Consider the following 269237-nt stretch of genomic DNA (forward strand, 5'->3'; position numbering starts at 1 on the left):
GTAAGAGGTAAAGAGGAAGACAAGGATTTATGGATGTGGTGAAAGGGAACAAGCAAGGAGATGATGTGCAAGAAGAAGATATAGAGCAGGGGTCTCAAACTCAGATCCTCGAGGGCCGGTATCCTGCATGTTTTAGTTGTTTCCCTCTTCCAGCACACCTGACGGTCGTTATCAGGCTTCTGCAGAGCTTGATGGTAGGCTTATCATTTGAATCAGGTGTGTTGAAAGAGGGATACATCTAAAACATGCAGGATAGTGGCTCTCGAGGACCGGAGTTTGAGACCCCTGATATAGAGGAAAGGGTCAGAATTGTGGCTAAAAGTAGCAGTAATAGTAGTAATAACAAGTAACAGTAGGAGTATTTGTTATGAACAACCTAGAAAAATGACAATATCGCAAGAACATATTTTCAGAAGTTCTTGATGTGGTGTAATGATGATTCCAACGGTAGAGCTCAGGTTTGTTGTGTATTGTCCCTCCACGCACAGCGGCCTCTAGCGGCGGCCCGCTGCAGGTGCGTCGGAGACATGTGAGGGCGTGTGCCAGCTCCGTCCAGTGACGTCAGACGGCAGCGGCTGTCGGAGGGGGCGTGGCTTTGTTCTGCTGCAGCGGAGAAATATGACATGGGGATGAGCGAGAGAGAGGGAGAGAGGGAGACAGCCTGGTAGGAATTAACGGTTCGTCAGAGGTCTGGACTGAAAACGTTACGATGGGGAGCAATGACTGAAAACAGCACGGTAAGACGCAGACTCCTTCTTCTTCTTCTTCTTCTTGTATTTTTGTCTCTTGCACAGCCCGACAGGCCGATTCATGGCTCATTAGATGAGTGAACACAATAGGCTCCACTGCAGACAGGTGCACCTGCCTTTAAATGCCTGGACGTGCCTCGATGCATTCAACTTCAGGCTCCGTGCGAATACCTTTATTTTAGGTCGAAGGCACATTCATCCAGGCCACAAATCTCATCGACGGTCTGGGATGGAGACGTGAACCCGCGTCTGTCAGTGAAATACCGCTGTAAACATGGATGTGCTCCTTCAGTCTGTATGCTTAGTCACAGAGCTTTTGTGATGAGGGAACACACAATAGCATTATAATTTATATGTGAGTATATTTTAAGATGAGGACAGGGGTGGGGGGGTTTGCCCAAAAACAAATAGCCTACTAGCTAATTGAGGCTATGAGCCTTGAAGGCTATGGATCTATTTACAGACATGGAATATTAATCATCATAGTGTATTTTGGATCAGATGGTTTTACATGTAGCCTACGTTTGTTGGTTATGAAAGCCTCAACCGACATATCTTCCTCTAGTAAATCATTTCATTTTCATTTTTGGCTGTTTTATAATGCAGTAAGCTTTACAATATTTGAAAATGCCTCAATCTGGTTTAATTCTGGCACCCATTTCTGATATATTTGTCCTGATTTACAGCTGTTTTCCAGATATGACTGCTATGATAAAGGCATATGATGTTTTTATGTTCCTTGACAAAGACCTATTACATGCTTATGTTTGAGCCCTACTTAATGAAACACTGCCATATTTCCCCCCATGGGGATTTTGGATATTTTACATCAATTCAACTTGTTTCCTTAACTTTACAACTCACTCAGCTACCTATTATTCCCCTTTTCTAAGATTTGGGAGATGGGCAGATGACAGTAGTATAGTCTAATTTGGAGACAGAATAGACAAGGCAAACCACTAAACAGGGCCCGTAGCTGCCAGGCCGGGCCAAGCCAGGCCAAGCCAGGCTATGCCAGCTCCACAGAGGGCTTCAGTGCAGCAGGGCACTGGGGAGAGGGCGCTTGGCACCTGATCAGTTACCACAGTGAATTCTGTTCCTGTCACTGGCATTTAGCAACAGAAAAGCAGAGCAGAGATGACGGTTGTTGTTGAACTCAGTTGGGCTTTCATGTCACTGTGGCAGTGCAGCTGTATCAAACTGCCCCTGAGTGATACAAAATGACATTCCTTTGCAAACATCTGTGCATCTGCCCACTACCTGCATCAAAAACCAAGCAGAGGAATTACCCTCATGTGATCATTCTACGAAGCTTTCATTACTTCATCAAAATAACACTTAAAGTTTACATTTCTGCATATGTTGCAAGGAACAGTTTGACATGACTCATGTTGGAAGCACCTGCAGAAGAGGATGGAATCTGTTGTTTCCTTTTTAAACAAGTCCATATGTCCATTGCCGATTCTTCCAAAGTTTAGCCCTTCACTGGAGATGAAATGAGTCAAGTACTCATGGTAATCATGGCTCAATCACTGCATGGCTTTGAAGTGGGCCCTGTTCTTCAGACCACTCTACAGGTGGGGAAGTAATGTTAAGTGTTCTGTCTGCCAGCACAGGGAGGTCAGCTAGAGGCCATGTAGGCAGCCAGAGGGGCTCCTCACACCAGTACAGTGGAGGGGGGAGGGGGCACAGGCTACTGGTCACCTTGGATTGTACTCACATGTGAACTTACACATATATTAAATAGACTCTTTTAGGAAAATAATTGTTTCCCGCTCCAAAATTTGTGTATATTACGCTGTAAAGAGTAGCACCAAATCACAGACAAATTAAGTCATAAGCCTCATGCTATAAAACTGTAATAAATCCTTTCACTGGGATTTGCTTTCATACTGTGGTGCAGTTGTCAGGACTGCAGAAGTGCCATATAAAATGTGTGTACAGCTATATTTCAATGCTTTCTTTAAGTCTGAATCAGTGAGTGGGTATATAAGGAATCCTACATGGTTTGTTACATATAGTTTTTAAAAGAATCATTTATCATTTGATCATTATGGACGCTTGACTCTTAAAATTAACTTCTCAGAACATTTTCTTTTTCTTTGTCTGAGGATCCAGCTGTTGAATCCAGATGCTGAAGCGAAAACGGCATACAGCACAAAATCATTCTATTATGTAGCTGCTGCATTAGTTAGATTTAACCTCTGCTCTGCTGCTACAGCTACATACGGATCTGCCACAGTTATTATATAATCGTTATATTGCCATACATATTTTATATAATCATGATAATCTACTCTGTTCGGCTGTATAAGAAAAGTAGGTGAAACTAATAGAGATAACATCATTCTGGCCACATCATTTATGATTGTTTTGCTGGCGTTCTGTTAATGACATCATGTCATTGTGCTCCACTCCTCTACTGCTATGAATTCAATGGAGAACTAGTATGACAGTGGTTTACTTTGAATTTATGCCTTGGTGTGATATTTTAGCAATGGGCTTTTTATATTTTAGTCATGTCATATATGCCATGTTCAATGTTTATCAGCACAAATATTCTTCATCTTTACATCTTTCAAAGTTATATGCATGTATATATTTGTCTAAGGTGGTTGAGCATTAGTTTTCTATAGTGATCAATTCAAAAGAAGCAGACAGATAATTGTCATAAATTTCAATGTCGAGGCAGTCTTAGCTACATAAACTCTTTGTGCTCTTAAGGCCATCAAATGAGAATTTCCTCTGCATTTCTGTGATGTAATGAATTATTATGTAACAAATGATATACTGTGCATATGACATTTGTAATGACTATATCTGGAAAAGATTATTGCTTCTGAACTGTTCACATCAGTAATGAAAATAAATATTCCAGTTTAACTCATGCAGACCCAATGCTAGTTGTGTGGCAAGCCCCAAATGAATTTTTCTATGTATTGAATCTCTCTTAAATGATTTATCACCATTAATTGTAATATTATCTTCTTTATTTTGCATTTTTTCAGTGTAAATCCTGTATTTTCCTACATTTAATTCACTAATAATGTAGATGTTCGTAAAAACTCAGATTAAAGTTGAGGGTTATTATATCAAAAACAGGCAAAACTGAAGAAAAAGTGACTTTTTCAGCAAAGATGTCATTATTTGAACATAAACCCAGTGTCTCCATCCACTGTCATTTATCAAACTCCATGGGTTTTACTGGTGAATCAATGTAAAAAATGACGGTGTTGTCACATTCACTTCTGAGCCTCTGAACGTTCAAATGGGTCAAATCCGATGACCATGAAAAGATGACAAACTGCCTTTTACACCAATTATTTACATGTATTGATAGGATTAGTGGATTAACAGGGATTAAACATTTTATATTAGTAGATGGTTTTGGTCACCAGTGGATGTTTGGGTCTTTATAGGTTAAATGCTGCCATGTATGCCCTTATCTAGAGAAATTAGATCGGCTTCTTGTGCCATTATGTTTTCCATCAGTGGCAGGACTCCATTTGCTCTTCGTTTTTTTGACAGTTTTCATGAAACAGGTGATGTTGAGATATGTATACATGTCAATATAATGTTTAAAAGGTGTGTTTCACCTTCATCCATCTTTACTCCAGCCTTGCAAATTCCAGGCTAGTTGGACTGTGTGCGATGGCAGCGCTGACTGTAAACAGACAAGTAAAGAGGCCATGTGCTGCACACTGTGATTAAAAACCCATGTTTACAGTGCATTGGGAATATGTGTGTCAACATGGGTTGGCATATTCCACATATCTTCATCAGTAAATGCTCTGTTCAGAAAAACATCTAAATAAAAATATGCACAATCAATATACAGATGTGAGCCAAATTTGAGTAGTAACTGAGTATTAGTCCATGTGTTAATGAAGTGAATGACAGGAAGTTGGATTGTTTTGCCAAGAAGATATTGTCCGTGACAGCGGTAGCCGGTGTGTGTACGTACAGTATGTGTCTGCACCTCCTGCACCTAATTGCATTTGTGTTGCCTCAGTTGTCTGGTGCTGAGTCTGGAGGCAGGATGGCTGCTGTAGACATCTGCCATCGTAACAATATCCCCACAAGGCCCAGTGGGCACAGCCATCCCCTGTCCTTCCTGGAATCAGCAAGGGAACTGTTTCTAAATCAAACAGAACACTGTTGCTCAGGATATCCTTGGTGACTCAATTTAGGCCCACAGCGTAGGTCATTTTCATTCATTCAGAAAAAGAGGTCAGGCCTTTTTTTTTTCTGCAGCTGCATTTGCTGGAAAGTTAATATATCTCCCGTTTTGTCTCAGTTTATTTCAGTGGAAGGAGATATTAAAAGAGAAATTCAGGTTAGGCAGAATCTGGAGGCAAGAAGAGCAGTCGTGTTGCTCAGCTTGCTCTACGTCATTCACTTTATTAAGCAGAGAAAACAAATGCTCTGCTGTCTGCTGCCGTCACCGCGCTTTTTTTCATCTTTACTCCTTCTGAAACAAAACCCATTCATGGAGTATTGGGAAATAAATCAGCCCTGTATTCCAGCTCTAGTAATATTCCTCCTGTTTTCTTTGACGTCGCAGGATGAAGAAATATGAGCTGACTCCAGTAACCTATTTTTTGCTCATCATACTTATTCACTGTATGCGTATAGGGAACGTGTTTTGACATTGGCTTTTGTTAACCATTATTCAATTACATTATTCAGAGTTGCTATAATTCTGCAGGAAGCTGGGACGGAGGTCTGCACTGATTATTCTCCCTGCAGCTACTTTCCTCCCACTGCTTTTTTATGCATCTCCCACTCACTTTTCATAGGCTTGTAGACCTCCCCCACCTACGTATACTTACTTTGGGGTCTTTTCCCTTGTGGGGTCACTTCATATGTAGATGGGGTCATAAAAAAGCTCGATCTTGTATCTGTTTTAAAAAAGTACTGTTCGATGATAAATTGATGGTGCATCTAAAGTATGTTTTAGAATATGCAAATAACATGAGAACGGTGCTGTAGCCTATATTTTATTTTAAAGTTTGTATTTCCATTAACAGAGACTGATTTTCAGAGTTAGATAAACTGTAACCTATACCTCATCTTAACCCATAAAGACCCAGTGCTACTTTTGTGGTAGTTCCCAAATATTTTTTTCTCTATATTTCACATTTCTTAAGTGATTTGACACCATTTATTTTGAAATAATCTTCTGAATTTTTCCTTTTTCCAGTGAAAATCAGGTATTTTCCAGTGTTTAATGTACTGATCATATAGATTTTCATAAAATCTCAGATAAATTTTGAGGTTTATTATACCAAAAAACAGAGAAAACTGTGACTTTTTCAGTAAAATATATCATTAACCGAATATAAAACAAGTGTCTGTGACTGCTGTTATTTGTCAAACTCCATGGGTTTTACTGGTAAATCAATGTTTTAAAAGATAACAGTGTTTCCACGTTCAATACGGAGCCTCTGACCCTCCAAATGGATCATATCTGATGACCATGAAAAGATGATATTCTGCATTTTACACCAATTATTTTCATGTATTGATAGGATTAGTGGATTAACAGGTGTTATACACATTTTAGATCAGTAGATAGTTTTGGTCACTGATGGATGTTTGGGTCTTTATGGATTAACTGTATCTAAGTTTACAGCTCAGTTTATTGTAGAAAAACCAGGAAAGCACACTGTGTTGCTCCACCAGTGAACACAAAGTAATATATCACAGTGTAAACTAATTAAATGTCACTTTCTGATATTTCCATGACATGTCTTTCCACCATGATGCACCCACACAAAGTGAATACCCTCCATGTGGGTGCTGGAGTTGAGATCATGTGTGAGTCCCACAGGCCAGAGGTTCTTTTTCACCCAAGCACCATGTCATGCATCTTTTGGAGCATACATGGGTCCATTAAACTCACATGGAGGAAATGCATGTCTTGCGCTTATCCTGGTCTTTAAGTCCAGTGTCAGTTGTAAGATTAAAGAGCAGATGCATCACATTCATGTCTACGCCTCCTCTGTGAGTTCTGTTAATTGTTGATTTGTGCTTGGGTTGAGTTTAGCTGGCTGTTGCATCTGTTCCATTAGGATAGCTAATACATTCAACCAAAATGACAACAGCAAAATACAGGAAGCCACAATGTGGTTAAAATGAGGGTTATGTGATTTGTCTTTAAGGGAAGCAGTGTAGTGTTCTTAGTGATTAGATTCCAGTCTGCTTGAATAGTATTGGTTGAAATACTTGAGGTTGTACAATTATAACCACCTGGAGGGGCATTTATGTATTACCTCTGAGGAGAATGCACTAAGTTAATTGTAAGTTGTGAAGTTTATTTTAGGTACTGACAATATTTTTTTTCTGCGTGTGCAAAAAAGACTTTAGTCTCATTGAAGAGTTCGTATTCTGTAAAGAGATTTTACCTTGAAATAGTGCAGCTCAACCTCTTTTATTAATCTTTCGGGGTTTGTGTGAAAATTTAGTCCCAAATTCTACACTGCACCACCAAACCCTGTACGTCATACAAGTAATAAATGCACAAACAGTATTGCTTCTGACATCCTGATGAAAGCTTGATGCAGGAACGTGTTGAGGTATGGTAGTTTTTATAGATCTAACTTGACCATGCTGTAATAATAAATGCATTTTAATATTTTTAAAAGACAGGGCCTTGAAATTCTTTGTTTCCTGAGTACATACAAGTCCCGATCCAAAGAGCACCTCAAATAAAATACCTTTTTGTGTCCAATAAGTGTTCCTTTTCCAACATTTTTTCTAGATATAGCCAGATTATACTTGCTTATACTCATATATTAAAGCTGTAGGAACTCAATCCAAAGAGGGAAAATACCTGAAATTGAAAATATACACCTTCCCTTTACAGCTGTTTCCCCTTGGTCCAAATCAAAAGACCAAATATAAATAATACACAACCTCATAGTACTGTGAAACAGAGGAGACACTTTTCTGAGTTCCCATGTAAAAATGCATCTCAGGTCGTAAGAACAGTGATCAGTAATCACAAATGTAACTCTCCTAACTACCTCAAAACACCTGAAATTACTAAAAATATGCATCATGTTGTAGTCGTATTTTCTGCAGCTTAAAAACACACAGAAATTAGAAAAATTATGATTTCCTCTCAGACCATTTCAGGTCCAATTTGGTGAAAGGTAATGATAACATTTTGGCTCAGTAACAGCAAAAAAGTGTCTCTAATGCTACATAATGTTCTTAACTGATTGGCAAACTTTAAAACTAATGCATCCACATAAACCTTTATTGTGAAAGAACAGATTGATTACACTTGTACAAATACAGGAAGAAAAGTCACTGCATCATTGAGGTTCAGGCGGAAATTTTTAGAAAACCATAAGCTTATATCATATTTAATGCTTTTTTTTTTTTTTTTTACACAGACTAAATTAAGAATTAGGTTATGTGATATTGAATATTCTCGCCACCTGCTGTAGTGCACCACACACACACACACACACACACACACAAACACACACACACAAGCACACAGTGAATCTAACAATAGTGCCACAGTGAACAATACATGTACTGTGAGATGTAGTGTCTTAAAATACAACAGGTGTCACAACAAGCTCTTCTAGTGTTTCCCCTCTTATTGGACTCTATGCAGAGACAGTATATCTCTTCTTTGTGGGTCGATGTAGGACAGTGCAGCCGCCCTATAACTGACGCAGATCACATGTATTTGTCATCTGCTTATAAAAAAAAAAAAAGCTACTCCTGCACATGAGTCTTGCACTTCTTCGCAGGGAAAGCCATTTTCCTGCTTTTTATTCCAACTGAAATAATCAGGTCGACAAGAGGCTGTTATGTAGCCGCTCCATGTGAGTGTGCATTTGTTTATGGAAACTGTAGAATCATAGGAGACACCATTATAATGTACTGTATACGCCCCCTAGGCTACAACCTATTGAGGATTCAGTGTATTCGCCATTTGAGAGGACACCCTCAGCACAACTTCAAATAGGAAACACCACCTGGCTACAGCTAGATGCTCCGTTTATCTCATGTGGGTTAATAAGATAAATATTCATTCACATAGCGAGCATTTCCTTATGTCCTACAAACCTCTTGTTTTCCATTCCTGAAACGCTCCATATACTGTGTCATTAATATAGCTTATTCAGGCAACAAGAAGTGTCATTTACATACTGTTTATAGTGTTTGTCTTGTTTTGGTTTAACCTTCAAACCAGACAGAGTAAAGAACCTTCTGCTTTGGGAGAGCTTCGTTTTCTAGTCACAGCTGTCTGCTTGTGGCATTCTGTTGGAAAGAGCCTGGGCTGGTGAAGTGGTATTGGCTGCTGTGGTAGGAGGGCTGGGGGGGACTGACATTTTAAGGGGTTATGATCCTGTGCTGTGCCCCTCAGCGACCAGCTCTTTGAGTCTGCAGTTCTTGTGGAACTGAAGATTTGACTTGAGTGTAAGGTCAGAGCAAATATTAAACAGTTTGTGTTTTATCTTTGGTTTGCTGCTTGTAATGTAAATACTGATCCTGGCTTTTGGGAAGATACAGTATGACATGTAGTAAACTGTCTGCTTTTAATATACATTTTTTTATAAAGTCTAACAATAATTGAGTTAATTTATCTTGTTGCTTGTGCTTTTGAATCATAGACTTTATATAATGATGGGCACAGTCAGGGGACTATGAACATGTTGGATGTAGGGATGTAACGATTACCGGTATAACGATAAACCGCGGTAAAATTGCAGACCGTTAGTATTACCGTTTAAATTCTAATTATCATGATAATCATGTTTGACTACTGCACTTTTAGGGGAAAAAACCCTGCGTAAAGATCTGCTTTTATGTCAAATATTTGAGTATAGTTTTAATGTATTATAATTTTAATTTTATATATCTAATACATGGAACCAATATTCACTTTTAAAGTCTTTGAAAAGGTTCATTAAGCATCTTTGTGTTATTTGTGCAATAAAGTATAGACATTTTTCAAATTGGATTTTGTATTTTTTTGTGTTTTCTGGCCTTTTATGTTTTTATAGTAGGTTAAAGTGAAAAAAATAATAGACAGATGAGATAGATGAAGTTGTGCTGAAAAAACAGATACCAAACATGGGTATAGTAAATATTTGTTTATATAATATATAAAGGCAAAATCAAAAGAACTGAAAATGAAGAACGGCTAAAATAGGCTCAGACCCCTAAGGGTTAATATTTGAATGCTTCTGCCAACAGAGAGTACATTGTGCCAATTATTTTATTTTATTTATTTATTTCCAAAATACAACTTGGTTAAATTATTTCAGTGTGTGTATCAGTACTTTTTGAACATTTTGAGCACAATTTCAAAAATACCGTGATAATAATGATAATCATGATCATTTTGGTCACAATAATCATGACATGAAATTTTCATATTGTTACATCCCTAGCTGTATGAAAAAAAAACTTTAAGATAGACTTATTTTGTCCTTTGTAGCTGATACATAATGTTTGGGAGTCCTTAAACCAACTTTACTGTTTCTGAATGATGTCTACCAAAAAAAAAAGAAAAAAAAGAAAAAAAGAGAGACGATTGATTTTCATTGTTTTAAAAGACTATATTAGACGTCCACATTTACGTTTTTTGTCTCATACTTTACTTGTGTAGTACTGGTTTATATCTCAACCTTACTGATTATAGGTTTTAAACATTATTTCTGCTTATGAACTCCAAGCATGATATTGGGATAATATTAAACCATTTGTGCTTGACAGATAATTTTGATTACCAGTCTCGAGGACTTGAGAATTTACCCTACGTAACCAGACTTTCCTTCATATTGATATCCCCCAATCCTAGACTGATGAATTTTTTTTCACCCAAATTGCAGGACTTGCAGTCAACAATATACCTGACACTATGGTAATGTTAATTTTTGGCTCAGTTGGTAGAGCGGGTCGTTCAGTGACCGAAGGGTTGGTAGTTAGAATCCTGGCTCCAACTGTCCACATGTGGAAGTGTCCTTTGGCAAGACACTGAACCCTACATTGCTCCCAGTAGGGCCTGATATGGCAGCAGTCGCCCACTGGTGTATGAATGTGTGCATGAATGGGTGAATGTGAGACTTTGTAAAGTGCTTTGGGCACCAAGAAAGTGTAGAAAATGTGCTATATAAGTGCAGTCCATTAACCATTTGCCAATTTTTGGCCTCAAAGTACTAGAAATGCCCTTTCCATCCATGTATGACTCTTATATGCCAGGTAAATGTAGGCCGACGCATCATCATCTGAACAATTTTTTTACCCTACGTAACCACTTGACCATGCCCAGATGGATAATACTCTTATATACTCTCACTGTGTAAAACAAATCCAAAATCCCACAGTCACAGAAGTTGCCATCTTGTTTGTATGACGCAATGTGATGCCAGAGTTTGCACGACAGAGATGTCCGATCTTTGCAGAATCCTGTCAATCACCCATTTTTATACAATTCAATGAAACAGTAACATAAAACAAATCAATAGCCTCTAAAGCCTGGCTGCCCCTGCTACCGGGTTCAATACCACTTCACCAGGTGTTCTATCTGTGTTGCCATTATAATTCTATGGGACACTTGTAGCAATAAGCACATGTTATGTGTCCACAAAACGAGATGAACATCAACTAAAAGCCCCAAAAAAAACAACAGAACACCACTCAGACTTAAAATGGAGAAAGGTTGGAAAACAAGCTAACAAAGACCAGCACATGTCATGAATAATTTCACAAAAGACCAATGCAACAAACTTTGCACCACTATGCTAACACTAAGCAGATCCAATTGTACAAGTATTATTTCTCTACCACTGAGACTCACTGAATGAGACAAAGAAGAGCAAAAATAAAGATCGCATTATAAAGTGATGAATTTTTGCTGTTTTGCGATCTTAACTTGGTTTTACATGAATGAGGCTTCTGCTGTTTGTGTTATATTGAAATGGTTCCCACTAGAAACACATCGTTTAACAGGTTTAAACCTACACTTTTGCCCATGAAGTTGGAATCAAATATTTGTACTTCTTCTCATGAAATGATTGTAACATTGTGATTTATTCTTGATAGATAAAGTGTAGCTGGGACTCAGTGTGTAATCATTGTACCTGGTTAAAGGTGATGACTAATGTGAAGAATAATGTGTCTGAAGGCAACATTATTCCAACTTTATGGGCAACAGTGTACATGAAAAGTTCATAAAGACCTTCAGGAAAATTTTATTTGATGTGTACTTGAATAACATGAAGGGATAAATTATCCAGTTTTATAGCAGTTAGATTTCTATATTTGATTGAATGGACGTCTCAAGCAACAATATTAGTTGGTACTCAGTGGTGATAAATCACAAATATTCATCAATTTTCGGGTGGGGAATTGCCAATTTCATTGCAGTTTTATTGGCTAAAATTGCAGTTATTTTAAGAAACCACTGTTCACTAACTGTGTAGTGTAAGCACACACATCATCAGTGGACTGAACCAGTACAACAGGATGGACAGGCTGAAACACTGGACAGTGACTGACTGTGTCCAACCTGCGGACAGTCAAAGAACTAAACAAAACCAGTTGAATGCACTGTTACATATATTTGTAGCTTCATCTTCTGCTTTGCATCAACTCCACAATCTTGAAAAATGGCTCGTCTTGCTGAAAACTGGATGGAAACCCAGTGAAAATGGATGCACGTTACTTGTACATCCTTTTTTTCTCCTGGCCCACTGAGGAGCATTAATTAACATGGTGGTTGGACAGTGAGTCCACTCCTGGGTCACATATACATCACATTCTCACTTAATAATAGACATACAGATCCACTGGGAGCTGTCCCCAATATGCCTGATGGACCTGATACTAGGCACCGATAACAACAAGGAACAAGGATGTTTTTTAATATTATTAATGACTATTTGTGACTCGAAAATCGTGACCTATCCATAGTAATTGGTTACACATTTCAAAGAGTTAAGAACAAAATGATTCTTGCCATCTGCTGTTCATATTTTCTGTCTGTAACAGTGAATGTATAGTTCTTTTGCTATGCATTGACATTAATGATGATTCTGATAATTCTTTTTCTTATTACTATAACTGAAAGAGTTTCTTCAAACATAAGTCAGGTGTATAAAGTGTGCAGTGCTCATACTGTCTACTCCAGCATGAATCAAAATTTAGCTCAAATATTAATGTGATGATGCATTTACTGTGAATTGACAACAGCTCTCATCCCCATGCATATGCTGTGCTGGCAGTGTGCAGCCCAGCAATGAGATGTAATGTGACATTATTGCTTCCAGCAGCATCTTTCTCTCAGCATGTGAAGAGCAGCTGGACAGAAGCTGCGCTTTTTTTTAAAGTTAAGAAAAGGAATTAAAGTTAGAGGAGTGTTCGTGTATGGCTTTATTACATATGGCTTCATTGAGGTAGAGTTTGGATTATTACCTTACACTGAGAATCCTCCTCCATCCTCTGTGTCTCCTAAAGGGAGGTGGGACTCAGCAGTTGATTTTTCAGGGTTTCAGAGAGCTCTGAGATCACAGGAAAGAAATGGTGTATGCCAGTCTTGAAGGCAGGGAAAGTCCCACTAGTGCACAGGATATAAAGAAGGGATGAGGGAGTCTGCACAATCCCAGGTGATGACGAGAGAGAGAGAGAGAGAGAGGAGAGAGAGAGAGAGAGAGAGAGAGAGAGAGAGAGAGAGAGGCGAGAGAGAGAAAGAGAGAAGGAGAGAGAGAGAGGAGAGAGAGAGAGTGAGAGAGAGAGAGAGAGAGAGAGAGGAGAGAGAGAGAGAGAGGAGAGAGAGATGGAGGAGAGATGGGAGAGGAGAGAGAGAGAGAGAGAGAGAGAGAGAGAGAGAGGAGAGAGGAGAGAGGGAGAGAGAGAGAGAGAGAGAGAGAGAGAGAGAGAGAGAGAGAGAGAGACCTTTCAGAAATCAAAATGGCTTAAGTTGATGAGCGTGTGCAGGCTGAAGAGCCCTCACTGGAAGAGGACATCCTGGCCACTGATTAAAACGCACCACACATTTCACAGGCCAAATATCATAACTTATTGACAGGGAATATGCACACACATGTGCACACTAGGTATCCCACACATAGTCCTTATGCATTCACATACACAATCACCATCAAGTACAATCTTCCCATTGTGGCTCCAGGAGGAGATGGAGGGACAGACATTGAGGCTGACTGACTGATATGAAGGCTGAATAGCAAGTGGTACTTCCACTCTGCATTGAAATTCACTGATTGAATCTTGTGCTCTCAAGCAAAGACTTTGAAATAGTGGAAGTGCTTAGTTTGTAGTTTGGTGAGACATTATAATATCCCATTACATGAATTTTCCATGCCGCTTGTGGTGTGCTGTTTTATGAAGCAAGCTAAATGGATTGTGTTGATTGTTCAGTAATGATGAGAGGCAGAAATGATCTGTTTCCTTGGAATTGTGCTCATTTGTTTAACATATTATCAATTTAAGTCAAACGCAGCACTGTTGTGGAGAGAATGTTATCTTGCTATTCACAAGTGTGTATTACAGGATATATAGCGAGCTGTTACAAATGTCCACGACTCAGTTAGGGCTCCAACAAATGATTATTTTCAGTGGTTATTATTATTTTGTTTTTCATCAATACATTTGTTGTTTGGTCAATAAAATATCAGAAAATGGTGGAAATGTGTGTTTCCCATGCTGTAGATAACATTCAGTTTATAATAGCAAAGTCAAGAAAAAGAAGTTAGTCATAAAAACCTCAAAATCAATCAGTGATTTAAGTGACAGTTGCTTAATAATAGTAATAGTTGACAACTAATCATTTATTCAGTTAATAGTTGCAGCTTTCAATACAAAACTGTTTTACTAATATTACAATTAATTTCCAGATTGTTGAATGGTCATAGTGATTCTTATTTCACTACCACTCTTAATTCTTATTTATATTAAAGAAGAAAAAACAATTTCTATTGGTGAAGGAAAACCTTTTTCCCCCCAACTAGTTTTTATAACCAAGAGGATGGTTTGACATTTGGATGTGCACAGGCATGTGAATAAGTACTGGATAAGAATGAAAGCCATCTTTTATTAGCTGTCTTCTGGCTTTTTGGCAGCCCTTTGTGGGAGCACTTGGTCTGCTGGCTTTGAAATTGAATTGAAACACACTGGGCTGTGAACATGCACTAAAACATGGTTATTGTGTTAATGCTTCTGCATGTGCATGCTCTTGCTCATGCGGTCCACAGAGGGGGATCACAGGGTGTTTATCTACCAGTGTTGAACACAGCAGCTTCAGCCCGTCGGTACTTGGCCCTGTTATCTCCAGCTCAGCTCACCCACTGGTGACGAGGCCACAGTTGGCCCGACTGAGCTGTTTTGTTTGAGCCAGAATATAAGATTTTACTCTCCACTTGTTTTGAAGAATCCAAAATACACTGTCCACCAGTAGAGGCATTGAGCTCTTTGAGGTTTCACTAAGTTCATTTGGGTTTAACCGTCAAACCCACATCTCATGTTCAACCCTTGCCGGACACGTCTCCTGCCAGTGTTTTGTAAATCAGGCTCAGGTCTCAGGTTTCAGAGGTCTTGTTGACTCTCAGGACTGGAGCTGCCAACTTTTCTGGAAAGTCAGACAATAGCTGCTCGTCCACAGGCAGGAAACACTGAATCAGTAACTGAGAAGTGCACTGTTCATATCTGTTTTTCTGGGTTTGCTTTTTAAGAACATACATCCCACATTTAGCCCAGAAGCCATTAGCCTACATTTAAAGATTCAAGATTCAAGAATGTTTACTGACATTATGTGCACATAACGAAATGTTGCTTACAGGTAGTTCTCAGCTAGATAAAAAAGTATATGTATAAAAACACTAAAGAAAATATCAAGACTATATTATATGTAAAACACAGTATGTACAGTGTAGTAAACAGTATGTACAGTTATAATATACAGTTATAATAAGTAATATATTGATAACACAAGGCTCAAATGATCATATCAGAATGTAGCAAATATAATTCATTATTGATTAGACTATAGATTTGTTTTTGATTAATCTTTTAAAATATAAATGTCAAACGGCAAAACATTTTTGGGAAAATCCAATTACACGCTCCATAGACTTAGGTGATTGTATTGTCTGACCCTTGTCAAAAACCAAAGATATTTAGTGGAAAAAAAGACAGAATAATGAGCCGTCAAATGTCAGATTTGAGAATCTGGAACCAGCAAACATAGTTTTTAATCAATTAAATCAAAATTGTTGATCAGTTATTGGAAATAAACTTTATTCATTAATGAAGTGAGTAAGCCATATCTTATCCTTTCATCTCAGAACTATCCATACACAGACACACACACACACACTTGTGGCCGGGAATGCCAGGATGTGACACCAGATGTTGTGCCACAGGCAGCTTCAGACGCAGCAGTTCATCCCAGGGTGATGTCTGTCTTTAAAGAAAAAAAGGGACATTTCGTCCACTTATCAGACTCCACAGCTGTAGACTGGACTGGTTTTGTAGCAGGGGAGACTGTGATGTGACACCTTTTTGGATTTACATGCTCTTGGTATTCTGTGTTTATGCAGGTTCGCAAGTTCTGTGAGTCAGGGTTTCATTTCCCAAGAAATTCTCAAACCTGTTTATTGGCCTCAATGCCCTCATTTTAACTAAACTAAACCACCACGACAGCAAGACAAGTAGTGATGATGATGAAAGAAACTTTTAATCACGTTACTGAGGAAATACAATATATTTATATCTGCTTGGAGTGCTGTCTTTAGATTACAAGTTGGAGGAAACGAACCACTTTAATTAACACAAACAATAAATCTTTCTCTTTCAACCTTTTGTCGGAACCAGAAACACGTTGTCGACGCTGCACTGACAAATCATCACCTTTTACAGTTGATATAGCCGACTAGTCAACAGCTTATTATTCATGCAGCAGTTACACAGCATCATTATCATACATTTGGAGTCATGTTTGTGTCCTCCATTATTCACTCTTATAGCTCTGTTTTCCTGAGGGAAATACCGCCTGCCAAATGTTTCATTATGTTCAGAAGCTAGTAGCTAACTATGTCCGTCTGGTGTGTGTGTTGGACAGATTGGGCTGGTGTAGAACAGGTAGGGAGTTCAGTGTTTTTTAAATTGTCACTGAAACAGATGCCAGTCGCGGCAAATAATAAGTGTGAGAAAAGGTGAAGGGAATCAACTAGAGGCAGACCAATATATTGATTTTTTTTTTTTTCGATATTGTCCATCGGCCTTAATTTTTGTTTGAAAGACGATATTTGATCAGTAATAAAAATGTTATAAGATATTTGATCAGGCACCTTTGTGGGCAGCACTTGAAGTTCAATAAATGTTAAAACAGTACTATGTGTACGTGTATTAATAATTTCATTTATATTGCTGTATAAAAATCTTAATTATCTGAGTGTTTCAATTGTATTTTATGGTCAGTGCACTCAAAAAAAAAAAAAATCGGCTTTAAATATTGGCCTCAAAAATCAGCTGCAGATATCGACCATCTGCTGACCAAATTTTTAAAAATCGGCGTCGGCCTTAGTAAAACCCATATTGGTCGACCTCTGGAACCAGCCATGTGGTTTTTTTTAATTTTGTTAATGTTTCTCTCAATTAATCCCTGGTTTGGTTTGTGAAATGTCCAAAAATGGTCAAACATGAACATGACACCCTCAAATGTCATGTTTTGTCATTCAGTTTAGTGTCACAGAGGAGGGAAGAAACCAGAAAATATTATGTGCAAAAATTATATCAATGATATTTCCTGATGTAGAAATAATAAGACAGTTCAATAAGTATTCGCTTTAAACAAAGAAAAAAAATGCATATATTTAACAAAATTAGCCAAATAAACAGTAAAATGAACAAACTGAACAACCAGAATCAGAACTGTCTTTATTGGCGTTCTACTGAGTACAATGAAATTACACCTGACTCCAAAATATAAATGAAAACAAATTAAGAACAAAAATGCAAAATCAGTTACAGAATAAGGTTCATAGTTAAGATTCATAGATTTGTAAGTCTATTATTTATCTAATAATTTATGTGTAAATAAAGTACAATAAACAAAATGAAAAGAATTGATCAAAATAAATAATGAAATGAACAGAAGTAAATAAAATGCAGTGAAATTAACAAAAGTAAACAAAATAGGCTGATAAATAGATTAATAACAAATAAACAATGAACAAATTTTAAAAATCTCAGCAAAATGAAGAAAAATAATCAAAATAATCAACAAAATGGAAAAAAAAGGCAAAATAATCAATGAAATAAACAAAAGTAAGCAAATTAAACAAGAAATTGAACAAACTGATCAAGAAAAAAAACATGAAAAAGAAAATCAACAATTTGAAAAAAGTCATCAGGAAAATGGTCAAAAAATCTAAACTAATCAACAAAAATAAACAAAATTACAGATAAAATGAATTTAATTTCTGAAATTTAAACAAGAATTGAATAAAATAAGCAACAGAAAAAGCAACCTTTTGATATAGTGTTGTCTTGTGTCATATTGATTTTACTTTATTTTACCTTCAGTTATGGGGTTTTTCAGCTCACTTAAGGCTGATATTTAAGATCCCAATTACACCTCTGCACTAGAAACTCTGAAATATTACTCAAACTGAATAAAAATCTATGTATATAGGTGCTGATTAATTTAATAGTTGATTGAGCAATAAAATAGTTGCTGTAGTTCTACCAAACAGCACTTAAAAAAAAAAAAAAAGACCTGCTTATAAACCTCCATACATGCAACAGTCATAGAGGCAAGTTTCCGTCAGAGGCAGAAATCATAATTTCCACAACTTGACAGAACAGAACAGTGTTCCTGTAAAGGCCGATACATGCTCTAATCTATGCAAGGAAATCAGATGCCATATTCAAAGCGGGGAAGGCAGAAAATGGGAACAAAAACATAAATTATAAGACTCTGGAAGGCAATGAACCTGAATTAATAAAGGCTGACAGCATGTAGAGGATAGATGCTTCCTAACAGGGTTTTATGGTTAAAGCTTACAGGCCACATCATGCACTCAAATAAAACAGAACAATCTTATTCACCAGGGAGTCACAATTAAAGCTTTTATTGGAGAATATGTGTACATGCATCAGCTGCCAGTGGCCTCGCCGAACATGTATGGGATTTACTGCCCGACCGTTTTTCCCGTTCTGGAGGAGACGCAGTGCAAAGAGTGGAGAATAAGTGTTCATCGTACAGTATGTTCACCTCCCACCTGCTGTGTATCTGCCTTGCATGTGGGCGATCGCAGCTCACTATGGAGACAATTATCTCAGCTATAACTCATCCTATTACTGTAAAATGGCCATGCATATAAATGTACACCACGGAAAAACAGCCTGTAGCGTATTTGCATGTAACAGTGGAATTTATTGAAAGCATATTGTCGCCTCTGGTGAACCATCAGTTGTTGTTTTAAAGCGTCGTGAGCTCTTCAGAAAGACTAGGTTATACGTTTTGAGGTGCGGTCGACTTGTGAACAGTAAGTCTTTTCACACTTATATCAGACGTTTTGGTCTGTCGGTGGGTTAAAAGTTGCAAAAGTTCAGGAAGTGGCAGGAGGTGAGATGCTGTATGATATGAACATGCACACTGTAGGGTAGTTTTACACTGAATTACTTCAGAGGTTGACTTATAAACAGCCTTGCCTGTTAGCTGTATTTCACTTCAAGTTTACAAAAGGTACTTAGATACAAATACACACACGTAAGATTACTGTTTTTGTGAACATATTTAGATTAGAGGCTATTTTAGTCTTTTTTTTTACCAGTATTTTTGTGTTTGTTATGTCCATGTTTTATTATTTTATTATTATCAGAATCAGCTTTATTGACCAAGTTTATGCACACAAACCAGGAATCTGACTCCGGCTTAACCTTAGCTGTCATGTGGTTTAGATACATATGGGTGCTTCTATGAAACTGGTCTGTAAATACAGGACATGGGGGCTAAAAATTCAAACCAAAGGTAGACTAATGTTATGAATTAAGTTTGGAAGCGCTTAGGGTCCATTTTAAAAATAAATATTTACGGACATAAAAGAGAAACTATTTTTCAGATAAAACACATTTTATATAATTTTTATATAAACATCTGCATGTAACACAGTAAAAAGGACATGAAAATTACATTCTACTATTGTTTTGAATATCTTTTTATTCTCTCACAGGTACATTTTGGGAATTGTACTAACTATGCAAAGGAAGAGTGTTTCACAAAAATGACTGCTGTTGCAAAATCAGTTGCGATTTATTTGTGTTTACGTGGGCAGGTTCCGCATGTAACGTGAGTGGACACGATGGGTTACACTCGAAACCTGGAATGAGAATGCCGATTCATGAAAAACCCACATGTCTGGATTAGAAAAACCACTAGGATCCTCAAATTTAACAGTGTCTTTATTTATAGTGGTGTATAAGACCATTTCAAGCCATGTTTTGCAGATAAAATGCACTGACACCTAGGTGGCTTTTCCTGTCCTAATTTTGGACCTATTTTTGGCCCCAGTATTTTATTTGAAAAAAAAAAAAATCATTAATTTTGGGATGTTTCAGAGCAAGAGTATAACTTTTTTTTTGCATTTGTCTGAGGTCAAAGCTGACAAAGTGCCACGCACCAAAATGCACCCAGTTTCATAGAAGCACCCATATATATGTTAAAACAATATAATAAAAAATAAGAATTTTTGCAAAACTACAAATAGCGTAACACTAAACAGTAGACAGAATAATATTGCGGGTATAAATAAAAGAAATAGTGCTTTATTTGATGACAATAGTGCATTTAGTGTAAATATACATAAGTATATACTGTCACAGTTTGGTATTCAGCAGAGTTATAAATGAATAAAACACTTTTCTCACAAAATTGTTAGCCGTTACAGAATTAAGTCGTAGTATTGAAACCATATCTGATTCTGAATGCCCTATCTGGAGGGATCTGTCATGTACAGGAGGCCAGTTCATCAGCATTTGTGCAGGTAGATGATCTAAAGTTGACGTCTGTGTGTTTTTTTTAATGCCTTCAGCGGAGCCCCTGTAAATAGAGACTACAGGCAGAACGCTTACAGGTCACTGGACCGTTGGAAATGTTTGTTTGCCATATTGTGAGTCCTCCTACAACAGCTTTAAAGGAAGATTGAGTGAAAGTACAGCAGCAGCAGCAGCTTTTGCAGAGCCACACATTTGCCTCTGCGGTCAAAGCTTTACTGTTCTTGTGGGGGGACCATTAGATCAGAGGTACAGCCGGCAGTGAGTGGTTTGTTCATCTCACACCTAAATATAACAGTAGGACGAGTCAGCAGGGGTGGAAACACACAGTTTGTAGTGAGTGGGTGAATCATTTAAGGCTACAACTGATTATTTTGATTGTCGATTGCCTCTTTTAATTGACTTAAATAAACCAATAAATAATTATTGGCAGAAGAAGATAACAGCTGATAGCAAATGTTATAATTTTAAATAGGAAATTATGACATTAAGGGAAAGTAATAGCTTAAAAACTTGCTCTGGTTAGTTTCAGTTGTTCAGGTCCACATTTACAGATTAGTTGTTTTGTGTTTGATATTCAGGGATTCAGATTTATTTATTCAGGTGTATATTACTTTGACTGAGACACTCAGTTCAGCAGTCCAGAACTAAAAGTTCATTTTAGACGTTTAATTTTCATTGACATTTTTTGGGGCTATTTGGGGTTAATATTGACTGAATATTTTCCATAGAGCTGGGCGATCTGACTAAAAGATCACGTGACTGACTTTTGAGGTAGAAACATAATCCACAATCTGAATAAGAATTTTTTCACCTCCTTTAAAATGTAGGCAAGTTACAACTGAATTATACATTTTCCTGTTGTTTTGTGTAGTTTTTGAAGGCTTATGCTGCATGTCATGGCTTTTTGTTGATATTATCTTACGAGAAACTCTGCATTTTTTGATCACTTTAGACCAGTGGTTCTCAATCTTTTTCTGTCAAGCCCCCCTTTGGAGGATGAAAAATCTGCAGACCCCCCTCAACCCCAACAACATTGTAACAGTGGTGCAATTATAACTTTTATTGAAAGAAACATCCGTATTCCAACAATACTTTTTTGCTTTTCCTTGAATCATTTGTTGTGTAAATGAAAAATAACTTAGATTTTTGCTTGAATAATACAAATAATCTCAACCAGACTGCTCCATGAGACAGTATTTTTCCAAATGAAAATAGGAAATGGGCAATTATCTTACAACTATGACAATAAAGTTCCTGTTTTTTAGAACAAACAAATTTTGGTAACGAAGATGAACATTATAACAATATCAGTGGCTGCAATGAGCCCGTTTACATTGCAGATCTTAGAACATTAAAGTGCAAACTGTACAAATGGTGCAAAAACAGAAACATTGCACATTTTTCTTTTCCAGTCAAATCCTTGTCCATTCTCCAAACCTAAACTCTTTGTGACAGATCACCATGGCTGTAGATTTGTTTGTTGTACGTCCTTAAAATGAGTCCAGGGTCCTCCAATGCTAAAACATTGGCTCCACCTCCTACATGTTCTCACCTGAAGAAGAAAAAAAACTCCCATGACCCCCCTGGCAAACCTTCATGCCTCCCATAGGGGGCCCGCCTCACAGTTTTAAAAACATTGCTTTAGACCAACATTATTAAAATAATTGTGTAATATTTTCCTGCACACACATCTGGAGTGTTTTCATTAATTCTACAGATTGTAATGACCTAATTTGTACCAATGGACTTTTACAATAAATGGAAAACATTTTCACACTAACTGTAACTGTAAAATATCTGTGTAGATCAAACTCAGCACTTGCTGATTCAGGAGCCGGACCCACAGATTTACGGCAATTCTTTATTATTTGTTCAGCAGCAGAAAAACAACACATTACAGAAAAACTGTGCATGTTAACATGGACTTTAACCGAACACTTTAGTGCAGACAGACACTAAAGTAACTCTATAAACTGACTGAAATAAAACTAAAATAAACTCATAAGCCTAGTAGTGATCCAGTGGTTTATGCAACACTCTCTGTAAAATACTATAATTACACTGAAATGAAACATAAATGAATCATAGCAGTATAGAGAAGTTTTGACAACACAATTATTTATCTTTATGATCCATGTGAAAAGTAGATCATATGACAAAGTCACCCACATCTACCTTCTGTCTGGTCTGTTCTATGTTTATTATATCAACTTGTAAAAATCCACATTGGTTGATCTCTAGTCAGCGTTCTCAGAGGAATGAAAAGATGTTCTGAAACATCTTCAGTGTCACAAGAAACCAGAAACAGCACTCAAAATTTTGATTTTTATGTGTTAAAATATTACTCAAGGTGATTAAACAATTATCAAAATAGTTGATGATCGCCACTTTGTATTGTAGTTCTAGAATAATTTAATATTTTATTTTATTTTATTTTATTTTATAGTTGCATAGAAGTGTACAGTGCAGTTGTTATAGTACAGTAAGCAGAGTTTATGTTAATATATGAGGTTGACTGTAGTTAGTTAGAAGAGCATTAATTCCAGTGTCCTGTCCATGTGTCCAAAGGTCTTTTAGTAATATATTGGATCCCATGGACAAAATGCCATGCAGTCAGTGGTGCATATTCATTTAAAAATGTAATCTTCTGCTATGAAAGTTCAGCTTAATTATTTTTCAGCACAGGAAGTCTTACTTTTACTGGAGGTCAGATAGAGGAAAATGCTTGCACTTCAGTGTCCCCAGCTCTCCTGAATACAAATGCTTCACATAAATGTATTACAGCCCAGTTTAACCCTGTAACTGTAGTATGTGATTAGGAATAAACTGATTGTCAGGTCACATATTCACATTTGTGTAATTATCAGTATTGTTTTTCCATCTGATATCCAATGAAATATTTTAGACATGCAGTGAAATGTACTTCCAGTGACTTGTCAGATTAAGCATATTTCACAGAAGTTGGAAAATTTGACAGTAACTTTTTCATTTTTACTGCAAATAGACCAAAATTTTGGTTTGCATTCTCAGTTATTACTTATAGTACAAAATAGTGGATTTTTAGAGGCCTGTGTAATAACAACTGAAGCCAGAAAAGCCGATAAATTGGCCAATACCGTCCTTGTTGCTCCCTTAAAACATATTGGTACTGAAAACATGTTAACATTTTACTTCATTAGACACTATGGATTAGAGGTAGGCTGATAAATCGGCTGGATCAGGCTGATATAGTGATTTTTTTCAATATCAGCCATAGGCCGTAATTTTTTTTTAAAGCCATTATTTGATCAGTAGTAAAAATGTTAAAAGATATTTGTTCAGGCACCTGTGTGGGCAGCAATGGAAGTTCAATAAATGCTAAAACAGTACTATTTGTACGTGTATTAATAATTTCATTTCTATTGTTGCATAAAAATCTTAATTATCTGAGGGTTTCAATTGTATTTTACAGTCAATGTGCTTAAAAAAAAAATCGGCCTAAAATATTGGCCTCAAAAATCAGCTGTAGATATCGGCCATTGGCTGACAAAATTAAAAAAAAAAAAAAAAATCGGCATCAGCATCCGCATTGGCCTTAGAAAAACCCATACTGGTCGACTTCTACTATGGATTTGCATGAATAATCGATTAGCGGAGTTGGTTAGTCAAAATGGTGATCGTAGTTTCCTGTTTATAGAACTGACTAATTTGTATGTGGGCTGGGGTAAGAGGAGATTTATGTTTCCCTTCATAGAAATGGGGAATTAATGACTATGGTACTGTTTCTGCTTGAGGACTACCTATTGTATGTTGTGGAAAATCTGAAAAAATTATATAATTGTGTTTATTAATATTATTATTAATATTATTATTATTATTATTATTATTATTATTATTATTATTATTAGTAGTAGTAGTAGTAGTAGTAGTAGTAGTAGTAGTAATAATTGTAGTAGGCACATTCCTCTTTTTATTCCTATTTCTTTACATCAGTTATCACCTTTGACCACACTGACAAATCACATCGTCACAATCATTTCATGAGAAGAGAATAATAATAATAATAAACCATATTTTATTTCAACTTTATGGGCCACAGCATATTATTATTTTAGTTTGAACAGAGGACGCATGTTTACAATGACCTCACGAATGATTGACTTACAGTGAATTCTCTTGACTTCATAAATGCATTAAACATCCCATCCCTACTAGATACTGGAAAACGTTTGGCCTAAACATGTGTGTCATCTTTGTAACTGACCAATTAGTGATGAACTGATGATCAAACTTACCACAAAAAGCTGTTATTTTCCTTCACGGTCAGTATTTCCAGGTCAGAACCCAAATATTAAACAGCCACTATTGACATTGACTGGTCAATCTGTACTGATCACCAGTATCAGTAAGGGTTGTGATAGCAACATTCAATTTATGAGTCCAACTTTATATAATTAGAACTGATTTTAGCTGTTATTTGAAGTGCACTTCATAGGAAATGTCACACTGTGGTCAAAATTCTTGTGTAAATAGACAACACTCAGAAAATAAACCAGGCTTACAGTTTGTGTGAATTATGCATGACACAGAAGAATATTTCTGTCCGACTTGAGACGACTTCAACACTTACTCCTCAGCATTTGCCAGTGTTCTGTTGAAAGAGCGGAGGAAGTGATCAGCTGGTGTGATCTAATACCTCTGTTCACTGTTCTCATTGTTCCATGTACGTTTGTGTCCACACTCATAATCACATCTGTGTCTGCTGCGTCATTACGAATCCTTCCCTGACCTTCTGTGCATTTACCAGCATCAGCACGTTAGCGTTTCATTACGTAAATGCAGAAGGTGTGAGGCTAGCGGCGTGTTCAGCACGATGGTGGTGGCATCACACACCTGCTTCATAGCGAGTAAAAATGAAAAGGAAAATACATCTGGAATGGGGGGGTGTAAAAAAAAAAAAAAATGTGCTCAACATAGGTGCTGGTATCACCTGTGTTTGAAGCTGTTTGAACTCTTTAAAGTCATGTTTTTGAGCTTCGTTTTCAAAGAAATAAAACTGCTTTAATGAGGTGTTTCTGCAGCTGACAGGTGTAGTTACACATATTACAGGAGAAAAGCAAACCTTGTCTAGAAGCACTACAGTGATTTAATTTCAAATGTGTATTTTAGAAACAAAAATGCGTTAAGAAAACTCTACAAACTCTTAAACTACAGCTTTGTCAGTTTGATGAACAGATAGTGAATGAAGTTGTGTCTAAATGGCACGTAAGAAAGTCATGTGATACTGTATTAACATTTCTTACTAGTAACATAACAGGGGCAGGAGAATTTTGGGTTACCGGTTTGATTCCAGCAGAGAAATTGCTGGCTGATGTGCCCTTGAGCAAGGCACTTAACCTTCCATTTGCTCCCCAGGCACCTGATCACCCTCAATCTGCAGCGTGTGTGGCGTGTGTGTTAAATGCAGAGGATCAATTTCAGTATGTAAAGATGTGTAAAGATTCTTCTCATTATTATTTAATGCATTCACAGTTTTTAATTGTGTATTTTACAGAAGCTTTGAACTGAGCTCAGCCAATGAGAATCAGCACTCCTGACTTCCTGTTTCCAGACGATGACGTTGCATATTTTTGTGTTTCAGGGCTCTCTGCATCCCCAGTGTCTTTCTTCGCTCTGCTGCCTCTGAAGCCATGGACTAGAGTTGCGTCTGGTCCTGACAGTCCCGCGGTCATCAGATGGCTCACCAACCCTCAGCGAAAATACAGAAAGTATGTCGGATATTTAACAGAAGAATCAACAGTTACATTTTAAGGATGAGGTTTACAGATGCACCAATGTTTTTATGCGATAAAGTTAATTCTCGTTCATTTCATGGTCAACTTTTTGCTCCTGTTTTAAATAATGTTATTAAAAAACGACTATGTTTGTGCTTCTTTTGGGAGAATATTTTGCCACTTTCAATTAAACCACAGGTGTCAAACATATCTCCAAAGTGTTCCTTCCAGCCCCCAGGATCAGAATCCCAATCAGAATCAGTTTTATTAGCCAAGTGTGTGAACATGTACAAGGAATTTGGCTTTGTTTTTCTTTGCTCACGACGTACAATTTCAATATAAACCCAAACACACTTAAATATAGACCTAAGATCAACAAGCAAGAGACAAGGACAACAATGGGTTGAGATTTACAGTGGATTTATAATATGTACAGAGTGCAAATTAGAGTTTCATACAGTGATTGGATGTGTACCGGGATGTGGTCTATTAAAAATATATGTTTATGTATATGTTTACAGTGGATTTATATTATAATATGTACAGAGGATGAGGATGAACCTGCAAAGACATTGACAATCAAGTTGTATTGATCACAAAGTTAAATTCTTTTTTTTTTTTCTGTTCCAAACACCTGTTACTAAATGTTTTGTGTATTTGTAGATCCACTGTCATCTGTAAGTTGTAATGCGTATGTGTAAATGATAAGATGAGGCATAATATGGTTAAAATTGCAATTGGAAGTTCAGGTTATTCACATTTTTTGTTTAAGGATAGTTTGTAAATGTAAATCTTTTTTGTACTAAAACAAAAAGAAAAATTTAGAGTTGTCATTATTTCTAAGTTATTAGACTATTATTTTACCAGTCTGGCCTACATGAGGTCAAATTGGGTGTATATGGCCCCTGAACTAAAATGAGTTTGACATTCCTGGAGTAAACTATATGCTCCTGATAAATATTTATAGGTTTGGATTAGTAGGAAGTAGGCAATAGTAAAAAAAAAAAAAAAAAAAAAAAAAAGTAGTAGTTTTTGAGTTGAGTTATATTTTCAGCCACATAGAGGATGTATGACACATAGGCACTTTTTTTTTAATATATTATGATTAATACAAGACCGGACAGTCCCAGGTTCCTCTGGCCCACAAGGTTTTTACGTCAGAAAAAACAGAGAACATGCATCAGGGTGTTTCTGAGTCATAATTACCTCCCACAGGAAATAGGCTCTGAAAATGACTGGTCTTATGGGAAAGTTGAGGTCATGACAGCAGTAGACTCAGGTTATTTTGTCCTGTGAAGCAATATTGTGATTCTAAGTTAATTGGGAGCTTGTTGTTTTGTGCTAAGTTCAGTGTCTTCTCCTACAGATGCACACAAACAGTGCTTTTTTGGTGTTTATGGAGGATCACAACTTCACAGACTGACCTTTAAGCCTCTTGAAATTCACATAACTTGTGTTCTGGAATTATAATAAGTGAGTTTGTCTTTCGTTGTTACCACAAACATGTATCTGCTGTCTATTTTAGAGGTGGTACACGACTACTTAGGGATCTGGAAGGGTAGATTTATCACATTTTAATCCTTTGATCATGATAAATTATGCAATACCTATAATCTGTATTATCTCTTGCTAACCCTGGTTGGAGCTGACCACTCTTTATTTCCTGTTGTTCACCTTCGCAGACTCCCTTTTAGTACAATAATACACATGCAACACAATGCAAATGGCTGACAGTAACTAGGTCAGCTAAACTACAGCTTAAGTGCAGCTTTGACTCATTAATAATGCATAAAAACTAAAGTTGCTCGGTCTTCCACAAAGATATTTTCCCTCTAATGCCAGCAATATGACAGTGTTTAGCCGTCTTTATTCTGTCATTAGTTCTTAGTTGGTTCTATTCGATGACAGAGATGAGTGATAGGACTTTTCAAACCTGTGATTGAAAGCATTAGACGCAGGAAATAACAGCATTTGTTGTGCGTCAGTTCTATTTCCAGAGCAGGGTGTCAGTCCGTTCACAACACTGAGCCAAAACATGATGGACACTCATGTAATGTGGCACACTGAGGGTTAGAGCCGCTTTCCTTCTTGCTGCTCACAGGCGTGGGCTGGATATCTGTTGATTTCCAGCGCTGTTCTGGCTGGTTTTAGGTCGAAGTCATCCAGCTCAGTCGCCCTCAGACCTTTGGCCTGCACACAGAGGTCTGGTGTCGGAGCTGTAAACCTGTGGGTGTTTGTTTCTTCACTGACAATGCTCTGAGGTCCACTCCTCTATCACCCACACAACCTCAAGTGGAATGAAAGCTATGCATGGACTCATTCATTCCATGGGCTGAGGGAGTGAATGCGTGTGCATCTTAAGTGTTGTTTATGACCTAACAAGGCAACTCTTGTTGATCATTAGTGCCCCAGTGCTACAGTATTTATGCATGATGTAAATACACTCACCAGCTAAACTCACACTACATAGCATCACACTGATTCTCCCAGCTTTATAAACACTCACCCAGCATCTTTCCTACTCATCCAGTTCAGAGATCTAATGTTTAAGATCCTGGATCGTACCCAAAAAACCCTGGTTGACACCGGTGGCAGGAAGTGGGATGGTGTTATTATGATGATGGGCAGTGGGCCAGCAGCTTTGGAGATAGGCAGGTGTGTCCTGGACATGACCTCTGACTGCGTTGTTGATATTACATCTGTGGCGGCTGGATATTCTGTTATGACTGTTTGCAAGAGCTGGGAGGAGCACTGGGAGTGGAGAGCTTTTCTGAGCACTATGAGCTGTATGAAGCATTACACATCGGTACAAGCAGGCTGAAACTACTGGCCGGGACTCGAATCAGAGGGTTTCAAGTGTCAAAGTGAGGATTTTAGTTCAGTACAGATGAAAAAGGATTACTTTAAAAGAGTGTGTTCATGTTTTTTCGTCTTTTTTTCCTACTGTTTCTTAGATGAGAACGTGAAGGCTGGCGTCCACCAAGGCGACCGCTGCACCTTGGGCAGCGCACACACATGATCACATGACTCTGGACATGGACGCGGTCCTGTCAGACTTTGTTCGGTCCACAGGGGCAGAACCGGGTCTGGCAAGAGACCTGCTGGAAGGTAAGGAGACAGAGTACTGACCAGGCCGGTCGCAATTATTACATAATCATATTATCACAGTAGCACATTTGTTTAAGCCACCCACAATTATTGTCACATATTTGGGACAATTATCTCCATTCACCTTTAGACAAAAACTGGATTACACTTGAAAAAACATTGTGCTTCTAATATTACACCATTTGAGATTTCTTTGGAAATCTTACAGATGTCATTTACAGGCACTTTGTTTTGTGTCTGTCATTGTCAGTTATGTCTTTGTATATTTTTTTGTGTCCAATGTGCCCTTTCATATACAAAACCTTAATTAAGTGGGAATAGAAATGAAGTTTTTGTGTTCCAGTGTTCAGGAAATTGCTCTTTTTAAGCTTATACCATTCTATAAAATAAAATGAACATAAAAATTATGAAATCATTAATTGCAGTTACTTGTGTGACTATTACTTGTCAACTAAAATTGCATCATTGTGGTCAGGCCTAGCACTGACCTGCAGACTATCAGCCAGTCTATTATGTAGTGTTTTGATCAGCTGGTGCTGTGGTTGCAGAGGGAATAACACTAGAGGAGAGGAAATTAGGGAAAGGGAAAGACAGGAGGAGAGGAGACGAGTAAAGAGTAGAGTAGACTGCTCCAGTGAGCCAGCTTGCTGATTTAGAGGCCAGTGTGAAGGTTTTACGAGTGCACTCCCCAGGGAGAGCTTTGTGCCCATTCATTGGAACTCATTGAGGAGCGGAGTGCTACTGGCACTTGTATAACGTACATATAGTGCCAGGAAAACACAGGAGAGCAAAAGTGCACACGGCAACAGAAAGATGGTTGATGGAAGCTAGAGATAGTATAACTGTGTTTATGGTTTTGTTCTCTTTTTTTTTTTTAAACATAGGTCCAGAGACATTGATCATTTTTTGGCAACTCCAATTCCACTTTAAAGGGGTCATATTTTGCTAAGCCCACTTTTATTAGTCTTTGGTACATTTATTTGTGTATTTGGACCCTAATAGTTCAAAAAGTTTGAATTTGAACCCTCCAGGTGCTGCAAAGCTATCTTTATATTCATTTTTGGCAAAAATCGAGTGGATTTCTACAACCCGCTTTAATTCCTGCTTAATTTGTTATGTCTATAACTAGTTTTGTTACAACATTTGCACATATAAGGTCAAGACTTCCAAGGAACATTTCTCTGAGTACACCATAATTGTTTGTCAGCAGCAGCGGTTGTAGTAAAAACTGAAAATATACCCAAACTTTGAGCTGATTACCTAAAATGTTCAGCTGCTGGTTGAACAGGACAGAGCAGCACAGTCAACAACCTGGAGGGGGCGGGGCATGAAGTGGCTCATTTGCATTTCAAGGGCCGGTGCTCAAAACGACCTTTCTGGTGTCATTACTCAGAAATAGGGTTTAAGATGGACCTGTGGAGTTGAATTAGTGAAGAATTCAGACCCAAGCATAGCATTTACAGTTTATGTAGACCACAGGGAAATGTTTTAAAGTGAATAATTCCATTTAAAAAAAGCAAAAGATCACTCGTTTAAAGTGGTATTTTCAAAAGCTGATCAGACTGCAGTATAGAAATGCTTAACTCTACATGCACATACATTTGTGTCTGCTTTACAAGAATAAAAACATGCACCACACCAATCAGACTTCCATTAGTAGATGAAAATTGCACTATGTGTGCAACCTGAAATCTTTTTTGTGTCTGCATTTATATAATGCAGACACACGTCTAGTCTGATACAAGAATTAAATTGTTGGGTGTCTGCCTCTCCCTCAGTCTTTTTTTTGTGATTCTGCCTTGGCATTGTGCCACAGGGACATACTTGTGAAATTAACAAACATTATAAAAGACACAAACCTGGCTGTCCTGTTGATTTATTATGCTTGATAGCTTGTGTTGGTTGGGCTTTCCAGACCTGCCTCCATCAGCTGCTGCGTGACCCTGTGGTCTGAGTCAGGATGGAGTGAAGTGACAGACACACAGATGGACAAATCTGACAGCTTCACATGTGGTGCTTCCCCCTAGAGGCTGATTTATTCCACCGTTACACGTGCTTCAACCTCAGTGGCTGATCTTGAAAATGAATATGTTCAGTATTTTTGTGTAATTAAATGAATCAGTAAGATTTTAAGTTAATGCCAGTTCATGAACTCTACTCTATGAAAAATATCCTGTAATGAGAAAAAAGGAGTTAAGCTCTGTGTTTCAAATGAATGTGCATAATGTATGTTCAGACTGCAGCTGGATTTATCAGTGTTCCTTTTGCAGACGACAGCCATTACAAATACTTTCAATGCTACAGCAATTAAAGGCTGCAGAGCACCGTTTAAAGATCATACATTATGCACAGTGGATGCAATGCTAGTCCTTGAATTGTTGCATTCCTGTATCTGACCAGCCCAGGCTACTGAGACCCATGCGGTAGAATCCGTTTTGCATTGATCGGCCTCCGAGACAGTGATTAGCAGCGCCAGGTTTCATGTTTGCGCTGCCGAGAATCATCGTGTCTGGAAGTGTGTAGGAAAGAGGTAACTTCCTCCAAGTCTCTTACACAGCGAGTCCGTTAATGGACCTTGGCTCAAGCATTCTCAGGTTGCAGTCACTCAGCCCTCTAAACATTTGCAGTCAAAGGCATTTATGTGTGATTTTTGTCAACTGTTTTGCACATTGTTCCTGTGGCATTGTCAGACAGCAGGCAGAGATATAATAAGACTGAAGCTTGACTTGTGTTTCTTAAACCTGGAGGGAATTTGTGTTAGAGACACATCACCCACAGGAGACAACTGTGTCTGTGTGTGTGTATTCATAGTGTGTACATTTTTCCAGTGTGTGTCCCTGTATGCGTCCCTGCTGCACATCAGGATATTGCTGTCACTCAGTATCTGTCTCCCCTCACAGTCTTCATTTGAGTAGCTCCACCCAAACTCAGCCTCTAGTTATTCTTGACATCAGATGATTTTCTCAAGCCTTGTGATCTACTGTATCTGTACTATTACAGTTGGCCTTGTTAATATGAGAACCACAGCTGTTTATAATATACAACATAGTGAAACAGAGAGGAACGTTGAATAATGTGGGTGATAATCAAATAAAAAAAAAAAAAACACAATATTTTATAATTTTACTGATTTAAAAAAAAAATATCACAGACAAATAATTCTAGATTATTTTAACAGTTAAAATTAGACAGCTGCTAATGTGGTGAACAGGTTACATTACATTATAGCTTTTGTATCTATATGTGTGTGTGTGTGTGTGTGTGTGTATATGTGCGTGTGTGTATTTTTGCATACATTGTGTGTGTGTATGTTCAGACAATTATATTCACATCTTATATGCAGAACACTTTCTATATGTTGTAAAACTGCTTTGTAAAGTGTCATCAGGGTTCCTATGCAAGTATGGGAAGCATCGAAAAGTGTGGAATCTGATTTTATAAATTCCCAGGTCTGGAAAAGTGTTGACAATGGAAACAAATGTATGGAAAAATTCATGTTTCCAAGACTGTTACCACTGTTCTGTTTTCTAAAAGTAATAGTAGTAGTAGTACAAGTAGTAGTAGTAGTAGTAGCAGTAGTAGTAGTAGTGGTATCATTAGTATTATTATTATTATTACCAAGCAAGTCTGTCTTATCTGCATCATGCCCAACAGTTTTTTTCAGCATTTCACCCTCATTTTCCACTTTACATTTTGCTGTCTTTAGCATTTTTGAGTTACTCATGCAATGAGATAACCCTGTTTACTGTAAACTGTGGTAAATAGTAACTTGTTGCATCAGGAAAACAGTGTTTTGATGGTGGGAATTAATATGGGAGAGTGAATTCTAGAGCCGCATCACTCTTCACAATTATCACACGTTGATTTATTTGGATATTCATAACCGTTGTTTGTTTGCTGCAGGTAAAAACTGGGACCTCAGTGCTGCTCTAAATGATTATGAGGAGCTCAGGCAGGTCCACACTGCCAACCTGCCACAGGTCTTCAATGAGGGCCGCTACTACAAGCAGCCAGAGACACGTGACACACCCACCCATGTCAGCAAGATCGACAGGCCGTGCGCGCAAAAGCAGGAGGACAATGCACAAGGTAACAGGCTCAGCTTCACACCATCGACCTCAAAAATCACACTTATTTCCCATTTGCGTCATCTGTTCGATTCCCCCTCCTTCCACCCTCCAGAGAAGCGTCTGTCCCGTGGGATATCCCACGCCAGTTCTGCTATCGTCTCCCTGGCGCGGCTACAGGTGGCTAGTGAGTGTACCAGCGAGCAGTTCCCTCTTGAGATGCCCATCTACACATTCCAGCTGCCAGACCTCAGTGTGTACAGCGAGGACTTCAGGAGCTTCATAGAGAGGGACCTGATAGAGCAGTCCACCATGATGGCTCTGGAGCAAGCTGGTGAGTAGCACAGGTCACGTACGCTACGTCCACACTGCAGGTAAAAGGGGCCAAAATCGGACTTTTTTTCCCATATGTGACCCATATCTGATTTTTTTATGACAGTCTGAACAGCAAAAATGGGATTTTTTTTTTTTCAAATCAGACCCAGGTCACTTTCATATGTGGTCCTAAATCAGATACGCATGTGAGGGTTGCAATGCCACTTCGGTCATGTTGCATTTCAGCTGAATTTTACATCACTGAATGCGATAGACATCACAACTCTGCTCTGGAGGATGTGGGACACAACAAGATCCATAATTCCGTAAATGCAGGTGCTGCGTGTGATGTCACGGCTTCTTCTGCACATGGGAGTCACTTCAGAACCATAGACTGTTCACACGAGTCTGATGGCATTGCATTTAAAATATAATGAGAACAACTGTGCAAAAAAAAAAAAAAAAATCTGAATTGAGCATTAAGACCTGCAGTGTGAACATGGCGTTAGCAAGGTTATTATCCTTAATGAAAACTAACGAAATGACGAAAACTAGAATTGAAAAAACATTTTCATTAACTGAAATAAATAATTACTATAATTAATAGAAAAAATTATTAACTCAAACTGTATTGTGTGCTTATAAAACTAACTAAAACGTCTAAAAATTATGGATAAAATTCCCTTCATTTTCATCTTTGTCAATGTTGGATTGATATGAAATCGATTTATTTCGCTCGATTTTAGCTGGCGGCACCATACGGCACTTCACGGTCCGCCACTTTTCGTCACTTGTCATTTAGAGTCATCTTCTCGTCCCCACTCCACCTGGCAAGATTAAAGTTGGGAGAAAGCAGCAGAGCCTTGTATGCGATTTCTTTGAATACGACAGCGAGGAAGATAAAAGATGTGAAAAAACTCAAACTAATACTACAACTAAACTAAAACTAAGCATTTAGAAAAAAACCAAAAACTAAGAAAAAGTAGCAAATCTGCTCTAAAAACTAATTAAAAGTAACTGAATTAGCAAAAAAAAGTCAAAACTAAATAAAACTAAGCTATGATGAAAAATCTAAAACGATTATAACCTTGAGCATTAGTCTGGCTCCTCTGGAATAAGAGTGAATATTTCCATTGTGTTTTGACAGTGGTGGCAAGATTTTTCATTCTGTCTGCTTTCATTATCAGTGCGTTATGTTGTGAAAGTTTCTGTCACTGAATGAAAGAACAACAACCTCCGAGCTTTAACTACACCCTGAAAAGTTTTGAGAAAGACACTTTTTTTTATGCAGCATTTAGTTTTGTATGGATTTAGTCAGTTTACTACCATGAAGCACTTCTTCACGTGCATGTTCCACCAAATCCACTTCTCTTTCGACACTATTCTGCAAATGCACTGTCATAGCATCCTGCACTCAGTGCTGCTCAGGAACTAGCCAAAAACTCAGGTATTTTCTGCCCCTTTTTCATTAAAATAGTCGGTAGATCCAGAACTATCTACAGCCCTGACACTGTACTCACAGTTCACAGGAGATATGTGAGACTACAGTCCACTCTATAACGAGAGTAAAATAATACAATAGTAATAATGTGATGTATGTAACATTATCTTATGCATTTCACTGTTTTCTTTATTCAGATTACAATGAGTAGAGAATGTCAAAGCAGCAGCAGAGAGTAAAGCCTGTGAGAGTCTGTAATGCAGACAGAAATGTAGATGATGAGACTTTGAGTGAAAGTAAGAGGGAGACGGAGTAGCAGCAGCATCTGGAAGCAGGATGACAACAACTAATTCAAAGCATCCAGGATCCCAAAGGATTCATCTCCCAGCTGAAGCTTTGAACTAACAGAGAGAAACTAGTTAGTGAAGTTTTAAATCCTTCTGCAGACCTTCCCACACAGAGACTGCAGACTTCATAAAGACTTTATCACCTAATTCTGTTCAATATTTGGGAACACTCCACCAAGACTATGAGACTTTACCATGCCACTACTTGGACTGTTTTTATTTACTTATTTGCACTTATTTATTGGACTACTTTAGGTTATTAAAGATTTAATATGTAGCGAGTGCTCGTGTTTTTGCTGGAGTCTGTTTTGTGCTCATTTATAGATGTTAATTTACTCTATTTCTAAGCTACTGATCTCCGGTGTGTACATCTATGATCACATCTTGTATACTTCTATGTAGCGGAATCAGTTCATCTGAACCCTTTTAAGATTTCCATTACAAAAGGCTGCTTATGTGTCTTCATGTTTTTTTCTTTGCAATAAAAGTGTCAGAAAATTTATTTTTTTGCCACCTTTGTTTTCAGGAAGAACTTAACTTTCAATATGTGGCCATTAATTATCATTATTATAAATAATAAATGCTTAAAACAATGTGTTTTAGTAAAAAATAAAAATAAAAAAAAACAGTCTTAAGGTTTTTGGCTTACCAGCCGACAGGCCATAAGCTATTGTCATCATGCATTGTCATCGTCTGTCGTCAGTTATAAAAATTTCAATCGTCGTCTTCTCCGAAACTACAATTCAGATTGACTTCAAACTTGGTATACAGCTTCTTTATGATGATGTCAACAAAAGTTAGTGAAATTATTTGGATCCGGATCTGATTCTGGATCTGGTGCAACTTCGAAAAATTTCCCCATTTTAACAGATAGGAAGTGGATCGATGCAATATCTCAGTAAATATAAATGATATCTGGTGTAAATTTCTACAGTTCAGCCCTGATGGGGAGATGACCAAAACATAATGTCCACATGCTGACCAGGATCTTCTTCTGGATCCGGGAACTTACGGAAAATTTAACATGGGCTCTTATGGGGAAAACATTTCAATCGTCTTTTTCTCCCAAACTACAGTTCTGATTGACTTCAAACTTGGTATACAGCTTCTTTATGATGATGTCAACAAAAGTTAGTGAAATTATTTTGATCCAGATCTGATTCTGGACTTGGTGCGACTTTGAAAAATTTTCCCATTATAACACATAGGAAGTGGATTGATCCAATAAATCAGTAAGTATCAATGATATCAAGTTGGAATTTGAATTTTTTACAGATCTGATTGGAATATGACCAAAACATGGGCTATTTCTGTAATATAATAAATACACATAACTGGGTGATAATAAATGGCATCTGGATACATTTGCCAAAGCTTTTAATTTGGCCAGTAAGCTACAGGGCCATTGGTCCTATTTTTAGTATATTTGTTATCAAAAACAACTGTAAATGTCGATAATGAAATTCTTTGAGATGCAGATATAAACCTTCAATTATTTTGCATCCGCTCAAACATGCTTTTTTGTCTTGAACATTCAGTATCCATTAGAGCTGCACAATATATTGTTTGAGCATCGTCATTGCGATGTACATGTGCACAATAGTCACATCGCAGGTCCTGCGATGTAGGAGGCAAATTAACTCATTGTGTTCTCATCTAATTTCAAGGGTATGTGACACACACTATGCGTAGCAGTCCACCAATCACAATCGTTCGTAATCAGTTTGGAGTGAGTCACTGGTAACAACGCTGAAAAATGAGCAACGAACAAAAGAAAATCACCATAAACAAAGACTTTGTGTAAAAGAGGAAGGCAACGTCAGTTATCTGGAATTATTTCGGCTACAACGATTGGACAATATTGAAACACGTGTTCTGTGTCGATAGTGCCTTACATCTGTTGCCACAACAAGAGGAAACACAACTAATTTGTTCGGCCATTTCTGTTGGCACCACACAGCTATTTTATCCTCCTCAGTATTTGTTCATATTGCAATATATATTGTAGGGTTAAAAAAAAATCACAGTGTTAATTTTTTCCAATATCGTGCAGCCCTAGTATCCATATTATGGCTTCATATTTTTTGTTATTTCCAGGCATTTTTTAGCCTCTGTGTGGAAGTCTCTGAAACACTTCCTTTCTACTTGGAATGGATTCTCACATTGCCTCTGTAAAGTGTTATATAGTGTCAGAAATCTCAGGATCTCAGCGTTCCATTGCAATTCAAATTTTGTGGATAACATAAACGGTTCAGGAGTTAAAGTAATTTGAATGCTGTAAAGTGCAAAATGCAGTGCTGGAGAGATTGCTGTTGTTAAAGGGTTAAATTCACTCTCAGGTTCTTCAGTACCTCTCCACTATCTGAGATTGGATTTAACTAAATCAGTAACACACTCCAGCACAAACTTAATATAAACACACGAGCATGCACAAATCTTACATGTTCATATTAAACTATAACGTCCTCATTTCTTCAATTCACAAATGACAGAGATGTTTTCCTTTAAGTCTTACGAACACAAGTCTACCACTAGCCAAACAAGTGTTGGAATCTAATCTGCGCTCATTAGTGAAGGATTTACAGCTATTAAAGTCTTTGTATTGTCAAAACCACCGTCATAAATTGTAAATTAGATGCATCATAAACAGTGATTAAACCACAGCTCCCTTTAAAGGGTCGGACTCCTTTTAACTTGCATCGCTGTAATTAGGAAATAAAGACGAGTAAAATCCAGCAGCCATTTGTTGTATATTCTGTTTTTTATGTGGTCTGCGTCTGGTGGTTAAATCGCAGCTTTCAAGTCCTTTTGCAACACATATGAATCAATTAACAGTTTATCTGTATTGAAAATATATTTGGATATTTAAAAATCAAATGCAAAACCTCTGCATTTGCAAAAACATCTGCAATCTATGCACATCTGCAGTGCTAGGTAAATCATTCAGAGCCTCTTGTGTGTTTACTGTTGTTAAATAAATGATGCACCCAGATCACTGTGGGCTCAGAGCAGTGAGGTTGTCTGCAGTAAAGCACTGTTCAATGCTCAGGGTTGTGAAGCAGTCCTCTCTCCCTCAGGGACGCAGGCAGGGCGGTGATGAAGCAGAAACTGGAGATACTGTAAAAGTCACACTGAGGAGTTTTTTTTCTTTTTTTGGGAAGACCGCTTTGCATGTGAGGATGGGCTCCAGCATATGGCTTCAAAGTTCAGCCATTGAAGCTAATTTCACATATTGGCTAATTGTTCTCTGTTGTGTTGTTTTCATTGGGCTGGATTATGAGACTGATACGCATTAAATTACATGAAGTGGACGTACAGTTTATGTTCAGTGGGGTTCTGTTACCTGTGCACACACAAAAATATACTTAGTCACATCTCTAGCATAGAAATCTGGAACAATCCAGAAAGGAGAGCATTCTTCCAAATCTGATGCCCTAAAGAATAAAGCAGGAATATGAAATGAGCTCCATCAATGACACAAACTATGTAAATTTATTCAGAGAAATCACACCATACCCAGATAAGCCGAGCTGCGTCATCTGCGTCCACTTATGATGAGCTCTTATAATCTTTTTCCTGGACTTACTTTCTGGGAGTAATGCCTTGTAGAGCCTGGTCGTAATAAACCTACTTTTAGTCATTCTGTTTATTTGCTTTGATTGACTTCATCTTAACTCTTGCTGCCTCATTTGGTCTGTCTTTGAATGTTCTTCTGTCGTCTTTCCTTTCTTACCTTAAATTATTCTTTAATGAGTTAATGTTATCCTCTCCAGAGATTTTCCAATGCCAGGGAAGTTGTTGTAGGTCTTTAAAGTGTAATTAAAAGTCTTTACACTTAATTTTACCTGCTTCAGAAGCCTAGTCCTGGTAACTGTATGATACCTCCATTTTTTGTGTGTATTCTGGTCTGCAGGTCGTCTGAACTGGTGGTCCACCATGTGCACCAGCTGTAAGAAGCTGCTTCCTCTTGCCACCACAGGGGATGGGAACTGCCTTCTGCATGCTGCCTCTTTAGGTTAGCTACAGATATACACCATACTTGATATGTATGACGATCATAATATGCATCATGAATCCATCGGTACAGCTTTAGACTGCAAGCTTGGGGAGAAATAACTGTGCGTTTCCCTGTCACAGCTGTGACAGTAACAGCGTGTGCTGCGTCACAGCTGCTGCATTCAGAGGAGGTAGTGAGAAAGAAGAAGTGAGAAAAGAAACAAGGGGAAGGAGGGAGATAACTGACCTATACATTGCAGGCGACTGTTAGCTGCAGGGTTTTTGGAATGATATATTCAGGTCTGTGCTGAAGGAGATGGCTAGAGCAGCAGAGGAGCTGCCATTCCAGCTAATGTAATCTGAAGTGACAGTTGGCCAAATAAAGCCCTTTGATGAACACATTTTTAGACATGCAGTTTTAAGAGTTTCCATCATTTCAGGCTTATTTGTCAACACTGTTGCATCCAAATCAATGCTGTTAGAAGGTAACAACTGTGTGTATCTGCATTCATCAGGGATGTGGGGCTTCCATGACAGAGACCTGATGCTGAGGAAATCCCTGTACACCATGATGAAGAGTGGAGCAGAGAGAGATGCTCTGAAGAGGAGGTGGAGGTGGCAGCAAACCCAGCAAAACAAGGAGGTCGGGAGCACATCTCTCACACCCTATGAATACATCGCATCCTTTTTAATCTAATGGCCTCCATTAATATGCACTGCTTTTACCTTTCTTGCCGGGCACATTTGGACCCAAATGCTATGATATGAAGTGTGCATTAGTAGCAACGGCGCTAATAGTGTCAAATCCTCTGCACTTTCTCTCCTAACTCTTGATGTTCAAGGATTAAAGTATTTGCTAGTCTATTAGAAAAAATTGTGTCACCAAAGATAGCTCAGGCAAAGAAGTAGTCCAGATGCTCATGTTTTAAAAATGCTGGGGGCGCCCTGGTGGCACAGCCATTTAAAATACATGCCATAAGTGCACAGTTAGAGACCGGCCAGGGACCTTTGTTGCATGTCATACATCATTCTCTCATTATCCAAATTTTTCTGTACGCCATCTTTGACAAGCCAACAAGCTTTTGCAAAAATACAACAAAAAAGCCCTCATATGCAGAAAGCCCCAGGAAATAAGGCACAAAACAACATTTTTGTATTGTGTATTTGCACGTCCTTTCAAATGTCTTTTTATTGATTGCAAGAAATAAATACAACAGTGGCTGTCCAGGGAGTTTTATTTTCGGAACATCACTCACTCGGTCACAGCACAATCTTTCTGCCTAAACACACCAACACCTATGCTCTAAACTAGAAAGAGTAGAAAATTAAATAGAATTATACACAACAATGCAGAGAAAATGACCGTTATATACAGTATGAGGGTTAATTGTAATAGAGAAAATAAGTAAAATGGAAAGAATTTACAGTACTAAAATGGACACCACAGAAAATGTACTCGCTGTTCTTATGTGGTGTAATAGGTCTTTCTCACCAAAATATCCATTGTGTGTACAGTCAGGGCTGGTGTACACTGAGGAGGAGTGGGAGAGAGAGTGGAACGAGTTGTTGAAGTTGGCCTCCAGTGAGCCTCGCACACACCTGAGCAAAAACGGCAACACCAGCGGAGGGTAAGCCGGTTGACGAACAAACACATTCATCACAGGAAAGCCCAAGTGTTCACATACTGCACTGGCAAGACTCAACACACACTACTTTTACTTGTATCCAGCAGTGCTTGTTCTGTAATCACACAAACCTGGAGACGCAGCAGCAGTAACGAGTTGTGAAGCGCTCATCACACATTACAACTCTCCTGCTGTGTTTTTAATGCTTTGTGCATTGAAACACAGCTGGAGGCCCACAATTAAAACAAGTGACCTTCTCATTAAGATGGATTTGTCAGGGAAACCTCACGTTCCCTATTCAACTGATGCTCTTTAGTAATATTTGATTGAATAAGATTGCCAAGGCTTAGTTGTGATACTGCGCCATCTACTGGCTGCCTCCTGTATTTATGTCCTCCCCTGAGCTGTGGGTTACTTTTAGCTGCAGCAGGTGATGTGAAAGCACTCACAAACACACACACGCACACACACAGTTGCATAAACTATTGTATGGGTGGGTTTATCTCAGGCTACAGAGGCAGATTGGAAACTAACTCTGGTTTCCTCCTCCTACACAAAGAGACCTTGTGGTTTTTATGTTTCCATTTTCACTGAAATAAACATACATTCTTCTCGTATGAGCATCAGGTGCACTCTCTGATCTGGTGAAGAAAGAAAGACACTCATGATGACTGAAAAAAACACTCATTTGAGAATCAAATGTCACCTATTGAGCTGAAAGGAAGTGGGTTATAGGGGTTTGTCTCATAGCATGGTCTCTTTACAAGTTTTCTTAGATTTTCCTGAGTTCTGAACTATGTAAAACCTTATAATAAAGGTATTTTTCCTTGACAGCAACGTCAACACTACATCTACACATTACTCATCATTAATATATGTATTGTGTCTTCCTTTGGTATTGACTTTTCTTGTGTCGCTGCGAATTTCCCTTGAAAGAGCATAATTTCCTCATTTAGTCTGACCTTTCATTGAGTTTGACTGCAATGCAGTAATCGGGTTAGAGATGTTTGATGGTCCTAGTGTGAGATGAGCCCCTAAATAGGATGAGTGGGATTCATATATTAAGAGGCTCTTTATTAGAGTGAATTTGGCAGCGTGGCTGTTTGTCTGGCTGACAACTTAATTGTTGCACATCCTCTTGTTCCCTGGTGGTTGGATGCCTGAGAGCTCTGCCTCTGCTTTTACTCTCTCAATCCTTTTCTCCTCCATTCAAACACAAGTGTAAACAGATGGATCTTTGAGCTCTGCAGTCCTGTCTTCAAAGATAGCCACAAGGCAAAATTGATCCAAGTGGATCAGGTTAGATTACATAGCCACATGATTAGCACATACATTTATTATTCTGCAGACGCTCACTTATCTTTCAGTATCAATCCAGGAAATTGTCACAGTATCCAAAAGTCTCTAAGTATTTGTTTCTTCTGCAGGGTGGATAACTCTGAGGATCCGGTCTATGAGAGTCTGGAGGAGTTCCATGTGTTTGTGCTCGCCCATGTGTTACGCAGGCCAATTGTAGTGGTGGCTGACACGATGCTCAGAGACTCAGGAGGAGAAGGTAGACTACATTAGTCTTCTACGTCTTCTACGGTACATTAGAATAACCAGTGCACCCAAGCTAAACTTTTTGTTTTGTACTGAATTCCAGCATTTGCTCCAATCCCATTTGGAGGACTGTATCTGCCCTTGGAGGTGCCTCCGAGCCGCTGTCACTGCTCGCCTCTGGTTCTGGCCTACGATCAGGCTCACTTCTCCGCATTGGTGTCGATGGAGCAGAGAGACCAGCAGCGTGAGCAAGGTAAAGCATTAAGCATTGGTATAAAAGCCAGAAAAAAGTAACACAAGCTAGCAACATCTGCAGGATCTTCTAAAAATCCAGACCATCTTAAGCTATGATGTGCTTTACTGAGGCAGTGTTTGCTTGGTAGGTAGGTTGCAGAGAGTCCTGCCAGTCCTGCTAGAGGTGAATAATATATGAGACACCAGTCTAATTACATGTGATCCATTATTAAAACAGGCCACTTGGCAGCAGGAACCTGAGAGTGACCGACATGGCAGACCACTTCTCCTGACAAGACACAACCAAATAGTTTGGGTTTTGTGTGATGCTGTGTACAGTTTCTCCCTCTGAAGTGATTTTATTTTTGCTCTTATATAATTGGTCTGTTTTGCATTTGCATTTGTTTTGAATTTATGACATGATGCTGAGCAGCATACTGATTGTGCTATGTTGTGGTGAGTGAGTGCTGTTTTTCCGTTTTGCTGTGACTCCTTTTTTTTTTGTCTTGTTATGCCCGTTCAGATGCCAGTGTTCCCACTCCGGATGTATTGCTTATTCTCGAGGTCAGAGCAATCCTCACATGGAGTTCCTCTAATTGACAAATAGAGTAGATCTCCTTGACAACCAGTCTTAGTAGTCACGGAACTCTTCTGTATCTGACTCAGAGGGTGGAACACACTTGTTATTTGCGTGGGAAGTCAGCCAGCTCTGTCTCTTTCTCATTCTCACACACAAATGCATTTATGCAAACTTCTGTCTTCCTCTCTGAATCTTCCTCCTTTTCTTTCTCTGGTGCTTTTCTCAGTATGTGAAGTCCTATTCTCAGCCTATAAACACAAACCTATAAACACTAACCTACTTATTAAGTCAAGGTACAAGCAGACAGACATGATTACTAACCTGCTGTTCCTGCCCTTTAATGCCAGCAGCACATCAAAGTCTGCCTCCTCCCCTGACCATAACTATTCAGCAGCCCCACTTATATTTTGATATTTGACTGTAACAGGGAGGGATTTCCCTGTTTGTCCACCAGGTGGTGCATAAGTCCAAAGAACCCAATGAGCTCAGTCTCCCCTCCACTGCATGACTGTACTGTTATTCTAGTACACTGTGTCCTGTGATAGGATCAGGGTGCGTTTTGTCTGCAGTCTCTATCCAGGATGTTATGAAAACACTTGTGTGCTTTGCTCGGTGCATTCATATGTCATGTGGTGAATCATACTACACAGGAAATGTATAACATGGTGCATATGCTCTGTTTTTGTTTTCATTTCTATTGTGTCTGATAAGTGCAGCCTAAAGTTTTAATTGCTGATTATAATTCTGGTTTTAGCTCATCACTTATGCTGTATTGAATGGTAGGAAACGGTATGATGTTGCCACACTGGCTCATAGTTCTGTAAAGATGCCAAACAGACAGGCAGAGGGTCAGACAGACGGACAGACAGACAGCGAGACCTAATCTCTCACTGCCAATTAGGGCAGCGTAGCCCCAGCTGGCCCCTAAGCCCTCACCACATCACCACATATGGACAGGGTCCCGGGCTGTTGAGGCCCCGATGAACCAACTTGCCTCTCCTGACAGTCAGACCACTGTGTGGACGTCTCAGGTGGAGGTATGCTCTCAGTTTCCTCCAGCATCATGAAGAGCATCCGAGGGGCTGTTGGCCTTGTGTGTGTTCAGGTGCCAGAGGCTGGGTTAGAATACTGGCTCTTTCTTCAGCCCTCTGTATGGAAGATTATAGTAGAGTCCCTCCCAGTAACCTGATTCTAAATCACACTGGCACATCACACTGCTGCCCCTTTTATGGCCTGCATGCATGGCTGCTGAGACTGTATTGACGGTGGGTTGTGAAAAAACAACAGCGGGGGTGTGACTGAATTCACTGGTTATTGCTTCCATTTCAGGTTTTTTTTTGTTTTTCTGAGCATGTCCCAAAGGAGTAGTTGGGTATGTTTTTTGTGCTAGAGGTCGTCAGGTGAACCCAGAGTCCCTTGCACACAGGCTTGCTTTCTGTCAGTCTATTGCCGCTCACCTGCTGTGTGATAATGACCAACTCCTCTGTCGATGCTGCTGGCCATGTCTTTTATCAGCTTGTTTGTGCTCCTGTGGTTAAACGACGTATAAGTGGAACTGGCCCTCTGGAAAGGTCTGGAGCTATTTCAAGCTCTGGTCAAAATACCAAAACACTTTCAGGTTTTCTTTGGCATCCTGTCATCAACCCTCTAACACCCATTTGAATGAAGTAAATGGTCGTCTTTTACACAAAGACCACCTACATAACAGAGTGGTTTAACCATCCAGCTCTGGCCTAGTTTTACTTTTCTATCTATTACAGATACTCAGTGTATTACTCACCATGTAGTCAGAATAATTGAATCAATATGGTAGCAAGAATTAAAACATTATTTGTTGTGGTTTTATGTGTTACTTCAAATGTGATGCTCTCGTAATTACCACCATGGTTCCGCTGTTAAAATCTGTGGCAAAAAGCTCAGGCTTGTTTATATGCATGACTGCTGTTTACTCTGGTGAATTGGGCCCTTTAAATCTGCAGCTGTGCAGAGTGACCAAAGTCAGGAATTCAAATTTGTGCATTTTCCAGACAGTACAAATTGTTCTTGAATCGCAAAACAGAGGAAACATTGGCTTACTGTTGCTGTTGTGAATAAAAGCTTGTAATGGGCGACTTTGTCCTCGGAAGGAAGTGAAAGAGGAGTGAGAATCTGCTCTCATGACAACAAAGCATGGTATAATTGAGGTGCTCATTTTGCACAAAAGAAAACAAAGCAAAGATATTGATGTGTGAATAAAGGCATAGAAATGTTATCTACCTCATTTCCAACAGCTGCTTCCGCACAGGTTACACCCAATCTTCCTGCCCCCTTCTTTGTCTGTGACCCCCCCCCCACAACCCCCCACCCCATCCCACCCCCAAATCAAAGATGCAACTGAACAAGGCAAGGCAAGCTAGCTGCTATGTTGCTGAGTACACAGCTCGCATTCCACGGAGCGCTATGTCGTCATCCATGCGTACTGTAGGCTATGGGAATCGGTCATTCAAGGACAACAAAACAAGGCTGCCAAAAGGGATAGTAAATACATTACAGCACACTTTAGTCCCCCAGAGCTCAATTGGCAGTGTTAAATCTCTGAATCTGGACCAGGCCCAAATGGGAACAACAGCACACACAGCACTTTGGAATGGCGAACGCGGAGGACAGCTGCATCGTGGGAGCCGGGACACCACCTCACAGACCTCCATTGCCTGCTGCATGACCTGAGTGGGAGCTGCCTCACTGTTTTCTGTCTCTCTCTTGTGTGTGTTTGCGATTATGACTGGATTTTTCTGGGCAAGACTGTTCTGGGCATGACTGTTCTCTAGGAAAACCTCTTTTTTTACTCCCAGTTGTCAGTGCTGCCAAGTAACTGCTCTCACTGCCTCTGTGGCCAAGCTCTGTGCACATCACATACTGTTCTTTTTTTTTTTTTTTTTTTTTTTTTTGGGGGGGGGGGGGGTACAGATAGCATAAGATTCATTTTTTTGCTAAAGTTTAGGAATGATGCAAAAGCAACCTCGACATCTCAGGTTTCACTTGTGAACTGACCTACTTTTCTAGCAGTGATATATTTATTCAGCTGATGGAATTCGTTTGCTTAGCAACCAGTGGTGTCAGATCCAAATGAGTGATCATTATTAAGTGTGTTAATGTGTGTTATTGTGGGTGTGGCTGCACTTAATCGGTTTCAGGAAGGAAAGGCATCATCACAATTTCTGCTTCACTATTTCAGCATTTTAAAAAAGGGAATAGAGTAGGGTCACACTGTATATAGACATGTTAAAGGTATATTGATATATTTTGAAGCATATAATGAGACAATATAGTTTGTACCATTGTAGTTTAGTTTTAAGTTACATCTCTATACCTCTTTCTTCTGTAAAGCTTTACCAGTGTTTGCATCTCTCCTCTCGCACTGTGGCCCACCAGAGTCTTATTTACCTTACCAGTTACATAATGAACTGACAATATTTTTAAGCTTCTCTTAATAAGCATAAAAGATCTCAGAGCATTGTGTTTCACACCATTGCTTAGGCAAAGCGTTTGTGTAAAACTAGGATTACTACATGGTCATATGACTTGACACGTGCGGTCATGAGCCACCAGTTGTAGCAGAGCTGCAATTTTAACTCATTTAATTTTATTTTCTCAAAGAAATAACTAAAACAGCAAGTTAATTAAACACTTTTATTGATGACACACTGTAAAACATCACCATAAACATTTTTAAATATGCTTAGTAGCCTAAAAAAAATGCCAAAATCTACCCATGATGCAATGCTGCTTGTGACATACTGTAGTTACACTGTATGTTAACGGAATGTTTTAGATGTTTTAGTCTTGATTTCTCCGAAAAGGACATCTTATGGCAAGTTAACCCATAAAGATCCATTGCTACTTTTGTGGCAGTTCCCAAATAGATTTTTCTCTAACATTTCTTAAGTAATTTATCACCACTTATTGGAATATTATCTTCTTTATTTGGCTTCTTTTTTTTCAGCAAAAATCTGTTATTTTCCTATACTTAGCTCACTGATCATGTAGATGTTCATAAAAGCTCAGATTAAAGTTGAGGGTTATTATATCAGAAACAGAGAAAACTGAAGAAAATGTGACTCTTTCAGCAAAATCTCTCATTAACTCAACATTAACCAAGTGTCTCTATTCACTGTCATTTATCAAACTCCATGGGTTTTACTGATGAATTAGTGTTTCAGAAGATGAGTGTTTGTTTGTGAAGCGTCTTTAAGTGTCCAAAAAAGCACTATATAAGTATGATGTATTATTATAATAATATATACGCTTTTCTATGAACGCATACTCAAAGCACGTACAGTGAATCCATTATTCATTCACTCACACATTCACACTCTGGTGGTAGTAAACTACATTTGTAGCTGCAGCTGCCCTGGGGCAGGCTGGCGGAAGTGTCAACCACCACCGAATATTCATACACATTCATACACCAGTGTGAGTAGCAGCACTGGAGGCAAGGAGGGTGAAGTGTCTTGCCCAAGGACACAACAGCACATGACTAGGGGTTCGAACTGCCAACCCTTCAGTTATTGGATGACCCGCTCTACCTCCTAAGCCATGGCCACCCATTATTATTTCCATGTTCACTACGGAGCCTCTGAACGTTCAAATGGGTCATATCTGACGACAAACTGCATTTTATACCAGTGAATTACATGTATTGATAGGATTAGTGGATCAACAGGTAATAAACATTTTACATCAATAGGTGCTTTTGGTGGTGCAGTGGTTAGCACTCATGCCTCACAGCAAGAAGGTCCTGGGTTCGATTCCAACACCAGTCGACAGGGGGTGGGACCTTTCTGTGTGGAGTTTGCATGTTCTCCCCGTGTCTGCGTGGGTTCTCTCCAGGTACTCCGGCTTCCTCCCACAATCCAAAGACATGCACTAATAGGTTAATTGGTTAATCTAAATTGCCCATAGGTGTGAATGTGAGAGTGATTGTTTGTCTCTATATGTTCAGCCCTGCGATGAACTGGCGTAATGTCCAGGGTGTACCCCGCCTTCGCCCCTATGTAGCTGGGATAGGCTCCAAGCGACCCCCGTTACCCTAGTGAGGATAAAGCGGGTTCAGAAAATGAATGAAAGGTGCTTTTGGTTGCCAGTGGATGTTTGGGTCTTTATGGGTTAAGACACAGGTGTCAAACATGCGTCCTGGGGGCCAAATCTGGCCCGCCACAGGGTCCAGTCCGGCCCTTGGGATGAATTTGTGAAATGCAAAAATTACACTAAGAAATTAACAATCATTTTATTTCAGGTTCCACATTCAGACCAATTCAATCTCAAGTGGGCAGGACCAATAAAATACTACCATAATAACACAGAAATAATGACAACTCCAAATATTTCTCTAAGTAAGTGTAAATATTTTCATGTATTTACACTAAAACAAAGTTTAATTTTGCAAAAAATGTGAATAACCTGAACAAATATGAACAACCTGAAACGTCTTAAAAGAAGTAAGTACAATTTTAACAGTATTCTACCTGTTACTAAATGTTTTTGTGTATTTGTAGATCCACTGTGATCTGTAAGTTATAATGTACATGTGGAAATGATAAACTGACGCAGAATGTTGTTAAAATTATACTTATTTTTTCAGTGTGTTCATGTTATTCACATCTTTTGAAAGGATAGTTTGTAGATGTAAACCATCTCATAATGTAAATTGACTTTTTTTGCTCTAAAACATAGAAAAAAGTTTGGAGTTGACATTATTTATATATTATTATGTTATTATTATTTTACTGGTTCGGCCCACCTCAGATCAAATTTAGCTGAATGTGGCCCCTGAACTAAAATAGGTTTGAAACCCCTGGGTTAAGATCATCCACAATATAACATTGCACTCAATTTTTCTCTTATATACAGAATATTTCATTCACATGTTTTGCAGCTGTATACTTCCAAACAGGATCTATGGTCTGTTGCTTGTTATTTTGATCAGAGTCTGGTTTAATAAGTGTTTATGACATCTGGCCTGTGGCTTTGTCGTAAAACCGAGCATTCAGCCTATGTTGTAGAAAATACCCAGAGATGTGTTCAACCTAAAAAATACCAAGATGTGATTTTTCCATCTCACTCAGCCCTAGATTAGATAGGGACTGAAGATATGACCTGCAGTTTCATCAGGGACACAGGAGGGGCTGTTGCTGCTGGCATCTGTGTCTCTGTGCAGCCTGCATAGCAGAGCAGTATATTGGCAGTGGAAGAATTGATGAGGCAGGGATGAGACTGTATCTTCCATCTGGGGCTGACAGTGAAGGCTGGCAGTGAACAGTCTGCCTCTCTCTGCTGTCATGTGGACAACAGCCCCGACTCTAGGTAGCCTGAGGAGAGCTGTCATGTGGGCCAGTGGGCTCTAGCTCGTCCTCCTCACTCTGTTCCGAAAGAACGGATGCACAAACACGTACACACCCGCACTGTAAGCGCGCCTCCCACGAGAGGAAGCCCTGGTGGGTGTCTGTTTAATGTTGTGTGTCCAGTGATTAGCGTCGAAAACCACTTCCTGCTTGTAAGTCACTGATCATATCACAGGAGGATGAATGAAATTATTTCAGCACTCCTGCTCTTATCCTTTACTGCTGCATGTGATTGCTGTCTTCTACTAAACTAAATCATCATTTACAGCCGCGATCAGTGTACAACTGCTCCCTCCCACGTAAAATCTAAGCGTTAGTCTCATCAGTTCAGACTCACAATCATTCTTGTTCTGCATGAACATAGTGGTAGATTTATCACAGCTTGGTTCTCTGGGTTTTTGTAGTTCTGGCAATCATTCATATTGGCACTGATAATAGTGTACACAAATTCAGATATGGAAACAACACAAGCATGTAGATGATCAGGCAGGTTTAACATAAGAATCAGCCTGAGTTCTTTATATAATTTAACTCAACATTAAAGCAGCGTGTGACTTCCAACACAAAATTTTTATCAAATTTGGAAAATCCCAGTGATTGGGCTTTTTTGGAAATTTTGTCACGAAGTGCATTATGGGAATGGGAATTCCATGCAGAGACAACAAGCAATGAAACCATGTCTGCTACCAGGTCAGAAGAAATGGAAGGAATTACTGTAAGTCAACTGTCATCTTATAATATGGGATGTGTGATCAGGAAAAACAATACTTAGACATGAGTTTCATGGCATTTTCAGAATATGTCATTGTGTAGGCTTAGCATACAGGGTATGGCCAGGCCCTCACTCCTTCCTTACTGTACGTGTATGATAAACCTACACATTGACATATTCTGAAAATGCCATGAAACTCATGTCGAAGTATTGTTTTTCACAATCACACACTCCGTATTATAAGATGACAATTGACTGACAGTGATTCCTTCCACTTTTTCTGACCCCTTAGCGGACATGGTTTCATTGCTTGTTGTCTCCATGTTTGTTGCTGCTGCAACTGCCTGGAATTCCCATTCCCACAATGCACTTTGTGACAAAATTTCCGAAAAGGCCTGAGTGACATATCAGTTTGGTATGTAAACAAACGGACTGCTTGTGATGTAGTCCTCTTCGAAGTTGGTCACCATGAGGGAAGTGATTTAGGTGCATAAGCATGGAAAGACTAATGCATTAGTGATAATTAGGCTATCACTGGGGTTTTACAAATTTGAAGAAAAATTTGTGAAAGTCATACGCTGCTTTAAGGATGTAAATCACAGCTTAATTCACAGTACATTGCCACAATAACAGCGAAATCATGACACAGTGATTTTGTGTTTGATAGCATGACAGTCATCTGTGATACATTATGTCTGTGTAAGTAAAAAAGAAAACGTGTAAAAAGGCAAAAAGCAGTTTTTTTGTATTTTTCACTGCACTGCAGTGTCATTTTCTAGACAACTGACTGATGAAATGATATATTTGATTTGTGGCTTGATGCTTCTAAGTTAAATAACTGCATTTTCATGTCCATATTCATAACATCTCTCTAAGACATAGTTACCCTAGAAGCAGAGGAATCCATTGGAAGCGTCTGCTTGTTTTAATGAAAATACAGATAATCGGCATAACTCTATTGATAACACATTGCAAATGGAAGTAATACGATATACATGTATTGATATTTTGTCCTGCTGAGTCTTAACCTAACACCACAGTTTTCCTTTGTATTGAAGCATTATGATGGATATTTCAACAAATCTCTCTGTGTATTTGTTCCCAATGAAGTAAAACATTTACTTTCTATCTACTCATCTCTATGTTTCTGTTAATTTCAATGAGGTACAAATAATTGTTTATGTAAATGATAACTAACACCCATGTTGAGACTGAAAATTCAATTATGACCTTTGAATAGGTTGTTGACAAAACAATTGTACCACAAGGTCCCTTTAGCTGCATTTACAATGCAACTGAATGCTCTAGGCAGCTATAAACCACGTTGCAATGAACCTTAAATTCTCTTAGGCTTGTTGCAGTGAGCGAGTACAGTGGCTCAGTGAACGAAGATCACATGAGTGTTAAATGTCAGCAACCAAGTTAAAGCTTCAGTCAGCTGAGGCCTCTATGAGTGACGCTCTAAGGTCACGGTCACTTCTCTGCCTAAAAAATGGATGTCAGATAGAAACCTGCACAGTGTCCTTTACGCCATGCTGACAGGCATCTGGGATAATTAATGTGACATTATTCTGGTGTGTCATTACAGTGTTACTTCAGCTTTGACTCCATGATGGCCTTGTGAGAATGTGTTGTGTGCAGCGCTGTGTCTGGTAGTAGAGCTAGACCAAACTAACCTTCTGATAATCTCATCTTTTCCAGCTGTTATCCCTCTGACTGACTCGGAGCACAAGCTGCTGGCACTCCATTTTGCCGTTGACCCTGGGAGAGACTGGGAGTGGGGGAGGGACGACAATGATAATACCAAGCTAGCCAAGTAAGTCCTGTATAGTGTATCAGAGGGTGGTTGATGCTTATCACTAAGAACACAGAGGCACTGAATGCTAAAGCAGCCCCACGAAGGGTGAGAAAGTAGGAGCTGCAGGCGAAAGGTAGTCCTGTCAGTCTACCCACAAGGCTGTGTGGGTATGTGTGGGATTTAACTCTGATTATGGGCTCCGAGCTCAGGTCACTTCAAAGAGTGAGCAGAGAGAGAACAAATTGTGAGTCACGTCAGTCATCCATAGGGTTTCCCAGGAATGGCCTCACAAAAGCAGCAACAGCCTCTATGAGTTTAGCAAAGAGTTTATGTAAGGGTTTCTGTTTCACATTCCTGCTAGTCAGGGGGTTAGCTTATCCTTGAACAAGCTGCTCTATGAACTGAACTGATATACAGAGAAAAGATGATCAAACAACCTATGCCCCATTTTTAACTGACCCTTTATTTATTGCATGTGTTATATCATGTGAAAAGGTTCTGTTTCAAACCTAGTCATTCCATTAGTGTTCTGAAATATTCAGAATTTTTAGGGTTTATTCACATAAAGTGATCTGTTACTGTGCCCCCAAAGGTCAGCTTCATTCCACATGTATGATCAGTGCATGCTATACTCAGACCAGGTTGAGTGTGTATTCCCTGTTCTGCTTGAAGATGAAGGCTCGGGCATGGTTCAAGTGGACCTCAGCGTGGTATGTGATTGTCAGCCAGCCCACTAACTAAGCACAGCAAAATTTATAAGGCATGTGAGAGAGCCATATATCACCCAGTCCAAGTAAGCCACAAGGTGAAGACATAAACATACCAGGGCCAGAGTGTGAAGAGCTGTGTGAACATAGACCAGTGGGAAAGTGGGACAGTAACTGGGCTCAATATGAGTCGGATATAAGGCAATGGTGTCTAGTGAGACTCTTAACTCAAACCGTGTGCTGTTTTTAAGAAAGACATCTGACGGATGCAGACTGTGTGACTTTGCTGCTTGTCATTAACCATGGATGTGTTCGCCTGCAGTCTCATCTTGTCTCTGGAGGCCAAACTAAACCTGCTGCACAACTACATGAATGTAACGTGGATCCGAATTCCTTCAGAAACAAGGGTAACTTCTTTGCACATGTGTGTCTTGTTTGTTATGGATAATTTAGCTGTGAGAGGCTTTACTCCAGATGTTCTTAAAACCACAGAATCTAATCAATCACTTTCATTCAAGCCACAAAGAATCCAATTATGAGTTCAGACATAAATGTGTTGGTCCTGTGTGTAAATCAGTATCAACAAGACAACATTCAGTTTGAATCCCGATAAAGAGAGTTTGTGCAAAATACATTAAAACAATTTAAAGTTGTCTATTGATCAACCAGATTTTATTTAATATTTGACCAAAATGTTAGAAATGAAAACTGAGTGAGTTCTGTGTCTCTTTTCAGGCTCCCCTGGCTCAGCCAGAGTCTCCCACAGCCTCTGCAGGTGAGGATGTCCAGTCTCTGGCTGAGTCCATGGACTCTGACCGTGAGTCTGTTGGCAGCAACTCCAACGTCAACACTGGCAAGCCCAGCAAGGAGAAGGACAAAGACAAGCAGCGCAAAGACAAAGACAAGAGCCGGGCTGATTCTGTAGCTAATAAACTCGGTAGCTTCAGCAAAACGCTTGGAATCAAACTGAAGAAGAACATGGGAGGCCTGGGCGGCCTCGTGCACGGCAAAATGAACAAATCCAATTCTGGCTCAGGTCGCAATGGGGAGAACGGAGGGGAAAAGGCAAAGAAGAAGGAGTCTAAGACAACCAAGGGAAGCAAGGAGGAGTCGGGCCAATCAGCCAGCTCCACCTCTTCTGAGAAGGCCACAAGCCCCTCCCCTACAGACAGACCCTCCAGCTCCTCTCCAACTGAGAGACAGGACAGTGCAGGGAGAGGCTCAGGGGATAAGACCCTGGAGAACTGGAAATACAGCACTGATGTCAAGCTCAGCCTCAACATCCTGAGGGCTGCCATGCAGGGGGAGCGTAAGTTCATTTTTGCAGGCCTCCTGCTCACCAGCCATCGGCACCAATTTCACGAAGAGATGATCAGCTACTACCTGACCAACGCTCAAGAGCGATTCAGCCAGGAGCAGGAGCAGAAAAGGAAAGAGGCTGAGAAGAAGCTCCCAGCCACTAATGAGGTGGCTGTGAAGAAGCCTGAACATGACAGTGTCTTCCAGAGGGAGAGGTCAGATAGCTCCCCACCTGAGAGCTGCTCTCCCGTCCTGCCCCACCATGCCCACACCTACAACCACTGCTCACAGCCCCCACTGGGTCTCAAGATGCAGGGCAGGAACAGTCCTACTCCTGCAGCCCCTCTTGTCTCTGTCCCAGTCCCACCTCTGACCCCGCCAACAGTCTCCCACCATGTCACCCACCCAGCTCCAACCCCCGCGCCTTACTCCTCCCCTAGCATTGGTGCTAAGAGACCTGGGCCTGTTCCTGTGTCTGCCCACTACAGCCATACACCGCCCATCCAGAGGCACAGTGTGATTCACTTACAAGATGTCAACATGCAATCCTCCATCTTCCAAGATGACCCCTATAAGCCTGTGGTGGGCACTCTAAAGACATGCGCCACCTACCCCCAGCAGAACCGCACGCTCTCCTCCCAGAGTTACAGCCCTGCTCGCTTGTCAGGGATCCGCACTGTTAACACCATGGAGACCCTGTCTTACAGTATGCCTGGCGAACACAAGTCCCACACCTACACCAATGGATTCGATGCGGGAGACATTCAGGACTGCCTGGAGTTTGCTGATGAGGACAACTCGTCTCACACCTGGCTCAACCAAGACAAAACCAAAGGGCGGAGCTCTGGAAGCCCTTTGTACTGCTTTCAGCAGCGCCGCTGCAAGAGGGAGAACTGCTCCTTCTACGGTAGGCCAGAGACAGATAACTACTGCTCCTACTGCTACAGAGAGGAGCTGAAACGCAGGGAGAGGGAGAGCAAAGTGCAGAGGCCTGCATAGCCATCACCACCACTTCAGCCAATGATCAGCAAGGCCGCAGGAGACTAAGGGAACAACACCATCTGCACTCTGCATTTAGAATAACATGATGGCAAACATTTTCCTATTTTGTTGAAGAATGCTCTTGTATTCCTGTCACCCTTCCCTTGTTAGTAAAGATTATTACTTTATGATGGGGATAGCAGAACTTGAAACAGTGAGCAGCTTTGGCCAGATATTGTGCTATTATGTTTTTTCTGTCTCATCAACTTTAGTCTTTTACTTGTTTTAGAGTAAAAGTCATCTCTCTGTGATGTAACTTTCTGTACGTGAGGGAAAATGATTTATTTTTCAAAGTATAAAAGATTTGCACCTCATTTGAAGGGAACATTTTATCTCTTTTAATCAGTTTGAATGCAATACCTCTGCTTGGTTCTTCAAAATCTCTGTGGAAAATTTGTAGTTGTTTTGCAATCAAAAGAAAATGGGAGAAAAATATTAGACTTTAAAGCAATAAATTGGTGATTTTTGCTACACCCTCTCCCAATTTTGTCTATGCACCAATAATATAGTTACTGTAGGTTAACTGTGTCTTGTAAATTGTAAAGGATTGTCACAATGTGCTTTTGTAAACAAAATTGAATTACAGGATTTAAACGTGTAAGCATTATAAATTGTAATGTTGAATTAGGATGAATTGTAAAACTATCTCATTTGTTAAGTGTACCTTTGTTCTTACCACAGTACAAGAGATTGCTGTGTCAGAATTGGACTCAAAATATTGTGTAAGATATCATTTCACAGTTTTGCCCGTAGTCAAGCTCCTAAAGACCACAAGCACTGCCAACCTGGCTTCTTAAATAACAATTAGCAGTTTCCAAAATTTCCAAATGTTTTTGTGCCAAACACTGAATAATGTGCATAAGATGAATTGCTTCTCAAATATGCAGTGTTTATGGTGTCTTTCTCTGAGTCGCCTGTTAATTGTTAATAATAGATGACAAAGATCGTGGGTAGTGAGGCCGATTCCTATTTGTCTGAAATGTGATTACGTGTCTCTTTCCCCTACACACACAACACGACGTGCAATCATGCTATTAGCACTATGTGGTGACCTGCAGTATAGATGTGTCACCGGTCCAGTGTGAGATTGTCTGTTTTTCTTCCATATCTAGAGGCCGTTAAAAGAAGCACCTGCTGCTAAGAGCACCTCAAGCCTTTGTGATCATCAGTGCTTTAACCAATCAGTGGGTTTGAAAAACCCCGGGCCTCCAAGTGCTTTCTGCTCATTCGACATGACTACTGTAAAGATGCAGTGTTTGTGTTGCTGTTTGTTCTGGTGATGCTTGGATAATGTACCATGCTGTCCTTAACTAAATGTGTCCTGGCCAAGGATGTCCACTGCTCCCTGGGTTCGCTTCTGTCTCTCTCCTGTACACACTGCAGTGTTGCTCCTCTTTGTTTCTATGTGACCAGTTCATGGACTCTCACCATGTTAGGACTGTAAGATATGATTTTATATTCCTTTAAGAGTTTTACACTACTTTAAATTATTAATTTGCACATTAGGTACAAATGTAAATATGAAAAAATAGTTTATTGTTACAAACATGTTGTGTCTGTGTCATTTTTTTAAGGGTTTATGACTTCACTTGACCAAACAGAAAACTACTGCATAAAACAAAATCAATGCGTCACATCAATGCAATCACAGACCATGTGTAATGTATAACAAGTGGTGCCAGGCACAACAAAGCGCGCCCCTCACACATAGTGTAGCTTATTTTGGCATCGATCCAACTGATGTCATCCCTATGCACGTGCTGAAGTCAGCATATCAATTGCCTCTATATATGTGCCAAGTTTGAAGTAAATTGAACCAAATTGATGCTTTTATAGACATTTGAAATTTTGTCCATTATAAGTAAATGGGGAAAAAAAGATTTAAAAAATTTATAAAAATGAACTTTGACCTTTGATCGATTCTGGGTCACAGGCAATCTATAAACCCAATTTGGTATGAATTGAACCAAGACTTTTGCTGCTAGAGCGTTAAAGAAACAAACAAACCGACCCAAAAACAATACCCCTTGCCTACCCTTTGGGGGGCAGGGTAAAAATCTCAGTTGTCAATATCGTTATTTTAACTAAAATGTGCAGCTGTCGAACTGTATCATTGTATCAGATCATATGATATTTTAGTAAACAATAATTAACCTTTTATAGGGCACTCATAGAAATACTCTTAAATTCAAATTTCAACCGTAGTGTATTATTGGAGGACATAACAAGACTTTATTACATTTGAGAAATTTTTCAAATTTTTGTATTTCGTAGAAAATTAAGGATAATGAAGGTATCGTATAAAAGTAGCATAAAAAAAAAAAACAAATCCAAGAAGTAAATATAAACAAGTGGTGCCAGGCACAAAAAACCCCACCCCTTGCACATATTGTAGCTTATTTTGGCATCAATCCAGCTGATGTCATCATGTCTATGTGTGTGCTGATGTCAGCGTATCAGTTGCCTCTATATATGTGCAAAGTCTGAAGTAAATTGAAACAAAATTGATGTTGTTATAGAAATTTTACATTCGCCCGTTATAAGTAAATGGGAAAAAATGATTTAAAGAATTCATAAAAAATGTGACCTTTGACCTACTTATCCCGAAATGTAACCATGTCTATTCTGGGTCACTGGAAATCTATAAACCAAATTTGGTTTGAATTCAGCCAATAGTTTTGCTGTTACAAGCATTTGAAATGTCACCCATTTTAAGAAATTGGGGAAAAAATTGATTTTAGAAATTCATTAAAACTTCGACCTACTTTTCCCAAAATGTAATAACATCTATTCTGGGTTACTGGAAATCTATAAACCCAATTTGGTATGAATTCAACCAATAGTTTTGCTGCTAGAGTGCTAACAAACAAAGAAACAAACTGAACCAAAAGCAATACCCCTTGCCTACTCTTCGGGGGGGGGGGGGGGGGGGGGGGGGGGGGGGGTGAGAGAATACAAGAAAAACGTGATGTGAAAGGAACATGTATTTTACAGCATTAGAACATCACTTTTAGTGCTGATCCAGACACCTGTAAACATCCACATTATCCCTTTGAACATCATTCCTTACATTAGTACCATTACTTCATGGTACCTAACAAAGCAGGTCCACTCACTGTTCATGCAGAGGTGGACCTTATAGACCCTGTAGACCACATTGGACCTGAGATTGTTGACTCATTGCCCTCACTTTAACTGTTGCTGTCACTGTCTTGTAAATCTATGCAGAAATTACCAAAAATAGTCACTTGCCTGATAAAGGGTTAGAGTGCCACATTATGCAGATACTTCCCATATACAAATGAAACAAATGACATGTAGCTGTATAAGACAACATATTCCACTATCCTGTGTCCTGGTGGGTGTATATGAAATTTCCACTACTATCAGTGTAAGTGCACATATTAAAAATATTAATGTGCACATGCAAATTCGATATATGTACATGTTATATTTGTGTATGGGTTGTAAACTGTACTTAATATAGCCTTTTAACAATTTTAACCCTCAAAGACCTAAACAGCAACTGGTCCCCAAAATCATCTACTGATTTGAATTGTTTAATAACTTTTGGACCAACTTTTATGTGTGTCAATATATTTAAATAATTCAGGTAAAATGCAGTTTCTCAGCTTTTCACTGTCATCAGATATGACCCATTTGGATGTTCAGAGGCTCCATAGTGAACATGGAAACATCATTTTCTGCAACATTGATTCACGAGCAAAACCCCTGGAGTTTGATAAGTGACAATGGGTGTACATGCTTTTTATGTTCTGTTAATGATATATTTTGTTGAAAAAGTCCCTTTTTCTTCAGATTTTTCAGGTCTGGTATATCCCAGATAGCAAAGAGACACTTGGACAGATCTGGAACAGAATCGCTGACCGATTCGGCCTGAAACCGTTTGGTGGATCTGGCCCAGTGTCCAAACACACATCAGGCCAAAACTAGTACAGCTCCGCGAAACGTATCTTCTACAGAGCAGGTAGCTCTGGTCCAGTTCCATCCCAAATAGCAAAGAGATACTGGGACGGATCTGGAACAGAATCGCACCCCAACACAGCCCGAAACCATTTGGCGGATCTGGCCCGGTGTCCAAACACACATCGGGCCAAAGCAGGTACTGCTTCGCGAAACGGATCTTCCACAGAGCCGGTCCAGCTCTGGCCCAGTTCCATTCAATCACATCTAGAATATACACAAGAATCATGTTGGCCCAGATTTGTATTACGACTCTGGTCCAGATTCGTATTATAATTCTGGTCCAGATCAGTATTACTACTTTGAAAATCAGTCTTGGTTGTGTGATGGGAGACTGTTCTGGGCCGAATCCGTAAGCCAGCACAATTCCGGAACTGCTCGAGAGAGCTGAAAGACAGATCTGATGCAGATTTGGTCCAAAGTCAGAAAACGGATGTGAGCTATAAACGGATGTAAAGGCTTTAATGTGGATCCGGGCCAAAGGTAATTGCTATCTGGGATATATCATAATCGTAGCAATCTTTAAAAAACATCTACAAAGGAAATCACCAAATTTTCCCTGAAAAATACAGAGAATAAAAGAGTAAATAATGAAAAATGATGCAAGAAAGTTTAGATGTAGAGAAATACTCACTTGGAAATCACTGAAAAAAATACTTCTAGGTCTTCAAATGTTGAAGCACTTCATAGCAGCATTTCAAGGTTGCACTTCAGTGACAGGAAATTGCAAGAAACAATAAAGATAAGCTTTCTGCATGGTTCTTTTAACCTTTATGTCCTACATTTGTAACACAGACTTCCCATGAAAACATTTAACATCTCCCAGCCAAAGTTGAGATAAAACTGATGGCATCACTTGAGTTAATTTCTCCTCCAGAGCATGAGAAGGTTTAATATAGGCTTTATAGTAATTCATATGACATATAAATGTAAAATCAATGTAGAGCCCTTTTAAGAGGCTATTCAACCCTTAGGAATAGGAACTTTAGTCATTATTTATAGGATTCAGCATTAATGGAAAAAGATAATTAATCATGAGTCTGCTTTTTGAATGAGCCAAACCAGAATGAGAGCAATATTCCCACCAAAAATTGGTCTGAGGTTACAGAGTTGAGATTCTTGGGAATGAACAGCCAAGTAGGGCAGCATTCCAGAGAGCTGTAACGCTGACTTATTCTTCCAGAGACTCTCCTTTGCTGGCAGCAGAATTGACGCCACGCAGCAACAGGCCTTTAAAAACCAGGAGAAAATCTGCAAGTGTGTTCATGTGGCAAGTGTCCTCTCCATCCTGTGGCGGTCGGATCTAATATGGGCCTGTTGTATGGGAGCATGGATCAAGGTTACAAAAGTTTTGGATTTTTCATTATCGTTTAGTTTTAGTTAGTTTTGACTTATTTTTCTCTAATTCAGTTAGTTTTAATTACTTTTTAGAGCAGGTTTGGTAGTTTTTATTAGTTTTTGTTTTTTTCTAATTGCTTAGTTTTAGTTTATTTATTTATTTATTTTTTAAATATCTTTTATCTTCCTGGCTGTTGTATTGAAAGAAATCCCGTACAGGACTCTGCTGGTTTCTTCTAACTTTAGTTTCCATGTTTCCAGGTAGAGTTTGGACGAGAAGACGACTGTAAACCACAAGTGACGAGAAGTGACGGACCACGAAGTGTCGTATGGTACCACTACCTAAAATTGCTCGAGTGAAATAAATCGTTTTCATAACAATCGGATGTTGATAAAAACAAAAACGAAGGGAATATTATCTATAATTTTTATACGTTTTAGTTAGTTTTGTAAGCACACAATACAGTTTCAGTTAGTTATCGTTTTTTCTTTTAATAATAGTTTTTATTTATTTCATTTAACGCAAATGTTTTTTTCAATTCTAGCTTTCATCATTTCGTTAGTTTTCGTTAATGATAATAACCTTGGCATGGATCAGATATTTAAACTAATGGACATTCAAGTAGAGGATTCATCATTTATTTGTTGATACATACGGATGAGTTTTATTGCTGCTTTTGTACAAAAAGTGTGCAGCTCATGACAGAAACACAGTGACACACATCCTGGTGTGTTAAAAGCTTTTACTGTGAAGCACTATCATCATTGGTTTTACATGAGCTGCCATGTTTTAAGACAGACGCCCACAGGTCTTGTAATCACAGAATTATATGAGAAAGATGTTGAATATTTCACCCCATTTGCAGTGAGGGGTGTGCAAAGTAGAGAAAACACACACCAGACTTGTGAACATGGCAACAATCAAACCTTGCCCTTTCTCTCTGAACTCTTAAAGTATTTACAATGGCTGCATACTGGTTTTATCTTTGGGGTTTATTCATTTTCATTTCTTTTATTTCAGTGAACAAGTCGCTGCTTGTTTTTTTTGTTATAATGAGTCCATGAGAGACACACTGAATATGAAATTTTCCGGTCATACCATTCAAATGTGATATGTGTGCAGTAGATGCAGGAGCAGCATGCTGAGTTGGTGGAGTGAGTGTAAAGAAAAGGTTGCTCTGTGGGCAGCAGCCTGTTATGTGTGGGATAAATTGCATACTTCAGACTGAGTGTAGTCTCGTGACTGGGCTGCTTGAGACAGCCTTGTGGGTTAGATTCCAACTGTTGCCCTATCCTCCAGGTCACGGCTGCAGACTGCGGCTGTTAATAATATGAAATGACTTGTTAAGATTTCATGATGAATTACATCTCCACGTGATGTACGATGTTAGTCACCCAACAGCACATGAGGGGCTCTTTCTTCTCAGCCATGCATCCACTGCTCTTGTTTCCCACTTCAGCAACAACAACCACTGAATGAGACACAGTGTATTGTCTACTTTCTTGGATCTCCTTTTCTCAGAATTTCCTTTGAATTTGCATGAGGGACCTCCCTTTGCTTTTCAATGCAACAAAGAGCTCTATCAGGCATACAGCAGTTATTTGGCAGGCCTCTCATCCTCTTGAACAGCACAGCCTCCATGTTGTCAAATTGATTCAGCTCATTTCTAACCAGCGCTGTTGCTGAAAAACATCAGGATCCAGTAAATTTGAACTGACTATTTCATATGCATCTGTCTCCTTGCTCACATAATTAGAGCACAGTAGTTCATAAATATTGATTTTTATGCAAAACAGTAGCTTAATTAAGGCAATTAAATTAAAATGCAGGATATTTACTGTATGCATATCCATGGGTGTATAATTGAACACATGAAAACTGCTCCAGTTGTTACCATGTGTGCCTCTCCACCTGACAATATTTGGAGTGCTGTTGTGTTTTAAGAAGTGTTGCTGTCTTTGATGCTTTTGCTGCAGTAAGTGGTAATGCCACCCCCCCTCTCCCACCCACCCCCACCTCCCATAGCTAAGCCTTGTTCTCAGCCAGTGCCAGCCTCCAATATCTGAGCTCATCCCACCCGCTCCACAGGATCTAGCGCCAGCCCTGCCATGCACTGCACTGGAGAGTGGGTGGCATCACATGGCCCTTCAGCCTGCCTTCTGGGGCTGAGAGGGAAGGAAGGAAGAGGGACAGACACAGGCCTCTGTGTGATTAAGACCACCACCACTACTACTACTGCTGCTGCTGCTGCTGCTGCTGCTGCTGACCATCTCTCTTTTTTCTGTGGACTAATTCCACTGAGTCTCAAAGTCAGCGATGCCCACGCACCTCTGTGGATCATAGACCCTTTGCAGCCCACAGAGCCTCCCACACAGAGTTTGAGTTTGTCTAGGTTGGGCGCACCAATCAGCACTGGGTAACACCACCCACCCACCCCCTTCATCTTCCATCTCTTTCACACGCTGTACTCGTCCTCAGACAATGCTTTGAAAATAACTCATGTTTGAGGTTCTTGCTACTATATGTGATTCCGGAAAGTTCATTGTGAATGCGGAATTACACCTGGAGACTGGATGTTCAGGAGCTGATAATCCAAAGAAAATAAAATGTGTGAAGAGATAAATCAGTCAAACTGAAACCTCCTACTCTGCCTCCACATCCTGTCTGCAGGGTGATAGCAAAGATGTGCTCTCAGTGCTCACATAGCTGTCTGTGCTTTGTCCCACATCTGCAGCAATGATGAGAAAATGTGACTTCCTGAGAGTAAAAAACGTGACTGAAAGCCATGTAGCCCAAAGAGGATATGTGCCTCACCCACACAAGAAGCAGAATCTGAAAGCTTTCTTGTTATACAGAGAGAAATGTGTGAAGTAGTTCAGTGAGTGGTCTGCAGATAGTGGCTTCATGACCAGACGGTTGACATTCAGGACACAGGAAGCTGAAGATTTGTATATTTAAGTTCTCATATTTCCTTGACAACAGCTTCCTGCCAACATTCAAAACTTAAGACAATCCAAATTAATTATAAACACATTTAAACTAACCATAGAGGAGACCTTCCTGTTGCCACACGAATATTAAAAACAAATGTTGGGAGGACACCAAGTTGCGTGGCAGTGCCAGGGGTGGCAGCTTGTTGGTTTGTGTAGTATGGTGTGTTGGTAGCTCCAACCTGCCTGCAGGCAGGAGGTGTACAGATTGAGCAGGGAGAACACCAGGCTCCTCATCAAGAATTTTAATGCCTTCATCCTCTTCCTTCCTGTCTCACTCCACATTGTATGATTCACTGTGAGCAGGAAAGGGCACGCCTGTGATCTCTGTTGGTGCTGGTGGGCACACTTAGCTTAAGACAGTGATAAACATACATTGGCAGTGATTTTATAGAGCAGCAAATGCAGATGGAGTAATAATAAATGTCTGCTTTTGCATTTCACAAGGAGTTAAATATATACTTTGCACATGGGAACCTAAAATGTTCATTCTTCAAAACTTACAAACTTCACTGACGCTGCACAGGAAATTTCATACAATCTAGAAGTCTGTTTGGCCTCAAATACAATGAGGAAGGAAGGAGTCCCCAGCATTTGGAGCCCCACCCATTGTTGATACCCCAGCAGTTACTGTAAATATTTGCATGGGTGCAATGAGGGAACAAGGTGTACTTCCTGTTGCAAGAATAATATTGAAGCGCATGGCTGGCTTGTGAGAAAAGGCTGTTTGAATGAGAAATATTATTCCTCTCATGTGCCCTTTCCCATAGTTGTTTTGCAACTTCAACATTTAATATGATTTGGAAATATGGGGACTGTGAGACAATGTAACCATTTAATAACTCATTGTTCACATAAAAAAGGTAGGGTTAATTAGCAATAAAACACACTTGCTCATTTTCATTTGTGGTACTTGAAAATATAAGCTTATGTTAGCAAACTTAATATATTTTTGTCAAACTAACCTCATTATATGTTGCATTGCTTTAACCCAACCGTCTTTTAGCAATGGCTCATATGTGTGCAGTTTATTTTTGATACAGTGATTGCAAATGAAAGCACAAAACAAATTGTAGCTGCTTATTTTATGAATTTATTTCCAAATGTAAACTTCACTATTTCATGCATACAAGTTATGACAACATACATTATTCAACAATCTGTTATTTTCATATTTGCATAGGACATGGTCACAATATATTGTCTAACATGTAAAAAATAATGCCATAAAAAGGTACAGCAGAGCAGCTAAGACCAGCACATTAAATGTGTGTAGAATCCAAGGAACTGTACAACTGTAATACTTGAATGTAGTGATTTTGGTTTACTGAAAGAAGAATAAAATGACACCTGAAGGTTAGAGTGAGGTCATATGAAAATGTACTGGCCATAGCTGAGTCGAGAGTTATTTACAGATTAGATTATACTGGTGCTGAGAGGGGAAGCAGCACCATGGAGTCACTACAACAGGCAACTGATGGTGATGGGCAGAGGAGAAACACAGAGGTATCAAGAGAGCAATATTACACTGAGGAGGTACATTGAGGACAAACAGGTACAGGAAACAACCAAAAGCTGGTGGTTCTCTCTTTGTAACCAGAGTTAGGTCACTGACAGCAACATGTGCTGCAAAACCTGGAACAGATAAATCCTCTAAGGGCAAACATTTCCCAACGCTTGAGCAAAAAGACTTTTGTAAGCTTTTCTACAGTAAAGAGCAAACGCCACACAGTGTCAGATCAGGCAGCGAAGCGAGACCACGCGGTCAGTGAAGAGTACCGCCAGATGTGGCCTGCTATCTGCCAGGCTGCATGTTCCAGCTCACTCAGTCTGTTTTGTTTTATCGCCTTGTACTCACTCAAAGCTAGTTTTCTCCTATGATTACATGGGGTTTGTTCATTCAAGTGATTAAAAAAAAGAAAGAAAAAAATACCTAAGTCACTTTTCTGAGATGTAGAAAAAGGTCCATATCAAGCAAAACATCCACTGTTCAACACTTACAGCATGTAAAATCGAACGCATGGTTCAAAATTACTGCGACATTCATCTTCCCCTTCAAAGCCTTTGGTAACAACTTGAATCTGTGGAGCTTCAGACTCATACAGCTCCCTGTTCACTGCTCAAGAACCACTCGATCCTATTCGGGCTGCCTCTTAAACACAAGTAACTGTCCCCATACTTTAAAAGCCTTTGGCCTTCGTCATGAGGGAAGACATGCTCTGTATGTCCTTAACCTTTGACTATTGCATGTACGTTGTTCAGTTGAGTTGGCTTAGCTTGCACAAAGAGCCTGCAGAGAAATAAGGAGAGGTTTAACCTGGGAAATGTCGACAATGAGAAACGTACCTTGTGCACAACTCACAATGTGTAAAACCTCACAGTCAAGACAAGAGTTCTATTCAAAACCCACAAAAATGCATCGGATCGATGTAAGCAGCACATTTATAGCAAATGCAATTTCAATCCTTTGGAATGGTTGGGCGTTCATTATAATTAAGATTGTTTAAGTCAAAATACCTGCAATAAGCCATTATACATTGCTTGTGTATTGTACAGCAAAAAAAGAAGAAAAAAAAATTAAATAACAAGAACCAAATGAAAACAAAGCTACACAATCAAAATGTTTACATGAAGCAGAAAAGAAATATTAAACTTAGAACACTTGCATATCATATATGCAGAGTTGCTTCATTAAATCCTGTACATAACATAAAAACATGTCACACTTTATATAAAACTGTACAAGTTCGTTAAATGTTTGATAATAGATAGGTTCGTTTACCCTCAACATCTTTATCATGTAGTTACCATTATAGTTTTGGCACACAATTGCATCGACCATGTTCATATGTTGAGATCCGTCCTTCTGAATATTTCAGTTGATCAGTGATATATTCATGTAATTAATGAAAAGCTTTTAAATAAGATTAATGTTAGTTCTTAACATACCAAGCAACAATCAATTCCATTAAACATGTTTTATAATTCAGAGAAAACAATATTCACTGGTACACTTGTCTTTGTGTGGTTTCTTTGCCTGTAATCTAACTGGGATAACGGTTTTAAGGTTGGATTATAAATGCTGACATGAAGTTTCATAGTAATTTACAATTGACATCATCCCTCACAGAGAAAATGCTTTAACCAACAAAAATATGAGAGCTCGGTAAAAATAACAAAAATAAGATTTCATTATGTCCTGAAAAGATCTACAAGGATGTGCAGGACCCTGACAACACGGGATGAAGAATATAAAATGTAGCCCAGTGTTTTCTTTTACAGAAAAAAAAGTGTCTCTTTCCTTTTGTTTTCATTCAAGTAGGGACAAATAAAATCATGAGCACATTTGTGCTACTCGTCTAGTAAGCTACATGATGGATGTTTCTTAAAAGATATGAAGGTACAACATAAGCAAAATATTTCAAGAGGTATGATTTTGAAAAATATACAAGCTTCAACATTTCATATGAGGCAAAAAAGCAATAATAAAAATTATGACTACATTGCTAACTCACAATGCTGTGGTCTCTATTCTTATGGAAAACGTTCAAAAGAATCTAAATTAAGAAAATTAATTATTCCATCTGAAACTGACAAACATAGAGGTCAGAAAGTTTTAGTTTTTTCTCGTCTCACCAGATACCCCCCGAACTCTTTTTTAGGAGAACTGTGGATGGCAGGCTAACTGCATTAACCTGCATCCTGACATCAGAGTATTAAGCATTTGTGATTAAAGGGGTGAACCCCAAACAGGGCTAAAGTGATGGGATTAAATGGTGCCTTTAAACAGCTCGATAAAAATAGTCTAAATGCTGTGTTCGGTTCAAAAGAACTGCTGAAATGACCTGAAGACAAGAAAAGAACCTCGAAAAGAAAATCATAAACAAACTTAACAAAAGATCAGATTATAGTACACTTTTCTTCAGAGAGGTTAAGTGTATCATTATTATTTGACAACAAAAGCAAGTACAGTAAAAATGGACATGTACAAAACTGTGTTCAATGGCCTTTTGTGTTGAATTATTCAAGTAGATTTGGTACAGTGAGAGTATAAGTTATGAGACGCTTCCTGTGGAGGCCTGTATGTCACTGGTGAAGTCTGGATGGATGGATCGACTGGGATGTTTGCACTGTTACAGTCATATTATCATCAGGTTGTAGGAGCTTCGTTTTGCCTATTGTACGTCTGCTTGTTAAAGGGGCATTTCGCTGAAATCAGCTCCAGAGTGCCCAGCGCTTACTAAGGCTTAGACTTAGGTTGTTATGGAGACAAGGTAGGAGCTGGGCCCATACAGAGGCGTTCCTGTGTTTCCAGTGTGGTCGGACACTGACCAGCAGTGAGCACGAAGCACCCAGGAACACCAGAGAGGCTGGCAAATATTTTTGTGCAGCAACTGATGTTAGCATACAACAACAAAAAATCCACAAACTGTCCCGTATCTGCTTTGCGGATGTTAACCCTGAGGTAAATGTGCAGATTATGGATTCAAAGTGATTACTGAAACCTACTTGAGGGTAAGCTACAAAGATTTTTTTTTTTTTTTTTGCAGGAGAAAATTACACTACAAACCAAGTCAGAAATTGACTACAACAAAAAGTCATGGATAGATACCACAAAAGAAGCTGCTCAACAGCGATTTGAGGAGTTTGTTTGTCAAAATCAAAGTTCTTTTTTTTTTCAGAAATGGTAAATGTATGATCCTCTCAGTGTGTCTTTCACTGAGAGCTGCTGATCTGTGGCATTCAAAGTGTCATCTTGCAGCCTGGAAACTATTTTAACAGAGTTCATCTTACAGAGGGTTGGGTTTTTAACATGTGGCATTTTGAGGAAACTACTGCATTTGATCTAAATAAGGGATGTTTTCTTTCTGGAGGATGTGACAGAGCGGATTCTTCACAACTTTAAAGAGAGATGGCTGCTGTGGAGAACGAAGGACAAGGCCTGCCATTCATGAACTTCCACCTGCTTGAGCGCCTCAAAAACCCTCTAAGCATTCAGGGCGAAGTTGTTAACATGCATATAGTGTGAAGCACGAGACTGTGCGGTGAGGGTCGGGGCGGTCGAAGCTAGCACATGCAATCCATGACAGCGACAATGTGGATGGTGCATGGATGAAACTATTTCCGACCGTAGTGCTGAAGCATTAAAAGAAAACGTAGGCATAACACAGACTAGCGGGGCTGCAGCAGTTTTGATAGTGGTGCCCGTTTCCATGGAAGGTTTTACTGTGCCTTTTGCCTGACTTATTGAGGCATGTCTGTCTAGAAACACAAGTCAGCTTTCTCACGGGACATCTGAGCTTCACAGGCAGGATGACGTGAGGCTGGTGAGCACTGCACTTTGCTGATATGTTCATTTTGGTTCAGATGTTTATACAACAGTTTAAAAGCCCCCTTGTTGCGAGAGAGAAGTTTTAAAGCAGCTGTTTGAGAGCTTGGACTTATCAGAATTAATTTGGAGTTTTCCTCGGCGTTGTGAAATTTGACTCTCCAGCAGTAGTAGAGGATTTCTCCCTGTGCTTCGGATGGAGTTGGGTACATCCCACTCACTCTGCTAACATCGTCTAGGTAGTACTGTTGTTCATTCTCTTTCTACACGCATATTGTAGGTTGGATCAACCCACTAATTACAGGCATTTTTTCCACTCACAGTTCTACAGTTGAAGGGAGGAAGGGAGTTGGGATGGAGGAGGAGAAGGGGGCGCCTGCGACTGAGTGTCTCCTCCTCTGTGCTGCTCAGCTCATGATAAACCTCTCCTCTTTTATCAGGACTTGCCCTCTCTTGCCTGTCTAGTGCAGATAGCTGCTTTGTTCCCTCTGTGCTCTACCGTGTCGCAGCCCGGCCTCGCTCTGCCCAACGCTGTGGCCTACATTTGACCCCCAAGTTAGGCAACATTCTGCAATTTGGCAGGCGCCGAGGGTTCACCACAGGACTCATTCTCTGACAAGACAGGTAGAGCCAGATGGGTGAGAAAGGACTCCCCGGGAATGGCATGTTACCACTCCTCCTGTGGGCTGTGAATAGCTTCTTGTGGGATGCAGCTGTTTCCTCTAGGGAGGCCACAAAAGGCTGAGCCAGGAGGAGGGAAGAGAGCAGGCTGTCTGGCTCTACCTGCGATACTGCCAACCACCAGCCTCAGGCCTCAATGAAGGGCAGCTTACAAGACTGAATAGAAAGCTTTCATTCACTCTTGTCTTTGGTACTTTTTCCTATGTGCTTGAGAGAGGGATAAACATTGTTTCAACTAAAGTCCCTTTGTGTCCATTTGTGTGAACTACTAGCTGATGATGCACCACTTCTTAAAGCGTGAACAGCTGCTTTGAAACTTAACTGTCTCTATTTAAAGGTTCTAAAGTTTCTTCGACTGAGTATATTTATAAAAACTGTTAACCCAATAATATCTCGATCCTCCCACAGTGCAGATTCACACAGTATACCCTGCACACCACTGTTTAATGAAATACAAACTCAACTCAGTATAATGGTAAATAAATATTACCATTGCTGTGGAGGAACAGATGTGTTTTGTTGACTGAGGTGAGGGTTCGGGGATCATTTCTTAACACACAGCAATTACATTAGACATAAATCCCCGGAACACGAGGCAGAACAGAAAAAGAGTATTGTGTATGACTGACTGTATGACCGTCGGGCTAGTTTCCTCAAACGTGAAACCAACAAAAACAAAGAGTGCAAATTGTGTTGAGTGTAAGGCTGCTATATATGTACTGTATGTTTCTCTCCACCGTGTTCATTCTTTCAAGCTAACAAGGCCATCCCTGAGCAGGGCGTAAAATTCAACCCCTGTTGAATTTCAGAGTAAAGTGATGAGTATATTGTGCAGTCGATGTGAGTACTACTAAGTACTGTGGTATTACAGAAAGAGCAACTGTCTTCAATCCTGAGGTGTGTGTGTACCCCTTCTCCACGCCTGTTCTAAAACTTAAAATAAGATAAATAAACCAAAACTAAGAAACAAAAAAAAAAATGATAAGACTTGTCAGGGTGTCTGTTTTTTCTCTTCTAAACCTTGTTTAGCTGACTGCAAACATACATTGGACAACTAGCCATGATCAGAAGCTAAAAAATACAGACGTATGGTACAGGATGCAAATATTGCCATCTGGGAAAGATATTACCTTCTTTTAGGATCACACAAGTAATTGCACTACAATAAGCAGTTATGTACATTATGGTACACCACAGCAAGCGCAGGAATAGCAAGGGGGGGTTCGCTGACAACTGTGCAACACAAGTGTTATGACGAAAACACAGGCCTCGCAGGTCGGAGGCGGAAAGTGCGACTGGGTTTCAGTTTAAGGCGAGTTGGCTGGGCTGAGGGCGGGGCTGAGGGTGGGGCTGGAGGCATCTGAGCGGCTGTAGTCACTGAGGGAGCTGGGACGTGTGGTTCCGCCGCCGCTGCTGCCGTGGGGCCTCTTCAGCATGCCGGGCTGGAAGTCTGAGTGGCGCCTGGCGTGCTTCATCAGGTGGTCGCTACGCATGAATCGCTTGTCACAAAGTGGGCAGCCGAACTTCTTCTCCCCTGTGTGGGTGCGGTAGTGGCGGGCAAGCTCGTCTGAGCGGGCAAACTTCTTACTGCAGTCCGGCCAGGTACACGGGAAAGGACGCTCTCCTGCAACACAAAGACGGAAGGAAACATGTTAGTGCTCGTTGGTCCTTACATTTAGCATATTTACTTTGCGTTACTGCTGATCAAATACGAGGAAAGTCACACTTTTTTTTCTAATTTGAATAAATGCGCTTTTCAGGCCTAAGCAGCTGCTGCCTTCCTTTTATTTCACACTGACATGAAAATCAGCTGCACAGATGGGAGAGAAGAGGTGGCATTTAAATCAGTGAACATCATGTCTTGTGCACTGCAGACACTACAAATCTGTTTAAAGATTTCAATGAATGTACCACATTATAAACACAGATCAACCAATGCCATGGGTGATAACCAATAACTAATATTTGAAGCATCTGCACTAAAATGAAAATCTCTGTGGGACATTTTATCATAAGATGTTTGCTGACAAGCCTTTAAGATGAACTGGGGGGATTGTTAAGTATTTTATTGTGTATATTTTTTCTAATTTCAGTGGTGATATGCTGTTGACCCTAGAGTTAAATTAATTCATTTGTTCCAGTAAAGCAGTGTTTTTCAACCTTGGGGTTGGGACCCCACATGGGGTCACCTGGAATTCAAATGGGGTCGCCTGAAATTTCTAGTAATGATAAAAATAAAAACTTACCAATAAAAAATATATGGTGAGTTGAGAGACACAATCCCAATACATAAAAGACATGGCAAACTGTGAAGCTGAAACTGAAGCACTGTGGTACTGTTTATCTTTCAAATGTTCATTGTGGTCGGTTTCAGATGCTGCAGCTCTTTCATAATTCATAGTTTGAGTTATTGTTTGTTCAGTATTAATTGTCAGCCTTGTAAATCCAAGCTGGACTGTACATATCCTGACCAAGGAAAATAAAATTCTCACTTTGTGCAGTAATCTACACCTGGCTTTTCTGCCTTCGTCCATAATGATATACATTGTATAGACTAAATGTCATCTAAAATTAATGTTTATTTGCAACACAGTATAGCAAACTATTACATGATCAAAAACAAATTAATTTTTGCAGAAAAAAAAAAAAAAAAAGTCTCCATTTTGAATGTCTGGCGTCACCAGAAATTTGTGATGTTAAAATGGGGTCACGAGCCAAAAAAGGTTGGGAACCACTGGAGTAAAGGTAAAATTGCTCAGATTAGTTACATAAGCCTGTGATGGGCATGAGGACACTGTTCTTTTGAAAAATTCTACTGATAATATTTGATAATAAGAATGTAATAATAACGGCACTCACAGATGTGTGCATATTGCTGCACAGACAGCAGCTAACAAAACTAAATACACCAAACGTCTCACCACAGAGACAGAGGTGAATCATTATAAGGTGTTTACAAGTTCCTAAGTCATGAACCCTGCATGGCTATGCATAGCTAACAGACATTTTTTCAGAGAAGACGAGGCCAACTGAACAAGACTGTGCTGTTTTGTGTACATAGCAGTGCCTGAGTCATTAAGGAGTAACAATCACAAGGTCATTATTAATGTTGGATACGGTATGGGGAAAGATATGTAGAACGATTCAGAACTCATTCGAAATATGCGAGTCACAAAAAGCTGCAGTGTGTTTTTTGGGGGGGGTAAATCACCTAAAATTTGTGCAGAACTAAAGAAGCAGACAGAGTTTAATTATCTAAGCTCCAGATGCTAATCATACTCACAATGGTTACCCAGCCCATTTTCCAACATGCAACTATCTGTGACTCGGCACATGGGAAATTATACCCTTCCCCCCTCCATCAGGCTATAAAAGTGGGCTTTGACACAAATCTACTCAAAGCCAGATGGTACTATATATCTTGTGGTTTCCTTCTATTCTGATGTGGAAACAGTGTGTATGGAGACTAAATGCAGCGTTCTGCATCCACTGGCCAATATGTCTAATACTGTGTTCCTTTTAGTTCCATTTCAGTGACTTTCTGCCTGACAATAGCTACATCCAGCATTCTAATTTTACCAGTGTGACCTTGCAGTGCTATAGAGAAGGGCAGGACATATTCTTCTAATGTTATGGTTCTTCAATGAGTATAAGAAAATAATCAATCATCACGTGCAAACGTACGCCAGACATTTGAGGAATAGACAGTGAGATGCATGAATGTTTATAGGTGGCATGACAAATGAGGACATAAGAACAGGCCTGCCAAATGCTCTCTTTGTTCTGTGGTTTCCCTCTGGGCCACAATGGAAACAGTGCTGTTCACCATCAAACACTCATATGCTACCTGATGCCAGTGAGTCTCAAAAAACAAGAACTCAGTGCACTACTTGTCTCAGTCCCTCCCCCTTATACTGCATGGTTACAAAACATGCAGACAGACAGAGCAAGTCTAGACAGCCCAGTCTGTGTTCCTGCCTCTGACGCCTCACCTCAGCTCCAGACAAACTCTGTCAGCCCTTCCCACTACAGTTGCTGCGGGCTGATACCGGCCTTAGTGTATGTCAGCTCTAACTGACACATACTGTATGTATGCATGTGCACGCATGTGATAATTTACACAGTATGGAGTCTATTCTTATTCTCCTCCTAGAGACACATCCTTATGTCCTGCAAACATTTATGGGTTTCAGTTCACAAAGATGAAGATGCTGTTGTTGTTTGACCTAATTTCCATGTTCTGCATTACACCTTCCTCATAGCATGTATCTAGTGAAGGAAAAAAGGGGCAGTTTAACTTTTAAGGCACTAATCTCATTGAAGAGGCTGTTAGTCTGATTTCATACCTTATTAGCCAGAGAAACAGCCGGTGCAGCAACCTGGCACTGCAAAATGAGTTATTGGCTAAAAAGTGGAGCTAAGCTCTGCAGGCTGCTTAAGGCTCAATAACCAGTGTAACGGATCCAACAACATTAATATTTAACCAGACACCAGAGAGCTAGGCTGAGATATCCCATCTAACTGCCCTGATACAGTAATGCAGTCATAGTGGAAGCATCAGGTATCCAACAGCAACTCACCAAGATGCATCAAATTATTTAGAGCCCCATGACTTCTCAGAAAATGCAGAATTAATGCAAATGCTGTCCATTTTCACCACATGCTTAATTGCCTTTTGGCATTTAGGTCATACTATGAATATGCATTAAAAGTCATGCTGCTTTAATGTCAGCCTTGAATTTTTCTCTTACATAAAGAAAAAAGCATGTAATGCCCCAGTTAATTGTTGCAGTTGTTTCATAACATGAGGAAAGGGGAAAGTAAGAAGGAAATGGAACCTGATATATATATATATATATATATATATATATATATATATATATATATATATATATATATATATATTTTTTTTTTTTTTTTCCACCAGTGAGGAGGCTCATGGCACAAATGTTTAGATCCTGAACTGAAATAATGATGGGGCTGTTGCCTCCACTGATAAGAAGATGTCACTCTCCTCAATATTTCAATAGGTTGCAGCTATTAGTCAGCATCTCTGCTGGAAAAAAAATGCAACAAGCTACTCCCCTTACCCTGCTCTTCTTCCCATTTAGTTCTATTGTTGTCACAGCAGGGTACTGTGGTGACTGTGACACCAGGGCCCACTGATGGTTATTCAATCTGTGGCAGCATGCCACAGCCAGGGTGTGGTTTGTCTTTCTCAGAATGTGTCAGTTGCAGAGGGTGAGAAGAGGGGCAGTAATGAGGGAAGCTTTTCCCTAACGAACACAGTGACCCAGTTACCCGTAAGTGAGTTACATCATGCACGCCAACTGTACTTGTACTAAGCACCAGTGTCCCCCCCCCCCCCCCCCCCCAAGGCGATGTGGTTTTGTCACAGGTACTCTTGTTATGTAACTGTTCCCTCGGAGGCCACTGGGTCAGTAAATAAACTGCTCTTGTCTGCTCCTCTCCCTGCCTTCTCCTCCCATTCATATCTTGCATAAGTTTGTCTCCTTTGTTTCCACAGAAATAGTTAAGAGAAACAGAATCTCAGTTCATCTGCCAGGTGTAAGGGATGCTGTCTGCAAGGGTGAGATCAAATCGCTTTTTGACGTGAGCAACAGCGGGAGGAACTGGGCAAAGTCACCTGCTCCAACTCAAGCTACCAGCATTTTAAACGAGAGTAGATAACATTCCTGGTGTGTCCTCAGGCATGGGCCAAACTCAAACGGTGTACAGCTGAAAACTCCATGTGAGGCTGCCATAAGAAAGCTAGAGTAAATAGCTCTGCAGGGTGAGATGGAAAAAAACTGTTCTTGTGGATACATCTGAGATCACCTTGAAGTCAACTTTGCTCACACTGCAGAGTGAAAACCAGAAGAGGAAATATCTTTTACAGAGCTCAGAACAAAAACAAGGTGCTAGGTAACCCTGTGTGGACTTTTTAAGAGCACAGAGCCAAAGCGAGGAAATAAAATTCAGTCAGACAGTAGTTCACAGCTCAGTAGAGTTGGAGCTACCTCATTTCTGTACTGACTTAGTGGCATAGCCAGCTTGGCAACATGAAATAAGAGGGACACCACAAACTCCAGTGGAAGGGCTCAACACAATCCTGTAATTTTGTTGCGTGTTTACAACAGACTATGACCTGTAACCAACCAGGAGCCAGCTACTCTGCCAGCAGACAACCATCCATGGGATTTTGGATAATACGAAAATGACTGCTGGGTCCCTCATCAACATAAACCACTGGAGTAGACAGGGTTAACCCAAACGCAGCCGGCCTCTCCCTCTACACGCACCATCACATGCCCAGATGACATAAACACAAACATATGTGTGCAGAACAATAAATATACATTAAGGCTTTGTAGCTACTCTTTTCATTGTTCACACAGTAACATATGTAGGCTTCCACTTTTGGAAAAATAACAACAAAGGCTTACAAAGTTCTGTGGTTTCCAGAAAGAAGAAAAAAAAACAGCATTGCTTGATTTGAAACACATCAGAGATTGGACCAACTGTTTACGTGGCTGTTTGTCTATGAAAGATTAACTCAGTGGGAGAGGAGTCAAATTACCAAGAAAATTTCTCAGTCAAAACATGTTTGTCTCAAACAAGAACAATTTACAGGAGTAACAAGGGACCCTTGGGTGGGTCAGGTGCTTGTGATGTGGACGGGCTTAAGCTTCTTCAGCAGAAACTTCGCAAAGCACTGATCTATTATCATCTTTTGTCTTTATTGAGAGGGACCTTGCTTGCTGTTGAATAGCTTGCCTCCCCTTGTGGGCCTATAGCTGTCAGGTTGTGAACAATAGCAGCAGCCTCGCTCCCAGCAGGAGAGGCACTCCTGTAATGCATTTCAATCAGACAGGCTGTGCGTACTAACCGTAACTCACTCGCCTTGGTCCGCACAAAACAGGCCTATTGACATTCACCCACAGACATGCAACGGGTCGAGTGTGACGTTCTGATTCCAGCACATACTTAGCCATACATTACCCTTCTCTCCTTAACTCTTTCGGGAAAGGCAGGAATGGCTTGTCTGCATTGACTAGCTCATCACATTTGCCTCAATTAGTTAAAGTGGGCACTCTCTTTCAGCCTTGAGTGCATTCTAAAACAACCTGCAGCCTTGATGTGTTGCAGACAGTCTCCTTATCTTTTAAATCCTGGTTAACTAAGGACATGCAAACAGCTGCAGCCATTAATGGGTGTTTACAGTTTGTCCGCAGTTGCAGGTGGGAGCAGGGATGTCCCATCATCCATGACTCTCACTCATGTAGTACAATGCCAACTCTTTCCACTGATGGAGTCTGACACTATAGCTCATATGAGACAGGCACCCTTAGTAACCTGCACCAAACAAAGACCACGGCTAGATCTTGAAAGGCCTCAACCCACTGTGATTACAGCAGATGGTGCCAGCTACCCAACACTGTACCTGGCAATCTGGTGGTACAGGAGGCATTTCGTGTTTCACAGGGAAATTAATATGCACTCTTTCCCCCAAGAGTTTTAGAAAATAGTCTTCATCTTGTGCTCAGGGCCACGCCCCAGTATGTTGTGCTCTGCCACAGTCTGATTTATCGCACAGAGAAAGGGGGACACACCTTAACATACCGTCAAGCACATAAACATCCCAGCTAGAGACAAAACACTTCCCCTGACATTAGCTACACAGCAATTTCAGCCATTCCTCCCCTATTCAAGCCGTGCTGAACACAGTGGACACTGTCAGAGCCTTACTCTTAGACAGGACCCTATAAGTGCTAGTTTGACAGGGGTGTTCTCTGCTGAAGAGGTCACAGCCCTTCAAACGTTAATCAGATTAGCTGCAGATGCAGCTGAATAAATGACCTACATCAATGGAGGGCATTGACAGTGTATATCCTACAATCTAACCCCACCCCCACCCTGCCGCACTGTACTGTATATTCTCTTCTTTGTACTGCAGATCCCTCCCTTCGCATGCAAGATGCGGTTGGTGGTTTTTGAACAGTGGAGGTGAAAAAATGCACAGCGTTCTACAGGTCTGTATCCCGCTCTTCCTGCCGTTGGTAATCAAGACCACGCCACAAGCCGGGGCCGGGGCTCGGCCTCGCAATACAACACCTACAGCACCTATTTTGCTGTGCAGGCTGGAGAAGGATGGGAGGGGCTGGAGAGAGAAGACAGAGCTGCTTTTATAGAAGAACTCCAAGGTTAGCTAAAGAATACATGAGCCCTGTGGGCTATTGAAAGCAGCACAGCCAGGGAACTGTATGACAGGCCCCTTTCAACATTCAGAGTGTCCACCATGCATGCTTGGCTGCTTCATTACAGTTAGACCAACATTCATCAGAGTTATTCCAAATGTTATCTTTACATGGACACATATGAGTGCATATGGACACCAGCACATGCATCAGAGACGTCTTACATGGAGCAGCAACAGCACACCAAGGGATTAGAACAAGCAGGATGGTGGCTCTGCTTTGGTTTTATTTACATCCCGAGGATAAAGTAGATTTAACTAATTCCTTGTTTCTATTGGAGACATACTGTAGAGCTACTACACATGCTGTTCATGGCCAGATTTCATTAATAACAACTGCTTTTAGGTAAACCCCTTACAGCAGGAAACACGAATAGCTTTGTGCGCCAGTTAATTCATTAAAAAACAAAAAACAAAAAATTACAAGAACTGGGATAACTGGGGACTGTGCAACACCTGACTCACAAGTCACCACTCACTGAGATGTCAGAGGGAACATGGCTCAACTGGAAGGGATGTTGGAAACCAGGTAGACAGACTGACCTCTTGTGCCCCATTAGAGTTTTTACCAATTGCTGTGCCAAGGTCAGGCTCAAGCAAGAGCAGGAAAACCCCATCTCCACCCTGCTACCTCATCAGTGCCACCAGCCACACAGGAACACTGTGCACTTTGTGCAGTGGTGTGGGCCAAATATAAAACCACTGGCAGGGATGCAGTATATATAATCAGAGACTCCTGCTTCTTTTTCCATGTGGAATTTGGGATAATTTCATGTTTAAAAAAGTGTCATTAACCACAGTTATTTGGCTAAAAATAGAAAGCATGGATGAATAACTAGGTCTGCATGGCAGTGGATCCGTGATGCCAGGTGGTGCCACTTATTTTTTAGGACAGACAGTAAAGGGCTTTACAACCATTTCGTGGTATTAGAGATACCCCCAGCAGAAGACAAAAGAGCCCCTGACAAAATGTCAAACCAACTGTAAAATATGTCATTATGCTCTTTGTCTTTGAGAAATATTGACCCTGTCCCTCCTGGTGATTCGAACAGTTTTCGAATAGGTCTTGCACACTGACAAGATGGCCTTTTGTGAAGGCCAGCAACAGGGGCCTCAAAAGGCCTGGGCTCTCCTTTCTGAAGAAGACATGACTTGTAATGAGCTTGTCAGGGGCCATCTCTCCTTTTTGGCGATGGCAGTCTGGATGACATGACCAGAGCGCAGTAATGAGGCCTCTCAGAGAACACCATGTACTTCATGACCACAAGAGTGCTTGGGAAAATGGGTCCTCATTGTTAAAGTCGTTTATGCTTCTTAAGACAAAGAGTCAACAAAAAAGAGTGAATGAAAAGAAACCAGCTTGTGGTAAAAAAAGTTTAAGGAATGAATCAGAAGTAGTTGCATGTTTATTGCCCTCATTTCTTCCAACTGGAAACAAGTTCATCTATATATCAGTGCTACATGATTGCATTTTCCGTACAACAGGATAGAGTGTATGTGTCAGACAGAAACACCCAGGCTCCCGCACCAGGAGATCAGACAAAAGCTGTCTGGTAACCTTAGACCCCTAAACTGCTGCAGATTCCTCGCCATCAAACTCAGTGCGGTATAATGAGAAGATTTGAATTCAGCATGAACACCCATGTCTGCCACATCCCAGCATCCCTTTTATACTCTTACACAATTGCTACAGAAGAAAACCTAAAATTAAACCTCTGATCCTGAACCTACCATTTTAACACCTTTAAATTCTTTGAATATGTTGTTTTCTTGGGCTAATCTGCAAGCTCTGCTACTGACAGCTTTCTGATTTACAGTGACGACGGCTCTGATTTCAAGAACTGTTTCTGACAAAACCCATGGGGTGTATGTTCTGTAATTTCTTCTTTGAGCACCTCAAAAGAATGTCCAATAACCTCTAAATACTGGACTGGCAGGAAAGTTATCCTTTAAGAGGTCTCAAAACCTCAGAAAACAAAACAAAAACTATGTACATGGTAAACTAAGTGACAGTCAATGTCCTCAAAAAAACAAAAATCACACACACACACAGACAAAAACACTATAACATATCTTTTAAAACAAAAAAAATATGTTTGTCTCAAGATGTTGTTTCTGGATGAAGCCCATTCTAAACTAGTAATAGGATTGATTTTTTTTAAGTAGTGTAGGCATTGCCTAAGAAACACAATATAGCTCAGGTTTCAGCTGCTCTAACACTCTGACAAATCTCATACTGAGCGATTGCAAAAGCTGAGATGATCAGGGTTTGGGCGTTACAGAAGTCAAGTGAGGACGCCTGGTCCCCAGCTCTTTGTTACTGTCTATAACTGTGCTTCCCCCGTCAATTAGATAGTGGTGTTTGGCTGAGACTGACTGAGCTGGAATCCATTCTCTCTTCACTCTACTAGTACAGGCTGAAAGGAGGCACACTGAGAGAGTCTGTATAGGAAAGCACTGCAAGGTTGGCTGAGGCAGCCGCGCTGAACTCAGATGACCCACATTCTGGGACTATCCAATCAAATAAGCAGAAAGAGTCATTATTAGCAGAATTTATGGGACACAAACCAATCATGAAGCAAGACCTGGGAAGGCACAGAGGCAGGCTAAAGGAAACGCTTAATAGGCAAAGACACAAGGGCAGGGCCAATACAGAGCAATGAAACTGCACTAAAAACACATGGTCAGGGGTGAAGGGAAGCACACCAGCTGCTGGAGGCTGGCTCACTGCAAGCGCTGCCGCAAATTTGGCTGAGACATGGCAGCTTTATTAAGATGACTCACATTTTGTGGCCACCAATCAAATACACAGAAATGGCTCTAATTATCAGTCAAAAAGCCAATCACAAAGCCTATATCCCTAAAGAAAGAAAGAAAGAAAGAAAGAAAGAGAGGCAAAGGAAAAACCTGACAGGGCTGGGCTGACAGACAGACAACAATGCAACTGCATGAAAAATGCCATGTGAACACAGACAATGTTATTGCACTCTGAAATAATAATAATGCAGAGTGACATGGACTAATTTCTGAATATGCATTGCAATTGTTCATCTTCATAGCACATTTTTACAAATATATACCTGCAGCCAGCATTTGAATGTGCATCAGGACTGAAATAACTAGAGTAAAGCACAAGCATACCAATACATGATTCCCTATTATTGAAAAGATCTACATCCATTTTGAGCTCCTGGGGTAGTCTTACTTTATATTAGCAAAGATGGCTCAGAAATGTGTAATATCATGAGAAACTTGAGGGGTGAAGTGTGCAAAGAGGGGCTCAATGTCAAGTGGGCGTTCCTCCCACTATTCCTTCCCCAGTATTGATTGAAATGTTCAGTTCAGATTGAGAAGCCGGGTGAAGTTCACAGACGGTGACTGTGGTGTGAGCCTCAGAGGTGTGTTTTTGTTTCTGCTCTGTTAAGCTGATGCTTGTGTGTGAGGAATGGAGGACACAGTGGTGGGAAGAGGGAGTGTGAGCTGCAGTCTACAGAGCAGAAAAGGCTGCTCAGTCGAGGCTCAGCTAGCCGAGTCTGTTGCTGGCCAGATCAGCTGGCAGTCTGTCTAGCGGGGGTGTGGCACATCACAACAAAGGGCTTTGGGCAGACAGGAGACTGCACAGTTCTTATCTACCCCCCAATTTGAGCTCATCTACATCTCTTTCCACCCCTCAGTATCCTATCCTGCGGAATGCACACAGCAAATGTGGAGGTATGGTTCTTCAGGAAGGTCAAATGTAACACAGCCTACCGGATCCCTACCATCCTTTACTCTCTGCAGTGTTGACGGTACACCTACTGGACTGATTCTGAAAACTTTTTTGCATGCACACTTGGCTAATTTATGCAGTGCACACCAGATGTTGTTGGAAACCACTGAAATCAAACTTCAATCAATGCTGTTTAATGATCGCTGGAAATGTGATATGTGTAATTTTGTTCTGCATTTGTACTGCAGTTTCGGTTTGTACTCGCTCCAATGCAGAAGGTGGAGGGGGGGGGGGGTGCAAGAGGAAAGCCGTGACAAAGCTCAGAGACTTGAGTGGGAGTGGCACTATTTTCGACTCCTTCCCTCCCCCTTATATTAAAAGGACGTTTCTCAAAGTTTATTCAACTTAAAGGAGCAATGCAGTTATTAAACTATGCACCAATTAGGGTGATACTGCAAAGTCCAGTCCTGAATGAGTCCAACTGGGGTGGATCCGCTCATATGACTCCATAAACACAGCAGTGACAGTCTGTCCCCTCCTCTGTACAAACATCGGCTTTACTGTAACAGAAACCGCACTGCTTTTTTTTTATCAGTATGTTCAGTTTTAACCATCTCATCCATTCTCATACAAAGCAACGGAACTGCAATAAGTCATGTTCAGCACAGCAACAAACATCCAATCCAACTGACCTGTGTGTGTCCTTAGATGGGCTTTGAGGTGGGATGATTTGCCATAAACTTTTTCACAACCTGAATAGTGGCATTTGTGCTTTTTCTGAGGTGATTCTTGCTCAGTTCGACCTCTCGATCTTTTGCCTCTTTGTTTGAGCGAAGGATCGGAGATGGTGGTAGGTGTGGCAGAGTTTCCATCATCTATGAGGTTAGTCATGCTGTCATCCTTTATTTTTGCCTGCTCGGCAACATTGTTGGGAGTCTGCTGGTTAAAATCCGCCAGAATCCGCGCGACCACAAAGAGAGAGGAGTTGTCTTTTACCAAAGGCTCTTTAATTTCCTCTCCGTTCTTGGAAGAGGACGGGATTTCTGGTTTAATCTCTCTATTCCCTTTTGGAGCGTGAACAATTGCACGACTGGACATTGAGACAAGGCACTCTGCTGCAAAGTGATCCATTTTGTCTTTGAAACAGCTCCCTCTGCTTCTTAATGACATTCAAAAAAGAAAAATGATGGCGTGTGAAGAAAAATAAAAAATAAAAGTACTTGTTCCGTGGTTCCCTTTGTGTGGTGTTGAGGGAGGAGGTCGTTCTCATCAGAGAGACCTGACTTTATGATCTTACCCGGCTTTCCAATATCATCAACATCCTGTGACAGAAACGCCTCGGACAAAAATGCGCACGAGCCCCTTCAGAGAGAGAGCGCGAGAGAGAAAAACACAAAGTCTTTGTTTAGTGCAACGGCGATGGTAACAGGAACTCTAGAAACTTGGATGTGTTAACTCCCATCGCTGCTTCAAACACTCTCCAGCATAGTGAGTGTGTCTCCTGAGCGCCTGTTCCTGCTGGTTGTATCCATGCTGGGGGCGTGTCGACCGGCAGCGCTCGGCAGCATCGTCAGACTAGCTGCTCATTCATTGGGTACAGGGTGTCCCTAAATGCACCGCACAGCACGAGTTACTTGAAAGTTTCACCACAGGTTGCTTCCATGCATTCAGATGATGCATATTACGGGCGACACGCTTGTCCACCGCAGAGACGTGTAGGAAAAAAAAATGCGATGAAAGGAATATTTAATGTGGGTGATTTGACCTCAAATGCACCATCAAATCCATGTCTGCGTGCATGATTCATGGAGATAGGGTCCTTTTATGTTGTCCTAAACATCAAATCCCTGTGCATCCGTAATGTGACATGAATAGCTTGGTAACAGCCGAGCCATAGGACTCTTTTTTTTTTTTTTTTTTTTTTTTTTTTTTAATAACAGAACATATATACGTGAATAATGTCTTGCTTTATATGTTATTACCTATAGTATTTGTAGTCTAAATTTTCTACAGGCTTGTATGTGCATACAGTGGCTGAAAAAAATTATTAGACCATCAAAAATCATCAGAAACAACGGTTATGCAATCAAGTCCTAACTCCTGTGTGCATTGTGTCTAAAACAGACAGAAAAGAAAACATGGAATGCCTAAAAGCACTGTTTTTGTCAGTACAATGCCATAGCTATTGATGTAAGAACTTAAGTGATTTTTGGTTATTATCAAGAAAGCAGGGAAAATGGCCAGATATCAGCTCTGAAATTAAACTCTTTTGAGCTATTTTTGTTGTTATCATTATATTTGTCCAAACAAATGTACCTTTAGTTGTACCAGGCATTACAATGAACAAGAAATTGACGAAAACAAGGGGTGTTCTGATAATTTTCTCCGCAACTGTGTATATGTAATGTTTGCTATGTGATTATTGATGGCTTTTAATGGATCCAATACCTGTTCTGTATTTGTCTGTTGACCTATTATTAAAAAACAAACAAATAAAAAGATTTGTAAAGCTGTAAATGCCAAAGTCATGGTGTGATACAATACCAGAATTTGCAAATATACACCTTTCCCCTGCAGATCTCTCACCTACGTCCATGTTAAAAGACTAAATACAGAAATAGTTGACCAGATGTTTTATTGTGTTCATGGAAAAGATAATTATTTTTTTCTAGCTTTCTGGTTGAAACATAGAGCAATGGAAGCAAGATCTCATGCACCATTTCCTACAAATGCCCTGAATGCTTTTCTGTCAACAGAAGCAACTTTGTCCATCATCATCTAATCCAGAGGTGTCAAACTCATTGTAGTTCCAGGGGCGCATACAGCACAGTTTGACCTCAAGTGGGCCAGACTAGCAAAATACTAGCATTACAATATATAATATTGCTAATTGTAGAATAAATAATAATATTTTTCTCTTGGTTTAGTGCAAAAAAGTAAAATTACAGTATGAAAATGTTTTCATAAGAAATTATCTTTTCACCAAAAATGTAAGTAACCTGAACAACCATGGACAATCTGAAATGTCTTAAGAAAATTAAGTGCATTTTTAACAATGTTATACCTTATCTTATCATTTACATATGTGCATTACAACAGTGGATCTACAAAGGCACAAAACATTTAATAACAGGCATCTGCAACTGAAAAATACAGCATTTATCTTTATGATCAGTATAACTTGTCAAGACTCATTGACACTCTTGACTTGTGTATAATTTTTTGCTAATTCATCCTATGGACCAGAATGAACCCTTTGATGGGCCAGTTTTGGCCCACAGGCTGTATGTTTGACACCCCCGCTCTGATCTACTGGCAAAAGACAATATTACCAAGATCTGTCTTAAATACAAAATGGCTGCAGCTCACTGTTAGGAAAATGTCCTTAATGCTCTGAATATTTTGCATCACTGTCTTGGAGAAATCATCACTCTGGGGCCTCTGGCCAACAATACTGTGCACCAGCAGAGAACTCAAATACTTGTAAGTGCCAAATTATTGGCTGTGCCTGCTGAGATTCCTCACAGGGAAAATAATTCTGCTTTACAGCCTCTCAAAGACTTTTAATTACATTGTAGTCAGGGAATGGATAGTGGTAGAAACATAATTGGCAATCATTATTACAGTGTTTTGAAGTCCTTTGTAACTTGCATCAACACTTTATTTTACTGAGTTATTTCAGATGGTTTCACATGATTTTAGATTTCAACATGTATGCACACTAAAGACTCAAATATATTGTCTCAATAGGATTTAAGTTTATGATATTCCTCTGAATGTAACTTATTTCAAAGCCTTCCTCACTATGCGACCGACATCAATGGAAAATCCAGCCATTCACTGCAGGCAATGTTGTCTTCAATTAATGGACAAGTGACAAGAGTCAAGAGTCGACAAACACAGCTCTGACCTATGAAGGTGTTGCCATTATTAGACTGTAGCTCGTTTTACAGGTGACCAGTTTCAACATCTTTCCAAAGACCCCAAATTAAACTCAGACAATTTTTCATTAGTTTTTGACTTCCAAGTGCAGGAGCCAGTGAGATTTGGAAAATGTCACCGGCTACAAAGTCCTGCAGACAGACCTGCTGATGCTATTGATTAGGACAGAGGACACAGATTTGCCACGTCTCTGTTAACTCCCTCCACCAAAAATAACCTCAGTACACTGAAGAAGTTTTCAGGAAGCATTTATCTCAGATTAGAAACAAAAGAAGATTCCTTTTTTTTGCACATAGTGCAAAGTGTATCTTCTACATGTCGTCTTATTTATTCATCATTTACCAAGCTCAGTGAATGAAACTGGCCAATTGAGGAATCAGAATAAACCGGCACTCCAAGAGTACAGGATTAGACCTGCTTTTCTGCAGCAGCTGATGCTCTCCTGTGAGAATGAATGCACACTTTCAGCACTGTGCACAAAAGCCCACACTAGAAAGTTCCCAGTGTTCAGTGTGAGCAAGGCGATGTGGCATTCAGAAGGCCATCTGGCTGTATTATTTTACATATTCTTTCACCACAAAAACGCGGTGTTCTTGTGTTTCATGGTGCTTTGGTGATCCTTTCTAATGAAAGCACGGCAAGAGGGTATAGTTCCTCTTTCGCAGGGTTATTTCCCAGAGCTGTGTAGAAACTGCAAGTGTTTATCAACTGCCGCTGGGTGTCAAGTACACGTAGGCCAAAAGAGACAGTGAGGAAATCAGCTGCAGCTTATACAACTAAAGCTAACACATTGCACCTATTTTAGCTTGAATCGGCCTCAGAAGAAAACAGTGTAACGTCTCTCTGTGTAGCTGCAGCAATGTGATGATTCAAGAGACCCTTTGTACGTTCCCGAATCCCAGCACCAACCCCCAGTGTGCAGTTTCCAAACAGCACTGTCTGGCACTGACATAAAGTTCTCTGGCAGGAACAACAGTTTGATTGACCTCTTCACTTTCTGTTTGTAATGGAAGAGATCCTCTTTACGCCCAGGACAGCCTGACCACTAGAACAATCGGGCCGGGATGTCACGTAAAGGCCAAGGCAGGAAAAAAATGCAGTGTAAAACCACACAAGTGGGTTTGGTCTGTTGGCAGAAGTTCCTATTCTCTGCAGTCGGTGGTGATGTTCAGTGAAGGGAGTTGACCTTTGACTTATGACCTGAGTTTGAGGCCCCCATTCAGACCAAACATTGTCAGAAACCAAGCTGTTGTTAACTGTAGGTAACTTCCAAACACACCCCCTAAAAGGACTAAATTGTAACCTTTTTTAAAGGTTATCCAGTTGCAAAACACTATACAATAAGTAACACTGGTTTATTTTTTTATTCATTCGGAACAATATTCATAAACCTAGATAATTTATTAACTAAGAGCTTCCCTCTATGTTTTCTTTAATCTGTACTAAAGGTACACGAGCACTCTAACCTGTCAAACTTCACTGAAAAGGAGTTATCTTATCAGAACAAAACAAGTAATAAAGCACTTAAGCGTACTTTTGTGCTCAGCTACCACCGAGCCAGTCCTTCTGGAAATGTCATGTGTTTTACCTGCTGCTGATTCATCGGGGAACAATACACAGACAAGTTTCAATTAAATAAATGGCAACAGTTTGCCGTTTGAAATAAGTCATAAGCCGTGTGAGTGGTAACAAATGATATGGAACATAAGGTGCTATAGTGTGGGTAGTTAGAAATACTATGCAGTCTCTCCTTTTTGTTGCTGCTTTACAAAGCTTACTCATCCTTAGTGACACACCAACAGTTGGGCCCCATGACTAATGATGACAAAACAGACTGCAATTTCACCTGTACAGAAGAAAGGAGGATTAGTCAGACGAACAGGTGTTGAGGAGTAAACACATTCATGGAAGTTAACAGCAACTATCATGTTCAGCACACGCCTCATGAGCCTCTCTGTGACAATGATCTACATATGCTGGTGCTTCATAAGGCGCCAGGTGAGAGAAAAGAAGAGCAAAGCACGTTCATTGAGTATAAATTAAGTAATCACATGAGGGCAAATGAGTCAGTCAGGTGTAGTTGAGACACAAACAAGTCCAAACTACATGTTATTGTTACAAAAGGCTGCTGCTGTCTAGCAGGACATACTGGTTACAACTGCCCTGGTGTTATTGGCTCTTCATTATCTAGACTCCACTGTCATAACTGTACCATGAGACACGTGAAATGTAAACATTTGACTGGCGGTACAAAGATCATTGGCTGCTCCTGGAAATATTTGCAAACAGGATTCTGCAACCTTCTCCTTTTCGTAGAAAGATATCCAGTTTGCATTGATAGATTTTTATTCTAGTCAGATTTTGTTGGACATAGATAAGTTAATCATCTGTAAACAGTCTCCTGGATCCACCATGGAAATGGTGTGAAGCCCTGAACATGGACTTAACCCCTTTTAATTCAAATGTAACTGCCCTGAAAGATTAATAGACATTTGATTTATATTATTATATGTTATAAATCAGAATATGAAGTGGGTCACTCAATCACAGTTCTCTGTCACTACATGTTCACATACATATATTTGTATATACTGATAACAGTATTTATTATATCTGTACCTTCCTTAAACACAACTCCTACTCAGAATGACCATTTCTGTGTCATATTCATTGTTTTCCTCATGTTTGATATTGTTGTCTCCATATGTTCCCACATGTATGTCATGTGAAAGGATGCCGCTGATAAACATTACTGCCATAGAAAGCATGACTTGAAACTCAATGATACAACTAGCATAATGTGAAAGGATAGACATTGTGTATCCTATTTCATCATATGTCCAGAGATGTCATGTGGAACCAAGATTGTGCAGGTATGATAAGCTGTTTATGAGGAGAGCAATGTGAAATAGGCCAATATGTGCTGACTTGTACAGATACTGCATGTACACCCAGGCAAATGTGTCACAGACGATTAACCCACAAAAGTTGTGAACTGCACTAGTGTCATTTAGGCGCTCTTCTTCAGGAGTAACCAGTAAACTGACAGGAAGAACTCAGGGTGGTCTATGAGGCTCCGTGCAGGAAGCGGGTGGTATCTGAAAGGGGGTCACTGCATCAGTTTACAGGAGGGGTGGGAAGTGTTGTTTGAGACAGAGTTCAATTTGGTCGTCATCCTCCTCTGCCCATGCCTCCAGGCTGTCCATGTTCAGCCGCACAACAGAGGCAGCCTTTTTCACCAGTATGTTAATCCTGCCTACCTCCCCCGCCTCGGTGCTGCCTCCTCGGCACACCACCACAAAGAACAGAGCGCTGCCCAACACTCATTGATGGAACATTCTGAATTGTCTGTTGCATAATTTGGTAAGAAGACAGACTCCTCAAGACGACTGCTTTGCCCTGTGACGTGAAACCGACGACTGTCATGCATGTAGAGTCCAGACCTTCGTTGTAAGCTAAAATCTACGTCACTCATTTGACCCCGGGCTGATGCTGAGCCATGACTATGTACTGCCATCATTGTTCCATCACATCACAGCATGGTGGCTTTGTCCTCTCCACACAATACAGCTCAAAAGAGCAAAGTGAAGCGGACACAGTTTTGTTTTTGCACTCATTTGCTGGTCAGTAGTGGCCCTATTCAGAATCCATTGATTAGTACAGCGGCTGGGGCGGGTTGTGCCTCGCAGGCACCAGTGAAGGGACCTGACTCTGAAATACACCATTCAGTTGTGTGGTGAGTCCGCAGGCGCTGCATTAACTCCCTGTGCTGATGCTATAGGGATGAGGGTCTCTTTATAACACTATTCAACAGAGGCACTTACTTACAAAGCATGTCATCCATGAGAAATAAACCCTGGTCAAGACTACAAACAGCAATGTGATGTTAAACAGACATGAGACTGAATCAGAGTCATACTGTAGCTTCACTAATTCAGTGCACAGTTACCCACATTATCATAAAAGCATCATCTAGTACAGGGGTGTCAAACTCATTTTAGTTCAGGGGCCACATTCAGCTAAGTTTGATCTGCAGTGGGCTGAACATGTAAAATAATAACATAATAATATATAAATAAAGTCAACTTCAAACTTTTCTCTGTTTTAAAGAGAAAAAAGTAAATTTACATTATGAAAAGGTTTACATCTACAAACTATCCTTTCAAAAGATGTGAATAACAAGAACAAACTGAAAAAATAAGTGTAATTTTAACAATATTATGCCTCAGTTCATCATTTACACATGTACATTATAACTTACGGATCACAGTGGATCTATAAATACACAAAACATTTAATAACAGGCAGAATATTGTTAAAATTGTACTTACTTCTCTTAAGACATTTCAGATTGTTCATATTTGTTCAGGCTATTCACATTTTTGTGAAATTATACTTTGTTTTAGTGTAAATACATGAAAATATTTACATTTACAAAGAGAAAAAATTGGAGTTGTCATTATTTATATGTTATTATGATAGTATTTTACTGGTCCTGCCCACTGGAGATTGAGTTAGTCTGAATGTGGAACCTGAACTAAAAGGATTGTTAATATCATAGCGTAATTTTTACATTTCACAAATTCATCCCAAGAGCCGGACTGGACCCTTTGGCGGGCCAGATTTGGGCCCTGGGCCGCATGTTTGACACCTGTGATCCAGTATATTCAATCATTTTCTGATGGATTCTTTCTTTTTAAGAGAATTATTGATTTAGCCACTCCTAAAGTTTTTGCTAGTTTTTTTCAGCTGAATGACAGCCTCCTTAACGTCTCTTTGAACCTCATATTGAGAAGTTTAGTGAAAAGCTACCAAATGCAGATTCAACATTTGGCAAATAATAATCATTTTGGAAACAAGTCTGCTCTTCAGTCAGTTGTCCAATTACCTACGAGCCTCTGAAAATGGAGGGACTTTGAATAAGATGGTTGTTGTTCCTAAATGGTTGATTCTATTATTTTTTAACCTACTGAATTAAACATGAAAGTCCATTCTTCTTGATTGCTTCATTCCAGATCTATGGTGTACTCAGGTGAAATGACAAAATTTCTGCCATTGTCTAAATATATGGAGCTGACTGTATATTCATATTTACAAAATAAGAAACCTGCAACTTCATGGCACATCAGAAGTTTACTCAAAGTCTTTTTCTACCTTTTTGCTTTTTGGTGAGGCAAAAGGCAATCACATTTAACAATTCAAATATATTTCTTTAGATCAGGGGTGTCAAACTCATTTTAGTTCAGGGGCCACATTAAGCCAAATTTGATCTGCAGCGGGCCGGACCAGTTAAATAATAACATAATAATATATAAATAATGTCAACTCCAAACTTTCCTCTATGTTTTAGAGCGAAAAAAGCAAAATCATGCAATGAGAATGTTTACATCTACCAACTATCCTTTTAAACAATGTGAATAACATGAACAAACTGAAATTTCTTAAGAAAACTAAGTGCAATTTTAACAATATTATGTCTCAGTTTATCATTTACACATGTAAATTACACCTTACAGTGGATCAACAAATACATGAAACATTTAATAACAAACAGAATATTGGTAAAATTACACTTCAGACATTTCAAAATGTTCATATTTGTTTAGGTTTTTTGCATTTTTGTGAGATGTTAGTCTGTTTTAGTGTAGATACAGTAAAATGACATGAAAATGTTTACATTTATTGAGGAAAAAATTTGGATTTGTGAGTATTTATAGGTTATTATGATAGTATTTTACTGATCTGACCCACTGGAGATTAAATTGGTCTGTTTGTGGAACCTGAACTAAAATAATTAATATCTTCAGTGTCATTTTTGCATTTCACAAATTCATCCTAGGGGCCAGAATGGAACCTTTGGCGGGCAGGATTTGGCCCCCGGGCCGCATGTTTGACACCTGAGCTTTAGCTGGACAAAGGATTCAGGTCAAAGAAGCTTTCTTCTTTCTTCTTCTGGTTAAAAGTTTTAGTTCAGTTTTATTATTATGTCAGACTTAAAATGATGAAGTTGGGTGACTAAAAAAATGTAATCCCCTGTGTTTTGTGTCACGACTCAACCTTTGAAGTTGAACTTTTTCTTTGTTCAGACTTACTTTGAGGTAAATTCTGACAATTTTCCTCCTTTTCACTGACTGCAAAGGGTATTATTTGGAAGTATGACACATTTTGTGACAGATGTGTAATTTGGATGACGCTCATTTCGCATGTTAAAATTCTGTGTGCTGCTGTTCAAAGAGAAAACATTGAGGTTGAATTTCAAAACATACGATTTCCAAAGAGGTCCTGTTACATCACATGGTTGTTTTCACCGCTCGACCGGAGCGCGCTCTAAAAGTCAGCGGGTTCACCAGTGGGCGAGGCTCCCACACACACACACACACTCACACACACTCTCACACACTCACACACACATACGCACACAGACTGTGGCAGTGCGCACAACTCCGGAGCGCAGGGCAGGATGCGGGTCGGCCGCGGGGCTCTGTGCGCAAGTGCGTGGGGGCACTCAGTGAAACGCGAGAAGTGGCACGGTCTTTCCTTAAACAAAAAAAAAAAAAAAAAAAGGAAAAAACTTCCGCTCATATACGTCGTTGCTCGGTGCATTCCATAACGACACCTTCTACAGGGGACACACAATGTTTTATCCTCGAATGACCCCAATGCTGAGGCGAGAACATCCCGTTCCTGAGATATTAATAGCTCCCCTTGCGTCACCAAACTGTGGCGGACCGCTTTTCTAGACACGCAACGAAGCCACAAACTGTGCCAGCAACACATTCTCCACTAAAGCAAACATGGTTATAAAACAGGTAGTCATCATTCTACACCAGCTGTCTGCGGGTGATAGAGCCGGCCAGATTACCACTTGTAGGTGTTACGCGCACTGTTATTAAGGTGGTGAGAGCTCAATCGCGGTGACAGTAACTCATCTAGGGCGCATTTTGGGAAGTTTAAGTAATGCATGTCAAACTGAGGGGCTATTTAGTTGTATTTATGCATGATCACAATTTCACTGCGATCATAAACAGTGCAAAACATGTCCACGATGCAGTTTTCCACCACAACAATCCACTCTACTTTTGCACCAGGAGCAAAGCCAATATAGTAGAAGAGCTGAAAGCAATAGCCTACTATGCACAATAAGCCATATGTTAACTGAGTCCCTTCCCCCAATCCTGGAGTCAAGTGAAGCTGGAGCTACAGAGCCCAGCCTGCATAGCTCCAAAGGGAGGGGAGGAGGAGGAGGAGGAGAGGCAGAAAAGAGAGAGGTGGGAGGAGAGTTTCTGTTGCTATGTTCACTGGGAGTCTCCTGTCTGGAGGATCTATGGGCAGGCTGATTTTGAGGGCTGACATGGCAATGTTGTATGTAGGTCAGCAACAGTAAAACAACTTAGACAGCCCCCCCCTTGAAAAAAAAAGAAAAGAAAAAGAGCACCGAAGAGGAAAAGTGTTCTCATGGAGTGTGTGTGCTGTAAATCTTTACATATTAGAGGAGTATGGAAAAATATTGACTGGGTGTGTGGCTTCACTGAGTCATATGGGAGGTGTTTACATTAAAGCTGGATGGATTCTGAATTAATCTTTTCTGTTCTGTCACTGCGTTGCTCCTCCACACGTGCATCTACAGGCGGAAAAAATGAGGTGTTCACGCCCGCTTGATGTGGGTTTGCAGATTCCAAAGAACATCCAGTGCAGTCTTTAAATGATGCTAAGGTGTAAAAGCATACCATTATCTCAGGTTATGGTCTGTTTACTCTGACTATACCACACAGTCCAACTATTCCTTGAGTCTTAGCACCTTTAGAGTTGTGATAGTCACAGACAAGGTCAAAAAATGTCTTAAGTTAACAAGGATGTTTACCCTCAAAGTCCTAAGACTCATGGAAAAGTTGCACTATTGAACACTTATTCCATTATACACTGTCCAATGTTTACCTTAAGTCTTTGTTTGACCTTGACTATAATTCTTGAGCAACAAAACTGTGCTGATAAGAACTGTGTGCATTGATCAAAAGCTCCATAACAAGAGAAGAAGTAGACCTTGAGTTTGATTTGTCACCGTTTATAACTGAGGTCATTGATAAATTATCTTTTGGAAAGTTATATATTAATGATACCATAGCAACTTCAAGTTAATACATTAATTGAATACACGTATATGAAAGTATGTTTTGTTATAGGAAGTTTTGGTATCACATCACCAATCCAAACCTTCTTCCTGTAAATGTAAGGAAGTCTTTGTTTATGGGAAATTTGCTCCAGTAACGACACTTCACCATGAACCAACAAACTCTGACCGTTAGGTAAAACTTTCAGTGAGGACACCTGTTACATGAAGCTCTGAGTGGCACTTCTACATTAACACTTTTGAGCTCGGATCAAGTTTGGATGCTCAGACAAGCAAGGTTAAAAAGGTTAATGAACACTAAGAAGACATTACCTCATGTGATCCAATTTTCAGTAGGGGCTTATTTCATTATAAGCATTTCACATGCCTAAATTTCATTCCATCAAACTGCATTTTGCATCAGTACATCCGCTGTAAAGGCTGTCACAAAGCCAAAGAGGTTTTAATGACATTGTATCTACATCATTAAGAAGGTAAAGTGTACATAATTTTGTCTATAGGCCGAGTGTGTTTAGCCTCAGTCAGATCAGGTCTTTAAAGATTTGTCTGCTCCTGCAGTCCCGACCAATTACCTTACTGCTGTTTGCTTAGTCTCCCACCGCCATCTGTGTTTCAGATCATCCAAGGCAGTTCTAATTACAGTCACAGGCAAGAACCCATAGATAATGACAATGCTGCTATGATCAGCAGGATTAGACAGGTGCTTGTCGCCTTGCTTTGACTTGGGCTTTTATGGTCTGTAACACACCCAGGACAATCAATGATGAGATGAGTACCTCAGTGTCTCTTTGTTTCCTCCTCACATAGACACATAGGCACAATTTTCTTTGATAAATAAGTGTTTGTTTTCTATGCCATGCTTGTAACGCTTTGTCTGGTCAAAGATACGTAAATAGTGATGATTAGTCTTGCAGTTTTATTATATTTGATGGTAACACTTCAGATACAATCAAAACTGAGTCTTTTAAGATCATCCATGAGTAGTTTAATCAACATATCACTCACTTTTGGTATAGGTAATAACATTAAATACATTAAAAGTTATTTTACCATTTTTTCAAAAGTGTGGTAACCTACAAATATTGCATTGCTAATGTTAAGGTCAGTGCTGGGGAAGTTACTTTGAAAGCACAGTTCAGCAGGTCAAACAAACAACATTTCTACTCCTGGAGAAATGGAGTTTGTAAAACTACGTCCAGAAAAAGTACTTTTAGCAACTAGTTTTTATTTCAATGTTAACTTCAGAATGTACATGTGGTAAATATGAAACAAAATATGGCCACGGTTGGGGTGCCACGTCACTATCAGGGGTGGCACTGGCGGAAGGGTTTATCCATGGTGGTGATGACCACATGATGTTAGTAATGATCCCACATCTGCGAAGCATTCAAGTACTGCCAGGGCAAGCCAATCAGAGGCAGCGTTGGCTGTGATGTCATGACGTGATCATGCCTTCAAAACAATTCAGGATGAAAGAAAAAAGGACTGTCTTGCATTCAATGGTGAAATACAATTTATATTACAAAAATAAATCTAAAAAAAAAATCCTTGATTTTATGATGTTACCCAAAATTGTAGTTTGCAAATTGAGTAGTTAAACTACAAAAAATTACCCAAAAAGTACTTGAAATACTTGACGCGGCACAAAATATGAATGTAGTTTAACTACCAGCAAGTTACAGCTAAATGTAGTTTAACTACATAATTCAAATACATGTAGTTAAAGTCTCCCCAAAACTGGTTAAGGTATAATGCATTCAAAAGTTTAGGATTTAATATAATGGGGTTATTTTTCTTTTTTTCCCCCAAACTTAGTGATGCTGAAGACCTGCTATAATACTGCATGTGAATTAATTTAGCCAGTCAACACAGAATAAGTTCAGTTCAGATGTTGCACAAGGACCTGTCTTACTTTCTTAAACCTGAACCTGGAATGTTTTTGACTATAAGTCGTTTTGGTTGTGTAATCTCCCATAAAAAAATGCAAATGCTGATGAAGTTGAATGGACTTGTCTCTTTTGGGTCTTGACCTAATGAAGTTTATGAAGCCTTGTCTTACACAGATTGTGATGTGCAGCTTAATGAGAAAAGTCAAACAATGTAATGGTTCTTCAGTGCAAGAATATGAATTGTTAAGAATTTTTTGCAGCAATAACCATGAGTCTTAATTTTATTTTGATATACACTCTTTTCAGTGATTTATTGTGGTGTGTGTGTGTTTCGGAAGATGACAATATTCAGCAAAATCCTAATAATCCTGATTGGAACAGATAGGATTTTCCATGAAATTTGTTGGGGATAATGAATGAAGGTTAAATTAAGGTTTTTTTGTGAACCCATGAGTGTCTTCAGTGCTTTTCACTTTTCTGTATAGTGCATCCTATCTAAGACTTGCAAAATATACTACCTTTGGACCCTGAGTCTTGCGTGTTTATCAATACAGTATATTGCATTGATAAGACAGATCCGCTGTTTTTACCATAGACATCACAACAGCACAGTAGATAATTCCTTCAGATGAATAACTGAAAATGAAAACAGTTGTTCTGCTCTACTAATATGCCATACTAAGCCTCAGAAACATAATGGTCAGAGCTCATGGTCTTCTCATGAACAGTCCAGTCATACAACCACCTCTCTGGATTATACCGATCTGGAATGGCATTAACAGCAGCCTGTGGGTAAATTGTGACACAGAAAACATTGACTGCTTTTGGCTCATAATACGCAGTAATCCCGCTCACAGTAGCTCTTTGGCTGCAGAGGTAATCAAACAACCCCAGCAATGACTATTGATTTAGCTCATTTATGTCTGATTCTTACATCTGTTTGTATCTGTGAAACTGCGGTCACAGTCTGACGCAAAGACACCTCTATCATGTGCCTTTGGTTCCTAGTGAAAAGTGTCGGTCAGCACTTTGAGGCTTTTTGTCTGTCTCGCTGTCTCTTCCCGTCTCACATCTCCAGAGTATTACTGGAGGGCAAGTGAAATCTTTCTTTGATCACATCCATGTTAGTCCTTTGAAAGGTCAGAGAAATGTGTGTGGGGGGGAAAGGCTTCTGAGTGCAAATCCCACATCTGGTTGTTTGGTTGTTGGATGATAAGTTAATTCTGGAAGTTTATGCAGCTGAGTGTAGGATGGACACCCCCTCCTCCAGTGAGAAAAACCTCTTCGGCTGCTTCCTGGGAAAAGCGTTATGGGCTTCTCCCCCCCAACAGGACAGGACAGTGCTGCAATCACAAACATGGAGGTTTATGAAACGCCTCGGATCAAAGGAAGGAGACACTGAAACATATTGTGAAATAGAGTCAGTACTTCCTGCAGGTCAGGGGAGTTGCTTCTTTATAGCCCCGCTGCAGCATATGGATTCCCTCTTAACCTCAGCCTGGGCCTCAGGTCAAACCTAGGAAAGCCTAATACCAGCATGTGCACCGTGAGGCTCAGAGTGGAGAAATGTGCATGGAATGACTGTTTAGTGGCACCAAGCAGGAGATTCGTGGAATGTGCTTTTCCCGGGGGACAGTTTTCCAGGAACAGCTTTGCTCTGGTGGTGTGCAATGAGGCAGTCCATGAGCAGACAGCTGGGTGTGCAACAGCCTGCCCTGGTGTTCTCCACTGAAGTTGTTAGCCACAAACACCACACCTCCTTTTTCTCAACTTCTCTGAAATATATTTTGTTCTGACAGCATATGATAAAGCGACCACTCCTCTAAAACAACATATGGACATGTCTTCATGATATCCTCCTAAGACTGAACCTTTAGGGAGACATGTAGGTCAACCCTGCTGCCTTTGCAATTTCCCTCAGACATGGAAGCAACATTTGTAAACCACCATTCTCTATCTGTGGAGGGGCTTCTACCTTCTGCCTTCTCTTCATTTACACCTACATAATATCACTCATATTACCTGCTCATTAAAATAAGCCTAAAGCACAAAATGATTATTATAGAAGATCCTATGTCATTTTTAGCCTAAGAAGAGTTAAGTGCTCAGCAAGGGTTTCCGGCTCATGGATATTTCCGGAATCAGCTTTTATCTTCTTCATGTGTGTGCAGCAGTAATTTTTCAGCACATTTGACCACATATGCACAGCATATGTTATTGTCACATACTTTTATTCAAGGATTAAAAATGTTGCTAAGAAGCAATCCGAGATATTATGCTCAATGCAAATAAAAACAGCCAATATTATGTCTGACAGACATAGCATGGAGAAAAGAAAAGAGTAATGTATGTACTGAAGAACCCAGACTACCTGTACTTTTAATAGTTTTTCATTTACATATTCTAAGATGGTCATGGCCTGATCACAATCAAGGGCACCAGAAAGGGTGCACATATAGATAAAAATAATATTGCCCTATCAAAAAATCAGACAGGCCATTTTATTTGTCTGATATTTCTCTTTTAAAGTCCAAAATATTTTTGTATTATGGTGTCTGCTAAAAATTTCACAGGCTTGCCCCTGTCGAATCAGAAATTATTGGGTGTATGGACACTCCAGCCTAATAGCCTCCACATTTAATGCCTACAAAGATATACAAATGTTTCAGCACTCAGGATAATCATGCATTGTTTATTACATAGATGTCGTGTCCAAAGCATGCGTGCTGAAAAATTCCATATATCGACAGAAATAATAAAATTAGACCCACATATTTTGAATATGGTGTACGGACACTACTTGGTGTACGGACTCTACAAGATTGGAATGGAAATCTGGCTTACCACATGGTCACATCTCTGTTAGATCTGTAACTAAGTCTTCCTGGTACAGGAGGAAATAAACATTTGTGAACAAGTTAGAACAAAATATCTACAAGGCATATACGGCATATTATTGATGGAAGTATATTGGTGTACGGACACTACAGGAATTTTAGTGAACAACGCACCATTGAAAACATGCGGTTCGACATAAACATCCTTTTGCCACATTGTTACCAAATTTTCTGCAGCCAGGAAGCAGACCAAAATCCGTCTAGTTGTGCATATTTAGTCATAATAATACTGAAATAACAGGTTCCCATTCTGTTATTACAATTAGAGGGCTGTAAAAGAAGGGTTTTCAGAACAAAATGGCTGATTGTCTTAATGCTGAAAATAAGAATTGATAATCAAACAGCTGTTCAACAAATATGATCAATAAATGAAAAGCAATGTGATGTGTGTATTTTGTAATAAAAAAAGAAACAGGAGTTGAGTAGTAATTATTTATTGTGTTACAAGACATTATGTACAATAATTTTGCTCTCTTATGACAATAAAATTGTGCACGTTTTCACCCTCATTGTGTCGCCATTTTATCAGTTTTTATCCGATTTTCTTCAAATTTGGAGGATTGCAAGATCTAGTAATATGGCCAAAGAAACATTTGGGAATGGTTTTGGGGGTATCTTTTTGCAATACTGATTAATAACTGATGCAAATATACTTGTACACCTTGATTGTGATCAGGCCGTCTGGAGCTCTCCAATCTTAAACACTTGTCATTTTTTTATTGATTTCCTATCAAATTTAAAGGTTTGGTGTGTGTTAGCTAGTGGCTTCTACTGGTGAAGTTACATATTGAAACCAGTGGAAAAATGTGAATACAAAAGGACCTTCGTAGGACAAAATAAAGTTTGTCAAATCATGTGGTACAACATGTTGGATTCACTGGAGAAGACTCATTCCTGACGTCATAAGCAGTTCATTCTAAGGTCATAAAAACACAATGTTCCTCACCAGCAGGTCCTATAAAACATATAATACAGTTTCAGCAGTTCGATCTGACTATTTCTTACATTTAACATTTAACTGGCTCACCCTTTCCCATTACTCTTCCGTTGTAACAAGTTTTAAAAAATCTCTGCAGAAGTTTTTGCATAATGTTGTTGACAAATGGGATTTATTACATAACTTTCTTGGCAGAGATTAAGTCAACTTTCAGGTTAGTGTTATCTTTTCTTCGATGTTCTCCGTAACAATAATAAATGGTGACAAAACATCAGCAGCTCATTTTGTAATTAAAAGGTCATCTGTGTAAAGAGACTCATTTTGATTGATTTACACGTCTCTTTTCAACACCTCTTTAATAGACCCTTGTATTTAAGGCACACAAATCAAAATTTTACAATGTCACACCCAATAAATGGTTATTACGTGGAGAACTCCGCATGCTACCAGTGGACACAGAGCGCAGAGGGAACATGTCCCAACATGACCCACTTATAACAAACCACTAAACACTGTTTCCTGCCCATAAGTTCAGACTGAGATGAAACATCAGCGCTCACATCTCATACGCTATCTCCATCTACAAAACTGCTGTTTGTTGTTGCAGATTTTTTGTCCATCTGTGCACATGTTATGATCAGCTGGGTATTTTCCTTCCTCTGCTGTACTGAGGGACTGAACACACCTGAAGCGCCCAGGTCTCAGGTGAAGGTGCAGCCTGTTTCCCCAGCAACAAAGGGAAACACTGTGTATTCGCAGGGTATAAACATGCAACTTTTATTGTTCTATTACTATAGGTCACTGTAGATTGCCCTGATAAAAACCAACACACAAACAAAAGAAGACATAAATAGCCTGAAATACTTTTGTCTAGTGTTGTTTAGCCACATGTTTCTTCAGGGTTCTTTCATGGTTTAAAGTTTGGGTTTCCTTAAACTGGGTGGTGCCTTAAAACTATTTCACATGAACAATCAGGACATCCACAGCACAGATTAAGTGTACAAGGTAAAACAAGCAGATCTTCTTGAATGGTGTTTCCTTCCAAAGTATCACATGTGGAAGTCATTTCACTCTAACCTGTTTTCCAGCTGTTGGTTGAACCCCATCTGGCCTAAGTGATGTGATCAGTCACACAAAACTTTTACAAATTATCAAGTCCAACAACTGGGAGGTATATTGAACTTGATGTAAAGCAGGAGCCCCAGACTAAATGTGAGGTATGGGGAACCAGAGTATATTGTTGAAAGCGCACGTGCAGATCTATTTTCATGATTCTAGCTGCACTCCTTGATATAGCACGTAGATAACCCTGAGGTGGAGCCGGTTTAATTAAATAACACAGTGTGCCTTACACCCTCAGTGATCCCTGTGTCACAAATTTGCATGGATTCAGTGACAATATAAGAGGCGTGAGCGCCCTCTTGTGGGTCTTTAAAAGATGACCATAGCAAAGGAAAAACACAATTCTGCTGCAGAAATCCCCTGAGGTCATCTTCAATAAAACAAATAATGCAAACTACTTAAATTTACATCAGTTTTACTAAGAAAAGCTGTTTTTTTGTGTTTTTTTGTGTGTTTTTTTCCAAGACAAGGACATATTCTCACAACACACTTGTCTGCAGTTTCAGTGCGGCCTCAGAAACTCTGAGGGTCTCAGATTGTAAGCATCTAATGTATGCGTTTCCAGATCAAATAATCCACTTAAAGCACATTTTAAAATCAACATTCTTTCAGATCTGCCCCCCCTCTGGGTTCTAAATACTTTGGGAGTTGAATAATCCCCTCCACTGACACATGCAGAGCCAACGACAGATGATAAAGCTCATTTGTGTCTGCTTACTAGGAGAAATTAAGCATTATCCATTCTTAGAAGCAGACAACACAGATACACATGGCCAGAATGAAGTAGTAAAAAGGAAGTCATCCATTCATTGTGTTGAGTTTTTCAACACTGAGATGAAGGCCAGATGAAATCATCCGCCCTTTCTTCACTGACCAAAACAGGCAAGTCTTAACCTGATGCTCCAGTCGATGATTTCATTGTTGTGCTTTGGAGGATTAGTATGTACACATGTGTCTGCTACGGTTATCTGATAAAAGTATCTGTAGAAGCCTGCTATAAACTACCCTGTTACATGCACCAGTGTATTTCCCACCTGATGTTTTAATGAGAACCTTGGAAACCTTTCCATGGAAAACGTTTTTCCATAATATAGATTATATCTGAAACAGACAGCTTTTTTGCTTTTATTATGATTCTTCTTAAGCCTTAGGGACATAGAACTATATTTATGGTAGCTTCCAAATTATTTCCTACATATTTAATCTTTACCGGGTGATTTATGACTAATCATTAAAATATTATTCTCTACATTTTGCATTTTTATATGTATATCAGGTATTTTTCTATATTTAATTACTGAGCATGTAGATGTGCAAAGAGCAAATTCAAAGGTTATAACATTAAAATAGACATTATAGAAATAGAAAAATAAACATTTTCAGAAAAGTTTATCATTAATTGAAAATAAAATAAAAAGTTTCTCCAACCACTATCAGTTATCAAACTAATTGAGTTTTACTGTTGAGTCAATGTTGCAGAACATAATGGTGTTTCCACGTTCACTGCAGATCATCTGAACATCCAAATGGGTCAAATCTAATAACAATAAAATACTGAGAAACTGCATCTTATGTCAGTTATTTCAATATATTGATATGATTAGTGTTTTGAAAGCAATTACGCATTTTAGATCACTAGATGATTTTAGTCGCTAGTGGCTTATCATATCCAGTAGAGGGAGTTGCTGGATATCTAGTGACTCATCTACAGATTTTCATATTGTCTGAAGAAAACTACACCCTGTTCCTCTGATATCACCCAGTGATATGTCTGCTCAGTACAGATAAAGCTGCTTTTTTCAATATCTAAGCTTGGTAAAAAGCTAAATATGCGCTGTTGTGTGTCACGGTACGGTAAATGCACTGTGAGTTGAAGATTTAAGAGTTTCATTTTCCATTAATTTTTTTTTTTTTTTTTTTTTTTAATATTATATAACAGGACAGACTGGTGACAATACTTAACATGAGGCTGCTCTAAATCTGTGCTGTGACACTACTTTGGGTAAAAAAAAAAAAAAAAAAATCCACATGTTGAATGTTAAATGGAGAACAGACTGAATCCCCCATGCATTACATCCTGCCGTATTGAATTTATACGGTAGTTTATTACTATTAATCAATCAAAGTTTATTTATATAGCACATTACAACAACATGAAGAAGACCAAAGTGCTTTACATCTAAAAGCATGATTAAATTATAACTATTACTATTACTAGTGAAAAAAAGTAGCAGTTACTTCAGAATACTGGGTTAAGCAGAGTGTTCAGTTGAAGTCAGTGCACACACAGTTTTTCTGCTGTCTCTCCCAAAGAAGAGTTGAGTTCACCTTGTATGTAAATAGTGGCCTCTTTACCTCTGCATACCTTTGTGTTTGCACGGGACTACCCACTCGTCCTCGTCAGACCCAATGAGCCTCATCTGGTGAGAGAACCTTTTACCTTCTACTGCAGCTTTCCTGGTCTGGGTAAGCCTTTTTTGGGTTGTGGTGAGCCAGAGTAGATTTACCTTCAATAACCATTTATTAAATCTCTATCCATTAGACTCTGAGGCTTCATAAGAGCTGGCTGCATTAAGCCTGATTATGGGATGCCCGGCAGAGGAAAAGGGTCTATGTGTCAAGTGTGTCATCGAGTGATTTATATCCCTGGCTGGGATTTCTGTCTTGTCAGATGCGAGTGAGCTGCACAGCGGACAGAGAAGCACCGCAATCTTTAATGATGCTGAAACTTTGGTAATTTTTTTAGTTGAGGTGTGAGTCCAGAGGTGAGTGCCATGTCCAGGTGCTGCAGTGGCTCTGCAGGGTTTTCTAGTGCTTCATATCTTACTGTTGCTGCTGATCCCTGACCTGGCGCTGCTGTCTATGGATCTCTTTCTGAATCAGTCTGACTTGCTTCTGTAAAGCATAATTTGAGTTTCCAACATGGACAACAAGGGCCCAGCTGGCAACTTTAAGCGGTCTTCTCTCAAACGCTCCACATCTGGCTCCCAGAAGGTAAGATGAACCTCAGCTGCAGCAGTGACACATTCAACAGGTGATTCAGAGTTACCCTTCAAAGGAAACCCCAGCATTAGCTATTTTTGGTTGTTTTTGAGGAAAATAGTGTTGTGGTTTTGATGTTTGTGTGTAATTGTGATTGTAGCATTCATTTTAATAGTAATTTTACATTTGGTGTGTGAAGATATTCTCTATTGTGAACTTTTTTTTATTATTCTGAGAGCCATTTTTGTTTTTACAGCTTGTCATATAAAGCGTTTGTGGGAGCTGGCCTTTTTAGAGACTCTATATCCAGTGGAATAACATGCAACACTCTGGACTGCACATGTCTGTGCAGCCAGCTCTGCAAAGTTACTGTTAAATGATGTTTAAAGCTGAGCTTCAAGAGGCGTCCTCTCCAGTGCTGCTTTTTAATCCTCCATAATGGCCCAGTATGTCCAACCACAGCCATGACAGATTAAAGACCTTTATATCTTTCTAAATTCTGCTTTCATGTGATTAACACTTTCCTGATATCATGTCCTTGAAAGCAAGAAAGCTGCAGTATGTATATACTATATGCACGCTTCTACTTGCAATCCAGTGGGCAAAGTATGCTGGGATTATGCAGGAGAGTGCAGAACAGTAGTGAGGAATGGGAATGTTGGGGGAGGGGCTAAAATATATAAAAAATATATAATACACAAATGTCATACATGGAAGATTAAACATTATCATCATTAAATTTCCCATTAAATATTGCATCTTTAAATAATTTGAAATTGTTTAGTGCGTTACTAAATCAGTCTGATTCCTGATTATATTTCCAACAGTATATATATTTAACACAGTTTCTATACATTACAGCAGGAATTATTTAGTGAGATTAATATTCTTTGTATAATCCACAGCCTTTTGATATGAGGTTTTACACTGTAAAGCAATCAGAAATGTCATCTGAATAGTGCTACACTTTTAATAAGATTGTATGTGCTGCTAAATATAAACTCATTAGCTGCACATTCCAGACGGCTGTGGGATAACATTGTCCTTTTTTTTTCCGGATTGAGAGTATTTGTGGTGTTATAGTAGTCTTCAATTACGGATTTATCTGACTCAGTGATGCACATAGTTGATCATTTAAAGTAGGATAATAGTAGAAAGTAAGATCTGTTTACATACACACTGTAGTACTTTATGAAGAGTGTAAAGACTGGATTTATTTTCAGTGTGCATGGATTTACTCAGTTACTCCATTACTATAAAGGAGGATGTATTTCATTCACTTACAGCTTTCAACATACTCTCTTATTTTTACTCATGTACAACAGAAGGAGCTTTAAAAGACAGGTTTTTTCAGCTCAAATGAAATGAATGTGATTCAGAACTGTTTTCACACTGGGTTTACAAGTCTTATGACTGTATGATGAAGCAACTTTTAAGACTGGAGTCACGGGATGGTTGAAAACCCTCAAAAACTCTGAGGCTCTGTCAGCGCTCGACATGAACGTCCAGGGCAGCTCGGATTTTATTTAAGTCTGTGCAAAAGTCTGTGTGTAGGTCAGAGCTTCTAAACAGTACAACCCTGATTCTAACTTTTCATAAAATGTCCACAAAAGTACATTTATAGTACAAATAACATCACATATTTATTATCAGTTAGCCATAAATTAATCACTACATTATTTTATATTGAAAACAAGACACATAAGACCTGTAGTGTTACAAACTTATAATATGATATTTAAGATTAATTTACAGATATTAATGTTTTTCAAACGGTATAAACTTCTATCATATAGTGAAGAGAGGATTTTTTTTAAACACATTCTTAAATAGGCTTTTCTTTCATAACAAAGTGATATAGGATCTTTTCATACTGACTCCAGCTTCATTCTATTTCCTTCCTTAATGTTGATTTTGATTTGTTGTGTATTTCAAGGACTTTCCTTTGGGGAAAACAGAAAAACAGCAGCTTTAAAACATGTCTTATGACTCCCTCAACTCTTAGGGATAATCAGTGACATGTTGGACTCATGTGATGGCTAACTGGATTTTCAAACCCAGCAGGACAATGAGTGCATTTACAAACAGCACGGCACAAAAACAGCTTCACAGTTTATGCTATTTTATTTTTTTTAATCAAATGTAACTCGAGTGTGCAGCTTTGTCTGAATATCTTTTACCCTCAAGTGAAAATATATAAAAGGCAGCTTTTTATTTAGTCCACACGGGGCCAACCATGAGTCTGAATTAGTATTTTTTAGACAGTAAAGGAGTCTACATGAGTTTCTTTCCTGTCACGTTGCATTAAGCTCTGACCAAACTGCCATTCAATAGCAAAGCCAAGCAATTAGTTGCTTTTATCTTCAACCCTGGTGACATCACATTCCTCTTAGGACCCCCAAATCCTTTCTGATCCATTTCACTTGTGCTGATGAGGCTTTTGTTGTGTGAATTCCATCATTAGTACAATAATCAAGATAAATTATATGTCCTTTTGACATGTCGGCTGGTACTCAACTTCACCATGGTAAACAATTAATCGTGTACAAAATACTCTTAACGTGCCCAAGTCAAATGTCATATTGCAGATTTACAGCCATCTCTATACCTTTACCTTATGACTGTCTAGGCTGAACAGTCCATGTAATTGTAGCTGCGCTGGAACAAATTTACTGTGATCTACTTGCCCAGTAAGCTTTGGGTCAGCAGACTCAGCCCATGTGATCCCAGTGCAAAAGACCATGAACATACGACAAAAACTCCATATGTGCCTCTTAATGTAGCTACTGCGTTAAGAAAGATATGCAACACATATGTATGAATGTTAAATATATCTGATCTCGCAACACTAACAAACCAGCAATAAGCAACTCCAATCTCAAACAATTATCTTTTGTTTTGAGTGTTTCCTCAGAAACTTCTGCATGTTGAAAAGAATACTGTTTATTGTTCCAAGGCTTGTCCTAAGTCTTGTTAATTTGCTCGGTGTGACACAATCGATCCAGCAGTATCTAATTCTTCAAGGTTTTCATTAAGAGCTCAAAAGCAGCTCTAACAAGGCAGCTGTTTGCTGACTGCATTTTGTTTTTAATTGCTGTGGGTAATGAGTTTAAGTAAGCTGAAATAACTGCGTCATACTGGCCAAACCCCTCTGGAAATGCGCTTTGTTTTCTTTGGCTATAATTAACAGCGGCCCACGTGCGTTTTTCACCGGAGCAAGACCAAAAGGGGGAAGTTAGGGGGACGTTAGGCTTGTTTCTCTGTCTTTCTGTGTCATCAACCACCAGCCTCTTTTGTCTTTTTGACCCAGAGTTGCAGTCAGGATCAGACTGCTCACTTCATCCATAAAAGGAGCGCTTAACTAACCATTTCACATGAAGCAGGTTTCAAACGGGTGTCTGCTTGTTAACTCACAGCTCATACATGTAACTGAATGTCGTCAGTACATTTTAATACACATTATAGTATTATCTCATTAAGTGCAACATTCATAACTAACTTGTTTTAAACTTATTAGACTCATCAAACAGGCATCCATTCATAACCACATTATCAGCTTTAACCAATACTTGCATTTCAGATGGAAACCACCTGGCTTTCATTCAGCCAACCAGGTGACCATATTTATTTATTTATTACGTCTGAAGATTCCTAAATGTAAATCCAGTCAATATTATTAAAATTTAAAAGCAGGATTAAGAGAATATTGAACGGCTGAGCTGGTCTGCTGAGTTTTCTGTTCCTTCACAAAAACAGGGTGGGTGGAAATAGAGATTAACTGCAATTAGCATTGACTGACCTTGCCCCCAACTGGAGCCCAGTAATGTCTTAACAAGGCGCCTTCCAAAAGAATGCCCGCATCCAATTCTTTCAATTATGCTAATGAGGTTGAAATCAAAGTAGTTGGAGGGGGTGAAACTTTTTCAGATGAGAAGTTGGGGAGCGTGTAAGACTGCAGAGCTTTTAGGTTGCATGCTCTGCTCCGTCTCCTCACACAAGCTAAGATCATCCAAACTGTGAAGTGAACACAAAGAAAGGAGTTGCAACAAATTGGAGATTAGGGGCCGGTTATCAAAGTAGATTTATTGTGCCTTGTTTAAGCGAAGGATGAAAATACCCTGTGGGCATGGAGAAGGGGTCATGGGACTCCCAAAAGGATTACCTTGAACTGGAGTCATGAGACTTGGGCGAACAAAGACCCTGCTCACATGCTCATCATATTAACCGGCCCTCATAAAGTGAAGAAGTTTCATGTCCTGTGGGATTCAATAAGAACACGACTGCGAGTGCAGGACCAGGAGAAAGCTCTGGTCGGGCAGCAGCAGATTTTAGATTACAACTTCATTCACAGGCATAATCTCCAGCAGCTCTAGACATAGGACTCTGCAGTTTGGACAGAAGATTGTGTGTAAGTTTGCCTCTCTTCTTAAACTTAATTTTATTACAGAATGATTGAAATGAATGGAATGTAATACTTAATAGAAAGAGTTTGGATGCAATGGTATTAATGTTAAGATCTATATTAGTAAGTAATCTCGAAGGCAGTGAATGTAAGCAAAACCAAAAATAACACTGAGCTGAATTGGCAAAAAAAAAAAAAAAAAAAGAAAAGTAATAGCTTTAACAAGTTCCTGAAGGTTCAGGGCTCTTTAAAGAAAAAAAAAAAAGATCAACATTTCACTGTTGAGACATTTTAAATAAGACTCAAGTAACATTTTTTTTTTAAAATTATTTAAACATGACCCACTCTGAATCGGATGATTGTTTTGGAATAAAAAAAAGAAATATTTACTTTTTCTGCAGCGAAAATATATTGGAGTAAGAATCCATCCTTTAAAAAGAAAATGGTTTGCAGTGTTGGGAGGATAAAAAAGAATCAGCAGCATTTGGATAGTGTAGCAAGATGAAAAAAATATAGAGGAAGACTGACAGGAATGAAATAATATGGCGACAATTAATAAAACAAATGCACAAAGCAACTTGAAAAATGTCATTTTACATGAACAGTTATGTTATCAAACTATATTATGTATTTATTCTGTTTAGATGGCTGTTAAAAACCATTAGTGATTAGAATAAAAAAAGTAGGTATCCAAACTTTACTCTTAGTAGAAAAAAACATGTTACACCATAAAACACTGTAGTGTGTTTTATTGCTGCAGATCCCAATACCACAAAGCCACTTGTGCAGCGAAGGAAAGAGACAAACAGACAACAGTAACTTTACTGTGTATGGGAACTTGTGATTCATGGTCACAGGACTCCATTAGAATCTATTTATTTATTGCTTCGTTCATGATCATATGACTTTAAGCTTATAGGAATGTCGAATATTGGGCTTACAGGGTAATATATTTGTATAATTATGACTGTTGTTCTCTGTGATTTCTTGGAATTATTCAGCTTCACTACTTCACTTTAATTGGAATACTATCATCAACAAAAGCCTTGAGGAAATGTTGTTTTAAAGCCAGATAATTTTTGATCAGTACTGGAAAATGCTGGGATGGCAGGCAATAAGAACAGGATCTGACGCTGTGTTTGCATAGTAACTTTGCAGAGCGTTTTCACTGGCTATGTGTCAAGTGAAGCAGACAATGAATGATGTCTAATTCCACAGAGTTGTTCATTAATTGTTCATCAGTCGTGCCCTAAAAATCTCAGACATAACAGACCACGCTCTGGGTGAAAGCAGCTCTGTATACAGTGCTGCTGTGGACTCATTTCAGCAGAAAAGATGCAGTTTAACTTACAGTTTGTCATATATGCAGAAACCTTTACACTTTAAATATATTTGGTCGCTTTCTCAACAGGTGTCTTCATACTACGATAACAGAACATGTAATGTGAACTAACAGATTTGTTCTTTCTCATATTTTCTCTTCATCAGGCGCAGAAAGCTTGGATTGAGAGAACCTTCTGTAAAAGAGAATGTATTCATATATTTCCCACCAAGGACCCGACCAGGTAAATATTGCCTATACTACTTCATTTTGAAATGATAATTAATTACAAGTGCATAAGCATATGAAGGTTGTAACAATATATGTGATAATTATATGTTTACCATTTATTATGAGAAAAACAGAGGAAAATGTTGCTCCTTTTTACAATTTGATGCTCTTTTTATTACACTAGATTGTACTTTAAATGTCTCTATAAAGATTGTATCATAAACAGAAAGTAATAGAAAAATCACACATACTACAGCGTGTAAATAACTGTAAAATATAAAAACTGATCAGCTACTTACAACATAAGAACTGCTTTAAACTTACCCAAAATAATGTATTTATTCATGTTCTATCTGTTGCTACAGACAGGACTTTTTAGGACATGGTTACTGTCCTGGGCTTTGACAAAATCCCAAAAGCTGCCAAGCTGTGCAGCCTTTTGTTTTTGAGGCACATATTTCCCAGAAATGACCTCAGTCATGAAAAAGCCTGGGTAATGTGTTTTTCAAGGAAAAGAAACGGCCTTCATTAGTGAACAGATCGTCAGTCTAGCCCGTCACATGCAATTATAGTTCCAGCTGACACTAAATACTTTACTTCTTTTTAATACCTTTGACAGTTTTAAAAGTCAGTAAATCAGAGTCATTCATTTAAAGGAGCCCAAGGCTGAAATGCTACCTGAGTAATGTTCTTAATGGTTTTGTGATCTGTGTGTTGTAGATGTGCCTGTGGTCAGCTGACAACACAGCACGTGGCCATCCCTCCTGGTGCCAATTCAGTGGAGGAACATCAGCTGGTGCAGATTGACACCCCGAAGGATAAATGGTCTGTAATCAAGCACACCAGAACATACCCAACAGACGCCTTTGGCATAATTGAGTTCCAGGGTGGAGGATTCATCAACAAGGCCATGGTGAGCATCAGTTTTAGGAGTTAAATCAATAACCAACATGGCACATCATAACAAAGGTAGAATATGATGATTATAAAAAGTGTTGGATGAGATAAAACTAACAGTAAATGAGGAATTAGGAGGCGATATGAGCCCATCATGAGCCACATTACTGATCTGTTCCATCTTTTCTTTGACAGTACATCCGGGTTTCCTATGACACCAAGCCTGACAACCTGTTGCATTTGATGGTGAAAGACTGGCAACTGGAATTGCCCACTTTACTCATCTCTGTACATGGAGGTCTTCAAAACTTTGACCTCCAGCCCAAACTCAAGCAAGTTTTTGGCAAAGGCCTGATCAAAGCCGCTGTCACAACTGGAGCTTGGATCTTCACGGGTGGAGTCAATACTGGTAGGACACGACAGTTGAGGATAACGCTTTTAATGTTCACTTAACAAATAGCAATTTGTGACATTAGAAGATTACCTTTGCTCTAAATTGTCATTACATAATGCCTATTCTGCAATTTCCTGGGGGAGATTTGCCCCTACCCATTGTCACAGGTTTAACCACTATAATTAAAACCTTTGTGGAAAAATTCATCACAAATGACAGCCTTTATGGATTTTGAGCACAGCATGTGGCTGTGGCTCACGATGCCCCATTAGAAAGCTGACTCATTATTATTGATGTTGTTATATTCTGTTCTTAGGGGTGATCCGTCATGTGGGAGATGCCTTAAAGGACCATTCCTCCAAGTCACGAGGGAAAGTCTGCGCCATAGGAATTGCCCCATGGGGGATCTTGGAAAACAAAGAGGACCTTCTTGGAAAAGATGTAAGAATATTTACAGCTGCACTGTCCTGAAAACATTCTTTTATGTTAATATTTTTTCAACTTGAACTTATTGTTATCTCTTTTCCTAGGTAACAAGGCCATATCAGACAATGGCAAATCCACTAAGCAAGCTGGCTGTGCTTAACAACAGCCACTCCCACTTCATCCTGACTGACAATGGCACCTGCGGGAAATACGGCTCTGAGGTCAAACTCCGTCGACTGCTGGAGAAGCACATCTCCTTGCAGAAGATCAACACCCGTAAGTCACGCAGCGCTCCTCGAATGTCATACAGTGTGTTTCATCTTTCATGGTGCGTGAGTGTTACTGTGCCACAGTCTTGTTGGACACGTGGACGGAGAGCTCCTCTGTGACCTGTGGGCTTCCCTTTGTCATCCTATGCCTGGAGCTCCGATAAGGCAGGGACAGCAAAGGGATGCTCAGCCGTCACCACTGACTTCACCCCCCTCCCTCATCTGATTTTGTCTTTTCACACATCACATCAAAACTCAACGTACTGTGCTTTTAAATTCAAAATAAAAATCCCTTGATAATACTATATGTTGTATGTTTAAGGTCTGGGCCAGGGCGTCCCTCTGGTGTGTCTGATAGTAGAAGGAGGTCCTAATGTCATCTCCATTGCCCTGGAGAGTCTGAGAGACGAGCCTCCGATTCCTGTGGTGGTTTGCGATGGCAGCGGCCGTGCTTCTGACATCATTTCCTTTGCGCACAAATTCTCAGAGGATGGAGGGTGAGACTGATGATTCTCTTTTTTACTGTACCCATGTAAATCATTTCTCTTGTACGAATCTGAAACATCATCTTTATCTCTTCTTTGTATCTTTCAGCTTGGTTAATGATGACGTCCGAGACCAACTTTTGGTGACAATCCAGAAAACTTTCAATTATAGCAAAAGCCAGTCACAACAGATTCTACTCATGGTTATGGAGTGCATGAAGAAAAGGGAACTGGTAAGTAAAAGAATGAAAAGAGGATAAAAAAGAAAAAATGGAAAGCTTAAAAAGGAAAAACAAAATTCAATATTAACAAAACTATCATCTTTCTGCTAGCATTTCATCATTGTTCTGTATCCATTTCATTCAATAAATGTTTTTGAGTTGTGAAACACCTGGTCTCCATCGTCATTCATCCATTCCACTCATCTGTGTATTTCCATTAACATATTGAATAAACATAATCCCCACCACCTGCTTGTCATTTGCTTGTTGTTATGGTCATGTGTGGTACGTCATATAATCCAGGGCATTCACAGCTTTATTCTAGGTCAACATCAGCCCTAATGTATAAGCACACAGCTGTAAAGTGGTGGTGACATTCTGCAGTGTAAAACTATTAAAGACCATGTAAACAATAAATTTCAGTACTCTGCAATGAAGTGCACATGATGGTAAGAGTTTTCAGAGGTGGGAGATTAATCCTCAGCGCTAAAAGTGTTTCTCCGACGTGTTTGCCGAAGACCTCGATACATAAATAGCGGCAACATTTGTGCATCTCCAGCAGATTTCCGTAGGCGTAAGTGATGTGATTAGTAGTTTGTAATACCCAGTACATTTAATCTCCATGCTCCATACATTTGGGTGGGAACGATCAGCGCATACCACCACCTGCTTATCTGATGCTCTTACTCTATCCATTCAGAGTAAGCATGCACCACACAAATGGAAGAGAGGATCCATCTCCTTAATCCCTGGCCAGGTTCCTGTCCCTCCACTTGCCTGGCTTTTTTCAGTCCCTAGAGTGCTATCACTTCAGCAGAGAGTCCCCTATCCCCCTAGTGTATTAGACTGCTTAATGCTCCAACACATTCAGATAAGCAACTTAAAACTGCTTTTTCAAAAATCATACTGCTGTGGAGCCCCCCCCCCACCGACCCTCATACCATTAGTTTTCACTGATAGCCAACTCAGACAATGTGACACAACCACCAAAATATTTGAGCTTTTTATACACGGATAAGAGGCTATACTATTGCCTGCTTTTAACCTAAAGTGCCATGACTAACCTACAGGTGAATCAGTGTCACTGTCTAGTCCTCACGTAATCCTTTCATCCTAAGTGCATCCCATGTGAACAGCTGGGCTAAAACAAATAAAAAGACTGATTTAGAGCACTTTAGTTTGCTGTGATGTAACAACACACTCCAACGTTTAACCAAATTTCAAGTTTCGGATTTTTTTCATTTGCAGAAGAAAAACACATAGCTGTTTGCTAAAAGTAAAATCAACAAGTTTTGAGTCTTTACATCGATGCAGTCTGCTCTGAAAACTTTAGCACAAAGCCAAAACTTCACGGCAACATAATCCTATTTATCATGGCTGCACATGTGACAGTCCAAGTCATCAGAATTTCATTTGATATAGTCGAGTTTATGAACAAAGCAAGCACTATCATTCTATCTGACAAAAACATTTCCTGTCTATACTTGGAAGGTCAGAAAACAGGGCTGAAACCTACAAATTTCACAACAGTTGATGCCACAGTTATAGCTATACTGAGATTAAGGGCCATCTCTGACAAAAGAATTTTCATTTTTTCATTGTTTATGTCACTTATTATTAAGGGCTTTAAATATTTCCTTACATGTCACTACCTACACTGCAAAAATCCAAATCTTACCAAGTGTATTTTTCTCATTTTTAGTCAAAATATCTCATCAAACTAAGACATAAGACATAATCACCTAAAGACTAACATGTAAGTGAGATGTAAGAACTTATTTTTAGACAATAGATCTTGAAAATCTTATTTCAAGAAATCTCACCAGGATAATTTTCACTTGTTTCACCAACAGATTTTTTTTGCTTAATTCAAGTTTTTTTTTTTTTGCTTAATTCAAGCAAAAAAAAAAAAAAAAAATCTGCTAATTGAACATGTGAAAATTATGTTATCTTTTTTTCAGGATCTATTGTCTAAAAATAAGTTCTTATATCTCACTTACAAGTTACTCTTTAGGTGATTATGTCTTATTTTAAGTATGATGAGATATTTTGACAAGAAATTAGAAATATACATTTGGTAAGATTTGGGTTCTTGCAGTGTACCTCATACCCCGCCACTGGTTTTGTTTATTTTTGTGTTTTTCTCAAATACAGATCACAGTTTTTCGAATGGGTTCAGAAGGACAACAAGACATTGAAATGGCCATTCTTACTGCATTGTTAAAAGGTACAGTAAACATTCACAAAAAAACTTAGTTTTATCTATCTATCTATCTATCTATCTATCTATCTATCTATCTATCTATCTATCTATCTATCTATCTATCTATCTATCTATCTATCTATCTATCTATCTATCTATCTTAATATGTATATTCAACTGAAAAAAGAAGAAAACTGGACTCTACATGCACTTGAATGTCCGCTGTCAGTGTTTTTCTCACTAAACCCCTCCTTTGTTTTACATCAGGCACCAATGCTTCGGCAGCAGATCAGCTCAGTTTGGCTCTGGCCTGGAACAGAGTGGACATCGCTCGTAATCACATCTTTGTTTATGGACATAATTTACCAGTGAGTGGTGCTCAAATCTGGGCAGTGTCATTTAATCATTCTAAATGAGTGTACTAAAGTTTCAACTCCATGATGTCCATGATGTGTCATTAAATGTAGGAAATAATTTGGTTTTTAAATCACGAGGTACTGGGTGGATTCTTGTTGAGCTGAGCTTCTTACAATCAAATGAAAACTTACATGGTGGCATACATAACTAACAAGAAAATATCTGTGACTGGATTTTGCTACATTAACGGGTTAAATAGATGAATATAATTGCAGTTTAACCCTCAAAGATGTAAAACAGCCATTATCAATCTAAACAAACTGATCTATGTCTAATAATTTTAGAACCGGTAATACATTAAGAAAATTCAGGCAAAATTCAGTTTCTCAGCTTTTTCATCGTCATCAGATATGACCCCTTTAGATGTTCAGAGGCTCTGTAGTGAATGTGGAACATTGATTCACCATTAAAACCCATGTAGTTTTACAAATGACAGTGCTTGTAGACACTTATTTTTGTGTTCAGTTAATGATAAATTTTGCAGAAAAATTCACTTTTCTTCAGTTTTCTCAGTTTTGATACAATAACCCTTGAATTTACACTGAGGTTTTATGATCTACATGATCAGTGAATTAAATATATGAAAATACCTGATTTCACTGAAGAATCCAGAGGGTAATATTTTAATAAATGATGATAAATCAGTTAGGTAAGCTTAAATATAGAGAAAAGTCTTTGGAAGCCATCGCAAAAAATAGTTCTAGGTATCAAACGGTGAAAAAAAAGATTAGTCAAATTAATTAATGATATAAAATTTAAGAGGCCTTCTAAAGTTTTAAATTTAAGATTTTATGATTTATGATTACACACATCAGAAGCTGTCAAAACCAAAAACCTTTGGAACTGTAAATTCTGATATCTTTTTGCCAAACAAATCATCACACTGCTTTCATGTTTAACTTATATCTCAACAACAAGAGTTAACCCTTTCATGCATGAATTACGAGAGCCTTAATCAAAAATTTTTTCCTGAGTGTTTTCATTCCTCTAGGCATTAAAAAAACAATGCAATTGAAAACATTTTTATGAACCTATTTTTCATGGAGTTGTAAAAATGTCCACTCAGCTGGACACCATACATTTAATTTTTGAAGAAAAGTCATGCATTTGCTGACATACTGTGTGAAGACTGTGAAATAATAACATTTTTAATGCAGCTAATCTGATGTTTTCTCACATTTGAACATACTCTAATACTAGTTATTACTCACTTCATGGAAATAATATGCAAAAAAACCCCTTTTGTTTAAAAAAAAAAAAAAAACCCTGTTGATTACAGTCTATTAATAATAACAAGCAATTGATTTACACTCAAACATGTTAATGCAGATCAGGTTTATCAAGAACAGCAAAGTTACAGTAATGGTATGAATGTCAGTGTATGGGATGGTGCATGAGCATCCACTGTGTTGACTGATATGGAACTAAAACCACAAAACTGGTGAATATACAAAAGAACAGCTTTGAATAGCTGTCCACTGTAGTGACCACTGTGCATGAAAGGGTTAATATAGATTTACTTCATTTTAGGTCACAGTATTAAGTTAATGATAAATTTACTCATACATAAAATCATAATTGAGACAATGTTGAAGTGACCACATGAATTTAAAATCCATGACCCACTTCTAATCTAATACAATGTAATCAATAGTAGAATGTATTAAAAGAACATTGTTTAAATTACATCAGGCCACAGAGGTAATGAAATGCCAAAGTTAAAATAAACAGGTGTTAAAGCTTCCTTTTCCTGCTATAGCCAGCAGGTGCCATCGCCAACACCACAACCTCTGGAGTAGTGGTCCAGGAAAAGCCGAAGAGTCCTGTCAGCGCTCCCAAAAACAAAACCCGAGGGAAAAAAGGGAAGGGGAAGGGAAAGGCAAAACCTGAACCTCCAGAGGAAACAGATCCAAGAAAGCTAGAGCTGATTCGTTGGGTAAGGTTGGAATCTGTAATAAAATATTCTAAGTGAAATCTGAGGGAAGCTGTGATGTGTAAATAATAATAATTCTGTGTCATGTCTTAGGTGAACTCTCTGGAACAGGCAATGATGGATGCTCTAGTTCTGGACAGAGTAGACTTTGTCAAACTGCTTCTAGAGAACGGGGTCAATATTCACCACTTCCTCACCATCCCCAGACTAGAGGAGTTATACAACACGGTGGGCATAATACTACTGCAACAAAGGAAGACAAGAATTCATAATGAAAATCCAAAAAGTGGAATATGGTTACCTCTTCTTACTCATGCTTCTCTTCTTTTTTAGAAACTTGGTCCTGCTAATACACTGCATGCTGTGGTCAGGGATGTCAAAAAGGTAAAATAATTCATTTCCTCTGAACATTTTTTGCAGAATATTTCAGCCTATTCAAATTATTCTTCATTTGTGAGGTGCTGTGTTTTCTATATTAAATGTTACGCTGGTGATTCTGCAGGGGAACCTTCCTCCAGATTATCAAATCACTTTGATTGATATTGGTCTGGTGCTGGAATACCTCATGGGTGGTGCTTACAGGAGCAATTACACCAGGAAAGCTTTCCGCAACCTCTACAATAATTTGTATGGACTAAAAAGGGTATGAAATAATGGAAGACAGCAATTCAAATGTGTTTGATCATTGCATTACTTAATGTTTGTTATAATCTTATATTATGTTCTTTTTTGCAGCCAAAAGCTCTGAAGCTTCTAGGAATGGAGGTTGAGTATCTCTCCCACAATATAACTGTTTTTTTTTCTTTTAACAACTAATGTAATAAAACACAACCAGGTTCATACAAACAGAATAACCATAACACTTTCATGGTTTGTTAGGATGATGAACCACGGACAAAAGGAAAGAAAAAGGCCAAAAAGAAGAAAGAAGAGGAGGTTGAAATTGATGTGGATGACCCTGAGGTCTGCAGGTTCAAGTATCCCTTCCACGAACTGATGCTGTGGGGAGTGCTGATGAAGCGCCAGAAGATGGCGTTGTTTCTCTGGCAGCGTGGAGAGGAGGCCATGGCGAAAGCACTGGTGGCCTGTAAACTGTACAAAGCCATGGCCCATGAGTGTTCTGAGAGTGAACTGGTGGATGACATCTCCCAAGACCTGGAAAACAACTCTAAGTTAGTGACACAATGTTTTTAGTCTGATATCAAACAATTTATATGTTTTATATCTGTTTCCTATGAAAAAAAAGAAAAATAGTAAAGCAGCGACTGTTGCTCACCCTTTAACAGAGAATTTGGACAACTGGCCTATGAGCTGCTGGACCAGTCCTACAAGCACGATGAACAGGTGGCTATGAAACTCCTGACGTACGAGCTGGTTAACTGGAGTAACTCCACCTGTCTGAAGCTGGCTGTCGCTGCAAAGCAACGTGACTTCATTGCCCACACCTGTAGCCAGATGTTGCTCACAGACATGTGGATGGGCTGCTTAAGGATCGGCAAGAACCCAGGCCTCAAGGTGGACAGGAAAACATTTTGTGAAAAGAAAATGTAAAAATGAAACAAAAACAACTTAGCTAATTGCAACTCATAAAACTGTTCCCCATGTAGGTGATTCTGGGAATCATCTTCCCGCCTTTGATTCTGCTCCTGGATTTCCGCATTGGAGATGATGCATCCTATAATGCACCTGGAGGCAAAGAATCAGGAAAAGACAAGGATGATGACACAAAATCTAGCAAGGTCCCAATGAATTTATTTTACACATGCAATACTTCTTTGTGTGAAAAATGGCAAATCATGACAGAAAATGTGCTGTCATATTGTAGGATGCTACCGATGCAACTTCCAGAAAGGGGGATGAAGAGGAGGGCAGTGCTAAAGTCCGTAAAATCCCAATCGGCAAAAGGTTCTTTGAGTTTTATGATGCGCCCTTCACCAAGTTCTGGTTTAACACTGTGAGTTTCCTTCTTGTGAACTTACATAAAACTTGAATCGTTGAAGTAGTTATCTCTCCTCTTTGACATTTGCTTTTTTCTTGTTCTGACAGATTTCCTATCTGGGTTATTTGATGTTGTACAACTACATAATCCTGGTGAAAATGGAGCGATGGCCATCCATACAAGAGTGGACTGTCATTGCATATATCCTCACACTTGGAACTGAAAAAGTCAGACAGGTAAAAGTCAATAACTGTGATGACAGTAAAAGAAGAGTGTAGGAAGTAGTATTGATTCTTAATGGACCTTTCATCCCTGGTCTCCAGATTCTCATGTCAGAGCCAGGAAAGCTGAAACAGAAGATAAGTGTGTGGCTGGAGGAGTACTGGAACATCACAGACCTGGTCGCCATCTCCACCTTCCTCCTTGGGCTCATGTTGCGGCTGCAGCATGAGCCTTACATGGGTTATGGCAGAGTCATCTACTGTATAGACATCATCTTCTGGTACATTCGGGTCTTGGACATCTTTGGAGTTAACAAATATCTTGGACCATATGTGATGATGATAGGGAAAATGGTAATGACATTGAATGCATCACTAAATTATGTGACAGGCTGTAAAAACAGTCCAAGGGAGTCATTTGGTTCTTCCTCTTGCTTTCTTTACAGATGATTGACATGATGTACTTTGTAGTGATCATGCTGGTAGTGCTTATGAGTTTTGGAGTGGCACGCCAAGCCATCCTTCACCCAGACGAGGAACCAACCTGGCGTCTGGCCAGAAACATTTTCTACATGCCATACTGGATGATCTATGGAGAGGTTTTTGCGGACTCGATAGACCGTAAGACTAGAATTCATAGTAAGATTCTGTTTCCTGATTCTGGGCAGATGATCAGTATTTCATTAATTCAGAAAGTTAAATTTTGACTTAAGTTATATACTATGCTTCAGTCCCCTTTATACTTTGTCTCCCCCTGCTGGCATATTCTAGTCTTAAAATGCATGGCAAGAATTCAGCATTGAGGAAGAGTAGAATACGAATTATTATTTCATGTCCTCAATCATGATCATCTGCCATCAAGTCTTTTTATTAATGTGTCTTCTGTCAGGGTGAAGACAGAATACAATCAAGGTTTCAAATGTCAAATATATGTATTTTTTTCCATTTCAGTTGTTCTGAAGTTGTATGTTGATATCAGTGGACAAAATCCTCCACACTAGAAATAGTTTTTGATGAATAAAAGTTATAAATTAAGCTTAGAACAATACACTGAAAAGTCAAAATCATTGTTTTTTTGGATACAGTGATTACACTATTGTTTGATTAATGGAAAGTTGAAATGAAATGTACAGTCCAAGGTCCTGGACATCAGCTTGATCTTGACAGAAGTGTGAAAATTAATCTCATGTTTACTGGTGCTAATGTTTTCTCTATGTTTTTTTATGACTATGCTTTCCTGGGATCTTCTTCAAGTCTATGCAATGGAAATTAACCGTGAGTAGCCACTATGTTAAGAATGCAATTCCAGACAATTTGCTAAACATCACAGGATCATTTCATTTGCTATAACTGTCTATCTCACAGCTCCATGTGGTGAACATTTATATGATGAGGATGGGAAAAAGCTGCCACCATGTATCCCCGGTGCTTGGCTCACACCTGCTATTATGGCCTGTTACCTGCTCGTGGCAAACATTCTCCTGGTCAACTTGCTCATTGCAGTGTTCAAGTAAACATACACTATCATTTATAAGTAAGCTAGCTTTATTTTACAAATAATTTCTACTGCTGCTGGTTTTAACTCACTGTTCTTGGTTTCTTATCCTGCAGTAACACATTCTTTGAAGTCAAGTCCATTTCCAACCAAGTGTGGAAGTTTCAGAGATATCAGCTGATTATGACATTTCATGATCGCCCCATCCTGCCTCCACCTCTCATCATCTTCAGCCACCTTTACATCCTCTTCAGCAGACTGTTTAGGCGGTGTGGGAAGAAGAAACAAGAGGGAGAACTAGATGAGAAGGACCGTGGACTCAGTTAGTTACCTTGAATATTCCATGATATATATTTTCTCTAATATGTCTGTCTAACTTAAACATTTGCATGGAGTACTTGTGTGCTCTGGCGCTACAGCCGTTTTGGACATGATCAGAACATTGATGTCATTTCTTGATTTGTTTCTGTCAGAGCTCAGACTGAATCCAGAAGAACTAAAAAATCTGTACGAGTTTGAGGAACAGTGTGTGGAGGAATATTTCAGAGAGAAAGAAGATGAGCAGCAGTCCTCCAGTGATGAACGCATCAAGGTTACTTCAGAAAGGTGAATTCTCCTTTAAGTTGATGCAATAATTTCTGAGCAGATCTATTTTAGTTCATTCTTTTAAAAAAACATTAAATTTCTCTGGTGTTGTTGGCAGAGTTGAGAATATGTCTATGCGTCTTGAGGAGGTAAATGAAAGGGAGAACACTATGAAGGCCTCTCTGCAGACAGTGGATCTGCGCCTGGCCCAACTTGAAGAAATCCATGGAAGAATGGCAGTCGCCCTGGAAAAACTTGCAGGGGTGGACAGGCTGGAGCTCACCAGAACATATTCACGAAACTCTTCTGTGTGTGACCCCTCCTCACTTCTCCGTCAGGGCAGTATTAACAGTGCTGATGGTTACAGCCTTTATCGCTTCCACATGGATATGGAGGAGTTTGCAGCCAAGTCGAAGGACACTGATGAAGCAAAAGCTGGACTAGAAAGACAAAAGAGTCTTCGTCAAGCTTCCAGTACTTGTGCTCTCAATGCCAAGGATGGGGGTCAGACTTTGGAGGTTGGCGGTCTGGACAGAACACGACCCAGTTCGTGTGTGGACATTCTCATTTCTCCTTGTGAACAAAAACCTCTTTCTGCATCATCAAGTCAGGACAACATAAGCACCAGAGGTCAAGGCAGTACAATGCTGCTGGACAGACTGTCAGACAAGAACAGACTAAAGCCATCCTCCCCTCCAAAAAGGACTAAGTCCTTGAAATGCTATCCTGTTGAAGACCAGGGAGCTTCCCCTTTGACAAAGAGGAGGACTATGAGCACCATCATCGTCAGTCCTCCAGATGAGCCAGAAGTTCCAGTTGAGCCCACAAAACCAGTCCTAGAAACCAGTTCTTCACCAAAGAGGACTAAATCTTTGCGATATATCCCTACTGAAAGTCAAAGCACTTCCCCTATCTCAAAGAAGAGAGCTATGAGCAGCATAGTCTACAATCCATCTGAGGCAAGTGATGATGTGCTGCATGCTGCAGACTACAGGTCACTGGTGGAACAAGTATCTAAAGCACCAAATCAGTGGCCGCCAAACCTGGAGTATCAGGTGCACCCCGCTGTGTCTGGTCACATTCCAAAAGTGTCAACAGTCAGAACTCTTGCCCAGCAATTTCAAGACTCTTCTGCAACCGCAGTCCACAAAAAAGAGGAAAACCAGGTCCCTCAAATTTTAGAATCTAAGGTAAAATCTCCAGCGAAAGGTGACGCAGAGGACCATGCGAGGACAAAGGCCAAGAGAAACCTATCAGACACTACTGATTATCTGACTGTAGCAGATGAAAAGTTCCTGCCGTCTTACAGGTCAAAGAGCTTCAACGCCTGTGATAGGAGACCCAAACCCCCACCTGTAGGTAACGAGGCCAGAGGTTCTAGCAGTGAGAGAGACCTTGTTGAAGCCTGTAGGGCATCTGCTGTTGGACAGAAGAGTGAGAGAAAAATGACAGACGTGGAGAAAAGAAAGGAAGATGGACAGGGAAAGAAATGACAGCCTCAAAAAATGGGAAGATGAAATTACAAAGAAAAAATATGCCACAAAAGAAAGAAAAACTAAGTATGAGGAAGTTGTTGCTACCAGCAAAGTGTGGTTTGTTGGTACAGATTGGCTGGAAATGCAGTTGTGCAATGTAATCAATTGCCAATGTAAGTTTGTAGCTCTAACTGCATAGTAGTGAAAATCAACACACATTCTGTTTCAAGATCCACTTTCTTTACCGTCTTTACTTTTCATTGGTGTAACATACAGTAGCTTACAAAGACAATCATTCACATCACAGCTTTCCTACTTCATTGTGATTTATGTTGAAAATACAAAGGAGACCTGTCTGACAGTGTAAGGTGAAAATAAAGTATATACACATAACAGTTATTTGTACTGATATATGCAATATGAGCTCCAAAAACATGAACTATTAATACATGGCTGACTATACACTGTAAACATTTTCATTTCAGGTATTGTAAGATGTGCTTTGCAACAACCCAACACAAAGGTGCCCCAACTGCTCTCATGCAAATACTGACAATCGCTTAACAATATGTATTAACCACAGCTTCCAGAGAAACAGGAAACCTATTCACAGTTTCATTGACACAGTTATATGTATAAATAAAGATTCAATAATAAAAAAAAAGAATAAATAAAAATAAGAGTATACGGCAGTTTGGATTTGTACACATTTGTCTTTTCTGTCTTAATACTGCATGTCCTTCTTGGCACAAACAAACAAAAACACATTATGCCAGTGCAAGTGGCTGTAAGTCTATTAGAATACATGAATTTACACAAACAAATACAATCAATGCTGATAGTTGATATGTTTATATAACAGCATTCTTATGGTAAATGGTAGTAGGTAGGTAGTCAGTATAAAATAATGCTACAATATATCAAAGAAGATACTTTTTTTTTTTTTTTTTTTTTACTTTTTATCTATTTACTGTATAAGACAACTATGTGCAGTTGAGATCTTTTTGTAAGATCTGAATATTAAAACAGAGGTTTTATGAATGCTAACAGATCACCTCCTCTTTGAGTAGACAGTACAGTGTCAGCTACATCCCATTGCTGATTATCACCCACAGTTTTTTTTTTTTTTTTGCATGATATACAATATCAGACCTCATTCCTCATTGATCCTCTTCTGTGGTCAGCAGATCAGGATAGTATCTCCGCCATTCATGAGCCTCAGTTGGCATTAAGGTCCTCTGAATAAGACCAGTACTGCTGCCACTGCTGCTGCTATGAGGACGCCATGGAGGCAGGAACCTTCCGAAACAGCAAAGTCACGCTAAAGCTGTGAACACTCAGCAGCCTAGAGGAGCGAACACTTGAACAATTTAATTCTTTTCAACTTCTTCTCTGTGATCTTCACAGGTTTGCCTGATCCTCCTGCATTGCTGTCAGTCTGGCAAGAAAAGATATGAATGTGGAAAGGTGTAATGAAGACAGAATTTTAACAAGTAGGACAGCAAACATAATGCACAGTTATCACAGACTGACTACTTACAGTTTTTGAGCTCAGGTTATGTAATATGTCTCTGCCCATGGTATAAAAAGCCTAGAGCAAAAAAAAAACAACAACAACAACAATGTGAAAAACCTAAAAAAAAAGCATCACTCATGTTGAATAGATGTTACAGTGCTATCACCTTTTGCTTACCTCTTCTACATTTAAACTAGACTTTGCACTTGTTTCTAAGAACTTAACTCCATAATCAATAGCCAGCTATAAGAGAAAGAAAACCAGCATTAGTGTATTGTAAGTATATGCATAAACATACAGCATTTTACTGTTTGCTACAGCTAATTAGTAAATACCTCCCATAGATACTCACTTTCTCCCCTCTGTCTTTGGACACCTGTCTCCTGTCAGTCATGTCACATTTGTTACCGAGGATCATCTTCTCAACATCAGACGAGGCGTGCTGTGCAAAGTCAAATGACTCATTATGTAAAAGCTCATACAAGAACACCAAGGACAAAAACTGTTTCTACTAAATGCACTGTTTTAACCATGACCTTTCATTGAAGTCTTACCTGTTCAATATTTCTTATCCAGTTTTTTATGTTTTCAAATGACTTTTCATTGCAGATGTCATACACCAACATAATGCCCTGTGAAGAAAAAGTGACAAATAGTACAGAAAACAGTTTCTCAGTTGTGGTCATATGTAAGATAGGCCCAAAGTCAGGAGGTGTAGAATAAAAATTACGACTTACCATCGCTCCTCTGTAATAAGCGGTAGTAATGGTTCGGAACCTCTCCTGCCCTGCAGTGTCCCTGAGAACATACAATCAACACCAACATTACACGTTACACACAAGCCATACCACTCTCAATTTATAAAAAAAGAAATACAAAGATCTACTTACCAAATCTGAAGCTTTACTCTCTTTCCATCAAGCTCTATTGTTCTGATTTTGAAGTCTATTCCTGCATTTAAAAAACAGACACAGACCAAGACATATTGATGCTTAATGTACTAATTAGTTACATGATCTGTGAAAACACTTCCAACAAGCATAAATGCACTTGTGCGGTAAGTATCTTCAAAAACCACAATTAAATATTAATGAAGAGTTACATTAATGCATTACTGGCTAATGCAAACAGCAGCTTTAAGATCAGAACTGCATTATGATGGGCTGCAGAGACTACATTTCCCAAAGGGCAAACATCATGAATATATTACTGATGTCCCTTTAAATGTAACCTTAGGGCCTGCTGGTGCCTAAAGGACAGATAATTATTTGTCTCTGAGTCCTATTGTCTTCCCCCTGGTGCAGTTCCGGTCCTTTTAAAACGTACTGGGTCAATACAGTAGGACACAATAGACCTCTCTGTGAGGAACATTTGCTGGGCAGTGCAGTAAAGCATTGGAATATGTTGCTGTGGGTGTGCATTCTGCCAGATTTATCCAAGGGGCGGCTGCAGGGTGCTCACCTATTGTGGATATGAAGGTGGTATTGAAAGAGTCCTCGCTGAATCTGAACAGCAGACACGTCTTTCCTACTCCGCTGTCTCCAATCAGTAGCAGCTTGAAGAGATAATCGTACGTTTTCGCCATTTGTGCACTACGAACCCCAGTGTGTCGATAGTAAAAGCCGAGCTTAACCGGGATCCCCTGTCTGGAAATCTTCAGCGGTCTGTAACGGAGTGGCACTAGCAGCAGACCGGTGCGGTGACGTCAGCTTCCGCTTTGCATTTTGGTCTATGTAGTAAACATGCAACCTCTTCCTCATTGTATCATAGGATCGAGGAAATGCATATCAAAAATTTAGACAGCATATAACCCACCAACCTATATTATTCAAAATATTTAGATATTGAAAATATATGTACATTTTGTAATCAAGAATCAGAATCACTTAATCTATTCTAATATTGCCCTTATTCATTTTGGACTTACAAATTACATGTTATAGCAACACCACTGACATTGCAGATAAGAATGTAATTACACATTTTGACCACACACATTCTAAAATATCATTAATAATATATATATATATATATATATATATATATATATATATATATATATATATATATATATATATATATATATATATATATATTTCCATTTCAAATTCATAAACAGGGCTATACATGTTTTAATGAAGTTCATAATTTTAAAATTTTCATTTGTGAATCCAAAATGTCTTTGTATTTATTACCCCTAATAAACTCAAAAAGCAAAATAATCCATTACATCCATTGTCCAGAAATAATAAATCGTGATAAATTACTCAGGAAATGTTACATTTAGAGTAAAATCCATTTTCTAGATCTTTCAGGATTAATAAAATTAAGCCCATTGTATGAATATGATATTGCAAAAATACTGTCAGTAAAACATATGAAATGCTGGTTTGCTTGAGATTGGTTTGTGCAAAATTGAGGCAGGAGCCAGACTGCCCAAAATAAATAATAAGAAAATGTCAAGATTCACACATCAATCACAATCAATCACGATCACACATCAGCAACAGATGTACATGTATTACATGGTGTTTTATTCTAAACTTAAGTTGATGAAAACATAAAAAAAATGAACAAAATGGACAGAATAGTTATTAAAAATTGGATCACGTGTTAATATTATTTTCTGTTTCCTCATGTGACTCAGTTCCGTTTAAAAGCTTTCAATATTTTCAAGTTTGTGAGACTTATTGCCACATTTTAGTGAGTGGAAGTGGAATGTCAGCGCCCCTGGTTGCAGCTCAGACCCTGTTATTGCACAGTCTGTCTGCCAATAGCCCACGTATGCGCAGGAAAACCAACCCAGCTCGATAAGATGCCTGTAAGTAACAAACTTTCACTTTGTCGATTGTTTTCTTGACAAAATGTCCAGTGTTGTACTATGTGTTTGGTTGTGTATCGAGCCCGTGCTGTCTTACTGTGCAGTTGCTCAAACCTTAGAGTTGTGTTGTTGATACGTAGCTACAGCACGTTGTAGCTGCTAACATAGTACTGCGTAAAACGGGTGGCGACTAATTCCTGAAACACATCACTGGCATATGTGTTTGCTCCACAACCTGTTGCAGAAAGGTGTCGGACCAGGGCATAGCCAGTAACTTTTATTATTTCTGGGTTAGTTGACCATAGAAGTTTTAAACCTGATATCAGCCTTAGAGAAAACACATCTTGAGTGGTGCATGGTGTCATGAGCTTACGTGATCCATGTTGTCACTACGGCTAACACATATTTAGATACAATTTCCTTGGAATATGTTAAGTAGCATAATGCTACCTGGTGTTATCATAAGGGTTAAGCATTAACAGATGAAGTCAGAAATAAACCACCTAAAGCTCTTAACTCAAATGTGACTTCTATTTTCACTTTGTTTCTAGTTGGCCAGAGATCTCCTCCACCCCTCAATTGACCACGAGAGGAGACAACATAAAAAGAAAAGACTTGTTCAGAGCCCAAACTCCTACTTTATGGATGTCAAGTGTCCAGGTATATCAGTAGATGCAGTGAAGGCTTTGTTCAACACTGACTGCCTCTAAATGTTTTGTTTTTATGCTTCTGTGCAGGCTGCTACAAGATCACCACTGTGTTCAGTCATGCGCAGACAGTGGTGCTGTGTGTTGGATGCTCAACTGTGCTGTGTCAGTCCAAAGGGGGAAAGGCCAGACTGACAGAGGGTAAAATATTAACAAAGCATTTATTTTCAGTGCCATATGTTAAGTATAAGACTTGTAATGAACTTTTTCTTTTCACAGGTTGCTCTTTCCGGAGGAAGCAACATTAATGGGAACACTCCTACTCAAGTCTGTAATTAAGCCATACTGTTAAATCAATATTTTCAGTGATTACAGTGCATCTGTGCATTCATGAATATCAACTTTTATGACTGATTTTAAAAATGACTTGAAAACTTAACATGAAAAATCCTGTAATAAGTCTTATCTAGTAAATAAAGAGAACCTTTAGAAAAAAGTTGAAGCATTCTGGGACTTTTATTGAGAAATGAACAAAAATGATTTTTGCCATTATTGAAATTACCTTCACAGAAAGTATGAGTAGTCCTTTCAGCTTCTGAAAGCAAACACATACCATAGATGTCTTTGGAAACATTCACATATATAAAAGAATCAACTTGAAGAAAACATAACGAATGAACAGTAACGCAAAAAACTGTTTCTAGAACTGTGGAAGCATAATTAAAAGTGCAAGGAGAACTACACTACTTGCATTTTTTGTGCCTCAAAAGTGCAGAGATGTATTAGCAACTCTTGCTATGAGTTATTGTGAAGAGGAGGTTTATGGGTCAAATGTTGTCCACAACTAAACAAAAATTCAGAACAACAAAAACCCACACAGGATAACATTTGCATCACAGATTACAATCACTGCGTCTGACACTGAACTCCTCCTGAGGGACTGTCTTCATCCTCGTCGTAAACTTCCCCATATTTTTTCTGCTGGGACCGTTCATCTACCTCAACGAGGTCGACTTCCTCCATTTCGTCTGTAAGCATCACATCTTCCCTGGGAGGAAGCAGTCGTTCCAGCTGATACATGAGATGTTCTGGGAGCCAGTCTTTCTCTGGAAATTCAACCTGTGGGATAAATAACAGTTCATCAGAATTAGTATTTCCTTAAAAGGATGGTAGTTTGGCAGGTTTTATGGCAACATGAGCAACACTGGGGAAATGACATGATTAACTTACCTGGAATTGAATGATTAGTTGTCCCTTCTCATAAGGATCCTTGTAAATAGGCATGCCCTCATTCTGAACACATCTAACGTCATTGTGCTTGATAACTTCACCTGTTGATTAAAACAACAAATATGTTATTCATATTTAATAGGTTGTAAAACAGTATACATAACATCATACAATCCATATCTGTATATCTGCTTAAGTCTGTTACCTGGCAATGAGGAGATGACCAGTGTTCTGTTGTCTAATGTCTGAATGGTCTTCTTAAAACCACACAGGGCTTCAACAAGTTTGATATCCATCTTCATCACCAAATTATCACCTTGTCTTTGGAAAACAGCATGTTCCTTCTGGTCAAGTACAATAACAACATCCCCTGGCTCCAGTCCAGGTTCCTGATCCCCTTCTCCACTGAATGTAATTTTCTGACCATCTCTCATACCTGCACAAAACAGTTACAGCAGTTTTACTTTAATTTGCAACATAAATTAACATGACATTAATCTCAGGTGGTAAAGAAATTACCTTTGTCTATGTGAACTTCAAGAATTTTCCTTTTGCGCTCTACTTTGTGCCCATTGCAGTTCTTGCAGCGGTCCTTGGAGTTGAACCTCTCTCCCTGTCCTTGACAGTCTGAGCACATGCTTTGGATCTGTTGAATCATGCCTGGTCCGATCTGTTGCACCTTAATCTGTACTCCTCTACCTTTACAAGTAGAGCATTTGTCCAGGGTACCTTTCTTACCACCATAACCTGTAATAAAAATAAATTGTCATTTTACAGAAGAAGTTGAAAAACCTTGCTGTATACAAAACTAAAGATAAAACAATCACTACACCTATACGTACCATCACATTTTTCACAAATGACATTCTTCTGGAGTCCAAGCTTTCTGGTAGAACCATTGTATATCTCTTCTAATGTAACTTCAAGCTGGTGGACGACATTCTTCCCTACAGGAAAAGCAAATGTATGTTTAAGTATCATCTATAAACAATGCAGAACCTATTTACTTTAGAACATATCTTACCTCTTCTTTCTCTCTGCATCCTTCCACCACCTCCAAAGAACATGTTGAAAATGTCCATTGGGGAACTTCCTCCTCCTGTTCCTCCCTCTTTAATAGCTTGTTCTCCTCCTTGATCATACAAGTCTCTTCTTTTTGGATCAGACAGCACCTCATACGCTTGAGATATTAGCTTGAACTATGAAAAATGATACAAAACCACGGTCAGTTTCAATAACTTCAAGAAAAAAAAATGCACTATTCCTGAATTTCCTCCATTAATTGGCAATGACTGATAGTGGTACTGCATTCCCAGAAGGGTATTTAATTAGAGGGATCCACAAGGATTAACTACAAAACTTCCAACTATTCTTACTGTACAGCTTGTTGGTTATTGCATCTGCTCTGATTAGCAACAGTAATGGAAAACAGCTCTTCGATATGACATTTGACTGTTCTAGTATTATGAAAAACAGCTTTCCTGAATTTTGAGATGATACCTGTTGGTTTTTAGTGTCAGCCTAATATAGCGTATTCTGTTGTTGTTACGTCTTTTACCAATATTTGCGTCACATAAACTGGTAATGACTGATAGTGGTGCGTTCACTGACACAGGGTCTGTATAAAGATTTTGTGTTAACTGAAATACATTTTATTGTGGAAACTTTAAAAACTGAAATACATGTGACTAGCGAGTACTCGTAACATGTCATGCGGGTGAAAATTAAAACCTAAGGACTGGATAAATAAGTCTCACAGGGTTAGCGAAGGTTATTAAATTTAATCTTAAGTATTCAGCTAATAACCTCCTGACACTGTTAGCATGACCACTTCATTGTCTCTAAGTGCTAACAGTCAGAGCTGCTAGCTAAGTCATTCCAGAAAGTTCCTAGCGACAATCTCTCGTCTTGCAGTCAGAGTAAAATTAGAAAGCACATGTCAAACACTCCATAAACGGATACGTGGACCCCGTATAGGCCCCCGTGTGTACCTCACCTTATCTCCTTCGTTAGGGTTCTTGTCCGGGTGGTATTTTAATGCCAGTTTTCTGTACGCTTTCTTGATTTCGTCCGCTGATGCTTTGGGACTGACACCCAACAAATCGTAGTAGCCGGTTTCTCGGACCATGGTGACGAACTAACAAACACAAAACCATGTACATATAAACTCATTAGCATATAAAACTGTAATTTTATTATTATTGTGTTCAAAATAAGACTGGTATAGACCCCGCGCGTGGATATGGGAACATCACAAGCTGCACGTGACGATTAATGAGAAACACGCCAGGACGTAAATCTACGTAAAAAAGCTAGGATGAAAACTGTCCGCGTGGCCAAAAAATAAAAAAATAAAAATAATAATATTCCGTGAAAAGCCTGCGTGTGGAACTTACTGATAAGGAGGTCCTGTCCTAGCTTTGGCTCGAGCAACAGTGAAGCCGGTGGGGGAAGATGGCTGGTTCTTATATGTGCTCCACGGTGAAGAACTTTCTGGAGAGGTCTGAGACAGGCCGGAAGTTTCGTTGGTTGGAACCGCGTGCGGAGTCTAGAAAAGTCCTGGGTGGGAAAAAAGAGACAGGAATGTAGGAGGCGTAGTGGGGGTGCGAGGGGGTGGGGAGTCCAAATTTGGGACCCCTGTTGTTATTAATATAGAGATTTAACCCCCCGTCCCCTTCCAGCAGCATGACTACTCCCCTTATAGACTGTAATATAACCTGAGCCATAGAGTTACTGTGCTAATATATAGGCATAACTCTGTTGACAGTGTTCTATGCTGAAGACTGTTGCGAAATATGCACTTACATAAGAGCCACAAACAACATTTAACTCGGGGGTGTCAAATATGCGGCCCGCGGACCAAAACTGGACCGCCAAAAGTTCCAATCAGACCCGAGGAATGAATTTGTGAAGAGCAAAAAATGACACTGAAGACATTAATATTCAAGGGTGTCAAAGTCATTTTTGCCCAATTTGATTTCAAGTGGGTCAGATCAGTAAAATAATAGCATGATAATCTATAATGGCTAAAATTTGCTTAGAGGTCTTCTTTATGTCTTTGTGCAGAAGAAATCAATATAAGTGAATCCCCAAAGGAACTTTGTGTTGGTAAATGCAAGTTATGCAAATTTACAGGATTTCAGTTCTGTTGCAACATGTTGATGGTCATATGAACTATGTTTTCAGGTCAAAAATGTCCAATTTCATCACAATTAATGCTATATTTTCATGTCACAAATGGCCAAGTTATATTTTAACTGAATTTACCTGAAAAACAAATATTCTGTTCTTTTAGATTCCCCAATTTTTCTTACAAGATTATATACTGCATATCACATGTTTTATTTTTACAGGTTGCAATATGGAGTATGGTGCTGATCCATCCTGCTTATGTTACACAAGTACATACATTAAGAATGTCACACGTCACTTTTTAAATCAACAGTTTTCTAATAATTAGCATTTTTATAAAGAAATGACAGTTCTACATTGTTATTTATTCTTTAGTATGATGATAACCTATACAATAAATAATTATGATACTAGTTTTTGCACAAGAATCATTTGTGGAAACGGTGACATGGCTGCCGAGCATCTGTATGATGGGATCCGTAACAACCATGTCACATCCGTCCACTGCCACATTTTATGTTTTTGTTAAGCTGTTATTGTTTTAGATCCACAATACTAACATTTATGAATAAGAGGATAATTAACAATAGTAAGTATATATGTTTATTATTAATAAAGTACTGGTACTGACCAGATCATCATGGGTAATGTCACATCCGTCCACTGTCACATCCGTCCACCAGCAAAAGTTTTCATATACACGTGCTATTCAAAATCCAATATTTCTGAAAATATAGCTTCCATTGTCAAATAATATCAGTAGTCTGTCCACAAATGTATTAGCATTATTTCAACACAGTTCTATGCATTTCTTACAACTTTTTTTTTCACAAAAATAGCCACTCATTTGACCCCCTAAGTAAATTTTAGCTGATAAATAATGACAACTCAAAACTCTAAAATGATAGCAATATTAAGCCTGTTACTAAATGTTTTATACCTTTGTAGAGCCACTGCGATCTGTAATGCACATGTATAAATGATAAGTTGATGTGTTTTATTGTTAAAATTGCAATTAGTTTTCTGATGACATTTCAGGTTATTCATGGTTGTTAAAGTTCAATTCACATCTTCAACTTGGACTGTATGTGGCCCCTGAACTAAAATGAATTTTACATCTCTGATTTAACCCCTCAGTCCATTTTTCTTTTTTTGATTTGGTGACCATTGTGGCTGTGTTACAGGTTTTGGCATGACTTTCTGCATAAATGTACTTTTTTTTTTTTTTTTTTTTAATCTCACATAAAAACACTAATGAAACCAATGTTGTTGTTACATTTTGACACATCCAAAACTCAAATCATCCCCCACTGTTCATTATATTAAAAAATTACTTTAAAAAAAAAATCTCTTTCTTTTTTAAATTTATGCCCATGAAGTTTTTACCTACATCAAAATCACCACCCAACTTACCTTATTTAAAGTGTACTTAGAACAGAAACCTTTGAGTGTATATTTGTGTATACATGCACATGTGTATACAGCAGCAGTGGGAAATATTCTTACTTCAGTGTCTTCACAGTCTTCAGAGTCTCATTTTCTTTCCTTGGTTGTTGTCTCAATGTCTGCAGGAACCATCTCAGCCTTGAGAGTAAGGACAACAGGTAAGAAAATAAATCAAATGCATTTTTTTTCCAAATGCATCAGTACACATGTTCAAAGGTGATTAATAATGTAAATAGAAAAAAAGAGGAATGAGTCTGAAAAAAAATTATTCCAACTTTATGGACTACAGTGTATCAATATAGACAGACAAAAGTAAAATTATTTTGTTCCATAGTAGCTGCTATGAAACTCCAGAAACAGCTATTATCATTAACAAGTACTGGAGTCTGTTTAACAACCTTAAAGGTTTTATTTGGATTAACGTCATTATTGCCATGTTATAAATAATGCATGCAGTCACCTTGGTTAAAGTTAATGATGTGTTGTTAATTTATGTTTTTACCAATCACTGTGTGATTTAACAAGAATTTATAGTCAGACAGTTTTACATATGAAAAGACAAAGCTAATTAAAATTCTGGACATGATTTTGAGTGATACAGCACACTCATGGGCTTTCTGATTTGTTTCTCAACCATTAGACTTCTTGAGCCATGATTGTGGATGTCTCTTTGTATCCATATCCTTGGTTTATCTAAGATACAGAAATGTAAGTTTTCTTGCACACAAGGTAAATTTTGAAAAGTTTCTCCTGTGAGCAAATTCAAACTTTCTGTCTGGCCTAACAAGCTGCCAAAGTACCAGGACATTTTCAGAATGGAAGTGTTTGAAGGGACTGATCAGCTTGAGAACAGGTAAGGACTTTAAAATACACAGTTGAGACACTATTATGGCGTGAGAATACCCTAAACCTTAATCAGACATAGGTCATCTGTTGACTTTAAGTTCAGCTGTGGATTTTAGTTTTCAGTTCAGGTTTAATGGTCAGGCTTCATTTGTTCTTCTGTATCACCCTTTGCATGTAAATTCACTTCAGACCAAAACCAAAATATGATGTTTGGAGCATGATTTTTTCAGTAACCTCTAAAGTTATAGATTTGCCTCCTTTAAGAAACTGAAATTTCTGAATATATTGAAAGTATCATTCACCTATAGTGCAGATGTTAAGATATCAGAGCAGTATATTTTTCAGTTAATGTTCTGGCCCATATTTATGAGTTAACAGGAAATGGGCTGTGATATTATAATGTGATTCAAGGTTTAAATGCAAAATATCTGATGGATCGCTCTCAGTGATAACATTCATTCAAACAAAAGGGTTTAGCTGTGTCAAACTCCTGACATTGTATTGGGTAAACAATGCTGCTAAAATTTTGACCCATGTGATGAAATGGAAACAGAAGCCCAGACCATTGGCAGAATGAGAGGTGGAGTGTATGTGTGCAGTGTGGAGCTTGTGTTTCCTCTGTGTGTTCCAGTGTGGTGTCATCGGTTCAGCAGTCTATGGCGTATGAGCAGACAGATATTAAAGAACATGCTCCTGTAGGTGAGTTATTAACCTGACAAATCCCTTCACTTTTATCTATTTGTGGAACAAAATAAGCTGGGTTTTTTTTAGATTTGGTTTGATTCTCATCTTAGGAAAGGAACACATAGAGGAGCTACCGGCCAGCACATCTCATGCTCCAACTGATTCTCTTTGGACCGCTGATGCTGGAAGCTCAGTAAGACTGAGAATTGAAGAAAACTGCCCAGAGGAACCCCTCACAGTTCATCAAATGTTCAAAGCCTCAGTTGAAAAATACGGAAACATGTTTGCACTCGCCAGTAAGAAAAACAACAAATGGGAAAAGATCACATTTTTAGAGTATTATCAGTTTTGCAGGAGAGCTGCCAAGAGCTTCATCAAGGTAAATGTATAAAAATGTACCAGTATAAATAAACTGAGCCTTTGGAATTTTATAATGAAAACAAACAAACAAAAAAAAAAATGGTGATGTGTGCAGCTTGGTTTAGAGCGATTCCATGGAGTGGCAATACTAGGATTCAATTCAGCTGAATGGTTCTTCTCTGCAGTCGGTGCCATCATGGCAGGGTGAGAAAGAAACAACAACAACAACCAGTAATACACTAAAATAGGGGTGTCAAACTCAGGGGCCACATACAGCCCATTTGACCTCGAGGGGACCAGACCAAGAAAATAGTAGCATAATAAGTTATAAATCATAACAACTCCAAATTTTTCTCTTTGTTTTAGTGCAAAAAAAGTCAAATTCCAGAAACTTTACATTTACAAACTATCCTTAAATAAAAAATGTGAATAACTGGAAGAACCATGAACAACCTGAAATGTCTTAAGAAAAATAAGTGTAATATTAATAATATTTTGCTTCAGCTTATCATTTAGACATATGCATTACAACTTACATTAACAGTGGAGCTATAAAGGCAAAAAACATTTAATAACAGGCATCAGGAACTGAATAATATAGGATTTAACTTTACAATCAAAACAACTTGTAAGGACTCTGACATCCTTGACTGTCATTGTCTCGTGTAATTTTGGGGATTTTGAAAATTGATCCTGTGGGCCAGATTAAACCCACTGGAGGACCAGTTTTGGCCCATAGGCCATATGTTTGACACCCCTGCTCTAAAATGTGTACAGAATACATTGTTTAGCTGTTATTATGCATTCATTTCATCACTCACATATTTCTATTGTAGTTATTATTATTATTATTATTATTATTATTATTATTATTATTATTATTATTATTTACCATCTTTGTTTTTTTCTCACAGAGGAATAATGACAGGAATTTATGCCACAAACTCCCCAGATGCCTGCCAGTTTGTGGCCAGTGACTCTAAAGCCAACATTATTGTGGTGGAAAACCAAAAACAGTTGGATAAGATATTACAAGTACGGTTACTTGAAAACATACAGGTTCTCATCACAGCATAAAAAAAAAATCTAAATCTTTTTATTTTGACACCACAGGTACAAGAAAGATTGCCCCATTTAAAAGCCATCGTGCAGTACAGTGGATTCCTCCAGCAGAGGATACCAGATCTTTACTCTGTAAGTCTTGACTCCATACATAATATCATGTACCAGGATGGTTGTTGCATGCTAATGCTAATGTTGCTATTTTGGAACAGTGGGAGGATTTTATGGACCTGGGTCTAGATGTTTCTGACAAGGAATTGGATAACATTATTGAAAGCCAGAGAGCCAATCAGTGCTGCGTTCTGATTTACACATCTGGAACTACAGGAAAACCAAAAGGAGTTATGCTCAGTCATGACAATGTAAGCCTTTGTGTGCTGTCATGTGCACAGAATCATAATTATCATATCTATGCTGACAGTTGAGTGTATCATAAAACTGTCTCACATTGTCACATGGTATACACACCAAGGCAAAAAAGTGAGGTGTATTCTTGTGAAATGCTCATTCAGATCACGTGGACTGCCAGTCATGCCAGCAAGGCTGCGGACGTACAGCCGGCCGACACTAAACAAGAATCATTAGTGAGCTACCTGCCTCTCAGTCACATTGCTGCTCAGATTTATGATCTCTGGACAAGTATCCAGTGGGGAGGGCTGGTGTACTTTGCACAACCAGATGCATTAAAGGTACACAGAGATTCCAAGATCACACAATTGCTAGTTTTGACACTTGCTTCTCAGATGATACTAATATACTGCCATGTTTTGACATGAAGTATTACTGTACATAATTTTAAAAAAAAGCTAATCTGTTTATATTAAATGCCCGCTGCTGATTTCTTTTTTTGTGAATGTTTTCTGTGAAGGGAAGCCTAATAAATACACTGCGTGAAGTATGTCCTACATCCCACATGGGTGTGCCACGGGTATGGGAGAAAATGATGGAAAAGATAAAACAGGAAATTAGTGAGTGTGGATACATGAAAAAGAAACTGGTAACGTGGGCCATGGCTGTCAGCCTGGAGGCCAATCAAAAGTGTATGCAAAAGTAAGAGCTGACTGTAATAGGTATTTGTATATCATGATGCAATGTAAAAAGAAATACAGACAGATGCATCTGTCCTATGCATATTTTTGTCTTTTTAGGGATGATGAGAAGCCGTTCCTCTTTTCCCTGGCTAACAGCCTTGTACTGCAAAAGCTTCGGGCTGAGCTAGGCTTCTCATGCTGTCAGAAGTTCTTCTCTGGTGCGGCACCAATCGGTACTGAAACCGTGCAGTTTTTTCTTGGCCTGAACATCCGTTTGTATGAGGCTTATGGCATGAGTGAAAGCACAGGACCTCACTTTATGTCAGGCCCCCACACTTACAAACTACCAAGGTAAGTATGTGAGGGTAAAAATAGTTGTGTGTAATTCTTGTGATAATAAAGTTTCTGAATATGATTTCGATGTTTTTTCTCTTCCAAAGCTGTGGTAAGGTGGTGCCAGGCTGTCAATACAAAATAATCAACATAGACTCTGAGGGGACAGGGGAAATCTGCTTTTGGGGACGCAACATTTTCATGGGATTTCTCAATATGGAAAATGAAACAAAAGAGGCTTTGGATGAAGATGGGTGGCTGCGTTCAGGAGATTTGGGGAAGATAGATGACGATGGTTTCTTGTACATCACAGGGAGAATAAAAGGTAGTGCTGTGATGATTGTCCATCTCAGGACAGACATCTTACATTTTGTACCTTCCATACTTCCACTTGAGTACATGCTGTTCTAAAGTGAAGATGCAGCTCCATTATCTTTGATGTCAGTCAGAAACAGCTGAAATGTCAGGGTGTCCTCTCTTCTTTCAGAGCTCATCATCACAGCTGGAGGGGAAAATGTACCCCCTGTTCCCATAGAGGATGCAGTGAAGAAGGAGCTGCCCATCGTCAGCAATGCCATGCTGATAGGAGACAGAAGGAAATTCTTATCAATGCTTTTAACTCTGAAGGTAATATTGTTAGTTTTACTTCACATATTGCAAAATTATATGTTACACAATATACTTTATATTATTTTATGTCACTTGATATAACTGTATTAGCTTTTCTCAGTATAATAACTACATTAGTAAATCCATATCAAATGTAAATATATTGTTGTTGCACATTATCTCACTTGTTGTAACACCTACTCTTTTAAACTGAAACAAATATTTTTCTCCTTTGAATATACAATATGATGAGCCAGCAGGCATGCAGTTGTGGAAAAAAAAAAAAAAAAATTAGACCACCCTTGTTTTCTTCAATTTCTTGTTCATTTTAATTCCTGGTACAACTAAAGGTACATTTGTTTGGACAAATATAATGATAGCAACAAAAATAGCTCATAAGAGTTTAATTTAAGAGCTGATATCTAGCCATTTTCCATGGTTTTCTTGATAGTAAGTTCTTACATCAATAGCTATGGCATTGTACTGCCAAAAAAAGGGCTTTTATGCCTTCCATGTTTTTTTTTTTTCTGTCTGTTTTAGTCACACGATACACGCAGGAGTTAGTACTTGATTGCATAACCATTGTTTTTGATGACTTTCGATGGTCTACTAATTTTTTCCGCGACTGTATAGGGACAGATAGGATTGTTAATACAGAAAATAATTTCACCAACTATATTTCCATTTCCATCTATAATAAAGGCATATTTTGTGTATTTTAGTGTTGCAGTGATATGGAAACCATGGAGCCAACAGAGGATCTGAGTCTGGAGGCTGTGGAGTTTTGCCGCCAGCTAGGCAGCCAAACAACCAAGGTGTCTGACATTGTTGAAGGAAAAGACAAGGAAGTTTACCAGGCAATTCAAGAGGGGATCGACAGAGTCAACTCTACAGCTACATCTAACGCTCAACGTATACAGAAGTGGATAATCCTAAAAAAGGACTTTTCTGTCTCTGGAGGAGAGCTAGGTAAACATAAAATATATACTTATATTGTAACAAAGACATTCATCACCAAGAGCATAAAACACAATGACTACAAAATAATTGCCTATTAATTGCTTGTTGTCTCATGTCAAGTTTTTTTTTTTATTCCAGGTCCCACGATGAAGCTTCGCCGCCCTGTTGTCTTGGAGAAGTACCACAACTTCATTGAGGGCCTCTATCAAGAGTAGAGTCATATTTCTAGTGAGCTGTTCTTCCATTTAATTTTGTGTGTTTACATGTGCACAAACTGCAAAAATAATTCAGAAACCATATTTAATTTTTCAAATATTTAAACAAAAAAAAACAGCTTTTCTGGTAGTGAAGAACTTAGCACTAAATGAACCATTTGTTGCCTTTTCTTATATTAGTAAAAGAAAAATCTGATATTGTATTTCGTGTAAAAAATATAGTGGTCTGAATCCATTTAGCTAAAAATTGTGCTCCACTCTTGTCTTTCATTAGAAACATAATTAGCAAATGACTTAAATACCAACCATCACAGCAAAGCAGAATAATGTCCATGACAATAATTTATTAGCAGTGAATAAAAAGTAAAACATTTCTGATGGCATTATAACATTTATTCATTTCCCTTTATATGTTTGTAGCAAGAAAAACACAATGACAGTAGAACATTTAGTGCAAAACATGTGTGAGCTTGATGCAATGGAAGCTTGGTTATGTGAAAATATCAAGTTCAATCTGTACTTTTCTGCAAAATCACAGTGTAAAGTACATTAGACAATTTTATCCAATAAATATAGACCACAATCCAGCACATATTAAATAGTTAAGACTAAAATGCATATCACATACAGTATATACTGCCTGTTGGTCAAGAGTTGTCAGATGGTGCTTTGGAGTGTGCAACGACACAAATAAAACATTCAGGATCTCAAACTCCTGAGTCTGTTTTTTTAAATACATATTTGGTTAAAAATTCAACATGGCATGCATCCTTTTACTCCAGTTCCTGCACTCTTCTGCATATCGCACCTGTAAATTCTGAACACTTTGAGTTCCCTCCCAAATCCTTTGTCAGAACCTTGAAGAGAATAAGCATTATCAGAAACCATCATACATTAATATTTTAATATCAATTACACGTCTTTATTTCTTAATAGATTGATTACCTTTTTCTCACGGATGGTGTCGAAGCAGGCAGTTTCAATCTTCTTGGCGTAGTCGTGCAGACCCATGTGTCGAAGCATCATGACTGCACTGAGTAGCAAGGCAGTGGGGTTGGCCATATCTTTTCCTGCTATATCTGGGGCGGTTCCATGAACCTAATGAGAAATTATAGCATCAATCATCAGGTTTTACATTTGTACAAACATTAACATTTCTGAAAAACCAGGTCGCCATACCATACAACATTCTTCTGTCATATGGTATGACACTTTTTAAATTCATTTTATGAAAAAACACTTAACAACTGAAAGGAAAAAAAACACCTACCGACTCAAATATGGCAACACCATTAGCACCAATGTTACCACTAGGTGTCACTCCAAGACCTCCGATTAGTCCAGCACAAAGATCACTGCAAGAGTAACCATACAACATTAAATGGTTAAGTGTTTTAATTCCTGTGCATACTCTTAGAGCACTATATCCTCCTGAGACCCAGCAATGCATTTTTGTCCTCTGTAAGAGTTTCACAGTTTTACTTAGAAAAAAAAACCTGTCCACTGCAAAGGATATTTAATAATAAAAAATAAAATAAAAATTGTATCTGAAAAAGTGTTGCATTATGCTGTTTCCAATCAAGACAATTATTTATTGTAAAAAAAAAAAAAAAAAAAAGCCAAAACATTTACTTTCCTGGGTCTCAGGACGATATGGCACCAGTGTAGTTAATTAGTTAATATTAAATAATTTTTGGCAGTTTATTTACTGACCTATAAAAGTTTGCAGAATCTATCTAGTTTGTACTACTGTCATCCTCAACACATTTTTTTCATGTACTCTCAAACATTAGGATGAACAGTAATATGCCCTCTGTCCCCAAAAATGTGCATTTTGCTGTATTTTAGAATACATATATACTGTAAAAAGAGACAAACTGTCTATCTTTATACTAAATTCTATAAAATATAATAGGTTAATATGCAGCATTTATGTACCTCAAAATGTCTCCATACAAATTTGGCATCACTAACACATCAAACTGTGTGGGATCCTGTACCATCTGTAAGAAGAGGAATAACCAAGGCTACTACTTACTTAGAATGTTAAGGCATGCAAAATTACCACTAAGAAAACTCATAATCATTTAAAAATGTTCAGTCTAAATAAATTCATAACTAATTCCCCTGGAACTTACATTAAGGCACACAGTGTCCAAGTACATTTCAGTAAATTTCACATCTTTGTGCTTTTCAGCGGCCTCTCTGCACTTTCGCAGGAAAAGCCCATCTGACATGCGCCTACAAAATGACACAGCAATTAATTTCAGCAAATAAATTTTAACATAGTAAATATAGCTGAATTGTTTTGAATAATACTTACATAATATTAGCTTTATGAACAGCAGTAACACTGGCCCTCTTATTATTTCTGGCATATTCAAAAGCGTACTCAGCGATGCGCTGACTGGCTTGCTCTGTAATCAGCTTAATACTCTGTACAACTCCATCAACAATCTGAAATACATCATATATATTCTTGGGTCTAGTGAAAAAAGTCAGAGGTCAAAAAATAATGCAGATTATGCACTATTAAAGGTTCTTACCACATGTTCAATCCCACTGTATTCACCCTCTGTGTTCTCCCTAATGGTGACCAGGTTCACATCAGTATATGGAGTCTGGTACCCCTCAATAGACACACAGGGGCGGACATTAGCATACAGGTCAAATGTTTTCCTCAGAAGCAGGTTCATAGAGGGATGACCAGCAGCTATTGGGGTCTTCAAAGGACCTGTAAAGGAATGATAGTGTAGTTTACAATGCAGAAAATGTTTAGCTTGTTCTGGGTACACAAAATAAACTATTAGCCAGCATGCCTTGTTTGAAGAGCAACCTACCTTTTAGTCCAATTTTATTTTTATCCATTGACTCTTTAGCATCAGGAGGAATCATCCACTTGCCCCCAGGTCCTTGAATTGCTGTAACATTTCTCTCTTCCCACTGTATAGGTGCCTGCATCAGAAATACATTCACAATAAAAGTCCTACATCAATTAAGATTTTACACATGCAACTATTTATATAGAAACATAAGTTTCAGTAGATACATTTAGAAGGTCAGTTGTTAATAATAGGCCTAAAACCTAAACAATATATGATATATTAATGCTACTGGTTAACAGTAATGCATTTCCATGGCTCCCCCAGTACTTACTTTAGCTGCTTCAAATATCTTCATGACAGCAGTGGAGATCTCTGGACCAATTCCATCACCAGGGATTAAAGTAACGGTTTGCATCTGTGACATAGAGCAGATAAAATAATCCCCATACAGCAAAGATGAGGCAGTTGGACAATCCATGCATGATACTGCAAACACTAACGTTAAAAAACTGTAGTTACAGTGGAAATTTACCTACCCCACGGACAGACGTCACGGGTCTTGAAGTCTCTGTCTTCAAAGCTCCAACCACCCGTGACACCTGACAATCAAAAAGACCCAGGCTTTAATACGTTTATAGATAATGTTGTTATAACTGTGTTTTAAAGCAACACATTAAAGTAGGGCTATAATAGGGGCACAGTCTATAGGAGCAATGGACATGCTAATACCAAGGAATGTGTGTGTTTTGAAGTTAACTACATTCTAAATCTGATTAAATGTAGATGTATATATAATCTTAACTAACCCATAATTACTACATTATGAACCAGTGGCACCTACAGTATACAGTATACACAAATCAATACAGAAAACAGTGGTATGTCATAAAATATATAAGAAATTAATGCTTGAAGTTAGAAATCTGCAAATGACATTCTGGAAAAGGATACTGTTATAAAAGACTGGCCTGTATTAGTGAGGTAGTGAAGCTTTCTGTCTTGTCCTACCTGTCCACAGCATCACAGAGCATTAGCAAAGCCAAGGGCTAAAGGTATGATGAAGTTGTCAAATAGCAAAAGCAAAGCAGAAGATTATATTTGCTGCATAACTGACATTTTACTGCTGGAGATGCAGATAATTCTGATTTTAAAAAATGCAGGGAAAGAAAAAGGCCCTTCCAGACTATAACTCACTCTACTATAGAGGGAGATTGCCACTTCAGATTTCATCTAACCGAATAGGAGTGCTCCATTAGAAATACTTAGCCTGAACTTACTTCCTGTGCCTTGATTTTATCCTTGCCATTGATCGATAAACCCAACTTTCTTAGTAGATTAACAATCTGTAGATGAGATTTGATGCCAGATATTATCTTAAAGGAGGTTTTCACCTTGAGGAATAAGATAACTATAACAAGCTACTGTATATTCTATCATATCTTAGCTAGCTAAACAGTCAGGAGTCAGGTTGCTATAGTAACTGCAGTTCAGTAGCCTACACGCTAGCAGCAAGCTAATTAGCGTAGTGACTTTGGACTGTGTGTCATCTTTGTCATTGTGAGAAAATAAAAAACTTGAATGGTATTTAATAGCTGAATAATAATGTCCTTCATTGGAGACGGACTTAACAATAATAAACACATTTATCCCTTACGTACCGCTGACCTCCACGCCATCCCTGCCATCCTCAGCTAGCCAAGGTCGATGCAGTGTTCGTCAAGCGGAGCACACCACCAAGCGGATTTCCTTTCCATTTCCTTTTGTCGAATAAAGGTAACACCAGCAGATAATTTTGCAACCTTCAACTGATATTTTTTACAAGAACTCTAATGTTTTTGTAGTTAGATAATGCTGTATATTCGTTTTTTATATTTCAATTTAACAACTTATAATTGTGCTTTTACTTTGCCTTAACAGGATGAAACACAGATTGTGATGACTATCAGTTATGATCTCTGTGACAGCTCTGTTTTCACTTGGATCTTGTGTATTTTACAATTTGAAGACAAACCGAAAAAAAAAAAAAAAAACAGATAGGATATTATATGTAATGTGAAAGTATATATTGATTTTATTCTCCGGTATGCGGATTTCCTGGAGGGTGGTGTGTCTAATGGGCTTTATGCACAGCTCCACTACTTCCTGAACTTCAGGTGGCTCCTTTATTTCCTGTCTGTCATTACTGGACACACTGATTAATCCAGGGGTGTCTGCTACTTCTTGTTGCGACTACTGATTAATTAGGCATAACTGGATTAATCAGTGTGTCCAATAATGAAAGACAGGAAATAAAGGAGCCATCTGAAGTTCAGGAACTAGTGGGGCTGTGCTTAGCCCATTGGTGTTGTTGACAGCTACCACCACAGGGTGGCGCCACTGAACTACTTTTTTTTTTTAGTACAATTTCTATTCTACCTTTTTTTTTAAAATAGATGTTTTGTAGATTTACCTATAGAACGTATAGATACAGACAAAAGAGCCAATTTATGCCCTTTAAAAACATTTTATTTTCCACAAGTCGGTCGTACACATAGCAAACTGTATGGTATAAAACAAGTAGAAACAGCTGCCACAATCATTCACTTTTTGCAAAGGTTTAACTTACAAAGCATACAGCATGGGACAAATAAGCTCCCAGAATGATCTAGCAATGCAAAATGGAAAAGCTCTTACACACTGAAAACCTATATAAATTCTTAAGCAGCATAGCTCTCAGCAGAAATGCAGGCTACAGCATGGCACAAAATGCACACTGTGCAAGTAAAGACATCTTTGAACCAAACTGAAGGGTGTCAGCATGGATAAAGGTTATCAAACCACATACATGTATCACCATGATACCCAGTGCATAGGATGTAATAAATGTCAACAAATGCCTCACACTGCAAAACAGAGCATGTGTCTGGCAATAATACTTGTCAAGCATTTGGATATAGCTAAGTAATTTGAAAATCCTACAGTACAGACAGCCATGGTATTTTTTAAAAATGTAAAACAAAAACGTTGCTGAATGTTGCACACAATTGTATCAAAAATAGCCCAGCTCAGATGGCATACTGCTTTGACTGTTTCTTAAGGCTCATAGACCTTTCAGTTTGTGAAATTACATGTGTCGCTCTGTTGTTGAGGAGCCTGCACTCATGAAGAACATCTGTGGAAAGAAGAATCATAATAAGGATTACTAAAGTAAAGCACAATGCAATTTGACAAGTGGTTACATGCACCACTTGATAAATATTTCATATGGTGTCTTACCGTTAAATTGTTTGTAGGCTTCTTCAATAATGGTATTATTTGACCTCTTTATCTCCCAGTAAGTATCTTCCACCCATGGTCTGCAATCAGGATGTTCAACAAGCTGCCCATTTTTACATATACCAGCTAAAAATTAAGAAAAATAAAATTAAAATTACTGTCTTATCAACAAACTTTTAGTTGTATTCAGAAACAACACGTCAGTGATGCCACTCAAACAATTTAGATGATTATTACATGCAAGAGGTGACTCTGTATTAACAATTTACCAAATATGATATACAAGTATACTATACCTTTGATGGTATCGTCAATATCTTTACATAACTGGTACAAATCACTCCCACGTCCGACCACTCGTTCACCTATAATTTAAGCAGAAAAAGACTAAAGCTCTTTAGATATATTGAGTTCAATACAGTACATTGCACTGAATGTGTTACCCTGCAAAATAACTATCTTAAAAAAAAAAAAAAAATCTTACCATCCAGCACTTTGATGTTGGGAAACATCTCAAGAACTACAGATCTATATGATGAGTTTCTGCAAACTGAAAAAAGGGTCATTGTAAACTCCTATTCATTTTCTATCCACTTTGTTTACCATCAAAATAGCTGAAAATTACCTGGATTAGTGTAATTGTAGGTGTTATCTTTAAGACGTATGCTTTCGAGCTTTCTCAAAGACTGAAGGCAATAAAGGCTATCGATACTGTTAAAACATGAGATGCAAGAAGATTTCAATGTATTTGATATATATTTAAAGATAGATTTTTTGTTTACTCATCTGAGGTTTACATGCAGTTAGAGATAATGTATATGAAAATATACCTGTTTATGACATTACCAGCCACATTTAAGTTTTGTAAAGCATCACAAGTACGCAGAGGTTCTGGAATGAGAAAACAGAAGAAAAGTAATCCTGTATGTACAAAACTCCAACTCCTCTTACAGAGTGATTTCTTTGGTATGTATTCACTAAGCATAAAAATATGAGTTAATTGCACCAGAAACCTTACCTAAATTGGAAATCCTGTTGGAAGACAAGTTGAGCACTAAAAGAAGCCGAAGTGATCCTAGAGGGGCTAAATTTGAGATATTATTTCCCGAGAGGTCCAGTCTCTCTAAATTTATACACTCCCCGATGCATCCAAGGTCATGTATTCCTGTAAGACAATGATTAAATATTATTTTTTTAAAAACTGCAACGTTTAAGATCAAAATAGTATTGAATTAATTTCATCTTACCAACACTTCTCAATTTGAGAAACAGTATAGACTCCAAATCAAATTCTCCTGAACGAGACTTGAGCAGCACAGCAGTAATCTTCTCAACTTCTCCATCTGAAATAATCAGAGAAATAAGACCGTAGCATAGTGAAGCACAACATTCACATCTCCATCCTCATATATGTAACTCAAACACAGACTCTTGAGTCAGAGCTACAAAAGAAAAAAAATGCTGGAAGCGTCGTGTCTGTTCTGTTTACGGTGGAATGAGCAAATAACTCATGCATTAACCCCCAAATAATAAATACTCATTCAAACATTTCATGAATTTCATATCTGGCAGCACACTGAGATTTTCCACAGCCATCTCATAAACAGGGGTCATAAACAGACAGATGTGCTGCTGTTTGTGATGGTATTTGTTTGCCAGTTGCATGCATGAATAACAACTGGGAGAGTTATATTTGGTTTACTTTCCGTAGGCTAAATCAGTCCTCAACTCTCAACTTCCATGTTTTTCATTACCCTGCAGATATGAGACCGAATCAGGGCAGAATCACTGAGAGAAATGTCTGAACTGATAAAACTCTATTTATGTCTGATATATATTTGGATTGGCATGAATACAGGTTTTTAACATGATGCATAAATTATAACTTTGGCCATAATTGGTACATTATTAAATGGGGAAAACGTCTATAGATCCATCTGATATATAAATACATAAAAAAATATTGACTATAAGTGACATGGACATCTTAACATTGACCAGTTTAATGTTTGTAGCTAATGTTGGTAGCTACCTGTTTCTTAGCTATGAGCGCTGCGAGGGAACGGCTACGTGATTCATAATGATGATTCAGCGAGATGAAGGTGGGTGGGTTATTTAATGAAATGGTAATTATTCTACATTTTTTTGATGATGACACACGCAAAATTGTGCGCACCGAGGAGTGCGTTGTTAGCTAAATCATGGACACGGCTAGCTAACCGCTACTGATTAGCATAGCGATGTAGCAACAAGCTATCCATCACAACTTACCTTGGTCCTTATCTCGCTTATGGTCCATTGCAGGCAACTTTGCCTCTCAGAAAGCTGCCTATCGTAACTGAAATGATTTAAACAATTCAGTTAAAAGGCTAGGTGTTGGTTGTTTTAGGGAAATGTGAAACTGGCATCTGTCCTGGGGTGCAGTCAGGACACGGTTACTGTAACAGCAGGCAGGTGGATGAGACGGACCTCAGTCTGCAGTCCAGCACAGGATTAGCACAGAGGGAGGGAACAGTCTGTCTGGAAGAGAGGGATGCAAACATGGAGGAAAATACTACTGCAATTATTGGATGGATGGTCCTGCAATGCAACAGGTGCTTGGTTGATCAAAAGTTGATGTTTGATGGTTTACTGCAGGGTCTGGAGCTGCACCAACTGTGTTAAAACCTCAGTTTTTTGGATGATGCATGAAAAAACAAAAGGTAAATTGTCATATGAGTGGTGGATTGAGCTGCTAAGAATTCATAACCGTTTATATTCTACTGGTAATCTACTCAAGCTTCAATAAAATACACAATCATGGGGTCATAATGAATAAGAGGTGCTGTAGTTGCTAAATGAGTTAGAGATGTCATGTGTTTACATGCACAGGAGCATCCCAGCCTCTTCCAGGTATTTCTGTATTATTTATTTATTACTCCTATTGGGTTGTCTTCTCTCCGTGGACGTGGCTGGTGATACAGATCCGTTTGCAGTGTTTGGACAGTGCACATCCACTGGGACTCGCTCTGTACTTTTGTGTTGTTGTTTTTTTTTAAATCCATATACCTTCTACATTTTTGTCTTCAGGATGGACAAATGTAAGAAATAAGCGCATGAGTGATATATTTTTGAGACTTTCTTCAGCGTCGTCGACCCATCCTGTGAGGGGTCTTGGACTCCGTCGACATCTTAAATGCCTTTAAGTGTGAAAAGGCTTTGGACGTTCAGTGATTTGAATGTGTACAAGCAACAGATTACTTGATAAAGATGGGTAATAAACAAACCATATTTACTGATGAGCAACTTGATGCCTACCAGGTAAGCGTGCATGCCAGATTTGATCTACATCACATTGGAGAACATTCTTTATTTTCAGCTACACATTTGGTCTGTTATTTTCTGCACAACGTACAGTCTCTATGCTTTGCATGTTGAAATAATAACTTGAAAATGGATTTAAAAAAAGCTAAGTAAAGCATGCACTGTCTCATGTGCATATGCATGGCTGGGCTTCACTGTAACTACAGTAAAATATGCAGACAATTGTGTTGTGTTGAAGAGAAGTGATTTCACACTGATGTTTGGTCAGGTAGTTGCAGTATGTCTTAACACTGACATGTACTTCTTATAGGCTAGTATCCTCCTGAGACCCAGCAATGCATTTTTGTCCTTTGTAAGGGACAAATTTTACAGCTTTACCTAACAAAACAAGCATTAAGAATTACTACATAGGACATTTAATAAAAAAAAATGTATCTGAAAAAACTGTTGCATCATGCTGTTTCCAGTCAAGGCAATTATTTAATGTAAAATAAAGGCAAAACTTTCACTTTCCTGGGTCTCAGGATGTTAAATGACATTATGTGGTTTTGATTTCATTGCACACTCTGGAAATCTTGTTTTCTATCTCAGACCTCTGAGTTCTGAGAATATCTGAGTTCCTTTTTCCTGCTGTGTAGTCCAAGTTCTAGAAGAAACATAACTTTATCTGCACAGGTTTATCAGGTGATTAGGTGTGGAATTAATAATTCACACCAAGCCAGTGTGATGCACTGTGAAACTCTACTCTCAGGAGACTTCTCAAGAGCCTCTCTGGTTACTCCTGCTATTCTTTAAAAGTCCTTATTTGAGTTGTGTTGTCTCCTGTTTCTCCTCAATCTTTTATTATCTAGTATCAAAAATTGAAGACATAATTCCAGAAAATATGTTACATGACTGACGATGAACGTAAAGTTTATTTAATAATAGCTAAATTCAGAGCTCAAGCCAAAAAACTCTTTACTTTTCATTCTACAATTTTTCAATCTGATAGAGACTAATAGGCAAATGCAACCTATTAAATATCACTACGAATAGGATTACCATTTACTCTGAAGGTCTATGTTTTTTTAATCGCATTGCCTGTAGAGTGCTAGTGGCTGTGCTCTGCTTCTCACACTCAGGAGCACAGCTCAAACAGAGACAATACAACAGAAATGTGAGTTGATGTGGTTCCAGTAGGGCTTTTGGATAATACAAGTGCCAACACATGAGTGTCAGACAACACCAGATCATGTTCCTATGCATCATCGTTCCTATTGCACTTAGCAGGTGACAACACTCACACATCATCATTTAAGAGACACTGGAGACCTTTACGAGCTTTTACACTGAGGGTTGGTCACGAGGCTCCAGAGGATGTGTTTTGTTAATTTATGTGGCTCACTGATGTGTCATTCAGAGTGTTTAGGCCTTTTGAGATACAACACATAAACTAGTCTACATGTTCACATTCATTAGATGTATGATGTTGTTACTCACATGATATGTTTCTGTTTTTATGCAGGACTGTACTTTTTTTACCCGCAAAGAAATCCTGCGGTAAGTGTTGTTTCATTCCTATACGTTTTCTCTTTACCTTTCATCAGTGTTTTGTCATCTGCTGTGACTGAAAGATAATTTATACCTCAGCATAATATAGAATCTTTGTGTAAATCACAAAGCATATTTTTATTAGAAGGGATTATACATAGTACTACTTCAGACTGTGTGAAGCAGAGAATCAAACTACATTTGATTCATGTTAGAGTAATTAAAAGTGTGTGAACATACACTTTTTGTAAGCCATGCTAAACCATTGAAGCAAACTGCATCCAATTCAAGTAACTTAATGCTGACATTGATTTCATTGGCAGTCGTCACATGTCATTTTGGCTGTGGTCAAACAGGGAAATAATAAAAAATGCATGATAAAACTATTAGCAAACTTAATGACAGTATGTTATACAAACTAGCACAGGTTGTTTGCTTCTTATCAGATCATTTGCAAAGACAACAGTGAATTTAAATCAAATGTCATATAAAACCAAGTGAGAACAAGCTTTTTACAGTCACTAGGAGATATTGTTTGATAAATGCAAATATAAATGCAAAGCAAATACTGGAATTAATGTTTTATTAGTTACAAAATGTAACTATGAATGGCACGTGATTATAGAATTTTTTTTCAATATCAGAGATGATCTAGAAGCTTCTGCCCTATACCACAGGATGTTGTGTAAACCTTTGACAGTTACGTTGACCTTTTGACAATGGTGTTGTTTTTCAATGCAGTCAAATGAAGTGTCACATTTCTACCTCTCTCTGCATGTGCAACTGAACCCTCAAAAAATAATGGATCCAATCGAAACCAAGTTAATGCTGCAGGTCTTGCAGTTTGCTGGAAGGGATTATTTCTCTCTACCCGTCACTAACCTGCTACACAGCAGGCATAAATTAAACAAATCACTCAGTTTTCTGACTAATGGAATTGACCTGTCACACTCATGTTTCAGTATCTGTTATCAGCGGTTGTCATTGTTATCAGATTAAATAGCCACTTAAAGAGATTAAATTTAGAGGTTTGAGAAAGTTGGATTTGACAAAATTTCATGATGGAACCTTGTAGCCTACATCAAAACAACATGACTCAGATATGTTCAGAGTAATTTACTGAAGCAGGAGTCTTTGCAGTGGACACAGACAGGTGAAAACCCACAGATTTTGTCATTCTCCCTGCTTATTAAAAATTTGTGTTCTTTTCCTCTTCACTGATAATGAATTTGACGTTGAATTTAAGGCCAGCATTAGACTAGCAATGAAAATGACAATCAGCAGAGGGTGGAATGGAGCCCTGCACTTTACAACCCTCATAAAACACTAGTTGTTTCTGTTTCCAGCTGCAGCTGTTATGGCACAGTTATGTAATGTCAAGGAAAGAGCTTATCACGGATGCTTAGAAGGTCAAGCCTTAACACCAGATATTAACATTTTATTGTTTCAACCTGGAAACATCATGGATTTATATTAATTATATCAGTCACATGAGATAAATGCGTTGGTGAACAGGTCAATCTACTCACTAAACTTTCACAATCTAAGCTGTGCCGTATAAACACTCTCAAAGGTCACGGTAGATTAAACTTGCTGTTTGCTTCCTGCATTTTACCAGTGAAACCCAAACATTTTAAAAGTTTATCTAATTTAATTGAGGTAGGATTGTCCTAGAAGACTGTTGTTCCTGTTGATGGATGGCACCATAACACAGCATTATTTAAAGAGTAGTAGAGGGAGAGAAAGCTGCTGATTAACACTGATTTGCTGACATCCTGAGTATATCACTGTGTATATATGTATGTATATATATATATATATATATATATATATATATATATATATATATATATATATATATATATATATATATATATATTACAGGTTGAAGGAATTAGAATGAAAAACAATTAACAAAATATCAGAGAGAGTGATTCCATGCTGTTTCAATGAGGATTTGATTCTTCAGCCTATTTCTTCATCTTCTGTTGAAGGGAAAAAAATGATGTACATAAATAAAATCTAGAGGTTTACAGTTTAAATGAAACATTCCAGTCAGTATTTACTGTGGAAATGGCACATTTTTCTCAGTACTTGACGTTGTGTCCATTATTCTGACAAACAGCACTATTCATGAATTACATCATCTTCATTTAAGTTTACTCAGTGGAAGTAAAATCAGATTATCTTTTTAGTGGTCAGTACATTGTTTTTTGTAAAATTAAACCTTAAACATAATATTTTAAAGTGTTTTTTTTATTGCAGGCTGCATGGCAGATACCATGAGTTGGCTCCACATCTGGTACCAATGGACTACACCAATGACCCTGAATGTAAACTACCTTTAGCCTTGATAGTAAATATGCCAGAGTTAAAGGTACAATATCCTGTTTTTGTACTTTCTTCACAACTCTTTTCAAACAGATCAGCCTGTCTTACATCTTCATTTTTACTTATATATATATATATATATATATATATATATATATATATATATATATATTTTAACCCTCTGTTATTTGTTTTGAATTTTGACATGAGAACGCATTAAACCCAACATGGCACATACTGCTCTTGTGGGCTGACACTTGATCAATACAGACTCTCTGGTCTTTCAGGGACCAGAATTGATTTTTAACTGCCATCATCACAAATCTGATTGTACAAGACAACACATTTTTGAGCTTATGAAATTTAATGTGCCATGAAATTATCTACCTTCGCAGGACTGCATTTCCTTCTATTTTGAGCACATCTTCATAGAACTTTCAGAAAATTTAAAAATGTCATGTTGTGTAACACGACTCATTACATTATCTCCGCATTTTCCCATATATATTAAAAATGAATATAAAAGGAATCCATGGTCACCAAGAATTTTGCACAGATCCTGTAATGTGCTTTTCATCTGAGTATAATTAATTCCTGTCTGTAAAAATGTCATAGTTAAGTCTATGAGGACGACAGAGGTAAGATGGAGACCAGGCTAGGCAGGATTGATGAGGCTTAGAAAATGGTATTTCAGAGATTTATTATCATAAATAAATGCATTTTTGCTGAAGATGGAGTTGACTATAGTGCAGCAACTGATTTCTTTGACTTTAGTTTCAGTATGTGATTGCAGTTTTTACCAACAGGGATTGGTAAAAGCATTTGGCAAAGGCACTCGACACAACAGCAGGGCAGCAGGATGTGGTTCTGACTCATTTGTTATGGCCTCGGCTCCAGTGTGAATTTTGTGTGAAGTTATGTCACATCAGCTAATTATAAGTGATATATAAAACCCCTTCTAGCAACTCACAGCGGAGCGGCAGAGTAAAGTAGAAAATATTGACTTCACCAAAGAACAAGTCAGCTTTTTCCTGTTGAAGAATTTCCTATTGTTCAGCAGAAGTACTCACATTTAAACACAGAAGTGACGACGGCAAATTGTCGTGAAATGATTATAATTTTTTCAAGATGTTTTTAATGATTTTTCCATGTCCGAACAATATGCTGCACTCATTGTTATTAATTTAATTGTTACATTAAAAGTAGGGAAGGAGATCCTGGAAAAATGGTTAGAGCAAGCTACATTTTGAAAATACACAATTCATAAGTCCAAACCCCTTTCTTCAGACTTCCCCTCGAAGCCACGCCTCCAGAGTACTGGAACGCACAATGCCCCCCCCAATTCATTCCGCCCCTCCCGCTCTTACGATCCACCCCCTGGTCCGTGTATCCGTGCGTAATTCTGAATTCAAGTCTGCAGGTACGCCTGTTCATCAGTATATTAGATTAGAAGTTGGACTTTTCACTTGTTATTTTGATACATGTTCTAAGTAATCTATGGCTAGTAAGAACAGCTGATTGCAGTAAGACTGATGTCAGGCTAGCAGCCCACTAAAGTTTGCTTTGAACGCCGTAATCTATGTATTTCACTATTATGTTTTGTCAGCAGAAAAGCCCCAGCTCATACCTAGCTGGCTAACGTTACATTGCCTAGTGATTTATGTTAGTGACAAACAGCCTGCTGGTGAATTTTACATCCTAATATAGCTAATATAGACTAGACTAGACTAATACGGACTCTGGCTTTGTTTCCTGTACAAGTGCTCCAAGCCTCTGAAAATGTGCAATTCGTGCATGAAGAGGGGTACGCGTGGAAGGGGGAGGGACAAATGGCAGTTGAGTTTGATAGACATATCACCATTCAATCATTTTGATGGGTCGATTAAAATTGTTGGATGGTGTTTTTTCAGTCCTGTCTGTTCCACAGGTGACTACATTTTTTTTATTTTTATGTTTGAGCATTTAATTAATTGGTTGCAATCGGGGTATGAAGGGGATTTTAAGTAATATAGTAAAAAATGCTCCAGGAAAACATGTCCTACCCTACCTTTAATGTGTAAAAACATTTTCATTCATCTTTCTAAATGTTATCTGCAGGAAAATCCATTCCGCAACAGGATTGTAGAGTCTTTCTCAGAGGACGGGATGGGAAATCTCAGCTTCAATGAATTTGTGGACATGTTCTCAGTGTTGAGTGAGATGGCTCCGAGGGAACTGAAAGCCATATATGCCTTCAAAATATACGGTGAAGACATATTTATAGAATATACATAATAATGTTTGTAATTTCAAACAATGTGCAGAAGTGAAAAGTTTTCATTCTTTACTGCCCGTAGATTTCAATGTGGATAATTACTTGTGCAAAGAGGATCTGGAGAAGACACTGAACAAGCTGACAAAGGAGGAGCTGACTCCAGAAGAGGTCGAGCTTGTGTGTGAGAAATCCATCGAGGAGGCTGATTTGGATGGAGACAACAAGCTGTCCTTCGCTGACTTTGAAAACATGATAACTAGAGCGCCTGACTTTTTAAGGTAATGCACTTTTAGTGAATAGAAAAGTGCTGATTAAAGAGAAGCATTTGTGTCATGTTAGTTTTCTTTCACTTTATCTAGTGGTAATTAAAATCAGGCAATGCATTCATACAGAAGTACTGCAGTACAGTAGGAGGGCTACTTTAAAAAAAAAAAAAATTCTGTTTACATTTTCATCAAAGTATGCCCCCACTGGAATGATAACAATTTTCTCTGTTTCTATTAATTTAGTATTCATAGAGTAAGTCTCTGTGTTTGCATTCATTCAAATTCCCTCTGTCTTCACTCCAGCACCTTTCATATCAGGATCTAAAAGGGCTCTGTGGAAAGTTTCCAAGGTGGACAGTGTGGATTCTACCTCCTCTGTGTGCGGCCACAGCACATCCATCAGTGGTCCTTATGTTATCCTGCCGTTACTAAATCCTGCTCAGTTAAAATGCACAGAGATGCATAAAGGAAGGATGAAAGATTCTCAGGACTCTGCATCTCTTAACAGATAATAGAATTTAGTTTTCTATTCATCAAACATAAAATGTGATCTTATTCAGCACTGAATAACTGATCAGATGAGATATATGTATTCCGTAATAGTAAAATGTATATAGACTTGCTGCATGTTGCACATAACCTGAGTGTTGCCCTAAAATGACACATTAGATATGTAATATTTATATCACAGAGGACAAAGGCTGAAGGGGATAGAATCACAGTATTCGCATTAAGGGCCTAAATATAATTGTCTATCTGAGCTATGCAATATTTTTAAACATATGTAACATCTGATCAGCGATATAAACCAAGGTTATGTTTATGCTTCAGAAAAAGGATTATGATGACAATCATTTATATCCTACTGTTTGTCAGTGAATGAAGGGCTCTGCAATCTGAACTCACTGTTCCAGCCGTTATCATGAGATGTTTGTCATATGTATGTACATTTTTCAGTATTTAATAACCTAATGCTCTTTGTCTTACTTTAAATAAATGTTTTCCTTTGCTGTCTGAGTGAAGTGGTTTGTGAGAATATTTGTAAAGGGTTTATGTAAAATTGTGAATTAGAATCCAGACCTTTAATACACGAGGGCTCAGTGCCCCCCCCCCCCCACCCCCCCGTATTAAAGTGCATCAACTAGAATGACTTTCCTGACCTGCAGCTTTACTGAGTTCAGCAATATCCTGTTCATATAACCAGTTCATCTCATCACATCCACCCATAAAGATCAAGCAGAGTGCACAATAAAGCCTAGGAAGTGGCTGTGCCTGTGCATACTCTATTATACAAACCATAATGACTTGTTAAGCAGAATGTGATTATTTGGAGTGAGCTGCATCAGCATTCACAAGCACGATTACATCTGGTGCTCACAGTTAATCTCAACTGGGAAGCTGGGGGAGCTGTTCTCTTTCAGGCTTGTTCATGATTAACTGGGTTTGCATTTCAGGGCGCTTTGGTACAGATTTGCATCGGGTGCATTTTAGGTGTGATATTAAGGGCCTGGGACTCTCAGAAGCTTCACTTCCTTGTCGCTACAACAAATACAAAAACAGTGACAACACTGGAATTGGAGCTGTAGACTGAATATCCTCCACCTGAGGCAGTGCACACTGACAGAGTCTGTTAAGCAGTGTGCAGCCATCAGAGCAGCCAGTTAATTCTTCATTCTATTATCTCCAGCTCCCTTTATGAGAGCACTATCAAATATTCAGGGTTATTCAAAGCTGATTGTGTGGCTTCATTAATTACTGGTCTCACAGAGAACATCTGTTAATTATGATTTCCAGCAGGGAAGCTTCTGGTGCAATGTGATATTGAGGCTGTAAAGCAGCCATTACTATAAACAAATGTGTCCAAGCCTGGTCGGATATCCTTGAAGCTCACACTGATTTCTCTCCATGAGGTCTCTTTTGCTCTAATTTGATCTGATTTAAGGGCCATTAGACTCTCAAAATGTGACAGTCATGGGGGTTTTGCAAACTGCTTGGTTGAAAACATAAAGGCAGCATGGAGGTTAATGCTGATTTTGAGAATGTTCTCTTCAGCTTTGTTTTTAATAGAATAGAATAGAGAGCATTTATTGGCATTGTATTGCAAAACAGCAATGAAATTTAGAGTGGTACTCCATATGGTGCCACAAACAAAACAAAAAACAGAAAAAGAGAAAAAAAAGATATGTACATCCACATTAAAACTATCTTGCACATTCACCATAAAAACAACTCGTACATTTTTCAAACCCCATTTAAAACAATAGAATAAATAAGTAGATAATTATAGAAGTGCCATTAGCAGTTGATGCTAAAAATAAACAGATTAAAAAATCACGTGATCAAAGTGATGTGCTTAAAATATTTGCACATGTATTGTACTGACTGTCTATGGGGAAGAAAAAAAACGTTTTTGAATGTATTCGTCTGAGCTTTTAGAGACCTGAAGGCTCCAGGTCAAACAGAACAGTTCAGTAATGTTAAGTGTGAAGTGTCTTTACTGATGTTTATGGCTCTGATGATGATAATCCTGAACCATGAGCTACTAAATAGACTTAAAGCACAGAAAAGTGTGCTTTTATGATGAAAACATAAGGCTATTTTTTTCTTTTTTCTGCATTATGCATAAACCCAGTAATTGTCAGTGTGTTATTCACATACTGATACACTCAGCATAATCGTTTGTTGGTACATTTTGTTTATCTGTTTTCTACTGTCATTTTGTCATCTGCGTCACAGCTGAGACAGATAAAGTCATGAAAACATTTGGAAAAAACTAGAACATGGTTTGCTTTACACAACTTCCCAGGGGAAACACCTCATTTGCTTATTTCGCTACACTATGTACAGAAACAGTTCCTCTATTTAACTGCTTGTAAAGATAAATAGGACCATATGAAGCACATAGTCACAAGATAAGCTTTTGCGTTGTACTGCTGACGGCACTAAAACTCTCGTCAAAAAGTAAAAAGCTGCATCATTTCTTTATCTTTGGGCCCCTTCCTATTTGCTTACGGCTGTTGAAGTATGCTAATTAAGTTTCCTGTGAATGAAGAGCATTATTGATGGCAGTCAAAACATTTACTTAGGTATCACACATCAGAGGTTTGTTCCCTGCCTCAAAAACACACTTTGTCAGAACAGGTACCCTCACTTGTGTTACAATTTTGCATATTTTGGCCTTTTCTCTTCTATAAATGCACATAAACACATACTAACCCTTCCAACAACTACAGTGCAGCTACATGTTTTCTTTTGCTATTATCATGATGGTTTGCTTATCAATTTTAATCAGCTTTACCAGCACTATAGGAAAAAATATTGACGCTTAAATTTCAGATTAAATAAATCCTTGAATCATTTTATGATGTGAGATTCTCCAATTGAATTGACGTACTGTAATCTTAAATACATCAGATACAACATCCATAAACATTTTCCAGTATAACACATAACATATGTCACATAACTTCCTCATGGGAGTCTATGATAGTTCTACATCCTCTTTCTCTGAGGTTAAACTGATTATCATCTGCTTTGTCATATACTGTATTTAACAGTTTCCTCTTTGAAAAGACTGAAAACTAATGAAATGACTCATTGACAGGCAGTAAATAAACTGTAAAAGACATCGTATTACATCGTGTAAGCTTTTTCATTGGCAGCATTTAACTTCATAACCATGTGCTCTCTACTAAACTAATTTACCACAAAAAAATAAAATAAATAAATGACAGTTTTCCATCCATTTCATTAGATATCTGTTTAATAGGTGTTTTATTTTTATTTCAGTACACAGTTTGTTCCATTTCTAGCCCACTGCCCTGCACAAAGAAAAACGTAAAATAATAAATAAACAGGTAGCGAGAATACATAGATAGATGTGTGAGCCCTTGGTGTATATATATATATATATATATATATATATATATATATATATATATATATATATATATATATATATATGTATATATATATATATATATATATATATATATATATATATATATATATATATATATATACAGTACAATAGCGTTCACAGAGGACATATTAAAAAATAGTGTCAAGTGGAAGTGGTAGAATTTGTAAATGTTTCTTCAGTGGCAGTTCAGGTCATCTCCTTCACCATTTCCTTTTGGCATCAGGGAAGAGCCATTTCCATTTGTCGTTCTAGAAAAGGCAGATGTCATTAAATTAAAAGGGTGTCCATTCAGTACAACACATCACATAATCAGTAAAAGTTTACAGGATAATATAATCACACTGACTGAAATAACTCACCTTTAATCCCCAGGAGGAGTGGTTTTGCTTGGGTCTGATGTCGTCCAGAGCTTCATGAGCCTTGCCGTTGGGTTTAGGCCTGGCTGTGTCTTTGTGGCCTGGAATCTGTTCATACGTATTAGCAAAGTGATCAACAATGATGCCTTCAGCGGAGACCTCAGCATACAGCGAGTCACAGTGGTGCTCTGGAGATGAGTGAGCGTCGGTGGAAGGAGTGTGTGGGCTACCGGGCCGGCCAGCCAGGTGATAGATAGCGGTGTCGCTCAGGTAGTCCAGGCTGTGGCTGCTGGTGGGTCTACTGTAGGAGTCGGCTGCCTCTGAAGCCAGGCCGTGGCTGTGGGCTTGTCTGATGGGCCTCGGAGACAGTCTTGGTGGTGTTTGTGGAGGCACACTCAGCCTGTAAGACTGCTCACCATCATAGCTACTGGCCAGAAGAGGCAGAGACTTGCTCCTGCTGTCCAGCATTTCAAGTTCAGAGTAAATAGAGTCTGGTGGTGATCCACTTCTGCTCAAGTGCTGATCCAGGGTGGTGCATCTCTCATCCCTTCTTGGATTTTCTGCAGGGAAATTGTCCTGACAGATTGCCTGCTCTCTAGCTGCCTCCCTGGGTACTTGCTTCCTGAGTTGAGCATACAGAACCCTGTCCTGATCATCGAGGAGGCCATTCTCAAGATGTCTGCTCCTCCGAGGCAAAGGAGGCACTTCCTGTTTAATGGAGCAAAGACAGATTATTACAGGCTGCTTAGCGATCCCAAGAAAACTGGCCATTTCAGCATGATATATTCTTAAAGCCGTCTGTATTGTACTTGCCTCCAGTGTCTTCTTGCTCTTTGGTGGCCGTGTAGGTGGCTGCTCTGAGCTCTGAGTGTTAATGGGCTTTTTGGCCACATGCTTTACAGCTCTGACAGTGGCCACGGGCTTTTCTTTGGGGCTGAACTGAATGGTATCATACAGGTCTTCATTCAGAGTCTGTAAAAACAAAACACCCTTTAGACCTCAACTCTAAATCAGTACTACTTATACAATCTAGATGAAAAATGGAGTTTCGTCCCACCTCATAACATGAAGATGTCAGATACTCTCCAAACGGCTCAATAGGACTTGTTTTGTAGTATTCGATGAGATTAGAGACAGTAGCATGTGCCTCAGTGTCTCCACAGACGATGAACTGTCCTGATTCACTTTGGTTTATCACAAAGTGCCGACACCGATCCCTGCCTCTGTAACCAGCAAACAAGAATTTGTGACATTTGTTAAAACAAACTATTTTAGTTGCTAGTGATCCATGATCTAGATGATAATAATTTGAGTTATTTGGTTAAAATGTCTTGGATAATATTTGTAGAACGAAGAGGGACATAATGTTTTGTAATATGTGACATTAACCTATAAAGACCCAAACAGCCACTGGCGACCAAAACCTTTTGATCCACTAATCCTATCAATACATGTAAATGACGTTCAGAGTCTCTGTAGTTACTGTGGAAACACCGTCATCTTCTACAATATTGATTCATCAGTAAAACCCACAGAGTTTAATAAATGACAGTGGATGGACACATTTAGTTTATGTTCAGTTGATATATTTTACTGAAAAAGTCACTTTTTCTTCAATTTTCTCTGTTTCTGATATAATAACCCTCAACTTTAATCTGAGCTTTAATGAACATCCACCTGATCAGCAAACTAAATACAGGAAAATACCTGATTTTACTAAAAAAAAACACAAAATACAGAAGATAATATTTTAACAAAGGTTGATAAATCACTTAAGAAAAGTTAAATATAGAGAAAAAAAAATATTTTGGAACTGCTACAAAAGTAGCATTGGGTCTTTATGGGTTAAATGAACAACTGAAAGGAATTTTTTGCCAAGTGCTGAGCTTGGATTTTTACTGAAAGCCAAAAAAATCCCCCAAAATATATATTGAATAATTTACGTAATTCACAAGTTAGGAGTTCTTCAGTGTTCTGACTAGATTTATACAACAAACCTCATTAATAAAAGATTAAAGTCTACCATAAAATACATTTTCATAAATGTTCTGAAGAACATTCAGATCCACCATGAGAACTCACCTGTAAGACAGTATGTACCCGATGGCCTTGTCACTGAGGCGGATCAAAAAACAACCCAGCTCCTTTTCTCTCAGTATTTCTTCAGCATCCCTGTGGATCAGTCATAAAAACAATTGTAAAACTGTGACCTCCATGAGACGTTTTACTGTAAAAGCCCATTAGCTTAGAGGAACAGTGAGTCAGACTTGGCCAAAAAGGCAGATAATGTATTTTCCCTGGGAAATTACACTAGAAAGGAAAACCCATTCAGCCATAAAAACCTTTCATAATGTAAAAGTTATTCATGTCCTATATGTAGGTGTTTACGTCTGCTAGGTAGGTGAACGTAGGTGTGTTGACAAGTGGACTCTCTTAGTCAGCATGTTTTTTATGTAAATAAAATTGCAAGTAGCAAGAATTTAGAGAACAGTTTCGGTCTGAAGAAATAATTAATACTAGTGTTTAACTTTGATTATTAAAACATACATAAGATTGTAGGATTTCAGGAAACATTATGTCTTTGGTATCACTGTAAATATTTCTACTGAGTGTGATCCTGTCCATATACAGAAACATTTAAGTCATTTCCAAAAAAGAACTTACTTTCTGGTGATGAAGCCAAGGAACCATGTGGGGAAGAAGCCGTTGTGGACAATAAGATGCACTTGCGTCTCTATGAACCACTTAAATGCCAGTTCCCTCAGTCTCCCCTCGGTGCCATCAACAGGACATTCGACTGCTTGCTCTCTTTGCTCCATCTTCCCCCGGTTCTAATCAAAGCCAGACATACAGTCGATGTAGATGACCAGTATTCATAATGCATGTAGTGAGGCTGTATTTCAACTGGTTCATTTGTTTATTTTCCAGGAGGTGTCAACCAAAGACTAAAAATAGACTGTTCTCATCAACAGACAAACCAGTATACAGTACTTCAGCTCATTTCTAAGCATTTACTGTAAACTATTCGTTCAGTATTTAACTACAATACATAAATCTTTGTTTTAAATTCCAGACATTTCTTTAATTTCATTTACACTGACATTTCCTACTTTTAACCTTTAAACTCTCAGATACATTTTTCTTCTTTTCTTCCCAAATGAATTTTTCTCTACTTTTAACCTTTTTAAGTGATTTAAAAACCACTTACTATAATAGCATCCTTTGCATTTTACATTTTTCAGTGAAAATTAGAATGCACTAATCATGTAGATGTTCATAAAAGCTCAGAGTAAATTTAAAAGTTATTATATAAAAACAGAGAAAACTGAAGAAAATGTGACTTTTACAGCGAAATATATCATTAACTGAATATAAAAACTACAACCACTGTCATTTGTTAAACTGCATGTTTTTTTTTTGTTTTGTTTTTTTTCATTTATCAAGCTACATGGGTGAATCAGTGTTGAAAAAACTGATTGTTTCCACATTGACTATGGAGTCTTTAAATGTCCAAATGGGTCATATTTAATGACGATGATGATGAACGCTGAAAAACTGCATTTTATCTAAATTATTTACATGTGTAAATAGAATTAGTGGTGCAACAGATATTAAACATTTTAGATCAGTAGATGCTTTTAGTCGTCGTGGTAGTAAGTCTTTGACAGTTAAACCTTTCAAACAATTTTAAGTGTTTAAATAAGTGTTTACTTCTACACATTCCTTTTCAGATATGCAAATAACATTAAAATTGTATTTGGTATTTCTGTTATATAACAGTATATACATTTTTAAAAATGTCTTATGTTGATAATTTGCTTCAGGCATTTGCTTTTATTGGTATCTGTATTGTGTTTTTTTTATATGTCAGAAATAAAACATTTATTCTTAATTTAAGTAAACTGTTACCTTATTCTGAGATATATGGTTTTTATTGGTATTAATTTACAGACTGACTGTATTTGATGGCAGCACTTACCTTGAAACAAAATCTAAGACAGGCCCCGAGGCAGGGGGATTTGCTATGTTTCCTATTGTTTGGTCCAGAAAAGTGGCAGATCTTCTCAGTTCTGGGTTTGTGTTGTCTGTATAATGTGCAACATTCCTTTTCTATTCCTGTAGAAAAAAAAAAAAAAAAAAAAAAAAAGAAGCAAAGCATTAGTAATGACATTCTCAGTTTAATGTGAAGCTCAGATACTGTGATATATTTTTCAGTTCAGATGGAGTACTTACCTTTCCTTGGGATAAAGGCTAAATGGTTTGAACCTGGTATCATTTCAGCGTACATTAACATGCGCCTGTCAACTTCTAAACTGTCTGTAACTTCCAACCAAAGGTGTTCTGAAGGAGTATGACCCGACATGGGAGATATAGACACATGACATTTACAATTACATAGGTTTTTCCACCCGCCTGGAAAGCAGTTGTGCTCAGCAGTGGTAACATCAGAGTTCACACAGCACGTTTGCATGAAAAAAACACTAAGGGCGTCTTAAGAAAAAAAAAAAAAAAAAGCAAGGGCTTCCTGAAGAGAAACGGAAAGTAAGCTGTAAGAGACTGTGGTTTTGACTGTGCATGGGTGTACTGGTTTGCAAGGAGAGATATTTTACCACATACTGTCTGATTACTGTAGTAATGGGAGAAAATTTGCGTCAGCGTTTGATTTTCTCTTCGCTCTGACCTGGGTTTGTATAAATATTGCCAGGACCAAACATGAACAGTATGGAAATGTTTAGGAAGAGCCCTTCTGTTTACAAAGATTTCAGTGGGCATAAAAACATTTCCCAGTTTTGTGATTCTGTCATAAATAACAGTAAACTCATTCCCCCAGTTTTCATGAATCACCTGCATTGGTTTCTGAGTAGTAGGAACTCCCTGTGGGGGAGATGCAATAACCAGAAAGAGTTTGTGTCACACTGAGCGGGATGAGACTGGATTTGATCATTCCCCAAACTTAAAATTTGACCTGTGATCTCATGGTAAATATTACAGCTCCTGATATGAAACACCTGGTTGTGAAGGATCTACATACAGCATCCCCTGCCATTTTATTCCAATGTAGTTTTTTTATGTTTTAGTTTAGTTTAGTTTAGTTTAGTTTAGTTTAGTTTAGTTTAGTTTGAATATGCAACAAAACAAAATAATCCTACTTAGTCCTTATAAATGAAACAGATTATAAGAAAACAAAACAAACAAAACCTTATACATATACATGAAATCAAAGTATGATTTCATTTGCATATTCGAAAGGAGTGGGAGGAAGTATAATTTATTTAATCCCACCCCTTCTCCGCACAACAGTCTATTGTTTAGCTTCCGATCAACATTATATATGAAAAATCAAGTTCCTTGGATCAGTTAACCTCACGTATCATCTTCACATACACATACATACATACATACATACACACCTATATTGACATACCAGAAAAGTAAAAAAACAAAAAAACAAAAACATACTTACATCCTTGAAGGCAACACAAAATGAATACATAATGAAGTAAACAATAAGACAAAGTGAACTACGACGGTAATCAAAGAAAATATAATCAAATCGACACACACACAAAACAAACAAACACCCCCCCCCCCCCCCCCCCCCCAAAAAAAAAAAAACAGTACCCATGTGTTCATACTCAACCCCCTTCTTCAATTTTATACCATGTCTAGACCATCTCTTTAAACCTCTTTTTAAATTGGCTGATGTTTGGACATGTACATGTAATATGTACATATAATATAGTTTGTAGATTTACTTTGCTGTGGATGAACATCACCCTAAAATGTACTATATGACTAACTATTGCTACAGTACCGTGACCTACAATTTCAACATCACCTCAGACAGATCAACCTCTTTGTGAGTCATTCTGTGCACCCATGGGGGAGTAAAGAGGTTGTGGGTCACATGTTATCATCGGTTCCATGTATGTGAAGAAACTACTCCAAATTCTTTGGATGATCAACTTTTTAGAACCTTACTTTAACTTTAGATAAGCAGTGTAAAACGTATTTGACTTACGATGCAGTTACCTCACAACAAGCTATCTAAGATCTTTTTTCTGGCTAATGGCAACATATCTGTGAGGGGGTGTGAGTCTATCAAAGGTCAAACATCAGTTAACGTCAGTCAAATGTCACAAACCACATTATTGCTGCATACTGCACAAGGAAAAATAAACAACCTTATGTTTCCACTAAAAGTAAACAAATGGTCTGACCTTATAAATCATTCAGTAAAACTCAGACCATTGAGATCATCAAAGTTCAGTATTATTGGGTATTATTTTGGCCTGTGCTAATTTAAGACATATGCAGTTCTTACTGTAGGTGTTCATGTTGTGTGTGTTTTGTTTTTTATTAAAATTATCACAAATAAAATTTGCACAGAAAAAGTATTTCATCACAAATGTAAAAGATGATTAGACCTGCACTGAAGCTGCACATCTGTTTTATACACTGTTACCCATAAAGTTGGAATAATGTCAGACACATTCCTCTTTTTATTCCTGTTTATATACATCAATAATCACCTTTGACCTGCTGTATTGATTACATATTGAGTTCTACTTACACGTTATCTATTAAGAATAAATCACATTGTCACAATCATTTCATTAGAAGAGGTAAAAAAAAATTTGATTCCAACTTCATGGGCAATAGTGTAAAACTTTATTTTCCAACAAATTCATCTAAAAGCTTAGCTTTAGTTACTTTTAAGGTGACATTATTTTCATCCGCTTTCTGTACAGTGAAAACCATGTATCTCCAAAAGTGTTGATTTTTAATGTTTAATACTAAACCGAGGGATTCATTTTCTTTCAGTTGATGAAATTCTCTGACTTCTTACGATAAATAAACTGCTGGAAAATAATTTTTTGTGATACACTGTCATAGATTAAAATATGCATCAATAGATACTGAAAAAAAAGTCACCTCATGGGTTTAACTAAGCAATAAGGCAAGAGACTTCCCTGGATAATTACTACGATTAATATTTTTCATAAGCAAAAGCTACAACTGATGCAGTAAGTAGCCTCTTTTTTCTTAAACAACCATCAGTTCGACAGAGAGTATAAAGACTGAATTGTGTTTCAGTGGAAAAACTCTGTTCCATAGTGATAGATGCATCAGGGTGAGAAGAGAGGTGAATGAAGTGATTACCCATCATGCCTAGTGCCTACAGTACAAGCCTGAGGGGGCAGTGTTATAATCTGGAGTTGATTCAGTTGGTCAGGTCTGGGTTCTGTGCCCAAATGATGACAGAAGTAAATAAAATGACATTATATAAGCTTGACAAAACAATGCCATGGTGAATGCATACCATAATCAAATCCTAATATATCCCTAAAAGAGCTCAAAACAACATCATGACAAAAACTGTCCAGTAGCCAAAGAGTAATGGAGGCTGTTTTGGTTTACCTAAGGATAATTATGTGGAATAAATAATGTGTGGAATAATACATTCTCTTCTTTGCTGCCAAAAATAAATGAAAACTAATGAAAAGAAACAGATAATTATTAGTACCTTGTTAAGCAAACATTGTATTATATTATATTATATTATATTATATTATATTATATTATATTATATTATATTATATTATATTATATTATTATGGGCCCTTAGAATCATCATCACCCCTCTTACAGTGCTCTTCCACAGCTGTAAAAATGCTACATAAACATAAATGCAGCAGTTATAGTTTATATATAAAACACTGAATCAGAATCATCTTTCTCAGCCAAGTACATAAACACACACAAGGAATTTGTGCAGGTAAATGTTGTCTCTCTAGTACATTACAAATACATGATAGAATAGAAGATGTAAGGAAAATAAATAATAAAAGAAACATATCCATATAAACTCTATACACATAAAGACACAGTATCATAGTGACATTAACCCTTTCATGCATGAATTATGAGAACCTTCATCAAAATTGTTTTTCTTGAGTGTTTTTATTCCTGCTTAGGCATGAAAAAAACAATGTGATCAAGTTTTTATTTTCTTTTCATGTAGCTACAAAAATGTCCACCAAGCTACACCATGCATTTAATTTTTGAAGTAAAGAAACATGTATTTAAAACCCAGTAAGGGTCAAAACACAGTAATGTCCCGTCAGAGAGCAAACTTTAATTGATTGCCATTCCAACATTTATTTCAATGTAAAGTAAAAGCTCCTTGTTTTGGATAATCCCTTGTGGTCCAACTAAAGCAAAAATTAATTTAAAAGTAAAAATGTGGGTCATTTAGCAACACTAATCTGTCAAATTGTCTATAAAATGGCCCGTCAGAGAGATTTCCAATAACGTGTTTTGACCCAATGGCAGAAAGTGATATGAAAACGATGAAATTAAAACATTTTTAATGCTGCTAATCTGATGTTTTCTCACATTTTAACATATTCTAATACTAGTTATAATTCACTTCATGGAGGTAATATGCAAAAAAAACAAAAAAACAAAACAAAAACTTTTTGTTAAAAAAAAAAAAAGTTAATTACCGTCTAACAATTAACAATTGATTTACACTAAAACATGTTACTGCAGTTCAGGTTTATCAAGAACAGCAAAGTTATACTAATTGTATGAATCACAATGTATGGGATGATGCATAAGTGTCCACTATGTTGGCTGATACGGAACTAAAACAACAAAATCCATGAATCTACAAGAGAACAGCTGTAGAATAACTGTCCACTGTAGTGACCACTATGCATCAAAGGGTTAAGTAGCCTAATCTTAAATAAGGCTTTAATGCAGAATTTACTTGCATAGAGTATTTCCAGTGTATAGTTTGGTACTTCTTCTTAAAGGAGCTTCTTTCTTGGTTGATTTCTGTCTCTTTCTTAATTTCATTTATCATTTAATTATGTCTTGAAACTACGGAAGAGGATTAGAGCCACTGGAAAAAAAAAAAAAAGTACAATATATTTTTAAAACGTTTGCTTTTATGTATTTATTTATTTTATTATTCTGAGGGGGAAAAAAATCAGAAAAAAGTGAGTTTTTTTTTTCTCAGAATTCTGACTTTTTACTCAGAATAATAATTAAAATAATATATTAGACCTTCATTTATTTATTTATTTATTTATTTATTTATTTTCTCTAGTGGCTCTAATCCTCTTCCGTACAAAACCCGTCCATAACTGCTATGACTTTAAAATATGTTCCTATTGTGCAATATCAGACGTTGGGGGATGCTTCTTCTCCTCCTTCATGCTGGGGGTGTTGTTGATCAACATCCCCACCCAGCGGTACAGCTACCTCACACGCGCATACATTACACGTCGTCGACCAGTTAAAAACTACATTTCCCATAATCCCCGTCGAAGGAGGCAGGCAGTCATGCGGATAGAAACAGGAGTGGGCATCCGCTGCACTGCACGAAGAAGAAACTTATAGGAAAGATGCACGAAGAGGAGGATGGCAGCGACGCAAACTCCTGCCCAGTGTCGCGGATCGTGTCGTGTAAATCCCTGGACGTGGCCGACGTGGAGGGGGCGAAGGAGCAGACCCTCAAACTGTGCGGGTACTTGAACAAACTCTCCGGCAAGGGGCCTCTGAGGGGGTACAAGCCGAGATGGTTCGTGTATGATCCGAGGAAGTGTTATTTGTATTACTTCAAGACTCCCCAGGATGCCCTTCCACTCGGACACATCGAGATCGGAGATGCGTGTTTTAGCTACGACGTGGAAGGAGAGGAGGGTCAGTTCGAGATCCGCACAGCCGGGAAAGAGTTCCTCCTCAAGGTAAACTTTTCGGCATGTGTGCCTCTACTTTACTGTCATTTGTCACTTCCTTTGTCAGTGTGGAAACGCCAGACACACCCATTCTAACTTCACAGATTTTGTCCCATATGCAGCTATATCTGTGCTGACGTGGGTGTGGATTTATTTACAGGAGATTGGGTTTAGCAGATATGTATGACTAGACACATTATTCAGCTGATTGAAGGGAAATAAAAGAGTAGAAGAAGGGGGAAAAAACTGCCTGTTCACTGTTTACATCCAGAGTTAACTTAAGACTGTGATTGAGCTCCATGACATCATCAGGAAGGGTCACGACATGTCATGTGACAATACCCTGTGTCATGTGACCAGTGGGTCCAGTGCAGGTGTCTGTGGTTTCACTCAGCCTTGTTCCCACTTAGAGTCTGCATGCTCATCACCAGGACATTTTGGATAACATTTCAAGAATGGGCATCTGAGAAGGACACTCAGTCGCCCAAACTGGAGTATAAAGCCATTAAATTTGGAGTTATAATGGAAAACAGAAAAAGAGAAATTATGTATAACACTTTGATTATTATGGCCAAACAATTTATACACAAATGTAGATTTGTAAAGACCCCCCCACTGTTCTTAATTTACAAAAATGAAATGACAAATTTCAAAAAGACACTAGGACATGTAAAAACCAAACAAAGCTTGATTGTCCATGAAAATTTAAATTTGTTGATTCCTGATTAGACCTCTAACTTTATTTTGATAATTATTTTATTTATTTTATTTTATTCTAATTTATTTAATTTAATTTAATTTTATTGTATTTTATGATGTTCTTAATTAAGAACTCTCTTAAGTTTGAAAATGTTGCTCAGTCTGGAAAAAAATAAGTATTTTTGTATGAAAATGGTTGAAATGTATAACCAGATTTTGATTAATAAAGTTGGAAAAAAAAAAAAAAAAAAGTTTGCATGCCAATAACAGATGGTGTGAATGGTTAATACCCAACAGACTGCATGGCCTGAGGCTGGAACTGAGACTGAAACCAGCATCTGTGCTCGAACACATGACAGATCTTAATAGCAACCCACTATTTCAAGTGCTTTCATCGCCTCCCTCAACAAGGTGTCAGCCCATGTTTAATTGTGCAATCTCTTACTACTGTGCGTGAGGTGTGAAGCACAGAAGTGATAATACCTCACTGTGTTCTTATTTTTACCCAGTCTTGTGAGTGATCTGGTGTATGTGTTTGTGCTTCTGTTTTCAGGCCCCCAGCAGACAGGTGATGAATTACTGGTTGCAGCAGTTACAGCAGAAACGCTGGGAATTCAGCAACACACGAGGATCTGGTCAGAGAGACAGCTGGAGCTCTCCGACCCTGGCCTACCCTCCCACCGGCCTCGTGGGCAAAGATAACGGTAGGCAGCGACACATGTTTTTGGAGAGGTACAATGTGGGAACTCATTTTCACCAGTGCATTTCATCACATCCGGGCTCCGGCTGAAAGTAAACACCTGTATCTGATGGTTTAATATTTACCTAAGAGCTGCAAATAAAAGGGTCCCATGCAGAGTATTGAAAGAGCAATTATCAAATCGTTCATTATCTAGAGCTTGTGTTATTTTAATCAACATATAACATCCTATTTAGTCCAAGCATATCCTGCTTTGTAACATTACTTAATATGCATAATATTCATACTTTTTTAAAAAAATTTTGTTTATTTTGAACATTTACAGAATACATGCAAGTTAAAAATTCCAAAATTATTAGTTTACATTCAAAAAGGAGTGGGAAGAAAAACTTATTTTATCCCACCTCCATTCTCATCATCAAAATAACTTAACATAATAATGTTTTAAATACTCCACTTTAATTAAATTTATCTCATGACATCAGAAAATATATTATTTGGGTTTTTTCGTCATCATTACATCAAGAAGTAGCTTGAATTTTTGTTGTCAGGGTCTGACAGGCTGCTTTTTTAGTGGATTAACACAATTTCTCTAGATTGAAAGTATCTTTTTCTTCATCTTTAGCAGTTTTTTGAAGCACAACTGGACTGGTTTTGTTTTTGAAAAGATTTTGTTTGTCATCGAAGAGACTTCATCTGTTTATCAGACTTCACCAGAACTGATGAAGAGATGAAACGTTTTCAAGAACAAAATCAGTCCAGTTGAATTTCAGAAAACTGTTAAGGATGAACGATGACCTGGACAAATAAGAACTTGCACAGATGTCTTTTTCTTCTTTTTTCTGTCATCTTACACAGACGATAATTGTCTTTTTATAGAAATAAATGCTTCTGCTTGTCTGTCATCTTAAAACAAAGCGAGAATCAATTTGTCATGTTTTCACATACATATTGTCATATTAATATTCAGGTGTTGGAATTGAAAGACCCTGTGATCATTATACATCATAATGAATCTTAAGCGAAGTAAGTAAGGTCTGGGAAAGTCCTTGGTTTGTTAGGTTAAATGCATTTTTTAGAAGTTGCCTGTGTTGTTTCTGTCTCAGAAGTCTTTGACCTTTCATTACTGAGCTGTGATGAAATGTGTGTGGGCTGCAGATTCGGTCAGTTATACCTCCTTAACATCAATGTTGCCTCTAGCTGTGGAAAGTTTATTAAAGTGTTTATCATGATTCTTTTTTTAGTGGCTGGTGAAAGATTAACAAAAATAAGCTGTTGCTCAAAGTGTAACTAAACACGACTGTACTGTAGAACCTGCTCCGGGCACCGATGTATTGTGTAGCAGAACTATACATAGAGTGTCAAAATGTACAATGGTTTTTTTAGCTGACACTATACGGCTTATTTTATCAGAGCTGATAATAGTCTTCTTTAATTTACAATAGAAGTAATATGTCGGTGCATAGTTGAGTTTGTCAGTGGGTGTGACGGCATAATTGAGGAGCTGCTTGTATAATCATCCCACACTTCCTTAGCTAATTCTACTATGTTTAGCATGCTGAGCTTAGAAATACCACATTCTGCATTTTCTGATGGTTAGAGGCTGCCCATGTACCCACAGGCAGTCCACTGTAAATAGCAGTCGGACTACTTCATTGGAATTCATTCAGGGTCATCGAAGTTGCATTTCCCTCAAACAATACACACACTGTGATTCTAAGCAAATTAGGTTAAGTGATATTTTATTTTATTTTATTTTTATAGCACTTTTCTAAACAAAGTTACAAAGCGATTCACAAGATAAAACGATGCAGCACAGTAAAAGTAGAGGCAATTCATGACATAAATACAGCATGAACTAAATAACATGAGTTGGATTTGGCAGAATAGTCAAATCTTTGTAAATAATAAAAATGTAATGAACGTAAATTGGGTTTCTTCATCATGAATAAATTCTGTTTCTCTTTCTTGGCAAGGAAACATGTAATTTCTGTGGCTGTCTTACCTTTGTAGTATACAGTTTACCTCTGTACTTTACATTTTATTTCAGACAGTGGAAATTCACCACTGTACACTGTATTCTGTTTTTACGTTTCCTTCTCTGCGTGTTCACAGATTCACACAGTGGTTGACATTTATCTGTAAAGCTCCCCTTGGTCTGCCTCCTTTGTATATGTGTAAAACCCAGCAGTATTAGGCTATCATCTGCGTTCTCACCAACATTTTACTGATGGTGGAGTCAGAACAGACTTGGGTAAAGCAGCTTTTCTATATGCAGTCCCTTATTTATGTGAAGATTTACAGAAGGACCTGAAACTGTCAAAGCTGGTTACTTTGGGAGAATTTTTTAAAGGACAATACTCTTGGTTATGTGATTGCGTCAAAATTTGAGCTGAAATTGTTGAACATGTTTATCTTGAATTTCTTTTTCTGCATATAACCAGATATTTAACTTATTTATTTGTAATGTTTGAAAGTTGCTTGTTTTTTCTTGACTCTCTATCTGTCTTTTGGATTTCAGATACCTTTCTCTTTGAAAAGCCAAATGACGGTATGGAAAAGGTTCGTAGTGACTTTGCCATGGAGACAGAAACAGACGGCGGGTCAATGGTGGGGATCCAGTCAGCTCGAGGGCCTTCTGGTACACCCACAAACCCCCTCAACTTCTCACTAAAAAACATCGGTACAGAACTCAGGTAAAGTGACAAGCTGAGTACGGGGTTTGTGCAGCTCGATAGCATGTCCACATTTTTTAAGATGAAGTCTTTGTTTTCAGTCTCTGCTGAACTGGCACAACTAGTCTGTCTGCTATGTGGCTCAATAGAGCTGTATTGAGGAAAGAAAATTCCTCTTTAGTTCTTCCTGAGGTTCTGCTGCTGCTGCAGAGGAAATGGTTACGTTCATAGCTTGTTGCTCTAGAATGCAGTCATCAACAGTTCCCCTTCTGGGATGTACAACACATCTATTCAAATGATGCAACACACTGAAATGACAAAAATGTGGCATGTGGCTTGGAAATTGCTTGGTGTCAGTATTATCTTGTGAAAAGATGTTGTCTCACTCTTAAAGGTAAGGGCATGTTAGGTGTCAGAGCTGAGTTTACTGTTTACTTCTAAATATAGATATTTTTCATTTTGGAGGACTGCAAAAACATCTTTATTCACCAAACTAGAAACCAGGACAACGAGTTTGTGTCTAAATCTGCTGCTTTATTAAATGCATTTTTCGAGACTCAAGACACCACAGCTATTGTTTTGTAGATACACTCATAAGACGTGAAAAAACAATCTCTTCTGTGGCCTCTGCACCCGAGCTGTTCTTTAGATCTGATGTACGTCATGTTCACAGTTGTCAACAGCGCTTGAAACATGTTAGCACAGAAAAGGTGTAAGGCCAGTGAGGAATAACTTTGCTCTAGTGCACACAGTTCAAATGAGTTAACATGTTTTTTGTGATCACACATACAAGTGTGAAAAGCACAATCACACTCAGATAGAACCCTGTCCGGTTGTATTACAGTTCAACACTTCCTTTTATGTTATGTTGTTTTTTTCTGTTTTTTTTTTTTCAGGACAAAGGAGATCGTATATTGCTTTTTTTTATTTCCTTACAGCTCACTTTCAATGGTACAAGGCCTTTTCACACAAGTATTGTGTGATCTCAATAGAGACTGTTTGTGCTAATGTTACCATGTACAGTAGCAGAACACAGGGCTTCTTCACAGTTTGTCCTTGGTCTCTTTTCTACATAGTAGCAGTCACTTAGACCACAGTATTTCATTGAAGCTCTGTCATCCTAGTCTTCCTCACCCTCCCATCTGGTTTCTGCTCTTTTAGGAACTCCATGTCTTATCTTCGACCAGGCAGAGGAGGTGAGAGCAGGCGCAGCGTGTTTTACACAGGCAACAGTAACAGCAGCAGTACAGAGGAGTGGGAGCTGGTTGATGCTCCTCCCAAGGATTTCTCTGACTCAAAGCATCATCCGGACACACACAGATGTACGTCCACTCCTTGGTGCCTCACAGTCACGGTTATATACTCATACTTTGCACATTTCCTGGTGAAGAGAGGTCCTTTGGTTTTTATTTCTCTTCTGACAAATTGACTAACAGTGCATTTTCAGTCCATTTGTGACAGCATTCAGGCCCAGTTACTTATTTTCTGTTAACAGTTACCGATACTGTCTGTACTAAAGATTGCTGTCCAGTGAAAACAGAAAACAGCTGAACTAATGAGGCATTTCACTCTCAGATTCCTTGGGATCAGCGTTTACATTTGACTTTGGCCGCAATTCAGCGCGACTTAAGAAGCCGTTACTTCGAGACATGATGGGCTCTGGAAGGTTTGGGCGTAATGTTGAAACGCGCAGCGCTGAGAGCTCACCGGTGGAATGTAATGGCAGCAAACCTCTGGAGATGCAGCTTCGCCTCCAGAGCCAACAAGAAGAACTGAGCAACATGCAACAAGAGCAGGCCAAGCTAAGGGAAGAGCTGGCCAGTCAGAAGGTACTGCTATATTATATTCCCAACAGTTTTACCCCCATTATTACCAATTAAAAAAGAAAAGTGTTTAAGACTCAGTGATCATGTGGGAGAAAAAAATCACTGTAGTATGGAAGAGTATGAGGAATTGGTTGAAACCTTTCTGTCAGCATTTGAGTTAGAGTAATGCTGGTTTTACTTTCACTCTGATGCCATAAAGCACTGCTTTTCTATTTTGTATCTAATTCAACTCCAGCTTGATGTTGCTTTGTCTGGTGGAGCAGTTTGCCAGGATTCTGCTGTTCTCATTCATACAGGAAGACGGTTAAAGATTAGTCATGCATATGCAAGAAGTAAGGAAACTGTAGTTCTCCTAATACCAGTCCCAGCTGTGTCAGACCCATATATTACTCTTTGTTCCTGTTTTGACACCAGATACTTGTCACCTGTAAAGCTGGTTTACTGCTCACTCAAAATAGGAGCCAGAAAGAACTGATCAACCAGGTCAAATTATTTCTGTCTGTGTAACTGTTGGAAATATTCCCATTGTTGTCCAGATCAAGTGGATTCTGACAATGTAGTCTTTACTATGAGTGTGTATCCTCCAGCTCATATTAGACAGAGTTTAGTCATAGTCATTAGTCATATTGTCCATACTGATTGGTGAGATCATCCAAATATCTGTACATTTTAAACAGTGAACACCCCCCTCCATGTAGGTGTGTTCGTGTGCTGTAGTTCCCCCATGTTTGCAGTTTGTGTAGATTTGTTTATTGGGCTTTGGGTATTGAAATATAACATCTCCTGGGTATCCTAATACTTATGCTGGCATCATTGTGCAAATTGTGTGTCTGAGCTGCATTATTTACATTAATGAATGATGAACTGAATAACACTTTGATTATTTCTCTTATTGATTATTTTCCAGGAGCTGGTTAGACTTCTGCAGCAGACTCTAAGGACATCCCAGTGTGATTGGCAAACCATCCATCGCTCATCTCCAGCCCCACCTCTGACCCCAGATCCAGCATCAGATGCATCTGGAGCCCCAGACCAGACTCAAACAGCAGCAGCAGTTACACAAGGGGGTGTGTCCCAGTTGGAGGCCCTGCTTCAGGAAAGGGATGGACAGATCCAGTCACTGTGCGGCCACATGGAGCGTCTGGCCTTGGAGAAAGAGAGTCTGCAACAAGAGCTGAAGGGTCTGAAATTAAAGGTGGGAGAGATAAATGACCAGCTGGGCATGTTGATGGAGACCATCCAGGCAAAGGATGAAGTTATCATGAAGCTGTCACAGCAGAGCTCTGAGCAGAACAGCAGCCCAAATGACTCCAGTTCACCTACGTCCAACAAAGAGCAGCAGGAGTTGGATATCTTAAAGGTACAGAAATGAAAGAGTTCAACTAGATTTACTGATGATCCACACGTGTGCAGATTATTACTCCTTTGGAATGAATTGAGTGTGATCAGAGATCTTAAATAATACATTTTCATTGTGTAATAGCGTGTCTGAGCCATAAAACAACCCTATGTAAAGAAAATAATTCAATGTCCAAAATAGTTTTTCATTGTTTCATTGTGATGCTGAAACTGCTCTTTGAGTACCTGGCCTTACTAATTGTCTTTTTTTTTTGTTTTACCTTCAGGACAGTCTTCAAGGCTACAAATCACAGAACAAGTTCCTGAACAAAGAGATTTTGGAGCTGACAGTATTACGCAGAAATGCAGAGAGTAGAGAAAAAGCTTTGGAAGCAAAGGTACTATTTTGTGTTTGATGTTTAATGGTGAGTTAATCTGTTTATAAAATCAGGAAGTCTGAGTAGCTTTTAGGGGAAATCCCGCTTTGACCTGAGCTGATACCCTTGAAATGTAAAACTGCACAGCAGGAAAATGAAGAACCAACTGAAACAATGTGTTTACATTCCTCATCTCTTCTTTGTGCTGCAGTACACTGCCCTGGAGGCTAAGTTATGTCAAGTGGAGAGCAAGTATCTGGTGCTTCTTCAAGAGGTGAAGACCCCGGTGTGTTCGTCTTCAGAGCAGAGTCCTGCCAGAGAAGTCATTTCCAGATTATTAGAGGATGCACTGCAGGCGGAAAGCCCTGACCAGCAGGATCACCTCATCTTTAAACCAAATACTGTCAGGTAGAGAGATGCTTTTTATGTTCTGTTCATACTGAGCAAAGAGTAACACAAATTTAAGTGCATGTAATGTTATATTGTGTCACGAAGCATCAAAGTAAACTACACTGGCATAACGTGACATTCATTTTTTAACAATTATTCAGTGCAGAAGTGAAAAAGGTGCACATGTCACCTGCACTACCTCAAGAGACCAAAATATAATAGTCACAAGACCTGTTGTGCTTTAATTAACAACTGTGGTTTGTTTTTTTCCTTTACTGGAAAAACTTGCTCTTCTGTTGTTGTCTCTGTCATTAATGCTTTGACTGTTATACGAGTGCAGACATGTTCTCTGGGGAAGGTATTCGGGAAAATTCAGGGGGAGACACTCAGCTTTGTGAATTAAAAAACAAATAGTAAGACAAATATATAATATCCTCTCCTCTTTGTCCTCCCACATCAGTGAGTATGACATCTTTGGCTTTAAGACTGTACCTGAGGAGGAAGAGGAGGAGGAGAAACTGGTGGCGAAGGTGAGGGCGTTGGAGCTGAAGTCCTTGTCCATGACGGATCAGGAGGTGTCAGTCGGGGTCAAGTGGGAGAACTATCTGGCCAGCACCATGAACAGGGATCTGGTTCGCTCACCCGAGCTCAAAACCCTGATTCGCTGCGGCGTCCCGCATGAACATCGATCCCAGGTGTGGCGCTGGTGTGTCAACTTCCACGTCAAGAAGTTCCGGGACCACTTGGCAGTCGACTACTACGAGACCTTACTAAATGTCGCTAGGGAGAAGCCCAACCCAGCCTCCAAGCAGATTGAGCTGGACTTGCTGCGCACTTTGCCCAACAACAAGCACTATTCGTCCCCAAGTGCAGGTGGCATTCAGAAACTCAGGAACGTTCTGATGGCTTTCTCTTGGAGGAATCCAGATATTGGCTACTGCCAGGGACTAAACAGGTACAGGAAGGGATCTAGTTCCTGTCATTTAGCTCCATAATCACACTAACTTGGTTTCAACATTGTAGAGGTCAATCAGTCAATCAAATTTTATCTATATAGTGCCAAATCATAAACGTTATCGCATGACGCTTTACATATAGAGTCATTATGGTTCAGTAATAGTTTAAAATGAGCAAAACCGACCCGCCAAAGGGTCCAGTCTGGCCCGTGGGATGAGTTTGTGAAACGAAACAAATTACACTGAAGATATTAACAATCAAGGGTGTCAAAATCATTTTAGTTCAGGGGTCACATACAGACCAATTCGATCATAAGTGGGTCAGAACAGTAAAACACATATAATAACCTAGAAATGATGAAAATGTTTAGTCACAAACTATCCTTTCACAAAAAATGTAAATATTCTGAACAAATATGGACAAAATGAGATGTCTTAAGAGAAGTGCAATTTTAACAATAGTCTGCCTGTTACTAAATGTTTTGTACCTTTGTGGATCCACTGTGATTTCTAAGTTGTAATGCACATGTGTAAATACCAAGCTGACAGGTAATACTGTCAAAATTGCACTTAATTTTCTCAGGACATTTCAGGCTGTTCATGGTTATTCATGTTATTCACCTTTTCTGTAAAATTACAGTTTGCAGACATGAACATTTTCTTTCATGTAATTTTACTTTTTACGCTGTAAAACAGAGAAAATTTGGAGTTGACATCATTTATATCTTATTATGTTATTATTTTACTGGTCTAGCCTAGTTAAGATCATATATGGCTGTATGTGGCCCCTGAACTAAAATGAGTTTGACAGCCCTGCTTTAGGTTATCATGTTCAGTTGTTTTTCTCTCTTATATTTTTTTGTATTTGATATACAAACATAAATAACTGCCTCACATGCAAATGCTTGAGGTTTATAAGGTTTACCACTTTAAGGTTAAGAACAAAAGTAGGATACCCAAATATAAACTACAGCACACAACCATCTGGTGGTCATGTAGCTCCAGTTATATAACAAATGAAGCCAATATTTATATTTTATATTAATGCTTTTACTAGTTTGAATGTGCTAAGTAGTCATGGTGTCCAGATCATAATAATGTATTCGACAGTGGAATTAGCAAAACCACAAAAACATGCAACATCCCACGATACAGAGACTTTATTGTCAAATCTCACATGTTTTTGCTGTCACACCATCACATTTCCCAAACCTACAACATAAAATAATGTGTTGTAACCATGGGTTTTTATTTTGTCAGGCTTGCGGCTATTGCTTTGCTCTATCTGGACCAAGAAGATGCCTTCTGGACTCTTATAGCCATCGTGGAGGTTTTCATGCCAAGAGACTATTACACCAAGACTCTGCTCGGCTCACAGGTAAACCAGGTCAAACGTTCTGTTTTAATGACAGCCTAGTGTCTTTGGTTTCATTTTCGTATATGACTGATCCTGCTGCTCATGTTGTATGAAAGGAAGAATGTTTACTTTCTTTACCAGTCAGGTTTTTGATCCTAGTTTTTCTCTTGCTGACACAATAAAAGTCTCAAATAGCCACAGAAGTATCATGATTGTTTGCGTGCAGGTCGACCAACGTGTGTTTAAGGACCTGATGAGTGAGAAACTGCCTCGACTTCATGCCCACTTTGAACAGTACAAGGTAGACTTCTCCCTCATCACCTTCAACTGGTTCCTGGTGGTTTTTGTGGACAGCGTGGTGAGTGACATCCTCTTCAAGATCTGGGATGCCTTTCTGTTTGAGGGTCCAAAGGTAAGAAAATCAGGAGGAAGATTTCTGTCTTGAAATGGTTACAAAGCTTAGAATGCAGGAGATTTTTGAGATGTAATTACTGTATTGCTACAAAGCTAACTTAATTCAGTGTTCACACTGCAGGTAGAAGTGGCCCAAATCTGACTTTTTTGCCTATATGTGACCCCTATCTGTTTTTATTTATTTTATTATTTTTTAAGACAGTCTGAACAGTAATATTATAGAAAATACGCATTATAAAAAAATTTACAGCAAATACACATTTCATATTTAATTTTTTGTATAGGCATAATATGCACAATATAACACTGTGTTTCATGGTGTCATATTGCCATTACAAACATTACTTATGACTTTTCATTAGAATAAAATGGCATGAATATACCACAAAATGTCTTCTGAATAAAGCTTGAATAGATTACATCTTTTGTAAACATGATTTCTTCTTTTTTTATATACTTTTTTTATTGGGTTTTGCAGATGTATGCATTTGTATTAAAACATTTACAAAGAGGAAGGAAAGAAAAAGTGGTCACTGAAGTATTACTGCATGCCTGAACAACTTACAAAGAGAATATAACAACCACAAAACAGAAAATTTAAAACAAATAAGTAAAAGTAGGACTACGACAGAAATAGACAATTTAAAAAAAAAAGGGGGAGGGGGTGAGAGAAACCGTGATTTCTTTTTGTCTCACATTAGATGGTATTGGTGATTTAAACTGCAACTCCCAGTCTGTCTTTTGTGATTATTTTTGACAGCCCTCTAGTAGCAGAAATTACACACTGTTGATTTAAGGAGGAAAATAATCCCAAGTCATGAAAATCCACAAGTATGATCCCACTCATGTCTTTAGTCTCCTATAGCTCTCTTGAGCCTCTTTTAGCCTTTTATTCCCAGCAGACAGCTGTTTTCTTTTAACAGCTCTGATGAACCCACTCTAAACGTACTCTACCCACACTGTGTTTAATCACATGCCAGAAAAAAAACATGTTTATGAGTTTGTAGTCCTCAGTTTTTTTACTTCACTGCATTCCAATTAAAATGATCCTGTAGTTTTTAGAATAATTCTGTTTGCTCTAAGCATTCACTTTAAGGTTATAAACACTTCCTTTAGTCTTCTAAAGGGTTCATGTCTGATATGTTGATGTTCTGTGGTCACACAGGGACAGTCACAAGGTGGATTTCATGGCTTTCATCTCTGTTTCTCCACAGATTATTTTCCGCTTTGCTCTCGCTCTCTTCAAGTACAAAGAGGAAGAGTTTTTGAAGTTACAGGATTCCACAGCCATCTTCAAATATCTGAGATACTTCACACGCACGATCCTGGATTCAAGGTGACAAAACTGAAATAAGTTTGTGTTTGTGTCCATCACAAAAACATGACAAGAAAATGAGCTTTGAAATATGTGATTAGACTTCATTAATGAGTGAGTTTAGGGAGCAGACTAATTCAGTCATCCATAAACCAGTTATTTATTGAAGTCCCTGAACAGTCAGAATTGATGTTTTTATATATATATATATATATATATATATATATATATATATATATATATATATATATATATATATATATATATATATCTGTCTTATTCTTCATGTCACCTACAGTGGTGGAAAAAAAAGTTTTCATACAACCTTGAAACTTCACACAATCTCAAATATTATCATGAAATATTTGTGGAAAAATCTCAAAAGGTGTGGCTGCATCACACGCACACAAATGCAAACTAGAAGCACTCGGAGAGCGCAGACCTCCGCCAAGGCTGATCAGTGGCCCCCCCCTGTGGGCCCACCCCCGATCACCACCAAAATTTAATCATTTCTTCCTTATCCCACTTCCAACAAACCCTGAAAATTTCACCCAAATCTGTCCATAACTTTTTGAGTTATGTTGCACACTAACGGACAGACAAACAAACAAACAGACAAACAAACAAACCCTGGCAAAAACATAACCTCCTTGGCGGAGGTAATTATTATTTTGGGTAATTGTTAACAAGAAAAAAAACCCAAACTAAAATCTTGAGTTTCAACATGTCATGTCCTTGACATGTTTCATTATCTTGCTGAAACATTCAGTTTTGACCTTGTGCACGACCAACAGAGCATGTGAGTTTGGAGAATGGAACAATATTGGCAGAGTTCAACGACTTAAGAGTACTTCTTAATGCAATATATCAAAAATACTTTTTTCCACTACTGTATGTACCTGTGTCTGGCTGAGCATTTTTGTAGATATCATTACTAATATGTTTGAGTGTATTCTCTTGTTATTGATGACTCATCCTGCACTTGAGGGTGTATGCTAATGCTAATCGATGAATCACTGTCTTGAATTGAATTGTCCTCTGGAGAGGATGTGTGAGCTCGTGACCAGTAATGTGTAGATATGGTCGTCGCTCCGCAGGTGGAGTCAACCAATCAGAGCCCTCACGGTCCCTAGATTCCTGTTTTCATGTGAAACACATGATGTATAAAAGTAAATAGTGAGGACTTTTAATTCACAGCAATGAGTCTGGGAAGCAGTTACCAGTGTTTGAATCCAGTATGAACAGAATGTCATCATGTGTACAATGGTATGACATGAGGTATGAATATAAAACTGCACAGTATTGACCTGATTTTTATTTTGACACCTAGAAAGCTGATGAACATTGCTTTTGTGGACATGAACCCGTTCCCCATGAGGCAAATTCAGAACCGCCGTGCGTTCCACCTGGAGAAGGTCCGTCTGGAGCTGACAGAGCTGGAGGCGATCAGACAGACGTTTCTGAGGGAGAGGGAGTCGAGTCAGGATGGGCGGAGCTTCGTCAGCGATGATGAGGAGGATAACTGACATTCTGACAACATCCAATCCATGTTGCTGAAGACAAAGATCTTCTCCATGGACACAGTCACATGTTGTAATCGCAAAGGGAGTTTCCAGTTGATGGAGCTTTCACACATTTTGTGTGAAATCAGAACAAAAGACCAACACATTACAGGCCAAATGGGCTTTCCATCAGTATTCCTGCCATTTTTTTTTTTTTTTTTTTGTAATGCCTTATTGCTGTATGCTTCTGTGTATTTGTGAGGCCCAAAACTGTATGTGTGCACTTATCAAATGCTCTTCAGCCCTCTTACTTTCAGTCCAAATCAGTATTTTTGTACATGGCTGTGATCTTTTGATAGTTGGCAGTTTTATGCCTGTTGAAGGAATGATTGTATTTTTTTACGCTCATCTTCATTGTAATTTTCCCCCACTCTCCTTTTTCAAGTGTCTTATCATTGTATACCTGAGTCTTATGAATGTTTCCATGTTGCCACTGAACAACACATTGTGAGTTCAACCCTGTGTTTTCTGATGCACTTGACGTACCTGTGCTGAAACTTTTAATTTGCTGAAAATCTAAGTCTTACTTTCTGATCGTAAAGTCATGTGGTCATTGTACGTATTGTGTGTGTAGAGTGTTTATAATACACACAAAAAATCATTTGGATTATAAGAAGTGTTAATATTCTCACAGAGACTATACTTTTATTTTTTAATCTCAGGATTCAGATTAGATCCAGACCATACAAACATTATCAGGTAGTATCCTCAGTATTGTTCAGTCCAATGATTTTTTCCCATTTCAATATTTGATCTGTGTAATTTTCATAAAAGCATCATTTTTTCCAAATATTTTCACCTACATTTGTTTTTATTATGATGTACCATTCTATATTCTGTCTATAAACATATTTTAAGTTTCTTTTGAAAGGTCCCATATTCAGATTTCTCTTACATACCATTTATTTTAATACTCTTGATTTCTTACTAGATATGTAAAGATATATTTCTTCTTTTCCTAAAACCTGTGGTATATCATAAATTGTACAATGCTGGGATAGTGTTTCTGAGCCTGGCCAGAAATTGCTGGTGTATTTACATTTGTTGTCCTCACTGTGGCAGTATAACCTTTCCTTACCCAGTGTTTACACTACTTGACAGGTACCTACAACAGTGTAAGGATCCATTCTACTGTTTCATGTTCACATCAAATGGTCATGTCAGTGTGCCAACATGAGTTCAAGTATAAATACAATTTGCAATATACTCTATGAGGGAAGTGTTTTAGGCAAATGTGTGAAGGCTCCAAGACACTGCCATTCGTGTTAATTCTAAAGGTACACTGCACAGTTTACTTCTAAGGATTGTAACTATATTTTAAGGAAAAATGTGTATCTGTTTAGTCTTTTATAGATCAGTATGGAAAAGGTGATATACACATTACAATTAAAAAAAACAAAAAGAAAACATACTCATGTTTCATCAGGTTCTAACTGTTGAACAGGATTCACAAGAAGCGGCCAATGATCTCACTTAACTTGTCTTGTGAGCTGAAAATGGTTTACAGCCTTTTATCCTCTTCATTTTCTTCATTTTTTGTTTAACTTTGAGCTGTTTACTTGCATTTCTTTGATATCAAGTGACTTTTACTTTGCTGTATTATTGTCAGCTGAAACTTAACTAAAAAAAAAAAAAAGGCAAAAATTGTTGGTGTTTTTTTTTTTTTTCTCTTCCTGAGAGCAGGTCTCTCTGAAGCTTGGCCTGTTTGAGCATGATAGTTTTGCTTAGGTCCACACTTTTTTTTTCAGAGTTAAATCATGTTTCAAAGCAAAACTTTGTTTGCATTTCAGATTATTTGTCACTTTGAATAAGCTACAGTTAATGCTCTGTTTCTTATTTTTCTGTCTTTTGCTTTTTTGTTGCACAGATTGTATGGTGACTTCAGAATATTAAGGGCGCTTAGCTTTTATCAGTGTAAACCTCTTTATCCTGGTCATTGTTTATCAGTATCTTTAGATGGTAGAAAGTGCAAAACCTTTATGATAAGCCACATTTTTGTTTTTGTAAACCAGTTTAAACATAAAATCAATAAAATCAGCTGAATGAAATGGTGTGCCGTCTGTCTGTAGTTGAGGTAAAATGTAAAAAAAAAAAAAAAAAAAAAGAAAAGAAAAAAACAGCCTCAGTTCTGCGAATGCTCAGTTAAATCCAACTTCAGACATGTCAGTCATCTTTATTGATAGTCTGCCTCTCATGCTGCAGTTTCATAATAGAGCCATCAGGGGGTGGGACTTTTAGACACACAAAAGCCTGATGGTGCTGCCATAAATGACAGAAAAAACACAGAGGCTCTAAGAAGCAGTTTAGTGCCCGAGCCTTGAGGAGACCAGACCAGCTGTGAGAGGACCAAGAACCGATGCAAGTTCATCTTCAGCTCAGCATTTGACAGAAAGGTGAGACATATCTGTAAACTTCAGCTGCGGTCAGTTTGTAGAGCTATTTAATCCATAAAGACCCAGGGCTACTTTTGTGTCAGTTCCCAATGAAATTTTCTCTACATCTAACCTTTCTTAAGTTATCATCTTTATTTATTATAATATTATCCTCTGTACTTTCCATTATATCAATATAAATCAGATATTTTCCTGCATTTAATTTACTGATCATTAAGATGTCCATAAAAGCTCAGATGAAAAACAGAGAAAACTAGAAAAAGTGACTTTTTCTGTTAAATATATCAATAACTGAACATAAACCAAGCATTTCCATCTACTGTCATTGATCCAACTCCACGGGTTTTACTGGTGAATCAATGTTGTAGAAGATGACAGTGTTTCTACGTTCACTATGGAGCAAATGAACGTCCAAATGGGTCATATCTGATGACCATGAAAAGATGACAAACTGTATTTTACACCAATTATTTTCATGGACTGATAGGATTAGTGGATCAACGGGTATTAGACAGTTTAGATCAGTAGAAGCTTTTGGTTAGTGATGGATGTTTGGGTCTTTATGGGTTAAACTGTAACACAGAAGTTATCACATAGGAAGTTTGTGGTATTCCGTTTTTTTTTTTTTTTTTTTTTAATCTGTACACCCATGAGTGTTCAACCCAATACTGTAAATTTAGCAGATATTTTACTTTTCATTGTTCAAATGTCACATATTTTTATTTGAGAGTATGCTCCTGCAAGTTTTAGCCTTTTATCCGACATGTTTCACAACATGAGTAAACTAAACAGATAACGTGTCCTAATTACCCCAAATGCCCTTTTTTAGTAATCCTGTTATAAGCAGAAGTCTGAACACTGCTTTACTAACCAGCTTGACACAGTTGTTGTAAAATGGAGACTTAATTATCACACAAACTATTGTTGGATAGAGAAAGTTGACTAATTTCCTTTAGTGGTTAGAAGATACTGTAAAGCCTTTTTCTAAGCCTAAAGGTGAAAGTTGGTGCAAGTCTGGGGTGGAATGCTTAATGGCATGCTGGAACATGTAAACATTTTCTTCTCTCTAGTCTGAAATCAGCAGGAACACCTTTCTTATTTCAACAGGGTTGTTCCTGCAGGGGTAGGCGGCTGGATACACATAGGACAGACTGGGTTTAGTGGTGCAGGTCCAGGAGATAAACCACATCAATGAGGACACCTGGCATGGCGGCTTTTAAGCAACAGAATGTGGAAGATTTCTATGAAATTGGAGAAGCACTTGGGAGGTAAGTGTTTCTCTAAACTGTCACTGAGGCGGCAGAAACAGTGTGATTGTAGTGTGTGGAAATCTCACTGTGTTTGACTCAGAGTATGAGTCAGCGAACCCCTCATGGCTCCGTCTCAGTGGTCCTTATGTGTGTGCATAGGTATGCAAACAGCTGGCCTGTTAAAGCTTGACTATGGGAGTGTCTCTGTATTTAAGTAGAGGGAAGTCCATAGCAAGATAACATTTCTAAAAGGTAAACAGCTCTGTTTGGGCGTAATATCGTACGTTTAGTGAAGACAAGTTCAATCAGAATTTATTCAAGTTTGTGCACAGCAGACATCCAGGAAACCCATGAGGAAATAACTTAAAAGGAAGTTGGATTGAGGAAGCTATAAATCCTTTTTTGCCACGGAAGGCCAGGTTTTGGCATGTCAGAGACTTGTTAACAGATACAGAAAGAAAAGCATCTAACCTCTAACATTTGACTTCTTATCAAAATATACACCATGTCCTAGTGGATTTATTGTACAGCCACAATATGAAGACACACCCTGACAGGACAAACCATGACCTGCTGTTCAAATGTGAGCTCCAGCTGTATTAACACGCCTTTAATGGAAAAGTTTTATGTACAGCAGTTATACTATGTTTCATGTTCCTTGTATTCATTTAACCCATAATGACCCAAACATCCACCAGCGACCAAAACCATCGACTGATCTAAACTGTTTAATACCAGTTGATCCACTAATCCTATCATTACATGTAAATAATTGGTGTAAAATATAGTTTGTCATCTTTTCATGGTCACCAGATATGACCCATTTGGACGTTCAGAGGCTCCGTAGTGAACGTGGAAACACCGTCATCTTCTACAACATTGCTTCACCAGTAAAACCCATTGAGTTGGATCAATGATAGTGGTGGACAAACTGGGTTTATGTTCAGTTAATGAGAGATTTCACTTAATAAAGTCACGTTTTCTTCAGTTTTCTCTGTTTTTGATACAATGACCATCAATTTTAATCTGAGCTTTTATGAACATCTATTAGCTCAGTAAGGCAAGGCAAGGCAAATTTATTTGTATAGCACATTTCAGCAACGAGGCAATTCAAGGTGCTTCACACAAGACATTGAAATACAACGACAGGGAAAAAGAAACACATTTAAAACATTATAAAAGAAACATGTAAAAGGTGATTAAAAATAGCAAGTAAGAAAACAATACATAAAATCCAAAAATATAAAAACACACACATATTAAAGTAAGAGTTGCAGTACAGAGTTTCGAAAGAGAATAGAAAATTTAAAAAGTGAAAAGCCTTTTAGTCGAAGGCAGCAGAGAACAGGTGAGTCTTCAACCTTGACTTAAAAGAACTCAGACTCTCAGCAGACCTGATATTTTTTGGTAGTTTGTTCCAGATATGGCACATAGAAACTAAACGCTGATTCTCCGTGTTTTGTTCTGACTTTTGGAACACAGAGCAGACCTGGACCAGACGACCTGAGTGGCCTGGATGGTTCATACTGGACTAGAAGGTCTCTGATGTATTTCGGGCCTAAACCATTCAGTGCTTTATATGCTAGCAAGAGAATTTTAAAGTAAGTTAATTACTAGAAAATAACTGATTTTCACTGGGAAAATGCCAAATACAGAGGAATATTCTGTTATAAATGGTGATAAATCACTTAAGAAATGTTAAATATAGAGAAAAAAATCATTTGGGAACAGCCACAAAAGTAACACTGGGTCTTTACGGGTTAAAATATTAGCCTATTAAATAAAAGAGTAGATATTAGGCCACTTGCAGCAAAAGCAAGCATCATAAACAACATGGCCACTTGAAAGATTATTGATTAATTATTTGTAAATGTGAGTATAGAAGAAATGAATGTCCCGACTGTGAGAAGACGGAGCTTCAAAGTAGCTTCCTCAACAGACGACTCAGCTGATGATATTGCTTATACACGGATGAGAAATAAATGCTGCGGTTGAGAAGCCACAATGTGTGTGACTAAGAACAAGACAGGCTTTTTCCTGTCACAGAAAATATTTGACAGCTGCATTGCATCAAACAACTGGAGAAAAGCTATTTTTTTTCCATAATGCCGTGACAGTTTTTAGACAATTCTTAGCGAGTTTTGAGGAACGTTGCTCATCATGTCGGTGGGAGTTTCAGACCTCTCCACTTCGCACCACAAAGGAACTGATCTAACTCATTCGTCTGCACAAGAGGGTGGGGAAACTTTTTTGCAAGGGGCCATAACTGATCTGTGTTGAGCCTTGAAGATGTTCTTATTTTGTGGAACTGTTGAGCCACTCTGCAGGAAAGTCAATTAATCATCAAGTACCATCCCTCTGTTGACAGATTTTAATGTCACAGGCCCACACAGAGTTGTACTCAGTGTTTCTTTCCATGACTGGTGGAGAGTTTTGGGGTAAACCAATCTGTAAACCAACCCCTGTCTCTCGATATGTGAGGTATTTACTGACAACTGTACCTGTCGTGGCATTTGAGTGATGACACTGATGATGGCTTACAGTAGGAAGTGTGAGGGTGTGAGTCTGCAGCTGCCACTGACCCTGAGTCTGCCACTGAGTCTGCAGAGACTGGCCAGCTGTTATGTAAAGGGTGGTCAAGGTAAAGCACAGACAAAGGACGTCTGGGCAACACTGGAAACATGTCAACGGTGTTTATTTTTATCCATGTTTGGTCATAACCAGAGGTGACAAAAGTACACACATTCTTTCCTCAAGCAGAAGTACAAACACGTGTAAAAAAAGATTCTTGTAAAAGTAGATGTACTGATGCTGAATGAAAAAGGAAGAAGTGGTGTCAAGCATAACAAACCCCACCTCTCACATGTATCGTAGCGTATTTTGGCATTTATCCACTCTTTCATCCATATTCAATATTTGCTAAATATAAAAATTATACATGTGCCAAGTTTGAAGTAAATTGAAACAAAATGTATGTTTTTAAAGACACTAGCAGCATTGTACCCGTGGTGCCATTGTACGATCGCATGAGAGGCTAAAATCGCCCAGGATACCTCACAACATTTAAATTCGGACATAAAATTGTGCCTAGTAGATAGTCAGGTAATGTCTCTATTCATTTGGCGAGTTTGGCGGCGATCTGGCCTGTGAAGGTCTGTGGTGAGTTCGGATCCGGTTCGAGGTGAGCTGGGACTCGGTCTCAGGTGAGCTGGGACTCGGTCTCAGGTGAGCTGGGACCCTTTCTGTGGTGAGCTGGGACCCTGTTAAAATCGCCCAGCATACCTCACAACATTTGTATACCGACATAAAATTGTGCCTAGTAGATAGTCAGGTAATGTTTCTATTTATTTAGCGAGTTTTGCGGCGATCGGGCCTGTGAAGGCTGAGGAAAATTCAAACAAATACCCTCCTGTGCTTCAACATCAATGGGACATTGATCAGATGGATGGACACAGAACGTGCATTATATAGTAGGATTTGAAATTTCGCCTATTATAAGTAAATGGGGAAAAAAAACAAACATTTAAAAATTTAAAGGGGTCATATTTTGCTAAACCCACTTCTATTAGTCTATGGTACATTTATTTGTGTATTTGGGGACCCGAACAGTTCAAAAAGTTAGAATTTGAACCCTCCAGGTGCTGCAAAACTATCTTTATATTCATTCTGGCAAAAATCAAGTGGATTTCGACAACCCGTTTTAATTCCTGCTTCATTTGTTACATTTTTTAATTAGTTACGTCACAACATTTGCACATATAAGGTCAAGACTTCCGATGAACATTTCTCCGAGTATGTTATAATTGTTTGTCAGCAGCAGAGTTTGTCGTAAATACTGAAAATATGTCCAAACTTTGAGCCGATTACGTAAAATGTTCAGCTGCTGGTTGTATTAACGAGTGGCTGAACGGGACAGAAAGCATTTGGATTTAAAGGGCCAGCGCCCAGAACAACCTTTCTCGTGTCATTAGTCAGAAATAAGGTTGAAGATGGGCCTGTGGAGTTTAATTAGTGAAGAATTCAGACCCAAGCATAGCATTTACAGTTTATTTAGACCACAGAGAAATGTTTTAAAATGCAGAATTCCATTTAAAAAAGCTAAATATCACTCCTTTAAAAAAATTTTTCAAAAACAACCTATCACTTAGATGTTTTGCAGAGTGATGTCTAAAATTCATCTCTATATCTCTGCAATGTTTTAGGTAAACTGAGTCAAAATTGACATTTTTATAGCAATTTGAAATTTCCCCCATTATAAGTAAATGGGAAAGAAAAGATTTTTAAAAATTAATGAAAAATTTGAGCTTTGAATTACTTGTCCCAAAATTTAACAACATCTATTCTGGGTCACTGGTAATCTATAAACCCAATTTGGTACAAATTCAACCAATAGTTTTGCTGCTAAAGTATTGACAAACAAATAAACAAACAATATCCCTTGCCTCCCCTTCGGGGGGCAGGGTAAAAATGTAATGAGGAAAAGTGTGCAAATCAATTTTCTGTTCTTTCATGATGCTTTTTCTCCACATTCCAGTCTCACTTCAAGGCCTGTTTTGTCCCATTACTTCTCATAAATTGTAATCTTCTTACATGTTTTGTTTTGTTAATTTCTTATTTATGTGTTATTTTCCCAACAGTTTATGTTGAAATCACCCATGTTGGGATAATTCCCTCAAAGTTAAGGCGTAGAAAGTACAGATATTTGTGTTAAATTGTAGAGAGTACAAGGAAACATCATACTTCTAGTCATAACATGTATGAGGTCTGACGCCTTTGCTACTTCTTACAGATGCTAGTTCTGTGGTGGCTTTACGCAACCATTAATGAAGAAATATCAGCTTTGTGAGTCATACGGCACAGATGGGAATTTTACAGGATGCATTGTAGGATGGGAAGTGCCATTGTTTACATGCATGCCTGAACAAAAATAAAAGACTCATAAAGTTCCTCCAAAATTGAAACTATAATCACTTCAACTATAATGTAGTGAATATGAATCCTGCAGGTTTAGTCAGTGCAGAAAGTAACATCTAGTTCCAACTGGTTGTTGGAACAATGAAAAGGTCAAAGCATGCCACAATTATTATGCAAAATATTTCTCATTTTACTTCTGTATGCTGCATCATTTGTAACGCTATGCCCATTTAAGCAGAAGGATATTAATTAGAGTCAATATTTGCAGAGTTTTGGTGTTTATAGAATAGATGCAAAGTCCATTCACATCTCAGGCAAACAGGTGGCGCTGATCATCTCAGTTAAAGTGCTAGAATTTCTCCAAAGGGATTTTCATGGTGTATCAATAACACTCTTCAGCAGGCATTCAAGTGTAAGAGGCAGGGTAAGAATATGTGCAGTCCGCTCTGAGGAGTAGCTATTTGTGCTGTTGAGTGGGTGAAAAATGTGTTTATTCAGGGGAGCCTGAAGGAGAAAACTCCATGTTGACTTGCTAGACATTCCCGGAGTTCCCTTTTGACACAGGTCATCCCGTTACTGTCAGCGAGCACTCACACAACCATGCTAGTCCACAAATGTGTTGTTGACAGGGAAGTGCTTTAAAACCACTGGGAATCTGCAGTATCCTGGACACTTATGGCATAAATATCTGATGCTTCAAATGAAGAGGCTGAGAATTAGTATCAGATGTGTTACGAGATAATCATTTTTTAGTGATTAGTCTTATTTGAGAAGTTTGAGGTGCATCTCCAGGCTTCCTTCTCATGTGATTTACAGATGGTAAAAGCAGCTCTGGGAGTGGGCTTGGTCAATTATGAATCTGGCCGTCTTTGTCACACCGCCCCAGAGGTTAGCCAGTTGAGAAATGTGTTTAAATATTGGGTCGGCGCCACTTGTCCAAGCATTCTTCCAACCTTGGCTGTGGATAATGACCTTCAGCTGTTGGAAGTGGAAACTCTGTGGAGAGATGGTACTTTCAGCTTCGGCTTAGAGCTAAGAGAGCTGACACGCCTGGCCCGTAGTGGAATACCACTCCCAGCATCCCTGCCCTCTCTGTTGTTTTTTTACGCTCCATAACAACACCAAAGTAAAGCCCTTGCACTGACATTCGTGTTCTGTACTTTCTCGTATTTGGGACGTGACGATCAGCATGAGGGTCGTCCTATTCGCTGCTGTTTAACAGTCAAATCAAGGGTACAATCCACCCCCACCCACACCACACCAGCATGTGACCACCAAGGTTATAATAGTTTTAGATTTTTCATTACAGTTTAGTTTTATTTAGTTTTGACTTTTTTCTCTCTAAATCAGTTAGTTTTAATTCATTTTTAGAGCAGGTTTGCTAGTTTTTATTAGTTTTCATTTTTTTCCAAATGCTTAGTTTTAGTTTAGTTTTAGTATTAATTTTAGTTTTGTCATATCTTTTACCTTCTTCTTCGTATTCAAATAAATCCCTAACAGGACTGTGCTGCTTTCTCCCAACTTTAGTCTCCATGTTTCCAGGTAGAGTGGGGACCAGAAAACGACTGGAAACCACAAGTGACAAGAAGTGATGGACCTTTAAACATCATATGGTGCCAGCACCTAAAATTGCTAGAGCGAAATAAATCGCTTTCGTATCAATCCAACATTGACAAAGATGAAAACGAAGGGAATTTTATCCATAATTTTCATAAGATTTAGTTAGTTTTGCAAGCACACAATATAGATACACATACAATATACACAATATATATTGTTACTTTTCGTTAGCGATAATAACCTTGGTGACCACTCCTCCCCTCTGGGCTCTTAAAGCCTGTTTTTCCAAGTGGAATCCATTGAGTGACTTTCCCTCCTCTTCAGTTCACACATTATCAGACTCATCTCATAAAGGGTCAACCTTTCAGATGGGTCTCAGGGGTGGAAATGTCCCATGAATAGAACAGAGAGAAGGAGTATTTGAGATTCCATGATGCTGCACCCCCACATGCAAACACTTCTCACCCATCCTGTTTTTATTTTTCCTTTGCAGCGTGTGTGTGTGACCCTTTGAAGACCATTGTTATGAAGTGCATCTCCTCCCTCCCTCCCTCTTGCGTCCTCTGTTGGGACATGTTCAGTCTGAAAGCTGATCCCAACTGTGTTTTGTCGCCTTAATTTAAAGTAATGATCGCAATAACAACTAGTACCTGGGGCCTTGTGGTTGTAAGTAGCCGAAATGGATCAACTTTAAGTGATCGTGACCAGTACAAGTAGCATGTGAGGAATTTACGTCATCACATTCCAAATAAACCCAGCTATTACAGTTAATGGGAAAAACATATAATTAAATGACAGTTATTAATCACAATGTCGGTGATTACAAAACAGCTGCATTTCAGCAGAGCATTTATACTAGAACATAACATTCATTCTCCTGTTTGGCATCTTTTTCATCACTGGAATGCCTTGTTGTGGTATTTTTCTGGGTCAGCAAAGCCGTTGGGATGAATTTATTGTGAGCTTTACACTGCCTGATTTTTATTTGTTTTATGACTTTTCTATCAAATTAAAACATGTGATCGCAAAGTCATCATCAACTAATCAATTGTAATGAGTCAAATGACTGATTAACTAATTACAATAGTTAAATTACTTTAAGTTTACTTTAACATGTGACCTCTAACATTTAATAGGTAATATTCTCAACATGCTTTTGATTGTTTAACCCTCAGGACCTTGAACTATTTTTGTGGTGACTTCCAAATTAATTTTAAGTGATTTCGGTATCAGAATAATTTAATAATGCCGGAGGGAAATTAGCGTGTGTTACAGTTGCTCCATTCAAGTATAATAAAATGTAGCAGGAAAGAAACTATTAATACAACAAAAAAGAAAAAAACAAATAAACATATATACATAAAGCTCTGGATATATTTATATACCAAATATACATATTAAAACACATCTATCATTTATTATGATATTATCCTTCACATTTTGCATTTTTCAGGTATTTCCTTATGTTTCATTTACTGATTATGTAGTTTTTCTACAAAAGCTCTGTGTCAATTCAAAGGTTTTTATATCAAAATAGAAAAAACTTAAGAAAAAGTGACTTTTTGAACACATAAACAAGTCTCTACAACCACTGTCATTTGGCAAACGAATCAGTGTTGCAGAGCACAACAGTGTTTCCGCGTTCTCTATGGAGCCTCTGAACGTCCAAATGGGTAAAACCTGATGCTGCTGAAAAGCTGAGAAACTGCATTTTATCTGAATTATTTTAATATATTGACAGGATTACTGGTTCTAAAGTTATTAAACACTTTAGATCAGTAGATGCATTTGGTCACATGTGGCTTCTTTGGATTAAGGCTACTTTTTATTGGAAACAAGTTGGTGACAATACAAACTGAACACTGTCCAGTACTGTTATGTATCCTTGTACATATGTATTGTAGGGATGCACCGATACCGATACTCAGTGTGTGTACTCGTACTCGTAAAAGTAATCCGATACAAATGCACCGATACCACTTACGGCCGTGTGACATTCACAGTTCAGTGCAGCAGGTATGCGGCGGTGGAATAATGTGTATGGAGTGGGAAGAGTGTGGAGATTTTTCAAAATAAATGACGGTGATAAAAGTAACGCTGACTGCAAGTAACGTTAAAGACACAGACAGATGTGGACACAGCGTTCGGTCCGTCCTCTGCGTACATTCCATCTGTTTTCCAGGTGCTCGCGGATGCGTAAACAGAATGAGAATACCACCAGGAGTACGGAGCGGTGGACCGCCGCCAACAGAAGTGAAAACGGAACTTATCACTCATTTCTCTTTTCTCTACCTGCTGAAGCTAAGCTTTAAAACCTTACCAGTGAAAACGCTGCAATATTAGTGTCACGTTAGTGTTGCCTCTGTCGTCTCCATGTTTGTTTTTAACTGACTTTCTTCTTCTTCTTCTCAAAAAACTTTCCTCTTCTTCGTGGTATTTGTCCAGTATGGTTAATTAAGAGTGGCGCCCCCTGGTGGACTAATTGACAAACGCTCATTCCAACACATTAAATGTCAGTAGCTGCACTTTGTACCAGTCAGACTAATGACAACGACAATAAAGCACATTTACAAAAGGAACTAAGAACTGGAATGGGATTATTAAGTACTTGTATCGGTACTCGGTATCGGCAAGTACTCAAATGTAAGTACTCGTACTCAGTCTGGAAAAAAGTGGTATCAGTGCATCCCTAATGTATTGTTTTGGATCTTTTTATCAAAATGTCAGAGGACAATAAACTTTAAAACCTTGGTGCAGCATGTCTGCTGTATTTGTCATTGCAGATCTGTGTCGTCTGTGTGGTAAAAGCACACGTCAGTAACTGTTGCTGTCTTTCATACAGCAAATGTAAACAAACAGACGTAGATGAGAGTTTTGCATGGAGCTGCTCCCAGATGTGATTGTGGAGCTGAGTTAGCACAGGCTAGGGTGTGCCTCCAAAACAACCAAATGACTCAATGTGATCCTAGTCTTTAAGGTTAGTTCATCATCGCGTGTTTACACCTTGTATTCAGTCCACTAGTTGGTTGTGAATGAACTGGGCTACCTCTGTATACAGTTTAAAGTGCTGTAAACTACTGCAGTCATTGAACCCAGCAGGATTGCAGTGAGCAGCCATTGGGTTTCATGGCTTTTATCTCTTTATCTAGCAGCTCCTGTCGACTTGTCTTCTCTTTCCACTCTTGTGGCTCAGCAGGCCTCTTTCTCCTCTTGAGTAGCAGCAGAGAGGTGGCAGGTGGAGAAGCAGGGTTATTCTTAGCCCACTAGACTGCATGATAATAGACACAAACTGAACAGCCTCTCACAGCCACCCTGAAATCTGTGTATGGATGGCTACGTCCAAAATATGAAATGCCTGCCAGTTATTATCTGTTTCCTGTCTTCGTAGGTATTTTCACACTGTCTAAAAATACAGTGTATCCATGCTGTATTGTTGAATAAATCCCTGCACATGCTTTAAAAGGTCTAACAGCCAACTTGAAAATGTTTTGTCTCTCCATCCTGTCATGAATAACAGGCAGACTGTCAGCCAAACATATCCCCCACTCATCTTCATGTCTTTCTGTGGCCTGGACCGCTGACTGAGAGGCTTGTTTTGAGAGTCTGAATGTAAAGAGTGGGCAGGTCAACCCACAGCAGCAGAAAGTGTGTATAACAGCAGGAGTGGCAGCAGGGTTAGTCAGCTCAGAGATTATAAGTGCTGGCCTGATAATAAAGTCATGGAGGCGAAAGCACGTATATTTGACTGGGCAGGAGAACTGGAAAATGCTTCCCCGCTTCTCATTCAGTCTGTCAGTGGGTCAATTATGAGTGAAATGACTTTGGTGGTATGTCAGAGATGGGTGACAACACAGGAAGGTGTTCCACTCAGCTATGGTGTCCATTTTTAGTATTACTACTCAGTATTACTCATAAATCATTTTCAATAACTACAAAACACAACAAGAAGAATCAGAATCTGTTTTACTCTTTGTCCCAGCAGGACCACACACACACTACGCAACAAAGGCACAACAATACAGATCAACAGGCAGATCTGCACAAAAAACATAATAAAAAGGTCAGTTGTAATAAATATACATATTGGCAGTGCACTAAAAACTAAGAAGTCATTTAAAATCAAGGTGCAGTTACAATAAATATAAGATAGATATAAAAAGAGATCCCAGATAGCTAATATTTTGGCAGTATTATGGCATACATTTGGCATTTTTGTCTTTCTTTTGGCATTATGAAAACCTTTAGGCTTAACTGTGGTATGTTTAAGGTTATCCATAACAGTTATGGAGGCGCCAGGGATATATGGCTGAGTTCTGGCATATGTCTGGTTAACCAAAAGACTGGGCAAAGAGTGGGATCAAGTATAGGGATGGTATGGCATGTTTATGGCAAACCAGAAGACTGACTAAAGTGCGGCAACATCTTATTCCATGTATGGATGTGTTTTGGTTGTGTTTTGGCATATTTCTGTAAAGCAAAAACACTGCGCAAAGAGCAGGAATTTCTACCCAGAAGAAAACTTCATTTTAAAAGCATGACCAACACGAATTTTGGGTGAATTTTGGCCTCCTTTTGGCCTCTCTTTGGGCCAGTTTTGGCTACTTTTTGGCTGGATTATGGGGATTTGGGGCTTTTCTGGGACAATGATGGCTATATTTTGGAAGTCCGCAATCAGTTTTGGGTGAATTTTGGCTTCCTTCTGGTTTGATTTTGGCTTGCCTATTTTGGGCCATTTAGGGCCCATACATCCGCCCAGAACTTTGCCAAATGGCATGCCAGTTTTGGGCCAGATTTAAGCCATAATGATTTTGCTATCTGGGATATAAAAAGAGGTAGTGGGATGGGGGTGAGGGGGTCACTAAATGGGTAAGGCTATCTTCTGATGTGTGCATTCAGTGTGTGGATAGAAAGAGGAATAAAGGACTCTGTGTACCTCTGTGTTCAAACAATGGTGTTTTGAAATGGTAAGCCAGATGGCAACAACATGAATTCTGTTTGCAGAGGATGACTTGTATCTTGATAGATACTTATGGCTTTATTGAGCACCTGCTTGTTGAAATACTTCTTAAAAGTATTGAACTTCACTCCCACTATCTTACTGGCCACATTCCCAATCTTGGAAAGTGCATTCCTATCTTTGGTAGAGATGTTTCCATACCAGCAGATAATGGAGACCGTCAGGACAGACTCAATAAAAAGCTCTATAGAACAATGTCATCAGTGTTTTATCCACACTGTTAATACTGTAAATTGTGTCTATTCATGTTTTATCCAGTTTTATTTTTTGTTTCTTTTTATTCTACTATACTCTATTCTTATGTTACTTTGTTAAATTGTGCTTTTTTTTAAATCATATTTTCTTTCTGTAGCGCTGGTGTTTGTAAATATTGCTGCACTGACAGGAGTTGCATATTCTATTCTATTCTATTCTATTCTATTCTATTCTATTCTATTCTATTCTATTCTATTCTATTCTATTCAAAGAGAAACAGTGATTTGGTCAGAGATTGTCTGTAGCCACACCTCTGTTGTGAAATATTCCAAGTTTTTGGAATTTTTTCAGTGGAATGGTCTTAGGAGGACGACTAGAAATGTGTCCAGGCAGTTACTGTAGTGGGAGGACAGCAGCTCTGTTGACTCTGCTGGCTTGTCTGATTGTTCTCTGTTTAACTAGAAAAAACAGGAAGTGATGGACTATACCATTATATTTCAACCATTTTTGACACATGGCTTCCCGTGTAATATCTATTTTCACCCAAAGGTCTTTCCTGTTTTTAATAATTATAAATTCCGTTAATGTTAAATGTGTAAAAATGATGGTTAAATACACTTAATAATGAAACAAGTAACTTAAAATGAATATGATGTTTTTCAAGCTTAACCACATTAAAAATAATTTATCAACAGTAGTAGTAGTATTAAATAATGTCCATTTTTGCTTTTTGTCTGCAGTGGACAGTTTGCAATCGTGAAGCGCTGCATAGAGAAGAGCACAGGTCTGGAATATGCAGCCAAATTCATCAAGAAGCGTCAGAGTCGGGCCAGCAGACGAGGTGTAAGAAGAGAGGAGATTGAAAGGGAAGTGGTCATCCTGCAGCAGATCCAACACAACAACATCATTTCCCTTCACGATGTGTACGAGAACCGCACAGATGTAGTGCTTATCCTCGAACTGTGAGTCACTGCATTATTCAACAATACATCACATATCCTTATATTTACAGTCTATGTGGAAAAAACTGGTGAAGGGCTTTTGCATGTTTATATGACCCACTAATGACCCAGAGACACAGCTGCCTGTGGTGGCACTTTGAATTCAGGTGTTCCTTTTCTAACAGGGGTCTTAACTGTGTCGCTGCAAATATCATTGCACTAAAAAAAAAAAAAAAAATCTTTCTGTTTTGTTTACATTTTCATTTACACTTACCAAATGCATCACAGGTTGTTTTTACATCCTTTTACTTAACATTGTTTTTTTTTTTTTTTTTTGTTTTTTTAATGTTCTACCTGTAGATTTTTGACATATTTGTCCCATTCTGACCACAAATAATAATTTTATACCACAAGTAACCATCTAGTTTCTTCAATTCTCACTCAATTCTCACTAAAAATCATGGGAAGGAATGCTTCTAGGACCCAAAAAAGAGTTTTGTTGGAGGTGCTCTTAGGAAAAAGGGGTCACAAAGTAGGTGACAAACAGGAAGCAAACTCCAAGGCACTCTCTGTAGACATTAAAATGCCTTTGTTCTCATGGCATGGTCATGTATAGACCTTAAAAAAACACTTCAATGTGTTTCGGCTTCAAGCCTTCATCAGGAAATAAACAAAATGAGATATTGATTGTTTACTGTTAAGTGATTATTGACTTCAACTGACATGAACATTTTGTCATGGTAACACTGCAAATCAACAGGAATTGGAAGTCCTACAAGCTGTTTTTATATTTTCGTCCGAAGAGTGGCCTTTTACTTAATAGATCTATGAACTCGTTGTGTGAGATCCTTCCTTAACAGGAGATGTTGGATTGCTATAATTTCTACTAAAGTGCTGGATAAGTCATTTTCTTGGAATATACAAACTCTAAATGTGCACTAAATATTTTTTGTCACAGCTTGGCCAGATACTGATGTACATATGACTATAGGTGCAAAACATATTACACAAAACACTCAAATATGATTTCATGGGGATTTATATACAGTAAAATGTAGTTCCATTATGTTTTCCAAGTTGCTGAATTACTTCAGTCTTAATAATGAAAGAATTGAAATCACACCCAGGCCAATATTTCTTCTGACATTTAAGCCCTACCAAACAAATTGTATTAGATATTGTCAAACTGTAAGTGCTTAGGTTTTATTTGAGATATCTTAGTGCACAGTGCTGTACATTAGTCCTGGTAAAGATTATGTTTGTGTGTAGAAACTGTTGAATCTGAGTTTATTCCCAGTTACAAAGATTTCTTGTTGAACCTGTGTTTACTTAAAAAAGCCCTTTTCCAGGGTCACATGTGTCAGACAGAACCAAATGTCTTTCACAATAGTCAATAAAGCTTGAGTTGAAAAGGGGCCTCAAGGGGCCCCATCTGGGTCCACCGAGGCCTGGAACATGGAGGGTCCAATTAGGACTAATTGAGAGTACAATCCAATCAAAGCAAGGATGAATTCACTGTCAGACCAGTTTCTTTTACCATCATTCAGTCAATTATGTTTTCTTTGTATGAATGTAAAGGAACATCATGTTTATTTGGTTCTCAGCCAGTCAAAGGACGCCACAATGATTCATTCATACACAGGACGAAGTAACCTCAAAACAGAAATACTTGTTACCAGAGACAAACATGTAAGGCATCCTGAATGTGCTCATCCAAATCCTGAGAACACACTTGAGATAATGTCTAAGAGAGTGCTTGGTCCGGATGATCTGAGCCCACATTATGAGTCACTCTGTGTGTTTGTGTTTTGTTACAGGGTCTCTGGGGGAGAGCTGTTTGATTTCTTGGCTCAGAAGGAGTCTCTGAGTGAAGAGGAGGCCACTCAGTTCATCAAACAGATCCTTGATGGAGTTCAGTATCTCCACTCTAAGAGGATCGCTCATTTTGATCTAAAGGTGCAACAGAGCTGTCTGTCCATCACATGTGAAATTATATTTGGCTTGTGTTGATGGTGAGATTTTTTCGCCTCCACAGCTTACGTACATGCAAGGTCGAGCAGGACTTACTGTCACATATATAGCAGCTGTCTATTGTACGTGTCTGTGGAGTCTTGCTATTCTGAATCACACATCCTTCCTGTTTCGGTGGCTGAGATCCAGACTCTCAGATACAGACACCACAAGGTTATCTCTTCGCTTTCAGAGCACTGTCACCCACGCTTCACTGTGAGAGTCACTGTCCTGCTTTTTTCTTACTTCTGCAGCTTCTTTTTCTTTGGCAGTTAAGGAAAAAGAACAGTGAAGAACTCTACTGAGGCTTGCACTAATTAGTACTTAACATTTCCTGTGAAATCTGAAGGTTAATAGGTGAGAAAAGTGTCAGAACTGTCATGCAAGTGTGATAACTGACCTTTGCATAGAGTTATAAGAACACAAAGAGTCACGTTAACGTCTCTGAACCTGTAAAAGCCTGCAAATTTCATTCAACTACATTTTTTTTTTATTTTTTTTATATACTTTAGTTTTTTGGGTTTTTTTTATCAATGGACAATACAACACCAAAACTAGGGCTCACTGGTTGAACAGAAAGTATTTAAATGACATACAGTAGTAAATATGCATTGTTTTGTTTATAGTCCAGCCGTTTTCTCCTGTGCTTTATGAAGCAACAGTCGCGGAAAAAATTATTAGACCACCCCTTGTTTTCTTCAATTTCTTGTTCATTTTAATGCCTGGTACAACCAAAAGTACATTTGTTTAGACAAATATAATGATATCAACAAAAATAGCTCAGAATAGTTTAATTTCAGAGCTGATATCTAACCATTTTCCATGTTTTCTTGATAATATTCAAAATCACTTCAGTTCTTACATCAATATCTATGGCATTGTACTGCTAAAAACAGAGCTTTTAGGCATTCCATGTTTTCTTTTTTGTCTGTTTTAGACACGTGATACACACAGGAGTTAGTACTTGATTGCATAACCATTGTTTTTGATGACTTTTGATGGTCTAATAATTTTTTCCACGACTGTATGTTCCTTGAGCCGTAGGTAATAAATCAAACTTTCCATAGAGTAGATTTCCTCTATTATAACTAGCCACTGATCCTCACAGGGTGCATCAGTTTTGAGCCAGTTCCTTGTAATGGCCTTTTTGGAAGCAATTATAAGAATTTTAAATAGGTATTTGTCTTCTCCAGGTTTCACATTCAACTGCATTTTATGTGTTGTTTTTTTTTTTTATATTACACACTGAAATTAATGGATATATTTATTTTAATGCATAACCTAAAGGATGCTGTAACCAGGTAACTTTCATTTTGAATTGGTATGAAAATATATTATGTGTTTGTATGTGATTTTTTTTTTTTTTTTTTTAATGTTGATATAATTTGTTGACCGATGTTCCCTTTGTGTTTTATAGCCTGAAAACATAATGCTGCTGGATAGGAACGTTCATCTGCCTCGTATCAAGCTCATTGACTTCGGTCTGGCTCATAAAATAGAAGCCGGTGCAGATTTCAAAAATATTTTCGGGACACCTGAATTCGTGGGTAAGGTTTTGAAAATGACAGAGATATTGTTTACAACGTAGGACATTTTAAGAGGAGGCTTTTGTGTTTGGCCTGGCAATGATTGTGATGCAGGAGTGTTTGTTGTCTATTTTCAGCCCCAGAGATTGTCAACTATGAGCCGCTGGGATTGGAAGCAGACATGTGGTAAGAGCCTTTAATTACCTCTGACTCTGCTGCCTTCCATACGACTGCTGCAGTGCATAACTTTGGATTAACCTTGTGCTGCTTTTCACAGGAGCATTGGAGTCATCACATATATACTGTAAGTTGGGCTGGTTTGTGATTATGAGTGGGAATCTTAATTTACCTAAGCAGATGATCAATAGAGGTGTAAGCGAGCATGTGCGTGTTTGTGATTCTTTCTCAGATTGAGTGGCGCGTCACCTTTCCTCGGTGACTCGAAGCAGGAAACGTTGGGGAACATCTCAGCGATGAACTATGAGTTTGATGAGGAGCTCTTCAGCAGCACAAGTGAGCTGGCGAAGAGCTTCATCAGACAACTCCTGGAAAAGGACACAAGGTAAAAAAAAAAAAGGATCTTTAACCCTTTCATGCACAGTGGTCACTACAGTGGACAGCTATTTTACAGCTGTTCTATTCATGGATTTTGTTATTTTAGTTCCATATCTGCCAACACAGTGGACGCTCATGCATCATCCCATACTCTGCAGTTCATAAAATTACTGTAACTTTGCTGTTCTTCATAAATTTGATCTGCACTAACATGTTTGAGTGTAAATCAGTTGCTTGTTGTTGTTATTAAACTGTAATTAACAGGGTTTTTTTTGCACATAATGATGACAAAAGTAGCACTGGGTTTTTATGTGTTAAACAAATAGCTTTCTTTTTTTGCATATTATCTTCATGGAGTGAGTATTGACCAGTATTAGAGTATGTTAAAATGTGAGAAAACATCAGATTAGCTGCATTAAAAATGTTTTTATTTCATAGTTTTCAAAGTATATCAGTAAATAAATTTCTTCTCTTCAAAAATTAAATGCATGGTGTCCAGCTGAAAGGACATTTTTGCAACTAAATGAAAAAGAAGTTCATAAAAACATGTCAATCACGTTATTTTTTAATGCCTAGAGGAATAAAAACACTCAGTAAAAAAAAAAAAAAAAAAAAAATCTTAATTAACACTTTGATAATTCATGCATGAAAGGGTTAATAAACTGCAGAATGTCTGAAGGTCAAAGGTCAAGTCTATTAATTGAAACACAAACCCCAGTATTAGAGGTTTCACTGTAATAAATCCTAAGCTCATTGAAGACCCAGTTCTAATCCAAACCAAGGGGCAGCCTGAAATCTGGAGCAAGGATTTAACCGCATTTGTTTTTGCTTGAGACAGATTTTTACACCATGTGATACAGTAAATAAAAACCGCTACATAAACATTATTTGCACTTTGAACTAAATACCATAGTTAAATAAGTGTGTAAACCTCATCGTCTTTGGTACATGTGATCATGTTCTTGTACTCAATGTGTTTCCAATTAAAATCACATCCAGGAAACTGAATATTCCTGTGATAGTTTTCCTTTTTGCACTGTCTCCACAGAGATTCACTTCCTAATGTATGAATGCTCATCATGCTCGGTTGTACTATTTACTCAGCTGCGATATCTGTCATCTTCTCTCATCCATTTTAGGAAACGGCTGACGATACAAGATGCCCTCAACCACCCATGGATAAAGGTATGCGCTCCATTTTTGCTGTTTTATAGCATGGTTGTCTATTCTGTGTGACTAATGTCAGCACCACACCCAAACATGTTAACAACATTTAACAGATAATGTCAAAGGTATCATAGAACAGCAAGGTAATTTACTGACTTAAAGACCGATTCTTTAAATACATGAAAACATTTGTCCACAGGCTAAAAATCCCAGAGTTCACACCCACTAACTGTATATTTGTTCTGGCTTGTTGAACATATTCTCCAGTTTCTGTATATTATATTCATCACTGCACCACACCCCTCTTCTGGGAATTCTTTTAACCTTTCATCCATCAACACATTTATCTCCATGTATCTACACTGGCGTCTTGCTGTAGTCAACTTTTTAAAGGGATCATATTTTGCTAAACCCAGTTTTATTACTCTTTGGTACATTTATTGGTGTATTTGTTGACCCTAATAGTTCATAAAGTTTAAATTTGAACCCTCCAGGGGCTGCAAAGCTATCTTTCTATTCGTTTTTGCAAAAATCAAGTGGATTTCTACAACCAGTTTTAATTTCTTCTTAATTTGTTACTTTTATAACTAGTTACGTCACGACATTTGCACATATAAGGTCAAGACTTCCGATGAATATTTCTCCAAATACACCATGATTGTTTATTAGCAGCAGTGGTTGTAGTCCATACTGAAAATATGTCCAAACTCTGAGCCAATTACCTAAAATGTTCAGTTGTTGGTTGAATGGAACAGAGCAGCACAGCCAACAACCTGGAGGGGGTGGGGCATGAAGTGGCTCAGCGCTCAAAATGACCTTTCTGGTGTCATTACTCAGAAATAGGGTTGAAGATGGACCTGTGGAGTTGAATTAATGAAGAATTCAGACCCAAGCATAGCATTTACAGTTTATGTAGACCACAGGGAAATGTTTTAAAATGCATAATTCCATTTAAAAAAGCTAAATATCACTCCTTTATCAAAAAATTTCAAAAACAAGCCATCACTTAGATGTTTTGCAGAGTGATGTCTAAAATTAATCTCTATATCTCTGCAACGTTTTAGGTAAACTGAGTCAAAATTGACATTTTTTTTTATAGCAAATTGAAATTTTCCCCATTATAAGTAAATGGGAAAGAAAAGATTTTAAAAATTCATGAAAAATTTGAACTTTGAACTACTTGTCCCAAAATTTAATGACATCTATTCTGGGTCACTGGCAATTTCATGTCATTACTCAGAAATAGGGTTGAAGATGGACCTGTGGAATTTAATTCATGAAGAATTCAGACCCAAGCATAGCATTTACAGTTTATGTAGACCACAGGGAAATGTTTTAAAATGAATAATTCCATTTAAAAGGCTAAATTTTATTCCTTTAAAATAATCACCTGAATAAACAGAACTAAGATCACTAATGTTGTTTTTTTTTCAACGGCATGGACATTTAACAAACATCCTGTGTTGTGGAAGCAGTCTCCTCCAGTGCTGGCTGCTCAGATGCATGTGAATGGTGTTTATCTGTGGAGTCTTCGCATGAAACCTGGAAACATAATGTTGCTGTTACCTGCCATGGCTTTTGCGGTAGGGTCACACACTAACCCTACAGTGCCACGTCTGCTGGAGTGTTTCAAAGCACATGAGACATCCTCTTACTCAGTGTCCCTCCACCCTTTATCTGAAGTCCTGCGACCACATGGAGGACGGGTCTACGGCTGAGGCTGAGAAGAAAGTGGAGCCCCTGAAGACGAAGCGCCTAAAGGAGTACACCATCCAGTCCCACTCCAGCATGGCCCAGAACAACACTTATGCTAACTTTGAGCACTTTGCCCGAGTGGTGGAGGACATCAGCCTGATGGAGACGGGGTTGTCAGAGGTGGCAGGAGCCCGTCACACCCTACAGGGGGACATAGACGCCCTGCTCGCCATCTACAACGACAAGGAGGCATGGTACAAGGAGGAAAGTGAGACTGCGAGGAAACAGCTCTCCCAGGTCCGGTATGAGTTTCGTAAAGTGGAGGCCAGGAGAAAGTTACTGCAGGAGGATATGAAAGCCATTGATGCCAGTTTAGAGAGTATCAGTGGGAAATACCACCAGAGGCAGAGCCAGCTGGACGCTCTGAGGCAGGAGCTGAACTCTGAGCTGCAGTGGCTGCAGGAGGTGCTCAGCTCTCTGCATCCGGACGGAGCCAACGGCGGCCTGCACGGCAACAGTCTGAACGCAGACGTGAAGCAGGCGCTGAGGGAGCTGCTGCATCAGTCCTGCAGGGCGGAGCTGGGCCCTGAACCCATACAGCCGCACAACGAGTCTGGATAAAAGCACAAATGAAGACACACTTGAACAAATCTTAACATATTTTTAAACGTGAGACGACACAATGAGTTTGTTTTTTTCAGCAACACAAACTTTTGAATGTATAGCTCTATAGTCTTTACATTTTCTTTATTTTTATGATTTTTCTTGTGCACTACATAGTATGTAATGGTACAATCACGGTACATAAGTAGTAATTCTTTTTTTCATGAAACTGCTTTTATTTATTCAGTGCTCTGTTCCTGATCAGCTCAGCAGTTTTGTATTTTGTTATATGAAATCAAAATGAAAATGACTTTCAGCGATGATTGTTTCTCGTTTACTCTGTCATAATCAGAGAAAATAATGGCATCAAACTGTAATTTTTACTTCCTTGAAGGAACCGAGGGACTGTTTGTCTGTCAGCAGGATTACACAGAAATCTACTGCACTGATTTTCAGTCTTGACAGAAGTGTTGGTCATGGATTCAGGGATGACATGTGATTTTTGGAGCAGATGGCACATGACCAGATCACAGACTCTTTTAATTTATTTTTTTGTTACTTTTTCTATTAAAATATGGCATTTGATTCAGCAACGAGATGATGGTGCATGCTTTTTTAGAATGCTGATTTAATTGAAAGTAATAGAACATTTTTTGATTGACTGAATTTTTTCATTCCACATGTTTTTTTATTTAGCATATTTATGGTTTGTTTTTTTTTTTTTTTTTACAATTGTTACCCATTTGTAAAGTTTTACAAGTGACTGTTTCAGGTTATTTTTTTTATAGAGTCAATGTGCACTTTTACAGAAGGTTGATTGTATTTATTATTTTATTTAATTTTTATTTCTTTCTTGGAGATGTTCTTTGTAAACTAGAAGACATCTATGATAAGATGTAATTTGTTTAAAATCTGTCTCACTGTATTTTAGCACATCAACAGATATACTCATCTCACTCTTGGTTTTCCTCTGATATGCACTGATATTTTTCACTGTTGTCAAAAACACTGAAATAAATGTGCATCATCCATATGTGTTGAACTTTTACATTCTTCTATATTTCCTGTTGAATATCAGATGTTAACATTAGACTGAATTCCTCTGTGTTATTTCCTCCTGTGCCATTTCAACCCTCATTATGTCTCTGCAGCCTCTGAATTCCAGACAAGCCATGGTGAAAAGGTTATCGGTGGTAAACTTGGAGAACTTCAAGAGACAATACGCCAGACGCAGGTGGAAGGTAAAGTATTTAGAAGTGTCATTTTTAATAGAAATCAAAACTGCAGCTCTTGATTTAATTTGTATGTGTTTTTTTTAATTATCATTTTTTATTTTGTATGTTCTTCAGCTGTCATTCAGAATTGTCGCCCTGTGCAACCACTTAACACGCATCATGAAGAAGGGTCAGAAGCTGCCTGAGCAGGACGGGGTAAGAACACACAACTAAAAGCTCATTTGGACTACAGCCTGACTTATATTATCTGGCCTCAATGCTTAACCCATAAAGACCCAAACATCCATCACCTTCTACTGATCTAAACTATTTAATACCTGTTCATCCATTAATCCTATCAACCCATGTAAATAACTGATGTAAAATGCAGTTTGTCGTCTGTTCGAGGTAATCAGATATGACCCATTTGGACGTCCAGAGGCTTCGTAGTGAACAACATTGATTCACCAGTAAAACTCACGGAATTTGATCAATGACAGTGGATGAAAATGCTTGGTTTATGTTCAGTTAATGATATATTTGACTGAAAAAGTCACTTTTTTTTTTTTTTTTTGCAGTTTTCTCTGCTTTTCATATAATAACCCTCAATTTTAATCTGAACTTTTATGAACATCTTCATGATCAATGAATTTTGTAAATTCTGTTTGTATGACTGTACTGCCATGATCATATTGTTGTGTATTAGTTGTGGCTGAATGCTGAAATTAGGAAAAATGTATTGTTTGATTCTTGCATTAAGTTAGTGATAAAGATGTATATGCACTTGAGGGTTAGGATTAAATAAGTTTATACTTCTTCCTACTCCTTTTCGACCATGCAAAATTCAGACTTGCACATACTTGAAGATAGATTCTGTTCATATAAATGTTACTTTGTTTTTGTCTTATTTTGTTTTGTTTTATTTTGTTTCTTTGTATATTCTAAATAAATAAATAAATAAATGAATAAATACAGGAAAATACCTGATTTATACTGATAAAATACAAAATATAGAGGATGACATTATAAATATATGGTGATAAATCATTTAAGAAAGGTTAGCTATAGAAACATTTCATTTGGGAACTGACATAAAAGTAGTGTGTGGTCTTTATGGGTTACACTATTTATGTGAACTAATGAGCTGGTCATCTGATAAGTTTATTTTATGAGATCCGCCAGCTGCAGACCTTTAAAGTTGTACATAGTAACCTAATCCACACCTTTGCTTTTTTAGAGAGATTGTGAAAGTGACCAAGAAGAAGAAATTCTCAAGAGACGACCGAGGACCAGAAAGAGAAGCAGCACTTCCTGAGGGCAACGACAAGTGTCAATCGTGTTGGTCGACAGTGTTCCGGTTGCAAAACAGTGACTCTGCACTTTAACGGCTCAGACTTTGCAGCTGTTACTTTGTTTAAAAAAATAAGCCACAGCATGTATTTAAATGAATGCTGTAAATGCAGCATTTTTATTGATTAAGACAACTTTTTTTTGTCTCACTGGCCCATGGAACTGGTAGATTATCTGCTGTATATTAAATAGCAATCTGCCATCTTTTAAATACTTTTACTTTTGGCATAAGAAGAGGGTTATTATTGACAGGAACTAAAAAAAACACAATATTAGCACATAAAAAAGAATGTAGGCAGCTTCCTCTCAGAAACGCAGTCTTAAAAGGTGTTGTGTTATTGAGTCAGAGGTGTAGTGGTTTTTATGTAGACTGCACGTGGGGATTAATAACAAATGTACAATCAGATAAAGGGTTTAGTTCTGCAGGATGATGAGATGAATCTCCACGACCAAATGTTTACAAGTTTTGCTTAAGAAACAGCGATGTCTGTGCAAAAATACTGTTTACTGTTAACCTCTTCATTTGTCACATCAGTAAAATTATTACCTGAAGCTTGTGAACTTTGCAGAGCGATGTGTTTACTCTGTGTAACATACAGTAGATTGTTTGAATTAATGTAAATAACATCCACTGAGAAAACAGTGTCATCTGATGTGTATATGTGAGGCAGTGTATTCATACTGTCAATAAATAATGTATGTGAAAGACATTTTATCGCTGAATTTTAATGCAATGTTTAGGTCTTGGTATTTATGGTGTGAATATAAATGCAAGATGTCTTAATTTCTATGTACTCATATTTTAGGTCATTCATAAAGTGAAGCATTCACTGTTTCAAAGTTATGTTTTTTTCTGTGCACTGGTCTGTTTTGTCAATTCAGAATTTGTTTAATAAATTAACCAACATTATTGTTTTCTTGAGTCAGACTTTATTCCAAGTGTTGCATTAGTTGTTTTTTTTTGACAGTTTGCATTTAATGGTGAGCCTCATACATTTATTATTATTATTATTATTATTATTATTATTATTATTATTATTATTATTATTATTATTTATTTATTTATTTATTTATTTATTTATTTATTTATTTATTTATTTATTTTATGTGGTTGGAAATGCAAAAATTAACACAAAAGTGAAAACACAACTAGTCTGTACCAATTATGTTCATACCTGAGTGAAAATTGAGAAATAAATAAATATGTATGTGACATTTTAACACAAATCAGTTACGTAATACGAGTGGTTCTTGCATAAAAACCCAGTCTCAAAGTATAATGAACTAGAGATAGTCTGGAGGTTCAGACTGTTTAAGGCACCTGTAGACCTCTAAAGACAGTCATTAATAATAATGAAGAGACCTTTTACCATTTAGAAACACAAACTGAACACATAAAAGGTCTTAGGGCATGAGAAGGGTGAACTGATTTTCTACATATCAGTGAGTGACTGGTGACAGCACTGCCCTTATTTAACCGTTCACTATGGAGACATATTTTCCTTGTGGCCAGTGTTTTATTTCACAACAGTGTTGTTTGGGCTCATTTAGCCTGAATGAGATTGACCTGAACTAAATACATTTTTGGCAGTTACACAATGTAGGCCATAATCAACAAGTGGGTCAGTCTCAAATCATTAAGCTGGTCTGTGTGCTAGTGCTTGATGAATAAATGAATACATGAAAAACAACATAAAAACAGAAAATTAGTTTTACCCCAAGTAACTTTGAACCACATGTTGAGTCACATTTTGTGATTTAATCTTTATATTTTGAGTATTTCATTAGCAATAAGAAGAGATACTTCCCAAGAAATATTAAATTAGTCTGTTTGACAAATAAATTAGCAGCAAAAGGACATTTTACAAACTACTGATGGATGCAAAACTTGATTTCACTAGTATCCAGTTGCTAACATTAAGCTTTTCCAGTTGAATGACCTACTATAAAGGAAAATAACCACAAATAAACAAAAAGTCATTCCCTCCTGGATTTTCATGGCTAATTTAAGGTGTGGTTCTGCATTTATTGACTCATGTCTTTAAGTCTAATGTGCATTTGGACACTTGTCTAGGTGCAATGTTGTTTTCGGTTTTTAATGGAGAGGATAAATCAGCTTTTCCCTATTCCAAATTATCACTATTATACTGCTAAAAATGCCTTTACTTATAATGGGCCGTGTTTTGATGGCTTCTAACATGGAAATGGTTACAGATATGAATATAGTTACTACTGAGCACTGATAGGAAGTCACATATGGACTTTCATTTAATTTGTTGAGTTATTCTCAAGGAAAAGTACCACCCACTTCTACTGGGGCATTGATCTCTTGCATCAGGACTAACATGGCAGCAGAATCTGACAACTTCACAATTTCAAGTTGCTATTGAGTCTTTTATAGAACATGCCAGTGAGATACAGGGCCTATTTTTATAATTGTAAAGATCCACTCAAACTTTCATGTCTAAAAGTCATCTTTCATCTTATTCAGAAGTTCAGATCTGCACTGTTCCTTTTAAGCTTAAAGTTTTTATCTGTTTTTATTTAGTTTTTTTGTTTTCTTTTCATGCGTATACTTTATATTGCTTCCCCTGCACCCCGCTGTAATGCTTTTAATGTTTTATGTAAAGCACTTTGAACTGTCTTGTATATGAAATGTGCTATATAAATAAACCTGACTTGCCTTGCCTTTCATGAACATTTTCTTCCCAAAATACAAGAAAAAAACTCATATTTTCATTCATTGTTTCAACTATTTCACGCAGTATTACTTAGCAATACCAATGTCAACTTTACATATCTCAGTTCCTTATTAGAGCATAACAGCCTACACATGCACTGACTCATCTGTGCTGTGGTAAATGTACAATGTGAGTTCCTTTGTGTTAGCAGAGATGCCAACCTGTAACTTACTGGCATAAGATGAGATAAGTGAGACGCTGGCAGCATGTCCACTCACTCCTCTGACTTCATATATCCTCAGGCTGGTGACTGTAAATATTTCAGCCATATCTCACTGAAACATGAGCCCAGTCCTTTGTGGCTTCGTCACCGGTAGAGAGTGAAATGACATGCCTTCCAGTCAGAGAGATCTGATGCATCTCATGTAACAGAGCCACAGCTGGTACCCTCGGATCAGTCCTGTGGTCGACCAGAGACAGGGTTCAGGGATCAGGGGATTCCAGGAGACTTACAGGGAGATGATGGTGGATGGGTCGTTCACATAGACAAATATGGTGTTCTGTCAAAAATCACACCCTGCGTATGTAACACAAAACCACATCCTTTATTAATACAGATACAGATAACACAATGATGTGTCAGTCAGCTCGAAGTGGGTCAAACAAAATCATAATGTTATATGAGAAGTATTTAATACAATTACAAAGCAACATGAAGAATATGAACCCTTAGATTTCTGCATCTGTCGGGGGTGACTTTTAAAACTTGTCCTATTTGTTGAGGATTAAAAATGTACACTGGGTATTTACCAGTAAACCAACAGGTGGTTAATTACAATATGCTCAGAAAATATTTTGAACCGTCCCCTTTGCTGTTTACCTTGCACAGCAGTGCCATCTAGTGGACATATAAGAAATAACCCTTTAGGCGCATATTCAATTTTGCTATCAAGATTTCAAGCTGTCTGTTTCATTCAGTTATGTGGCTTGTTGCTTGGTGTGAAAAAGGGTTAACTGATCTGTATTTCAGTCTTCAAGTGAAAAAATATAAACTCAGAAACATTATCATTTACAACAGAAAAATGCATGCTGGTTATATGGCAAAAAATGTTTTAAAGTGAAAATATATGGAGCAAGAATGAAATGCTATCATAAAATACAAATACAATATATGTGATTATCTGGTATCATCTGACTCCATCAGGTCTCCCCCACAACACACACACACACACACACACACACACACACACACACACACACACACACACACACACACACACACACATGAACCATGTGTATGCACAACCACAATGTAAATATACAAATCATATTGAACCCATAAAGACCCAAACAGCTACTGGCAACCAAAATCATCGACTGATCTAAAATGTTTAATAACTTCTGAACCACTACCTATCAAGATGATGAAATAATTAAGGTAAAATGTGGTTTGTCATCTTTTCATGGTCATCGGATGTGATCCATTTGGACATTCAGAGGCTCCTAGTTACTATGGAAACACAGTCATCTTCTACAACACTGATTCACCAGTAAAACCCATGTATTTTCACCAGTGATAGTGATTGGAGATGCTTGCTTTTACATTCAGTCATTGATATCTTCCCTGAAAAATCACTTTTGCTTCAGTTTTCTCTGTTTCTGATATAACAACCCTCAATTTTACTCTGAGCTTTTATGAACATCTACATGATCAGTAAATTAAACATAGGAAAACACTTGATTTTCACTGAAAAAAAGTGAAATACAGAGGATGATATTATAATAAATGGTGATAAATCCCTTAAGAAAGGTTAAATATAGAGGAAAAAAATCATTTTGGAACTGGTGCAAAAGTAACAATGGGTCTTTATGGGTTAAATCTAAATTTACAGAAATATTTGTATAAATATCAGATTTCTTATTTTGTCTCTTTGTATTTTATATTTATGGTGTATATTTTCAGTTTTCTGTCTTCCCTGCACCTTATTTTTTGTATTTGCTGCTGTTTCCCCATGATGGGATCAATCAAGTCTATCTTATCTGGCAGGTTCAGGGGCCAAGAATTATAGTATTAAGTATAAATTAACAGTAGCCTACTATGACAAAAATATATTAAATCATAAGGAGAACAGTGATATGAATGAAAATAATGACCTATATATGAATAACTTTCTAGTTTAATATACCACACACTAAAAGAGCTGAATCTCTTACACTGGTTTGTATTTAGTTTGTTTCATTTAAAAAAAAAATCACATCATATATCATGCATCATATAAGTGTTATTTTCAACAGGTATCTCTATCATATTACAAGGCTGTAATTAAGACATCTCCTAACACTTGTTATTCTGCACATCTGATGTTGTTTGCTCCGAGAACAAAGCCATGAGAAGATGTGAGCTGCTGAGACAGATCTGAGTGCATTAGTCAGGAATGCCAGCCTCTCACTTTATCTGTGTGATCATTAGGCCATACTTTAGCATGATGATCACTCTCTGGAAATGAGCTCCTGGAGGCTGCTTTCATTATTCATACCTACAAGAGCACAGCCTGCCTCTATTCTTAGAAATGAGCCTTTATGAAGGGTGGTCATATTTAGGCTCCATGTGTGTTCGTGGATTCATCAATTCCTATGTTCCATCCTCAGCCTTTTGCTCCTGCTACCTGTGTGATTAGACCCCAGAGACGGTGTTGATTAGGAGTACGATTATCCTGACAATGACGGTACACGCTTTAAGACAAAACCTGGCATTTGATGGGTTGACCTTTCTATCAGTGTTGTGTTTGCAGCTATAAGAGCAACTGACAAAGCTTCAAGATGATCCATTGTCTTTTCTGACAGTCATTACCTCAGGCTTAAGCTGGATTGGGTACACAATATGCTGTACTTCATAATGACTATCCAAAGGATTGTGTAACAGAAAAATGACTTATAAAGGGGTTGCATTCTCTTCAGTAATAAAGATAACATGTAGAAGATGATGTGCAACTGAACAGCTTTATCACCCGGTGTAAACATGTAGCAGAAAATGAATTAAAAAATGAAGTTATAGCAAGTCAAGTATGTGTATTAATATTTTACACTGACGCCTTTGCACAGTCCTACTTTTTCTTAAAACTCTGTGACATTTTTTTTATACAGTCCCTTTTGCGCTAAGTGTTTTGCTGCTAAATTGAACAGAACTGCAAAACTGATTTTTATTGTTCCTGTGACAGTGACAATAAAGACCTATTCTATTCTATTCTATTCTATTCTATTCTATTCTATTCTATTCTATTCTATGTACAATAGCACGCAAACAAGCAAAATTTTATAATAGTGCATTTCATTACATGAGGGGTACAAGTTGCACCAAAAACAAAGCCAGCAAACAATCATTAAAGTCAATAAAATGAATGAAACCAAGCATACATCCTAATAAACTAAGGATTAAAATAAAGACTTAATTGATTAAAGATACAAAGGCATGAGTTTAAGCCTATATAAAGTTAAAAAACGATTAGAAATCCTAAGAACAGACCTTTTAAAAACAGAACAAAACATGTGAAATAACACTGTTCTACTATTTTTTAGACACTATCTGCCTCAGAGATTAAATGTGCTAAATCTTACATATTTAATAAGATGAACTGGCAAAATGACAAAAGTGCTGGTTAGCTGATGTTTTCAATGTACATGTATATAAAGTGTTATTACATATTCATATTGGTTTATGCACATTTATACAATAGATTTATAAATCTTCCACCAATAGGAACCTTTAAAGTGAATGCATTTTAACGTGCAGACAGTGTTTTGAAGTAGCTCTGGTAGCTCTGAGACAAAAATCCATTTTGTGTCAAAGTAATTCCCTCATTAATTCAATGCATGTTGACCTAAGACTGTATCTTGGAAACTACAGCCAAGCAGTATTTCTGACTTAATCTTTCTTTATTAGTGACTCAAACCTGATAAAGTTTCACTACTTTTGTTCTGGAGGCATTTTACTTCTACACTAGTGTAATTTAAAGATGATAACGATGATGAAGATGATATATAAATGAAAACTCAATAAAATACAGTGACAAATAAGCCAATAAAAGGAATATAGTTTATATTTCTGATTATATTATAACAGGGTTACTAAAAACCTGTGAACTAGTGCATTTTAAGAATAACCTTCCCAGCAAAAACATGTTTGAATTTGCATAGAATCTTATCTCAAATAGCCCTAACATCACAGTCTCTTTCAATGCAAAACATCATTTGTGTGAGAGTTCTGTTGTGCAGTGGTGATTCCAGCCATATATTCAAGTACTACTGAGATAACGCTATAATGTTCACGTATCACCCTCTGGCACATATGGAGGTGCATGTTTTGGAAGAAATGTTGGTCCACACAGAATATACATCCACTCGTAGGGATTTGGAAATTCCCAAAGTGGGTTAAACGCTTCTTGTTTGTTCTTCTAATGTGTAGCTTGCGTCTTGTACAGAGATCAAAAGCCCATGAGAGTCAGATCTGTTTCTCTGCTATAAGAGCAGGTACAGGTAATTAGTGTGCCGTATGTGGATGGTTGTGTAGTTGGGGCGTCATAATGGCTTGGTGATATAATTGGTCCCAGAAGCATCGAGGGTCCGCGTCTCAGAAGCAGCAAATGAACCCAGGAAATCAAAAGCATGTGAAAGATCTGTGGTGATGTTTAATCAGTCATTGCTGATCACAACTAGACCATACTAAGCACGTGAAACCTTTTATAATCATTCTTAATCATCTAGTGTATGTCAAACTAACGTTGAATTGTGAGCATTTGAATTTTATTCATATCATGCATGTTAATCTGCCTGAAACATTTAACCCATAAAAAACCAGTGCTACTTTCGTGTCAGTTCTCGAATTAATATTTCTCTATATTTAACCTTTCTCAATTGATTTATCACAATTTATTGTAATATTATTGCCTGAATTTTGCATTTTTTCAGTGTAAATCATGCATTTTACTGTATTTAATTCACTGATCATATAGATGTTCATTAAAGCTCAGAGTAATTTCATAGGTTATTATATCAGAAACAGAGAAAACTGAAGAAAATTGACTTTTTCAGCAAAGATTTAACCCTGTAAAGCCTGAACCATTACATCACTGACAGAAAATTCCAGTTCGTTAAAATTGGAGCCTTTATTGGTCCTTCTGAACAACCCAAAAAGAATTTTTCAAATATCAACTTCCGTGTTTCAATTTTGTGTCATATTTGATACATCGGGTCTCAATGCTCAAATTTTGGAACACACAAAAACATAATATAACATATACATGTCGAACGAATTGGTATTCCTTTTCAAAACTGGCAAATTTCTGCCTCCTTCCTCATAAATGAAGATCTTGTAGTGTCACTGGGGAACGAATTCCTCCCCCCCTGGTGGATTATCCATGTATTGCATGTATCTAATTGTATACATCAGGTTTTTCAAGAAATGAAAAAATCACACTGGTCATGTAGAGGGCTTCAAAACTCATGCATCAAATATGATATGTTTGGCATTATAGGATTAAATAACTGAACATAAACACAAGTATCTCCATTCACTGTCATTGATCCAACTCCATGGGTTTTACTGGTGAATCAATGCTGAAGAAGATGATGGTGTTTCCACGTTCACTACGGAGCCTCTGAACGTCCAAATGGGTCATATCTGATGACCATGAAAAGATGATAAACTGCATTTTACACCAGTTATTTACATGTATCAATAGAATTAGTGGATCAACACGTATTAAACATTTTAGATCAGTAGATGCTTTGGTTGCCAATGGCTGTTTTTTATCCCATTCATTTAATTTTCTGCACTATGAGGTACTTTCCTTTTATCACAACCTAAATCAGGCTTCTCAAAACATGGTTATGTATGACTTGACTTGCACTATATACTATTTTACAAAATACTCAAAGTCCAATGCAGTTGTTTGAAGTATCAGACACCTGGTATCAGAGGAAATGTCAAGCTCAATGATGCTGGTAAAACCCACACATAATAGCAACATTTCTCTTTGAAGACCATTTCTTTTCATGACAGTTCTGAACACAACGTATTGAAGACAGCAAAATCAATTTCACTCCTGCCTGTATCAGTGATCAATGCGCCAGAGACCAGAATATCCCCAGTACAATATAGAGAACAAACATTAGTCTGTATTACGATGTAAGAGAAATGTAATATTTCTGTGGGCTTTTGTGTGATGAGCCTGTGATTGATTGCCCTGATGGTTATGCTAACAGAGTTTTGATTAGAAAACAGAGAAAGTCCCCAGTGAAAAGCAGCTATGGCTGTTTTGTCATTTGTATAAGCTCAACTCCTGATAATTGAGTAGGGGATATTTTGGGTTCACGGGTCTCTTAATTAAAGGTGTTCGCTCCCCTGACAAATGAGACTATTATCTCTGTGGGGTGTGAAAGAATCGACTGTACAGTTCATAATAACATAATGAGGCCATTCCTCGTTTCATGGAGATCACATCAAAACCTTTGACAGTCATACAGGCTGTGGAGTCGCATGATGCCCCGAAACATGCTGCTTTTTCTTCCAGATCATGTTGGAAGAAAAAGCAGCATGTCACATATTTTAATGGAGTGTCCATCAAACGCACAAAAAAAACAGCTTCAAATCTGAGTGAGTCCACCTGGCATGATTTTGTATCCAAGACTCAAGATTTGAACCTTTTATATCATATTCAACAGGTCTACGCTGGATACAGTGAACATGTTTGGGTTTTAATTCTAATTTAGAGTTTCCTGATTAAAAAGACAATGGAATCTATCTATCTATCTATCTATCTATCTATCTATCTATCTATCTATCTATCTATCTATCTATCTATCTATCTATCTATCTATCTATCTATCTATCTATCTATCTATCTATCTATCTATCTATCTATCTATCTATCTATCTATCTATCTATCTATCTATCTATCTATCTACCTATCTATGTGGCAAGCAGGTTACATATCATAGGCAATGTGTTTCATAAAATATGGGTCCCTATTATTGTAAATTGGTTTGCATTTCTACTACTTTCGTGAGAGGGTTTGTATGATGTATAATGGAGATGTATATATAACATGCCTCAGACTTTTAGCTAATGTAAATGTCAAAGTATCTATTGTTGAGACGAAAAATCTCTATTTTTTATTCTAACTAGTTCTGTTTCTTGCTTTTCTTATTGATTAAAATGAAAAAAACAAAAAAAACATTCAAAGTAAAAACGACTATGAAAACTGTGCAGCAAACATCTGCCATTTATTCATTTCCAATACTGAGGGATTGCATGTAAAGATTTTTTTAAGTATTTCCTTTTGTAAACTGCTGGGCACTGCATGGAGTCACTTCACATGTCCCTCTTTCTATCTGGAAAGATGTGAAAAATAATTACATAGATACAGTACGTATAAATAACTTCAGTAGAACAAACCACCACCTTGGCTCTGATTCAACTCCACGCCGCCTTATCATTTCTCAGTCAGTTGGAGCTCAAATGAAGGCCAATTTTCACTGAAAGGTTGGCTGAAGTGAATGCAGGCCTATGTAGGATTATTCTGGTCGAAAATGGAAAAGCAATTTGACTTCTTTCTCCTGGAAATTGCACAATTGATCTGCAGTAAAACCAGGTAATTTCAGCTCTACATATATAACTGAACATTTGAACTCATTATTGTGTATGGCACATTCTGACACCAGCTGTTTTTTTCCTTGTACTTGTGAATTTTCCTCTTCAGGTCTACAACCCACCTTTTATTTAAAATATTCTTACATTTTTAGATAAGATGGAAAGTTCTACCTCATATAACTGAAGCTACTTGAAGTCTCATGAAAGAATGAAAACCTTTCTGCAGTGACAAAGATGAGATGACAGCAAGAAAAATATCATTTATAGAGCAAATCAATGCGTTCAATCATTATCATCAATAAAAAAATAATCATCTCCTATTCTGAAAGTCAGTTTTATTGAATAGAGAATTTTTCTTTTTGCCTCTGTGACAATGTACTGACTATGTTTGAGTCACGAACCAACTAAGACACATAAGGAAATCTTCTTTGGCATTGATGGAATTTTTGGACACTTCATAGATCAAATAACTAATCGATACATCTATTGGCCTGGGTGTCACATTTTGAAGCATGCAGTACCCCCACAGCATCATTTTCAAATCCAAACTCAAAACCCACCTGTTTAGGACCGCTTTCTCTTGGTGACCAAAATTGCTTTGACCAATTTTTAATCTGGCTTTGCTTTTTACTCTGTTTTATTATTTGTTTTATACTCTCCTGTTTATTGTATGGTGTCCTTGAGTACCAAAAAAGTAATATAATATAATATAATATAATATAATATAATATAATATAATATAATATAACTGTTTTTCAACCTTGGGGTCAGGACCCCACATGGGGTTGCCTAGAATTCAAATGGGGTCGTCTGAAATTTCTAGTAATTAATAATAATAATAAAAAAAAACAACTTACTAATAAAAAAAAAATATGGTGAGTTGAGAGAGACAATCCCAATACATAAAAGACATGACAAACTCTGAAGCTGAAACTGAAGCACTGTGGTTCTGTTTATCTTTCAAACGTTCATTGTGGTCAGTTTCAGATGCTGCAGCTCTTTCATAATTCATGGTTTGAGTTATTATTTGTTCAGTATTAATTGTCAGCCTTGTAAATCCAAGCTGGACTGACTGTACATATCCTGACCAAGGAAATAAAATTCTCACTTTGTGCAGTAATCTACACCTGGCTGTTCTGCCTCCGTCCATAATAATATACATTATGTAGACTAGATATTGTCTAAAATTAACTTTATTGTAACATAGTATAGCAAACTATTACATGACCAAAAACAAATTAATTTTAGCAAAAAAACTGTCTCCGTTTTGAATGTCTGGGGTCGCCAGAAATTTGTGATGTTAAAATGGGGTCACGAGCCAAAAAATGTTGGGAACCACTGTAATATAATATAATATAATATAATATAATATAATATAATATAATATAATATAAAATGTATTATTATTATCATTATTATTATTATTATCTTTTTTTTTTAATGCGCTGGGTAAGTGTAATGTGTTGATATGCAAATTAGAATGCAATGCATCTCAATAATGCCATGGCAATACAGTAGTTTGGTTAAATTTAACCATAAAAACAACTCAGTTATGATTAAAAAAAGAAAAAGGGTCCAAAGAAAGGCTAAAACAACAAAGACAAAGATAAAACACAAGTACCCTGGTCCAAAAATGTGTTATTTTACTACATCACCTGGCACAAATTTGTTGTTAATTGTTGTTAATTTCAAGCATCTTAGGACTTAGACTTACTTCTATCAGATGTCTTTCACCCTGAAAATAGACGCTATAGTGGAACCTGGGTACTGGCAGTAAGTCACAACATGACAAGAGACTTGATTAACTGAGGAAATAACTCACTGATTTGTTGACAGCGAACATAATCAGGAGTTTGAGTCCTAGCATGCAATGTATGTGGAGACATTTACATGCATTAATCATAGGTGAACAGGACGTAACTTGAAAAATGTGCATCAACCCTGACTCACGTAGATAGGGAGTCGACAGATGACGCACAAACACACAACCGTACACTAGTGTTACATGATGTACCTTTAAAGTATTGTGTGAGAAGTGTGTAAAAGTGCATCTTCAGCTCCTTTTATCATCATGTTCATCTCTATCATGTATTGTTACCACTGCCAGCCAGGTTATGTGATCGCTCCTGTTTGTCTGTCCATCAGTTTTCATGAAACTTGATGAAAGAACGGGGCATGGGCCAAAAACAAACCCAGTGGAAAAAATGACGACCACTATTACCATGGTAACAGTTAAAACCAAGTGGCACCAGATCGTAAAAGGATGAAAACAACTGTCATAATTTGTTGTTTAATAATACTGTAGAACATGAGGCCTTCTAGTTAATTTCCTAGCACATCACGTTGTTGTTGATAGCGGCCTTATCACGGCACATTGTGCTTATGTCCCACTGCCTTGCATAGTTCTATGTGAAAGGTGCCTTTTTGTTGATGCAGCTCTTCCTATCATTCAGAATAACTTCCCTTTTTAGGCCGAGAGAAAGGCGAGTCTGTGCCAGCTGTCTGTGAACACGGATGCTGTCAGGTCGTCTGTGCACGTGAGTCCAGACTATTAGCTTTGCCCTGGGAGATTGAATCTGGGGCGGCAACAGTGAAACAATGCAGTCTGGGTAATTGACCCGTCTACCTCATGCCAGTCACCTCTTTTAATCTGGAAATGGGAACATGTGACTTCAGAGAAAGACAAAGCCAAAAAGTAGGAAGTCGACCATTTTAATCTACAGACAGATTCTTTTCCAGGCCACACTACACCAACAAATGTCTGTTTCCCTCCCTGCTATGTGGACTTCATGTACTTACTGAAATAAACAGACAAAGAGGACCTGGCAAATGAGCCTGGCGTTGGATGTGTGAAACCAAATCCACAGATGGGTTGTCACAGTGGACCCCGACTGACAATTACTTTGCAGTTTTTATTTCTAAACAAAGAGTGAAACTGCTTTTAAAAATGCTGTGGTGTGTTCACTGTTATTATGTCTAGAACAGAAAAACCCATCACAAATACAAATGCGCTCATTCTTATTCTACATGCATAGCAGCTGCTATTAACAAACCCGTGATTTTTACCTTTTGACCTATAGATGGCAGTGTTAAGTCTTAAATTTGGTGACACCCATTATTTTTTTGTTGAAGTCTGGTTGCCTGACGTACTATAGTGTACATCTTTTGCTATGTGTATGGTTTTATTTTCTTTCCTCCAGTAAAACAACACAGAGCCATCAAAATAACTTCTGCATGCCTCATGTCTTCTAATAGACCACCTGGTTTTCAAATGCTCATTTATAGTCAAATATGGGGCATTCCTGTGACATTGTACTGCCTGAAACAAAGACGTTCTCATGATCTCATTTCTTTGTAATTGTCATTTCCAAAACCACCATCGTATGTGTTGTACATTGCTATTAAATAGAAAAAAAAAAAACTCCCTTTGTCTGCCAACTAGAGGCATGTGAAAACAGATCAGAGGAGGATTGGAAATCCCACCTGGTAGAAGTAACTCTTTCTGAGAAACATGAAGTGATACTCTGCTGGCGCATTTCTGCACATTTCCACATAAAAGCAGAAATTTCACTTTCTCTGCTCAGTGTAACGCATGTACTGAATATTATATCCTGCACTACAGAAGAAAAAAAGAAACTGTAAATCATATTATGCCGCCAGAAAGTGGGGCCGCTGTTAGACTACTACTATAATTGGTCAAAATGGTATATAAATCAGATAACTCCCTTACTTTGGAGTTCCTTGATGCTTAATTGACTCTTTCAGATCTTAACACTTACAACAGGCTTTTTTTGATAGATTTCTTTAGCTGACAGTCAGTCCTTTCCCATGGGTTTTAAGCCTTTTTGTGTCACTATAAAGCACACTGAATACTGTTTAAACATCAGAAGACATATAATATAAACGTGACGGTGAGGTGTTTCAACTTTTAGGGAAATACAGAGGCAAGAACAACATTTGCATCAAACAAATATAACCACATTTATTTTGAAAGTATAAAATTTCACACTATAAAGGCCACTTTTCAGGGTAAATCAACAACCTTTCTCTAAGATTTACACAGAGAAATACCTTATCCCTCTCTGCTGGTCTAACATACTGTCCAGTTCTGTGGCAAAATAAAAGAATTGTTCTACTCCACCACAGAAAGTAGTTGGCAAGATCTTAATAATTTAGGTGATACAGGAAAATGGCAGGAGAGTGAGAATTCCTGATTTGTACATCCCACAGAGGAGCAGGTATTCAGAACGGTTCTCTCTCGTTATTAAACCGGCTTACAGGCACAGCTTGACATTACAGGCACTGTTTGCCTTCTATTGGGAGACTCAGAAAGAAATCTTCAGTTGACATTCTTTACAATGGCACCAGTCAGGCCACAAGAGCATCCCCGCGGAGAGAGCATCCTCTGTTTGTACAAGAAGAGTAACTTGTACGGCTGGCCTCGCTGTCAGAGGCCCTTTGGCTCACTGCAGATCTGGTGAGGTGTCCACACTTTGATCGTTCACGTTCCTTCTCACTAACCATGACGTGGTGCCCACTGAGGTAGAACAGTTGTACCAAAAGACTTATTAATAAAGTATACAAATGAGTAACAGTCACATCAATAAACTTAAGAATGGAGTCATTAAGGGGGAGAAAATAACATCACATTTAACCCACATTTTCAGCACAATATGTAGACCTCTATAACATGTCTGGATATCTGAAATAATCCCTTCTAGCTCAAACTAGTCTTGCAGATCTTTCCCTTTTAGGCAAAACAGTAGCTTCACAGATACACAAACTGCATTATTGCATCTACAAGCTAGTGGGAACAATTTCATTATGAAATCACCAGCTCGGGGTGGTCTCAGTATGCGAAATCTGTCTTTCCCACACTCACACATACTACTCAAGAGTGCAAACGAAAAACAAAGATAAGTCAACAAAAGGGAACTAAAGCAGACACTTGTAATGTCAGAGAGGGCACATTCCCATACTGAAGTACAACATGTTCGTCGACACTTCTTCCGCATTTAAAAGGAATCTGTAATGTCCCTTTTGAAGGCTCCCGTCGTTCCTGAAGGCTGGAATGGGCGAAGCGAGCTGACTGGCTCCCTGCAGGGTGGACAAGGCGAGGCTGGGCTGTGCAGCACGTTCAGCTGGACACCAAGCCCACTGTGTGGACTAGGACCAGCTGCTGTCCATCAAGCCTCCTGTCCCCTTGCGGGTGATGATGCTTTCTGTTGACTTTAGGAGCCTCTCTAGACAGGGAGCATTGATTTTGCCTGGTGGAGGGCCTCTGGGCACTGAGTCTGTCTTAGTTTGACTGTCTGTGCTGGACGACACTGCGCTGTCCTGGGTTATGTCTCTGTCTCTAGGGGGCAGCAGGTGCCTGGGGCCAGCCTGGGTCTGTTCTGCTGTTGGGGAGCAGATGGGCGATGTGTGGAGCCACTTTAGGTTACTGGCAGAATAGGCTCCAGGGGGAGTGAGGTCGGTGACTCTCAGGGCTTTGGTGCCCACTGGAGGATCACTGGCAGTGATGGGGCTCACTGCTGCAGTGGTGGTCAATGGAGAAAGCTGTGAAGAGGAAAGGACCAGCTTTATTTAAGGTGAATTAGCAATGCAGTTGTCATAAAACTATGATCAGCCACTAGATGACGTATTAGTGTTTTATTCATGTGAGGTTTAGTGATGCACATTCACTTTTTCCATGTTATTCCAATGAAACAGCTGCAAGTAATGTAACATGGCGTAACATAAAGCTAGATGCTAACATCAAATTAGCCGAGTCAGCTATTAGCATTAGCCAAAGGTCACGATTTAAATATACTGAACTACTGTGCTCCAAAATGGCATGCAAATACCAAAAATACGTTAGTCTAAATTAGTGTAGTATTAGTATTACTTTCTTGTTTACATGTAAAGGGGATATGACCAAATAAAACACGGTCATTATACTGAAATGTCTGATGTTATGCTAATAGAAGTATGCAAGTTAATAAAATACAACAGACATACACATATTATATATTTTAATGTAAAAATGTTATATTTTCTTTTCACAAAAAGCAAGCGAAGATAGTGAATAAATTTAACAGCTAGCATTTAGAAAAACATAGTATTAAGTAAACATTTCCTCTCCTTAGCTCCCTGTAGCTCTGTTTCCTCTTCACTAGCTTTAGCTCTTCAATGATTAACTACATCCACCACCTTCTTCATTTGGCGCTAAGAAGTTAAATATTTTCAGTGAAAACACCAGCCTACGACAACTAGACACAGTACTGATGATACAATGTGAATCCAATAGTAATATTCTTTTTAATTTCTTTGATATAATGAATAGCTGAAGTGGTGACTGCACTGATATGACACTGTGGTGAGTGGAAAAATTGCGACATGAAATTCCTGTTTATGCGTGGGTGTGTCAGGATTAGGCACAGAAATAAATCCTCATCAATTAAATGTAAAGGAATGTTCCACAGCATTGTGACCTTTCTCTTCCCCTGAGGGACACTCCTCCAAAATTACACTTTGTCTTCACTCATTGTTCTTAGTGAACCTGAGACTGCAGTAAAACCTTTGTAAAAATAGCCTTTAATCCTTCTTTCCCTGTCCCAGACCTGTGATTAAATAATAATAATAGATATTTTAATCTGTCTTTCACTACGTCATCACCATTATATCTTTGGCATTAAGCCCTGTCTAAATGAGGAGCTCATACCCAGTAGTTCTATTTTTCTATACTTTACCTTCAGTTTTTTTGTAGGAACGCCTTCCTCTGTTTGAGTGACAGCAGGTTGGTCTTGCAGTTTTACATTAGGGAACCAGCTCTTCAACATTTCCTCCATTTTAAGAATGATATTAATATATTTCTCCCTGGAAAACAGAAGAAATAAAAAGGAAAAAATATTAATAAAAATAATGACATTAGGGTGAGCTACCAAATACCATGCCCATATCTCCCCATTAAGCTCACACAGTAAACATGCAATCTTAAAGAGCAAGTGAACAGTTTACACTCACTCAGCAAAGACTCTGTTCCATGTGTGTGTGTGGGAAAATTGTCTTAAGTACATTTCTCACATGCTTTAAGCTCACACGTGGCCTGATGTATAGTAGTTCTTCTCACGTCTAAATTTAAACACTAAAGCCACAGTGGTGTCCAACAGCGTCATTGTGAATAAACTAGCGGTTGTGACGCAGTACTCATTGGAGGTGAGCACAGAGCAACGTCTCATTAACTCCCACCCGTCAAAAGCAGATGGTGGGTAAGGATTAGCTTGTGTCATATGATCAGGCCTTTCCTGCTACGCTCCGTTCAGAGCATGTTAAATTTATGTGAAAGATTATCCACAACAGTAACTGCTAAAAAAGTCACTTTGATCCTAGCTACCATTGTGATGCTGCAGGGGCTGCCAGCTGGCAACACAGAACAGGCACAGGGATTGACGGTGGGAGGGAGGGGTTTAGTCCACCTTCCAGCCTCTGGCCCCGTTGTCTACAGGGAGGCTGCCACACCCACTCTTTGTCTCCCATGCGAAGACAGCAGCTGGTGGGTGAGGGCTCCAATGAGTCTGTGCCAAGCTCAGCAGCACTTTGTCTTATATCAGTATACCTTGAGGCAAAGCCCCACCAGCTCCCCAGCAGGCAACCAAGGTTTCTGCCTGTACAGGTAGCAGAAAGGATGCTTTAAATTAAAACTAAAGGTTCCATTGGACCACATTAGCATTTAAATACTTCCCATTTATATTTTTTAAAAAAGTGCCATCTTTCAAAGTAACTTAGGGCTGATCATTTTTGCTACATGATTATATATCATTAGATTATCTTAACACAAATTACATTGTTGTTAATTGTATACCATGATGTATCTTTCCTCACAGGTTAACACAACATTTATCCACTAAAATTCTAGTGAGCATCTTTTAATTTTATTCTGTAACACTTCACAGATTAAATAATAACCAAATGAATAGCTAACATTACCAATAATAACAAATTAACCAATAAATTAACAATTTTTATTATTAATATTATTTATTATTTGTTGCAGTGCATGTACATTAATACTTTCAATATAACAATGCATAAAGATTTTGGTCTCAATATGTATATGTGTGTATGCAGTGAAATAAAAAATCTGTTTAATTATTGATATATTCTTTATCTAACTGTATATAAATCTCCCTATATTACACTAAGATGGGAAACCGCTTCCATCCGTATCATAACACTCATTTCACCTGAATGAATTAAGTCAATTAAACACCAAACATTTCTAAATTATAGAGGCCTATTAAAAGGACTTTCTCCTTTAAGAAGCAGTATCCTGTTCCATTATGCCATTGAGCCAGTGAAGAGTTAATCAGGCAGACACAAGTGTGCTGCCCCCACTGTGGAAGCCTGATACATTTTTAACAAGAGGAGCAGCAATAGTGAGACCAGCTACCATGCAGTAAATTTATTCTGCATGTGTATGTGTGGGCAGCAGCTCCACACAGGGCGACCCACTGTGATCCATGTGTCACAGACGAACAGGAGAGCGCTGTGACCCACAGAGAGCAGATGCAATTTGGAGTCATTGTAATGAGCACAGAGGTTAAATATATTGTCTTTGTGGTTATAGTCAAGGTTTAAGACTTGAGGTGGGAAAAGCACTGAAGCCACAAAGACTTTCTGTTTCGTTGTGAGCACGCCTGTATGATATGATGAAAATATACTGTGAAAAATAACTTAGATTATAACTTAACAGTGTGATAGTCATACAGCTTATGCCTACAAATAAATAATAAAATATATGGTTAGTAGCTATACAGTATATAGCTATATGTCAAATCTCTTTCTCTTCAATTCATATTTTCTTTATGTTCTATTTTTTTTTATTTTTTTTATCTTATTTTATTTTTTTTAGAATTGTGAGTTTTGTAAGGTCATTCAAGATTATTTGTGTGTATTCAGAGTATCCATAAAAAAAATTTTAAAAAAATTACAAGAGCACACAAAGGCAGCACAATGGCAATGAAAATATGAGTTATTAGCGTGTAGTAACTGCACTCATTTGGCCAAACAAATGTCTGACTAAATTTTCATATAAGAGATATAGTGAATATAGATGTAACTTTTAAGGGTATGTAGGTCAAGCTGAGGACACTCACCCCATACAAGGGTTCTGCAGGACACCCATGATCCTCTGAATCCTGTCCATGGCCACGCTCTCCTGGAAACTGCTGAGTCCTGAAAAAGAAGGAAGTTGTACCATGAGCCACATAAACTGTGTTGACAGCAGGCTGAGTCTGTGCAGCAGATGGGTTGTGTGAAGTGTGTGAGAGGGAACAGACTCCCTGCCTCTGCGTCCAGGAAGTGCTGGGTCACACAAGGTTCAGGTTTGATGAAGATCTCAAACTAAGCAGTTTTAAAGAATGACTGAACATGGTGCCATATTGACAGATCCTTAGAGTACTTATCAGACGAGTCACAAACAGCAGCTGCTTTACTGGGTAGTGTGGTACACTCACTTCTACCACCATGTACCTAGTTTATCACACTTCAATATCAGCTTCTTTTAAGTTTAGTTAGCTCTGTGCTGCATACACCTTCACAAACAGCTCCACACACAAAGAGAGGATATTTGTGGTTACTTCATAGTCCTACTTTTTTTATACACATCACGCTCAGATCTCAAGGACACATACTCAAGTAACAAGCTGTTTTTATGCAATCTATAATTTTCATCGCAGCCACAAGAACAAAGACAGACAGACAGAATGTAGACCTGACTAAATAATTACCATAGACACGACTGATTTATTGAGATTTTTCTACATAAAAAAAACACATAGAAATTAATATGAAAACGCTGACTTACGTTCTCTGTATCTCCCTGAACGAAGGCCATTCAAGATTAATGACAGCGGATGAATGTAGCACTGAAGCTCCAAGCACTGAAAAGGATAATAGAGTCATTAGTATATGCAGTTAAAGGGGAGGGTTTTCTTTACTGGAAATGATATGCACTGGGCCTCTGTAGAACCAGCAGGGGAGTAGATCTAGGTGATAGGGCATGCTCCAGTTTTATTGACACTATCAACGACCTCCTGTGGGAAGCAGACATGAGTCACAGAAGTGCTCACCTTACTGGTAAAGAGCTGATCTTTTTCAGAAATAAGCTGCCGTTCCTTGCACTCGTCCTCTTTAGAGCTGCGAGTTCTCTTCAGTGCTTGCTGAGTGCTTCTGCCATCTGTTTTTTCACCATGTTGTGTTTTACACAGTCCAATGGCCTCCCTGTCCCATGTCTCTGTGCAGTGGGAGGGAGATCCCTGGCTGGAGGCCTGCCTGACCTCGCTCCATTTACTGTTATCCTCCTTCATCTTGCTGCTGCGGTGGCAGCTGCTGTCAGATGGGCCCAGGTGTGGTGGGACGCTGGGGGATAGAGGCGCCCGTGTCTGGCTGTCCTTTCTGGTACAGTCAGGCTCCTGTTCACTCTCATTGTCCTCATTGTCACTAGCCAGCCAGTCAATGGAGTTGTCCGAATCTGTAGCAGACATCCTTGGCCGCAGGCTCTAACTAGCACTGACCATCACTGACCTGATGGAGAGAAACTCACAGTTAGTGTAATGCAACAGAATAGAGAGCAGCAGGTGGTACAAAAAAAGAACTTTGGACAAAGGGTGTGAAGTCTGTAACAGCAGTAACATGTAGCAGTGAATCTGGATAAAAACATTAAAATAACCCACGCAGATGTGAATAAAGGCAGTGAAACGGCAGCACATGAAGCAGATGGTGGCAGTAAGATCACAGTATTTGCGACCACAATGACCTGTTTGTTTTGCAGATATAACACCTGAGCCAGTAAACACTGACTAGCCCGCCGCCATCAAAAGCAAACACCAAACATCCTAGTGTCTACAACAATCCTGCGCAGCTCCCTAGTCCTCGCTCCAGTCAGAGAATGAAATTTTTGTATCCCTTCATCAAACACACAACTTGTTTACCGTCCCACTACAGTCTACATTTTAAACATACATTTTAAGCCTGATTCTCTCCTATTCAGATTATATCAGCTGCCCTGCCAGCTGCTGCCACCACAGTCATTCATTCACAACATTTGGAGCTTGTTTATTCAAAGGGATAGGGGTCTGCCACCATGACAACCACTGGCTCAGACTGCAGACCTCCCATCAACACAAGTGACACTTCTGGGGGATAAAAGGATTTTACAAAATGGAAGACTGGCTCTGTTTTTGTTCAACATGAAGAATGCCCTGTGAATAAAAACTCATGCAGCCAAATGTTTTCCTCAGATGCCTATTGACTGTATCGTTACGTCTCTTGAATATGTTTCCTTAGAGATTAGCAGATGGTTTCCAGTGCGAACTCCAGTTTTGCATAGATTATTTTTTTTATTTAAATGGTTAATGCCTCACTTGTCTTTTTGCTTCCTGTGAATTTTTTTAGGACATTTAATTGCCCCTAGTTCTTTGTCTCGAAATGACCACGTTTGGTTCGTAATGTTACAGAGGGTGGAGTTGATATTTTCTAAAGCTCTAAAATAACAAAACAAAAACAAAAATATCTGAATATTTCTGATTTAAATAGGACAAATTCATGTATTTCAGGTTAATCAAAGACCTTCAAAGATCCTTTCCCCTCATGTACAGAATCACCTTTATCAGACTTTTGTGTAAAATTGTGTTTTATTACACAACCTAAGTATATCTTATCACATGAAACATCTTATTATAAGGCTCAGAGATTATGTGTGTTTCACCATAGAAAACATCTGCACAAAATCACAAAAAAGCCAACACAAAAATAACAAACTGTACACCTATATGCCTTGTTCAAGAAAATATGAGCTCCTTGAATTGACCATACTACCAGTGTCATTTATTGTTCTTATAAAACACGATACATGTAACACATTCTAAAAACCTCAGATTGTGTTACAAATACACATCCAAAATGCAACAGCTTTTACTCACACTTATTTTTTCCCCACTGACATACATTTGCAGAATAAAACCTTCTTATTCCTTATAATCGAAGTGTCTCTTATCTACCTGTGTAGGTGGGGCACACGGACACAGATGTCCACTACGCGCCTACATTTACGCACCAAAAATGCAAAAACAGCCAGTGGAGAGACAACTTAAAATACAAATAACTCCTTTTCAGATATCAAAAATTCTTATGTTTTTAAAAAGAGTAACTAAAAGAAACGATGTCGGATCTATGCGCCAGTTTCACGGCAGTTAGGCAACAGACACAATAGACTTCCTCATCAGTCACAGTAAATTTGGCACATACACTGTTAGATTATATAAAACCAGAAACGCACACGGGGTGAATCAATAATAATTCTTATGCTTTAACTGTCACATCAGTACAAATCCATCACATATAACCATCTATCATCACACCCCAGTCACAATTAATCCAGATTTTTTTCATGATTTTTCATAATAAATTTGGGTTCCACCGTTACGCACGGAACCATAAGAGTGATGCGATAGTTTAAAGGTGAGACTTGGATCGGAGAGGGTGCCTTACCTTCCCAGGATGGAGCGGCTGGTCCTACTCTTTCTTTGTTTCAGCGGTAAATCCAAAAGGTCTGTCTGGTAGAAGAAGCAGCTGATGTGTTGGACTCACGGTGCGTGGAGAGGCAGTAGAGCCTGTGATCGGCCCGTGTTGCTTCTCCCAAGGCAACGTGTCTGAGAGGGCGGGATTACACGGGACCAGCTCTGCTATTTGTTCCTCGGACGCCTCTGACTGACAAATAGGCTCCTTCTGTGACGGCAGCTGCGAAGCGATAGGCGAGGCCGGTTTACATATGCAAATTATATGGAAATGACACAAACACGTGGACACGCGGATCAGTTTCATTTCAACAACTGGCCGAAAAGTCAGTCCAGGTCTAGTTTTGGTCATTGTAAAGGCATTCTCACTCATTATATCATCTGGATGATGATGGTGGACTTCAGGCATGTCGGTAAACTGAGCAGCCTGGCAGAAGCACAGTCAGCAATTTCAGAAATGACTGTGAGTTCATGTAAGATTTCACCTAAGGACACTTAAAGCAGACCATATATGAACTCAGATAGTTTAGGTATCTGCAATAGGACGTCATACCAAGTCAAGATTTTACATCTAAATTTAATCAGATGAGTTATACTTTAAGTTTTGTCTCATTTTACCCATCTTTATATTACACTTTAAGATTTCACCTAAGGACACTTAAAGCAGACCATATATGAACTCAGATAGTTTAGGTATCTGCAGTAGGACATCAAACCAAGTCAAGATTTTACATCTAAATTTAATCAGATGAATTATAATATATGTCTCATTTTACCCATCTTTACATTACAGTTTAAGATTTCACCTAAGGACACTTAAAGCAGACTGTATATGAACTCAGATAGTTTAGGTATCTACAATAGGACGTCATACCAAGTCAAGAATTTACATCTAAATTTGATCAGATGAATTCAAATTTAAGTTTTGTCTCATTTTACCCATCTTTACATGACACTTTACATATCCAGCTAATTCTGTAAAGCCCTGTGAGACAACCCTGTGATATAGGGCTCTACAAATACAATTGAATTGAATTAAACTTTAGGTACATAGTCCAATAACAACAATGTGTATAAGTGTGGAAAAAAAACTATTAGATCACAGTTGTTTTCTTCAATTTCTTGTTCATTTTAATGCCTGATACAAGTAAAGGTACATTTGTTTGGACAAATATAATTATAACAACAAAAATAGCTTGTAAAGAGTTTAATTTCAGAGCTGATATCTACCCATTTTCCATGTCAATACACATCCACATCAATAGCTACTGCCAAAAACAGTGCTTTTAGACATTCCATGTTTTCTTTTCTGTCTGTTTTAGTCAAATGATACACACAGGAGTTAGTACTTGATTGCATAACCATTATTTTTGATGATTTTTGATGGTCTAATAATTTTTTTTCGCAACTGTATCATTGTAGATGCCATTGAGATGAATTGTGTGTTCTGCATCTATTTCCCCTTTTTTCAGGACACAGTGACGGTAAAGGCATGAGTCACAGGACCTCAGTTTGACTCTCTGAGAGGGTGGGATTAGGAGTAGTCTGTCAGAGGCTGGAGGATCCTGAGCCGAGCCTGGAGCCACTTGGCCCTGTGAGTCACGAACCCTCTCACAGCAAACGTGATCATGCGTGTTTGGGATACACCCACTCCAAAAAAAAAAAAAAAAAAAAAAAAACACAAGAAAAAAAAATTAAAAGAAAACACAGCTAGCCTTCTTTCCTCCTACCCCTCGTTCGACAGCCTATTTCTTCGCCTTCTGAGGGATGTTTACAGGTCCTAAGACGCTTCCCAGACAGTTTTAACAACCGGGTGCAAATGTGTCTGAAATAAAAAGGCGGGAGGACTCTGTGCATGGTTTTCTTTGCCTTCTATAATGAGCTTGTGCCATGGTAATTAGATTCTACGAGCTTCTTGTGGTCAAGTGATCATAGAGGGTGATGTGGCTACTTTTGTTTTATGTGCTTGCTGTCAGAGTGAGACGTGAGCTGGACAAGGGCACCAACAGTCCAGTCAGCACAACCAGCCAGTCATGTTGATGTTTAATTATCCTGTAATCTTTTAAACATCCCATGAACCGTCTGCTGCTGTTCTGAACACCAGACCGGGGTCCTGTTTGACCCCAGACTTTGTGACGACTCAGAACTTCCTATGAATTCCCAGCGACTCTCATTTCCTTTTTTTGTCTTCCAGGCTTCATGTCACTGTTGAGTACATCACACCCACTTCAAAGCACAGGAAACAGACATCTGCTTTTTTCCCCTCTTGGATCAAAAGGGATATTTTAGGCATATACATGTATCTTTGCAGACTGTACAGATGTATGAAAAGGAGGGAAAACTGGTCTGTATTGGTTTTTCTTAAACCACTCAGATATCTTTTGTTATAACTGTCTTCAGTGTTAGACCGCACATTGTTCAGAACATTTCAGTAAATCTTCACAGTGCTTTCCATGAACATTTATGTATTAACAATAATTCAGCTCCATTCACTTTCTCTGCCATTTGTCATCCACATAAAGAACAACAGCAGCAATTTGCAATCGCCTCTCAAAGGATCCTTTTATCTGTGTATTCTTCTGTCAGGATATGAGATGAGTCACACAACACAAACTGGCACTGTGATTTTCAATTTGTCAAAGAGGCTGGCTGATTCTGTATTCCTTGGAGACTTGATGTCTCCCGCTCTCATTCATAAAAAATAAATGCAAAATCAGAGACTCACGCCTACTTTATTACAGGGCATACACCAAACATCTGCCCTTCCCCTGCCTTTTAGGAAAATGCAGCACGTGTGCGTGGGTGAACCTCAGTGCCACACCTCACCCTGTGGAGTAGAACATTTTGGAGGCCTTGTATATGTATGTAGCCCTCTGTGGTTTTCATGCATGTTTGTACAGTTTACAACATGATATACTGCGCAGTCTGCTTCTCATTTTCAGAGTGACGTGAGAAATGTAAAGGCTTGCTATTGAAAACATAAGTTTCTCCCGGGGAGTGAATGTTTGCTGATATCCTTATGTGACCCATGTTTCAGGTTGCATTCTACATACTGAGTGAGCATGTCTTAAGCTACAAGTATGTGCAATCGCATGTGGACAGGGGTGTGTATGTGAGAATGTTTGGGTGCTGCTGGCAGGGGAACATGTTTGTATGTGTCTCGTCTTACCAGCAGCTGTCCACTGCCATGAGCTGGCCATATGACTCAGCCCGTATTCTTTGGCTTAAGACAATATCCTGTCCTGGACCCAAATCTGGACCTATAGTGACGTGTCTGTGTGTGTGTGTTTGTGTGCAGTGTGTGTCTAAATTTGGACACTTATCATTAGGTTTTCCACAGCATTGTTCACATTATGATTGCTCACCACTAATAACTCGCGTGTTACCCAAGCACGGGTTTTGGTTTGAGCACAGAGGAAAGAGAAGACCAACTGGAATGTTTATAACTGTGTTAACGACAGCTAAGGCCGTTGCAGAGAACGCGTATGTAAATACAAACAGCCGAACCATGACAATTTCCATCAGACCTCAGAGACACATGCAGCTGATGGTTGAAGTTGATGCTGGTACATAATCCTGTGCCCTTGCAACAATTTATGGCTTTGTAACAAGATTACATAATAGTTTCTCTGTAAAGTATGCAAGGCCTTGGAGCTCTGACCAGCAGCTTCAAGTCACGTCTCATCTTTTGCAATAAATTATGAATATGTCTGCCTCTAGGAAGGATTGAAAGCCAATTATAATCAAGTTGAAAGTGAACAGTGAGCCTTGAAATAATTACTAAACCTTAAATGTCTGAGCAAAAACCAGACTCAATGATTTCCACAGATGGCTTTTATGACAAAAACAGAGAAAACCCGACACCATGAATGGACTGAACCTTACAGTCTGAACAGGATGCTTCTTGCGTAATTTAGGCAGCGAGTCTGGATTCTGTAACTCTTAGAAAACGTGTCTTACACCTCTTACTAGTGTAGCTTACTCCTCCAGCTATGTAGTCCTGTTACAGTAAATGCTAGTTCCGCCAAGTTAACCCCACCCACACAGCACAAATGTGACTACGCGTAGTGTGGGTACACTGCAGCAGTGTGGGGGGAAAAAGTGCCAATTGTGTGTGGCAAGGCTCAGCCAATAGCATTCAGAGTTAGCGTTAGAGATTATGTAGTCATGCAGACGAGAAGTGATCCTAGGCGCATTTTTGTGACTTTAAAGGGTTGGACTTCCGGCACCCTGTCATGTACCCACCCTCTTCCTTTGTGGCTCTTCCCAGTCCACCTCCACTCAGTCACATGCGCTTGACTCAGAGAGAAAGCGCCCTGACCATTTTCCACAGACAGTTCACATGCAGGCAGTCGAGAATGTCTGGCAGCGAATCACTGTCAAATCTTTTATGGTTCTGCGTGTGCATGTGTCTGTATGTGTGTGTGTGTGTTTATACTCTCTAATGTCTGAACGGCTGCCAGAGCAGCTCAAGCGACAGTGGGATATCTATCTGCAGGGCTGAATGTTACATGTGACTGGGGTATATTTTAACTGGGTTATGTAAGTGCTCCAGCCTGCGCTCTCCACCAGAGATGAGGAGGGCTACACATGATGCAGAGGACTGTGAGCTCACCACAAGCATTGCCTTCAACACACTGAATAATTCCTTCACAAATTTGAAACTTGGCCCGATACAGAAACTGGCTTTTCAGTACTGGTTTCCACTTTAAAACCAATTTTAACGTTGATTGCACAGTGTTCTTGTGTGATTCTGAGTTACTGCACCTTATCTCAGCCAGCAGTTGTGTTCATATTGATTTTAGATGATGTAACATTCTGAATTAGCAGCTACATAATATAATCTGAAGGTTAGGATTACATCAGAAGTTTTTTTTTTTTTTTGAGAGGGAGAGAGAGATAAAAATAACAAGCACGTGTTGAAAAAGTAAAGCTTATACAATCCATGACTGTGGTGCACACACTTTTCTACTACAGTTAGAGATTAATCTGTGGGTTGTGGTCATGTGGCATAAAATAAGCAGATAATTGGGTAGTGATTAGAGGCAGACATGATACATGATAAAAGTCTTTATTTGAAGCTCCCTGTGGAAAACTAATGAGATGGTTGACAACAGGCCAGCCGCCAAATCTATGTCCAATGTAGAACTACCCACGCTCCCTCTGCTAACACTTTTATGGGATCATTATGTGGGTGTTTCAGTGTGAGATCCTATCTCAAAGTGATGTGATATGGGCTGATAATTTCTTAGTACGCCACCTTCCAACCTCACTTGAAGAGGAGCTGTTGATTGTAGCTCTTTCATTGCACTGCATTTTGATCACAATCCGGCATCACAGATGTGTTTTTACATAATCTTTTTTAAAGCAGATTCTTAAGGAGATTCTTAAGCCACAGTTTAATGACTGTTAGTAAACCTCACATGAACATATATTCTGAGATATGTTTGGTTTGTTTGATATTAAGAAGCTCTATTTACTTTGTCTTATATTTCTTATATTTCCTTCCTTGTGCTTAAGTAAATTTGGATTTCATGTTCCTGTTTGTCTTGTGAATACGACTCCAAATTGTGAAACATATTCTTGCTCCTACTTGTGTAATTTAACCGTTTTCTCCATTTCACTCACTTTCTGCCCAGTACGAGGCAAAAGAGAAAGATTGAGAAAGACAAATCTTTTTTTGATCTCCTGATGTTTGTCAATATTTGTCAAGATAATTTTACAACCCAAGAAAGTGGTGGTTTGTGGCAAAGATAATAAAGAATCACATATTTGTTGTTGTTGCATGTGCTTCAAGGAACCAATAACATAAAAGCTGGTTTCTTGGTACATTTTATCTCGATCTTTGAGAGCAAGGTGAAAAAGTGTTAAAAGAGGTGAAAATCTCTAGGAGTCTGGTCATGTTGAAGCTGCAGAGACATCTGCAGTGACTCTGAACAGATTATGGAGAGAGACAGTCATAACACTGTCACCTCCATGACTTTCAGGTGTGTACTCTTTCTATTTATATACTTTCATAGTTTGATATGATAGTTTTACCACAAACTGTGACTTCCTTGACTTCTAAAAAGTAATTTTTTATACTGACAAACATTATATGTATAAATTCTGGCATATATTTTACAGGGATCAAAAAACATCTTTTCTTTTACAGATGTTTTTCCCCAAAATAAATTTTAAGTTCCCAGTGGCACAACTGGAAGGGACAAGACTCTGACTTTGTACAAACAAAACACACACTTGCTGTTACATAATTTGATATTGTGATAAATATCATTATATACATATATTCGGTCTCTAAGGCTTATTTTTGGTTATATTTTCAGCTGAAACATATACTCAGATTGCACCTATTTTCTTTATTTTGATTCAATGTTGTGGAAAATAATCAGAGCTGAACTCATTAGGACCAAAATTATTCCATTAAACTGGAAAGAAATTCTGATTTGATCTTGTAAGTATTGATTTCGACTGATATGTAAAATTAATTGCAGTATTTACCTTTATAAATTCTTAGATAAAAGATGAAAAAACACGTATCAGTGTTTTAAAGATCTAAAACGTGTCACATATACTTGATTTTGATAGTTTTGTTTTTTTAAGAACCCTCTCAGTCCAAAATGGATGACTAAAAATGCCTCTACAAAGAGGCAAAAGTGCCTCATCGCTGGAAATAAAATCTTCACGCCTCCTTTCTATTGTAGAGCGACACTCTGAGGTATGTTGAATGTCATTAATGGTGTTTGTTATTGCTGTGTGAACTGACACAGGGCACAGTATGGCTCTCTTTGAGGCAGAATGTCGGAATGCAGTTTCACCTTGAGATGCCTCATATTCACACCTCACTGCCGTAACAATGGAACAGACATGCATTAGTCACCTATTCACTGTTATTTCACAGACAGAGCCAGACCTCAGAAATTTCCCTTCAGCAGAGATCTTTAATAAATGGGGTCGTTTGTGGCTAACACGTGTCCTTGGCCCTGCCCCAGGTGTGAGGTTCCTCTTTCACCAATAGGAACGGAAAAGCTTCAATGTGGGCTTGATGCATTTTTTTTTTTTTATGCTGCTGCAGTCATACCCTTGCATAACATTTGGAGGCCCACATCAGGACTACGGCTCTTGTGTTTGGATGTCATCCCAACCTTTAAATGTGAAAAAAGTACCTGGCATCTCTCCAGGCCTCTTGTAAGGAACAGCTTGAGCTTGGGCTAAAAGAAACAGCTCTTCTTCTACATCACCAATCTTTGAACAGAAATACCAAGATGACACTTCTTAGCGATGACTACCCTATGTTTAGCCATAGGACACCTACCGGAGTTGCTCTTATGCATGTGCAGAAATGAGGCGGCACATGTGTAATGGCTTTCAAATGTCAGCAACGCAGATTTACAGTAAAGCCGTCCTGCGTAACAGCATGCGCACTGAGTATGCAGGAATGAAGTCATTCAAAATCCTCTTCCTATGTGGGGAAACGTTTAGCAGTATAGTGGGTGTAGGACTGACTTATTCCAACAAGATGGTTCTGATTTGTGTTAGCAGTTTGCACGAGGTTTACGATTCTCCAGAGAGAGCTGGAGAGTGAGAGAAAGCCTTGGGGGGGGGTGAGGTTAGATAAAGCGAGGGGGAGGACAGGTGTCAGAGTGTGGTTGCTGTAGAAAGTACATGTGGAAGGAGCATGAGGGACCTGAGGGACTGGGGGTCTGAGCTGCTGCTGTTGCTGCTGCTGCTGCTGCTGCCGCTGTGTCCGGAGATCACACTGGTGGAGCTATGTGCTTATTCTGGCATACACGTGACACTCTCTCTCCCCTGCCTCCAACTTTCTCACTCGCACACACACACACACATCAACACACATGCCTCTGTCACTCCACATACATTACACTAATCCCACTCTTGCACTTTAAATACCCTTTTTCACATTTCTTCCCCATTCCCTCAGTGATCTTTCAGTCATTCACCTCTGCCAACTCTCTGCTTATTGCCAACTCAATATCTAATGCAGACGTGTGCAAACATTAGCATTCACCCCAAGTAACCTTCAGTGCGATGACTTCGTAGGCCTAAACAACACTGTCCTTTCAGTAATTCTGAAGAAAACATGTCATAATTTACCGCCTCTTTGTTGTTGCTGTTTTCATTCACACCTGTACGAAGTAACTTTGAAAATGAAGTATAAATTTTCTGTCTTTATGGAGTGACGGCAGACTTATTAAGAGACAGAGTATGACACGAGCTGTAGTTTGCCACAGGGTTTATCTGTCAATTCTCATGTTGAGGAAAAGAAAGAGCAAGCTGACTCAGTCTTCAATTTCAGCGGCTACTGGCATGTGATAGTAGACTAAATTATAACCCTTCATCAGGACATAAAGGTAGTATCAACTGAGAAACAGGTGTTCATATAGATGTGTATTTGTGTCATCTACTGTATGCTTTAGTGCACTGCAAGATGTCATCCAATTTCAATATTTGAGTGTTTCAACCCCCACATTGATTTTTTTATTTTTAGACACATTAAACAGTTCTCCATAATTATGATTACCGTGATATAATTCTAGACCATATTGTAATGTAATTTATTTAGAGAACCAACATCCCTCCCTTGCTGATTTGCCCCTTTGGACCTAACTTCAGAAAATAATATGAATGGCGGTCAACAGTGAGGGAAATTTTCTGCCACCATTTACACATACAGCTCAAGAGACCACTGCAAAATTATCACTTTCTCTGATTTTACCATTTATAGGTATGTGTTTGAGTAAAATGAACATTTTAGTTTTTTTCTCTAAACTACCAAGAACATTTCTCCCAAATTCCAAATAAAAATATTGTCATTTAGAGCATGTATTTGCAGAATATGAAACATGGTCAAAATAACAAAAAATGCAGGTGTTTTCAGACCTCAAATAATGCAAAGAAAACCAGTTCATATTCATTTATAAACAACATAAAACTATTATTGTAACTTGAGAAAAGTTCAGACATCAATATTCAGTGGAATAACCCTGATTTTCAGTGACAACTTTCACGTGTCTTCTCTCTCCACCATTGCTGTTGGATGACTTTATGCAGCTCCTGGCAGAGAAATTTAAGAAGCTCAGCAGTGTTCCATGGTTTGTCACCATCCACCTTCCTCCAGAAGTTTTCAAAGTGGGTTCAGGTCTGGAGATTGGGCTGGCCATGACAGGGTCTTCATCCGGTGGTCCGTCATCCACACCTTTATGGACCTAGCTGAGGCCAGGAGCATTGTCCTGATAGAAAAACTAGTCCTCAGAGTTTGGGAACATTGTCAGAGCAGAAGTCCAGTAGTTTTCAATTGTTATTTTTGATTCCAGTTACTTTTGCAGTACTAATAGTACTGTTTTTGCCAATTTTAAGAAGATAGTGATGGCCCCAGTAGTGGTGTTTATACTTCTTCTTAAATAAGACATGGATCAGGTGTTTATTCAGTAGAATAAAGTGTGTTTGTGTTGGAATTCAACAGACATAGGAATGGAATGGCTGTCATACATGCAGACATGCTGATTTCAGAGGAAATTGCAGTGATCTCTTAATTTTTTCCAGAGCTGTATTTTAGCAATTTTAAAAAATCATTTTATAAGCCAAGAAAGCTACATTTTTTTGGTTTGTTGCAAAGATAGTAAATAAACGTTTAGTTTTGTGTTAAACAGCTAAATGGACTGGATATCTCATCAGACATGCCTTAGCATGTAAGTGTCAAAAAGAGGTGAAAATGATTTCAAGTGTAGTCATCATGAGGCTTCATCTTCAACAGCTCTGACCAAAGCACAGAGAAATAATTACAATTAAGGCATTTCTATGACTTTTATGTTTTCAGGCGATAGTTTAAGACTTTAACTACAAACTGCAACTTCCTTTTGAGTTGACAAATATGACCCACTATATTGGGACACATCTCCAAATCATTGAATAAAGGTGTTTCTAATCACTTCCATGGCCACAGGTGTATAAAACCCAAACAGATACACACAGACTGCTTCTACAAACATTTATGAAAGAATGGGTGAGCTCCCACAAGCTCAGTGAGTTCAAGCGTGGCACTGTGATAGGATGCCACCTGTGCAGTAAGTCCATTTATGAAATTTCCGTGCTATTGAATATTCCACAGTCAACTGTTAGTGGTACTTTAACAAAGTGGAAGCAATTTGGAACAACAAGTGGTCCGCCTTGTAAAATCACAGAGGTTTCTGCAAAAAGAAAGCTACAGTATCTACAGATCTTTAAACTTCATGTGGAGAGTACATAGAGAGCTTCATGGAATGGGTTTCATGGTAGACTAGTTGCATCCAAGCCTTACATCGCCAAAATGCAGTAGTGTAAAGCCCACTGTGGAGACTGTTCTCTGCGCTCTGTCTGACAATCCGATGGATGAGTCTTGGTTTGGTGGTTCCAGGAGAACAGTACTGAGTGCAGCCTGAGTGCACTGTGCCAAGTGTAAAGTTTGGTGTAGGGGGGATTATGGAGTGGGTTTGATTTTCACAGGTCAGGCTTGGCCCCTTAATTCCAGTGAAAGGAACTCTTAATACTTCAGCAGACCAAGACATTTTAAGCAATGTTATACTCCCAAATTTGTGGGAACAGTTTGGGGATGTCCCCTTCCTGTTCCAACATGACTAAGCACCAATACACAAAGCAACATCCATAAAGACATGGATGAGTGACTTTGGTGTGGAGGAAGTGGACTGGCCTGCACAGAATCCTGACCTGATAGAACACCTGTGGGATGAATTAGAGTGGAGACTGTGATCCAGACCTTCTCATCCAACATCAGCGTCTGACCTCACAAATGCACTTCTGGAAGAATGGTCAAAAATTCCCATTAATACACTCCTAAACCTCATGGAAAGCCTTTTCAGAAGAGTTGAAGCTGTTGTAGCTGCAAAGGGTGGGTCAACTCTATATTAAACCCCATGGATTAAAAATGGGATGGCATTAAAGTTCATGTGTTTGTAAAGGAAGAAAACTTTGGGTAATATAATGTGTGTTTAAATGATGGAATAATTCAGTCTCGGCATTCACTGTAATACAGTTTTTTTTCTTTTTTTTCACAGAAAACTCTATGAGCACTATGAGGTATTAGTATTAACATTGCTAGGCTAATATGTAGGTCCATGTATAGTGATGCTTGAGGAGATTTATGTGTTTCGTTTTAGTTTCTGGTAACTTGAAAAGTTTGTGTAATGCATTCTTTTGCTGCTGCCGAAGACATAATGACAGGACAAAATGACAATTTAAGATGGAATTACCACACATCTGTGTTTCTGGTCCAGTGTGGAAGTCTGATGTACAGTGAACCTGATTCATGCATATGTTGTAGTTATATTACCATGTAAAAACATTTTTGTTGATTGTAAACCCCTGGCCAGACCAATTAAACCATCGCAGTCTAGATAATTACTGGAAACTCTGCAGCGTCACAGATGCATTTACAGTTAGGAATATGTGGACTTGTGTTTATTTCATCAGTTGTCAAAATATTGCAACAACATGGTCCAAATTGATGTGGAAACTGAGAGTTTGTAGCCAGATAATAACTATTAAAGCCATACACAGCACAATCCTTCAGAAACCAGGGAAAACATTTTGCAGGTTGGTTATAATTCACATACTTTATACTTTATCAGAAAATTTACCTCCAAAGAGTGTCATAGGATCTTTTTTCCAGATCACCAAGACCTAGATTATCATGATATAACTTATGTTGCGATAATTTTATCATCTTAGTATCGCAAAATATATTTTATATAGCTTTACCACAAATGTTTCCTTTTACTTTACTTATCTACAGCATATATCTGCCCAATATACAGTAAAGATCTTATGTTCATGATTATCATGCTCTAATCATTAAGAGTATCTTAAAATAACAATGTAGCTTCTTCAGCAGCCTTTATATTGTGATAATGACCTCTATCATGACAGGGCTTTTATTTCCTAGTCCTTTTCTTCTTTATAGAATTGTACAGTGAATAAATGGACACAGCCTAGACCTTTTTTCCATACAGACATTTACATTTATCTTCACAAGGAAGGCAGAGGTGTAAGTGATAACATTCATGTTGGATCTGTTAAGCGCTTGTATTGAGCCAGAACAGAAATTACAATGATTGATTGTAGAAAGGACTTCCTATGTCATGCATATTGCTAAAAATACAAAAATTCAATGGATTTTAATGATGCAGAAATGACTTCTGTGGGAGTCAGCTGCTAGTGATGACTCAAACCGATGATAAAATGTAAAATCATGCCACTACAGGGTAAATTACTCACTGTCTATTAGGGAATAGTGAAGGAAAAGAGTAAGGGAAGGATGAACACAGCTCAGATCCCTGAAGTGTGGAGGTGTTTTTCACAGACATATTGACATGACAGCAGGAGAAATACAGGTGTAGACATTTCAATTAATGATGACATTTATCTTCTTTAGTCTCAGAGGCGTGCTGTTGTCCGTGGACGGTCAGTGTTACACACTCATGGTTCACAGGGACACTTGAACAAAACACAACCTCCGTCATTGTTATTTATTACACCTGCTCTGACGCAAGTGTCAGCAGAGAAGGCAGCGTTTCACTGCATCCTTTCTTCAACACTCATTTATATTCTCAAGTGCACTTAAATTAATCCAAAGTGAATACATCTTTAGTATTAACATAAATATCAACAAGTCACCTGACTTCATGGACATATTACAGGGAAGAATCATTGGACTGAGTGTAACAGTGTTTACTTCATCGAGGCTGAGACCATGCTGTTGTCTCATGACTTAAATTACAATGTAAATATTTGAGCACAAGTTAGACGTTGTATTTATTCTGCACAGTCTTCACCAGTGTCCTGGGTGTTTGGCATAAGATACCAGGAACCAAAAACACATGATTACATTGTAATTCCAGATCAGTCTGTTGGTGTACATGAACTCAATTTAATAGGCAAATAAAGGAGTGTGGATTCATGTACAAGGAAATGAGGCTCATTTTCAACTCAGTTCTTTAATTATAACCATGGCAGGATATTTTAAAGCTGGAGGAGAGTGTGTGTAGAAGTTAACCCATAGCTAGAATCGATTTATTAACACCAATATAACAATGAATAGCTTGGAGCAGGAAAAAAAATACCACATTAAGAGCCCAATATCAACTATTGGAAGAAAAATTGTTGATATTAGTTAATTTTTTTTTTTTTTTTTTTAGAAAAGTGGTATTTTTATGTTATGCAAATAATTGACTTGTTCATACAAGATATTGGGAACTAGTTCATCAGATAATCTTGCGTAATACAATTTATACAAATAGGACAAGAAAATGACTTTTTTTTAGATTTTAGGGGCTCTGTTAACACTTGAAGAATTGAAAATATTTGTGTGGTGATAGACAAATTAATTTTTCATGACAGTTAATCTTTCCTAAGTGATTTATCATCATTTCTAATAACATCATCAACTGCATTTTGCTTTTTTCAGTCAAAAGCAGGTATTTTCCTGTATTTAATTCACTGATCATGGAGCTGTTTGTCAAAGCTCAAAATAAATTCAAAAGTTATTATATTGAAACAATGAAAAACAAACTTGTTCAACAAAATACAGGATATATAATTCACTGAATATAAAACCATGTGTCTGAAGTCACTGTCATTTGTCAAACTCCATGGGTTTTATTTATGAATGTTGCAGAAGATGACGGTGTTTCCACAATAGCCCCTTTTACACAGCACTTCTGTTCCAGGAATATTTCACCTTTATTCTGGAACGACGTCTGTGTAAACAAAATGGTGGGATCATTTGGTCCCACCTCTGTCATGGCTCTGTAAATCCTCTGGAGGTAGTAACAGAGCTGTGATAAATGTGGATTCCGGAAAGCTATGTAAGGGTGTTTTCAGACTGGGTATCCGGATCTGTGCTGTACTTGGATACGCTCACACCTTTCCTGCAAATGTTGCGTTCACAAGCACGTACCGCAACCTGTGCCCGAGAATGAGTGGGTGTTACAGGGCTGAAACAGTAGGTGGCGGTGTGGAAGGAATTCTGTAGCTATCCAACAAACGCGGAAGTGACAAACCCTTACATCATCAACCGAGCGACTGTTCTGTTGACAGGCAATACTTGTGTATCTGTTAGCCTGTTTGAGGCAAAGAGAAAAAGAGCGACCTTCGTTGTCCCTGATATATCACCGAGTGGTTCAGTCGATAAGGGGAGCCCATGCCGCATGGATCCGAGGCTTTTTCAGGAGACAACAGGAGCACTGTGTATGATCTAATAAGGTCATTAACATTGTCAGAGTAGTGATTAGGTCACTTCCGGTCTCGGGTATGGATTGCTTTCACACAGCAACATTCCACACTCAAATCCACGCAGTCCGTACCCAGGACTACCTTCTCAGCTGGACTCAGGTACAGTAATCACACATGGAACGTTTGCTTTCACATTGATTAAACTGAGTGAACCAACGTATTCGGATACAGACTCAGATACCCAGTGTGAAAACGCCCTAAAAGGAACACCTCTCCTTCCGCAACCGAGGTGTGATGTTTTGATGATGTATAGCGTGTGTGATCCCCACGCTAGGGGCATTTAAAAATGAGCGCAGGTCGTGTACAGTAAATAAACATATGAATGTGATCAGAAAGATGCTGAACTGGGAAGATGCCGAGATCCGTGAGCTGTTGTCACTTCAGGCAGAGGACTCTATCCATGCTAACATTTGTGGAACAGTGAAAGATGGCCGACTCTGGCGAGGTTAGCAACACTGCTATGCTCGGGGTGTTTCCGACGTCCAAGTTACACATCACACTATACGTTGCATTATATCACCGCCCCTTTGATTCTGTAACACGGGTCCACTGTGTAAAAGTCCAGCCTGTCTCACCTCTGTTACTCCTTTGGCTTGCCTGTGGAAATCAATGAATGGTGGCAAAAAGGTGGAATCACCATCTCACCTTTTTTCTGGGATCTCTGTGTAAAAGTGGCTAGTGACAGAACCTCTTAACATCCAGATGGGTCATATATAATATCGTTGAAAAGCTGAGAAACTGTATTTTACCTGAATTAATTCAATGTATTGATTAGATTAGTGGTGTAAAAGTTATTAAATATTTTATTTCAGTACATGCTTTTGGTTGCTAAAGGCTGTTTAGCCTTAAAAATAGGAATTATATCACATCTGGGTACTCAAAAAAATGTCAGAGATTGAAATTTCCATTATTATTTTTTGAGTTAATGTTTTCCTTCAGTTTGTCATCTACTATCCACCTCTGTCAGAGCCAAGGTTTGCCAACACTGATGGTTTGTAGAATGTGCTAATGGTGCAGATCTCTAATTTCACGTTATGAGGATGCTGACCTATATGTTATGTCCAGGAAAGTAATAGCTAGCTATAAAGTTTTGGTATTTTTCCTATAGTCGGTTATATACCCAAAATGTTCCTCTCATTCCTATTTTTGTGGACACTGCATTGGCCTGTGAACTGGGTGTGTATACGATGGAAAATTCCAGGTTTACCGGAGAAGAGCTGTGGCGTGTGTTTACTCCTTCATCTCTCCAGAGACATTAACTAGGTCAAGCACAAATGAGTCTGCCAACAGCCTAAAGAGTGGCGGTGACAGGGGGAGGAGGGAGGTAGATGGGGGATTCTGTGGACTTTGGGCACAAATCACATAGTCAGGATGAAACTCAACTGCCTAATTTTAGCTCAAACCTCCCCCATGGCCCATTAACTTCTGAAGGAGGTCTAAATTCACACGGCATCCGTTGACGCTCACTTAAATAGTCAACGTAACACAGCTAATTATGTGTAGCCACAAACTTAAGTCAGTCAAGGACACTCGGCATCCTGAACTGAATATTTGCTACAAACCTCAAAACATTTGATTGATATGTTTTTTATTCCCGACCACGACATTTTCCTTATACGCTTTTGTGCATGGAAATCACATATGATATAATACTGAGCAGAAACAGACTACGCCCCAGTTAAGCCCATACTCTGTGGTATTTTCATTTAGTCAATAAAACGTGACCATGTCGTAGATGGTGGGTTATTTTTCCAGATACAGAAAAGCCTCTCAGCCTCCTTTGAGATAAACGTATCTACAATTGTGATTGTATTTCCCTTCTGTAAATATCAAGGCCAAGAAACTGCAAAACACATTTTATCACTTTGCAGGAAAACAACCTGGTTCCTAAGGGTTACTTAAATGAAGCTTTAACATAGTAGGCACAGGCAGAAGAAAAGCCATAATTACACAAGGAGGATGCAGCGCAAACTAGGCTATATTTTGTTTTATACGTAATGGAAGAAACCTCTCAGTCACACGTGTATGGTGGTCGAAGGGTGTAAATGAGAAATTCCCCTTTAAAACATAGCGAAGCACATCGACTCTGACATCTGAGCCTCGGGAGGGCAGGTTTCAGCCAAATGTCTTAGGCTAATTTACGGGTCTGCGTTTCCACAAGGTCAATAGGTTCAGGGTGTCACAGATGGCTGAGCCAAAAAGCTGAGGAGCTGGTATTTCTCCGCAAAGAGAAACAGAGAGCTGGGGGATGGGCTTTCAGCAGGTCAAAGGGTTTGTGTATGTGTGTGTGTGTGTGTGTGTGTGTGTGTATTTCTGCATAGAGCAGTGTGCACACATGCAATTGTATCAGCATCCCAAATTCTTTTTATAGCTGCCTATTACTGACTGATGTGTATTTCTGAATGGAAATGTGTATTCATAACCTTCTGTTTTCACTTTACAAACACTAATGACTCGACTGGAATGATGCAATCCTCTTTTATAGGCATCCCGGTCACACGTTTACATCAGAGAGAAAGTTTACACTAACTGATTTAGGAGTAAGGAGTTTCAATGTCTCTAAAAGAAATATGTCAGTGCTGAGAGATCACTAACTGTACACAACATGACAAATATGCATTGTGTGTGTTCTTTGACAACTCTTTTCTTGCACCTGACATGGAAACACTTCAAAAGTAAAGTGGCTGCACACTTAACACTCTGACCTTGTATTGTCCTTGGCATTAGTATTGCTTTTCTCTGCCTTACATATGAAAACACGAACTCAAGTGTCAGTAGCTTAACACTTCCTCTTATTACTCAAGTAGAGGAAGAGGAAATGTTACTGAATTAATATTTATTCTTATTCTTCTTGTTTTTCTTGTTTGTTGTGGTTCAAATTGACCAGAAACATCATATTGAATTTTGCACCATTTATTATTATATTATCATCTCCATCTTCTTTTTCTTTTTTTGTTTGTGTTTTCCTATGTTTAATTTACTGATTTACTGATCATGTAGTTGTTCATTAAAGCTCACAGTAAATTCAAATGAAAGTATTATATCAATGGCAAGAAAGCTGAAGAAAACATGAAAATATTTTCAGCAAAAATATCATTAACTGAACATAAAACCCTGTGTCTGCAGCCAGTGCCATTTGTCATACTTAACAGGTTTTATTAATAAATTCATTTTGCAGAAAATGACGCCGTTTCCACATTGACTACAGAGCCATAGAATGTCCAAACAGGTAATTTCTAATACCACTGAAAAGCTGACAGACTGCATTTTTCCTTAATTATGACAAAGTATTGATAGGATTAGTGGTGTAAACGTTTTAGACCAGTCGATGCTTGTAATTGTCAATCATTGTTTAGTCTTTTGAATCATTTAAAAAGGGGAAAATAATAATTATATCAAATCTCAGTGTTAAAAAATATAGGACATTCATTTTTGTGTTTAATGTTATGAAACTAAGTCTAATTCTTCTTATTGGTTGTAGTTAAAATTAGCCAGAATCATCATATTAAATTTCACTCAAACATGTGGCTAGTTACCAGGGATTCAAGTTGTATTTCCGTTGGAGTTAGGTACAGATAAAGTTGCAGTCGTGGCTTGTTTTGATTGTTGGAATGTAAGGTCAGCTTCATGTCACAAATAAAAATAACAGCAGATGCAGTAGCGTGGTTGAAAATGGCCTTTTGTTAACTTCCCCTCATTCTCTTCCCACATTTCCTGTCCATCTTTCTATTGCGCACATTTAATGGGAAAAAAAAAAACAGGTCTCTGCAAACCTGAATGAGTGACAGGTGCGTTGGAGAAAGGTTAAGCAGTGAGAAAAAAAAAAAAAACTTGAGTACATTCCAGGGTTTACTGTTGAAAAATGTTTGGCGATGTTTCAGTCTGTCCTGACCTGATGAAGGTGATGCAGGTCACATAGCGCTGCAGTAAGTTACAAAGAAAAAAAAGTGTGCTCTGTATAACTGTTGTACTCATCTGTACCGGGTTATTCAGGTCAAAAGAATCATCTGATTTTCACTGGATTTAGTTTTAACCATAAAGACCCAGTGCTACTTTTGTGTCAGTTCCCAAATGAATTTCTCTTTATATTTAACCTTTCTTAAGTGATTTGTCACCATTTATTACAATATTATTGTCTGTATTTTGCATTTTTCAGTGTAAATCAGGTATTTTCCGCTATGTTTAATTTACTGATCATGAAGATGTTTATGAAATTTCAGAGTAAATTTAAAGAAAAGAAAGGAAAAAAATGAAGAAAAAGTGACTTTTTTCAGCTAGGGCCTCAATGACTGAACATAAAAACAAGCATCTACAACTTCTGTCATTTGTCAAACTCCATGGGTTTTACTGATGAATCAAAGTTGTAGAAGATTACGGCATTTCCATGGTAACTATGGAGCCTCTGAATGTCCAAATGGGTCATATCTGATGACCATGAAAAGATGACAAACTGTATTTTACACCAATTATTTACATATATTGATAGGATTAGTGGATCAGAAGTTATTAAACATTTTAGATCAGTGGATGGTTTCGGTCGCCGGTGGCTGTTTGGGTCTCATGGGTTAAAGGTATCTATTGTACACTGTTACCCAAAAAAATTGGAATAATAGTGTTTTCAGTCACGTTCCTCTTTTATTCCTACTTATACACATCAGTAATCACCTTTGAGTCCCAGTTAGACTTTATCTATCAAGAATAAATCATAATCATTTGAAGAGAAGAGGTAAAAATATTTTATTCCATCTTTACAAGTAAAAGTGTATAATCTCAGTCAAACAGTCAAAATCCATATTTCAGTCAATTTTTACTGAAAGAAAATAGAGTTTTACAGAATTTGGGACAAATGTAAATCCTGTTTGTTCTATTTAACATCTTAGGAATTCACTGACAAGAGAAGTCCTGTATCTATTCTTACTGCATCTGACCTGACCTTTGACTTCGCCTTTTGAATAGAATGTAACAAGACACAACGTGAAATGTGAGGTCCTGTTTGACCGGTCAGACAATTCATTTGCTTCAACATAACTGCAGAGCTGAAATTTCACCGCTCAGTCATATATCATCATGAAAGCCATGTGAAAGAGGTCAGAGGTGTAAGGGTTCACTGTGTGAATATGTCAGATCGTTGGACAGTGAAGATGACTCAAACTACGGCAACTTCGGGTCAGGTGAGGCTGCTGAGTGGGATGTTCCAATAGTTTTAATTTTACAAGAAAAAAACATTCCTAGGACAGTCACAGCTACAAATCTGCCAATAAAGACAGATAGATTATATAGATCTGGGTTGTAAGTCTGTCATGATAATTATATTATAACCCATCAAGACCTAGAACTATTTTGTAGCTTCTAAATTAATTTTCCTCTGCATTTAACCTTTCTTAAGTGATTTGTCACTATTTATCAAAATATTATCATCTGCATTTTACTTTTTTTCACAGTGATAAACAGGTATTTTCCTATATTTATGTTTACTGATCATGTAGATGTTCATAAAAGCTTAGAGTTTGTTCTATATGAACAGAGAAAACTGAAGAAAAGGCAACAGTTTTGGCTAAATATCATTAACTGAATGTAAAAAGAGGTGTTTAAAACCACTGCAATTTGTCATACTACATGGGTTTTATTAGGGAGTCAGTGTTGTACAAGATGACTGTGTTTCCATGTTCACTATGGAGTCTCTGAATGTCCAAATTTGTCATATTTGATGAGAAACTGCATTTTATCTCAATTATTGATAGAATTAGTGGCTCAAAAGTTATTGAACATTTTATATTAGTAGGTGCTCTTAGTTGCCAACAGCTATTTAAAGGAGTGATATTTTGCTTTTTAAATGAAATTATACATTTGAAAACATTTCCCTGTGGTCTACATAAACTGTAAATGCTATGCTTGGGTCTGAATTCTTCATTAATTCAACTCCACAGGTCCATCTTCAACCCTATTTCTAAGTAATGACACCATAAAGGTCATTTTGAGCGCTGGCCTTTTAAACGCATGACCCCCACCCCTTCCAGGTTGTTGACCAGGCTTTCTGTCCCGTTCAGCCAATTGAGTTCATTAATACAACCAACAATAGAACATTTTAGGTAATGAGCTTGAAGTTTGGACATATTTTCAGTATGGACTACAACCACTGCTGCTGACAAACAATTATGGCGTACTCTGAGAAATGTTCATCAGAAGTCTTGACCTTATATGTGCAAATGTTGTAATGTAACTAGTTATAAAAAGTAACAAATTAAGAAGGAATTGAAACAGGTTGTAGAAGTCCATTTGATTTTTGCCGGAATGAATATAAAGATAGCTTTGCAGCACCTGGAGGGTTCAAATTCAAACTTTATGAACTGTAAGGGTCCAAATACGCAAATAAATGTACCAAAGACTAATAAAAGTGGGTTTAGCAAAATATGACCCCTTTAAGTCTTTGAGGATTAACTGATTAGTTGATTCATTGTCATACAAATAATTTAGAATCTGTCTTTTTCTGTAATTTTTATTCAGTAGTTTATAGTATTTATAGGTCTGTACTATACACCTAAAGATGAGACATTTATTGGTTTTGAACACAGGAAAGAAAAGAATTCAGTCTCTCTTTGCATTCGTCTTTGTTAACAAATACTGCAAAGGGCAGATTTGACATAAATATACAAAGCTTATTACTTTAATATACAAAGAAATGAAAGATAGCGTCAGGATCCAATAGAAAAGTTCCTTGAGATGAAGGGGAATAAGAGGACGTCTTTTTAAGCCTGTCAAGTTTCAAACAGAAATAGTGATGAAAATATGACATTTCTTCCAGTGTTTTCCAATTGTTTTCATACATAAGAAGGAAACAAGCGGTCGAAATGAGTTTCCTCCGCAGGGTGGCTGGGCGCACCCTTAGGGATAGGGTGAGGAGCTCAGTCACCAGGGAGGAGCTCGGAGTAGAGCCGCTGCTCCTCCGCGTCGAGAGGGGCCAGCTGAGGTGGCTCGGGCATCTGTTTCGGATGCCTCCTGGACGCCTCCCTGGGGAGGTGTTCCGGGCATGTCCCACCGGGGGGAGACCTCGGGGAAGACCCAGGACACGTTGGAGAGACTATGTCTCTCGGCTGGCCTGGGAACGCCTCGGGATCCCTCCGGAAGAGCTGGAGGAGGTGTCTGGGGAGAGGGAAGTCTGGGCATCCCTGCTTAGACTGTTACCCCCGCGACCCGGCCCCGGATAAGCGGAAGAGAATGGATGGATGGAAGAAGGAAAATGACTGTCACACTTTTCCATTGACCCTCAAATTGCGCAAATATAACTTGTGCATAAAAATTTGCCTAATTGAAAAATGAAAATTTTGCCTAAATTCTCGTTTTTGCGCTGGCAAGAGGTGGTTTTTTGGGCGTAGCGAGATTGGTAAATCACGCAAAACTGCAATAGAAAGACCTTTTTCCACAACTAGAGTCACGTGAATAAAAAAAGAAAAAAGAAAAAAAAAAAGAAAAAAAAAAAAGGATGTTGACTGATGTTACAACAAGCGAAGTAGAAGAGTTTTAAAAGAAACATGGCATGGTATGTATGGACACACCAGGAAACTGAATAATTTTTTAATTTTGTGCGGGATAGAGAGGTAATATATAATAATAATGAATATATCAATCAACACGATATTTATATTCATCACCATGTTTATAGAATGTCTTCTCCTGTCAACTCACATATGATAAACAAATCATCGCACATGTGATTTTATGGAAAAACCAACATAATGCACTTCTGGTTTTTTTTGTTTTTTTTTTTTGTTTTTTTACATTCAGTAAATATTGGTAAAGTTTTGCACAGATGTCCAATGGAAAAGCCACTACAATGATGCAAAACAACTACAGTTCACTGGGCATGGTGTAATAAGTGTTATAAGCCCACTGAGTAGTTGTTTCAACTTTGGCTCAAAGTAAGTGACGGTAATTGACCTTTGCCCCAAAAGAATGAGCACACATGTTCAGCTTTAACCTCCTATAGAACATAATTGAAACACGGTTTAAGTGTGGGATCAGCCTGTTCCTGCCTCTTAAGATGCCAAGTTAAAACCTATTACAGCTCTCTTCATTTCTGCTCCTTTTCATCCATGTTCCCTTGCAATTTGAGCGCTGACAGCGAAAGAGTGAATGCATTATGAACTCAAGTTGAAAGCCTGTCATTAAGTAGTGCGCTCATGTGCCCATGCTGTGACTCACTAGTGTGCTACATTCAGCCTCCCACTCCTATTTGCACATGTCATCTGCTGCGCTGTCCTGTATCCATGCTAACGTCAGAGGAGGCTGGCTGTCCGCCTACATCCCCTACAGAGTACGACCAGTTGGAGATGCAGTCTGGTCCAAGTATGCAACCTCTCTGTAGAGACTGTGATCGACAGCAGACACTGAGGGCTCTAATACTGTCTGTCTAATTACCAGGCCTCATGGGGGGAAAAGCAGACAACCCACAGTGTACTCTACAGTATCAGTTCAATACGCTCCTTCCTATCTTTCCTTGCATTTGTTTTCGTCCTTCCTGAAGCCCGGTCAAGGGGCATCTACAGCATCATCAGCATCTTCAGTGTCTTTCCCCGTTAGCGCTCCAGTTACTTCCTCACATGTGCTCTGGCCGGAGCTCGGCAGCCTTTGTGGATGCTCTGACAGACGGAAACAGAAATAGCTCCACAAATAGACCCATCCTCTGGCTCACAGGGGAGTGGTAGCCCCACTTCTGTGTGCTCTTGCCTCCTTTTTCATGTGTGCCTTGGGCCAAAACAAGTTAACTAGGAACCACAGGGAAATCAAATTTGGAATTATTAGATCCTAATGTATCAAGGGAGACGGAGAAATCTGTGCATAAATACATATTGTTAGGAAAATAGGTTGGTTTCTGGAGTTTTTCCTGCTGTCTGCCAACAACAGGAGCGGTTTAATTTGAAATGAAAACATAACAGCAAAAGTAGGTGGTTATAATAACTTCACATTACAGTTTCTCACAAATTGTAAACTGCCTGCAGGTCTGTCTGATTCCATCGGGTTGTCAAGCAGTAAGATAATGTAGCTCTGAAAATGGACAATGAGAAAATGAAAGCAGCCATTTATCTGCTTGATGTCATTAGAATGGTGATCTGATTACTTGAGACCTCCCTTTTTAGTCAGGCATGTTACGTGATGCCATATTAATGGTGGAGAGGAAGCAGCACTCAAACTGAAAGAATGAGGGAAACGAGTCTGCACATGATACTAAAGGAAAATGAATCTACTTTCGCCTCTTTTTTTACAGTTTGATATTTAACTTAATGTACAGTACTGTGCAAAGGCCACTTTTAGCTCTGTTGTTTTTTCAGGGGTGAAATGAGTGAGCGTACATATTTATTTCTTGTTTTCTTTTCTTCTGATACAACATGAAAATGCAAGCAGTATGTGCACAGGCTTAAAAGACACACAAAACTGAACTAAATGAGTTGTTAGGGTTAAAGTCCCTATGGCCTGACCCCATGAGCTCAAACAGTTAGAAACATCTGACACATGTTGAATGAAACGTGGTGTAAAACATTAGAAAATTAATGCAATACATGTCATACTGTCTGAAAAAAAGGGTTAAAGATGTTAATGGAGATCACACTAAATACTACCTCTTTGGTTTTTAGAAGCTGTTTTTTTTACTTAAAGGAGTGATATTTTGCTTTTTTAAATGGAATTATGCATTTTAAATCATTTCCCTGTGGTCTACATAAACTGTAAATGCTATGCTTGGGTCTGAATTCTTCATTAATTAAACTCCACAGGTCCATCTTCAACCCTATTTCTGAGTAATGACACCAGAAAGGTCGTTTTGAGCGCTGGCCCTTTAAATTCACATGAGCAACTTCATGCCCCACCCGCTCCAGGTTTTGACCAGGCTTTCTGTCCCGTTCAGCCACTTGTGTTCGTTAATACAACCAACAACTGAGCATTTTAGGTAATCGTCTCGAAGTTTGGACATATTTTCAGTATGGACTACAACCGCTGCTGCTGACAAACAATTATGGGGTAATCAGAGAAATGTTCGTCACAAGTCTTTTTTTTTTTAACTTCATTGAAAATATATATGTATTCAGAACATAGAGAAATTTTGAACAAACATCAAGATGTGAAAAGGAAAAACCATCCAAACAAATTAATTAATATAAAGCAAAGGCTTACAGACACAAAGAAGAAAGACAAATAATAATAATAATAATAATAATAATAATAATAATAACTTAAAATATAAAGATGTAAGAAAAAAATACAGTAGGAGTAAATTCATTCCATTTTAAAGAATTCTTTATAAATAGCATTCGTCGGAAGTCTTGACTGTACATGTGCAAATGTCATGACGTAACTAGTTATAAAACGTAACAAATTAAGCAGGAATTAAAATAGGGTGTAAATATAAAGATAGCTTTGCAGCACCTGGAGGGTTCAAATTCAAACTTTTTAAACTATTAGGGTCCCCAAATACACAAATAAATGTACCAAAGACTAATAAAAGTGGGTTTAGCAAAATGTGACCCCTTTAAAGCCTTTGTTTTTACTTTACATCCAGATTGGATCTTAATACAGAGACCTTGAAATGCTTATGTGTGGTCATTAGAATGTTATTAAACCAACAAACCTAATGTTAGCCTAGGACTTATACACTGTACAATACATTTATTGGAGTTGAAATATTAACATTGAGTTCTTTCTGCATCTAAAACTGGGATAAAATCTTCTTGTGGTTTCACACCGTGTGGAAGTAGGAGGTGAGAGACTGCCAATGACTGAGTCAAACCTCCGTCTGTGTTGCAGCTCCTCTGCCACTTTCCCACTTTCACTTTTTTTTTTCCTTTGGCTGTCATATTGTGACAGACACAAACATGTCTTCTTCTTTGGCCTCCATATTTCTTTGAACTAGCTCAGCATCATCTTTCCTTCCTTTTTTTTTTTTTTTTTTATCTCCTTCTCTGCTTTGTGACCCATCTTTAGCTAACAACGATTAGACATTTTGCACAGTATTGTAATCACAGGGGAAGAAGGATTCATCACTAACACCAGTATTTAAAGCCTGGATGGGCAGTACAATTCTATATAATACTGTATAGTTCCTACATTTGGGGTTCCATAAATATCTATCATTATGTATGTTCACACATTGCTATATACGACTGCAAACTAAATTATTTAGAACAACGGCCTCAGCTTCAAGGCAGACTCTGGAGGACCAAGGCCTGAGGCAAGGAGCCTTTGAGTTACTCCAGTGGGATATGAGAAGAATAAAGTATACTAGGACAAGAAAGAGGCTCCAAAGCTACATTATTAAAAAGGTCTTTCCATCTTAGCCCTGAGGACAGACTCACAGCTACCCAACAGGTGCAAGATAACAGCACCTGCTTTGAAGTGCACACACCCAGCACAGCACTGATATGTCATTATGATGTGGCAGTATGTGAAATTCAACTCAGATAGGAAGTTTTGAGCCGACGTCTCATGTTCGCAACCATTTTCACGTCACCTTGCGCGTGTGTTATTCAGATAAGACTCATTTTAAATTCCACGTCAATACACCACCGGCTGACGGAGGGAAATTCAGATGTCATTCACTGTCATATCCCACGAAAAATATGTTTTTAAAAAGTAGCTGGTTTGATAAATAAGATCATAGTGATACTCAGTAGACTGGCTGGATTTTAGCTCTGCTATTGCACCGGCAAAACAGCTTTGGGTGTTGTAATGGGTGTGTGAGCTAAATCTGATTAGAATCTTGTCACAACACGTCTTAGTTGTGTTAGTTGTGTTGAGTTGTGTTAATGTACACTTGACATACACTTGACACAACTTATCTAATAACTCAGCATGCATAAAGGGACACTGTTAAAAAATATGTCCACTGGTTACTTGAAAATATGCCAAATAAGGTGACATCTAATATTATCAGGTAGATTTATGGTTGTAAAGTAAGAATTAAGAAGTTCTGTCAAATTCGCTACATGCAGCTGAAATATTTAGTGAAACAATTTGGCATGAAAAGCAGATTCAGAGTTGTTAAATATTTGTTAAAAAATGAGGTATATTCAATAATTATTTCACAAACTTTTTTCAGGGTATATTTAGGGAATATTTAAGACATAAATAAATGTTAAAATTTTTAGTACATGTTAAACATTTTGGAGGGAAAATCTGTTCAGTAATAATAAATGTCTATTCATTTATTTATGTCCTTGTTACTTTATAACACCTATCATTGTTTATATGAAAGGTATAACTTTTATATTGCATATTTACAGTAACAACAACTTTTTGCTTATCACAATATCAATTGATTGTTTAGAATTTATTTTGACATGTGTAAGATTACTGTTAAGTTACTTTGAGGAACTGACATGGGACTTTGTGATCAGTAGAAAAAGACAGGGCAAGGGTGCGGGAGTATATACTTTTTACTTTTATATACTTTTTTTTCCTTGTTTTTTTTTTTTTTTGGGGGGGGGGGTATATTAAAAAATAATAATAAATAAATAAATATTTGCTCATATCAGCATACAGTACAGGCCAAAAGTTTGGACACACCTTCTCATTCTTCGCATTTTCTTTATTTTCATGACTATTTACATTATAGATTCTCACTGAAGGCATCAAAACTATGAATGAACACATGTGGAATTTTGTACTTAACAAAAAAGTGTGAAATAACTGAAAACATCTCTTATATTCTAGTTTCTTCAAAGTAGCCACCCTTAGCTCTGATGACTGCCTTGCACACCCTTGGCATTCTCTTGATGAGCTTCCAGAGGTAGTCACCTGAAATGGTTTTCACTTCATAGCTGTGCCTTGTCAGGGTTACTTAGTGGAATTTCTTGCCTTATTGATGGGGTTGGGACCATCAGTTGTGTTGTGCAGAAGTCAGGTTGATGCACAGCTGACAGCCCTATTGGACAACTGTTAGAATGCATATTATGGCAAGAACCAATCAGCTAAGTAAAGACAAACGAGTGGCCATCATTACTTTAAGAAATGAAGGTCAGTCAGTCTAGAAAATTTCAAAAACTTTGAATGTGTCCCCAAGTGCAGTCGCAAAAACCATCAAGCGCTCCAACGAAACTGGCTCACATGAGGACCGCCCCAGGAAAGGAAGACCAAGAGTCACCTCTGATGCTGAAGATAAGTTCATCTGAGTCACCAGCCTCAGAAATTGCAAATTCACAACAGCTCAGATTAGAGACCAGATGAATACCACACAGAGCTCTAGCAGCAGACACATCTCTACAACAACTGTTAAGAGGAGACTGCGTGAATCAGGCCTTCATGGTCAAATAGCTGCTAGGAAACCACTGCTCAGGAGAGGCAACAAACAGAAGAGATTTATTTGGGCCAAGAAACCCAAGGAATGGACATTAGACCAGTGGAAATCTGTGCTTTGGTCTGATGAGTCCAAATTTGAGATCTTTGGATCCAACCGCCGTGTCTTTGTGCGACGCAGAAAAGGTGAACGGATGGATGCTACATGCCTGGTTCCCACCGTGAAGCATGGAGGGGGAGGTGTGATGGTGTGGGGGTGCTTTGCTGGTGACGCTGTTGGGGATTTATTCAAGATTGAAGGCAACCTGAATCAGCATGGCTACCACAGCATCCTGCAGTGACATGCCATTCCATCCGGTTTGCGTTTAGTTGGACCATCATTTATGTTTCAACAGGACAATGACCCCAAACACACCTCCAGGCTGTGTGAGGGATATTTGACCAAGAAGGAGAGTGATGGAGTGCTGCGCCAGATGACCTGGCCTCCACAGTCACCGGACCTGAACCCAATCGAGATGGTTTGGGGTGAGCTGGACCGCAGAGTGAAGGCAAAAGGGCCAACAAGTGCTAAGCATCTCTGGGAACTTCTTCAAGACTGTTAGGAAACCATTTCAGGTGACTACCTCTGGAAGCTCATCAAGAGAATGCCAAGAGTGTGCAAAACAGTCATCAGAGCTAAGGGTGGCTACTTTGAAGAAACTAGAATATAAGAGATGTTTTCAGTTATTTCACACTTTTTTTGTTAAGTACATAATTCCACATGTGTTCATTCATAGTTTTGATGCCTTCAGTGAGAATCTACAATGAAAATAGTCATGAAAATAAAGAAAATGCAAAGAATGAGAAGGTGTGTCCAAACTTTTGGCCTGTACTGTATAAGACATCTTTTTATTGATGGCAGTAACATGTGTATTATGTATATGTACATATGTATTATTATGTGTTATATTAAAAGGGGTATATGTAGTGTTTTTACTTTAAAATTACCATTAAAGTGGTCTAGATAAAGAGCTATGAAGGTATGCTAAAGATGACAGTGTATTTAATTGATGACATATGAAATGAATCGATTCAGACTGATGGCCCAACAGATTTATGTGACCACTAGAGGGAGTGGTGAGTCACTCTACTGAAAACCACGAAGAAACAACCTTTAGAGATGATGAAAGTGACTCGGTGATAAAAGCTAGAAGTACTGTTGTTGTTTTCACCACTGGACACTGGTCTAAATGAAAAGAATGAAGTTAAATGCTGAAATTGGCATGTTTCTTTTACATGGGTGAGTTTGATTATGAGGCTTATGAAGGTATAAAGTCATTATGTGATGTTATTATCTTTGGTAAGTTGCCCATTTCTTTATCCATAGTAGGGATGGGAATCGTTAAGAATTTAATGATTCCGATTCCGTTATCGATTTTGCTTATTGATCCGATTCCTCATCGATTCTCTTATTGATTCCCATTGGGTGAGGGAATAAAAGAGTACAAACGGATGTGTTTGCATTAACTGTCTTTTATATTTCCATCTCTGCACAGAAAATATAACATATACAGTATGTACAAATAATAAGAACAGATGACGCATGGCCCGGTTCGGGGGGGAGGGCAGGAGCGGCAGCATGTAGTGAAAGCGAAACTTAAGACGCTTTACTAATTCCTCAATTGCCGCACTTCTACTTCATGGAACCAGTTCGACTAGGCTCGGCTTGTCTCCCATTGTTGTGCACCTCATTTCCTTTCCCCTACCTTCAGAAACTTGTATTTGGGTACGACATTTGTTGCCCGTACCAGAACCGAAACTGGGCCCGGGGTTCACTCTGCCGCTACATTCACAAGCTCCGCTAAATAGCATACCAAATACATGACATTCCCATAAATGATTCACATGCTGTGGACAAATGTTTGAGTATGTTGGAGGGATTCCGCCCTTTTAAAGACATGGAAGCTTTGCAAGTGTTCCAAGTAAGTGGACCTGGTGTCATCTTTTTAGAACATTTCTGCCTCAACACCATGTTGGCTACGTTCTGACCAAAACAATGAGGCGTATGCGTGACGTCATCGCGCATGTGCAACGAAGGCGGAATCAATAAGCAGAATCGTTAAGCAGGAAGGCAAACGATTCCAAGGAATCGAGCTACTGGGAACCGGTTCTCAAAAAGAACCGGTTCTCGATTCCCATCCCTAATCCATAGTTCAGACTAAACTGACGATTCCAAACTTTTTTTGTGCAGCTATTGACAACACAAACTGTGCAGAAAAACAGAGGTGATTTGTGTTTTTTTTCTGCCTAAAAACAGAGCTAAGCTAACAGAGCTATAATGTAAACTGTCAGCTGATGTGGTCACATGAGATTGTAAGACAGTGTTATTTTGACTGACTGATAAAATAAACAGCTAAGTGTTTTTATTTGAAGAAGAAAACTTGATGTGTTTAAAAAAATGAGCTTTTTACTTTATTCAGTGGGTCATACAGTCTGGATATGCAGCATTGATTCATTGTTGGAAAAGAAAAGCAAAATAAAGAAACAGAAAGTAGCACTATTATCAATTATCGGTCAAAATGTCATTGTAAATATTAATGTCAATAATTCCCAACTGGTGTATCTATAGTAATTACTCTTCGATGATGAGATGATGAGATGTTTAGATGTGACTGCTGTTTTAGTCCATATCTCAACACAGAAACTTGCAAAACTGGCTTCACTTTTACATAACAACATGTTATAGGATCAGGTTTATCCATCTTTATATTTAAGTCTGTTGATTTTGACTAACAGGAGAGATCTACAGATGGAAATTCTGACTTTTTTCCTGTGCTTTTACCTCCTGCAGCTTTAATATATAGTAAAACTACATTTAGCCCATTTCATGAAGTAAATATTTTATTTATTTAATGGGGTCATATTTTACTAAACCCACTTTTATTAGTCTTTGGTATATTTATTTGTGTATTTGGACCCTAATAGTTCATAAAGTTTGAATTTGAACCCTCCAGATGCTGCAAAGCTATCTTTATATTCATTTTGGTGAAAATCGTGTGGATTTCTACAACCCATTTTAATTCCTTCTTAATTTTATAACTACACAACTGTCACGACATTTGCACATTTAAGGTTAAGACTTCCGACAAACATTTCTCCGAGTACGCCATAACTGTTTGTCACAGGGGTGCCGCTACCAACTGTGGGCCCCATGAAAGCTAAACATTGTGGGCCCTTTCATAAAATTCAGTATCTTGTCGATCTGTCAGAGCTGTGTGTGTGTGTGTGTGTGTGTGTGTGTGTGTGTGTGTGTGTGTGTGGGGGGGGGGGGCATACATAATGTCACTTATGCTAGCCTGAAAATGAAACTGAAACTTAACATACTTTCAACGTTCGATTCCTGACTTCTGTACCTCTCTTATACAGCGGATCTTAAACACAATTTTCACAACTTCTAGCCTGCATCCACTGGACCCCCTCCTCTGCTCTATGGGCCCCCCAAAAAAATGCTGGGCCCCATGAATTTGTCATGTTTACCCCCTCTTTATTGGTGCCTGAGGTTTATCAGCAGCAGCGGTTGTAGTAAAAACCTGAAAATATGTCCCAACTTCGAACTGATAATCTAAAATGTTCAGTTGCTGGTTGTATTAACAAACATAAGTGGATGAATGGGACAGTCAACAACCTGGGGGGGTGGGGCGTGAAGTGGCTCATTTGCATTTAAAGGGCCAGCGCTCAAAACGACCTTTCTGGTGTCATTACTCAGAAATAGGGTTGAAGATGGATCTGTGGAGTTGAATTAATGAAAAATTCAGACCCAAGCATAGCATTTACAGTTTATGTAGACCACAGGGAAATGTATAATTTCATTTAAGAAAGCTCCACATCCCTTCTTTAAGTAATAATTTAAGCTAGCCCTGTTTTGTTTTGTTTTGTTTTACAGTACAGAGTGTGAATATGTCTAGTTGGTTACATGAATACAGTATGTGAATGAGACAACAGAGGTAATAAAGAGCTTACATTGTACAGATTTCCTGACTGACATACATTGTCTCAGTGTGTAGACTATTCATACCAGTGCTGTGTGTAATCTAAAAAGGAGCTTCAGGTTACCGTTTACTCCAGACGGACATGACATAAAGCTTTGGGTTGTAAAAAGTGGCACAGTTTAGCGAGGTCTGATCACACCGAGGATCAGATGTCGTCTGCTGTGAAAGAGATGGAATAAGATAGAGATCAGCAGAGCCCCTCCTTATGTCTGACCCTGAGGAGGCACTTGGTCATGGACTCACAACACAACACAAAAGAAGCACAAGTCCTCCCCTCGTTTATTTTTCCTCTCTTCCCCCTCCCGATGCCTCTTCACCCACTCCTCCAGTCCATGTCTGACTAATCACTGGGTTGGTGCTGGGAAGGCCTCCCATGGATGACCTTATAAGGCTGTCAGGAAACTGCTGATTTTGGGTTTCAGAGCTCAAATGGCCTCCCCTTCCCTTATATGCCTTCAATGCTTCAATCCCCCCACCCCCTATTACTGCCAGCATCCTGTCTTTATCAGCTCATATTTCATACAGGGGAAAGGCCCGTGCTATTGGCTGCACAAAGGCCGACTCACAGCGTGGACCCTGAAGGTAACACACAGGTTCCTTTACTGTACTTAGAGAATCTGCTCTTCTAATAGAGACTACCTGTGTGTTTGTGCATCAGCAACAACACAGCAAATCCATTTTATTTTCCTGTTTCCAAATCCAGGGAAGTAAAAATTGTTTACACCTGGAGTTCACGCTTTCTACTTCTTTTCAAGCTTCTAATACTTTGCTGATAATACCCAACAGGATGCTAGCTTGTCATTGCAGCTTTGGTACAATCACTTAAACATTCTGTGTTGTGTGCTTTCCATCAGCTTTTATTTGTTTATATTACCCTTGGCTACATTCACCATGGAGGTGGCATATGACAAAGAGAATAAAACCTGATAGACAGCATGGTTTATGAACAGCCACACCAAGGGATGTATTTTCACTCTTCTGTTTTTACCAATGTGTCAGATTATGAAGGTTGTAGAAGGTGTGGGGATTGTGTTGAAATACAGCAATAAGCAGCAGAATGTCAATGACACTTGTTATGAAGCTGTTCAGACCACAGTCAGGATCATTTCTACCAAGTTTAACATTCCAGCTTGGTCTAAAAGAATGGAACTATATAATTTTCAAATAGCTCCACAGAGCTCTTTCTGAATGCGTAATCACTTCAAAAGCTATTGTTACTACCCCCCCCCCCCCGAAGGGGAGACAAAAGGCATTGTTTTTGGTTCGGTTGGTTTCTTTCTTTCTTTGACTCTTTGTTAACACTTTAACAGCTAAACTATCAGTTGAATTCATACCAAACTGAGTGTATAGATTGCCAGTAGTGGCTTTTCCATTGGTTTTTCCATTAAATCACAAAGACGATGATTTGTTTATTTATTATTTTGAGATGACACAAGAAGTCATTCCATGGCAACAAAAATAAATGTCACATTGATTACAGATATATTCATTATTATTATATATTACCCCTCTATCCCGCTCTACATTAATAAATCATTCATTTTCCTGGTGTGTCCCAGACATACCACGCCATGTTTCTTTTAAAACTCTTCTTCTTCACGTTGTAGCGTCCGTCAACATCTGTTTTTTTTGTTTGTTTTTTTTATTCATGTGACTCTAGTTGTGGAAAGAGGTCTTTCCATTGCAGTCTTGCATGATATATAAATTTCGCTGCAAACAACCTCTTGCCAGTGCAAAAACTTTTCATTGAAAAACAAGAGTTTTGGCGAAACAGTCATTTTTCCATTGGGCAAATTTTTTATGCGAAGTTATATTTGCGCAATTTGGTGGTCAATGGAAGAGCGACTAGTGACCCAGAATAGATGTGATTACATATTGGGAAAAGTAGGTCAAAGTTAAAAAATTTTTATGAATATTTAAAATCTTTTTTTTTTCCATTTACATATAATGGCCAAAATTTCAAATCGCTAAAAAAAGGTTAATTTTTGCTCAATTTACTTAAAATGTTGCAGCGATATAGAGATTAATTTTAGACATCACTCTGCAAAATATCTAAGTGATATCTTGTTTTTGAAAATTTTTGTTACATTTTTCACTCTTTTTCTTTTCCCATTTACTTATTATGGGCAGAATTGCAAATGTCTATAAAACATCAGTTGTGTTTGAATGTACTTCAAACTTGGCACATTTATAATTTTTATGTTTAACAAATATTGAATATGGATGAAAGTGGATCGATGCCAAAATAAGCTACACCAAACATGCAAGGGGCGGGGTTTGTTGTGCCTGGCACCACTTGTTTTACATGCAAATATTACATGTAAATTTCTAAAATATAATCTTATCCATTGTCTTTTGCAATGAATTGAGCAAAAACAATGCATTTTAAATATATAACTAAAACTAAAATAACTAATTGCATAAAATGCCACTTTAACTTCAAAGTCTGTGCTGGTTGCTCAGAGCAGAGCCGCTAATTAAAAATGATTAGACCGTTAGCTGCTTCCCTCAGATGAATTAAATTTGTTATTCTAATGGAGACTACCTAATTTAATCAGTTCCTTGGATTTAGCCTTTTATGGTTCTTAGCAACCATCAGAGAATGTAAGTCTTTCTGTAATGATGTGTTTAATCATAAGGACAATACAACTATTTCAGTACTGTTTTTGCAGGTGTATATTTTATCAGTAAAGTTCAGCTTTTGTTAATTAAAGTTATAGTTTTTAATTTCCCATAGGATTTCTTGAACCAGATGGAACATTTGGCTGAAGAGGATATCAATAAATTAATAAATAGATGGAAATCTGTACAGCTGTATTCCTTCGAGGGAATCATTATAAAACAGAAGAAGAGAAAACTGTCACTGTGATATCCTCTTGTGTTTTTTTTTAAACATCTCATTTGCAACAGGTCATAAAGATAAAGTATTTAATTTTGACTGAAGGTTAAGCCAGCAAATTTTTGGCTCAAACTGTACTTCTGAACATAACCCAGACAGACTGTTCTCATAAAAGAGGGCTATAATTGCAAACTGTGGTCTGTTTGAAGGCATATTAGCCCCCAAAGCAGCCTCCCCCTCCTCAGACAGACTTCTTAAACAAGTCTGAGCTCCTTCACACTCTGGCTCATGTAGGGGGCCACATTTGATGTTGGAGGATTTATTTGAGACCACCTCACTCAAGACGCAGTGAATGATCCTTTGTAAGGCAAATAAAAAGAAATATCTTAATTTGTACACACAAAACTCAAAGACCACAAAACCGCACAGAAAACACAGAGCATATCTTTAGTTAAAAGTGTCTTTCTTGTTTTGGTCATTACTTCTGTGAATTTAGTCCGACTGAAGGCTGGGCTTTGGATGCTCATTCCACAATTTGATTCAATTAAAGAAGCTACGTAAATGAAGTGTCGTTTGATGTTACACACATGTGAAGTAACAGAACAGAAGGGCTGCAGCTGCTTCAGATTTACAACACACACATCGTCTCAGAGTGCTCCTAAGGATAGGATAGGCATCTGGGCAACAGGTCCTTCAAGATTCCTCTTCTGAAATCATACAGCCATAAAAAACCTACCCTTTGCAGAAACAGCCAATGACGCTCTGATAGTCGTGTTGTTACATGATAGCGCTCCCCCCTGTTATTGTGTTGTGGGACTGTATGCAGCCGGATGTGCCTCAGGAGCCTCTCCACCTGCAAATCATAACTTTTTTTTCCCACCTTTATTGGAGAGTACTTTGACATTGATGCATGTTTCTAGACGGTAAATAACAGAGCCTTTGTCGTCTGGTCTCTGAACAGTGACATTGTGGAAAATCAGATTCCAGTGTCTGTTCTATTGGTTTATGGCTTTGTTAACACATTACAACAGCAAAAGTGTACAGTACATGCATACACTATGTTACACTCAGCCACACATGGGAATTCACTTTATCACCGTGTCATTTCTGGTACATCTGCTATGTAAAGAATTGTACTGGATCTTCAGAGTTCATATAAGGAGAAAACCTGTCTGTTGCATTTTCAGATTCAGAAAACTATTTGTCCTATACGGGCAATTCATTTGCAGCTTACCACAGACATCAGCCCACATCCAAAGTGCAATGTGACAAACATAAATAAATCAGTGCACAAATACAGGGTCATGGAAAGCAACTACTGCATTTAAATAATCAACAATAAATAATCAATAAATACCAATGCAGACTAAAATAACCTATTGGTTCTGCTAACATTAAAAAAAATCATATAAAATGACTAAAATGGCTTCTGTCAGAGTTTAAAAGTGTGATAGCTAAAGGAATAAAAGATTTTGAATATCTGTTGGTTCTCCTCTGAGGAGCGTGGTAACACCGGCCTGAAGGCATCAAAACAAACTTCTGACGCAACACATGGTGAGGGTCCCTTCTTATGATGGTCTCTGCTTTTCTCACAACCTGAAGCTCCCAGAGGGAAGACAAGTCTCCAAGTCTGACTCCAGTGATCCTGGACCATATTTTTCCAATAGCATGCAGACTGTTCTTCTCTTTCATAGTTAAAACATTGAACCAACAGATAAAAGAAAAAGTTAAAGGGCTTTCAATAAATGAACAATAAAAGTTCCTTAAAATCTTCTCACTGACATTAAAAGAGTTCAGTCTCCTCATCAGATGGATTCTCTGTTGGCACCTCACCACCACAGATTCAGTATTGGCATTAAACCTGAGCTTACAGTCAAAAATAGTACCAAGATATTTGTATGAATCCACAATCTGAACATCTTCACCATGGATCACACTTACTTTGTGGTCATTGTTGTTGTGTCTAAAATCAATGATCATGTCTTTAGTTTTTGAGACGTTCAAATCCAGATGATTGTCATCACACCAGCTGACAAAATTTGATAGGGAGGGACCATGATCGGACTCTGACCCCTGAAGGAGGGATAAAAGGACGGTGTCATCAGAAAAATTCACAATAAACCTGTCCTCTAAAGAAGTTCTACAGCTGTCAGTGTACATGATAAACAGAAGTGGAAACAACACGCAACCTTGAGGTGAACCAGTGTTTGATAGTGTCCTCCTGGGCATTTCTCCATTAACAAAAACCTGCTGGACCCTCTCTGTTAGAAAATTCAACAGTAACATTAATTTTAATATGATTAAAATGCAAATTTTTAGTTTCACAGAAAAAGATGAAACTAAACTTGATTATAATCTGCTCAGAAATGT

General features: G+C 38.4%; 14 protein-coding genes and 1 long non-coding RNA gene across 20 annotated transcripts; 7 read left to right on the top strand and 8 right to left on the bottom strand.

Annotated features, from left to right (window-relative positions):
• The first annotated feature begins 600 nt into the window (after positions 1-600).
• Positions 601-57291, top strand: otud7a (OTU deubiquitinase 7A). Its single transcript, XM_030136563.1, has 13 exons — positions 601-737; positions 26419-26545; positions 29506-29659; positions 33563-33748; positions 33842-34060; positions 39743-39844; positions 40341-40468; positions 41341-41453; positions 42878-43005; positions 43096-43245; positions 52600-52714; positions 53726-53810; positions 54139-57291. Exons 3-13 carry the CDS (start codon positions 29575-29577, stop codon positions 55699-55701), a joined length of 2874 nt encoding a protein of 957 aa, XP_029992423.1. The 5' UTR covers positions 601-737; positions 26419-26545; positions 29506-29574; the 3' UTR covers positions 55702-57291.
• A 7840-nt stretch (positions 57292-65131) lies between these two features.
• klf13 (Kruppel like factor 13) lies at positions 65132-83574 on the bottom strand. The gene is made up of 2 exons (XM_030137254.1): positions 82725-83574; positions 65132-71690 (listed from the first exon to the last, which is right to left on the bottom strand). Exons 1-2 carry the CDS (start codon positions 83200-83202, stop codon positions 71374-71376), a joined length of 795 nt encoding a protein of 264 aa, XP_029993114.1. The 5' UTR covers positions 83203-83574; the 3' UTR covers positions 65132-71373.
• A 19299-nt stretch (positions 83575-102873) lies between these two features.
• Positions 102874-103256, bottom strand: LOC115421279 (uncharacterized). The gene is made up of 2 exons (XR_003935659.1): positions 103151-103256; positions 102874-103024 (listed from the first exon to the last, which is right to left on the bottom strand). It is a non-coding gene; the product is annotated as an uncharacterized LOC115421279 (long non-coding RNA).
• trpm1b (transient receptor potential cation channel, subfamily M, member 1b) lies at positions 103212-123494 on the top strand. 3 transcript variants are annotated; one of them, XM_030137081.1, is made up of 27 exons: positions 103212-103941; positions 109820-109896; positions 110604-110796; positions 110976-111189; positions 111491-111615; positions 111705-111876; positions 112192-112366; positions 112464-112587; positions 114730-114802; positions 115046-115146; positions 116955-117131; positions 117222-117356; positions 117462-117512; positions 117631-117771; positions 117864-117893; positions 118008-118300; positions 118415-118643; positions 118736-118867; positions 118954-119082; positions 119175-119303; positions 119391-119642; positions 119735-119927; positions 120543-120563; positions 120654-120798; positions 120900-121105; positions 121257-121389; positions 121487-123494. In XM_030137081.1, exons 1-27 carry the CDS (start codon positions 103870-103872, stop codon positions 122859-122861), a joined length of 5097 nt encoding a protein of 1698 aa, XP_029992941.1. In that variant the 5' UTR covers positions 103212-103869; the 3' UTR covers positions 122862-123494. The 3 variants fall into 3 exon arrangements, with proteins under 3 accessions (XP_029992941.1, XP_029992942.1, XP_029992943.1); XM_030137082.1 differs by having other exon boundaries at positions 119735-119909; XM_030137083.1 differs by lacking the exons at positions 114730-114802; positions 115046-115146; positions 116955-117131; ... (14 more) ...; positions 121257-121389; positions 121487-123494 and adding an exon at positions 112654-112823 and having other exon boundaries at positions 103624-103941; positions 112464-112620.
• Positions 123495-123763: 269 nt separating this feature from the next.
• Positions 123764-126051, bottom strand: LOC115421278 (ras-related protein Rab-8B). The gene is made up of 8 exons (XM_030137085.1): positions 125821-126051; positions 125250-125310; positions 125097-125157; positions 124914-124991; positions 124712-124801; positions 124537-124602; positions 124384-124434; positions 123764-124281 (listed from the first exon to the last, which is right to left on the bottom strand). Exons 1-8 carry the CDS (start codon positions 125942-125944, stop codon positions 124189-124191), a joined length of 624 nt encoding a protein of 207 aa, XP_029992945.1. The 5' UTR covers positions 125945-126051; the 3' UTR covers positions 123764-124188.
• Positions 126052-127027: 976 nt separating this feature from the next.
• Positions 127028-128244, top strand: rps27l (ribosomal protein S27 like). Its single transcript, XM_030136036.1, has 4 exons — positions 127028-127180; positions 127732-127840; positions 127918-128028; positions 128107-128244. Exons 1-4 carry the CDS (start codon positions 127175-127177, stop codon positions 128133-128135), a joined length of 255 nt encoding a protein of 84 aa, XP_029991896.1. The 5' UTR covers positions 127028-127174; the 3' UTR covers positions 128136-128244.
• An 80-nt stretch (positions 128245-128324) lies between these two features.
• dnaja (DnaJ heat shock protein family (Hsp40) member A) lies at positions 128325-131598 on the bottom strand. The gene is made up of 8 exons (XM_030136029.1): positions 131454-131598; positions 131054-131194; positions 130082-130256; positions 129900-130004; positions 129577-129804; positions 129263-129493; positions 129058-129158; positions 128325-128946 (listed from the first exon to the last, which is right to left on the bottom strand). Exons 2-8 carry the CDS (start codon positions 131183-131185, stop codon positions 128734-128736), a joined length of 1185 nt encoding a protein of 394 aa, XP_029991889.1. The 5' UTR covers positions 131186-131194; positions 131454-131598; the 3' UTR covers positions 128325-128733.
• On the top strand, positions 131582-140236 carry acsbg1 (acyl-CoA synthetase bubblegum family member 1). The gene is made up of 14 exons (XM_030136028.1): positions 131582-131620; positions 135113-135180; positions 135276-135544; positions 135641-135729; positions 136440-136560; positions 136639-136719; positions 136800-136949; positions 137100-137276; positions 137456-137637; positions 137736-137969; positions 138059-138276; positions 138439-138578; positions 139283-139529; positions 139659-140236. The coding sequence occupies exons 2-14, from the start codon at positions 135138-135140 to the stop codon at positions 139733-139735; spliced, it is 2028 nt and encodes a 675-aa protein (XP_029991888.1). The 5' UTR covers positions 131582-131620; positions 135113-135137; the 3' UTR covers positions 139736-140236.
• idh3a (isocitrate dehydrogenase (NAD(+)) 3 catalytic subunit alpha) lies at positions 140111-144295 on the bottom strand. Of its 2 annotated transcripts, XM_030136030.1 has the most exons (12): positions 144219-144291; positions 143838-143903; positions 143097-143159; positions 142892-142975; positions 142576-142690; positions 142282-142469; positions 142059-142192; positions 141874-141976; positions 141674-141738; positions 141006-141090; positions 140681-140833; positions 140111-140592 (listed from the first exon to the last, which is right to left on the bottom strand). In XM_030136030.1, exons 1-12 carry the CDS (start codon positions 144243-144245, stop codon positions 140509-140511), a joined length of 1167 nt encoding a protein of 388 aa, XP_029991890.1. In that variant the 5' UTR covers positions 144246-144291; the 3' UTR covers positions 140111-140508. The 2 variants fall into 2 exon arrangements, with proteins under 2 accessions (XP_029991890.1, XP_029991892.1); XM_030136032.1 differs by lacking the exon at positions 143838-143903 and having other exon boundaries at positions 144219-144295.
• Positions 144296-145047: 752 nt separating this feature from the next.
• Positions 145048-148276, bottom strand: lrrc61 (leucine rich repeat containing 61). Its single transcript, XM_030136033.1, has 9 exons — positions 148087-148276; positions 147063-147158; positions 146834-146980; positions 146646-146706; positions 146441-146526; positions 146300-146365; positions 146112-146180; positions 145816-145941; positions 145048-145711 (listed from the first exon to the last, which is right to left on the bottom strand). Exons 1-9 carry the CDS (start codon positions 148112-148114, stop codon positions 145605-145607), a joined length of 786 nt encoding a protein of 261 aa, XP_029991893.1. The 5' UTR covers positions 148115-148276; the 3' UTR covers positions 145048-145604.
• cib2 (calcium and integrin binding family member 2) lies at positions 147171-156513 on the top strand. Of its 2 annotated transcripts, none has more exons than XM_030136035.1 (6): positions 147171-147917; positions 150623-150657; positions 152914-153025; positions 155077-155224; positions 155316-155511; positions 155803-156513. In XM_030136035.1, the coding sequence occupies exons 1-6, from the start codon at positions 147912-147914 to the stop codon at positions 155822-155824; spliced, it is 519 nt and encodes a 172-aa protein (XP_029991895.1). In that variant the 5' UTR covers positions 147171-147911; the 3' UTR covers positions 155825-156513. The 2 variants fall into 2 exon arrangements, with proteins under 2 accessions (XP_029991895.1, XP_029991894.1); XM_030136034.1 differs by lacking the exon at positions 147171-147917 and adding an exon at positions 148324-149115.
• A 3007-nt stretch (positions 156514-159520) lies between these two features.
• LOC115421130 (SH2 domain-containing protein 7-like) lies at positions 159521-164220 on the bottom strand. The gene is made up of 8 exons (XM_030136860.1): positions 164011-164220; positions 163757-163893; positions 162442-162608; positions 161860-161949; positions 160835-161000; positions 160591-160749; positions 159781-160485; positions 159521-159669 (listed from the first exon to the last, which is right to left on the bottom strand). Exons 1-8 carry the CDS (start codon positions 164138-164140, stop codon positions 159622-159624), a joined length of 1602 nt encoding a protein of 533 aa, XP_029992720.1. The 5' UTR covers positions 164141-164220; the 3' UTR covers positions 159521-159621.
• A 4909-nt stretch (positions 164221-169129) lies between these two features.
• Positions 169130-184769, top strand: tbc1d2b (TBC1 domain family, member 2B). The gene is made up of 13 exons (XM_030137130.1): positions 169130-169535; positions 170779-170929; positions 173447-173621; positions 174762-174922; positions 175176-175429; positions 176334-176786; positions 177052-177162; positions 177353-177549; positions 177992-178486; positions 179748-179865; positions 180071-180256; positions 181473-181594; positions 182904-184769. Exons 1-13 carry the CDS (start codon positions 169194-169196, stop codon positions 183097-183099), a joined length of 2961 nt encoding a protein of 986 aa, XP_029992990.1. The 5' UTR covers positions 169130-169193; the 3' UTR covers positions 183100-184769.
• A 647-nt stretch (positions 184770-185416) lies between these two features.
• On the top strand, positions 185417-210433 carry dapk2b (death-associated protein kinase 2b). 2 transcript variants are annotated; one of them, XM_030137016.1, is made up of 12 exons: positions 185417-185528; positions 186636-186796; positions 199205-199426; positions 201223-201361; positions 202833-202962; positions 203079-203127; positions 203219-203245; positions 203351-203503; positions 204636-204681; positions 208113-208202; positions 208311-208391; positions 209413-210433. In XM_030137016.1, exons 2-12 carry the CDS (start codon positions 186720-186722, stop codon positions 209488-209490), a joined length of 1092 nt encoding a protein of 363 aa, XP_029992876.1. In that variant the 5' UTR covers positions 185417-185528; positions 186636-186719; the 3' UTR covers positions 209491-210433. The 2 variants fall into 2 exon arrangements, with proteins under 2 accessions (XP_029992876.1, XP_029992877.1); XM_030137017.1 differs by lacking the exons at positions 208113-208202; positions 208311-208391; positions 209413-210433 and adding an exon at positions 206334-208106 and having other exon boundaries at positions 204636-204683.
• Positions 210434-223811: 13378 nt separating this feature from the next.
• On the bottom strand, positions 223812-232535 carry ciartb (circadian associated repressor of transcription b). Its single transcript, XM_030137118.1, has 6 exons — positions 232387-232535; positions 229968-230421; positions 229703-229778; positions 228993-229071; positions 226587-226713; positions 223812-225414 (listed from the first exon to the last, which is right to left on the bottom strand). The coding sequence occupies exons 2-6, from the start codon at positions 230379-230381 to the stop codon at positions 225022-225024; spliced, it is 1089 nt and encodes a 362-aa protein (XP_029992978.1). The 5' UTR covers positions 230382-230421; positions 232387-232535; the 3' UTR covers positions 223812-225021.
• Positions 232536-269237: the final 36702 nt, after the last annotated feature.

This window comes from Sphaeramia orbicularis, chromosome 6 (genome assembly GCF_902148855.1).
Source record: "Sphaeramia orbicularis chromosome 6, fSphaOr1.1, whole genome shotgun sequence".
Taxonomy (NCBI): Eukaryota; Metazoa; Chordata; class Actinopteri; order Kurtiformes; family Apogonidae; genus Sphaeramia; species Sphaeramia orbicularis.

What these genes read in the sequence shown, in the direction of transcription:
- otud7a (XM_030136563.1), top strand. Translation starts at nt 29,575, where the DNA reads ATGACTCTGGACATGGACGCGGTCCTGTCAGACTTTGTTCGGTCCACA. An exon ending in AGACCAGCAGCGTGAGCAAG is followed by an intron (nt 43,246 to 52,599) that starts GTAAAGCATTAA and finishes CATCTTTTCCAG; the next exon opens with CTGTTATCCCTCTGACTGAC. An exon ending in GATAATACCAAGCTAGCCAA is followed by an intron (nt 52,715 to 53,725) that starts GTAAGTCCTGTA and finishes GTTCGCCTGCAG; the next exon opens with TCTCATCTTGTCTCTGGAGG.
- klf13 (XM_030137254.1), bottom strand. Translation starts at nt 83,202, where the DNA reads ATGTCATTAAGAAGCAGAGGGAGCTGTTTCAAAGACAAAATGGATCAC. An exon ending in CCATCTAAGGACACACACAG is followed by an intron (nt 71,691 to 82,724) that starts GTCAGTTGGATT and finishes TTTGTGTTGCAG; the next exon opens with GAGAGCGTCCTTTCCCGTGT.
- trpm1b (XM_030137081.1), top strand. Translation starts at nt 103,870, where the DNA reads ATGGACAACAAGGGCCCAGCTGGCAACTTTAAGCGGTCTTCTCTCAAA. An exon ending in CACGGGTGGAGTCAATACTG is followed by an intron (nt 111,190 to 111,490) that starts GTAGGACACGAC and finishes TTCTGTTCTTAG; the next exon opens with GGGTGATCCGTCATGTGGGA. An exon ending in ATCAAGGTTACTTCAGAAAG is followed by an intron (nt 121,390 to 121,486) that starts GTGAATTCTCCT and finishes TGTTGTTGGCAG; the next exon opens with AGTTGAGAATATGTCTATGC.
- LOC115421278 (XM_030137085.1), bottom strand. Translation starts at nt 125,944, where the DNA reads ATGGCGAAAACGTACGATTATCTCTTCAAGCTGCTACTGATTGGAGAC. An exon ending in AGAGTAAAGCTTCAGATTTG is followed by an intron (nt 125,158 to 125,249) that starts GTAAGTAGATCT and finishes GTATGTTCTCAG; the next exon opens with GGACACTGCAGGGCAGGAGA. An exon ending in CCAAAGACAGAGGGGAGAAA is followed by an intron (nt 124,603 to 124,711) that starts GTGAGTATCTAT and finishes TTTCTCTTATAG; the next exon opens with CTGGCTATTGATTATGGAGT.
- rps27l (XM_030136036.1), top strand. An exon ending in TATGGATGTCAAGTGTCCAG is followed by an intron (nt 127,841 to 127,917) that starts GTATATCAGTAG and finishes GCTTCTGTGCAG; the next exon opens with GCTGCTACAAGATCACCACT. An exon ending in AAAGGCCAGACTGACAGAGG is followed by an intron (nt 128,029 to 128,106) that starts GTAAAATATTAA and finishes TTCTTTTCACAG; the next exon opens with GTTGCTCTTTCCGGAGGAAG.
- dnaja (XM_030136029.1), bottom strand. Translation starts at nt 131,185, where the DNA reads ATGGTCCGAGAAACCGGCTACTACGATTTGTTGGGTGTCAGTCCCAAA. An exon ending in ACCCTAACGAAGGAGATAAG is followed by an intron (nt 130,257 to 131,053) that starts GTGAGGTACACA and finishes CATTTTTCATAG; the next exon opens with TTCAAGCTAATATCTCAAGC. An exon ending in GGTCATCTCCTCATTGCCAG is followed by an intron (nt 129,159 to 129,262) that starts GTAACAGACTTA and finishes TTTAATCAACAG; the next exon opens with GTGAAGTTATCAAGCACAAT.
- acsbg1 (XM_030136028.1), top strand. Translation starts at nt 135,138, where the DNA reads ATGGCGTATGAGCAGACAGATATTAAAGAACATGCTCCTGTAG. An exon ending in AGTTGGATAAGATATTACAA is followed by an intron (nt 136,561 to 136,638) that starts GTACGGTTACTT and finishes TTGACACCACAG; the next exon opens with GTACAAGAAAGATTGCCCCA. An exon ending in TTATGCTCAGTCATGACAAT is followed by an intron (nt 136,950 to 137,099) that starts GTAAGCCTTTGT and finishes ATGCTCATTCAG; the next exon opens with ATCACGTGGACTGCCAGTCA.
- idh3a (XM_030136030.1), bottom strand. Translation starts at nt 144,245, where the DNA reads ATGGCAGGGATGGCGTGGAGGTCAGCG. An exon ending in GTTCATAAAGCTAATATTAT is followed by an intron (nt 141,977 to 142,058) that starts GTAAGTATTATT and finishes GTCATTTTGTAG; the next exon opens with GCGCATGTCAGATGGGCTTT. An exon ending in TTGTATGGAGACATTTTGAG is followed by an intron (nt 141,091 to 141,673) that starts GTACATAAATGC and finishes TTACTCTTGCAG; the next exon opens with TGATCTTTGTGCTGGACTAA.
- lrrc61 (XM_030136033.1), bottom strand. Translation starts at nt 148,114, where the DNA reads ATGGACCATAAGCGAGATAAGGACCAAG. An exon ending in TCTCAAATTGAGAAGTGTTG is followed by an intron (nt 146,981 to 147,062) that starts GTAAGATGAAAT and finishes ATTGTCTTACAG; the next exon opens with GAATACATGACCTTGGATGC. An exon ending in GCTGGTAATGTCATAAACAG is followed by an intron (nt 146,527 to 146,645) that starts GTATATTTTCAT and finishes ATGTTTTAACAG; the next exon opens with TATCGATAGCCTTTATTGCC.
- cib2 (XM_030136034.1), top strand. Translation starts at nt 149,065, where the DNA reads ATGGGTAATAAACAAACCATATTTACTGATGAGCAACTTGATGCCTAC. An exon ending in AGCAACTTGATGCCTACCAG is followed by an intron (nt 149,116 to 150,622) that starts GTAAGCGTGCAT and finishes GTTTTTATGCAG; the next exon opens with GACTGTACTTTTTTTACCCG. An exon ending in ATATGCCTTCAAAATATACG is followed by an intron (nt 155,225 to 155,315) that starts GTGAAGACATAT and finishes TACTGCCCGTAG; the next exon opens with ATTTCAATGTGGATAATTAC.
- LOC115421130 (XM_030136860.1), bottom strand. Translation starts at nt 164,140, where the DNA reads ATGTCGGGTCATACTCCTTCAGAACACCTTTGGTTGGAAGTTACAGAC. An exon ending in GGGTACATACTGTCTTACAG is followed by an intron (nt 161,001 to 161,859) that starts GTGAGTTCTCAT and finishes TGCTGGTTACAG; the next exon opens with AGGCAGGGATCGGTGTCGGC. An exon ending in TGACATCTTCATGTTATGAG is followed by an intron (nt 160,750 to 160,834) that starts GTGGGACGAAAC and finishes TTGTTTTTACAG; the next exon opens with ACTCTGAATGAAGACCTGTA.
- tbc1d2b (XM_030137130.1), top strand. Translation starts at nt 169,194, where the DNA reads ATGCACGAAGAGGAGGATGGCAGCGACGCAAACTCCTGCCCAGTGTCG. An exon ending in AAGAGCTGGCCAGTCAGAAG is followed by an intron (nt 175,430 to 176,333) that starts GTACTGCTATAT and finishes ATTATTTTCCAG; the next exon opens with GAGCTGGTTAGACTTCTGCA. An exon ending in TACTGCCAGGGACTAAACAG is followed by an intron (nt 178,487 to 179,747) that starts GTACAGGAAGGG and finishes TTATTTTGTCAG; the next exon opens with GCTTGCGGCTATTGCTTTGC.
- dapk2b (XM_030137017.1), top strand. Translation starts at nt 186,720, where the DNA reads ATGAGGACACCTGGCATGGCGGCTTTTAAGCAACAGAATGTGGAAGAT. An exon ending in GTAGTGCTTATCCTCGAACT is followed by an intron (nt 199,427 to 201,222) that starts GTGAGTCACTGC and finishes GTTTTGTTACAG; the next exon opens with GGTCTCTGGGGGAGAGCTGT. An exon ending in GGAGTCATCACATATATACT is followed by an intron (nt 203,246 to 203,350) that starts GTAAGTTGGGCT and finishes ATTCTTTCTCAG; the next exon opens with ATTGAGTGGCGCGTCACCTT.
- ciartb (XM_030137118.1), bottom strand. Translation starts at nt 230,381, where the DNA reads ATGTCTGCTACAGATTCGGACAACTCCATTGACTGGCTGGCTAGTGAC. An exon ending in ATCAGCTCTTTACCAGTAAG is followed by an intron (nt 229,779 to 229,967) that starts GTGAGCACTTCT and finishes TATCCTTTTCAG; the next exon opens with TGCTTGGAGCTTCAGTGCTA. An exon ending in TTCAGGGAGATACAGAGAAC is followed by an intron (nt 229,072 to 229,702) that starts GTAAGTCAGCGT and finishes CTTCTTTTTCAG; the next exon opens with GACTCAGCAGTTTCCAGGAG.